This window comes from Narcine bancroftii, chromosome 10, assembly GCF_036971445.1.
Source record: "Narcine bancroftii isolate sNarBan1 chromosome 10, sNarBan1.hap1, whole genome shotgun sequence".
Lineage (NCBI taxonomy): Eukaryota > Metazoa > Chordata > Chondrichthyes > Torpediniformes > Narcinidae > Narcine > Narcine bancroftii.
In genome coordinates this window covers 47,124,818-47,413,175 of record NC_091478.1, presented here as the reverse complement: position 1 = coordinate 47,413,175, position 288,358 = coordinate 47,124,818, and the positions used below count along the sequence as shown (strand labels likewise).

General features: G+C 44.4%; 2 protein-coding genes and 1 long non-coding RNA gene across 9 annotated transcripts in view; 1 reads left to right on the top strand and 2 right to left on the bottom strand.

Annotated features, from left to right (window-relative positions):
* hk1 (hexokinase 1) overlaps positions 1 to 90,163 on the bottom strand; it is a 107,293-nt gene extending 17,130 nt beyond the window's left edge. The window contains exons 1-17 of one of the 2 annotated variants that reach the window (XM_069900857.1): positions 89,824 to 90,163; positions 87,508 to 87,670; positions 65,132 to 65,280; positions 59,494 to 59,613; positions 56,794 to 56,889; positions 52,700 to 52,799; positions 51,695 to 51,878; positions 48,625 to 48,780; positions 41,526 to 41,759; positions 27,428 to 27,732; positions 24,822 to 24,970; positions 21,072 to 21,191; positions 11,726 to 11,821; positions 9,345 to 9,444; positions 4,305 to 4,488; positions 2,074 to 2,229; positions 1,178 to 1,411 (exon numbers count right to left, since the gene is read on the bottom strand). In XM_069900857.1, coding sequence (XP_069756958.1) covers positions 1,178 to 1,411; positions 2,074 to 2,229; positions 4,305 to 4,488; positions 9,345 to 9,444; positions 11,726 to 11,821; positions 21,072 to 21,191; positions 24,822 to 24,970; positions 27,428 to 27,732; positions 41,526 to 41,759; positions 48,625 to 48,780; positions 51,695 to 51,878; positions 52,700 to 52,799; positions 56,794 to 56,889; positions 59,494 to 59,613; positions 65,132 to 65,280; positions 87,508 to 87,670; positions 89,824 to 89,886 — 2,609 coding nt within the window. In that variant the 5' untranslated portion in view covers positions 89,887 to 90,163. Of the gene's footprint in view, positions 1 to 1,177; positions 1,412 to 2,073; positions 2,230 to 4,304; positions 4,489 to 9,344; positions 9,445 to 11,725; positions 11,822 to 21,071; positions 21,192 to 24,821; positions 24,971 to 27,427; positions 27,733 to 41,525; positions 41,760 to 48,624; positions 48,781 to 51,694; positions 51,879 to 52,699; positions 52,800 to 56,793; positions 56,890 to 59,493; positions 59,614 to 65,131; positions 65,281 to 66,403; positions 66,492 to 87,507; positions 87,671 to 89,823 lie in introns of those variants that run through there. The other variant, XM_069900858.1, reaches the window with a different exon arrangement.
* LOC138744534 (uncharacterized) lies at positions 89,520 to 92,913 on the top strand. Its single transcript, XR_011345614.1, has 2 exons — positions 89,520 to 90,117; positions 92,675 to 92,913. It is a non-coding gene; the product is annotated as an uncharacterized lncRNA (long non-coding RNA).
* A 12,244-nt stretch (positions 92,914 to 105,157) lies between these two features.
* LOC138744533 (hexokinase-1-like) lies at positions 105,158 to 259,934 on the bottom strand. 6 transcript variants are annotated; one of them, XM_069900860.1, is made up of 19 exons: positions 259,857 to 259,934; positions 225,738 to 225,833; positions 218,395 to 218,551; positions 212,861 to 213,009; positions 212,643 to 212,762; positions 204,433 to 204,528; positions 196,666 to 196,765; positions 196,390 to 196,573; positions 180,177 to 180,332; positions 178,081 to 178,314; positions 160,567 to 160,871; positions 149,299 to 149,447; positions 148,108 to 148,227; positions 144,966 to 145,061; positions 140,222 to 140,321; positions 118,858 to 119,041; positions 116,095 to 116,250; positions 114,995 to 115,228; positions 105,158 to 105,604 (listed from the first exon to the last, which is right to left on the bottom strand). In XM_069900860.1, the coding sequence occupies exons 2-19, from the start codon at positions 225,798 to 225,800 to the stop codon at positions 105,484 to 105,486; spliced, it is 2,724 nt and encodes a 907-aa protein (XP_069756961.1). In that variant the 5' UTR covers positions 225,801 to 225,833; positions 259,857 to 259,934; the 3' UTR covers positions 105,158 to 105,483. The 6 variants fall into 6 exon arrangements, with proteins under 6 accessions (XP_069756961.1, XP_069756960.1, XP_069756963.1 ...); XM_069900859.1 differs by having other exon boundaries at positions 259,805 to 259,915; XM_069900862.1 differs by having other exon boundaries at positions 225,747 to 225,833; positions 259,805 to 259,915.
* Between the last annotated feature and the right edge of the window lie 28,424 nt (positions 259,935 to 288,358).

Below are 288,358 nucleotides of genomic sequence, written 5' to 3'. Positions count from 1 at the left end.
GATGTATGGGATGGGTGAGGGTGGGGATTTGTTGCATGTGTGTGGGTTGGGGTGTGTGGGTGGGCGTGTGTATGGGAGCATGCGAGTTGGTGGGTGTGTGGGGGATGATGTGTGGGAGTTGATGTGTAGGAGTTGATGTATGTGGGGGGGATGTGGTGTGTGGGAAGTGTGTTTGGTGGGGAGTGTGTGGGTGGGGAGTGTGTGTGGTTGAGGAGTGTGTGTGGTTGGGGTGTGTATGGGAATATTTGAGCTGGTGGGTTTTTGTGGCTGGGTGTGTGGGGGTTGATATGTGGTGGTTGATGTGTGGGAGTTGATATATGTGGGTGGGTGTGTGTAGGTGGGGATGTGTGTGTCGGGTGTGTATGGGGGTGTTTGTGTGGGGTTGTGTGGGTAGCGTGTGTGGGAAGTGTGTGTGAGTGGGTGGGTGGGTGTGTGTGTGGGAATGTGTATGTGGGTGGGTGTGTGGTGTATATGTGTGGAGGAATGAGTGTCTGGGTGTGTGCGTGTGAGTGTGGGTGTGATGTGTGCTGATGGTGGGTGTGTGGTCTGTGATGTTGGGGCATGTGCATGTGGTGTGTGTGTTTGGGGGTATGTGTGTGGAGATGTGTGTGTGTGTTTGGTGTTTGTGTGGGTGGGGGTGTGTGTGTGGATTTGTGTGGGTGTGTGTGGTGGAGGTGTGTGGGTTAGTGCATGTATGGGAGTATGTGAGTGGGTGATTGTGGGTGGGTGTGTGTGTGGTGTATGGGTGTGTAGGTGTTTGAGTGTGGGTGTGTGTGTGAGGTGGTGGTGGTGGGTGTGTGATCTGTAGTGTGTGAGTGTGGGTGTGTGGGTGGGTGTGTGGGTAGGTGTGTGGTTTGTGGGTGTGGGTGGGTATACACTGTGGTCCATAGAAACGCTGTTCCATCTGGTTGTTTATGTCCAGTCAGAGATCCTGAAACGTCAACTCATGGTTTGCATTGACACTGGTGCTGAGTGGACTTGAGCTGAGCTGTGCTGTATCGGGGCACAGATACACATTGACTCTCTGGGTTTGTGACTGAGGCACATTGATGAAGGAGCTGAAAGATGGTGACTACATCGACCAACAGTCTCCTCGCCTTGAACACTTCATGCCAACACATGGATGCTTAAAATGGACAATGAAGCTCCACCCACCAATTTCCAGCTGAAAACTTACTGTGGGTGCAGCTTGTAGAGAGTTCCATCAACCCCGACGGTGATCTCCAGGTGGTCCAAACCTCGGTTCTCCCTGATCTTGTCAACGACGGCAGCCATCCCTGCCCCACAGAGCTGGGCGGCTCTCTTGGACACAACACCGCACACCTCCTTAACAATGATACTGTCGTCACAAGTGCTGTCCAGGCCCAGATTCTGCAGGATGGCACGGACCTGGAGCAAGGCCAGGCGGTCACTGTATTTGCAGAGAGGAAGGGACAGAAGGGCACGTCAGCCTTGTATCTCAGCAGAGCCAAGCTCCAGCAATGAATGCCGTACACAAACGTGCCGGGAAACAGGTACTTGACAAAGTGCCCAGGCCTGAAACGTTGGCTCCCCTTTACTTCCTGTGGCTGCATGACCTGTTGGTTTCCTCCAGTACGTTTGTGCATTGCCCTCGACCTCAGCGTCTGCAGTCGTGCGAATGAATGAGAGTTCAACATCAAAAACATAAGCACCATCAACTGTGAATATTCATTATTTATTTTATTTTCTCTTCCTTTTAAATTTAGTATTTTCTTTTTGCAGAATCTTATGTTTAAATTGTGGATGGCGTGTTTTATAGAACTGGGACGCTGCAGCAATTAAGACTTACACGATACTCATATATATGACAATAAACTCTCATTCTTTCACAGTGGTGAGAGCCCTGTTACAGCCAGGTTCAAAGTTGGTGTTATCACATTCTACCCGTGACCTGCGTGGGTTTTCTCCGGGTGCTCTGGTTTCCACCCACATCCCAAAGACATGGGATTGGAGTTCACTGGTCACTTGGGAGGCAAGGGCTCGTGGGTCGGAACTATATCTCTCAATTTAGAAAATTGAAAGGATGGAATCCAGCGTGAAAAGGCCCCGTACCTTTCTATCTGAGAAAGAAATTTTGTTTCAAAGATGCTTCTTGTCTTTAGCCTCTCCGAGATTTGTCCTCTGAACAGGAATCCGCGTCGGGTGAAGTCAATTACTACATTCCGCACAATCTCACCCAGGTACATTCCACTGATCATTTTCTCATACCTGAGAAGGACAGGGACAGAATTAACTTTCAACTGATGGATAAGATGGATATTAAAAGGTGAAAACCTTGTGTTTTTTAGTCTTAGTTAATTTTGTGCCTATCTCTTTAAGAGAACAATTGTTACCCAGTAGTGTTACCCAGGCTAACTGCTTGCCAACAAGATGTGAAGGAAACGTGAGCACGAGAAATTCTTTGAATTTTTGTATCTCTTTAAGTTTTGTATCTTTATCTTCCTTTTGTATGTTTATAAATCTTTCTATTATATAGTAAATGCTTTATTATTCATCATTATGAAGACTTATTGCAGAGTTATGCAAAATGTTCATCTGTTCTATCAACAAATTAAAACTACATAAAGTAACAGCCATGGAGTTTGATTTAGATTAAAGAGAATGAAATTTAGGATATCGCAGCTCACACTTTGGAAGATGATACTTTGAAATTAGGATATATTAGAATAAGGAAAGTGTTGTCTACACCAAGCTGGGGGGTGTTGTGGACAGTGGGGGAGATGGCAGCAGAACCCAGATGAGATGGAAAATTGGGCGGAACTTTAGCAGACGGAACTTAATCCTGACAGATGCAAAGTGACGCAATTTGGGAAGTCAAACAGAAGTAGGACCCCTACACCGTAGATGGTGGCATCTTAAGGAATGTTAGATGGAGAGATCTGGGGGGGGGTCGTCTATAGTTCTTTGAATGTGGCCACACAGCTCGACAGGGCAGTGGGAAAGGCCCGTCCCCTGCTTCCCTCAATAGAACTGGGCACAAGCACAGGGGCTGGAGTGCAGTTTTGGTCGCCACACTACAGGATGGATGACGTTGGACTGGAGAGTGCGCACAGGTGATTCAGAGGTGCCTGAATTGGAGGTCGTTAGTGGTGGAGATCAAATATACAGAGTTCATTGTCCCTGGAATGAAGGAGGCTGAGTATAGACAAGTGGATCTTTACTCCAAACCTCTTGCAAACAAGACGACATAGGTTCAAGGGGAGAGGAAGGAGTTTTTAAAGGGGAAAGTTTGTTTTAACCTTAGAGAGCGTTTGGTATCTGGAATTCACTGCCAGGTGGTTGTGGAGTCAGATCTAACCACTATATTTAGGAAATATTTGGACAAGCCTTTCAAAAGGAAAGGCACAGAAAGATACTGATAGTGCAAACAAACGGGATTAGTGCAGATGGGTTAAAAGGTCAGCATAGACATGATGGGCCAAAGGACCTGCTTCTCTATCATACTATGACCCTAACTGCTGCATTAAAATGAACTAATTAATGCAATTTTGTAATTGAAATTTAAAAATTTGTTCTGTGTCCATGCAGAAATGCACGAGGCTTATCTTATCAGTACTCATGGCTGAATAAAGGCATCGAAACACAGTTTCTAGTGGATAATGCCTTACAGTTGCTAACCTCAAACACTGCAGGATTTCCAGAATATTAAATAATTGCAGCTCACCTACCAGAAACATGTACAGGCCAACAAATTCATACTGTCTAACGACTGCATCGCCCAATTCAGATTTTGACAGGAATACTTTTGGGTCACTCTGAAGCCTGAGGTACATTTGGCACATCACCTGCGAATCTCCAGGTGCACCATCGAGATCATGCTGTCGGGGTGCATCTCTGAGCATACATGGACTGTTATGCCCAGGGCTGCAAGAGGGCCAGAGAGTAGGTGAATGTGGCTCAGACCATCGCACAAGCCTCCCTCCCTTCCTCTCCACTGACTCCACCTACACTTCCCTCCGCCTTGGAAAAGCTGCCAATATATTAAAAAAAACTCACCCCACCCAGTCACACTACACTCTTGTTCGAAAGATACTTTGAAATTAGGATATATTAGAAAGATAATGCCACCAGATACAAGGACAGTTTCTTTCCTGCTGTTATCAGACTCCTAAACAAGCCTCACACAAGTATCATAATGTCATCTTTGCTCTATTCTAATTAACCTCTCCTTACAATTCTGCACTGTGTTTGTAACAGCTGTGCTATGTATGGGTTAGATGTCTGGACTGCTCATTGTGACCATACACCTGAAGTTATATAATATCTGCATGATATCAACCTACTTTTGTTTCCCTTGGTTTAATGATAGATCATCCACCGCTTCATCATACTGCGTCTTGATATCATCTAGGCATCCATTGTCACCGAAGGCTCCCCACTCCATGTTGACGCACATGAGCCCCTCGTCTCCCTCCACTGTCTCAACGTTTCTTGCCTCTTCCATGTAGCAGGTATTGCTCCCAGTCCCTGAACACAGATGTCCAATTAACAGAGCCAGAACATCAAAAATTCAGTTTCAAAATCGGATAAAATAAATGAGAGCCCAGGGTTCAGCGAACGCAGAAGCATTTTGACAACAGAGAAGCAAATGCAAACTTGGTGGCATTCAACGCAAAGCTGATGTGTTTAAGCCACAACATGGAAATATATCAGCACCTCTACTTTATGAGGGGATCTGATGTGCCATCGGATCCTCTGTTAAACTCCTACCAGTGCATTGTGACTGGTTGCATCACAGCCTGGTTTAGGAATTCGGCTGCCCAGGGATGGTGAAGGCTGCCAGGTCCATCAGACTCGACCTCCCATCCACTGAATGCATCTATGTGGGAGCTGGCTCAAGAAGGCAGCCAACGTCAGCAAGGATTCCCCCATCACCCTGGTCACAACCTCTTCTCACTGTTCCCTTCCAGCAGAAGGTACAGAAGCCTCAGGGTTGGCACCGGAACGGTTGTTAGCGAGGGGTGGAGGGGGTGGCTACCTGCCTCCAGGCGCTGCCGCAGTCGAACTCCCCTGCCCCTGTGACGTCACTTGGGCGTTGCACTCATTACAATGCAACATCGCTTCTGACGTCACAAGCCCAAGTATTTTCCCTTTCCTATTTCTGTTTGTACTTAATTTCAGTTTACTTGGAGAACAGGTAAGTTTTAATATTAACAATATATTTTAATGATAAAAGTTTTGTGCTGAAAGCTTGGCCTGTGGGTGGGTGCGTCACCATGCATGATTGGGGAGGGCGATGCCGGCGAATGACCCCACCCCTCTTGACAGCGACGAGGAGGAGCCTGAAGTCCAGCCACTCTGTTCAAGCACCGTTTGCTTCCAACAGCCATCAAACCCTTGAAGCTCCCCTTGTTACATTAATCATGTACTGGACTGCTCCGACACTCCCAAAAGGACTACCCGCACTATTGTTAAATCACTTTTGTTTGCACTAGGATGCCGTGAATATTTACTAGCTATTATTTCATATTTATTGCCTCTTTTTAATTCAAGAATACGATTGTCGCTGCTTTTTAAAGTTGTTTTTGTGGTTACCTTTCTTAAGACAAAATACAGTAAAATCCCCATTATCCAGCGCCTACAGGGATCACAGATGCCGGATAGGCAACATTTTCCGGTTGCCTGAGATTCACTCTTCCAAGGTGCAGAACGGCTGCGTTCCTCCAGCATTTCTGTGTTTCTACTACAATCACAGACTTTCACTCAGCCAGCACCTTCTCCCCAGAGGATACCAGTTTAAGGTGAGTGGAGAAAAGATTAGGGAAGATGTCAGGGGGAAGTGTTTTCACTCAGAGTGTGGTGGGGGCCCAGAATACATTGCCGGGGGTGATAGTGGAGGCAGGGACATTTAAAAGACTCTTAGGTAAGCACAGGTATGTAAGAAAAATAGAGGGTTATGGGTGTGAAGTAGGGAAAAATGAGATTGTTCTGGAGAGGTTTAGGTCGGCACAACATCGGGGCTGAAGGGTTTGTACTGGGCTGCAATGTTCCATGTTGGTCCTGCCCCTGAAGTTGCCCCAAGCGCTTAAAGCTGGCTCAAGCAATGTTCCTCTGATGCTTCTTTCTTGCCCCATGATGAAGCCACATCAAGGCTCCCATGCCCTGAATACCCCTCTAATTTCTCAGTTTTTCTACCCTTGAAGCTCTAATATCTATCCTCTCATCAGCACCCCCCTCAACTATTGGATCATTGTCCTCAATCTTAGTAGAACAACCTCAGACTGTTACCCCCCCCCCCGAATCCTAGATCACCCCCACTCCTGATTAACTTCCCAAGCCCCTCGGCCCACTGCTGATCCTTGCAGGACAGAATCGGTCATGCACCTCCCCATGGCAACACGCTCCTTTATCTCCCATAAAACGCCGGACCCAGTCTTAATCGCAGCTCTTTCAAACTGGAGAAGGTCCCCGCTCCCTTTAAAGTGGAGCTCTGTTGAAATCACAGCAGGGAGAAGCATTAGAGTGCATTAGGTTTCACTTGGGTGCATTAGAGTTTTCAGGTTCGTCTGTCTCAGTGTTGATGCATGTTGAGGAACATTGGCCAGATCATTGGGACTGGGGCTCTTCACGGCAAGGACTCAATTTAAAGACCTAAAGCAGATTTTCCTGAACATGCAGACGAAACGTTGAACTCAACTCGATGTAACGAGACCTTCAGACGTACTCCAAGGTTCAGCTCTCTGAGTGCAGCGATGTACTTAACAAGGCAGCGGTGCTTTTGGAAAATATGAACCATTGAAAACGTGTGCAGTGCAGGAGGCTCTGAGGCCTGTCCTCAACCAGCACCACTTCTTCATTCTATCATGGGCTGCGATGTCACCGGCAGGGTGTACCGGCACGGGACTTGGTGGCTTGCTCGCGAGTTCAGGCAACTCGGTGTTGCAATGCACAAGCATGCTGGACAAGCAGGATCCAAAGGGAGTAAAGGGTAGCCAATGTCGTGGGCCTGGGGCTTTCATGAGGAGCAAGAGAACAATCAGGTGAGGGAAGGGGAGGAGGAGAAAGGGAGGAGTACGGGATAACAGATGCCTGAATAAAAAGATGGGAGGAGGGGGAGAAGAAGAGGAGTGGGGGAAGGATGGAGGGGGGGTGCGGTTTGCTTGTACTTGATGAAGGGGCAGGCCCAAAATGTTAGTAGCCCTTTAATTCCTGTGGATGCTGTGTGATCTGCTGAGTTTTCTCCAGTGCCTTTGTGTGTCGCACTTGACCCTGGCCCTGCAGATTTAACTAAATGGTATTGTTCGGGCTCGAAGCCGGGTTTATACAGGTCGAGGGAGAGATGGGAGTTGGACTTGGGCAAACAGTCAATGACGAGTGATGGCAAGACATGTGTCAGGACAGTGTGACAGGGGTCGTCAACGCCAGGTACAGGATGGTGCATTACAATCTCTTTCACAGCTGTACCTCATACCACAAAAATTACACAAATCATAGCCTAAAATTTCAAAAATGTTCTTCAGGTGTGGAGATTGGAACTTTTGTCCACTCCACCTGGCTCCTTCTGGAAGGACCTGGAGGACATTCTGAAAAAAAATTACAATAGCAATCGGTCCCAGCAGGGAAACAAAAGTGACCAAAAAAAGTGGTACATGATGCAGGCAACGTTCTTTTTTTAGTTTAGTTTTTAAGTTTTTTACCATTAGCCTTTGTTATTTTTCCCGAGGGTCGATGACCCCACCGGAATTTGTATCTGTACAATTTAATTGACTGTTTTTTTTCCAGTCAGGAAAGGGTTGGGGTGGGGGGGTGGGTGTGGGGATAAATCCAGATTCTGTATATTGTATAGGAAGCTTATACTGTTTGTTTGAATTTTGCAAGTCTATGAAAATCAAAACTAAAATATATAAAAAAACTACATTGTTTTTTTTTAAATCAGAATTCAGTATTTTCATGATCACTGCAGATTCATTTAATTGCTTGAATTTAAATTCTGCATTTAGATTCAAACACATCTCACGTTCACTAGACCTGGCACTGAATTCCTGTTCCATTACACTGCCCAACTCGACGTGACTTCTGCACACAGCAGGCTTTACTGTTTTAACTTGTGTGAACTTTGAGGAGGTCAGTTTTTGATTCTGTCTTTTCAACAGGTCGTTCAGCAAAGGTTTGCGGGGCTTTGCAATGATTAACTGGGTGAAACACTGAGCGGGGTGTGCCGTTGTCAGACAAGGCACCTGTGCAAGGTGGAAAATAATTGAGCCTAGGCGTGTCTGACAGAGGATTCAGTTTACATTCCTCCTCATAAAAATGAATGACCAAAATTCTACAAATAACTGTACAAACACAATTAACCATTCTTGCCTTGCATCAAGCAAACCTCCAACCTTAAGAAATCTTAGCATTTAACCCATGGATTTAGACGTTAACTCTAAGCTATCAACAGTTAAAGTCCACAGATGCAGGGAATCTGAAATAAAAACTGGGAATGCTGGAAACACTCAATAGGTGAGGCAGCATTGCCGGAGGGAGAAACAGAATTAACGTTTTAGCTTCTCTGGATGCTGTGTGACCTGCTGAGTTTCTCCAGCACATTTGTATTGGGAAGGGCTGTCACGTGGCAGCACTGCCCCCCTACCTAGTCAGAGGACACATCAGCTGCCAATCAAGGTTTAGTTCCACCCCACCCACCTATATTGCTGTTGATCCATGTAAATTACCTGGACTGGGCTGTTGAAATCAGATTAACCCTCCTGACACTGAGTCATTGTTTCCTGCTAATGACTTAGGCTGGACCCTCCAGCACGATAAAGGTGCCATGTGTTCTTTGCTCTTTCTCTTTGCCAGCTTGTTTCACTCCAGGACTAGAAATGTGGAAGGGTGCTGGAGAAACTGTTGGCAAGATGTGTTAAAAGGGTTGGGAGTGTTTAATTAGTGTCCCTTGTAGCAAAGAGCTATGCCTGCACTGAGTCAAGGGGTGGTGGGGCATTGTAGTGATTTTTCCTTGATCATTGTATGTACCAGTTTGTTGTGTGAGAGAGAGTGTGTGTGTGTGTGTGTGTGTGTGTGTGTGTGTGTGTTGTATCAGTTACCATTTCCCACACTTCCCTCTGTAAATAAAATCCTTCTCCATCAAAACTGTGTCCAGAGTCCTTGCCTTTGAGAGGAACGAAACCTGTTTCCTCACTCACAGCAACATTTCAGGATGATATCCTGTCATTGGTACATTCCTGGAACTTTAACTCTGCTTTTCTCCCTCCATAGATGCAGCTGGATCTGCTGGGCATTTACAGTTTTTATTGTACTTCTGAGCTACTATCGTGCACTGTCTCCAAAGGAGCAAAAAGCAGTGGGTGTCGGAAGGTTTCCAACTCTTCACTCACCGACAATCATCCCAACTTCACAGTGTGGATCCTCATATGCACAGGTCATCATTGTCCCAACTGTGTCATTCACAATTGACACAATGTCGAGCTCAAACTCCTAGATGGAAAAATGATAAGAATTGCAGTCATTTAGAGACCAGGGAAGGTTGCCTGGGTGTTGCATGTTGTCCCTTACAGAGACACATGGTTCACCTGTTTCAAACATTCAAAACACATTTCCTGCTGTAACCTTTGGCAAAATTCAAACAAAAAAACTGCCCAGTCAAGAAATCTGTCAGAAATTAATTTTTTAAAGCCATGATATTAATCTATATTTGTTCTGATATTTTCCAGGTTTAGTTAAATATACATTTCATAGATGCTTTTAAGGGGAGCATAAATACAGGTATACAAACGTATGTATATGGGTACATACATGCATAGGTATGACAACAGCTTTGTATACAGAGCCGTTGTCATACCCACACTCCTGTTCGGCTCCGAATCATGGGTCCTTTACCGGCATCACCTATCACCTACGGCTCCTAGAACGCTTCCACCAGCATTGTCTCCACTTCATCCTCAACATTCATTGGAGCGACTTCATCACCAACATCGAAGTACTCGAGATGGCAGAGGCCGACAGCATCGAATTCACGCTACTGAAGATCCAACTGCGCTGGGTAGGTGACGTCTCCAGAATGGAGGACCATCGCCTTCCCAAGATCGTATTATATGGTGAGCTCTCCACTGGCCACCGAGACAGAGGTGCACCAAAGAAGAGGTACAAGGACTGCCTAAAGAAAGCTCTTGGTGCCTGCCACATTGATCACCGCCAGTGGGCTGATATCGCCTTAAACTGTGCATCTTGGCGCCTCACAGTTCGGTGGGCTGTAACCTCCTTTGAAGACCGCAGAGCCCACCTCACTGTCAAAAGACAAAGGAGAAAAAACCCAACACCCAACCCCAACCCACCAATTTTCCCTTGCAACCGCTGCAACCGTGTCTGCCTGTCCCGCATCGGACTTGTCAGCCACAAACAAGCCTGCAGCTGACGTGGACATTACCCCTCCATAAATCTTCGTCTGCGAAGCCAAGCCAAAGAAGAAGACATGCATAGGGATTTGGGGCGGTAGGTTGGCGCAGCGGTTAGCGCAACACTGTTACAGCACCAGTGATCAGGAAGGGAGTTTGAATCCCGTGCTGTCTGCAAGGAGTTTGTATGTTCTCCCTGTGTCTGCGTGGGTTTTCCCCAGGGGTTCTGGTTTCCTCGCATCGTTAAAAACATACTGGAGGGTTGTTGGTCAATTGGGTGTAATTGGGTGGCATGGGCTCGTGGCCAAAAAGGGCCTGTTACCGTGCTGAATGTCCACCTTTGAGAAAATTTAAACACACACGTATATACATACATATATACACAAGCGCGCACACCTACACACACCCAGGCCTAGGCGCATGCACGCGTGCGCACACCTACACACACACACACACAGAGGCATAGACACACAAACACACACACGGACACAGATACACACACGCACAGACACACACAAACACAGACACATACATGAGCACAGACACACAGGCAAACACACATACACACACAGAAATATACACACAAGCACAGACACACACACAAGCACAGACACACACACAAGCACAGACACACACACAAGCACAGACACACACACAAGCACAGACACACACACACAAGCACAGATATACACAAACATACACGCACACACACACAGAGAAACACATACACACAAACACAGACTGACACAAACACATAGACACACAAACACACACGCAAGCAGACACACACAGACACAAACACAGAAACACGCACATAGACACACACACATATATACTGTACAAACAGATGCATACATACATATTTATACACACACATAGATACAAATACATATTTAAACATAGTTATGAGGGAGAAAGTCGGTGGCCCTGGATGAGAAGAGATGGGATGAGAGTTGGAGGAGAAGCTGCTTTGATTTGAACCATTTATTATGAGGTATGGAGAGAGAGATTCGAATCCAACTTGCAAAAATGGTCAAAATGTTCCAGTATTATGTTGGATCCCCTCAAACAAAAAAATCCCACAATAGGTAACGAGATTAATCACACCACCTCAGCAATAATTACTTTAACATAACAGGCAAATCAAATTAAAAATGTAAATAAAAAATTACAGAATCAAAAATAACCGTGGCTTTCTGACAGGAATCTAGCATGACAGAGCTTTCTTTGATGGATATTCCACCTCATTCTACATGTGATAATGCCAGTGATTTGCTTCTGCTCTTGAACACCAACAGCATAACATTCATTCATGAATATGTGTCAATTAACGAAAGAGGATGGATTGGAATTTGTTTGCTTACATCTCTTCTTTTAATAGCATCCCTTAGCATTGTGACAACATCCTCCCCCTCACAATCCGTGGCCTTAAAGCCTTTCGTCCATTTAAGAAGAATACCCTGAAAAGGAATAAAACCACTGTAATGGAGGATTAAAACCATGTACCCAGATACTTTTTGCTTATGACGACACTGGGTCCACACGCAGGTCACCTTACTTTCAGAACTAGCAGATGTAATTAAACTCAGCCATGGGGACTTATCTGAAGATACACTTTGAAATGGAATTCCACTGTGAGGCCCAGGGAAAGCAGTTGTCAAATGCAACACTCTGAAATTGACGAATTGGTCACAACCTGTCTTGCTCGAGAAGTTTTAATAAGTCTTTGTATCTACGAGATAAACCAGGAAATTATAACATCCTGGTTCCATAATAATTAATCTTCTAAATTGTAGAATGTAATGTTCAGTTTTGATTTTGACTGACAAATATTAGAAGGAGTAGGCGCATGATTGATTGTTTTTGGGGTATATAAGCCTGTGGTCCTGCTGCTGAAGTTTAGACTCTCCGAGGGGTGGGAACACCCCTTGTCAAGAAGGAAGAACAGCCAGAGTCCAAGCAACGTCCCAGTCGGGGGAGGTGGAGAAGCTGCTACCGGCGCCCTGACAACCTACTACAAGTGTGCAGTTGTAGCCTCGCTTCGGCAGTTGGGACCAGCCCAAGCGTTGATAAGTATAGTTGGGAAGGGCTTGCATATTGTAGTGTGAAATCAGCTTTTGAATTAGTAATAAACATTTGTATAAACTGAACTGCTCTCGGTGTGTGTGTCTATTTTCTTTCGGTAGCTCAAACACTGTGACCAATCTAAAATGAACAAAATGAGAGGTATAAGTTTACCCAAGACAATTGGCGCAGCGAGCAGGGTTGGTCTCAAGATGTTCCGCCGAAAGAAAGAGGTGAGCCCTGAGCAGTTTTTGATTCCGGGATGGACTTCCAAAGATGATGGGTTTGGCATGCTGGCTAATACCCTGTCTTTGTTGGGACCACCCATCAGTTGGGATGAAAGGTTAGAACCCTTAAGTGTGCCTCTGGGAGAGCGGGTTGCCACTCTCCTTCGAGAAAGTAAATTTCCTGATAAAAAGGGAACGCTGACGAATGGTGTTTGGTTGCTGGCCACAGCATTACGCCACTCCGTTCAGCGTGAAGCAGAATTAATTCAAAGAGAAGTAGAATCTCAGTGCAAAAGAAAGCAATTAGAGGAGGAGCTAGAAGTCCTGCGACAATGCTGTTCCATGATGAGCGAGATTGTTCGCACCAGTCAGGACAGAGCCAAAGAATGGGAAGATAAGCATGTCCAAATGATTTGCCGTAATATTAAACTCCGGCAGCAGCTCTGTGCAGATAAGGAAAGGCATGGAGTAGAACCCGATCCATATCGTTTTCATGCCATGATAAGGAATGGTAACGATCCTGATGTAATTGAGGATTGGGATGGAAATATCTGGAATGACAATGGTAATAATGCAGATACTCCTCAGCATGTGTCTAACATACTACCCTCTCCATCTGCTGTTCACGCCCGCCCTATAAGGCAGCAGATTTCCCAAACAGACAGAAGGGGGGATGATGTAAGGGTAGAGATGGAAGGGATAGATACCCCGGTTTCCCATGTGGACCCAGGGGAAAATACCCAAACCCCTGCTTATGCTCTATGGCCTACTCCCTCTGTTGGATGGCCTCCACCTCCTCCCCTAGACTGGGTGGAGGACCCTGTGAGTCAAAGTGGGAACAGGGGTCGGAAGGAGTCAATGATCCGTGATTTCTCTGTAAAAGAGCTGGCTGCCATTGGAGATCGATTTAGGCAAAAAGCAGGGGAACATCATCCCCAGCTGCTGAGTCCTCCTGGCCCAGCTGTGCTTTCTGCTCCCACTGCTGCTTCTATCGAGCTGGCTTCTCCTGCTCCAGTTACTCATGATGAGGTAAAACAATGGGTTAAACAGGCTCTTAAAGATAACAATAGCATGTGGTCCTGGAAGCCCCCGAACCCTTCTGAAGCCTCAAGGTGTGGGCAGGATTCCCGTGTCTACTCCATCGAGACACGGCGCACACACGGGGATCCGCGGCCCTACATACCGTTAACAATCCACTGGGGTGGGGGTAATGATCGCCAATACTTGGCTTTGGTCGACACTGGTGCAGAACACTCGGTGATTCCTGGTAATCCCGACCTCTGGACTGGACCGGCCTTTCAAATAGAGGGGTTGGGAGGAGCGGTCACCCAGGCAAAGGAAATAAAAGTCTGTGCCATGGTGGGTGATAGCCCTTCCCCTGTCTGGTTACATGCCCTGGTGGCTGCTACTGACGAGTGTATCCTGGGTATTAATATGTTGGCCGGTATGGCCCTTAATACTAGCCAAGGGGGATTTGAATTTGGAATTCGAACTATTACAAAAAAACTAGTAGTGGGTCAGGTTAAGTGGGATCCTGTGATGGTGCCAGCCCCCATGAAACCAGTGTGCATTCCACAATATCGTCTCCCTGGGGGGCAGGAAGAGATTACTGCCACCATCGATGCTCTGCAAGAAGAAGGGGTAGTGAGGCCCGCAACGTCGCCCTTTAATAGCCCTGTTTGGCCGGTCCAGAAGCCAGATGGCTCCTGGAGAATGACAGTTGATTATCGTTTTTTGAACAAACATGCCCCACCACTTGCTTCAGCAGTTCCGGACATTGTCACCCTTACTGAAAACATTGCTACTGGGAACTCAGGAACATGGTATGCTGTCATTGATCTCGCTAACGCCTTCTTCAGTATTCTTATAGCTGAGGATTCACAGGATCAGTTCGCCTTTACCTGGAAGGGGCGCCAGTATACCTTCACCCACCTTCCAGTATCGCCTTCCCTCTCAATTCACCATTATATTGATGATGTGGCCTCCTGGAGCCTCTGGCAGAAACAAGAGGGTCGCCGAGTCCCACTGGGATTCTGGTCACGTACCATGTCCGAGGCTGCCACTCGTTATTCTGTTTTTGAACAACAGTTACTAGCCTGTTACTGGGCCCTGCTAGAGACTGAAAGAATGACAGGTGATGCAGATGTTCAATTGCGACCTGCACTTCCTATAATGAATTGGGTCCTGGCTAATGATGCTAATCTAAAGATCCGGCGGGCTCAGCAGTCTTCTATTGTTAAATGGAAGTGGTATATTCAGAGTCGTGCGACCAGAGGGCCTGAAGGGGTGGGCCGCGTACACGAACAGGTGGCTTACCATCCCAGGTCAGGAACTCACTTATCGGAGGAGGGGGATGGTGGCTCCAGTCAGTATGCTGAGTTGAAGGCAGTCACTTTACCACTAGATCCCCATGATCACCCTCTTCGCCTGTTTACTGATTCCTGGGCTTTGGCTAATGGACTTGTGGTATGGATGCCTGATTTGCAAAAGAACAACTGGATGATACATGACCGCCCAGTATGGGGCAAAGAGTTGTGGCAGCTGTTGTGGGATGCTTCCCACCATCGTGAGATAACCGTTTATCACGTTGATGCCCATACCAATATGGCGACTAACATGGCTCAACATAATGCAGTAGCAGATCAGCTTGCCACTATCAGCTGTGCTGATACCGTCCCCCTGGCTCGATGGGCACATGAACAGAGTGGTCATTTGGGGGAGAAGGGATCAGCTATGTGGTCCCGTACACATGCTTTATCCGTCCATCAGGATGATGTCCGCATGGTCGTACGTACATGCCCAGAATGTCAGCTTGTGAAGTTCCATACCATTCCACCTGGTCCACATGGCCGAATAAAACGGGGTGCTCACTCAGCTGCGGTCTGGCAAATTGATTACATAGGCCCCATGCTAGACTGTATGGGTAAATATTACATCCTAGTAATGGTTGACACCTTTTCGGGCCTGGTTTTTACTTTTCCCACCAAGACGGCTGACCAAGCTAGCACTATCCAAGGACTAAACCATTTGATTTATCGTTATGATGTTCCAGAGGAGATTCACTCTGATAATGGCTCGCACTTCTCCAGGAAAGCAATCTGTGATTGGGCAAATGACAACGGTATTTTATGGGTCCACCATATTCCTTATTACCCGCAGGCTGCCGGGTTAGTTGAACAAATGAACGGCTTACTGAAGGAACAAATTCGTTTGGAAACATCACTGGGGACCCAGAAGGGATGGTGCCATGTGCTGCAGCAGGCAGTCGACAATTTGAATCATCACCCTTTAAAAGGAGGTATACCTTTCCACCGACTTCTTCACGCTCCTGAATTACAGCCTATTCCAGAGGAATAACAGTCATTGCCCCCCATCCCCGAACTAGAGAATGTTGGACAAAAGGTATGGGTGGCACCACCAGGTAGTGGCCCTCCTGTAAAAGGGGAAATAGTGACACCTGCCCAGGGTAACACTCAGTGGGTAGCTATTGAGGGACAGGATGATTTAGTCTGTTTAAACACTGAACGCTTATGGTATCGTGAGTGACATGTGTCAGGCTTCTTTGTTCCAGGTTCTCCATTTTACACTCCTGGTGATCTGGCTTAACAGCTGCTTTGATGCCAGCAATTGGATTTGTAATGTCGAGGACGTTCCAAGGGAGTTACCCGTGGGAAACACAGTCCGATGCATTACACCAAGGAAGTCCTCGGTCACCAGCCTCAAGTGCAGCTTATATAAATATGTTATTGTTCAGCATGTTTCAAAATCTGTTCGTGAGCTCCAATACCTGGGTATTGTGGCCAACAAGGATAATTTGAGCCTTGGTTGGAATCCTTTCTCATGGCTAACTGCTACATTTGGGGGGGGTGGGCCACACTATCCTCCGTTGGTGGCTCGCGTCATTGCTTATCTTTGTAACTGTTGTTTTGATTTCTCTTTTTTCGCTCCCTCTGTACTCAAATACTGGTTAGGCCTCGCAAATGACAGATTGTGACCAAGGGGTGGGATGTAATGGAGGATTAAAACCATGTACCCAGATGCTTTTTGCTTATGTGGAACTGACGACACTGGGTCCACACGCAGGTCACCTTACTTTCAGAACTAGCAGATGTAATTAAACTCAGCCATGGGGACTTATCTGAAGATACACTTTGAAATGGAATTCCACTGTGAGGCCCAGGGAATGCAGTTGTCAAATGCAACACTCTGAAATTGACGAATTGGTCACAACCTGTCTTGCTCGAGAAGTTTTAATAAGTCTTTGTATCTACGAGATAAACCAGGAAATTATAACATCCTGGTTCCATAATAATTAATCTTCTAAATTGTAGAATGTAATGTTCAGTTTTGATTTTGACTGACAAATATTAGAAGGAGTAGGCACATGATTAATTGTTTTTGGGGTATATAAGCCTGTGGTCCTGCTGCTGAAGTTTAGACTCTCCGAGGGGTGGGAACACCCCTTGTCAAGAAGGAAGAACAGCCAGAGTCCAAGCAACGTCCCAGTCGGGGGAGGTGGAGAAGCTGCTACCGGCGCCCTGACAACCTACTACAAGTGTGCAGTTGTAGCCTCGCTTCGGCAGTTGGGACCAGCCCAAGCGTTGATAAGTATAGTTGGGAAGGGCTTGCATATTGTAGTGTGAAATCAGCTTTTGAATTAGTAATAAACATTTGTATAAACTGAACTGCTCTCGGTGTGTGTGTCTATTTTCTTTCGGTAGCTCAAACACTGTGACCAATCTAAAATGAACAAAATGAGAGGTATAAGTTTACCCAAGACAACCACGAAGTATAATTTCACAGCTAACATGGAATATCCCTTAAAATGAAAAACACTGCAGGAGAAAATGTGTTGTGTCAGGGCATTGCTGTTGGATGAACAGGGGGCCAGGGGACAAAACCTTTGGTTGGGCCAAACAAGCTTCCTGTCATGTTCCAAAAACATATCAGCTTAGTAGGTTAATTGGTCGCTTGGGTATGTTTGTGCGGCATGGGCTGAAGGGCCCTGCTGTATCTCTGAATTACAATTAAATCTCTCCTCCCCTCACTTCTCTTTTTACTCTTCTACCCTCCCATCCTGTTATTCTGTGCTCCTCCCCCTGCCCTTTCCTCTCCCCCACCCCCATCCACCGCTTTATTCATGTGTATGCCTGCTTTGCATAGACAGAGACAGATAAATGCCAGCTGCGCAGGGTGTGCAGGTCATTGCAGACTACAAAGTGAGGGTGAACACTGTAGATGTCTGTGAAGCTTCATTAACCGATGAATTGAACACCTTCTATACCTGCTTTGAGAAGAAGAACCAAACAGTGCCAACTAGAATCCCGGAAAAGGCTGAGGACCCTGTGATATCTGTCTGTGAGGGCAACATCAGAACATCATTCAAGAAGGTGAACCCTTCCAAGGTGTCAGACCCTGACAATGTACCTGGCAGGGTACTGAAAATCTTTGTCAACCAACTAGCTGGAGTGTTCATGGACATTTTCAACCTCTCATTGCTGCAGTCAGAAGTTCTCACCTGCTTCAAAAGGGTATCAATCATCCCGGCGCCCAAGAAGAGTAGTGTGGGCTGTCTCAATGATTACAGCCCAGGAGCAATCACTTCTACTGGGATGAAATGCTTTGAGAGGTTGGTCATGGTCAGAATTAACATGTACCTAAGCAAAGATCTGGATTCACTGCAGTTCACCTATCGTCACAATCGCTCCACAGCAGATGCAATATTGCTGGCTCTCCATTCAGCTCTGGATCACTTTGAAAACAGCAAGTCATACATACAGCTGCTCTTCATCGATTCCAGCTCGGCCTTCAATACCATTATTCCCTCAGTGCTGGTCAAGAAGCTACAAACTCTAGGCCTCTGTACCCCCCTCCCCCCCGCCTGCAACTGGATCCTTGGCTTTCTCATCGGAAGACCATAGTCAGTACAAATTGGAAACAATGTCTCCTCCTCACTGATCATCAACACAGGCGCACCCCAAGGATGTGCACTTAGCCCTCTACTCATTATACACCCATGACTGTGTGGCCAGGAGCAATTCCAATGCTATCTCCAAATGACACCACAGTTGTCGGCAGAATCACAAAGGGCAATGAGGAAGCTACAGGAGGGAGATGGATCAGCTCGTTGAATAGTGTAACAACAACAACCTTGCGCTCAACATCAGCAAAACCAAGGAGATGATTGTGGACTTCAGGAGGAAGTCAGGGGAACATGACCCAGTCCCTCATCGAGGGCTCAGTAGTGGAGAAGATCAAGAACTTCAAATTCCTGGGTGTTAACATCTTCAAGGATCTGTCCTGGAACCTCCATGTTGATGCAATCACAAAGAAAACTCACCAGTGGCTATACTTTGTGAGGTGTTTGAGGAGATTTGGGATGTCACCAAAGTTTCTTGTAAACGTCTACAGATGTACCGTGGAGAGCATTCTGACTGGTTACATCACTGCCTGGTATGGAGGCGCCAACTCTCAAAGACCCCACCCAGGCCAAGGCCTTTTCACTCTGCTACCATCAAGGAAAAGTGCAGAAGCCAAAAGGCAAGCACTCAGCGGCACAAGGACAGCTTCTTCCCCGCTGCCATCAGATTCCTGAATAATCAATGAACTAAAGACACTGCCTTACTTTTCGTGCACTATTTTATTTTGTTTCTTTATAGTAATCTTGAAAGATGGTAATAACATGAATATTTGCTCTATGATGTTGCTGCAAAACACCAAATTTCACGACTTGTTCATGACAATAAATCCTGATTCTGATTCTGACCTGACAAAGGACTCAGGCCCTAATCATTGGTTACCTGCTATTACACACAATGTGTGACCTGCTGAGTTTCTCCAGCACATTTGTTCATTGAGTTCAACTATAACATCTGAAGAGTTTCTTGTTCAACTTAAAATTGAATGGACCAGGGTAAAAATAAGGAAAGTTATTTATTCTCTCCCGTGGTTAAGGTTTGATGGTGAACCCCAAAAGATATGCTAGTTGGTTGTAGCTGGGGTGTCCCAATGGCTATTCTGGCCACTCCAGATTTCTGTCTTGGTCTTGGTCCACTGAACTGAGAAGTCCACATCTTGAACTGTATCCAAGACCAAGGCTTGCTCCAGGGGGTCGTGGGCCAAACACTGGCGTTGGGTAAGGTGTTGATGAAAAGGGTGAAGCTCAAAGAAGTCATGGGGCTGGGGCGGAGTTGGAGAACATCACGAGTGGTGCCTGGACTGGGTCCATAACCAGAGAAGTGGGTAGAATGTCACTGAGCTGGAAACGACGTAGAAAAGATTCACCAGGACAGAGGGCTCGAGCGACAAGGAGGATGGGACTTCTTCGCCTGGTGTGCAGGAGGCTGAGGGGTGATCTCATCAATTCATGAGGGACATAGAGGAGGTTAAGTCATAGTCGTTTCCTTGGGTGAGGGGTTAGGGGTACGTCCTATGTAGATTAAAATCCATTTAATGTGGGGGGGGGGGGAAGCTTAAAGGGGAGCTGTGGGCCAACTTATTCCTCCCTCACACACATGGTGGTGGGTATATGGAACGAGCTGCCAGTGGGCAAGCACAATTAGTGGAGTGGTTAGTGCAACGCTCTCACAGCACCAGCGACCCTAGTTCAGATCTGGCGCTGTCTGAAAGGAGCTTGTACATTCTTCCGGTGGGGTTTCATCTGGGCGCAACAGGTTCCTCCCGGCCTTCAAAAAACATTTGGTACTTGCTGGTTAATTGGTGTATTTGGAGGGCCCGGGCTTGTGGGTTGGAAGACCCTGTTACTGTCCTGTATGTCTACATTTAAATTTAGGAAGTGGTAAAGGTGTGAACAGTTACGGCACTGAGATATTTGATCAGGTGCATGGATAGGAAAGGTTTAGAGGAAGACAAGCTCAACATTAGCTCAGGTAAGTCATTCTGCATGGGGTTTATAGGCTGCAGAGCAGAGGATGTAGATCAAGAACCCCCCCACTCCCCACCCCCTGTCAAGAGCCTCGGGGGTTTACAGGATTGGTGGGCAGGGAGGGGATGGATTGGGATAAGATCCTCGAATGGGGGTGGGGGGGGGGGTGTGAGTCAGTATCACAACAGCAAGGAGGCTTGAAGAATGAAAAGCAATGGACAGGATTTATCTTGGTTTGGTCCCAACATGGAACTGTATTACAATTTCCATCTAGTCCCATTTTGGGGTTGGGGAATCTCAGGATTACTTGATCTACTTTCCCCCACAATAATCCAAAAGGGACGTGAAATGGGAATGACAGAACTTGATGCCCATCGACAAGGAAGTCCAGCAAGTGACAAATGACAATATTATGGCACCTTCCCTTATTTTTTTGCATGATCACCCATCATGATAAAATTGACAACGCTGCACAGTCCGATTCCATTAAATCCACCTCCTTTGGACACAAATAATTTATAGGAATGTACTTGCCTCATCTAAACTCTTCTGTTTGCAGGGGAAAGAGAAGGTGAAGCCGAGAGGAAGACGTGCACCCTTCATGCCCATGTAGTCAAGGAAATCTGAGATGCAATGCACGATGTGATCGAACAGCTGTAAGTCGGAAGAAAGGGACATCCAATTATTATCAGGTTGAGGTTCACTGTCACACGCACCGGGGAAGTTTTCAGCAGGCCAATCAGCACGATTCCCTCCTGACCTTCACACATTCCTTTGTGTACTTCCTGAGTATTTTTTTTTAAATGAAACAAAGACAAAATTTAATTCAATTATTACTTCAGCAAAATGTTCTCCTGTTCCTCAGGGGAGTGGGAATCAGGAACTTCCTCCCCAGAGAGCAAAATAACGGCAAAGAGAGTCCTGTCACACGGAAGAACCTACAACATTCAATGGCAGAACCCTCACTGTCAATCACCTTGGGCAAGGGGGTTGGGGGTTGGGAGAGACGGGTTTACTCATGCCCAGAATCTGAAATGGAGTGGCCACTCACACATGTGGCTGCAAGAGCAAGTCAGAGGCTAGGAATCCTGTTGGGCCACGTTCTCTAGATGGGGAGTAACTCGCCTCCTAACTCCCCATCTGCAAGGCTCAGGTCAGGAACACAATGCTCCCCATTTGCCTGGATGAAGGCAGCTTCAACCACACTCAAGAAGATCCACACCAACATAGGACATGGGAGCCCACGTGACATTCACGCATCAGTAACCAACACTTGGTAGCTGCAGTTTTCCCCCTCTCCAGGATGAACTCACCAAGGTTTGTTTGTCAGCATCTTCCAAACCCACATCCTCTGTCAGCGAGAAGATTGAGGGGAGCAAAATAGCAACCTGAAAATTTCCTTCCAAGCCATGCGTCGTCCTGACCAGGAAGTGTGCCATCATTCCTTCACTCCCTCCCTGGCTCGACTCGCACCTCAAGGGCTGCAGGGGTTCAAGGAGTCAGCTCAATCCTCAAGGGTAATTAGGGATGGGCAATTCAAGGCTGTGAAGCTGACAGCCCTCGAATGAAGAATAAAGATATGTATTGAGTAGTTAGTTAGGAGGAGAGCACCAAAGGACAGCAAAAATTTAAGGAGAGGCCTTTCTGGCAGCAAGAAAGGACCTCTCCCTCACTGAAGCCATGGAGCTTAGATCCTGGTTCAGTTAATGGGATATTAATCCAGAATCTCAATACTCACAAAGGGGGATTAAAGAGAATGGTTTTTACATTTTAACATGGTGCTAGTTACTGGCAAAAGGACGATATCGTCGTACACATTGTACACGGTAAAATTCTTATTTGCTGCAGCAGGGCAGGTACGTGTAAAGAAGAAATATAACAGTAAACTAATGGAACAAAATTAATAGAGACAATTAGACAGATATAAAAATTCAGAGTATTCCTAATTGAAAAGAAAATGGGACTTGCATCAGTGGTTTTGGAGCAGTATTAAAGGGAGGATCGCTGTTGGAAAGAAAGTTCTTCTTAAACCTAAAAGTGCTGGACTTCAGGCTTCTGCCCAAAGGTAGCAGGGAGGAGTTGTGCCCAGGTCAATGGAGGTCCCTTACGATGCTGTCGGCCTGATTGAGGCAGCACTTCACCTCGATGTGTGCAATGGATAGCAGACCAGAGCCTGTGATGGATCTGGCTGGGTTTGCTACCCTCTGCAGCCTTCTGCGTTCCTGGGCAGCCAAAATCTGGAAAAAAAAAGCTGTGACTCAACCAGCCAGTGTTCTTTCCACAGTGCACCTGTAGGTTTTATTTTAAAAAAAATAATGGCACAGTAACAGGCCATTTCGGCCCACGAGTCCGTGCCACCCAATTTACACCCAATTAACCTACATCCCCTGGTATGTTTCAAACAGTGGGAGGAAACTGGAGCCCCCGGGGAAAACCCATGCAGGCACAGAGAGAATATACAAACTCCTTATAATCAGTGCAGGATTTGAACCCTGGTCCCGATCGCTGGCGCTGTAAAGGCGTTGTGCTAACCGCTGCGCCAACCGTGCTGCCCAGGTTGATGAGTCTCTGACGACATGCCAGGTCTCCTCATACTCCTTCAGAAGTAGATTATGAACTATAATTTGCTGTGTATCAGCCTAATAGAGGCAAACAGCTCTTTGCTTAAAGCTATGCACCATCCCCAATACCTGCTGCCAAAGCCTGCTGTGCACTTGGAAGACAGTAGCAAGTGGCTGGCGAGCCCCTTCACCGATATGTCGGCCCCTGAACAGGTTTCAATCCAGCATAAAGGGAGATACAAATAATGACCAATCAAACCATCAGCTACAGACCCATTCAGATACCCACGAATTGAGCCAACATCCGACAGAATGCAGCAAGGTTTCTGTTAATTGATAGCTAGCAAATATCTGTTATGTTTGATAAATTGATAAATTAAGGTAAATGGCACAATCTTTTGTTTTCCCAGGGTAGTGGAGTCTGAAACGAGAGAACTAGAGGGCATCGCATAGAGCAGAGTGGGAGAGATTTAAAAGGGATCTGAGGGGTGGTGGGTCCTATGGTGAGAGCTGCCAAAGGAAGCAGTGGAATTGGTGATAATTGTACGTTTCAACGGAACTTAAGACAGGTACCAGGAAGAGGGAGCGTTTAGAGGGGTATGGGTGGAACGCAGGCAATTGGGGCCAGCTTGGTCAGGATGGGCCGGAAGATCTGATTATGAGCCGTGCAACTCCTTGACTCAAATTGGAGAAGTGTGAATAGAGGGAGCATTGGCGGTGCCTCACCGATGACTGACTCGGGAAAAGAAAATTGGCTGCACATTTTGAGGGAAAGCAGCACAAGAGTCAGGGATCCATGCAGTGTGGACTGCCCATGTTGGCCAAAGTGCCTCACCTCCCTGCGTTTGGTCCACATCCCTCTCAACCCATCCTATCCCTGTGTCTGCCTTAACCACTTCCTCCGGCAGGCCGTTCCATACACCCATCACCCTCTGTGTAAAAAGGTAACCCCTCAGGTCCTTGTTAAATTCCCCCTCTCCCCCCCCTCATCTTAACCCCACGTCCTCTCATTACCGATACTCCTACTCTGGGCAAAAGACGATCTTCTCTTGAATTTGTACATCTTGATTAGATCACCCCTCCTCTTGCTACACTCCAAGGAATAAAGCCCTCATCTGCTCACCCTCTCCCTGTAGCTCACCACATATTACATAATAGCTGCATTTGTGATCCCTGAAATAGGACTCGCACATTTGCCTGTGGTTGAATCCATCCAACTGAGTATATATGGGTGTGCGGGGAGGGTTGAGGGAAGGAGTCTGACCACCCCTCACTCACCTTTCAACACACTTAGAACATTGTCACATCCCCTCCCGCCCCCCACCCCCCAACCTTCCGGGAAGCCTCCTACACAGCTGCTCCGTGCCTGCCACTTGCCTCCTTTCCCAGTGACGAGCGCAGTGCAGCCTCTCAGATGGGAACCACGTGAGCAAACACCTAGGGGTGAGGGACTCAGCAGGCCAGGTGGTCTCCGTGGAGAGAAATGGATGCTGCTTCACCCGCCGAGGCCCTTCTGCATCCCGTCGTCCCATCACTGTTGCAGCACGCGCTTTCCCTGGGGGACGCACCCGCCCAACTTTTCTTCACTGTCGACCAATTCCACAACTCCCTGGTGGGGTGGGTGGACCGGTTGAACTCGGGCTGTCTGGAGTGCACTTTATGCTTCAAAGCTGGATGAGAAACAACCTTTTAAGGCAACTGGTTTATCAACAAAAGTGCTCACCTCCTCCCCTGTTCCTTGCATGATCTCCAGTGGGATAGCGTAGATTTTGTTGTGCATTTCAACCGACCTCCTTTTGCCACTCCTGATTTTTACAAGAAGAACACGGAAGTTGGTTCCTCCCAGATCAAGGGCCACAAAATCCCCATATTCTGTCAACACATTTAGAAGGAATTTAACACATTTTTTGACGCTCAGTTCACAACGCACGATTCAGGATGCAAGGGGGAGAAAAAGAGAGTGAAGAGTTGCAGAGCTGTGAGGTAATTGTTGCTGCTCCACACAACCCTGGATAGACCGCACCTGGGAGTATTGTGTTCAGTTCAGGTCACCTCATTACAGGAAGAGTGGATACTCTGGAGAGGGGCACATAGGAGATCTACCATCATGTCGTCTGGATTGTAGAGCAGGTCGTGTGAAGCAAGGTTGATAGAGCCAAGGGTCTTCTCATTGGACGGACGATGGGTAAGGTGACTTAATAGAGGTGTATAACGTTATGAGGGGCACAGGTTGGGTGGAGGGGAGGGGGGCGTTAGGGTAACCGCGGGGAGGGGCATCAGGGTAACCGTGGGGGGGGTACACAATCCGACACTTGAAGACTCACTTAGCGGGGGGTGGGGGGGTGGAGGCGGGTGTGATACCTGCCATGAACCTCCTCCGTGCGCTGCTGTCACACTTCCCCTCCTGCCGACATCACAGACAAACGCGTGAAGACTTGTGATGCTGGTGCTGCAGGTGGGGAGGGGGGGGGGTTGGGGTACAATGACTGCTTTTTACCAGGAGGGAATGCCCAAGAACGCTCCCCTCCCCCACCTGGTGTCAGCCGTGACCAGAGGACATCAGTTTAAGGCGAGTAGAGGAACATTTATGGGAGATGTCGGGGGTGAGTATTCTACTCAGTGTGGTGAGGGCATGGAATGCATTGCCGGGGTGGAGGCTGGGACAACAGGGAAATGGGCGATTCAGCCCAAGGAACAGGGACTTTTGGATGAAGTTGAAACTCAAAGGAAAGAAGGGAGTGGGTGAAATAAAACAAGGTGACTGGCTGTTGCTCTTTTCCTTCTGATTATTTTTTATGTTTAAAAGAAATGGGAACAATTCCTTAAAAACAGGACGGCTGATCACGTGAAATCATGCTGGCACACTCGTATACATACAAGTCGACACCCAGTTTTCAGAAAAGTTCCTTACAGAACGGTTAGTGTAGAAGTTAGCACAGCATAATTAGGAAACCAGCGACCCAAGTCTGAATCTGCCACTGTCCTGTATGTTTTCCTCCAAGCGCTCCTGTTTCCTCACATAATCCGAAGAATGTTTAGGGTTTGTAGGATAACTGGTCACATGTTACCACATCCCACCCTGGTCATTCTCTACCCACCCCATCCCCCACCACTTCTGTCAGACAAAGCCTCCAGATTCAAGGTCAGTTTCTATCCTGCTGGTTATGAAACAGTTTACAGGAGGCAAACTTCATTGTGTGGAACAGTAGTTGCAAAGCATCTGACTGGAAGGATTACCAAAATAGCCAAGAATATCACTGGGGTCTTCCTTTCCTTTCCTGACGACTTTCTTCGGCAACGTTGCTTAAATCGGGTTCAAAGAGTTATCGAAGACCCTTTCCATCCAGTACACAGAATCTTTCAGTATCTTTCACCCAATACCATCTAGGACAGCAGTTTCTAAAACTCACATCCCACTTTAAGTCATCCCCATGCCATCAGTGCCCTGTGATTAGTAAGGGATTGCTTAAGGGGGTATGTGAGTGGGAAGGGAAGGTTGAGAATCACTGCTCTAGACCCAACTGTTACTGAAATATTTTGCTTGAGAAAACTTGTCATTGGCCCATTTCCTTTGGAGTTATGAAACCATACACATAACGAGTCAATTAGGGACAATTAAAACAGTGGTTTTCAACCTTTTTCTTTCCACCAACCAATCACCTTAAGCAATCCCTTACTAATCACAGAGCATAGGGAATAGTTAAAGTGGTAGGTGAATGGTAGGTGAGAACCACTGATTTACTTGTTCCTATTGCACATCCTGTTGCACGAGTTGACTAGCCTGGATAGCACACAAAAAATGTGTTTTTTTACTGTATCTCAGCACACAAGACGATGAAACAATTTAATTCAATCTAGTGGCTCCTGTGATTCGCTCTCGACGCCTGGTTGGACAAATGAGCCCGGCGTGGAGATTTCAGCAAAGTGTCGAAAGTAGGTTCAAAATCAAGCTTCTTCCTGGAGGAGGGAGACTACATCTGGTATAAACTTGCAAGGACTCTTATGTTCACATCTCTAGGGTCACTGGAGCAGAAGACGTGAGGGTGGGAATATCTCCAGGATGTTACAGCAGTTTCAAAGATAAAATAGGCGTTAATGGCCAGATTGATTGATATGACTTTCCTGGTAACACATTGGAGTAGATTTTTCTCTTTACCTACTCAGCCATAAACAAATAGTGAGAACAAGACACAGAAGACTCCTTAGGCATAGAGCTCATTTCACAGGTAATTTAACATAGATATTTATCCAGGAGTTTAACAGGTGGCACGGTGCTCAGCCTGTACTGAAGCCAGCACCGAGAGTCGTGTTTACTGGATAACTCAGTACCTGTCCCATCTGGGGTGCTGCGTACAAAGGTTGGCAGCATTTTCACCGAGGCAGTGTCGTGGGTTTTCTTCTGCAAGCCCAGTTCAATCTCCTGCCTCATCCTCCTCTTCACCTCGCACAGCTGCTCTTGCGTGAGCGTGAACGACGCCAAGGTTGTGTCCATCTCCTTCCGCTGCGACACGAGCCTCTCCGCCACAGCAGTCACCATGGCGGCCCCCTTTCCGCTGCCACTCTCCGAGAGAAGAAAGCGGACCTCACAGTCGGGGACCAGACGCCTCACTGTCTTCTGCAGACGCCTGGCAAACCTGCAAGAGACAACGAAACACAGGAATTACCCAGACACGCAGGGGACAGTTTCACGGGATCAGCGCATGGAGCAGCACGAGAGTAATGCCATGCAGCGTAGGTTCTAGCCTCAGGTCCTGAAGTGCGCTGCCTGCCTCTTAGAAATGGTGGCCACTGTGCGAGGTAGCCGTGGGGCTTGATTGGTGAGTGAAAGCTTGCACAGTTTACCAGCATTTCCCAGGGTGCATCACCACATAGGATGGGGGGGCTGCTCTGCCTGGGACCATTGCAGAGGTGAAGGAATGCGGCTCACAAAATTGCACAAATTCTCCCCCCCCCCACCCCGTCGATTCAACCTGTAACTTCTGCTGGCTTGAAAAAGCAGCCAATGCATGAAAAGACTCATCCCCGGCCACACTCTCTTCACCGCCCCCTCCCTCCTTGTCCGGAAGAAGATACATGAGTATGAGGCCATGAACCTTTAGAGTCAGGGACGGTTTCTTTCTCGCTTTTATCAGGCTCTTAAATGAACCCCATGCAGGTAAAAATAATATTGGCTTTTCTCCGAACCAACTGTTCTCTGTCTGTAATTCTTCACTGTGGTGTGGTACTATGTATGAGTGAACTAGCTGGGTTGCATACAAAACAACCTCTATCACTGTATTTTGGTACAGGTACCAATAAACGTATTTTTGTTTAAATTTAAATATTATAGCCTTTGGCCCATGAGTTCTAATTTACACCCAAATGACCTGCAACCCCGGTATGTTTCGAACCGTGGGAGGAAACCATGGCACCTGGGAAAAACCCACACAGACAGACACAGGGAGAACATCCAAACTCCTAGTGTGGTATTCGAACCCCAGCCCCGGTCGCTGGCCATGTAAGATCGTTGCGCTAACTGCTACGCCAACTGTGCCGCGCCACTTGAACTTGATTTGTAGACGAATTACCAGAGAGGGTTCATTATACGGCAACACTAACTCAGTCAAGGACTTGGCATCTTGTCGAGTACAGCTCCACTGTGTAGTCCGGCAGGTAGTTCCTCGCTCAACAACCAGTCGTCATTCCTATCCTAGAGGTCCCAGTGGATATTTCCAGAACTAAAGTGATGTGCCAGGTTGGCATTTCAGGGCACCAGGAATATTTTGCTCATCTGGACTCTCACTGCAAACTATACTCATGCCCAAGGTCTTGACACAAAAGAATGTGGGGGAGGGGGGGGGGGAAATATTCCTCATCGAGATATAACAGTCCAGGATTCAGAGGCTTGTGACTTGGGCTGCGTGGCACCAAGTAACAAGGGGGGGCGGAAAATCGGGGTCCATATCTTGATGTGATGGAGGAGCAGAGGGATCACGCATAGAGGGATGAGGGGAAATCAATGGGGCAAAATCAGGACCAGTGCCTTGGTAAATAGTAATGATAGGCTGGGCAGGAGTGGGCCTTGGGGTGGGGGGGAGCGTGGGGGAACGTTGGGTGTTGGTGGGGGTGGGGTGTAGGAGCTGGGGTCTGGGCTTCAGGGTAACTGGGGTCAGGTTGGCGATCAGGGCGCATGGAAACAGGTTGTTCCATTGGATGAAAGGTACACAGAACAGAAAAACAGAACAGCACAGGAACAGGCCCTTTGGCCCTCAATATCCACAGCGAATATGATGCCCCACTTAAACTAAAACTCTGCTGTTTGCACGTGATGTCTCCCTCTATTCCTGCATATCCATGTGTCTGTCTAGAAGCTTGTAAACACCACAGAACATAGAACACTACAGTACAGTAAAGGTCTTTCGGCCCTCAATATTGTCCCGACCTATAGATTCCTACTAAAAAGAAATCTTTCCTACCTCGTACCCTCTTCCATCCATGTGCCTGACTAAGAGTCTCTTCAATGGCCCGAATGTTTTGGCATCCACCACCATCCTTGGTAAGGCATTCTTGGCACTCTCAACTCTCCGTGTAAAAAAACGTCTCCCCTAAACTTCCCTCCTTTCACTTTGTACCGATGTCCTCTAGTGTTTGCTACTCCCGCCCTGGGAAAAAGGCCGTCCACCCTATCTATGGCTCTCATAATCCTGTAGACCTCTATCAAGTCTCCTCGCATCCATCTTCATTTCAGAGAGAAAAGTCCCAGCTCTGCTAACTTGCCTCATAAGACTTATTTTCCAATCCAGACAACATCCTGGTAAATCTCCTCTCCATAGCTTCCACATCCTTCCTTTAATGAGGTGATCAGAACTGAACACAATACTCCGAGTGGTCTCACCAGAGATTTGTAGAGTTGCAACATGAACTCTCGACTCTTGAACTCAATCCCCCTATTAATGAAGCCCAACATTCCATCAGCCTTCTTAATTATCCTATCGACCTGCAAGGCAACCTTGAGAGATGTATGAATTTGGACCCCAGGTTCCCTCTGTTCTTCCACACTGGTAAGCATCTGACTATTAACCCTGTACTTAACCTTCTGGTTTGACTTTCCAAAATGCATCACCTCACACTTATCTGGGTTGAACTCCATTTGCCACTTTTTAGCCCAACTCTGCATCCTGTTTATATCCTTTTGTAAACTACTACAACCTTCAGCATCATCCACAACTCCTCCAAACTAACTGACCCATTCATCTACTTCATCAATTCTTCATTGATAAAAATCACAAAGAGCAGGGGTCCCAGAACAGATCCCAGCGGAACTCCACTCGTCATCGACCTCCAGGCAGAATGCTTTCCATCCACTACTACTCTCTGCTTTCTGAATTCACACAGTCAAAAGTTCCATGGATCCCTTGCCTTATTTGAATTGAATGATTTGATGAGATTACAGAAGTAATTGAAGGTGGTGTAGTTTTCTTTCGTAACCGCTCAAAGAATTCCATTAGCTTCGTGAGGCACGACCTTCCCCTCACAAAGCCATGCTGACCATCCCTTAGAAGACTGTACCTCTCCAAATGCTCATAAATCCTGTCCTTAAGAATCCTCTCCAATAGTTTCCCCACCACTGACATCAGACTCACCTATCTATAATTCCCAGGATTCTCCCTATTATCTTTTTTTTTTAAACAAGGGAACCACATTTGCCATTCTGCAATCCTCCGACACCTCCCCTGTGGTCAAGGAGGACTCAAAGATCATTGCCAATGCCCTAGAAATCTCTTCCCTCCCTTCCCACAGAAACCTGAGATACAGTATATGTTGTCCGGCCCCAGGGACATCAATCTTAATGCTTTTAAGAAGATGCAGCACTTCCTCTTTCCTAATCTCAACATTGTCAGCACATAAGCCTGTTCTATTCTGACCTCAGCTTGACTGAGGCCCTTTTCTCTGGTGAATACTAAAGCAAAGTATTCATTTAGGACCTCCCAACCTCCTCCACCTCCAGGCACATGTTGCCTCTGTGGTGAACCACTGTAATGTATAATTATCTGGTCAAAGATGCCTATTGGGGGGGGGGGGGGGGTCGTGGTTGGAGATGTGAAAATACGCCTCTCCCGGCAGAATTAATTAAAACCCAAATAGAAACATTGAGACTTATTTTAAACTTCTACAATCGCTACGAAGAAATCAAAGGCTCAAACTGCGAAGAAAATGACTTTTAAAGAGGTCAGTATGACTGAAGAAACGGGGTCTACCTTACTGATCAAGCCTGCTGACTTGCTTCCTCTCTCTCCAAGATCAACGGGACAAACGATGGCTAAAGTAAATGAAACTCCAGCACTACTTCCCCGGTGAGCCGACGAAGATGGCGCTGGAGTTCAGCAAAGAGTTTTTGAATTGCTGTTACAGGAACAACCAGCCACGCAGAAACCTTGTGCATGCACACTACTGAATTGACATCTCCGCATCAAATAACAGAGCCAGCGAAGCCCATGTCTACTTGTGTTGCTAGTCAGACTAGGTCTAAGCAAACGGCTCGGGGAAAAGTACAATAGATTGCAACGTTACCTGAAGAAGAGGAAGAAATAAGATCAGAAGAATTGGAGGGAGCAGAATTAATATATTATGGAAGGCATGGAAGAAGGCAAATTTCAAACTGCATCTCAAACTCAGCTTAACTCTCTATGCTTTCACAACAAATTAAAGCATTGCCTACTCAAATAAATCAGCAATATGTTTCTATAAAAACTGAATATCTTAACGATAAAATGAGTTCTATTACAGTTGATGTGGCAAAATATGCTAAAACTGTGGATAAAGTTAAAGCTAAAATTCAGAAGACTGAAGAAGGTATTCAGGATCATCATCTTGATGTGCAACAGTATAAGGATACAGTTAATAAAATGGAAGATTCTTTTACAGTTCAAAGGAAAGAACTTTCACAGAAAATTGATGTACTGGAAAATCATAGTCGTAGAAATAATGTTAAAATTGTAGGTCTGCCTGAAGATTGTGAAGGTCTTAATTCAGTACAGTTTCTTCAAAAATGGATTCCTGAAATTTTGGATCCTGAAAATTTTCTGAATGAATTGGAATTGGATAGAACTCAGAGCCATTGGAAATAAACCATTTCCAGGACAAACGCCACGCTCTATCTTAATCAGATGTCTGCATTATCAAGACAAAGAAATGATATTAAGATTGACAGTGCAAAATGCTAGAAAACAACAATGAATGGGAATAATAGAATATTTTTCTACACAGATTTGAGTATACCTATTGTTAAGACAAGGGTAGAATTTAATCCTGCCAATTCTATTTTGTGGAAAAAAGGACATAAATTTGCTTTTCGATTCCCAGATGAAATTAAAGTTTTTTTGGGAGAAAATCAATCACGATTTTTTCCTGATGAGGATGAAGCCTTGGAGTTTGCTAATTCATTGCCTGATAATAAACAAGGTGCTACTCAAAGTTGTCCTTTTCAACAACCCAGATCGAGTCAAGGTAACCTCTGGGATAGATCTCAGCCACTGGAGTGCAAGGAATCGATTGAGATTGATGATGATCGAGTAAACAAAGATCTCGAAAAAGCTTACCATACTTGATGGAATAGTGTACATGCTTTTTATAATTTGTCCTCTCCTTCCGCAGCCACATACCACTTAGTGGCGAAGGCCCCTTCCCATATAATAGAGGGGAGTTGTACTGGTTTATATATATATATATATATATATCAGTACTTTTCTTTTGGGAGGGTTTTTTTCTTCCTTTTTTTTTAGGGGTTTCTGGCTTTCTCTTTCCAGGAGATGTTATTCATTTTTAGAAACTGCCGCAGAGCTGGGTTACGCCGGGATAAGTGGCAAGCGTTATTTACTTTTAAATTTATAATATGGCAGTAAATAATTTAAACTTTGTAACTTATAATGTGAATGGACTCAATAATTCAGTCAAGAGAAAAAAGATTTGAGCTTATATTAAAAAAAGTGAAAGTTGATATTTTTTTAACAAGAGACTCGCTTAATTGAAAAAGACCACCAAAAATTAAAAAGAGTTACAAAATAAAAGTGTGACTATTGGCTAGGCTCCTGTATAAAGGTGACCGTTCTAAAGCCCCCTGCAACTCAGTGCAGGACAGTCGAACAGTAGGGATACACAATGTTCTCAAGTGAATCAAAGCCTATTAACTTCTCCACAATAGTCTCCTGAATGATTGATGGGGCATCAATTTAATTCACGAAGTTTTCTACAATAGAGCAGATCCTCAAACCAGAAAAACTGGAAATCGACCCTCAATCACCTGAGGCATCTACCAGCTTTGAACCCTGGCTGCGCTGTTTTGCATCATTCCTGCCGACCTCCTTTACCATCGTGCGATCAGAGACCAACAAACTGCAAGTGCTGCACTCCTGGGTCAGCACCCTGGTGTACTCCATGATCAGGGATACTGCATCGTATCAGGAGGCCATGGACACCCTGAAAGGTCAATACTTGTGTAAGATCAACATTGTCTATGCTAGACACCTTCTAGTGACTCGAAAACAACCCAGTAAGTCAAATGGCGAATATCTCTGGGCCCTGTGAGCACTCGGCAGGGCCTGTGAATGCAAAGCCTTCTTCGCCGCAGAATATACAGATGACTTGATCTGGGACGCCTACGTCACGGGCATCAGGTCAAATTACATATGACAGAGACTTTTGGACGAAGGGGAACTCAGTCTATGGAGAGCAGTCGAGCTGGAAGTGGCTCTCAAGGCCTGCTTGACTAACAATGCGGCCATTTCATGGTCACCCAGGTCGCAGCCATCCTGGGACACTTTACCACCCCTCCATAATAGTATTGCTTCGTGAAACCCTCCTGACGCTCTTGATCAACTCTGGTAATGACCCGACCACAGCTACGGTGTTCTGGGAACCCCCAAAGTGCTACTTCTGTGGCAAACATCAGAGGAAACGCTGTCCAGTGAATAATTCAATCAAAGGAGGGCCACTTCGCCAAAGTGTGTGTCCAAACCCCTTCCTAGCAGTGCCGCGTGCGGATCGTGGGGGCCGTCTTCTGCAACACCGCCATCACCAGGCCAGCAGTACAATGTGCGATCCATGGGAGCCGCCATCTTGGACACCACCTTCAGGACCCAGCTGCACCATGTGCGGACCATGGAGGCTGCCCCCAGATCCGGAAACACCGTGTTCGGGCTCTTGGGACCGCCATCTTGGACGCTGCCACCTTCTACTGCGGTGATGTGCAGCAATCCGACCCTAGTCTCCATCACCATCAACAAGGACAGTCCACACCAACTCGCCAGGTCGATGATGGTCTTCAAGGTAAACAGCCATGTGACGAGTTGCTTGTTTGATAGCGGGAGCACAGAGAGTTTTATATATCTGGACAGTGTGGAACCTCTCCCTCACAGTAACTGCCAGTGAACCAGAAGGTCACTTACAGCGGACGGTGCAGGGTATATGACAACTTTAGACTGATGGGAATGCCGCAGCTCTGCACTGCTGTACTGTTGGGGCTTGATTTTCAATGTCACCTTAAACACCCCTCACCATTCATAACCAACAATTCGATAGCCAACCCCCCACCGTACACATCCACCAACCTAACCTCTCACCATGCAAGACTTGCAGGCTCTCCACATTTAAGGTCCCCACTCCGTCGCTATTTACCAACCTCACCCCTGATCGCAAACCCGTCACCACTAAAAGGAGATGGTACAGCTCCGGAGACAGGGCCTTCATCCCGGCGGAGGTACAGCACCAGCGCAGGTAGTGCGAAACAGGGAAAAGAATAGAATGGTCGTCAATTACAGTCAAATCATCAATAGATACTCTCAATTGGATGCATACCCCCTTCTGCGAATCGCCAATGTGGTCAACCAATTTGCCAAGTATCGGGTCTTCTTGACCATCGACCTAAATTCAGCACCTCAACAGCTACCCATCTCCCCAGAGCACCGCCAGTATACGGCATTCAAGGCAGATGGCCACCTCTACCACTTCCTGTGGGTCCCCTTTGGTGACATGAATGGCATCTCGGTCTTCCGGTGGGAGATGGACCATATGGTGGATCAGTCACCATCTGTGGGCATGACCTGCAGGACCATGATGCCAATCTCCAGAGATTTCTCGAGACAGCCAAGCTCTTTAATCTGACATAAAACAAGGCCAAGTCCATGTTCCGCACAACTCACCTAGCCATCCTTGACTGTGTCGTGGAGAATGGTGTCATTGACTCGGACCCAGACTGCATGCGATCACTCCTGGAGCTTCCCCTCCCACACAGCCTCAAGGCCCTGAAAAGGTGCCTTGGGTTTTTCTCCTATTGTGCTCAGTGGGTCCCCAATTATGCGGACAAGGCCCGCGCCCTTATCAAAATTATGTCCTTCCCCCTGGCAGAGGAGGCTCATGTAGCCTTCGACCACATCAAGTCCGACATTGCCAAGGCCACGATGCATGCTGTGGAAGAATCCACCCCATTTCAGGTAGAAAACTGCGTGTAAGACTTCACCCTAGCAGCCACCCTTAACCAGGCTGGTAGGCCCGTCACATTCTTCTCACGCACCCTGCAGGGCCCCAAGATTAGACACTCCTCAGTCAAAAAAGAGGCCCAAGCCATTATTTTTGTCGAGGCAGTGCGGCACTGCCTCCATTACCTGGCCGGTAAGAGATTCACCTTACTGACCGATCAACACACTGTCTCGTTCATGTTCAATGGGGCAAAATCAAAAATGATAAAATACTGCGGTGGAGAATAGAATTATTTACCTATAACTATGACATCCTGTCCCAGCCGGGGAAACTTAAGGAGCCACCAGATGCCCTGTCCCGTGGGACTTGTGCCAGAGCCCAGATCGACCTACTGTAAAACCGACATAATGATCTCTGTCACCCCGGAGTCGCCAGGTTCTTTCACTTCGTCAAAACACACAACTTGCCGTACTCCATCGACGAGATCAGGACCATGACAAAGAACTGCCAGGTCTGTGCTGAGTGCAAACCGCACTTGTACCGGCCAGACAGGGCACAACTTATTCAAGCCACTCCTCCCTTCGAGCAACCCAGTATTGACTTTAAAGGATCCTGCCCTCCAGTTTCTTATCATCATCGACGAATATTCTCGTTTTCCATTTGCCATCCCCTGCTCGGACATGACCGCTGCCCCAGTTATCAAAGCCCTGCGCAGCCTCTTCACTCTATTTGGGTTCCCCAATTATATCCACATTGACCGGGGGCCTTCCTTTATCAGTGACAAGCTGCGCCTGTACCTGTTCCCCAGGGGTATTGTCATGAGCAGGACCACTAGTTTCAACCCCCAGGGTAACAGGCAAGTGGAGAGGGAGAATGCTACCGTCTGAAAGACAGTCCTAGGGCCTTACAGTCTCCCGCTGGCTGGAGGTTCTCCTGGAGGCCCTCCATTCTATCAGGTCCCTGCTGTGCACCGCCACTAATGCTAACCACATTGATACATGTTTTCCTTCCCCAGGAAATCTGAGACAGGGACCACACTACTGGCCTGGCTGACGTCCCCAGGGCCCATCCTGCTCTGGAGATGTGAGGAACCATAAGTCTGACCCATTGGTCGAAAGGGTCCACATCCTCCAGTATGCCTACATGGCATATCCAGATGGACATGAGGATACCATTTCCAACAGGGACTTTGCTCCCTCAGGGGCCCTGGAGACCGCTGCTAATCACCCCACGCCCTCCTCACCGTTGAACCTGACCTCTGAAAGCCTGACTCCACCCGAGGGAGGGTACACCAGGCACGGCTCTCACCCACCAACACAATATTGATGAATACGAACAGATTCCCGAGACCGTTCAGGACCCTGCTGCTGCACTGCAGCCGCAAACGATTCTACGACGGTCCCAGCAAACAACCAGATCACCTGATATGCTGAACTTATGGCTTTCAAATTGTAAACGTGTAACTTTGTAAGTTCCCCTTCACCCCACGGGACTCTTTTTAAAAACAAAGGGTGAATATGGTAAACCACTGTAATGTATAATTATCAACTATTGGCCGGTTGTACCTGTGGCCCCTCCCTACAGGATCCTGTATAAAGGTGGCCATTTTACAGCTCCCTGCCACTCCATATAGGACAGTCGCACAGTAGGGATATGCAATGTTCTCAAGTGAATTAAAGTCTATGGGTTTCTCCACAATAGTCTCCTGAGTGAGTGATGGGGCATCAGCCTCCTTTATCCTTTAGCGGCCCCAACTTCACTTTCGTCATCCTTCTGTTCTTCACAAACACTATAGAATGCCTTAGGGTTTTCTTTAATCCTACTTGCCAAGGCCTTCTCATGCCCCCTTCTATCACTCCAAAGTCCTTCCTTATGTTCCTTCCTGGCTACCTTATAATTCTCACGTTTTTTGCTTTCTCAATCTAACGTACGTTTCCTTCTAACTGCTTCACCCATTTTGTCAACCACATTTCCCTTTTCCCTGTCTCTCTGGCACAAACCTATCCAGAACCCAGCACAATCGGTCCCTAAAGTTATGTGCTTTCTCCAGTTCCCAATTTACTCTCCCTGGTTCCTGCCTCATCTCATCGCAATCATCCCTTCCCCAATTAAACACTTTACTATGTCCTTTTCTCTTGCATTAGTTTTACATCTGTTTCCACCACAACCACTGACAGGCCTTTCAAAGCACCTACCACCCTCAGGTTAACAAACGTGCCCCACACGTCTCCTTACAACACCCTCCCACCTTAATTAAAAACACATTCTCGAGAATATGACAGCCTTACTCCGGGAGAAAGATTCGGACTGTCTACCATATCGATGCCTCTTGTAAGGGGCATAGCCTCCACCGCTCCTGTGAAAGCCCAGATTTATCCAACCTCTCCCCATAACTCACACCGTCTAATCCAGGCAACATTCTGGAAAGTCCCTTCCGTGCCCTTTCTACAGACTTACTTGCTAGGGGTCCCAGACTGGGGCTGCTGGGAAGACGAGGGTGTCCCGGGAGTGTCCAATGATGGTCGCTTCTGGGACATGATCCAGTTGCCTTGCAATACTGAAAAGGAAGTCACATCAGAGGCGCAAGAGTGACGCAAACCTGGATGTGCCTGGTTGAATATCTGGAAGGATGTGCAACAATCTAGAAACTGTCCATTCTGGTCTCCAGAAAAGCAAACTGAATTTAAGGAGTAAAATTTCTAGACACATGCAAGATAGTCATGAGTTAAAATTCACCTTTTACTATGGTATTTTATTTGAGGATAGAGAGAGAATCCCTATCACACACTTTAGATTAAACAATAAGCAATATTTCACTCCCACACCTATTAAAGCATCAAAACATAAGTTCTCATTTCAGTTTATATCAGAATAAACTTTTTCTCTTCAATGTAGATGATCAGTTTTTGAAAATATGGAGTCAAATGGTGATTTGTTTAAACTGATGTGCTTTTATTTAATAAAAGGCAGAGAAATTAAAAATGAGAAATTCCTCGGAGAGAAGCAGCAAGCCAGGGGAGGAGGGATGGTTGGGTGAATAGAGAGGGAAGGGGGTGAAGAGGTGACGGAGGGAAGGGAAGGGAGGGTAGAGAAGGGAGGGGGAGAACAGGATAGCAGGATAACAGAAACTGAAAAAGTTGATGTTAATTCCTTCTGTTTTTCAGGTTTTTTTTTAAATATGTGCTCACTTTGTGTTAAACTACCCAGCTGTTTAAATCCTTAGATCCTTAATCCTTGATATTCAACCCTTTATAAAATGTAGGGAGTCAAGAATCAGATAATTTTTTTTAAATTTCAAGGTACAGCACAGTAACGGGCCCTTCCGGCCCACAAACCCATGCCATCTGAATACACTAATCAACCTGCAAACCTTGTACGTCTTTGGAGGATGGAGGAAACCCACATGGACACATGGAGAACATGCGGATTTTAACCTGGGTCGCTGGGTGGTGCTAACCTCTACACTAACCATGGCGTCCTCCATGAAACAATTGGGATGCACGTCTTTACTCAAAGACTGAAGAACCTTTTGAAATTCTGCACTCCAGCGAACACTTGATGCTCAGCCAACAAGCACCATCAATGCTGGTATAAATGGATTTTTCTGCCCCAAGGAGGAACAAAAGAGTGGTGGGGGGGGGAAAAGGAAAGAGGAACCAGGGATAATAGACAGTGGGGTAGTTCTGGGGAATGTGGCAGCCTCACTTCTACGGTCTGTATTCTAACACGAGCTCATTCACACTAATAAATTCGACTGAAAAATGTTGAAGCTGTTGAGTTCTATGATGAAACCTTCACCAAACAGACCAATCTGTTTTCACTCCTAGAGAACCTAATGTCGTTTGGATCACCCACTCTATAAAACTGACACTATTTCACTTGTAAACGAAGGATAAAATTACTTTTAATTTAGAGATCCAGCACAGTTACAGACCCTTCCAGCCCAAGCCACCCAAATACACCCACGCAACCAATTTCAAAGGTGATTATTCAAATCTGTGAAGGATTGTCCCTCTTACACTGCCATGATTTCTGGTTTCGACCTGTGCAGTTGCACAGGATCACATCAATGTTTAATGTGGTTGTTATAGAGTCAGGATAATGTGAACTAATTTGTAACTGCCTAAGAATACACAGTAGTAACTATAGTTCTCCACTGTGGGGCGTACATGGGAGTGTGTGAACAGTTTTTCCTGAGATGGTAGAAGTCATCGGTAAGTAAAGTCTCTTCTGCTATTTGAATCTTGCATCTCTAAGTTATTTAAGAAGTCTCCCAAGTAACACGGAGACGTAATACTCTTCCTTCGAATCAGTGCAGAGGGACTGCAGCAGCCCCTCTCACAGATGGAACCTTACTCTGTTCAGGACAGCATTTAACCCACGCACCTTTCCTATATGGCTTTGGCCACATTCCCATTTTGCAAGTGCATCAAGATAAAGGTTCCTGATTGCTTTCTGGGATTTGAGCTGTAATGTTCACCTTTAGAACAAAATGTGGAAGAAATGAAGCGGAGGTTCATGGTGAGGATACAGGAACCACCAGGCTCTGCTGCCATTGAAAAGTTTGAGGCCTACCCTGGGAGGCTTTTAGCTCTACCAGCTCACAAGGAAGGCATTAAAGAACTGGTTCAACAGATGCACAAAGTGGATTGGATCTCACATATACGAAGCATAAACTGACCTAGTTATATATCCATGGAGCCTGGTATATTTACTCAGGTAAGTGTCTACTTAAAAAGTGGAAGAATCAAAAATTTAATGACCAAAATTACAGCAACACCTCCCAATAAAAAGGGTAATTACTCCACACAAGAGCAATGGGTACAGAGTGGTTACACGTGCACTATGTGTACAAAACAATCTCAGCCAGTAGTAAAACACAAAAGTCCACAGACACCGTGGTTTAAGTTAAACAGTGTCCTTTATGTAGCTAAGGTAAAGATACAGAACCAACGTTTCAGGCTTGAGCTCTTCCTCAAGGTGTGGAAAACCTTGTATTAAATGCTGTCTGCCCACATTTTGTCTACACCTTGAAGAAGGGCTCAAGCCTGAAACGTCAGTTCTGTATATTTATCTTTGCTACATAAAGGACGCTGTTTGACCTGCTGTGTTTCTCCAGGGTGGTGTTTTTACATCCATTGCTCACCACACCCAGGTGAGCAATACCCACAATTGCACCTGGGCCCGCTCTAACCAAAAGCATGAACATCAACTTCTCCGATTTTTGCTAACCCTTTCCCCCAAATTTCCCTCTGTCTCTATCCCCCTTTCTTCCAGCACCCCACTCCCTTCCCTATCGGAGAGTTGCCCCATTCTCCCACCACCACCTCTTTGTTGCTCCTACCCTCCCATCTGTATTCACCTCTTAGCTGTTAGCCTGTGCTCCTCTTCTGCCCTTCCTCCACCCCCTTCACCGCTCTCCCTCCATCTTTATATTCCAGTACCTGCCCACTTCTGTTCATTCCATTACGAAGAGTCCAAGCTTGAAACGTTACTTGCCTTTCCCTTCCCACGGATGCTGCGTGTCCTGCTGAGTTTCTCCAGCACCTTTGTGTGTTGCACTCGACCTCAGCGCCTTCAGATTCTCTGATCTAACTCCACTGAAAGTGAAACCTTCCCCATACTGTGTGCATACAATAGCATCTGTCCATTTCCCATACTTGGTTAAAAAATACTCTTGCTAATTGGTTGTCAGCCTTTAAAGTGGGGGGCTAAGGTCCCATGAAACCAGACCTCCAACTTGAGAACACAACAGAGAATGGAACTCAGGGAAGCTGGAGGGATCGGCTGGCATCCCGACAAGGTGACGCTCAGTCAACACTGCGGGCCAGAAACAGGGCTGGTGAAGGGTCTCGACTGGAAAGGTCGACTCACCATCTCTGCCTGGACTTTGCCCACTGAAGCAGGCGGGCATTCGCTTCTGAGACGGGGGTGTCTGCCTCAGAAGTGGCAGGGCTGTGCGGTGTGAACTTACTGTGGGTGCATCTTGTAGAGCGACCCGTCCATCCCCACTGTGGTCCGAAGGCGTGGCACTCCCTTGTTGTCTCGAAGCCGGGTCAGGATAGCCCCGAGGACAGCAGCGCACAGGTTGGCCGAGCGGAAGGAGACAATCGTGCAGACATGCTGTACGGCGATGCAGTCCTCTTCCGAAGGCTCAAGGCCCAGGCGCGACAGAATCTCCTTGGCCTTCACCAAGCCCCCTTTGCTTCTGCAAAGCAAACCCATCACCAAATTACTTCAGTAAAAGGAAATGACAAAATGAGTTGAAAATAAAGCGACACGGAGTTCCACGGCACAGAGGCCCTTCGGCCCAACTGCTCCATGGTAACCAAACTGCTCTCATTTGCTTGTGTTCAGCCCATATCCCCCTAAACAGCACAATTAGTGCAACTCTATTCCAACACCAGCTACTCAGGTTCGAATCCAGCACTGCCTGGAAGGAGTTTGAACATTCCTCCCGAGACTTGCATAGGTTTTCTCCCACTTGCTAACATTTATGGGGTTGGAAGGTTAATTGGGTGTAATTGGGGGGCACTGTATCTTTAAATTAAAAAAATCATCCCACGTTAATTTCTCTATGGAGATTCTAGCCCCTTTACCATTCCATAGGAACCTCCTGACATCTTCATTAAGTACCTTAAAAAGGCTCTGGAGTAATGAAATGGGCAACGATTCATTTTGATAGTTAACCCTATCCATCAATGTTACAGGCAGAGCTCTCCTCCTAGCTAGGTCCTTCCCAATCTTCCGGAGGAAGGGGAGGTAATTAAATTTATACAAATTACATACACTTTTATGCTTAAATATTTTATGCCTTCTTCTGGGCATCTGAACAGTCTTCCTTGTTGATATTGTCTTCATCTTTTAACTCAAAACATAGTCAGTGACTTCCCCAGGTCTGTCAAATACACTAACACATCATCAGCGAAGAGGTTGATTTTATGATCCACCTGGCCCACCTTGAACCCCTTTATGTCTAGATCCCACCAAATGCTTTCTGCCTGTGGTTCTATTACCAGTATGAGCAGTGCTGGGGAGAATGGGCAGCCCTGTCTACTGGACCTACTCAGTGGAAAGATTAGAGACGTCTGTCCATTTGTGATAATTTTAGCTTGGGGTTCAGTACCTTCACCCATTTTGCCCAATCCAAATTTCTCTAGTATCTTGAAAAGAAAGTCCCATTCCAATCTGTCGAAGGCCTTCACTAAATCTAATGCCAATTTTACAAAATTAGCTGATTATTGGGAAGCCCAATTTGATGAAAAAATAGAAGAATTTATTTACAAATGGAATACTAAATTAATTTCAAATAAATCAAATATCACTACACTAAAACATATACTGCAAATTTGGAAAAATATTTCAATGTAACCATATATATATATAACCACTTAAGCACAGAACATGCCAGTTCGGCCCCACTAGTCCATGCTGTTCCAAATCCCCACCTTCCTATATTAAAGATTTTAAATACCTACTGAAATTCTCCATAACCTTCCCTATTCCAAGGAAATCCACCCCAGCTTCTCTATTCTACCTACAGAGCTAAATCCCTTCATGCTTTGTGTCTTACCCTTGGCCTGTGATATCTTCAACTCTGACATGGATTTTCAACTCGTGTATTGGATTAAAAATTGGGATATCTCCAAAAAAGCCTTTGACCCAAAATAATTTAATTATTTTTATTAAGGGTATTGAGATCTCGGACAACTGGTGCAAGAAAAGGATCAGATATATCAAGGATTGTTATATCCAAAGGCAGTTTATGACATTTGAATAATTCAGAAATAAATATGATTTGCCTATCTGCAACTAAAATCTTTCTTAAGGGGAAAATTGGGATCAGATTACCTAAATGCAACAATGTGGGGATTCTAATTCGACAGTTTATAAATTTATATCTAGAATCCAAAGTGAAAGTCAGAAACCAAACTTACATAGATCTAGGGAGAGATGGGAGTCGGACTTAGATACAAAAGTTAGGTGGCCGGAATCATTAATACCAGTTATAAATTGGTGCATTATATTTTCTTCCATCAGTTATATCTCACACCACAAAAATCACATCAATCAAAATCTGATTTTTTTAGTAATGTCCTTTAGATGTGGTGTGGAGGTTAGAATTTTTGTCCATTCCACCTGGCTATGTTCAAGGGTAAGGCCTTTTGGGGTGAATTTGGGGGACATTCTTCAGAAAATTACAAAAGATCAGGAAATGCATCTTTTGGGAGATATTGGCAACATGAGTTTTGTTTTCAAAACACCAAATTTATTTTGTGAAAGTCACCTTAGCTGTAGCCTGGAAGTGTATAACGGTTTCATGGATGTCTGACTCCAGGTTAACCATCTCACAGTCGAATATAGAAATGCAGAGTCACATTCCCCTAGACAAGATCACTTACAATATAAGGAAGAATTGTGACGTATTCATTAAAATATGGAAACCTTATTTGAATTATACTGGCACCTAGTTTGATTAATTCTCACCTACGTGCAAAGAAGATGATGCAGACATCGTGTGGGTGTGGTTTTTTTTATGAAGCTAGTTAATTGATTGCTTCATCAATAGTATAGGGGAGGGAGGTAGGGAGGGAAGTCAGAGGATGGGATTAACAGATACTCTGTGTCAAGTTGATTGGTTTATGATTTGTTGAATCTGTAAAAATCAGAAATATAAAAAAAAGCCATCTACCTGTTTCAATGTAAACTACATCTTCCCCTGTTTCGACAGCTTATTCCCTGTACCCTCCACCCTCTGGGTGAAGAAGGCCCTTTCATCTAAAATCTATGCTTGTTTTAGAATCCCCTACCTTATCTATGTCTCCTATGATTGATAAGGTCCCTCTTAAGGCTCCAACACTCCAGGGTTAAACCCAACCGATCCACCACCCCCTTAGAATTCATGCTGGAATTCAGTCCAGGAAACATCCTCATGAATCTTGTCTATACTATTTCCAGCTTGAATCATTGGGTGACCAAAACCGGGAGTCTTGCATTCAGTTCTGGTCACTTCATTATAGGAAGGATGTGGAAGCTTTGGAGAGGGTGCAGAGGAGATTCACATTGCCTGGACTGGACAACATCTTATGAAGCAAGATTGACAGAGCTGGGGCATTTTTCTTTGATGAAGGATGAGAGTGGATAAGATGATCAGGGGCTTAGATAGAGGGAGAGCCAGCACCTTTCTCCTGGGGGCGATAGCAAATACCAGAGGACATCTATTTAAGGTGATTGGAGGAATGTTTTGGGGAGCTGTCAGAGGGAGGGTTTTATTTTACACACAGAGAGTGGTGGAGGCCTGGGGTGGTGGTGGAGGCTGGTACAACAGGGACATTCAAAAGGAGTGCAAGGGAAGTATGAGATGGTTGTGGAGTAGGTTAACATGGGTCGGCACAACATGGTAGGCCAAAGGGCTATGTTCTAAAACTGCACACAATATTCCAAGTCAGACCAACATCTAGTATGGTTGTAATGTCAGTTGTAACAAGTTGTTGGAGGGAGTTCTAAGAGACAGGATATATAGGTATTTGGACAGTCATGGGCTGATTAAGGACAGTTAGCATGGCTTTGTGTGTGGTAGGTCATGTTTAACGAATTTTGTAGAATTTTTCGAGGAGGTTACCAGGAAGGTAAATGAGGAAAGGGCTGTGGATTTTGTCTACATGGACTTTAGTGAAGCCTTTGACAAGGTCCCACATGGGAGGTTAGATCAGAAGGTTCAGACACAGGGCATTCAAGGTGAGGTTGTAAACTGGATTCGAAATTGGCTGTGTGGAAGAAGACAGAGGGTGGTAGTGGATGGTTGCTTCTCAGATTGGAAGCCTCAGGGATCCGTGTTGGGACCATTGTTGTTTGTTGTATATATCAATGATCTGGATGACAATGTGGTGAATTGGATCAGCAAGTTGGCTAATGACACAAAGACACGAGGTGTTGTGGACAGCAAAGATTTTCAGAACTTGCAGAGGGATCTGGACCAGCTAGGAGAATGGGCCAAAAAATTACAGCTGGAGCCTAATGCAGACAAATGTGAGGTGATGCTTTTTGGAAGGGCAAACCAAGGTAGGAGATATACAGTTAATGACAGGCCACTGAGGAGTGCAGAGGAGCAGAGAGATCTGGGAATGTAAATACATTATTCCCTGTAGGTGGCATCACCTGTGGACAGGGTGGTAAAGAGAGCTTTTGGTATCTTAACCTTTATAAATCAAAGTATTAAGTACAGAAATTGGGATGTTATGTTGAAGTTGTTTAAAAGATTGGTGAGGTCAAATTTGGAATATTGTGTGCAATTCTATGCACCTAACTACTGGAAGGATATCAAAAAGATTGAAAGAGTGCCAAGAATGTTTAATAGGATATTGCTGGGTCTTCAGGAGTTGAGTTACAGGGAAAGATTAAACAGGTCAAGACTTTATTCCTTGGAGTGAAGAAGAATGAGGGGAGATTTGATCAAGGTTTACAAGATTTTGAGGGGTATAGACAGAGTGGATGCAAATAGGTTTTTTCCACTTAGATTGTTGGAGATAAATACGCAAGGTCATAGTTTTAAGCTGAAGGGGGAAAGATTTTGGGGGAACATTAGGGTGAAGTTCTTCACTCAGAGAGCAGTGGAGAGGTAGAATGAGCTGCCATCTGGTGCGGTGAATTCAGGCTCAATTGTTTGTTTTAAGAATAAATGGGTGTGAAAGGTTGGAGGGTTATGGGATGGGAGTAGGTCAGTGGGACTAGGGAGATGATGGATGGCACAGACTAGAGGAGTTGAATGGCTTGCTTTCTATGCTGCAGCGTTCTATATGGGCATGAAATTATAGATTAAATGCAACTACATCACCCTGGATATGCATTTAATTTACTCCCTTTATTTCAATAAGTTGTGAAAACGAGGTTAGCACCTTGACATCCGGGGAATCCTCTCCAAACATCTCACTCAATGGGAGCAGCGACAACCTGCTGGAGCAACTCAGCCGGTTGAGCACCATCAGCGGAAGAAAAAGAATGGACGATGTTTCAGGATCCTCGGTCTGGATCAAATGCTTTAGTCCAAAGTGCCCGCCGTTCTGTCCCTCCCACTGATGCTCCTTGGCCTGCTGCATTCTTCCATCAGGCTGCTTTTTGCTCTCTTATTACAGCAATAGCTGTTTCTACTGTCTCGAGTTCCAGAGCAGGCTGGAACCAGAGAGAAGGCTCACCTTAGCCATCTGACCTCAACTTAATGGGCAGACCATCAAGTGGCCTCTGAAGAGGACAGCAGGGCAATGGCCAGCTCAATCCCTTTCTGCGCTCCCCTCGCCTCATTCAGGGAGTGAATGGCAGCAACGTGGTGAGGAGGAAGTGGTGACCCAGAAGGAGAGATGATTACACCAATATTTTATCTGCACTGTTTAAAACAGAAACCAAGATAAAAGTTTACTTGATGGAGGTTCATGAGAGGCAATAATAGACAATCAGAATTGTCTTGACCCAGGAAAAATGTCAAATCTGAGAGAGCATTTAAAGTAGTGGGCGGAGGGGTAATTTAAAGATGTGTGGAATGACATGGTTGGCGAGGCGGTTAGCGCAACGCTGTTACAGCGCCAGCGATCGGGACCGGGATTCGAATCCTGCACTGACTGTAAGGAGTTTGTACCTTCTCCATGGGTTTTCCCCGGGGGCTCCAGTTTCCTCCCACCCCTTCAAACATACAGGGGATTAATGGGTGTAATTGGGCGGCATGGGCTCATAGGCCGAATGGCCTGTTATCGTGCTGTATGTCTAAATTTAAATAATTTCAAAAATAATTTCTTTTAAATTAAAATAAAAATATTGTTTTGTTTTTTTTTTTGTTTTTTTTTACACAGGGTGACAGGGGGCTGGAACGGGTTGCTGGGGTGGTAGCACCTAAGAGGCTTCTGGATAATGTTACGAGCCCAGAGGACCCCAAAACCCAGCAGCAACAGATATACCCCAAGACAAATGGTTACCTAAACGAAAGTTGCTGTTAATAATCTTTAAACATGAAAACAGAATCAAACTTTAACTTATCTCTATTGACTTACTCAACCTAACGTAAACCCCTTCTAATTCTAAGTGCACGTGTATGTAATGTGTGTGCAAGTTCAGAAAAGTTCTTTGGTTCACAGACAATTCTTATATTGTGCACAGAATTTAACATGTATAAAGTTCACTAGGCTTTGGTGCTTGAAAATGGTTACCACTCAGGAAGGTTCTTGTCAGTTTTCAGAGAGATTTGTTGTTCCAGGACATTCACAACTGATGTACTTCCATCAGCCATTCCGGTGTCTAGCTAACGAAACTTACCCCTTTAGGGTTCTCTAGATGATAATTTCTTTCTTTCAGGTCACCGAGTTCCTTTGTGTTTCACTTATTCCAAGTGAAACATTAGACAGCCAGTACTCTCCTCTTGTATGGACCACAAGGGCTTTGACCAGGCCGTCTTCCCAAACTGGGGGCTTTACATAAATTTGCCAGCTTGTCCTGTTCCAATCCCAGTTGCTGTTGCTGAATGTAACACTGTACAAGTGATCCGTGTGTGTGCGTCTCTCTCTCTCTCTCTCTCTCTCTCTCTCTCTCTCTCTCTCTCTCTCTCTCTCTCGTGAAAGCCTGTTTGACTCTCTCTGCTTGCAAAATTACATGACCCTCTTAGAACAGCAAGCTCTACTCCAGACAATCTGCGGCTCCAGCAAGATTTTTCATCTGTTGCCTTTTGTAAACAACAATCCATTAGTGAAGTCTCTTGAGCACTCTGCAAAGCTCTTTCAAAAGCTCTGAGGCCCCGACATGTCTAGTATGGGGCAGAGCTCCAGTATTTTAAATAAGTGTTTTAAAGTGTTTGTAGGTAACCTACTCTAACAAACCTTTTCCAATTTATCTCCCAAAAACATAATAACACAATAAGCACATTGATGTGCAGGGTATGTTTCGTGTGCAAGCGGCAGAGAGATGGTTTAATTTGGCCCTCGTGTTCAGCATTGGCAGCGTGGCCGAAGGGGCTGCCGTGCTGTACTGCTGCGCCCTATGCCCTGAGAATGAGCTGGGAGGGGAATCCATCGGGGAATCGAAGCGCTACTTACTTCTCTATGGCCGAAACATGCTTGGTTTCCAGTTTGCCTTTGGTGAGCAGTTCTGGCGTGATGTTTCCTTCGAAAAGCAGCCCTTCTTTTGCCATCTTTACGAGAATGAGCCTTACGAGTTCCCCCATGTACAGCCCACTGATCATCTTCTCAAACCTGTAAAGAGTGAGTGCGTGAGCTGTACACCATGACTCCGAACCATTCAACAACAGGTTCTCCTGTGGCTGGCCACCGGAATATAGTTTCCTGGGTCCTGACAAAGAAACACTGGTTCTCCTTCACTTTCTGTGGATGCTGTGTTTCTCCAGCACGTTGTTGTGTGAAATTGGACCCCAGCATCTGCAAACTTTCTTGTTTAACTCCACAAGTTGTTTTAACTTTATTCTTGTGGTAACCATGGTTCATCAGTTTAAACCAGTGGTCTGAATGGCACACAGAACAGGGCTGGCGGTAGGTACTTTAACATGAATTTCTGTTGAGGTCTGTGCCATATATTCTCGGCAGCTCAGCCCCTCGAGGACTGTGGGCTCCAGTGGAGCACAGGCCAGCGCAGGGCTGTCAAAGTGGGAAGTGGCAGCCTGGGAGAGAAGCCTACAGGGGCAGGAACCAACAGCAATGGCCTGGCGTGGCCTCACGCCAGTCTGCTGGCGAGGGTCTGAGGGTACCAGACAGAGCCGCAGGATTTGCACGATGAACAGGGTTCTCAGAGGCTTCTTAATTGCTCGGGGGGGGGGGGTTTGGAGCCAGGGACCGAGATGGCACGGACACCTCGGGTTCGGGTGGGCCATGACTCGGGCGGGGCCCACAGACATAGTGTCTGAAGGATGCATCTCTTCCTTGTCTTGATGGTGGTGCTGCATGTGCACTGTAACCAGGGAAAATATTTTTGCATCATTTGTGTCCAAAACGACGAACCGAATCATGAACACATATTTGTGCTGCAGGTGTTCTGCCTGCTCTGTCCCTGAAGCTTGCAGTACTGGCAGATTGTGAGGTGATTTACCAGGACGTTGCCTGGATTGAAGAAAATGACTCATGAAGCAAGGTTGACAGAGCTGGGCTTTTCTCTTGGGAGCGACGAAGAATGAGAGCTATTATGAGGGGGTTAAATAGAGGGACGGCCAGTACCTGTCTCCTTTCTCCCAGTGGTGGGAGGGGGGGGGGGTTGTGGCAATAGCAAATACCAGACAACATCTGTTTAATGTGATTAGAGGAAAGTTTAGAGGAGATGTTGGAGGCTCCAACACTCCAGGGGTAAAACATGGCCGAATCCAACCTCCCCTTACAATTCAAGCTGACCAGTCCTGGAAACATCCTCATGAATCTTTTCTGTGCCATTTCCAGCTTGAATCATTGGGTGACCAAAGCCTGGAGTCTTGCGTTCGGTTCTGGTTGCCTCATTACTGGAAGGATGTAGATGTTCTGGAACGGGTGCAGAGGAGTGAAGGATGAGAGATAAGATGATGAGGGGCTTAGACAGAGGGAGAGCCAGCACCTTTCTCCTGGAGGGGCAATTATAGCAAATACCAGAAGACATCTGATTGGATGACTGTTTTGGGGAGATGTAAGAGGGAAGGTTTTATTTTGCCAGGGGTGGTGGTGGAGGCTGGTACATTGGGGACATTCAAAAGGCTCTTAGATTAGATATCTGAAAAGTTGAAGGTCATGAGTGCAAGGGAAAAATTAGATGGTTGTGGAGTAGATTAACATGGTGTCGGCACAACATGGTGGGCCAAAGGGCCTGCACTGTGCTGGAATGTTCTATGTTCTAAAACTTCACACAATATTCCAAGTCTGACCAACATCTAGTCTGGTTGTAATGCCAGTTGTAACATGAAAAATTCTGAAATTACAAGTTAAATGCAACTACACCGCCCTGGATATGTACTTTATTTAATGACCTTATTTCAATAAATTACACAGAGATTGGTGGGTGGCTGGTACAACAGTAACATTTAAAAGACTCTTCGATAGGCCCAAAGATGTAAGCGGGTTCTGGGCATGAGAAGGGGGAAGGATCAGATTGTTGTGGAGCAGCTTGGCACAACATTGTGGGCTGAAGGGTCCAAACTGTGCTGTAACGCTCTATGTTCTAAGCTCCCAGACTGAACGAGGGACAAATGAAAAAGGGGGCTTCTCCATTCTGGTTAGAGGAGGTTAATTCTATCATTTCCCTTCAACATTAACTCCTGTTTTTTTCATGGAACTTGCATGGTTCTTTTACATTCTGAAGTGCCTCCCTACCTTCTGGGAGTGGCCGTTCACACAGGAATGACCGAAACTCCAAATATCCAGATCACACCAACAATTTAGACAGAATACCCGAAGTGCAGTGTTTAAGGAGGCCGGACGTCCTATTCATTAGCCCATTGTTCATGGATCGTCCAAAGTCCAATTTAGACCACAGGGAATCGGTGAAAATAACTAGAGGTCGAGGAGGTAAAATGTCAGAATGGGAATGAGTCCTTATTCCTGTTCCGACCTTTCTACACAGACTGCGTTCCGGGACATTGGGAATAATTTCCTGGGACGCACCAGCTGTGTTAAAAAAACTGATCTGTCTCTTTCTTCACAGACGCCGTCTCACTGCGAGGTTAACAGTGTTATCTTTACAAAGATCTTTTGTCTCCTTCCCAGTTCTGGAACAAAAAGGGCCTTTGATCTTGGTTTCTGTTCCCAATGGACACACCACGACCTACTGAGCATCTCCTGCTTTTAGTTCAGGTTTCCTGCAGTTTTTTCCCCCACTAACAGGACTGTCCTTTTTGTCACTGAATCCAACATCTGCAACATTCCTGGTAGGACTATCTGAAACTAGAAATGATCAGGCAGAAACAGGAGCAGTGCATTCCATAGATGACTGGCATCATCCCAGAACGTCTCAGACTCAGGGATCAGAAATGGGGTCGTGACCTGCCTCCTATCATCCTTCCATTACAGGTCCGGACGTCCATGGGAAAGGGATAATCTGGGGGAAGTGGCATCCTGGTGAATTAGAGTGGCATAAGACGAGGGAAAGTTCTGGAAGCAGCATTCATTTAATAAACAAAATTGTAAAATTGAGACTTACAGTTGTTTCCCTGGATTGAGGGAACCGCGATCCAACTCCCGATCAAATTCTGTCCTGATATCTTCCAACGAGCCATCGTCACCGAATGCTCCCCACTCGGTGTTAATACACATACGGCCTTCGTCACCTTCAACCAGGTCGATGTGTCTCAGCTCCTCCATGTAACAAGCATTGGTTCCAGTACCTGCGTGAAGATTAAGACAGGCTCACGGGTCAGGTCGGTGAAAGTTTTGTGCTCACGATTAGTTGGAGTCAAGCAAGGTAACAATGACCTGTCCAGCAGTGCCATGGTCCCACACCAGCACTGAGTACACCCAGCAGTGAGTACACATTCACGATCCAAGTGGGACACTCACACATCTCATAACCTGCACACAACTCAAGTAGTGAGTGCACACTCAGGGACCCATTGTGATAGTGCACACCCCTGGTAATGAGCACAATCTGGGAGTGAGTACACACTCAGGGATCCCAGTGGGTCAGTGCACACCCCTGGTACTGAGTACACACTCAGGGGCCCCTGTGTGATAGCACACACACCTGGTAATGAACACAATCTGGTAGTGAGTACACACTCAGGGACAGTGTTTCAGCAGAAGCTGCCCCAGAACGATGCCACAGGAGTGCCAGGTGAAGGACTCCAGTGGAAGGGAAGAGCCTGGAACAACCAGCAACTCCATTCAGATCCTCGGAGGCTGGGATAGGGTTACTTGAAGATTCCCAGTCTCCCCAAAGAGTTCAGCAAGAGATCCTTTTGTATCTGATCTCCGGCAAATTCCTCTTGGATAATATGAGAATGTGCCAGCCCCGATTGACCTGCTCTCCTCACTGGGCCATGGCCACATGTCCACCCAGGAGTTCAGAGCGTGCCAGATTCATTGCTACAGCAGTACTTCACACAACGGCATAGCACCGAACAGGCGCTCAGTATCTGCATTGTATACAATGCTAAATCTCTGCTTGGGCCAGATCGTGGAAGCAAAAAGGGTCAAACTTATCCTTTACCAATAATGAGGCCAACTTCACAGCGCTGGTCATCAAACCCACAGGTCATCATGGTACCCACAGTGTCGTTCACCACAGCCATAATATCCACGTCATACTCCTGGGGAGAAATAAATAAATAATTATTAGCCGTTAAGACCAATGAGAGCCCAGGAAAAGGCATGTCTAGATACAGTGGAAGGTGAAAGGGCTGACGAGGTAGTGTAGCAGGTGAATTGAGCGGAATTCATTATTGCCACATACGCTTTATTTTGTGTCCCATCCAAGCATGTTAACTCGTACCTAAGTTCAGCAATGATAAAACTAAAGATGCTACAACAAGTTAAAAAGTGCAGGGTACAGAAAACAGTACCATTAAACAATGCATGGGCCATCATCCTTTATCACTGAGAGCTCTGTTAAGAGTCTGAAAACATCAGGGTTTAAACTGTCCCTGAATCCAGAGGATCATGTATTCAAGGCAATATAGTTTCAGGCTGACAGAAAAGAGTGCGATGCGAGAACGGAGTGTGACTGGGATGGGATGGGTCTTTTAATATGTTGGCAGCTTCCCCAAGACACTGGTAGGTATAGACAGAGTCGGTGGACGGCTGGTGGGCTGGCTGATGGCCTGAGCTGCACTCTCAACTCTCCGCAGACTCTTGCGGTCTTTGGCGAGCTGTGGTGCATTCAGACAGGACACTTTCTATGATGCACCTTTAAAAATAGATAAGAAACCTCTCGAGCCTGCTGACCAGGCGCTGGCTTTGATGAGTAAAGATGGCAAGAGAGGCTCCCCTGCAGCCACAATCCTTCCCACAGGCTTGGAATAGAAGACCCGAGAGCCGTCTGAATCAGGGAACCACGAAGCAATGTCGGTGTGCCCTAACAACCTGGTTCTGAGATATCCTGATGGCCCTTTTAACACCTCAGCACTGTCAAGGGCATTGGAGTGACTTTTAAATTTCTCTTGGCAGGCGAGAGACATCAAAACAATTCATATGCATTAAAATATTTTCTTTAATTCAGTTATTTAAAAAAATTAAAGAATAAACTTAAAGCATCTTAAAATGTAAACAACTGGATAAATACCTTTGAACAAAGTAAAGCAACTCAACAGAGGGTCAGGACATTCTTTTCAAACAGACGAGGTATCTTTCAGCCTGTCGACACGAAGCGAGGGGCTGGATGAGAAGTGCACCCTCTGCAAGTTGTCAGTCAAACACGACAAGCAATCCTCTCCAGATCTGGTAACGGTGCTCCATGTGTGGATTGCCCCGCCAGCCCTACAAGGGACGCTGCCCTCCTTCAAAGGCCACCTTCCCAACAGCTTTTTACGATTACCCTTGGATCAAGGGTACTCAAGTATATAACAACAAACTCTCATAGAAGAGACAAGGCGGCCTTCTCTCTTGTTGCATAAGCTGTTGATAGAACCTCCTGCCTTCAGCCGATTTATGGGCCCCATCAATTGTCTCCCTTTCAGTCCCTGTAGCCAGTGTCACTTTACTGGAGAATCTCCCAGTCTCGCTCTGTTCTGGCACCTCTTTCTCCAAAGGATTTTCCAGACATAAAGTACTCCCTCTCTGCCCCGTACACAGAAAGGAAAAGAACGCATCACTGCCTGGCAGGTCATGTAGTTTAAGGAAGCCCGTGGTTAACACGAGTTAAGAGCAGGCAGTGCTGGGAACACTCAGCCAATCAGGCAGCAGCTGTGGAGAGAGAAATGGAATTCCATTTTCCTCTCTCCACAGTTGCTGCCTGACCTGCTGGCCTTTCAGATTCAGGTCAGGTGAGGTCCTGCCAGAGGAGGGTGTTCCAGAGCTGGGACGAGTTGAATCTGCAAGGTCAGTCATTCACACAATGGAGAACCTCATGCCAAACGAGACAGAGACTGGGGGAGGGGGGTCACTGTGAAAATCAGTTTATTTTTGGCTTTTCCTTACGATATAGTGGCCTGGTTGGTGCAGCGGTTAGTGCAACGCTGTTTTAGCACCAGTAACCAGGACAGGGGTTCAAATCCCAAGCTGTCTGAAAGGAGTTTGTATGTTCTGCCGTGCATGTGTGGATTTTCCCCAGGTTTCCTCCCAGCATTAAAATATCCCGAGAGTGTGATTGGGCAGCACGGCCTCGTGGGCTGAAAGGGCCTGTTATCGTGCTTGTCTAAATTTAAAATAGATATAAAGGATTTAGCATCGAGTCACGCGGCATGGAAACAGGCCTTTCTGCACAACTTGCCCCCGCGAACCAAAATCTCCAACCCACCCTCGCCCAAAGTGTCTAAGTTTGGCCCAAACCCATTCTATTCGTCTAATCTTTTCTCATTGCTCGCATCCTATTGGACGTGGCCAACTCCTCTCCTTGTACATCTGTCCCCATTGGCCACCAGTGAAGAAGGACACAGTGAAGGAAGGGTGTATAAACACCACCGTCAACTCCTGAAAGGTCAATGATGAAACAGAGCCAAAACAGTAGGGGGAGGGGAGCAGACTCTCTTGGTCATTACAAAGCTGCCAAGTTTCAAACAATTTGGATTGACAGAGAATCACAGAACATGACAAACAGCAGAAACGGGCCCTTCAGCCCATCTAATCTGCCCTGAACTGTTATTCTGCCTCATCCTATTGACTGCACCTGGTTCATAAACCAGCAAACCCCTCCCGTCTACGAACACAGACTGCAGCTGGGAAGAGTTATGTACCCAATCACATTAGTCACATTAATGTGAGCAGCATTAAACTGGGCAGGTAACTTCGGTAACTCTCCAGAGTTACTCGAGGCCTAAAACACTGGTTACCCTTTACTCCCTGGGGATGTTGTTGTTTCTCCAGCACAGATCAACTGAATGCTTGGAGAATTTTGTTTACAGCTGGGTACGGGAACTGCCCTACAGCTGGGTACGGGAACTGCCCTACAGCTGGGTACGGGAACTGCCCTACAGCTGGGAAAGGAAACTGCTCCACAGTTGGGTACAGGAACAGTCCTGCAGCTGGGTAAGGGAACTGCTCTGCCCACAACTGCAGGGAACTGTGAATGCAGCTCAGGTCATCACACAGACCAACCTCCCCTCCCATCAACTCCAATACATCTCCTCCTGCTCAGGAAAGAACCCACCCCATGCCAGTCTCCTTCACCCACTCCCCACCCCCACTTAAACAGACAGAAGATGCATCAGATTAAAAGAATCATCTTCCAGATTCCAGGACAGTTTTTTCCTGCTGTTTATCAGATTGTTTGATGGGCCTGGCACTGATAAACGATAATGCTCCTGTCCCGGTTTATCTGTGCTTTTCTCGATACTTTGATCTTTCTCTTAGTTACACTACTGTTACTGCACTCCCTGCTGTTCTTCAGTCAGTTTGCCTGGATACCACACAGAACGATTTTCACTCTATATCGTACATGCACAAATAATCAATTCAATCCCCACACCGTGGAAGCACTTCCATCAAAAGGACCAACATAATCCAAAGGTCCCTTTTTTTTTGGACATCAGGGTTAGCAGAGTGGCCAGCGCAATGCCCACTCAGTGCCAACGATTGGGACCGGGGTTCCAATTCCGCGCTGTCTATAAGGAGTGGGTTTCCACCCACCGTTCAAAACGTACTGGGGTTGTAAATTGGGTGCATGGGCTCATGGGCCGAAATGGCCTGTGACCGTGCTGTAGGTTTAAATGTAAAAGAAAATCGAGAACACAGGTCAGTGACACCTCTCCATGGAGAGCTTGGAATGGACAGCAACTGTTGGCTTTCAACACAAAGGCCATACCCTTTAGATTAATATTAATAATTCTTACCAACTCTCTTGTCTCTCTACAGCTGTGAATGTGAATAGAAACCTTAAGCAGGAGAGGAAATAGTGAGCTGACACTTCTACTGTTTCCTCACAGTCAGAAGGTCATGAGGAAAGTGAGCAAAACCGCAGAGCATGGCTGGGACCGTGGAATAACCCCCCCCCCCAGCAGTCAGCGCCGGTACATCGAGAGCATCAGCCCTCTCATCGTCTACTCTGGAGTTGTCCCTCCTCTATTCTCCTCTTCATCCCTGTTGACGCAGCAACCGCTGAAACGGATAATACCAGAAAGCGAGGCTTATTTTGGACAGTATTGAACCTACCCCTTTCTTGTCAATGGCCTTGCGCAGAAGCTTCACCACGTCATATCCCTCCACTCCACTCGCCTTGAAGCCTTTTGTCCAGGTGATCAGAACACTCTGACAGAGAAATTTTAAAAAACACGAGCTGAATATCTCAGAAGCTCTGCACCTGATGGCTGGGTAATTCATAAAGGGGACACGCACTGAAAACCAATATTATAAGATGGCATGAATAAATCTATAAATAAATGGAGCTTCTGGTAGTCCTGATGTGAGAGCTTCCAGAGCGGCCCCTGGTCTGGACTGAGTGAAGTCAGTGAATTGAGGGACTGCACGATCAAAAATACACCACGTACAGAGTTTCTGTTTGTTAATTGTCTGGTGTGTTAACTGAGCCAGTAAACATTCTGCACAATTTGGCTGGGGAGAAGATCAGTTGGAGCTTACGCTCACTACTCAATGTCTCATGCAGATGCCAACAACAGCTAGAATTGGGCTGGGATCTGCCACGGTTCAAAGTGCTTTCCAATTAACCAGTTGCTGTTCAAATCAAAAGCATCCTCCGCAATGATCATCGGATATTACCGGGGTCCCATCTTGCCCCGGACACATTCTCCTCTCCCAACAAGGAGAGAGGCCTGAGAGGCACCGTTTGGCTTTGCCTTCCTCCCTCCCACCCATCAGGCTCCTGAACGAGCCCACAGCATGCTGCCCTTGCTGGGTACGAATTGATCTTTTCTTTAATCGTGGCCATAATTTGTGCTCTTTACACAGCTGTACGGGTGTTAAACTGCTCGAAGAAACATCCTTTTCACTGAACAAGGCTTCATATGACAAATAAGCATTTTTTTAAAAAGAAATGACAACTACCAAACATAGAAATGTATTTATCAGCAGGCAGCTGGGTCATTAACCTTGTGAGCCCAGACCTTCAAAACCTAAATGTGTTTGCACTGTCTGCGTCCTTATCTTTTATGACCCAGATAACAATGGCCATATTACCTCCTGCAGCTTCCTTCTCCACCCCTCCCCTAGTATTACCTCCTACAGTTTGCTTCTCCCCCCCATATTACCTCCTGCAGCTTGCTTCTCCCCCCATATTACCTCCTGCAGCTTGCTTCTCCCCCCATATTACCTCCTGCAGCTTGCTTCTCCCCCCCATATTAACTCCTGCAGCTTGCTTCTCCCCCCATATTACCTCCTGCAGCTTGCTTCTCCCCCCCATATTACCTCCTGCAGCTTGCTTCTCCCCCCATATTACCTCCTGCAGCTTGCTTCTCCCCCCATATTACCTCCTGCAGCTTGCTTCTCCCCCCAATATTAACTCCTGCAGCTTGCTTCTCCCCCCATATTACCTCCTGTAGCTTGCTTCTCCCCCCATATTAACTCCTGCAGCTTGCTTCTCCCCCCATATTACCTCCTACAGCTTCCTTCTCCCCATATTACCTCCTACAGTTTGCTTCTCCCCCCATATGACCTCCTGCAGCTTGCTTCTCCCCCCATATTACCTCCTGCAGCTTGCTTCTCCCCCCATATTAACTCGTGCAGCTTGCTTCTCCCCCCATATTACCTCCTGTAGCTTGCTTCTCCCCCCCATATTAACTCCTGCAGCTTGCTTCTCCCCCCATATTACCTCCTGTAGCTTGCTTCTCCCCCCATATTAACTCCTGCAGCTTGCTTCTCCCCCCATATTACCTCCTGCAGCTTGCTTCTCCCCCCCATATTAACTCCTGCAGCTTGCTTCTCCCCCCATATTACCTCCTGTAGCTTCCTTCTCCCCGTATTACCTCCTGCAGCTTCCTTCTCCCCACCCCCGTATTACTTCCTGCAGCTTCCTTCTCACCCCCGAATTACCTCCTGCAGCTTCTTTCTCCACCCCCCGTATTACCTCCTACAGCTTCCTTCTACCCCACTTTGCTCCTTGCAAACCTCACACCATTTGCCTGCATCATTATACTACCAGTCTCACCTGATTTTAATTAGAAACGTGCACCATTGTAATTCAGACTCCACAAAGATGATGTTGTTGGGTTCTTGCATGACCAGTGGTTTTCAAACTTTTTCTTTCCACTCACATGACACCTTAAGTATTCCCTATGCCATGGGTGCTCTATGATTAGTAGAAGGGATTACTTAAGGTGGTCTGTGAGTGGAAGGAAAAAGGTTTGAAAACCACTGTTTTAATTGACCTAATGGACTCGTGATGTGCACGGTTTCATAACTCCAAAGGAAATGGGCCAATTACCATTTTTTTCAAGCAAAATTTCAGTAACAATCGGGTCCAGACCAGTGGTTCTCAACCTTCCCACCCACAGACCACTTTAAGCAACCCCTTACTAATCACAGAGCATTACTTGAAGGGGTGTGTGAGTGGAAAGAAAATGGTTGAAAACCACTGAAAAACTTTGAAAGAAAAAGTTTGAAAACCACTGCTGTAGACTTTATGATCAACTCATAATTCTCCCCAAAATATTTCATTATTTCCTTCAGCCTCGTCTTCGATGCATCAAAATTCACCCATATATTTGTATTAAATTTCAACAGACAGGACCAATTCACTAGACAATTCTTCCCCTTTACCAATCCAGCAGAGACAATGAATGACAAATTTATTTGTAATAGTATTCCTCACCCAGCAACAGATATGACTCACCCTGCACTTTGAACATGAACTACCCCCACCCCCCTACCGTTACACAGCCCCGCCCGAACAGCACTCACCTCATCCAGTTTACTTTGTCTGCAGGGAAAGGAGAAAGTGAATCCGAGTGGAAGCTTTTTTTCTTTTATTTCCTGCTTCTCCATGAAGTCTCCTAAACAGTCGGCAACATGTTCAAAAAGCTGAAGGCCAAAAGCATTTGACATACAGGTTAGAAAATCCTGCTCCAATCCCCATAGATGACAGCAAAAGAATATTCATTCAATGCATTCAACTACACTGGAAATATTAACATGGGTTATTCAGCCATGGGTCCAGCTGCCTTTCATTAAAGCATTTACCTGTTTTTAAAAATGAACGGTAAAAAGGAAATTAAATAACTATCATAGCCTCAGAATGTGACAGAGTTAAGTGCCATTGAAGGAGTCCAAAATGTATGGGTGGTTGGATCATTTAGAGACATTGTGAGGTTTGGTTCCTACATTGGTTTAACTGCTGTAGTTCATGGAAGTCACTCAGCCCAAGTCCACGCTGGCCATCAAGAACCCACCTCTCCTAATCTCACTTACCAGCACTTCCCTTTGGTGATGCTCATCTAAATACGTTTGAAGTGTTGGGGGGCATGCCAGCCTGCACAAATCATGCAGGCAGCGCCTTACAAAACTGGGTCAAAATAGTCAGATCCCTTCCAAACCTTTTACCTTTATAGACACCTCTGGGAAATAGGTACAGGAGCCTAAAGACGGGAGAACTCAGGGACAGCTTCTTCCCCGCTGTCATTCGATTACCGAAAGATCAATGAACCTTATTTGGACTTTTCCTGCACTTCTGATTTCCAATCTGCCTAATGTCTCCCGTTAGTTATAGAGGAATGAGCAGACCACTCCGTGACCAAAAAGAGTGAAGGTCACCTTTGTTCGACTGACCCACAAAAAGGGTTCTACTTGGAGAAGAAATACCTTGCTTGGATGGTGGCAGAGTGAGTGTCACTTGAGTTTGGCTGACCCATGAAAAAGGATCTGGCAGGTTTGTGAGCATAATTTGCTTCAGGTCCCCTACGCCAGAGAGGAGGGAAGTTTTGGTTGGGACTTGTCCAAAAAGGACATTTCATTGGAAGCACCTCAACAAGGATTTTGTGATTTAATCAACATTCTGTCACCTGCAGTCTCTGTGCCTACTTCATGAACTGCTAATTTCATCTAAATCCTGCATGTCACATCCATCTAAGGCCTGCGTGTCCCTTCCATCTAAGGCCTGCGTGTCCCTTCCATCTAAGGCCTGCGTGTCCCTTCCATCTAAGGCCTGCGTGTCCCTTCCATCTAAGGCCTGCGTGTCCCTTCCATCTAAGGCCTGCGTGTCCCTTCCATCTAAGGCCTGCGTGTCCCTTCCATCTAAGGCCTGCGTGTCCCTTCCATCTAAGGCCTGCGTGTCCCTTCCATCTAAGGCCTGCGTGTCCCTTCCATCTAAGGCCTGTGTGTCCCATTCATCTATACCCTGCGTGTCCCATCCATCTAAGGCCTGCGTGTCCCATCCATCTAAACCCTGGGTATCCCATCCATCTACACCCTGCGTGTCCCATCCATCTAAACCCTGGGTGTCCCATCCATCTACACCCTGCGTGTCCCATCCATCTATATCTTGCATGTCCCATCCATCTAAACCTGCGTGTCCCATCCATCTAAGGCCTGCGTGTCCCATCCATCTAAGGCCTGCGTGTCCCATCCATCTAAACCCTGGATGTCCCATCCATCTACACCCTGCGTGTCCCATCCATCTAAACCCTGGGTGTCCCATCCATCTACACCCTGCGTGTCCCATCCATCTATATCTTGCGTGTCCCATCCATCTAAACCCTGTGTGTCCCATTCATCCATACCCTGCATGTCCCATCCATCTAAAGCCAACGTGTCCCATCAATTTCAAGCCTAAGTGTCAACATTGGGACTCTCTGAAACTGAACATGGAACTGCCTTTCGAGAATTGGGCCTTGAGCTTTTGAGGCTTGGGTTATTCCACACACACACACACACCAGTATATTCGCACATAGTTGAGGTTAAGTTAGATAAGTATACATAAGTTAGTTATAATTAGAGAAAGTGTTATATTATGGTTTATTAATAAATAAAAATGTAATTTTAAATATAACACTGTCTGGGCTCATTTTTAATCGCTGCTGTCCGGTACGTAACACCTCCCTGGGAAGAGATTCTATCTCTGCCTCTCATAACTTTTAGAATCCTCTATCAGGTGCCTCAGCCTTTAATGTTCCAGAAAATAATCCAAGTTTGTTAACAGTCGTTGGCCTCATCAGCAGCAATGATGAGTCGCACCTACAGAGAAGAGGTGGAAAATCTCGTGGAATGGTGTGAGAATAACAACCTGAGCCTCAAGGAGATGATCGTGGACTTCAGGAGGACCAGGAACAACCCTCCACTACACATCAACATTTTTCTAGTAGAGAGAATAGAGAGCACCAAGTTCCTCGGAGTTCACTTACGTCTCCTCACTTGTCAGGAAAGTACGGTTGCTGCAGAGAAATGGATTGGAAGTCAATCTACAGGACCATAAGAGTGGCAGAGTGGATCACTGGAGTCTCTCCCTCCCCCCCACCAACCCAATTCCTCCAGATCTACCGGGATTGTTGTATGAAGAGGGCTGAAGAACAGCTTCTTCCCATGGACAGTGAGAATGCTGAACGACCAAAGGAACTGCTCACCCTGACCATCTGAGATTCATGAAGCAAAAATTATTTATTTATTTGTATAGATTAAATACTTGTCCTGCAAATGTATTGTTTGTCTGTATGTGTGTTATGTCTGCGTGTGTGTCTGTGTATTTTGCACTGAGGACTGGAGAACAATGTTTCATCGGGTTGTACTGGTACAATCAGATGACAATAAACTTGACTTACTCTCTTTATAGCTAAAATTCTCTCCAATCCAGGTTGTTATATAGTCAGGATTATGTGAACCGGGTAAGAATAGACCCTTCTGTAGTAACTGCGTGTCCCTTCCATCTAAGCCCACTGTGGGGCGTATATTTGTGTATATGTGTGGTTGTGAATAGTTCCCTGAGATGGTGGAAGACCTCAGTAATTAAAGTCTCTTCTATTATTTGAATCTTGCATCTCTAAGTTATTTAAGAAGCCTCCCAAGTAACACAGAGACATAGATGTCCTAATGAACCTCCCTGAATCCTCCACATCCTTCCTGTGAGGTGGCAATCAGAAACGCCCACACAATAATCCAAAAGTGGCCAGTGTTACTCTGCAACATGATTTGCCAACTTTTGTACTCAATGTCATGACTAATGAAGACAAGCATGTCCTCGGCCTTCTTCACTACCTTATCCTCATGTCACCACTTCGAGGGCACCTGCAGCCCAAGATACCTCTGTACATGAATATTCCCAAGGGTTCTGGGATTTACTCTATTCTTTTTTTTCTTGCATTTGGCCTCATACCTGTTCGGATTAAACTCTTTCTCTACCCAAATTTCCAACTGATTTGTATTCTCTGATAATTTTCATGCTATCCACCCCTCCGCCAACTTCGTGCCATCTCCACAAGTCCTAACCGTACGGACAACCTATATTTCTGAACAAATTATTAATACACATCACAAACAGAGGTCCCAGCACAGATCATCATGGATCACAGCTGGTCACAGATCTCCAATCAGAGAAACACCCCTCCACCCCCATTACATCCGACTTCCCAACTCACAGTGGATCTCATCTGGTTTATTCTTCTGGACCAGTCCACCATGAGGAACCAAATCCTTTACGAGTAGACCATGTAAATCTACATTACAAAATTATAGCGACTACTACCCCAGCCTCCAAATTATGAGATTCCTGCTGTCGATCCTATCCACATTCCTCACAAATTCATACAACTCCAACAAGTCCCACTCAGCCTCCTCAGCTCCACTGAAAACAAACCCAACCTATTCAGTGTCTCCTTACAACTGAAATGTTCCGTCCAAGGGCAACGTCCTGGCAAATCTCTGCAACCCTTCCAGTACAATTACAAGCAAGGCGACCAGAACCGTACGCAATAACTCATCCCTGGCCTAACCAATGAGTTATCATTCCTAAATTCTCTTGTGTTCTATACCTCATCTCAGACCGAATGCACCTTCTCTTCCTGCGATGGCCACACGAAAGATCCTGGGCATTATGAATAGGGTCTCTCTCTGTTCCCCAATATCCCTCAGTGTCCTGCCTTTACTACAGCTTCCAAAAGGGAGTGTGCTCACCAGGATTAACCCCGACCACCATGGATGTGGCCCTCCTACCAACTGAGAAATATCATCCTGCAGCCTGACAGGATGGGTGTGGTTGCACCAGAGACGATGCAGAGATTTACAAGGAAGTTGCTGGGACTGGAAAATCACAACCATCCAATAAGATCAAATAAGTACAGACTGTTCCCAACGAATCAGAGGAGGCTGATCCCATCTCTCACTCAGCCCCACTGCCCGGCCTCCTCCCCATAACCTTTCATACCCTGACTATTTAGATACCTATCAATCTCTGCCTTAAATATACACTGACCTCCGTCCACCTGTGGCAGCAAATTCCAGAGGTTCAGCACTCTGCTTTTCAAACAGGCGCCCTTCAATCCATTGGGGAGACTGGATGGAGACTCATTAAGCATCTTTGCTCTGCCTGCAGCACAGCAAGGACCTCCCAGTGACTAACCATTTTAATTCCACACACCCACTGCCAGACTGAAATGCCTTCCCTTGGCCTCATGCACCATCAAATCAAACCCACCCCTCAAATTAGCGCTGGCCTTATATTCCAGCTCAGAAATCTCCAACCAATGGCACCAATATCGACCAATTTCCATGACCCCCCCTCCTGGGTCTCTCTCTTCCCCCTCATCCTGTCTCCCTTCCTACAGCTCCCCACCCATTTCCCTTCCATCTCCCATCAGAGCCACCCTTCTTACCCCTCAGCCAGTGATCACATCTCGACTTCTTTCTCCTTCCCTCGCACCTACTGCCCCTTCCCTGTTAGCCTCTGCTCCCCATCCTCCTCCTCCCCACCTGTTTACTCAGGCGTCTTCCTGTTGTCCCAGATACCTGATGAAGGACTCGGATTTGAAACTTTGACTGTCTTTTACTTCCTACGGATGCTGGGTGACCTGCTAAACTTCTCCAGCATTTCTGCCCATTGAACAAGGAAAAGCTTTGCTTTAGGTGCTATCCAGGCAAGTCCACACGTACAGCAGGTAGTGCAAGAAGACAATTAAACTACAGCGTTGGGACTAGTGCTACAGAAAGCCATGCAGTGCAGGGTATAGAGAAAAAACACTTTTCCTGATGAGAGGCCCATTGAAGAGTCTGAGAGCAGCAGGGAAAAACTGTCCTTGAATCTGGAGGTTCGGGATTTCAACTTCAAAGAGACTGGCCTGCAATGGACTCCAAAATGTTGGCAGCTCTCCCGAGACAACAGGGGGCAGACACGCAGTCAATGGAGGGGAGGTTGCTTCATATTGTGGAACCGAAAGTCCTTGAAGAGCTATGGAAAGGGCCAAGGAAAGGTGGGGGGTAATAGAAGGGGCACAACGAAGGATGGAGAGTCTCCACTCCTGGATAATTTGTCAAGGGAAGGGTTATGTCATGTCGAGGTTCTCCAATATTTCAATCCAATGTTTAAATGAATTTAAACAAATAGAAGCAAACACACACCCGTGATCCACTGCCATGCATGATATCCTCCGGAGTAGCATAGATCTGAGATTCCATCTCCACTTTCTGCTGTCGCTCATGAGGCACTTTCACACGCAAAATTCGAAAATTGGACCCTCCTAAATCCAAAGCAAGGAAGTCTCCCTTCTCTGTAGTAAATAACAGGAGAGAGAAAGGTTGTTTAGTTAGAATGACTGCTGAATGTTGGAATTAATTCTCTCAATGGGTGTTCTAATTTGCTGTACTGTTACCAGGGAGAATGTAAACATTTATCCCACCAGTTCACGCGACCCCCTCCACCGGCTCAGTCATGAGGGTTCACTGCTCATGAGCTTCCTCCGATGACTCAAATTGAGGGGAAGTCCAACTTCAGCTAACAATGGTGATCCCCAACACTCCTGCAAACTGACACGCACCACCCCAGGCCCACCCACTCTGTCCCAGACCCACCCACTCCATCCCAGGCCCACCCACTCTGTCCAGGCCCACCCATGCCACTCCACGCCATCCCACTCTTGCCCCAGGCCTACCCACTCCGTCCCAGGCCCACCCACTCCGTCCCAGGCCCACCCACTCCGTCCCAGGCCCACCCACTCCGCCCCAGGCCCACCCACTCTGCCCCAGGCCCACCCACTCTGCCCCAGGCCCACCCACTCTGCCCCAGGCCCACCCACTCTGCCCCAGGCCCACCCACTCTGCCCCAGGACCACCCACTCTGCCCCAGAGAGCCACACTATGTCCCAGACCCACCCATGTCACTCTACACCCACACACTACATACCAGGCCCACCCATACCATCCCAGACCCACCCACTCCATCCCAGGCCTACCCACTCTGCCCCAGACTACCACACTACATCTCAGATTATCCCACTCCACCTCAGACCTACCAACTCCTCCCCACACTGGCCCACTAACTGCCCAGACTGTCCTCTCCCCTAGCCATACACACAACTCAAAGTTCTCCAGTCTCTGCCCAGACTTCTCCCATCACCCCCCCCTCCGACTCTACCCAGACTTCTCTCACCACCCCCCCACCCCCAGATTCCCCCACTCCTAGCCCAGGCCCCTCCTCATTCCTCACCAACATCTCCCCTAATCGTCACCCCAGTCCGTCCACCTTACTGCCAGACAGCACAACCTTTGGTCTACTCTCACAGACACCTCTGCCCTCAACCCCAGATCCCACCGCCCTCAGTCCCAGATCAAGACAGGCAGCAGGATATTCGGGAAGGTGACATGGGTGTGGGAGAGATAAGAAACACATCAGACCTGCTGACCACACAGGACACTGCAGGTGTTGGAATCTGAAGCTACTCTCCGAGGGCCAACTGTCAGAAACCAGCGTAAACTCAGCGGTCTGAAAGGTCGTCAATCGTGCAAGGATTAAAAAAAAGGAAGTTATGAAAATCAGCAGTCAAGTGACCATGTGGATTTTCCCATCTTATGCAGAAGGAAAAAATGTCAGGTTTCTTTTAAAATGCCAGTTAATGGGTTTAAATTCAGAATCAAAATTTATTGACATGAACAAGTCACGAAATTTGTTGTTTTGCTGTAGCAAAACATTCAAATAAACTACCTTACAAAAACAAATAAAAATAGGTCACGAAAAGTCAAAAAAAGGCTGTGTCTTTGGTTCATTTAAACTTCGACACACAGCACAGTAACAGGTCCTTCCAGCCCGCGAGCCCACACCACCCAAATATACCCATGTGACCAATTAACCAGCAAAATCCACATGATTTTGGAACATAGGGGAGGAACCGGAGTGCTCGGAGGAAACACACGCAGCAGATTTAAACGTGGGTCAACGATGCTGTAATAGCATGGCTGTACCCCATTCGTGCAATATCCCTAGTGTAACGTTCTCACATTGGGCTGGTGGCACTCGGCCAAAAGACCACATGAACTGAAGTAGTGCTGGGTAAACCCAGGGGTGAACCCGCCGGTTGGGAGCGGGGCAGGGAAGGGTGCATGGGTGCACAGGCTCAAGTTTGCTGTCACGTGTACGAAGCTATTTTACAGGCTTCCCAACAAGTCATCTCGTACACAAAGTTCAGCAACTAAATCATAGTGTGACAGTGTAAATCCACAGGGCCGCTTTTAATTACATGGGAGAGACAGATATGATGTGCACAATGGCAGTGCCATCTCACTGCCTCTACACAATGCCCTGGACAGCAAGGATGCTACATCAGGATGCTCTTTATCGACTACAGTTCAACATTTAACACCATCATCCCCTCAAAACCAATCAGCAAACTCCAGGACCTGGGACTCAAGACCCCACTATGTAATTGGATCATGGATTTCCTCACCACCAGACCACAATCAGTGAGGATTGGTCAGAACATCTCCACCATAATCAGTGAGGATTGGTAAGAACTTCTCCACAATCTCCATCAGTACCAGAGCATCATAGGCCTGTGTTCTTAGCCCCCTGCTCTACTCACTTTACACCTACAACCATAACACCATCTACAAATTTGTCAGCAATACCACGGTAGTGGGTTGTACAAAGGAAGGGGATGAGTCAGTGTTGAGGATGGAGATTGAAAACATGGCTGAATGGTGCACCAACAACAACATCACACTCAATATCACCAAAACTAAGGACTTCAAGAAGGGAAAACAAGGTGTGAACATCCAATGATCACTGGGGGATCAGAGGTGGAGCAAATTTAGGTTCTCTTGAGTGACTATCTTGGAGAATCTTTCCTGGACCCAACACACCAATGACATCGTGGAAAAAGTACATCAGCACCTCTACTTCCTCAGGAGTTTGTAGAGGTTTGGTATGACACCCGAAACCCTGGCAAATTTCTAGAGGTGTGGTGGAAAGTGTGTTGACCAATTGCATCACAGTCTGGTATGGGGACACTAATACCCCTGAGCGTAAAGCCCTGAAAAAGGTAGTGGACTCAGCCCAGGACATCAGAGGAAAAACTCTCCCCACTATTGAGAACATCTACATGGAGCGCTGCTGTTGGAGGGCAGCAACAATCATCAAAGACCCTCACCACCCAGCACACGCTCTGTTCTCACTGCTGCCATCAGGAAAGAGGTCTAGGTGCCATAAGACTCGCACCAGCAGATTCAGGAACAGCTGCTCCCCCTCCACCATCAGATTCCTCAACAACAAACTCAATCAGAGACTCATTTAAGGACACTTACTTGTGCACTTTATTGATTTTCTTTGTTCTCTCTGTATTGCAGTTTGTTTACATTTGTTATCGGTTTACATTTATTTTATTTGTTTACACTGTGTAGTTTATTTTTTGCTCTACCAATTAGTGGTAATTCTGCCATGCATGCAGGAAGGAGGAATCTCAGGGCTGTATGTGATATCACGTATGTTCTCTGACAATAAATCTGAAATCTGACAGTGATGTTGCAATTAACAAAGCCAAAGTTGTTTGAGGAAATTGCAGTCCTATTTGGGGGTGGCATGGTTAGTGTAGTGGTTCGTGGGACCAGGGTTCGAATCCCGCACTGTCTATAAGGAGTTTGTACATTCTCCCAGTGTCTGCCTGGGTTTTCCCTAGGGGCTCCGGTTTCCTCCCATCGTTCAAATTGTCCTGGGGGTTGTAGGTCAATTGGGTGTAATTGGGCGGCATGGGCTTGTGGGCTGAAAGGGCCTGTTATCGTGCTGTATGTCTAAATTTACAATTTAAATGTAAAATTTGTTGCAAGCTCCTCAACTTAACTTGGCCTGGCCTTGCATACACCAACACCTGCCTCAAATAACCTGCATGTGGAATGCTACCCTCAAGTGTTTTGAGAGAGACTGGAGTAAATGTTGGTCTGGTCTGAAGCAGGACAGTGAAAGAAAATCAAAATGGTCAAGGTATTGTCATACAGTATAAAAGCTTCGTTGGGCCTGCTATCCAGTCAGACCAGATGCAGCAGGTAATAGGCAAGTGCAGGCAATAGTGTTGCAAGTGGCGAATGGTGCAGGATGGGGAATAAAACAAAAACGGTGCAGGGAGTGGAGAAAAGTCATTAATTTGGAGAAAAGTGCAGCTTGGACTCTAAATCCTAGCCAATCTGCCGAAGTCCAAGTGAACCAAAGACCTCAGGCCCAAAACATTGGTTCCCCTTTACTTACTGAGGATGCTGCGTGACCTGCTGAACTCTTCCAGTGTGTTTGTGTGCTGTGTTCGACCCCAGCATCTACAGATTTTCTCATTCAACAAGTAAAGCAGACAGCCCGGTGACAGGTAATTTAAAAAAAAAAACTTAGGTCTGCTGGCTTCCTCCAATCACGTGGACATAGCTGGCTTCAGCCATTGGAGGGATTTACAACAACCAACCCCTTCTGATCAGCACCTGCTGCCGACATCCAGAGTGCACCACAGCACCCTCCCAGAGACACCCAATTTCGTCGTGCGAGCCCACAGTGCTGGGAATCGTTGTGCGTGGATGACTGTCAGTGATAATGAGGAAAGGCAGTCAGGCAGGTACAGCAAAGATTACAGTTGCTGGAATCTTGAGCAAACAAAGAATTGCTGGAGGGACGCAGTAGATCAGACAGTGTCCGTGGGTGAAAATGGTCAACACTTCATGCCGGGTCCATTAGGTGGTTTACGGAGTTCAAGGCAGTTCTTGAAATTCTTTGTGAGCCAGTGAAAAAGTAATGGAGAGAGGACCCAAGGCTATTAACCTAGAGAGTTATTTGCAAGCACCTCCCATGCCACTTGCTGCCACACGGGGAATGCCAGTAATCTGAAATATGCCAAAACACAAATAAAAATGTCCTGTGCACAACCTATGCTTTGAAAAAAACTGAAGCAGCAAAATCTACATTGCAGTGCCTGCAAAAAAGTTGTGGATCGTGGGTAGTATGAAATTAATCAAGTCGAACTTGTGCCTCCTTGCTGCTTCATTTCCGACAACGTGCCCTTGAGCAAGGATAAAATACTCAGCACACAGCACTCAAAAGAGTCCGGCAACAATTATCTGCAAAAGTAACCATGCAAAGGAGAAGTGTTTCAGTTATTAATTTGACAGCCCACTTCAGGAAACTATTGGCAACAGTCATTTTAAATGCATCAGTCTGTCTGAGATTGAAAGAGAACAAACATTGAGTTGCTTGACCTCTGGAAAGCTCTGTTGGGCCTGTTTTTCCTCAACCATCGCTGTGTGCAGTGAGGTGAGGGGAGTCTGAAGCCCCAAGGGGCATCCAGGGAGAATCTGTCCGAACTTGATTCGAATGTCTAGGTTAGGTGTGAAGCTGCAAATGGGCACTGCGAATCTGGCAGCAACCGCAAGGAGCATACCGAGATGGAGCATTCAGAGGGTTCCAACTTTCCATCTAATTCATCTAGTGCTGCACTGACTGTATTAACATGAGGAGAAGGGTGCCGAGCAGTGCTCCCAGGACACATGGAGCAATTTGGCAGGCGTTTGCAGAAATGCTAGCGAAGACCATGGAGAAACACCCAACCTGCAGAGGCTGAAAACCTTGAGCAAAGAGATGGTGGAGGGAGTGGGTGAGGCAGCGCCCACCAAAGGGTCAGGTAATGATTTGGATGGAGACCCACGATCCCGACCCAAAGCGTGGACCAACCCTTTATCCCCAGTGGACTCTCTCCAGTTTCTCTTTGATCACCTGCCATAGAGACCGCATTTTCTTTTAAAACACGCACTCAATTCTTTCCTGTTCCTCCTGTGCCAACAATGTTCTGATATTTCTAGATTTCCCCACCCCCCCCAACAAATCGAGTGGCCCATCATTTGGGAAGGTGATGCTCCTTTAAATTCATTCTCCCACAGGAAAGGATTACACCAATCCTGTCTGTCCACTGACAACTGGTTTCATCTTCCACCTCCTTCAGCGTCTGAGGCACAACGCCCAATCCTCTATTGAACTTCTCCCAATGCACCGTGGATGGTGTACTGTCTGGTTACATCGTGGCTTGGTTTGTAAATTTAAGTGCCTAGGAACACAGAAGGCTGCAGAGAGTGGCCTCCGATAGCTCAGTGGTTAGAGCACTGATCTTGTAAACCAGGGGGTCGCGAGTTTGTCCCTTGCTGGGGCCTCATTTCTGCTGGACAAAGTGGCGACTCCCTGTGTTCCTTAGGGTAGACAAACTTAAAGAATTTCATGTATGTTACATTCGAAATGTAGTATTACATGACACTAATGGAACCTTTAGCCAAGCCAATCAAGGGCACTGAGCTCCCGTCCACTGAAAACATTTAAGTGAGGCAGCAAAAGATCCCCCCCACAATACTCTGCTCATAACCTCTTCTCACTGCTACCTCCAGGCAGAAGGTACAGAAGCCTGAAAAACAACCCCTCTACATTCAAGATCAGAGATTTTTCCATTAGCTCTCAGGCTCTTCAACCTCCCATTATTGCCCTATCTACAAGGTCTCTCAGCACTATTGTAAACTCTTTTTTTGCACTAACAAGTGTGAATATTTATCCATCCTTATATATATATATTACTTTGTTGTCTCATGTGGGGCAGCACGGTTAGCGAATGCTGTTACAGTGAAGTGATCGAGACCGGGGTTCAAATCCCGTGCTGTCTATTTGTTCAACCTGTGTCTGCAAGGGTTTTCCCCGGGGGCTCCAGTTTCCTCTCACTGTTCAAAATGTACGAGGGCTATAGATTAATTGGGTGCAAGTTGGACGGCACGGACTGGTGGGCCAGAATGGCCTGTTACCGTGCTGGATGTCTATTTTATTTAATTTATACTTCACATTTGTTTGTCCATTTTACTGATGTGTGTAACTGCAGCAGCATTTTTACTGCATTTGTACATCATTCTATGTAATGATAATAAACACTTGTCTTACTATCATGATCTGGCTTCTAATTCAAATCTCACAGAGAAAGGACTGTTATCTCTGTCCCCACCAACTTCTACTCCAGCTATTGTGGAACTTCGACACATTACACCCCCGCACGTAAAGAATTTGCAAGCTTGTCCACCTCTGTCCAATCAGGTGCCATGATAATGGACCGACGACTGGACGGAGCAATCGCCCTCCTAACAAGTCTCCCACGTCAAAGCCGCACACCAGGTGAGGGAAACCTCAGTAACAGAAAGCATTCAGGACTACGGAAAGCGCAGATGCCAAGGAGGGCAACGATCCAAAGCTGATGAAGGAGAGAGTCGGAGGAATACAAAGGAGAGGTGCGGGGCAGGGTTTTGTTCTCGCCAACCCCACACGGAGTGGCAGGATTGTGGAGCAGCTGCCAGGAGTCATGCTAAAAATAAATACGCTAGCATTCAAGAAGCTGTCACAGAAATAGGCAGAACGGAGGGATATGGATCACTGGCAGGCAACAGAGATTTAGTTTAACTTGGCTCCATGTTCAAGGCAGACATTACGAGCCGAAGGGTCTGTTCCGTTCTGATCTACTCCCAGGCCGCATCCCAAAATGTCCTGTTCTGACACAACCCTCTCTAACAGTGCATTTGAAGGGACCAGTTCTACCTGCTGGGGTTCAACAAGAAGCCTGCAGATGCTGGAGAACTGCAGCCACGCACGAAGGCGCTGGAGGAATTCAGCAGCATCCACAGAAAGCAGGTAGGCAGTCAACGTTTCAGGTCTGAGCCCTTCCCTACCCAGGAAGGGGGAGAAGCACATGCTGTCCGGTGACAGGTGAATGCCAGTGGGGTGGGGAGGGGGGGAGGGGGGGGAGAAAGGAAGGAGCAAAGAAGAGTGAAGAAGTGAGAGGGGAGGGGGAAGAGGGCTGAGAAAGCTGCTCTGTAATTGATGAAGGAAGGGAATGGGAGCTGGAGGAAGAAAGATGTGGTGACAGGCTGGAGAGATGGAAAGGGGTCATAGGGACAAGGGAAGGTGGGGGGGGACAAACTAGAAAGGGAAGAGAGTATCCATTTCTTGTGAGCCAGTCTGTGCCACAGATTAGCCCAATATTAAAAATAAATGCGGGAATGCTCAGGTTGGTCTGGACCCAAGTAACCAATCAGGCATCACCCAGACCAACTTCTTCTCCATCATCCCCGTCTATCGCTAAAGAACCCGTCCCACCCTGGTCACACTGTCCTCCCCACTCCTGTCTGGTCAGTGGAAGATGCACGAACTTGGAAACAGAAACCTGCAGATTTGCGGACAGTGTCTTTCCTGATGTTATCAGGCCCTTGAAGCGGGAAAAGCTACCGGCCACCATCATGTCAACCTTCTACAGGAGCTCTATCCAGAGCTTCCTGGCTGGCTGCATCACAATGTGGTACGTTTGCTGCAGAGAAGTGGATCGGAGGTCAATCCACAGGACCATAAGAGTGGCAGAGAGGATCACTGGAGTCTCCCCCCCACCCCCATCGATGTGATCTACGGGGATCATTGTCTGAAAAGGGCGCTCAAAATCATTGAGAACCCCTTCCACCTTGCACACAGCATCTTTCAGCTGATCCCGTCGGGGAAGAGATCCAGAGCCAGCACCACCAGGCTGAGGAACAGCTTCTTCTCACGGGCAGTGAGAACACTGAACAACCAAAGGAACTGCTCACATTGACCATCCAAGACTCTCATATTCATGAAATGCAATTTATTTATTTATTTGTATAGTTGAATATGTCCTGAATGTGTACTGTTTGTCTGTATGTGTGTTATGTCTGGTTGTGTGTCTGCAAGTTTTGCATTGAGGACCGGAGAACAGTGTTTTGTCAGGTTGTACATGTGCAGATGAAAATAAATTTGACTGCTCCTCATTGGTAAATGGAGCCCGCACACCGTTTTAAACGGTGCCTTTCTCTATATCCTGCACTATTTGACATATTGTAACACCTATTTTATCATTTGTAATTATTGCCATATCTGCTTTATGAATTTGACTCACCAGGCTAGCACGCAAAATTAAGCTTTTTACTGCACTTGAGTACACAATAACCATTTCAATTCACATTCACCGCCCTGCATTGTTACAAGTGATCATCAACAATTCCATTCCACAAGAAAGCAACACCAGCCAGTGACCAATCTTCAGGATGGAGAACGTTCATAATCAAAGTGGCAGAGAGTGGGTGGGGTGAACAGAAGAGAGCACTGCCACAGGGTGGAGAGCAAGTGAGGCTGAAAGTGGCTTTGGTGCTCGCCAAGACAGGGGCAGCGGGTGCTTGCTAATTGCAGTGGATATGCCTAGAGGAGCTGCAAAAAGAGGATGAATGCTCTCACACTGATGAATGGGAGGTTGGTGCCTGTGAAGGACTTGACAAGGTTTGACCCTCTCTGCAACCTTCTGTGCTCTTGGGCACTCGGGTTTTCAAACCAGGCCACGAGGTAACCAGTCAGGATACTCTCCACAGTGCCCTGTACAAGGTTGGTAAGAGTATTTGATTCTGACTCGCCTGAATCTCCCCAGACTCCTCAGAAGCAGTGGAGCCTTCTTCCTGGTTAAACTTGATGTGCTGGCTCCAGGAGGGGTCCTCTGGACTCTAGCAATTTGAAGCTGCTAACCCTTTCCATCAATGCAGTCTGGTGTGTAGGGGAGTCACATGATGTTAGTGGCTGGTGGGGTGGAAACAGCCCCCTCAGAGAAAAGGAAAAAAAACTGAAAAAGCAGAGCACAATAAACATAAAATACAGGAAGAGAAAGATAAAGTTTTACAGAGAAGAGACAGAAGATGGCACCCAAAAGAGAAAAAAAGTTAGAATAACAGAGAAATGGGAAGAAGGAAAATCACTGGAGAAGAAAGAAGGCCTTACCTGCACATCGGAGCAGAGAGCCACCATGGAGAGGAGCGGCCGATCTCTGGTGTTGGTGAGTCCCCAGAGGAGCGGTGTCCTCCCGACCGGCGGACTCCAAAAATGGCTCCCAGAGCCAAGAGGTGCGCAAATGCGCATGCGCGAAGAGTTGCGCATGCGCAGTGCGCAAGTAAAAGAAAAGGTTAACGTCGACAGGAGGGGGACTCAGCTGAGAAGCAGCCAGTATCGGGGCGTTCGGCTAGGGGAAGTAAACAAGAAAGAAGAAGAGTGGTGAGAAAGAGAATGAAGGGGTGGAAGAGGGTGAGCGGCAACGGGGCAACCGACAGGGGGACGACCTGCGGCAGGGGGCCCAGCAGCGGGTCGACCTGCAGCGGGAGGCCTAACAGCAGGAGACACTGCAGCTGGAGGCCCAGCAAGGATACAGAAGTGGCTCACCAGAGAAGGATGAAGATACACATATACAGAGAAGAGAAGATGACACAGACATAAATATAGACACAGAAGAAGACCAAGAATTTCAAAGGAAAGAAGAAGGTAAAATAGAAGGACAAAGTTTAAATAAAGCCTTTTTCGAAGAACAAATGAGGTCATTAAAATAATTCAGTTCAATCAAAAGAAAAATGAAAAGAGCTGAAGACAGAATGCAAAGAGTTGGTCATGACTGAAATAGGGAAAAGAGTAGAAAATGTGGAGGAACGAGAAGCTGCTGTATAAATGGAGATAAATGATTTAATAGGGAAGTTGGAAGAGAGCAAAAAAAAATTATAGAGACACAAGATTTATTGTCCCAAAAAACTGACGTATTGGAAAACTACAGTAGGCGAAACAGCATAAAAATAGTTGGCCTGAAAGAAGGCAAAGAAGGGTCAGATATGAAGGAATTTATAAAAGGATGGATCCCGAAGGTGCTGGGAACGACAGATTCACATGAAGAAATAGAAATCGAAAGGGCGCATAGAGCGCTAGTACCAAAACCGCCACCACATCAAAAACCAAGATCCATATTGGTAAAATTTCTAAGATATACAACAAGAGAAAACATACTGGAGCAGGCAAGAAAGAAGGTTAGAGAAGACAATAAGCCGTTGGAATACAAGGGACAAAAGAAGAGGAAGGAATTAAACATGGCGAAAACAATCTTATGGAAGAAATGGTATAACTTTATATTAAGACATCCAGCAGTACTCAAAGTATTCATTCCTGGGGAACGGAAAAGACTGCTCTCGGACTCAAAGAAAGTCCAAGAATATGCTGAACATTTGCAGGACAGGAGAATAGAGGAGGAGGAGTGACAAGAATGATGACCGGCAAGAAAATATACAAAAATATGTAAAAATATAAAGTAAAGATAAAGATTTAAAGATGGATAAGAGAAAGGGAAGAAGGGAAAAAAAGAGAGCTTTGTTATAAGTATAGGTAAATAATGTTCTCGGGGGGGCGGAGAGAATAAGGGTCACTGCGAAATCGGTTGACGCTTGCGAATGTTCGGAAACCGAATGGAAAGGGGTGTTGTGGTTGCCGTCAAGGGACAGGAGGCAATCCAAGGAGGAGAGGTTCATTGGGGTTAAAGGGTTATTGCTTGTGGGGATTGTTGGGGTATTTCATGTCTTAAATGAGTTGTCATATATTGAGATTAAAAAGGAAAACAATAAAACAGTAATGGAAAAAAGGGATGGAAGTGGTGAAGAGGCAGAAAAGAAGTGAAAATAAAGATATAAGATGGCCACGTTGAACTATATGACTATAAACATTTATGGAATATATAACCAAGTTTAAGTGTATCCCATTGGAAAACAAAATCACATATAATTTCAAAGACAAAGTTACAATGTTATATGGAACATATCAGAAAGAGCAGGCCTTGGACCACCACCACCTGAAATGATAAAAAGATAAACACAATCAGATTTAATGTGAATAAGTAGATGGTACGTCTTTTTTGTTTGTATTCCTTTTGTATAAAGATATTGTTTTATTGTATTTTATATGTCCAATATTTACTGTTTTTGAAGGTGGAAGGGAAAGATGGGGGGGAAAAAAGAGAAAATGTCACTGTGAATATTTAAAAAGATGCATCTGTAAATATATTGGTTGATATGGTTCATAGTGCGATAAATAAAGAATTACAAAAAAAAAATGCAGTCTGGTGTGTCATCTCTCACCCACCTTTTCCAAAAATCTTTCTGGCATTGACTGTTGTTTTGTTGTTCAAACATCTTCAGTACCTCATGTTCAAGTGTATTATCACATGTAGTGAGGTAGGAGAAACCAGGTTTTCCATTTCTATCCTGTATTCTGAGTCATTATTTCTCATTATTCAGGCAACAATGGTGGAGCGTATTCGTCAAACAGAGACTCAATAAATTCCCCTGAATAACCATCTTCCTTCAGTGGCCTGGGGTCTCCCTCACAGGAAATCAACAATGTTATGGGAACCCACACAGCTCCAATCACTCTCTCTCGTGCCCACACAACACAAACACACACCCACAGACACGCACACACCCACAGACACGCACACACCCACAGACACGCACACACCCACAGACACGCACACACCCACAGACACGCACACACCCACAGACACGCACACACCCACAGACACGCACACACCCACAGACACGCACACACCCACAGACACGCACACACCCACAGACACGCACACACCCACAGACACGCACACACCCACAGACACGCACACACCCACAGACACGCACACACCCACAGACACGCACACACCCACAGACACGCACACACCCACAGACACGCACACACCCACAGACACGCACACACCCACAGACACGCACACACCCACAGACACGCACACACCCACAGACACGCACACACCCACAGACACGCACACACCCACAGACACGCACACACCCACAGACACGCACACACCCACAGACACGCACACACCCACAGACACGCACACACCCACAGACACGCACACACCCACAGACACGCACACACCCACAGACACGCACACACCCACAGACACGCACACACCCACAGACACGCACACACCCACAGACACGCACACACCCACAGACACGCACACACCCACAGTATTAGCATTGCTTCCTGGTTTCAAACACCCTCAGTACCTCATGTTCGAGTGTATTATCACATGTAGTGAAGTAGGAGGAGAAACCTTGCTTTGTGACCAGTTAGTTAAGCTGGTAAACCCATAAGCAAGTAAAAACCTTGTACAATGTGCAGTTACAGAATGAGATCAATTAGAACCTTGTTTATCAGCCTGAGGTTTTTCAGAAGCCTGACAACAACAGGAAAGAGACTGTCCTCAGATCTGCTGGTGAATCATCTCACACCTGTGAATCTTTTCCTGAAGTGGGGGGGAGAGGAGAAGGGAGTGTGGTGAAGGCAGGATGAGTCCTTTAATGTGCTGGCCGGTATTTTGGGGCAGTGGGAAGCGTTGACAGAGCCCACGGAGGGGGTTTTCTGCAACAGACAAGATACACCTGCAGATGATGTTGAGGGATGCAGGCAATGTGCTGAGGTTCCTCAGACTTCTCACTCCCTGCCCATCACCACCCTGCCCTCATGTTCATACAGTCCGTTCACTTCCATTCCTTATCTCCACCTCAAGGCACCACCAGCCGCCGCCAATCTCCTGATGACGACGGGTTCCTTTGCCAGACCTCAGCCCTCCCCACATCTAATCATGGCCACTTTCCATTGTCCAACTTCCCAAGCTCCTTTGGGGTCTGTGCCGACCACAACATCTTTCATGGCAGATGTCACTCTGAGACCCTGCCGTTCCCTCCACCGTGGTTCTTCTCTGCTCTCCATCATGGCAGAGCATGGAGTGGATTCTCCAACCCACCACTCTCCTCATTTTACATATGACAGTGCGGCAGAGGAATGGGCCCCTTGGGCCCACTGTGCTGTGCCGGCCTTGATGCCAATCTAAACTAAACCCGTTCCCTATCCTCCACCCCTCCTTTTCTAAGGCGTTAAACAAGAAAGTTTGCAGATACTAAGGTTGAGAGCAGTACACAAACATGGTGCAGAAACAGCAGGTCCAGGTAGAGTAAAAGGGCAGCCAGCCTGTATTTGCCTATTCCTGTTGATGGGTCCAGGCCTGAAACGACGGTTAACTTTACTTCTTACACATGCTGCACAACCTGCTGAGTTCTCCAGCACGTCTGCGTATTGTACTGTTTGTGTCTGTCGAAATGTCCCTTAAACATTGCCATCGTACCTGCTTCCACAACCTCTCTGACAGAACCTTCCAACCACCCTCTGTGTGCAAAATGTGCCTTGTCAATCTCCTTTGAAATCCCCTCTTTTCCTGAGCCATGTTGTACACACCCCAGGATAAGGGCTCTTCGTTGTCTGCTCCATCTACCCCACCCATTAATTTCCCAGTATTTATATCAGGTCGCCTTTCTGTAGTGATCAATAAATACAACACCTTGGAGAGGGGCAAAAAGTACATTTTAATGCAAAAATACAGCAGACCTTTCTGGCCCACGAGCCCAAGCTGCCCATGTGACCAATTAACCCACTATTCCCCCCCTCCCCCCCGTACATGTTGGAACTTGGGAGAAACTGCAGCACCCAGAAAAACCCCTCGTGGACGGGGAGAAGGTTGAAACCCCTCACCAAGAGTGCCGATTCGAACCCTTTGCGCTCTCCGTGCTGCCCCTGAATGAGGAGGAGGTGGGCCTCTCCTCTCCATTCAGCATCCCTCCTCCACAACCCCTCCTCCACAACCCCTCCTCCACAACCTCTCCAGCTCTACCCGCAATGACAGCACCCTCCTGGGTAGGACATGTGCCACATCTGCCCCCCGGCAGGATGCGAAGGAGGTGTGATGCAAGCTCAAGGAGCAGAAGTGCATCTTGAGACAAGGCGCAATCCACAGGATGGAACAATGGACACCAATCTCATTAATCGGCCTTCAAGCTAGTACTGACCTGGTTCACACACTGGCTCACAGGTGCAGCTGAACTGCTGAGCATTTCCAGCATTAGTCTCCCTCCTTCCCTCCTCCAACTATCGACGTGATCTACCATGTCGTTGTTTGGAGGGCACGCAAAAGCATTGAGGAGCCTGTAGAATATTGAAGCTATTTTAAGAAAATAAATTCTCCAGACTCAGTGCATGTGAATAGGCCTCTTCCAGCCTCTAGGCTGCATGTAAAAAGCTGAATATCCATGTCTTTCTTTTTTGTAGTCGGTGATTTGTAAGCTCAGAGGAGGAAATATGGCTTGTGCAACATGGCACTGGCCACTCTCCCTCTTCATCTCCCTTGCATGTAAATCATTTTACTTTCTAGCAAGTACCTTCAAAGACCTCTGTACCACCCCGCACACAGCATCTTGCCCCGTCGGGGAAGAGATCCAGGAATATCAAAGCCAGCACCACAAGGCTGAGGAACAGCTTCTTCCCACGGGCAGCGAGAATGCTGAATGACCAAAGGAACTGCTCACACTAATCCTCCAAAACTCTCATTTGTACAAAACAATAGTTATTTATTTGTATTGATTAAATACTTGTCCTGCCTTGTGTCTGGTTGAGTGTCTGTATGTTTTTGCACTGAGGACCAGAGAACGGTGTTTCATCAGGTTGTACTGGTACAGATGACAATAAACTTGACAACTAAATTTGTTGAAATGTATTAAGTGAGGATATTTATTCTCAGTGAATTCGGGAGACTTTAAAGTGAGCATGAATGGTACACAGCATGCCAGATATCGTCCGACCACAACCAACAGAATTTCAGTCAGACCTTCTTAACTCTTTTACTCGAAGCCTCTTGCAATGAAATCCCTCCCCATTCCCTTCGTCTGCCATATCCTCAGGTAGCTTCTCACCATTCGACTCACAATTTGCTCTGTTATTCAGCTTTGTAGTCAGCACACGTGGACAAGAATGTAAGGAACAGGAGCAGGAGCCGGTCATCTGGCCCGTCGAGCCGGCCACGCCGTTCAGGCCGTGATCTCAGCTCCACTTCCCTGCCTTTCTCCCATTCATTATTCGAGCAGCTGCTGAGCAGCGGGCACCACAGCCCCTACCGCAAGGCACTGCTCTGGCTACAGCTTCACAAACACAAAAATCACCCCGCACTCCAATTGCCTTCTGTGCATGGTGGAGGAACTGCTTCCCCCAGAGGGGAAAGAATAGGTGCCATTCTCATCCCAAGTCACTGTGAGAGAGATTTTTGTTACTGATGCGAAACAGGCCAGTAAGTGGTTTAAATATAAAAATTTAAATTAAATTTAAACATACAGCGCAGTAACAGCCCTTCAGCCCACAAGTCCGTGCCACCCAATTATACACCATCGATATACAACCCCTGGTAAATTTCGAAGAGTGGGAGGAAACCTGCGCCCCTGGGGAAATCCCACGTAGACACGGGGAGAAGGTACAAACTTCTTACAGACAGCGCGGGATTCGATCCCCGGTCCAGATCGCTGGCGGTGTAACAGCGCTGCGCAAACCGTGCCACCCTGTGGTTCCAAGTTCACAGTCGGATCAGGCATGACCTTACTGAATGGAGGAGCAGGTCCAGGGGGCTGACTCCTGTTTCCAGTTCTTGGGTTATGCTCTTGTGTGTTCAGATCAGTTCATAACCCACTCACCCAAGGGCCATAATTCTTTTTTTCAGTAACCTGTGGCATGGAACCTAATTAAATCTCACTCCCTAACCCACATCAAGAGAGCTAAGATGGAGATTGTACACAGTTTATGTCCCTTGGGGTAAACACCTCCAACGACCTGGGCTGGTCTACCCACAATGATGCAACAATGACATGGCGTGTCACCAGCACCCTCCAGGTGCACCACTAAGAGTATTCAGGTGCATCTCTGCACGGTCGCTGCATGGCGGGGACCGACCGGCTCCGTGCATCGCTGCACGGCGGGGACCGACCGGCTCCGTGCTGCGCTGCACGGCGGCGACCGACCGGCTCCGTGCAGCGCTGCACGGCGGCGACCGGCTCGAGCATTAGTGCACAGTGGGGACCGGCTCCATGCATCACTGCATGGTGGGGACCTGCTGCACCTAAGATTGTAAGAAACTGCAGAAGGTTGTGATTATGGCTCAGACGTCATGATGGGGACTGTGAGAGCTGGACTGTAAACAAGAAGGGGAGTAGTTTCAAGCAGTTTAAAAGCAGTGGAGAGTTAGGTCCTCATTTAAATCTCTCCACTGCCCAATTAGCTGTAGCCAATATAAAGAAGGGAAGTTCAAATGGCCAGTATGGAGCAGCACAGTGGTGTGAAAGTTTTTGGCTTGAGAGGCCTTGATGAACAGAGGGTAAAGGCTGTGGTAAAGGAAAGCCCAGGTAGGATCTTTGCATAGTAGTAGAATGGACAGTGGGTTCTCCGATTGCAGGATGTGGGAAATCTGAGAGCACATTGTCCTTGATGACTACACCTGCAAGAGATGCATTCAGCTGCAGCTACTGGAAGACTGAGTTAGAGCACTATTGCTGAATGAACCTCCAGATCATTCAGGAAGCAGAGGGGATGATAGGCAGGAGTTATAGGGAGATAGTCACACCCAAGAGACAGGTAACTGGGTGACTGTCAGGAGAGGGAAGGAGGTCAGTGCAGAGAGCCCCTGTGGCTGTTTCCTCTCAACAATAAATATACTGTTGGAGGGGGACATTTTATCCAATTTGTAGTGGTCAGGTCTCTGGCACAGAGTCTCACCCTTTGGCTGAGAGGAGAAGTGGGGAGGAAAGGAGGGCTATAGTGATAGGGGATTTAATGGTTAGGTGAATAGATTAGGAGGTTCTGTGAACAAGATAGAGGCTCCCAGGTGCCAGGGTCAGGGATGTCTTTGATAGAGTTCACAGCATTCTCAAGCAGGAGGGTGAGAAACTGGATCTCGTGTCCACGTGGGGACAAGTGACATAGATAGGAGAAGGGATGAGGTCCTAAAGAGGGAATACAAGGAGTTAGGAAGGAAGCTGAAAAGCAGGACCTTGAGGGTGGTCATCTCAGGATTGCTGCCTGTGCCACCACGTGCCAGAGAGGGGAGAAATAAGGAAGTTGTGGCAGATGAAGGTGTGGCTGAAGAATTGGTGCAGAGGTTCAGATTTGTGGATTTTGGGATCTCTTCTAGGGAAGGTCTGTCCTGTACAAAAAGGTCAGGCTGCGCCTGCACTGGAGCGGAACCAATATCCTGCAGGCAGGTTTGCTCGAGCTGTTGGGGAGGGTTTAAACTAGTTGGAATGAGAATGGGAGGCCAGAGAATCGAGCAGAAGGTGGAAAGGTTGATGCAATGTGTTGTGGGATTGTGAGGAAGGACAGGCAGAGGAGGAAGCAGAAATGTAGTCAGTTAGAGGGTTTGAAATGTGTCTATTTCAATGCAAGGAGTTTTGGGAATAAAGGAGATGACCTTGGAGCATGGATCAGTACTTGGAACTACGCACAGACTTGGCTGATGCAAGGACAGGACTGGCTGATGCAGTTACTGGGGTTTAGAAGTTTTAAAAGGGATAGGATAGGAGGCAAAAAATAGTTGGGGGGAGAGAGGGTAGTATTAATATTCAGGGATAGTATCAGTTGCAAAAAAGGAGGTCACTCTGAAATCCTGGAGGAGCTCAGCTGGTCTTTGTCCAGAGGAGACAAAGATATGTTGTCAGTGTTTCAGGCCTGAGCCCTTCTTCAAGGAATAAGCAGAAAAACAGGAAATAGCAGAATACAGACAGTGCTGGCTGGGAGAGGTATCCAGACCAATGAGAAAGGTGTTAATTGGATAGGAGAAGGGGAAAGGTGAGAATTGGTCAATTCTGTGTGAAAGGAGACAGGAAGAGAGACAGAGCTGGGGAAAAGCAATGAGGGAAGGAGTGGGGTTTAACAAAAGCCAGAGAAGTCTATATTAATGCCATTCAGTTAGAGGGTGACTGGATGGAAAATGAGGTGTTGTTCCTCCAATTTGTGGGTGGTCTCAGTCTGGCCGTGCATGAGACCATGAGGGAATGGGACAGAATTGAAATGGGTGGCCACTGGGAGATCCACACTATTTCAGTGGACAGAGCTGAGCGGCTTAACAAAGCGATCTCCAAGAAGGATTCCTGACGTGGTGTATGGACCAGCCAACTAGAGGAGAGGCCTTACTGGATCTAGTTCTGGGGAATGAACCTGGTCAGATGGTGGATCTCTCAGTGGGGGAGCATTGCGGTGAGAGTGGCCGCAACTCTGAGCTTTAGCTACGGACAAGGATAAAAAGAGAGAAAAAGGTAAACTAGGGGGAGAAAACTAGGAGCCGATGTTCTCAGGAGAAAGCACAGAGGAAATGTGGAGGATGTTTATGGACCACTTACACAGGATTCTGGATTGGTTTGTCCCACTGGGATAAGGAAAGATGGTAGGAAATTGGAACCGTGGTTGACAAAACAGGTGAGGCAGCGAGTTAAGAGGAAGAAGGAAGCATATATTAGAACAGTGGTTCTCAACCTTTTTCTTTCCACTCACATACCACTTTAAGTATTCCCTATTCCATGGGTGCTCTGTGATTAGGAAGGGATTGCTTAAAGTGGTATGTGGGTGGAAAGAAAAAGTTTTAAAACCACTGTTTTAATCGTACCTAATTGGCTCGTTATGTGCATGGTTTCATAAAACCAAAGGAAATGGGTTAATGACAATTTTTCTCAAGCAAAATATTTCAGTAACAATTGGGTCTAGAGCAGTGGTTCTCAACCTTCCCTTTCCAATCACATACCACCTTAAGCAATCCCTTACTAATCAGAGAGCACCGATGGCGTAGGGATTACTTAAAGTGGTATTTGAGAAAGGTTGAGAACCACTGAGTTAGAATAAAAACAGGAATGGCTCATGAGAAGTATGTGGTAGCCAAGAAGGAGGTTAGGGTAGGACTTGGGAGAGCTAGAAAAGGGCAAGAGGAGCCCTTGGCAAGTAGGATTAAGGAAAACACCAAGAACGTGAAGAACAAAAAGATGACTAGAGCGAAAGTAGGGCTGCTTAAGGATAAAGAAGGTTGGGAAGGTCCTAAATGAATACTTTGCTTCAGTGTTCACCAGAGGAAAGGACCTTGGTCAATGCTAGGTCAGAATAGAACAGGCTTGTATGCTGGACTGTGTTGGCATTAAGAAAGAGGAAGTGCTCAATCTTCTTAAAAACATTAGGATTGATAAATCCCCAGAACTGGATGAGATATAGAAACATAGAAAATAGGTGCAGGAGGAGGCCATTTGGCCCTTCAATCCTACACTGCCATTCAATATGATCATGGCTGATCAGTACCCAGTTCCTGTCTTCTCCCCATACCCCCTGATCCCCTTAGCCACAAGGGCCAAATCTAACCTACTTTTAAATATTGACAAGGAATTGGCCTCAACTACTTCCTGTGGCAAAGAATTCCACAGATCCACCACCCTCTGCGAGAAGAAATTTTTCCTCATCTCAGTCCTAAAAATTTTATGTTTCTATAAGATCCCCCCTCATTCTTCTAAATTCCAGAGAATACTAGTCTAGTCTATCCAACCTTTCTTCATATGCAAGTCCTTCTATCCCTGGTATTAGTCTTGTGAATCATCTCTGCACCCCCACCATGATGATGATGTCCTTCCTCAGATAAGGAGACCAAAACTGCATGTAGTACTCTAGGTGTGGTCCCTACTCCTGTACTCAAATCCTCTTGCTATGAATACCAACATAGCATTCGCCTTCCTCACCACCTGCTGCACCTGCATGCCCACTTTCAATACCACAAGTTGCTATAGAAATGGAGGGAAGAGATAGCTGGGGACATTGGCAATTATCTTTGTGTTCTCCTAGGCCACAGGGAATGTAACAGAGGATTGGAGAATGGCAAATGTGGTCCCCTTGTTTAAAAAAAGTAATAGGGAAAATCTTGGGAATTATAGACCAGTGAGTCTTGCATCACTGGTGTGTAAACTAATGGAGACAATTATTAAGGGCATAATTTTTCAGCATTTGGAGAAGTACAGTCTACTCAGGGATAGTCAGCATGGCTTTGTGAAGGGAAGGTCATGTCTCACGGGCCTAATTGTGTTTTTGAGGAGGTAACAAAAGGCATTAATGAAGGTAGGGCAGTAGATGTGGTCTGTATGGACTTTAGTTAGGCAACTGACAAGGTCCCTCAGAGTTGCTCAGCAAGTCTGAGGATGGGATCCATGGAACCCTCGCCATGTGGATACAGAATTGGCTTGCATGTAGAAAGCAGAGAGCAGTAGTTGAAGGAAAGTATTCTGCCTGGAGGTCAGTGACTAGTGGAGTTCCGCAGGGATCTGTTCTGGGACCCCTGCTCTTTTGTGATTTTTAAAAAAAATATATATATAAATGACCTGGATGAGGATTTAGAGGGATGGATCTGCAAGTTTGTGGATGATACAAAAGTTGGAGGAGTTATGGATGGAGCTGAAGGTTGTTGTAGGTTACAAAATAATTTAGACGGGATGCAGAGTTAGGAGGTGATACCTCCTATTGTGCTCAATTATGTTCACCTCATTATTAGGAAGGTTGAGGAAACTGAGATGAAACTGAAACTGAGGTGCAGAGATGCTGCCTGGATTGGAAAACAAGATGTACAAGGCTAGGTTAGCAGAGCTGAGACTTATCTCTTAAGAGTGTAGGATGAGAAGAGACTTGATAGAGGTCTACAAGATTATGAGAGGCCTACACAGGGTGGACAGCCAGCATCTGTTTCCCAGGGCAGGATCAGCAAACATCAGAGGGCGTGTACAAAGTGAAGGGAGGGAAGTTTAGGGGAGATGTCAGGGGTAAGTTTTTTAACAGTTTTGGATGCCTGGAATGCCTTGCCAGGAATGGTGGTGGAAGCTGAAACATTAGGGGGATTTAAGAGACTCTTAGATACATTGAAGGGAAAATAGAGGGTTATCTGGTGGGTTTAGTTTTTTCTGGGTGTAGATGGGGGCTGAAGGGCCTGCACTGTGCTGTAATGTTCTAAACAACCCCTCCTGTCTAATGAATCCATCTGCACTTCCTGCTGCCTGGGAAAAGCACCCAACATTAAAATACTTATATGACCCTAGTCACACACCTTTCACTCCACCCACCCACCATCGGGAAGAAGATTCACGAATCAGGTGGGAGTAGGGTGGCATGGTTAGCGAATGCTGTTACAGCGCCAGTGCTCAGGACCGGGCTTCGAATCCCGTGCTGTCTGTAAGGAGTTTGTAAGTTCTCCCTATGTCTGAGGGGGTTTTCCCCGGGGGCTCCAGTTTCCTTCCACCCTTTAAAAACATACCAGAGTGTAGGTTAATTTGGGTGGCATGGAACTCGTGGGCCTGTTACCATGCTGTACATGTAAATTTCTTTTTTTTTTTAAAAGTGAGATCACACACCACCTCATTCAAGGTCTGTTTTCTTTCCCAACATTATCAAACTCCTTAATGAAGCGCACACCAGTAAAATTCTTGCTGCCATTGCATTGAACTGAGGGATCTCCTTCTCTAGAACACTGCCCTTCTGTATTGTGCCTTGTACTATATATCAGATGTCCAATGGGTCTCCTCACAAACTGTCACTGAATCTTGGTGCATGGGAAGACCACTATTTACTTGAAATCCTGAAAAACACATCCACAATTGATCCGTTTCCATGACTGGCTTCATTTTATCTATGATTTTGCTCATCTCTTTATGCTCACAAGCTCAGACTCTGCAAACATATTGCAGGATGAATTCAGTACAAGCAGGCATCTCACCTGATCCATCGGGAGTCGACCTAACAAAGGTGGGCAACATTTTGACTGTTGCTGTTGGATTAGTGTCCCTTCCAAGACCCTTCTCCATCTCCGTCCTGAACCGTGCCATGATATCGAGTAGTGTTTCATCGGAGAGACGTGCAGCGTAGAGATATTTGTCAATCTGTTGAAAAATGCAAATGTTTCATCTCGTTATAGTCACAGCTGAGGTCCCTTCCTGAACAAGAGGAATTTAAGTGCCCACTGGCAAATGCCATTACATGGAATAGGATGAGTTGCCACAGGAACTGTCCCAGGACTTGTCGCTAAATCTCCTCCCTTTTGGAAGCCTGAGCATTGCTGGGAGTCATCTCCTGACTTCTGAAAGTGCAAGGGTGCTGCGTGTTTCCTTGCCACAATATATCCATACCATATAGACAAACACTCCTGCAATCTCACTAAAGATGGACTTGCATGAGTCTGTGGAACCAGCTGCCAGAGGATGTGATATACAGGGCAGAGACAATGTAATGTTTAAAAGATACATGGACAAGAAAGGTTTAAGAGTTGTAGCACTCGTTTCATTGGCATGGACAAATTGGGTGGTTTGGACTTAAAGCTTTGAACGTCAGAGGTGGGGAAATCCTCTTTTCATTTTGCCTATGATAATTAAAACAATTTCACTTGGTCAGTTTCAGTCCAACATGCATTGGCAAGTGAAAGAATCTGAGACAACTCCATGAGCCCCACAACAGGCTGGAAGGCAGTACCATTGCTTTACAAAAACGTCTGGTCTGACGAAAAGGGAGTGGTTTAAAGGACCCAGCGAACCATCAACTGGCATAAAGATGGTGCATAGAGGAGCAAGGAGGGGGGGAGGGGAGGTGAATCCCAGAACAGTTCAGAGACTAATTCTGCCATAAATGCAGGTAGATCCGTCTAAATCCTAACAGCAAAAGCACAACATGCTGCGGAAGGTCAGCAGTGTCCTTGATGGAGCAAAAAGCGGTGTCGACAGGATGTGGTGATTCCCTTCACCCCCCCCCCCACCCCTGTTGGACTTCAGCTGCAGACTTTCGGATGAGTTGACTCCGAGCTTTCCCAATTCCCTTACAATGACTGACCCCACTGCGATGCCTGTCCCTGGGGGAAATGACTGGCTGTTTCAACCGTGTCGTTGAGACCAGTTGAGAATAGACTGCATGCAGCTCGGCCCCGCTGGGAAGTCCCTGCTCCCGTTGTCGGGGATGCAGATCATTCGGGCCAGGCGTTCAACGCCCAAAACGAGACTTCGCGGGCAGCAGCTGAACGCGTTTGAAACAGGAATCCAAGCCAAGACACAGTGTGTGGGAAAGCGAGAGGAGAGGAGAGGGAAGGGGGATCCCCCCAACCCACACTGAAGGCTTCCCCCCCCCTCCCAACCCACCTTGAAAGGAGACCCCAAACCACCCTGAAGGCTCTCCCTCATCCACCTTGAAGGGAGACCCCAAACCATCCTGAAGGCTCCCCCCCCCCCAACCCATCCTGAAGGCTCCCCCCCAACCCATCCTGAAGGCTCCCCCCCAACCCATCCTGAAGGCTCCCCCCCAACCCATCCTGAAGGCTCCCCCCCAACCCATCCTGAAGGCTCCCCCCCAACCCATCCTGAAGGCTCCCCCCCAACCCATCCTGAAGGCTCCCCCCCAACCCATCCTGAAGGCTCCCCCCCAACCCATCCTAAAGACTCCCCCCCAACTCACCCTAAAGGCTCCCCCCCAACTCACCCTAAAGGCTCCCCCCCAACTCACCCTAAAGGCTCCCCCCCAATCCACCCTAAAGGCTCCCCCCAACCCACCCTAAAGGCTCCCCCAACCCACCCTAAAGGCTCCCTTCCCCCCCCCCACCCACCTTGAAGGAAGACCCCAAACCACCCAGAAGGCCCCCCCAACCCACCCTAAAGGCTCCCCCAACCCACCCTAAAGGCTCCCTCTCTCTCTTTCTTTCTCCCCCCCCCCCCCCCCCCCCCAAGGCTCCCGACTTGGGAATAGAGAGGAAGCATTGAGCGCCGCGGGTCCGCCGCGGTCCCGAGATGAGTCCCGGGCGAGGGCGTGAGTGACCCCGCCACGCTGCTGTGAAGGACACTGCGGGCAGATGAAGGAAGCCATTACCGATCCTTTCCCAATTCCTCACACATCACGACAGCGGGCATCGAAATGGAAGGGGGAATCCCGCTGGGTCCTGGTCAGCCAGCGGAGCAGGGCCCTTTCCCCCCCCCCCCCCGTGTAGATTTCAGGGCTTCAATGTCACCCCAAAAGGAACCACCCGGCGCGACTGGGACGAGGAAGAAGGGCCGCTCACCTTCTTCACCTGATCGGCCTTCAGCTCCGTGAAGAAATAGGCCAGAACCTGGGCGGCGATCATCCTGAACAGGGGTTGGGGCACCGGAGTGTCCCGCTGCAAGTCCTTTACACTGCTCGGTGGTGGGGAGGGGGGGGGGGCGTGTGTGTATGTGCAGCCCCCGCGATCCTCCACCCCGCTCCGCCTCTCGTCCTGCGCCGATGCTGCTGCCGCCGCTCCGTTGGGCGGGGGGACGAGCCCAGCCCAGCGCAGCGCCGCGCCAACTCGCTTCCTGCTTGGCCGAGGCGACCCTCGGTAAGAGAGAGCTGCTCTTCTCCGCGCAGGAAGCTGTTCAGGTGGGGAGGGGGTGACTGGAGTCTTAGGGCACGTTCCTCACGTCCCAGAAACTAAATGCTGGCATCGGGTTCACACGATGCTGAGCTCAATGGCCACACGTTCCCCCCGAATTATGGAGCAGCACAGCAGGTCATCAACCCCCTCCCCCTCCCCCTCCCCAGTGTTACATTTGTCATAAAACCTCTTGAGAAAATGATTTGGCACCACGAATCCCCTCACTCTCTCCCGTGCACAAGACCCCCCTGGAATTGATGGACCAGTCTGACTGTAGGCAGAAACTCTTGTGAAGTAGGTCAGTTACTTGCAATGGAAACGTGAGTGGGAGATCAACAGCTGGCTGGCAGCTGAAAATTGAGAATGCATTAATACTGGGTAATACTGACCACAGCTGGGGTAGGGGAGGGAGTGTGCCCAACATTGACCTCCCAGTGCCCACCTTCATGGGAACCAGTGGGTGGGTGTCACCGGTTGTTGAGGGCCCTCCACCCCATGTGCTGAGAAGGATGGGTCTGGCCTATTGCCGCACCACGTCACCTCCTGTCAGACCCTGGCCAGTCTCTTACGAAACTGCCTTCGACCACAAACCCATCAGGTGCCATTCAGCGTGGGGCGTCCTGCAGATGCTGTGGAGCAGTTCATGGTGGATCACGCTGATGGTTTTCCCTGAGCAGAGAACAAGGTGACCAGGTACAGGAAAGAGTTTGGTAGCCAAGACAGCATCCACTCTCTCAATGTCAATAAGCCAAGGGAGTGGATCCTAGACTTTGGGAGAGTGGGTAATCCCCACACCCCTGTACACATCAATGGTGCCAGAGTGCAAAGAGTAGGTAGCCTCAAGTTCTTGGGAGTAAGTATCTTCAGTGACCTGACCTGGGGCAAGCACATTAATGTGATGGTCAAGAAAGCATGCCAACACCTCTACCTTCTGAAAAGACAAAGGAAGTTCAGCATGCCCCCCACACCCCATCCCTCAACACCTTCCTACAGGTGCATCATCGAGAGCAGTCATGTATGCTGCACTTCCGCGGGGTATGGGAGCTGCTCTGTTCATGGTTGGCAGAAGGGAGTGAATACAGTTCAGGCATAGCACAAACCTTCCTCGCCTCCAAGGACTCCATTGACATCTTCCGCTACCCAGGCAAGGCAGCCAACATACTGAAGGGCCCATCACACCCTGGACGCACTCTCCTCCCATCACTCTTGCTGAAATCACACACCAACAGGTTAAAAGACAGCTATCAGGCTCCTGAATGAGCCCCACAACAGTGCCTTCATGCTGCCCTTGCTTTGTCCCGATTGTTTTTTTTTCTCTTTTCTCAGTTCTCTGAAACTCAGCACATGTACTTCCATATTATATGTCTGTGTGAAAATTAGAGTTCCTGCTCATGGAAGAACCCTTCGCACTCCACCAGGTATAAACTTAAACAAGGCAATTTGGCAGGTTGCCTCATCAGCGAACCACACGTACAAACACCAGAACCTCACTTGGCTGACAGTGACAAAGACCCCACCTGATCCTTCCCACGTGGTCGGACTTCTTCTCCCCCAGAGCCAACTGCAATGAGGTCGAGATGATTGCCTCGCTCTTTCAGGACCTTGCATCTATAAAGAAGGTCTGGGAAGGATTGAAGATTCCCTGTAAGGGATTTTTCCAGCCAGCTGTGCAGCTCAGGATTCACTGATCTACCAGCTGTTCCTGAGATGCAGACCAAGGCAAACGGATAATGGAAGATTATCTACTTTGTTAAAAGCTCACTTACTTGAACTTTGATTTGCTTAAAGCTAGTACAACGAGATGTCGGTAAATCAATACTGCCACATTTCAGGCTGCATGTGTGCACAATAAGAGATGCATTGAGCCTTGGTGCAGTTGATGCAAGTGCTTTGTGGGAAAGGATACACAAACCATTCCCACACCATCATGTCTGTCTATGGCCTCATGCACTGTCATATCACGTTCACCTACAAAATATAGGAAAACACCTCAAATTCCATCTTGGCAGACTCCAACCCAAGAGCATTAACATCAATTTCTCCAATTTCCATTAATCTTCTCTCTTTCCTGGCCCCTCTGCCGTCTTTCCTCCACCTCCCCATGCTCTTCCCTTCCCTTTTCTATCAGTGTTACCCTCTCTCCATCTGTTTTTCCTCTTCCACTCTCCCACCTGTAATCTCTTACCTGTTGGGCTGTGCTCCTCCCCACTGCCCCTTCCTCTCCTCCCCTCCCCCCACCTTTTTATTCAGGTGTCTACCTGATTTTTTTTGCTTATAACTGAGGAAGGGTCCAGGCCCGAAACATTGATGCTGAAAAGACTCTGCTGAATACATCTTCAATATGTGCCCGACTTTCATTAATCCAATTCAAAGTGGTGCATCGTGTCCAAAGATAAGCTAGCTTTTCTAATATTAAACCCACTTACACATCTGATATTGCTACAATGACACTCATTTTGGTCTTGTCTATCTTTAGAAATCTATTGGAAAAATGTTTAAAATCTTTTCAACTGTATTTCAGGTGGAGTTACGACCCAATCCAATAACTGCTCTCTGTGGGGTTATTGAATCAGATGTAGGGAGTTCTTCTGTACCTGCACAACAGACTGTGGCCTTCTCTACATTGTTGGCTCGAAGAGCCATCTTATTCAAATGGAAAGACTCTCGACCTCCAACAGTGTTGCAATAGTTTTCTCATATGTCCTAAGTTCAGAAAAATAAAATAGTTATCATGTATTTGACTCATCAGTGAAATTTGAAGATACATGGTGATCTTTTATGTCTTATTTTTATTTGAAGTAAATGTTTTTAATGTGAGAAGATGTACTCACCCTTCCAGATGAGTTAGAGTCTTACCTTTGTTTCTTGAATCACAGTATGAATCAAAAGCTACAAAATCTATGTAACCCTCAGGATAAGCTACTCAGATGTCTTTTTTTGTTAGTTTTCTTTTTTTAATAGAGTAGGTTAGATGAGTTTTTAAAATATATATATATATTTTCTGTCATCACGAGTGGAGTGCAGTGGAAGGGGACCGAGTTTATTCTGTTTGAAGTTTTATCTTGATATATTATACTGTATTTATTCTAAAAATCAGTTAAAAAGAAATAAATAAAAGGAAGGTGCTGAGTGACCCAGTTGAGTTTCCCCAGTACATTTGTGTATTGCAGTTTCAGGTCCTGTGGGCTCTGATTCCTGTGTAACAGCCCTGCAAACACTTGAAGGTTGTATTGTTCAAAGAAGCCACATTAGTGGCACTAGAGTCTAGTGGACAGAATGTACTACCATGAATAATGTGATTGTATTAACCTGATAGAATGTAATAAGCCGAAAAGCTTCAACTTGACACCATTGTGTGAAGATTGAACTACACTATTTATATCAAGGAAGCTTCATTTTGTATTTTTCTATTTATTTTTATGAACACAGTTTATTTTTGAAATTTAAAAAAAGACCGTGACCCTCCTCATTGTTGAATGCAGATTACACTATTCTGTCCAAGATTATTGCCAATAGGATCTCTAGGGGAGGTGATCGACCTGGACCAGACGTGCACTATAGCAAGTGCGAAAAATCTCTGACAGCCTTGCACCACTCAGGGACATCACTGCATCCACGAGGGAGAGGGGGCGGATATGGGCCTAGTCAACTTGGATCAGGTGAAGGCCTTAGACGGATTATCACATGATGGATGCGCTCTCTAAATGAATTTGGGAGGGAACCAGGAAATAGAGTCGCCTGTCACAAGAGTGAGGTCCTGACCTTTGGCCGCCAACCCTCTGTTCGTCGTCAGATCTCTGAAGGCAGAGCGTGTGGCAAGCATTGACTGGAGCCAGACGAATGAGGTAAAAACAGAAAATAGGTCCGTGTGAAAATCCATCAAAATATGTCAAATACCCAGTATATAACCTGAATTGAAGATAAAGAAATATTATTTATTTGAAGGATGTGTAATGATAGGTGAGAATAATTGGTGATCTCCCTGTCATTAACATTTCTGATAATCCTGCAGGTTGTCTGTAGGAAATAACTAGAAGTCTTATTCAGTGGCTCTTGCGACTGAAACTTGTCAACACCTTGGCTATGTTTTCTGGACTCCTGAAAACCTGTCCTTGTTGTCAGTACGAGCATTTCTGGAACTGGGCTTTTATTGCTGCTGTGTCATCACCACACTGCAGTGCTACTACTCACCTCTTGCTAACAAGGACCTGGAAATAAAGCCCTTAACCTTGCGGCCACTGCAATATTTGCCTGTCTAAGTTTGAAACATAAATGTAAAAATACAACAAGCTGAATCAACCAAAATTAAATCTTGCATTCTTTGAAGAGTTCCAAATTCCTGGCATGCTTTTTTATCACAAGTATTAACATGCACCTCATTTTTCAACATTCAGTTTTAAGAGTTTTTATTTTTTTTAAATGTCCTGAGTGAAAGTATATTCAATAAGTACATAAAAAGCAGACCATTGCTTTCTTTACATTGGTTGTATTGTTCAGTCCATGCATTTGTAGCGCAATCCGTTTGGCGCATTTGTTGTGTACAGGGCACCACTTGTGTGACCTCTGGGCTTCTGGACAGGAATGTAGCCCCTTAGTGGCTAGTGTCAGAAGGATCTCAAAGAACAGTCCTTCCCCACCATAGCATGTGTTCCACCAGCACTTCCTTATAGACATCTCGTGGTCCTGGAAGGCTCGTTCACCGAGCCAATAATTTTTTTTTAGCAGGACATGACCTTTGCCTCTATTTGAATCCCCAGGAGTAGCTGTCAGATCAGAGAAGCTCCTGTTACTCTCCTTCAGGGTGAGTTATGCAACCTTTTCCAGACCCTCTTTGCAAATCGACGGCCCACAGAGAGGTGGGTAATTGCTTCTCGTGGTCATAGCTGACCTCAGGGGAATAGTGCAGGGGGTAGTATTAAAGTGGAAAATACTAAGAAGCAGTGCTGGGCATCTTCTTGTATTAACGGGAGGTCTATTCAGGAGACTCATAACATCAGCAAGCAAACTGTCCTTGAAACTTGTGGTGTGTGTTTCTCCCTGATAGGGAGAGGAGTAAGTTTGACAGAGTGGGATGGGTCCTTTAATGTTTTTGAAGACAGCGGGAGGAATAGACGGAATTGCCGAAGGGGAGGATGCTTTTTGTGATGGCCTGGGCTGTGTTTACAATGCTTTGCAGTTTCTTAAAGTCTTGGGTAGATCAGTTGTGTTGCATCCAGATAGGATATTTTCCACAAAAATTCCATCTCTCTCTAAACCTTTCACATTCATGAATCTGTTCCAAATGTCTTTCAACTGTTGTAATTGTTCCTGTCTCAACCACTTCTGACACTTATTGCAACATCCAACACCCTCTGTGTGAAAAAGATGCCCCTAAGATCCTATTTTCATCTTTTCCCTCCTGTCTCCCCGACCTTGGGGAAAAGACTTAGGCTATCCACCCTATCTATGGCCCTCATTATTTGTAACCTCCATAAGGACAGCTCTCAGTCTCTTTTACTCCAGGCCATCCAGTCTCTCTGTTTCACTCAAGCCTTCGCCACTTTGGCTCCCTGTGCCACCACTTTCAGGAAACAATGGTCTTGAACCTCCAGATATCTCTGTCTTGCAACCCTTTCAAGGGCCCTGTTATTCGCTGTGTGCATCCTGCTGTAGTTTAACTTCCCAAAATGCATAACTTCCCTCTTGCCCAAGTTAAATTCCATCAGTCACTTTGTGGCCTAATTATTGCACAAATTGCTGTGCTTAAGGATGGTTGATTTGATTGGATAGCGAGAGCAAACCTATCACAGCATCTCAATACATGTTGACAAATCAATTCAAAGATCACATCTGTTTCACTTTATCTATGAAGTATTATAGAAGAAATGAATGACAAAAACACCAACTTCTCTCAGAGTTTGCCAAGCAAATTGTTCAAAGTCCTTTAGATTGGAAGATTTACCATCTCTTCAATTCACTATGGCAGATCCATCATTCTGTAAAGTGGAGATGAGAGTCTGGTGTGCAGCCTTTTACATAGCCACTTTCTTAAATTAGTATGGATTCTAAAAGATTTAGAATTATAAAATTATAATGAACTAATTGGTATCTCACATTAACAATTTTAGTCATACTATCTTTACATGAATTTCTCCAATTGTCTTGATTAATTACTATCCCTAAGTCTTTTTCCCATTTTAACCTAGATTTATGCAAATCTAATTAAGGCATTTTATTCTGTAATAATTTCAGATATAAATCCCTTCTTCCCACCATCTGTAAGTAAAATTTCAAATTTAGATTGTCTAGGCAATCATAAAGTATATTAAAAAATTATCCAATAATAAAGCTTTAATTTGATAATAACAAAAAAGAGTATTTGATAATATTTCATATTTTTCTTTCATTCTTTGAAAGGAAATAAAATAACCTGCTTCATAACAATCTTGCACAAATTTAATTCCCTTTTGGTCTCATAATTTCAAAAACTGATTACTGTATTAAGCATAAAATGAAAAAGCTTATTCTAATACAAAGTTATTTTACGAAATTTTACTTGTATGTCAATTACATCATTTATTTTATTCCATAATTCCAGTAAATGTGTCAAAATAAGTGAATTATAATTACATAATAGAATTCCATTTATAAATAAAATGATCCATCTTCGTCACACCAATTTGAGATAATTCAATATTTTCTCAAACAATGATTTTTCCAAATCAAACATTCCATTAATAAACTTTAATTGTGCCACTTTATAATAATTTTGAAAATTCAGAAGGTGTAAAAAAATCTCTTAATTCACATTTCCAGTTTAATTTTTGTAAAGATACCCTTACCATTTCATCTTTCCATAAAAACCTGCTCACAATAGAATTCAAATCTTTAAAATTTTTTGAGGAACCTTACAAGGAATAGATTGAAAAAGATATTGAATCCTAAGAAAAATATTCATCTTAATACAATAAACTCTACCAATCAAGGTTATTGGTAAATCCTTCCATCTTTTAAAATCTTTTTAAATTTTATAAAACAACAGTAAATAATTTAATTCATATAAATGATTAAAATTAATATCTACTTTAATACCTAAATATTTAATTTGATCCAACCATTTAAATTTAACAATACATTTACAAGTATAATCCACTTCAATTAATTACATAATCTCACTTTTTTCCCCAATTAATTTTATAACCAGATATTTCTGCATCCTGTTCCAACCTATGATGTAACCATTTTAAAGAATTCTGAGGTTCTGTAAGTATATTAAAACATTATCTGCAAATAAATTAATTTTAAATGTATCATAATTCATTTTAATACCATTAATATTATTATTATCTTGCCTTATTATCTGAGCCAAAGGTTCAATAACTAATGCAAGAAGCAGGCTTGTCTAGTAGATCTTTCCAATGTAAAAGGCAAAGATGTCTGCCCATTTGTCACAACTCTAGCAATAGGATTTTTAAATGAAACCTTCATCCAAACAAGAAATATTGGTCCAAATTTAAAAATTTCCCAAACTTTAAATGAAAGAAACTCCATTCTACTCTATCAAATGCCTTTTCTGCATCCAATGATATAACCAGTGGAAGGTTGGATTCCTCCCGAGAAATATGAATCAAATAAATCAATTTCACAATATTGTCTGCAGAATAATGATTTTTAATAAATCCAGCCTGGTCCAAATGAATCAAACCTGGTAAATATTTTACCAATCCCTTTGTTACAATTTTATCATCAACATTTAACAGTGAAATAGGTCTATAAGATCCAATGTTCAAAGGGTCCCAATCCTTTTTTAAGAATAACTGTAATAATTGCTTGAGAATAAGAATCCTGAAAAGAATGAACCTCCATTGCCTGTTTCAATACTTCCATCAATAAATAAATTAATAATTCTTGATTTTTTTTTTAAATAAAATTCAGAAGTAAAACCATCTTCACCTGGAGACTTCCTATTAGGTATAGATCGAAGTGCTTCTATAATCTCTCTATAAGTAAAGGGAGCATCCTATTCTTTAATATCCAAACTACTCAAAGAAGGAAAATGATGGTCAGATAAAAAAATTCAATTTTAACCTCATCTTTATCTAATTCATACATATATAATTTTACATAAAATTCCCTAAAATTCATTAATCACCTGAGGTTTATATGTAATCATTGAATCCTTTCTAATGGCATTTATTGTTCTTGAAACTTGTTGTCTTTATTTGTCAAGCTAAAACATTATGAGCTCTTTCCCCTAATTTATATCTTTGTTTAGTTCTCTGTAACAACTTCTTAAATTAATAAGTTTGTAATGAATTATATTTTAATTTCATATTAATCAAACATACATTTTTAATCTCTTGAATTCTGTTGTCAATCTTTTTATAAAATTTCTATCTTCTTTTCCAATTTATTACTTCAGATGAATATTGTTTCTTAATTTTAGATGTAAAACTAATAATTTGACCTCTTAAATATGCCTTCAAAGCATCCTATAAAACAAACTTACTATTAACTGAATCTGTATTTATTTTCAAAAATTGTTTATTTGATCCCTTATAAAATTCCAAAATTTTACATTTTTTAACAAGCAGAGTTGAATCTCCATTCGTATGTAGTATCAATCTTTTCTGAACCTGTACATGTTATTAATAAAAGAGAATGGTCTGACAATGTTCTACTCTTATATTCAGCAGATATGACACGACCTTGTAATTGCGCCAATATCAAAAATAAATCTATTCCAAAATACGAATCATGTCAAAACAAATAAAACAAAAATTCTTTCTCTTTAGGATTTAATCTCCTCCATATATCGACTAAATTCACTTCTTTCATTAACATTAACAACTGTTTTGCCATTTTAGTCCTAATTACTGTTTTTGGAGATTTATCCAATAATAGATCTAAATAACAATTAAAGTCACCCCCAATCATAACTTTTTGAAATTAAGAAAAGAATCTAACATAAATTTCTCACCTTCTAAATTAGGAGCATAAATACTCATCAAAGTCCATAATTCTGAATTCATTTTATAATTTACAACTAAAAATCTACCAACTGATTCCAACTTAAATAGTAATTTCTTATTAATCAAAATAGCTGCACCTCTTGCTTTAGAATTAAAAGAAGAAGCTATAACCTGACCAACCCAATCTCTTTTTAGTTTCTGATGTTCCTTCTCAGTTAAACATGTTTCTTGTAAGGAAAGCAATATCAACTTTCAACTTTTTAATATAAGCCAAATCTCTTTTTCTCTTAATTGGATTATTGATCCCGTTAACATTAAAAGTAGCAAAATTTAAATTGGTCATCATCTTAATTTATAACATAAATAAACCTCCATGGCCCATGTAGTGGGACTCCAATCCATGTTCAATCTGCAAAAAATGATGCAACTCCTCGATAGAAAGAGAAACATAGACCCTAATAAAAAAAAGGAAACGTATAACAACAAAAAAAAACCCTCCTACCAAAGAAAGTAATAATATTGTACCACAGTACTACCTCCCTTTCTTAAACAGGAAGTGACTAATGCCACAAAGTGGCCAACAACCTCGGAAGGAGAAGCAAACAAAACCACCTCCCCCGAACAGAACAATCAATAAAAACAGTAAGTAAGTCATTTCAAGTATGACAAGCTTCCTCCAAATCTCTATTGATTTGATCATCATCAATGTCAATTTCAACCAACAATTGACATTCCCTCTCCCGCTCACCATTCTTCTTCTCCTCTTTAGCTGGTTTCAATTGTTGAGAAAAACCTTCTTGACTTTTCTTCTGTTTATTATCAGGCAAAGAATAGCTTCAATATCATCGCTAAAAAACTGGGATTGAAAATCTCCAGTAAAGAGTTTCCCAAAACATCAGGAATCCATTTCTGAAAAAATTGAACCAGGTCTACCCCTTTAAAATCTTCAGGTAACCCAACAATTTTAATGTAATTTCTTCAACTCTGATTCTCCAAAACATCAATCTTCTTTAATAAATCATTTCATTGTATTTCCCATCCAGTAGAAGAATCCTCCACCTGTCCCACCCTTTCTTTACATTGCTCAACATCATCACGACAAATTGTGAACGTCCTCTTCAATCTTCTTCACTTTATCCTGCACCTTATCCACCAGCTTCACACACATTTTCACATCAGTCTTGATGGCTAGCATTTCCTCCTTCATGCCAGTAGAAAAACCTTGATTCATTTGCTTTGACATAATTTCAATTTGTTTAGACAGAGTATCTAACTGAACTGCAGGGTCTGGATAATGAGAAGTTTCAGACTTCTCCTGAACATATTTAGACAAAGGTCAACCCTTATATATCACAGATTCCTCTTCTGTGGCTGGATAAACATCTTCTTCCTCGGTTCCACCGATGACCTCACCTTCTTCCTCCTCCGTGGAAATTGATGGCATCTCCACCCGTCTACGGGGTCTGGTCCTCTCCCTCAACATTGCTGGGCCACAAGAAATCAATCCCCCCTGCAGTATGGGCCGAGCTTGATGTAGCGCGTGCATGGTTGTTCCTCATTGTCTAGAGGAAGTAATCTCTGGGCTATAGCGTCATTTTCCCTGGTGCTCCGAGGAGTCGGAGTCAACTGCACCTTCCCTGAAGATGGTCTCTGTGGATGCAGATGGTGAGAAATCGACTCCCCAGGCTCCATCTTGAAGATAGGCCCAAATACTACAGTAGTTGATGGTTGCTTCTGGATCATTTTTTTTAATTGTCTGAGTCTTTGTATTTCTCATTATTGCAATTAACACTTTATAAAAATACTTTATTTTTAAAAAATTAACAAAACTTTTAAAATCAGGTTTTTAGCAGTTCTGTCGGGAGAGGTGTCTCCTCATGTCTCCCACCTACACCATCTCACCACACCCCCTAGTGTTTTTGGATTATGAATGAGAAGGTGTTTCTTTATTATTCTCAGGTCTTCAGCCCTTTTAACTTGCCCTTTGGCCCTTCTAACTTGCCCTTCAGCCTAACTTGCCCAACTGACCAAAATGTCCAAGTTCCAACTGCCTGAATTTGACCCTTATTTCTACCCATGCATCTGTCTAATTTTTTCCAAAACATTGATATAGTCCCTGCCTCATCCACATCCTCCAGCACCACATTCCATACACCAGCTACCCTCCATGAAAAAAAAACAGAATCGGACATTTTGGCATCTGCAGTTTGGCACCAGATATTTTGGCCCTAACATTTGGCCATGAACATAGCATTTAATTTATTATAATTTGAATTAAATATAATGAATATAAAATTATTAATTACATGATTACAAATTGTTTATTTAAAAAATTAATCAATTAAGTCAAAATTATGCACAAGGCCCCATAAGTATTCTAATGGTTCTTTCTCTCCATATGAAGACACTATTCCTAGGATTCTTAGTTCCGCATTTTACATATCACTTTACATAATCACTTACATTGTAATGGTCACATGATAAATCACATGATCTTGTGATTATTTGTATAATCCCAGCCTAAAATACTTGTGAGACAATAAATCCCAAAATATTGTTCTCCTCTCCCCTTTCCACTGCTGAGCCCTTGATGAGGACTGGGTCATGTTCCCCTGACATCCTCCTGAAATCCAGTCATCTCCCTGGTTTTGTTGATGTTGGGCACAAGGTTGTTGTTGTTACACCATTCAACGAGCTGATCGACCTCCCTCCTGTACACTTCCTGCCGCTTGTGATTCTGCTGATAACTGTGGTGTCATCGGCAAATGTAGATGTGCCTGGCCATACAGTCATGGGGTAGAGCAGTGGGCTAAGCACACATCCTTGGGGTGCGCCTGTGTTGATGATCTGTGAGGAGATGCTGTTTCCAATTCATACTGATTGTGGTCTTCCAATGAGAAAGTCAAGAATCCAGTTGCAGAGGGTGGTACAGAGGCCAAGAGTTTGTAGCTTCTTGACCAGCATTGAGGGAATAATGGTATTGAAGGCCAAGCTGTAGTTGATGAAAAGCAGCAGTGTATATAATTTGCTGTTTTCGAGGTGATCCAGAGTTGAGTGGAGAGCCAGCAATATTGCATCAGCTGTGGAGCAATTGTATCAATAAGCAAATTGCATTTCATCACAGTAGAAGTTAGTGCGACTGGGCAATAATCATTGAGGCAGCCCACACTACTCTTCTTTGGCATTGTGATGAATGATGCCCTTTTGAAGCAGATGAGAATGTGATGAATTATGCCCTTTTGAAGCAGATGAGAACTTCTGACTTCAGCAATGAGAGATTGAAAATGTCCGTGAACACTTCGGCTAGTTGGTTGATGCAGATTTTCAGTACCCTGCCAGGTACACCATCAAAGCCCTGACACCCTGCGAGGGTTCACCTTTTTGAATGATGTTTTGACGATACCATCTGAGACAGATATCACATGGTCTTCAGCCTTTTCAGGGATTCTAGTAGGCCAAGTTTGGTTCTTCTTCTCGAAGGGGGCATTGAAGGTGTTCAGCTCATTGTGTAATGGCATTTATATGTCTCTGTCTCTAGTTTCCTCTGGAATTGCTACTTTGCTTCGGAGATAGCCTTCCACAGGTCTTACCTGAACTTCTTGTAAAGAGCTTGATCCTCGGCCTTAAACACCCTTGTTCTCGCCCTCAGCAGGCTAAGGATTCTCTGATTCATCCAGGGCTTCTGATTGAGGAAGCACAGTATGAACTCATGGGCACACACTCGTCCACGCAGGTCTTGATGAAGTCAGTGACATCTGTTGCATATTCATTCAAGACAATGGATGAGTTCTTGAACATGTTCCAGTCCACCAATTCGAAGCCATCCTGCAGATGTTCCTCCACCTCTCTCGATCATACTTTCGCTGTCTTCACCACTGGTGCTGTGGTCTTCAGTCTCTGCTTGTATGCTGGATGTAGAAGTACAGCCAGGTGATCAGACTTGCTGACGTGCAGTCATGGTCTGGCTCGGTGTGCATTTTTCATGGTGGTCGAGTGTATGGTTCCCCTGGTCTCACATGTGACGTGTTAGTGGTAGTTTCTTCAGGACTTCTTCAGGAAGTCTCCCACAGTGATCGGGAAGGCATCAGGATGTCCTGTCTCATGGCTGTTTATCATAGTGCTCAGTCCCTCTAGTGCCAGCCTGACACTAGCCTGGGGTAGAATGTACACTGCGACCAGGATGATGGTGGTGCCTGCCAGTTCAGTCTCCTGGCAGGCAGTGCAATGGGTTGGAGTTGGCCAGCAGACGGTAAGTGGGGCGGGTGGCAAGCTGTGTCTTGAAACAGTCTGTTCGGGGAGTCTGTCCATCTGGTAACCACTTTGTAACTGTTAGCACCAAAATGTCCACCGCCAAACTGTGGGCTAGAAAATGTCCAGTGCCAAACTGTAGAGGCGAAAAGGTCCAGCATCAAAATGTCCAAGACCTGCAAAAAAGCTACCTCTTGATTTCCTGTTAAATCTCTGCCCTTCACCTGAAGCCTACATCCTCTGATTACCAATTCCCTTATCTGGCCAAAAGATTGTGCGATCACCCGATCTATTCCTCTCTTGATATGGCTTACCTCCATGAGATCACCCCTCATCCCCCTGCGCTCCCAGGAATAAAGCCCTAGCTTCTACCTATAGAGCCTCGAGTCCTGGCAACATCCTGCACCCTCTCCAGCTTTCTGTAACATGATGATAAAAACAAAAACTACTCCAAATGGGGCCTCACGAATGTCTGATACCTCCTGACCTCTATATTAATAGTCTGAATTATGAAGTCCCATGTGCCAAAAGCCTTGTTGACCATCCTATCTACCCGTGACACTTTCAAGGTACCATGTACCCATGCTCCAAGATCGACCAGCATCATTAACTGAGATAATGTCTGGCTCCCCGCTCACCTTCCCAGGGAACATTCACTTCAACCAGCCCCCCCCCCCCCCCCCCACACCCAGCCCACAACCCAGTGCCTTCAATGTCTTCCAGCGGTTGAGGGAACAGATGGGTAAGGCGAAACATCCACCACCATTCCAACATGGCTCTCCAATCTGCCATGCCCTGTGGATCTACAGTTCACCGACTTCATTTTCATTTGCAGAGGACAGCAATGCCCCTACGAAGGCCCATTCAAGGTATTGCAGCACGATGGTGTCACTTTCACCCTGGACATTGGCGGGCATGTTTACCATTGACCACCTGAAAGCAGCGCATTTGGACTCAGGCCCGCCTTTCCCGGCTCCCCAGGTCAGAAACAGAGGCTGCCTGCCTAAAGACAGGACTTTGACTTGCTCAAAAGGGTGGCAGGAATTCTGGGGGGGGAGGGGGGGGTGTAGCGGGTTGAGCAACCGTGCAGTTAGACCAGCCTGAAACGTTAGTTGCCCTTTACTTCTTATAAATGGCATGTGATTGAGTTTCTCCAGTATGTTTGTGTGTTGTATTTGGTCCCAGCACCTGCAGGCTCTTGGGTTTAACTCCACTGCAGTTACTTGCCCAGGCTACTCCAGCAGCTCCAGTCAAACCATCCATCTCTCACACAGAGGCATTTGGCAGCACCATTGCCTCCAGGCTCCCCTCCAATTTGCATGCTGTCCTGAAATGGAAACCTCACCTCTTTGTTCAAGTACAGTAATGTAATGGTATGGATTGTGTGTGCTAATTGGCTTGGGCTGGCCCGCCCCCTGATGACACTCTCACCTGGACTCCTCCCCTGGGATCCAGGCCATAATGGTCAGGCCACCTCTCCCTTCCCTGCACTTCCCTAGCTTGGATCGGGCCAGCTCAAGTCTCCTGTACAATAAAGCCTATCATTCCCCTCAGTCTTTGTCCTTGTGATTATTGGGGCAACTGGTCGTGCCCAACAAGCATTTGATAACTTGCAGAAACTCAAGGTGTCACTCAAAGTGAATGGCACTGAGACAGATCTGCCACTGCTCCAGTAGGAGACTGATACAAGTATTTATCTAAAAGTAAACAGCAATCCCCACTTTGCCTTTGACCATTCTAATTTGACAGGTGTGGCAATACTTTAACTAGAAATAACATTGAGCCAGTGGTCAGACACTAAAGTATTCATTTGTTTGCTTTTTGAGCAAACATGGCTTTTATTGATCAGTACTTCTGATAAAATAAGTTATCAAGTAAAATTGATGATCATAGCATGGGGCAGTCTCTCATGAATTTTCCCATCAAAGCCGTATTATTAAGTCAAAAAGGCAGGGACATTGGATGAAGTCCACCTGGAGCAAAGTGATTTTCAATTCAAATTGTGTTGTATTTTTGAGGCATATGTTTATACAGGCAAAACCACGTCACCAACCATGTCACACCCAGCTCCGATGGCATTTGTTGTAAGTGGCTTTTGCAGCCCCGCATTCTGGTGACAGGTTTAATCAGATCACTTGATGGTCGCTGTGATGAGAGCCGCACCTTTCCCACTGCCGTCTTCGGACAGGATGAAAGTCACATTGCAATTTGGCGCCAAGTCCTTTATTGTCTCCTGCAAGATCGTGGAAAAACTAGAAGAAAAGTGGAATATTGTAAGTGAACACGGCAAACTTTCCCTCAGGCAAGTTTTGACAGGATTAAGAGGTGGAAGGTGTTGAAATCCTCATCCATTTTAATGTAGTCAAGATGAACAACTTTCAAAAAATAGATCATGGATGTTATAACTGAATCTTAAATAGTTTACGTGTTACCACAGACTTTCCCCGCTACGCCTCTCTGGGCTGTACAAAAATGAAAAAAAATTACTCCTCATTCCTAACTCAGCAGAGAACGACCTTATTTAAGACAAACTTGTGCGTGTTTCAATTATTTCAAATTAGTGAATACATTTTCAAACTTTTTAAATTGGTTGTAATATTTTAAATAACATGAAAATGGCTATTATTATTTTATAGAGCCAATTTTCTGAAGGTTGATTCAATAACAAGACAACTCAATAAAAGTCAAAAGAACTGTGATGCTGCAAATTTGAAATAACAAGAGAAACAGCTGGAAATACTCATACAGTCAGTCAGTATCTGTGGAAAGAGAAACTAGACCCTTTCAGGTGGCCTGAACACCCCCTTGTAAAGCCACATAATCTCCCCCCTTGCGGCTAAAGACAAACTCACCTGAATGCAGCAGAAGCGCCTCCGAGGTACCGATGTCAATCTCCTCATGAGGGATGATCGGCGGAGTGCTGGGCTCTGCTGACGCACCTGAATGTGCAGCCGCTGTAAGTGGCTGCCTGGGGGCGGGCTGATGATTCTATCAGCAGGCAATCCAACTCCCCACTGCCTGACAGCTCCCCTCCCTGCTACCTGACAGCCACCCCCGTCCTGCTGCCTGACAGTAACTCCTCATCCCACTCCCTGCCCTCACTGCCTGACAGCTGCCCCCTACCCTGCTGCTTGACATCCGCCCCTGCCCCACTAACTGATAGCCACCCCCCGCCCTGCCTGACAGCTCCCCACCATCCCGCTACCTAACAGACCCCGCCCCACTGGGGAGGGGAAGTCGGCAGGGTCATCGGGGCAGGGGCGGCTGGCGGGAGTTATCACGGGGCGCCTGGTGTGGGCTGCCACAGACCAGCTGGCCACTCCTGCACCAGGGCCGCTCTCTGCGGCTTAAAATGCGGCATAGCAATGGCCGTCTTCCCTACCCATAATCCCGCATGCAGCTTGAACTGTTGTGGGAAACACAGAGTGGTTCCACCTGTGTGGGAGATTATGGGTAGGGAAGACAGCCATTGCTATGCTGCATTTTTATGACAAGTGGCGCTGCGGCAGCAGTCACCCCGCCTCCATCAGATCCGGATGCGCTCCGAGGCGTTTCAGGTGGACCAGGCAACACTGCAATAGCCTTTAGGGCCGCCACCTGAAAGGTGAGTCTGCTGGTTAAGATCTGCACCTGTCGCTGGCCTCAAGGCGTAGGATCCACCCGAAAAGGCCTATTGTTAACATTTCATGCCTGGGATCCTTCATCAGGGGAGGGATGGGGGGGGTGGGGGGGAGAGAGAGAAAGGTTAGTTCAGGGAGGGAGTGATAGGAAGAATGATGTGTAGAACAAAGAGAATTTCTCTGATGCACTGAAATAATGTGACGTTACAATACGTCGAACCCTCTTTGTTTGAATAGTGTGTTGCTAATGTTGTACAGTCTATGTAATGTTGCATATCCTGACTATAACGGCACTGCTGACCCGTGATCAAGTCTAGTGCTGTCTGTGATCCTCATGGGTTTTTTTGGCTGCTCCAGATTCCACCAAGGCTCCAAAACGTAGGTTAATTGGGTGCATTTAGATGGTGCATGTTTCATGGGTCAGAAGGGGCTTCTACTGTCTTGTATCATTAAAAATTAAAAATAATAATAAAATACAGAAAAGAATAAATGGAAACACAAAGACCTGTTCTTTGAGCAAACAGTGAGGGACTGGAATGATTCAGTGGGTCAGGCAACATCTGGGGCTATGAATGGTCGGTAAATGTTATAGATATGTTTTAAAAGGAGATAAATTGTGGCAGGTTTCTTAGTGTGGGTCACATACAAACACTTCAAAACAGATCTCATTTAAAATGCCAGAGCTCTGCTCACGCCAGACAGTCCAGGCTCCGAGTGCCTTTGCAAAAACTTTGAAGAGTGTCTATAAGGACTTCACAAGCAGGTATTAATTGGACATGCTGTGGAGTAATGGATTATTGTTTTGGAAAGCAACAGATGAACCAACTCAGAAGATTAGGTCTGGTGCCACAGTGTGAGAGAGAGAGGGAGAGAGAGAGAGAGAATGCAGTTTTACAGTCAGTAGCAGCAGTTTGGACTGGAACAGGACAGGTTGGCAAGTTTGTGGGAAAAACCCCATTTTGAAGATGGGTTGTGAGTTCTTAGTTCAGCCTGGTCAAAGCCATTGTGGTCCATTCAAGAGGAGATGGCTGGCTGTATGATGTTTCACTTGAGATAAGGAAAACAGAAAAGGAACTCTGCAGAGACCTGAAAGAAAGCGATTATCATCTGGAAAACCCTGAGGGGACAAGTTTCTTTGGCAAGACACTGAATTGGCTGTTCAGAAGGGATCAGTTGTGGGTGTCCAACGAGCAACAAATCTCTCTCTGAAAACCGACAAGAACTTTTCTGAGCGGAAACCATTTACCTTTCAAGCTTTATAAATGTTAAATTCTGTGCACAGTATAAGAATTTGTAATACTGGGGAACGTGGAGGAGTGAGAAGTGAGATTGGATTGCGAATTAAAGAACTTTTCTGAATTTATACACACATTAAATACACGTGCACTTAGAATTAGAAGGGGGTTAATTTAATAGTAATAAGTTAAAGTTTGATCCTATTTTCATGTTTAAAGATAATTAAAAGTAACTTTTGTTTAAGTAACCATTTGTCTTGTTGAATTTCTGTTGTGTTTTGGAGTCCTCTGGGCTCATAACAATAGCTTCAAGCATTCTCCTAACTACAGACATTGCCAATTGCTCTATTGTTACCTGCCTTTTGTCTACTCCCTTTCTTTAACAGCAGAAGCTGCCGAGACTTGCCTTAGAACCAAGAGAAATTTGGTAAATTACCACAAGCGCATCTGCTATAACTTCTACCATTTCTTTCAAAATACTGGGTTGCATTCCATCAGGGTTGGTATCTATCTTGTGGCTCATTCGTTTGTCCAGAACTAACTCTTTAACATCAGCAATTGTATATACCATATATTTTGACATACAAGTCATCCAGCAGATATGTCAACCTGCCTTTTTTTTAAATCCTCATTTTAATGGTGTTTATTCATGTTCTCCAAAGACGTATGGTTGCTGGGTGAACAGCTCACTGTATGTTACTCCTGGTTGGTGGAAGAAGCCAAAGGGGGTTGGGTGGTTAATGGCCATGTGTGAGAAGCAGGTGAAGGGAAAGTAAGTGGGGAACAGATTTGATGGAATTGCTCTGAAAGCTAGGGTTAAATAGCCTTCTATGTCATTGTGCCTGAGGGTCACACCTCATTGATTGGACAGAAAATAGGTTTAAAGTCACTTCCTCTGTGTCCAAGAGTATCGGATCTGCCCACAGTCGAGATCACCTTCCAGTAGGTCATCGTCCTTCCCACCTGAAGTCACGTGACCCCCATGCCTGAGCCGGCTTCTAGCTGTCAGGTGTAGCACCCAAGTGAAAGTCGCTCTTTCTCGAGAATACCCCAGTCCTGCTCCTAATATCCGCAGACAGCATGGGAGAACTAATTGAGGGGTGGGGGATCAGTCAAGGTGAGCACCTGGTTTAGCGTGCATCCATAGGATGGCTGGAGAGATTCTTTAATCTGTGCTTCATGCCTGTATGTCGGGGGAGGGGTACTGTTTGCTTTAATCCTCAGTAGTTGAAGATACCTTCACTACTAACATTGTCACTCCTTGAATTCTTCAATGCTGTTACCTGTACCCTCACCACCACAGGTGCTGTAGGATGGGGAGACGGCTTCAGCGTTACCAATGAAGAAAGAAAGAAACAAACAATGGACTAATCAACAAAATAAGGGACCCAACATTGGCAGTTGGAAATCTTTGCGAAAAAATTATGGTATACTGGGAGAGAGACATGCAGACAGCACAGATTTGTTCAGGGAAGGTTGTATGTCATTGAAAAAGTCGTAGGAGGAGATTCAAGGAGCTTCGATGTTTCTATAATGTTCAGAAAAGTATTTGACAAAGTCTCAGAGTCCAGCATAAGAGATAAACCTTCTAAATTCCTCAATCGGTAGGGGGGGGGGTGGGGGGAGAGGGGGGATGGTCCATCCCATCCCAACTAGGAAAAGAAAAGGAAACACCCTCAGTGCTGGCCACCGTGCTGAGTCAAACCCATAAACCCTAATATATGTTTCACGCCTTTGTTGTGAGTGTCTTCAATCTCGTGGGTAATTGTGGTTAGTTAAGTGTTAAATGTTGAGGGTGTGTGGGGCGGGAGGATAGAAGGACAGAGAGCGAAGAAAGGCAGCTCTCTGATAGAGGGGAAGGGGGTAGGGAGCTGGAGAAGATGGAGGAATAGGGAAAGAGAAAGACCAGTGGGGGGGAGGGGGGGTTAACGGAAATTGGAGAAGTTGATATTGAAGCCCGCTGGTTGGAGACAGCCACAAAGGAATGTACAGTTTTGTTCCTCCAATTTGTGGGTGGCCTCGGCACTGCCTCAAATCTGTGTGGTACAAATGTTAATAGTAACTTATCAGTTTCCCTTCTCCTTCCTCCTACTCTGCCCCTTCCTGATTTCCTGTTGTGTTTAACATGTGGCACTGCTGATGACCAGTTTGCCAGAGGTAGTATTAAAAATGCAGGGTAGATATGCTCACCAAAAGTCTATTTCTGCTGTGCCATTCTCTGAACTATTGTTATGGTGTCCAGAGGACCCCAAAACCCAGCAGCAATAGATATGCACCACGACAAAGGGTTACTTAAACAGAAGTTGCTTTTAATTATCTTTGAACATGAAAACAGAACAAACTTTAACTTATCTCTATCAACTTACTTAACCTACTTAACTCCCCTCTAATTCTAAGTTCACTTGTGTGTCATGTGTATATAAGTGTAGAAAAGTTCTTTGGTTCACAGTCCAATCTCACTAGTTGCAGGCAATTCTTGTGCTGTGCACAGAAGTTAGCATTAATAAAATTCACCAGGCTTTGGTGCTTAACAGGTAAATGGTTACCACTTAGGAGGGTTCTTGTCAGTTTCCAGAGAGAGATCTTTTTTTTCCAAGAAATGTGCACCTGATTCCTTTTTAATCAATCTTGCTGGTGAAACTTGCCCCCTTCAGGGTTCTCCAGATGATCCTCTTTCTTTCAGGTCACCACAGAGTTCCTTTCAGACAGCCAGTCTTCTCCATTGACCAGGCAGTCTTCCAAAGTTTGCCAGCTTGTCCCTCTGGAACCGAAGTTTCTGTCTCTCCTCTCTCTCAGCTCTCTCCTCTCTCTCAGCTCCCTCCCTCTCTGAGAGCAAACCTGTTCTGTTTCTGCCTACAAAGATCACAGCCCTTCCAGACAAGCTGCTGCTGTATGTTGCTACTTTGTTGCCTTTAGCAAAATAGCACTCTGCAAAAGTCCTGCAAAAATTCTGTGTTTTAAAATGTTTGTGTACAACCTGCTCTAACAATCTTTCCAAACCACCTCGAAATACTCTGTCCCACTACCCAATTGACTCAGTGGTTGAAGATTTTTTGAAACTGTATACTCGTAAGTTGGCAGCACAATTAAACATAGTGGTTACTGCTATTACCACACCAGTGACTCTGTTCAATTCTGGCCCTGCCTGTAAGGAGTTTGTATGTTCTCCACCTGCTCCAGTTTCCTCCCACCCGCCAAAACGTACAGCGGTTGTAGATTAATTGGAATATCTGGGAGGCACAGGTTTCAATGGCTAGAATAGGCTTCTACCATGTTGTAAATACATTTTAAATAAGATTTAAATCCTACCGCACACAGTGGCAAAAGATATTCATGTTACGCAGGCATCTATCTACACTGATCTTGGGCAATTCTTGTTTTAAATGGTACTTGAAGAGATCATTTTTTATTTCATTTGCCATTTGAAAAGTGATTTAGGTTTGGAAGATAAAATTAAGATAGTACTGTATGAAGAAGGATTATTCTTTTTTTAAAATGTTTTATTTATGATTTTCCAGACTCACTTATCAACATTATTAGTGCCAATGTTATTAGTGTCAGCATTGATGACAGTCTACAATTTTCAATTCTATACAAAGTTTTCTGTAGAGTTCAAACTCTTTCCGTCCCCCTCCCACCCCCCCCCCCCCCGCCCCACACACCCTCAACATTTAACACTTAACTAACCACAATTACCCACAAGATTGAAGACACTCACAACAAAGGCGTGAAACATATATCAGGGTTTATGGGTTTGACTCAGCACGGTGGCCAGTGCTGAGGCTGTTTCCTTTTCTTTTCCTAGTTGAGATGGGATGGACCATCCCCCCTCTCCCCCTCCCCCCCTACCGATTGAGGAATATAGAAGGGTTATTCTTGAAAGAGCAGATGGCTTTACAGCTTTGGAGTGGAACCATGTCTTGGGTCATTAGTACGAAACTACTTTAAGCTAAGCACTGGTTGCGCAACACCATGATGGTGGGACATTTCTGCGAATCACTGGCAAGCTGCCTGAGTCGCAGTCATAGTCTTTCTTTTGTAAGTTAATTGGACACAAGGGGGTATTTGAGAGGCACAGGCTCATGGGCCAGAAGGGCCTGTTACTGAACTGTATCTCCAAATCAAAAATAAATTCAAATTAAACTACCTCCACTGACAGACATCACTGCCGTTGAAATGATTTCCCAGGCTGGTTAGTTACTAGACTGGTTTCAGATTGCACTGGGCAAAGTTCAGATTTATTGTCAGAGTACATACATGTCATCACATACAACCCTGAGATTCTTTTTCCTGCGGGCACGGCAGAATATTGGTAGTACAAAAAACTGTACTCAAGAAGGTACGTACACATGTAAACACATACAGAAATGTAAACAAACTGACTGCAATACAGAGAGAAAAAAATGTCAATAAGGTGCAAATAAGAATTCTTAAATGAGTCCCTGATTGAGTTTGATGGTGGAGGGGGAGCAGCTGTTCCTGAACCTGGTGGTGAGAGTCTTGTAGCACCGATACCTCTTTCCTGATGGCAGCAACGAGAACAGAGTGTGTGCCGGGTAGCTTAATAATTGCTGTGGTTCTCCGATAGCAACCTTCCCTTTAGATGTGGTTCATGGTTTTGCCTGTGACGTCCTGGGCTGTGTCCACGACCTTTTGGAGGGCTTTACGCTCAGGGGTATTGGTGTCCCCATACCAGACCGTGATGCAGCCGGTCAGTACACATTCTACTACATCTCTGTAGAAATTTGCCAGGGTTTCTGGTGTCATATCAAACCTCCGCAAACTCCTGAGGAAATAGAGGTGATGAAGTGCTTTTTTCACGATGCCGTTAGTGTGTTTGATTCAGGGAAGGTCCTCTGAGATAGTGATTCCCATCTACAAATCTGATCCCCCATTGATCATTGGATTATGCACTTCTAGTTTTCTTTGGTTTTGGTGACATTGAGTGCAAGGTTGTTGTTGGTGCACCATTCAGCTAAGCTTTCAGTCTCCATCCTGTGCACTGACTCATCCCCTTCCTTTCTACAACCCACTACCATGGGATCATCAGGAAATTTGTAAATGGTGTTGCTGTCGTACAGAGCCACAGTCATAGGTGTAAAGTGAGTAGAGCTTTACAGGGGCTAAGAACACAGGCCTGTGGTGCTCTGGTACTGATGGAGATTGTGGTGGAGATGTTCCTACCAATCCTCACTGATTGTGGTCTGTTGGTAAGAAAATCCAGGATCCAATTACACAGTGGATAGGCAGAGGTTGAGCAGGCTAGGGCTTCATTTCTTGGAGCACAGGAGAATGAGGGAGATCTCATAGAGATGTACAAAATCATGAGAGGAACAGGTCTGGTGAATGCAGAGCATCTTTACCAGAGTAAGGGAATGGAGAACCAGAGGACATGGGCTTAAGTCACGGGGTGGCCAAACTTGCTTAACATTAGAGTGACATCCAATAAACTTCAGACGTTTGAGAGCCGCAAGACTTGAAAAATATTACATACACGTTCTTACTCTCTCATGTACATTTTGTTACAAAAAGTTTAAATATTAAGAAGTACAAATACATGTGCTAATATTTACTCCTGTATGTAGTTTATAAACTGCTAATTTGTATTAGTTTTAAAAGTCAAAAAGTACACGTACCATATATATGTATATGTTCAGAATAAGTCGAATCTTGTGGACCAATTTTTAGGATAAAATTTAAGGGTCGACTATTACACACATTAGTGTAAGTGCAGTAAGTACCTGCATCGATCGAGGCATCAGGAGCTCAGATGGGCAGGTGGGCGGCTGGAATCAGGTGATAAGTCTGTGGTTAGGTCATCAGGAGCTTGGATGGCTGGTCGGGTGGCCGGGATGGGGTGGTAAGTCCATGGTTGGGGTGCCGGACGGCATGGACTGGGTGGTAAGTCCATGGCTGGGGCATCAGGAGCTCGGATGGCTGCGGGGCTGGCCGGGATGGGGTGGTAAGTCCATGGTTGGGGCGCCGGACAGCCTGGACAAGGTGGTAAGTCCGTGGCCTGGGTGACAGGAGCTCGGATGGGCGGGCGAGTGACCAGAATGGGGTGGTAAATCTGTGGTTCGAGTGTTGGGTGGCCTGGAGTGGGTGGTAAGTCTGCAGTTGGGGCATCAGGAGCTCATATGGGCAGGTGGGCGGCTGGGATGGGATGGTAAGTCCGAGTTTGGTGCTTTGGGAGTTCGGATGGGTGGCCAGGTGGCCGAAATCTAGGCAAGAGTCTGTGGTTGGGTTGTTAAGAGCTCGGATTGAACGGCGGTTGAGGCTCATATGGGCGGGCTGCCGGGACCTAGACAAAAATTCTCCATTTGGACCTTTGGGGATCTGGTGGGCAGGCAGCCTGGGCCTAGGCGAGAGGCCTCAATCGGGGCATTGGGAGCTCAAATTGTCAGGAGCCAGGGCCTAAGTGGGAGATGGTGGTCTGGGTATTGGGAGCTCCGGTGGGCAGGCAGCTGGGGCTAGGAGAGAGTCCACAGTCAGGGAGCTGTGTTGGGCAGGTGTGTGGGGCTTAGTCGAGAATCTGTGGTCGAGGCATTGGGACTGTAATTGGGAAAGGCTTTGAGAACTTTTCTATGGGGAATGGAGGTGTATAATAGGGATTGGACATCTAGAGTGAAAATGAGGCTGTCAAGCCCAGGGAACTGGAATTTGTTGAAGTGATGGAGGGCACATGGCGTATGGTGAAGGTCTGTTGGAATGCTGTGAATGCGTTTTCTTCATGTTACCTGATCTGGCATTGTACCATTGTGCCAATGGAACTGGCCAAGGCACTTACTGTGGGTGCAGCTTGTAGAGAGTTCCATCAACCCCGACGGTGATCTCCAGGTGGTCCAAACCTCGGTTCTCTCTGATCTTGTCAACAATGGCAGCCATCCCTGCCCCGCAGAGCTGGGCGGCTCTCTTGGACACGCTGCCGCACACCTCCTTAACAATGATACTGTCATCACAAGTGCTGTCCAGGCCCAGATTCTGCAGGATGGCACGGACCTGCAGCAAGGCCAGGCGGTCACTGTGTTCAAAATAAGTTATTAAACGAGTTAAACAAGAAAGTCTGCAGATGCTTGGGTATACATAAATGTGCTGGAGAAACTCAAAAGGTCACACACCATCCATTGCAAGTAAAGGGTCCTCCCCCACTATCACTTTTTACTCTCTACCCTCCAGCCTACAACCTCTTTCCAGTTAGCCTGTGTTCCTCTCCCTCCACTTTCTTCTTCTTCTCCCCCTCCTTCCCCCTCCCCCCACCTTTTTGTATAGGTGTCTGCCTGCTCTTGTGAAGGGCTCAGGTCCGAAATGCTGGTTAACCTTAATTTCCAATGGATGCTGCGTGACCTGCTGAGTTTCTCCAGCACATCTGTACATACCCATTAAATGAATGGTTTGGAGGTTTTAAACACATGTAGTATCTGGAGATTATTGGCGTGTGTGCTGAGTTTGAGTGAAACACTTCGATTCATTTTGCGTATCCCTGGTGTGATCTTGGTTTTTAAAAATTCACAGACATGTGCACAGTAAAAACAAAATGACAAGATTAACCACGACCATTGTCAAAATGATCAAATTCACAATTGAACGTAGTGGGTAAATTGGATCCATTCCTAGCGGCTTTCTGTCGTTCCAAGACTACCCGGGCGAGAATCGGGCACAGTTGTAGTTCAGGCAAGAACAGACTCCGTAGCCATGGTAACCATCCTGGATCTCCTGTGCTTTCCCTGGCCATAGCAGCCTCCACTGCCTGATCCATTCCTTTCCTTCTCCCAATAATCACTGCCTCTCCTGCAGTTGCCACAATCACCTTATTTTTGTATACCTTCTTGAATATAAACTATTTAAGCATGCAGTAAAATCATCCAAGAGCGAGTTAAGGTTGCGTACCTTTCTATCTGCGAAATATACTTGGTTTCAAAAATGCCCACAGTCTTTAAAACATGGGAGATGAGGCCTCTGAATAGAAGTCCATGCTTGGTGAAGTTAATCAATATGTTGCGCACAATTTCACCCAAATACATTCCACTGATCATTTTTTCATATCTGGTGAAAGAGAGGGAGGTTAATGCTGGACCTTTTTTGTTACAACCAAGCATTGGTCTGCTGAGACCAGTGTTGGGACCCACACCAGGAAGGATGCCACAGGCTGTATTAGTGAGAGGAAGGAGTTGATCAGTGTTGAGGACAGACAAGTGAGACCAAGCAGAGAATTAAACCACGATATAGACATCGAAACATAGATGGAAAGATACTCTTTGGACCAACTTGCCCTTGCTGACCAAGGTCAAAGTTCAAATTTATTGCCGGGATACATAGATGACATCACAGTTGTTCCCATTTGCCTGCGTTTGGTCCTTATCCCTCAAACCCTTTTTTTTCTATTATGACTCCATACTCTGTCTTGCTGCTCTGGCCGTTACTTTACCAGTAAAGGTGCTCAGTGACTCTGGGGAGGGGACTCTCTTTTATTTCTCTTTCTCTGACTGTAAGGGGCGCTGGGGAATGCTAATGTCTTATGGCAGACTAAAGACAATTTGCATAATATTACATTTCTATTTTAGTATTTAACAATAAATTGTATCTATATCTGAATACAGCTGTCTGCATGATAGAGTTGACTGGTTAACGGAAGAACCCTTCTCACTGTACCAGGTATAAGACGACAAATAAACTTAAACTGTCCTCAGGTCCCTTTTAAATCTTCCTCCTCTCATCTTAAATCTAAACCCTGTAGTTTTAGAATCTTCTACCCAAGAGAAAAAGACCACATCCCTCATGATTTTATATACCTCTATAAGGTCACTCCTCAGCCTCCTATGCTCCTGATAGAAACATTGCAGCTTATCCAGCCTCTCCTTGTAACTCAAGCGCCCCCTCCCCACCAAGTCCCAGTAACATTCTTGTGAATCCAGCCTAATCATCTCCTTCCTATAGCTTTGTGACCTATGCGCTGTACAAACCTGTACAGTTGTAAATGACATACCCACTAATGTACATGATGGGTTGATTGACGAAGGCAAGTATGCCAAATGCCATTCTCATACCTTTCAAGGAACTATGTACTTATCCTTCTAGGTCTCTGTTCTACAACACACTCTATCATTTACAGGGAAAAACTGTTTTCAATAACAAGTCAGTAGGAGAGCTTTATGGTAATTGCATCAAGTTAAGAAAACATGTAGCAATGTTGTAAACATTATAAAGCTGTTGAGGCAACATGAAATGGGTTGTTTCAGTACAGAAAAGGATGATAGCACTGGAGAGGGCACACTGGAGACTCACCAGGTCGTTGGCTGGGATGCAGTGCCTCAGTGTTAAGGAACGATTGGTTGAGCTGAGAATGCTGGGTCTGGTTTTTCTTGGCTCATGGGCCCATGGCCTCATGTACAGTCATACCAAGACTACCCATAAATTGGAGGAACAACACTTAATTTTCCGTCTGGCACTCTCCAACTTCTCTAGTTTCTGCTAACCCACTCCTTTGCTATCTCTTCCTTCCCATTCCTTCTTTCCTCCAGCTCTCCATCTCCCCCCCCCCTTCATTCACAGGGCAATCCCCCTCCCCATTTTCTGGTGTGCTCTCTCTCACTTGTCCATCTATTACCCTCTGCCCATGGGCCTGTGCTCCTTCCCCTGCACCTCCCCCCACCATTTTGCTTGGGTACCTGCCTACATATTGCTCATACCTTAATAAGGGCTCAAGCCCGAAAAGTTGGTTCTGCAGCTTTATTCTTGCTACATAAAGTTCACTGATTGACCTGCTGAGTTTCTCCAGCTTTGTGTTTTCACTTCATGCTGTCACCGTCTGCCAATTCCTGATGTCCATGGTCTGTGAAGAGCACCAAGGCAAGGTGCATCTTGGGTAGATTCTGTTAACTAAGCTGTTTGCTTAGTTAATAAATCTAGTTGTTTAAAAAGAACCCATTTCTTTATTGTAATAAAAGAGACATCACATAGTACCAGGAGTGGAAGAAACAGCCAGGAATGGAAGAAACACTAGGAGTGAAAGAAATACCACAGTGTGCATAGTGAGTAACAGTCGATATCAAGAGGACCAAGGCAAGGTAGCCAAGTGGATACAGTTCAGTTTGATTGTAGGGTCAGAGGGTAGTAATGGAGGGTTGTTGCTCAGATTGGAGGCCTGCAACCAATGGTGTACCACAGAAATCACGCTGGATGTCAGTGTAGATGGCATGGTTAGCAAGTTGACACCAAAATTGGTGGTATATTGGACAGGGAAGAAGATTATTTGAAAGGACCTGGATGAATTCAAGGAAGAGGAGATGGACAAGTTCAAGGTGCTGCACTTTAGTAGAACTAGCCCAGAGAATAGTAGGGTCATGGAGAGTGTTCCAGAACAAAGAGCCTTGGGGGTACAGGGGCATCGATCCCTGAAAATGGTGCCGCAGGTAGACAGGTAATGAAGGTGACCATACAACTCTGTGACTGAGCTCCATGTGCATTCACACACTGTAAAATATCATGACAGCACATTCTCCACCTGTGAAGAAAGCCTTTGAGAGAGGAAAGCAGAAAACAGGAAAGACAATGACACCTCGTCAACAGGAAATTTACAAGTGAACATACTGCATATTATAATGCCCAAAAGTTTACAAAATGTGCTTTTTCGCCCTTTAAATGTTAACGTACTTCTGCTTTCCAGGATTTATTGAATTGATATCCACCAGTTTGTCAAAGGTTGTCCGGATATCTTCCAGGCACCCATCGTCACCAAATGCTCCCCACTCAGTGTTGATGCACATCCTGCCGCCATCTCCTTCCACTATTTCTATGTTTCTCATTTCTTCCATGTAGCAGGCATTGGAGCCTGTCCCTGTTGTACAGGAAGGAATCAGAAGTAGGTAAAAACACAGATTGATATGTTCATTTGCCCTGACTACATCATATCTCCATCCTCGTTTCTCTTCAGGACCTGTGCCGGTAATATAAAGGCAGGAGCCCCGAACATTGGTACTATGCATCAACAAACCATCATCTTTGCGACTGTGCATCATCAGAAGGGAGTCTAGCATCCAGAAACAAAACCCCTGTAGTGATAGAGTGCTACCATCAGGAGGAGTCGGAGTCAGAGTGTGTAGCATCTGAGGAATGTTGCATCTTGGGAATATTGTTGCATCTTGGGTAGATTCTGTTAACTAAGCTGTTTGCTTAGTTAATAAATCTAGTTGTTTAAAAAGAACCAGTTTCTTTATTGTAATAAAAGAGACATCACATAGTACCAGGAGTGGAAGAAACAGCCAGGAATGGAAGAAACACTAGGAGTGAAAGAAATACCACAGTGTGCATAGTGAGTAACAGTTGATATCAAGAGAGAATATATGGAGAGTTTAAAAACTCCTGACGCTGTAAAATGACCTGGAAATGTCAACCACAAGTGGAGGCTGCTTAAACAATCATTTATGCTGTACCCACAAGCCATTGGAATTGATAGAGAGCCGAATACATGGAAGATTGTGATGCTATTTACTGTGGTGGGACCTAAGGCTCTTGAGGTTTTCTTTCTTTTTCAATCTTTTTTATTTGTTTTTATAATAAATATAGTACAATGAAGAAAAGGGAATGAAACTGAAAATACCATATCACATATGTGTATATATATTAAAATAAAACTTCAAACAGTATAAACTCAGTCCCCTCTCCACTGCACTGGATGAAGTCAGAAAAGACATCAAAAATATTATATGTATGGATAAACCTCTCCTAACCTACTCTATTAAAAAGAGAAAGCTAACGAAAAAAATCTGAGTAGCTTATCTGGAGGGTTACTACATTTTGTAGCTTTTATCGTGAATCAAAAAACAAAGGTAAGACTCTACCTCATTTGGAAGAGTGAATATATCTAATCACATTAAAAACATTTACATTAAATGTAAATAAGACAGAAAAGGTCACCATGTATCTTCAAATTTAACCAATGAATCAAATGCATAACATCTATTTGTTTCTAAACTTAAACAGGACATAATATGAGAGAACCATTGGAACACCGTTGGAGGGCTAGAGTCTTTTCATTTGACTGACTCTTCTGGCCAACAATGTAGAGAAGGCCACAACCGATTGTGCAGGGACAGAAAAGCTCCCTACATCTGATTCAATAACCCCACAGAGAGGAGTTATTGGATTGGGTCGAAGCTCCACCTGAAATACAGTTGAAAAGATATTAAACATTTCTTTCCAACAGATTTCTAAAAATGGACAAGACCAACATTTATGTGTCAATGTAGCAATCTGTCATAAGTTGGGTTAATATTAGAAAAGAGATAAGGCAGCGTATCTTTGGACATGTGAACACAATGCACCACTTCTTATCATGAAATACTGGAAATAATTTTAATCATCTATCATATATAATTCCAATTAATCCTTTCTGAGAAGGATTCAATTGAAAAATATTATCAACCAGATCTGGTGGAGAAACAAATGGAAAGTCCTGTAAGATGGAATTTAAGAAATTTCTAATCTGTAAATATCTAAAAAAAAGAATATTGATACAAAATGACGGCAATAGAGGCATAGCAAGGTTGGAGAGCTCTCTGTGGAAAGATTTTAAAAAGAGGTTAAATGTCAGAAATTCCCTGTCGGAACCCACAAAAGAAAGGATGTATATAGAATTGTAGAAAATGGGGAAAAAAAGCAAAGATAGCAAGAGGAGAAGGTGACAAAAGCTTACCTCGTGGCAGAGAGAGTAAAGCTGAAGAGAGGCCTACTTAGAGGCTGACAATGGCGACAGACGCAATGCTAGAACCTGAACAGGGATCTCATTGGGAGGAGAGCATACAGGAGGAGGTGAGAGAGGGCAGCCTGCAGAAGGCTAACCCAAGAAGGTGCTTGGGGAGGATGTCGGCTGTGGAGTCGGGAGCGCTGTGCGGCACAGGATGGTTGGCAGCGCAAGAAGGAGGAGGATTGAGAGGCAGCAGTGGTGACGGTGAGGACTGGGAAGTCGGAAGCTTGAGGTTGAGAGGGAGAGGGAGGAGCTGAGGACGCCAGTGGTGGCAAGAGATGTGGAGGTGTGAGGGCGGAGGAACCAAGCCGAGGTCTGGATGACAGCAACAATGGGAAACTAGGAGGCACGGGACCTAGCGACTCAGATGTCAGCAGCAGCAGAGAAAAGGAGTCCACGGGCTGGGAAGAGAGGAGCCAGGGAAAGTGACCCTTTACCTGGAAAGACCACGCCAACCGGCAGTTGAGAGGAGGTCAGGTCTGGGGCATTGGAGGGCGCCCGAGGTGTCGGGCCTGATAGACTCCAAGGGAAACATGGCCAGAGGGAGAGTGGCGGGAAAGACACATGTCGAAGTGGCCTACAGTTGGAGGGTGAGCTGGAAGGAAGATAAGGAAGAAAAAGAACAAAAGGATGAAAGAAAGACCATGCAGGGTGATGGAAGACTGATAAAAGAGATAGGGGGTTTGATTTCCTTAGCTAAGAAGATATTAAAGGCCATTTGGGAAATTAAGAAGACTTTGAAGACATTGGTGGCAGGGCAAGGGGAAATTAAGAAAAGGACAGTCTAATGGAAACAGGAAAGAATTGAAAGGGTAGAGGAAAGGTTAGATAGAGGGGAGAATTAAATGCTCCCATGGGAATGGTATAGAGCAGTGGTTCTCAACCTTTTTCTTTCCACTCACATACCATTTTAAGAATTCCCTATGCCATAGCTGCTCTATGATTAGTAAGGGATTGCTTAAGATGGGATGTGGGTGGAAAGAAAAAGTTTGAAAACCATCATTTTAATCATACCTCATTGACTCATTATGTGCACGGTTTCATAACTCCAAAGAAAATGGGCCAATGACAATTTTTCTCAAGCAAAATATTTCAGTAACAATTGGATCTAGAGCAGTGATTCTCAACCTTCCCTTCCCACTCACATACTACCTTAAGCAATCCCTTACTAATCACAGAGCACTGATAGCATAGGGATTACTTAGTGGGAGAGAATAGATATGTTAGAGAATATTAATAGGAAGACTACAGTTAAGGTTGTGGGGGTGAAGGAGGGTAAGGAGGGGAGAGATGTGGTGGAGTTCCTACAAAAATGGATCCTGGAGATACTGGGGAGGGATAAAGTAGGAAATGATGTGGAGATAGAGTGGGCCCAACAGTCCCTCGCCCCATACCCGGGGCAGCACCAATGGCCACGCTCTGTCCTGGTGAGATTCCTGCACTCTCAGGAGAGAGGATTTTGAGGGCAGCGGCAGTGGGGGCAAAGGAAAAGGGGAGGTCTAGTGGAATATGGTGGAGGGGGGGAAAGAGAAGGTCCTATTCTATCTGGAAATAAGTGGAGCATTGCTGAAGCGCAGGAAGGTGTTTGATTTGGTAAAAAAAATAATTGAATTTACCCTCTTTCACCTGGCAATGTTGAAGATAATAAGGGTGAGACGGGAAAAAAGTTTTTTAAGGACCCAAAAGAAGCAATGGATTTTGTAAAACCCCTGCTACCGCTACGAGACTGAAGATAAATGTAAATAAAGGGGAAAGAGAGATCCGGGGGAAGAATAGATTGTAAATATTGAAAGTGTGGGGACTACAGAAGGGCTATGTTTCTTGATACAGTGTTGATATTTGAAGGGGATTATATATGTTAAATAAAGAAGAGATACGGAAGCTCAGAGAATGGGGGGGGGGGGAAATGTAAGTGGAAGATGGGAGTGTTGGGCACTCTTCAAAATAGGGGAAGATTGGTGCTAATAGTTTGGTTGTTGGTGCCGATTGGGGGAGGAGAAAGAAGGTTGTTTCCAGGGAGTTGTGTTTGGTTTTGGAATATGGCTTTTAGTTCTGTTAATGTAGCTTTTTGTTTGGAGCATGATCGCTTGTGCCAAAGATTTAGGGAAGAAATCAGGACCGAGGTCAAGTACCAGGAGACAAGAAGGAGGGGGGATGGATATAATGGAGTGGTGGTCTGAGCATAATGGACAAGTCAATTAAATTCATCAGTTTTATTGTAAATGGGATAAATGGAACGATTAAGAGAAAGACAGTCTTGGCTCACCTAAAAAAGATGCAGATGGATATAAGACCAACCTTACAGAACAAGAGCATTTAAAATTAAAGAGGGGGTGATTCAATCAGGTGGTGATGTTCTCCTTCAATTTCAGGGCCAGGGGAGTAGCCATTTTGAGAAGGAAGAATGTTCCAGTGGTGGTCAAGGATATGGTCGTAGGCTTGGCAGGGAGATTTATAATGATACATTGCCAAATATACTCAGAATCTTGGACACTTATGAATATATATATGCCCCGAGTTTCAATGACAAAAAATTCATATGAGATATATTCTTGAAAGTAACTGAAGGGTGTGAGAATGTCTTGATTGGGGGGGATTTAATTTTTTGTCTGGATCCAGTCATGGACAAGTCAGCAAAGAAAGTGACAAAGGCCAGGATGGCTAAGTGTACCCTGGCCTTTATGGAAGAATTGAATCTCATGGATGTCTAGAGAGGACTGAACCCGAGAGAAAGGGATTACTCCTTTTACTCGACACAACACGTCCTACATGAGAATTGGTTTATTTTTGGCATCAGCCCAGTTGGAGGTGGAAACTGAGTATACGGCACAACTTCTGTCTGACCACTCTCCCTTGACTTTATTCATTACAGATAAACAGGCCTTGATGTCTGAACACACTGCTGTTGGGAAAACCGGAATTTTGTTTCTTTGTCAGGGCCCAGGTAGAATTGTTCTGTGAAACGAATTGCCCCTCTACTGAGTATAATTTTCTAATATGGGACACATTAAAGGCTTATTTAAGGGCCCAGATAACTGGATAGATCTAAGGCATTATAAAGGATCTCATTAAGGATGTTAATACCATAGAAGAGGAGATAGCTCAATTGGAAAAGGATCACCAAAGAGCAGGCACAGAAGAAAAATACAAACATTTGGTGAACAAAAAACTCAAATACAATACATTACAAGCATATAAAACAGAAAAGTTGATTTTAAAATCTAGACTATAGTATTAATAGTTGGAGGAGAGGGCCTACAAAGTCTTGTCCTGGCAGATGAGAGTGGAAGAGGCCTTGAGAACAATTAATGTGAATCAAATAAAAATAAATAAATGATACATTTGGAAGGTTTTACAAGGAATTGTATAAATCAGAATCAAGGGGCGATCCCAACAAAGTAAATGATTTCTTGCTTCCATTGGACCTACCAAATTTGGATCAGGAAAAGCAAGAGGGGCTGAATGCCCCTTTCTCTAAATAGGAAGTTGCAAAGACCCTGAGCTCCTTACATGGTGGCAAATCACCAGGTGAGGATGGTTTCCCCACTGAGTTTTATAAAACGTTTAAATATATGCTAATGCCCCTTTTAATGAAGGTGGTGGATCAGGCGCCAGAGACGCGTACCCTCCCAGAGTCTTTCTCAACAGCAGTCATGGTGATTTCAAAAAAAGGCAGGGACTCATTGAACTCTGCCTCGTATAGACCCATCTCGTTATTACAAATTATAAAAATCTTTGCAAAAGTATTGGCCAACAGTTTGGGAAAATATCTGCTGAAATGAGCAAATCCAGATCAAGTTGGATTTGTAGAAAGGAGGCAGTCAGCAAATAATATAGCTAGACTGCATAATATAGTACGTCTGGCACAATCGGGGTGGATCCAGGAGAGCATGTATCTCTGGATGCAGAGAAGGCCTTCGACAGACCGGAGTGGGACTTTTTGTTCAAAGTACTAGAGAAATTTGGATTGGGTTAAGCATTTGTTAATTGGGTGAAGACACTTTACTATAAACCCCAAGCAAAAATGATCTCCATGTTTCCATTGAGTAGGTCAGTAGGCAGCGCTGTTCATACTGGAAATTGAACCACTGGTGGAAGCCATTCAGCAGGATCCACACTTAAAGAGGTTCAGAGTGGGCCAGGTGGAACACAAAATCAACCTTTTTGCTCATGATGTGTTAGTGTACTTGACAAACCCTGGAATGGGGGGGGGGGGGGGGAGGTCGTTGGCTGAAGATCATGCTGGAAGATTATGGGAAGGTCTTGGAGAATAAGGTAAATCTAGATAAAAGTGAAATTATCCCTTTGACAAATGGAGATTATAGTCAATATCAACAGGGGGTCAATTCAAATGGTCACAGGAAGGCATCAAGTATTTGGGGGAAAAAATAGATAAAAATTTACATAACATACAAATTTACATTGCTCCAGAAGATGGAGCAGAACCGTTCAAGATGGAGAACTCTGCCATTACACTGGTGGCCAGAGTTAACTGTGTCAGAATGAAGGTGATGCCAAGACTCTAGAATCTTTTTCAGTCATTACCCATTTCATTGCCATGGGGTTTGTTTAAGATGTCTGGCAAATATGTCAGAAGGTTCCCGTGAAATTGCAAGGTGGCTAGAATCTCCATGGAAAAGTTGACGTGGGATCACAATTTAGGGGGGGGGGGGTTAAAATTACCAGATATAAAAAATATTATTGATCAAACCAGGCAAGGTTTATTGGCTCACTCTTTGAGGAGGGGGGGGTTGGGGGGGCTCCCCCCTCTAGGCACAACTTAGACTAGATGCAGGAGGTGGAAAAATAGCAGGAGAATTTATATGCAAATGGGACACTAAATTAATTTCAAAGAAAACAGATGACCCCCCACTAAAGAATATTCTTCAGATACTGCAAAAAAATAGATTGATGTATTGGATGGAAGGTTGGGATATCTCATAAAACACCTTTGACCTAAAAAAAGTTGATGCCCTTGACTCTGGGTAATAAGATCCTGGACACCTGGTGTAGAAGGGGATCAGGTGTATCGAGGACTGTTACCAACAAAGGCAGCTTATGTCATTCGAGCAGTTGAGAAACAAATAGGGTCTGTTTAATAGAACAATCTTCTGCTATTTACAAATAAGATCTTTTATAAGGGAAAAGTTAGGGCCATCTATGACCCTGCCTAGGTCTAGTAATGTGGAGATTCTAATTCAACAGGAGAATGTGTGTAAATTTATTTCTCACATGTATTACAAAGTGAGGGCCTAAAGTCAGGCTTACACAGGTTGAGGGGAAGATGAGAGTCGGACTTGGGCACAACAGTTAATGAAGAGTGGTGGCAAGATCTGTGTCAGGACAGTGTGACCGGGATCATTAACACCAGATACAGGTTGGCGCAATATAACTTCTTACACCAGCTGTACCTCACACCACAAAAATTACACAAATCAAAGCAGGAAATGGGCTTCAGGTGTGGAGATTGGAACCTTTGTCCATTCCACCTGGCTATGTACAAAGGTGAGACCCTTCTGGGAGGACCTGGGAAACATTTTGAAATAAATTACAACAATAGATTTTCCACAGCATCCATAGTTGTAACTTCGGGGAGATATTGGAAACATGAGTTTTAACTGTCCAAGTACCAAATTCAGTTCGTGAAGGCCGTCTTGGCGGTAGCCAGGAAGTGTATAATGGTTACATGGAAGTCCGACTCCCAATTAAATGCCACATGATGGAGTATGGAAATAAAAAATTGCATTCCCCTGGAGAAAATCACTTATAATCCAAGGGGGAAACAAGACGCATTCGTTAAAGTGTGGCAGCCACATCTGAAATACATGGGCATGTAGATTGACTCACTCCCCCTCCCCATGAAATAGGGAAAGGATTGGGGTTAAGGAAATGGAACAGACACAGGGGATGTGTGTGTTTTCTTATTAGCCCTTTTTTTTAGTTTGTTTTATCTTAATTTAGTTTTTCTTTTAGTTCTTTTTCTTACTTGGGTTATTTAGTTAACTACATTGTTCCTTTTTTCTAGGTCTTTGGTGGGGGCTCTGAACCCCAGTTGTATTTGTGTAACTTATAATCGGTCTGGCTATGTGTTTGGGGGCAAGAGGAGGGGGAGGGAAGAGGTCTATGTTGAAAAATCCTAACCCTAACCCTAACCCAAAATATTCTATTGATTGTTGGAATTACTTTATGAGTCTGTTAAAATCAAAATAAAATATAAAAAAAGAATATTTGGTAAGTCACATTTACTTGCCATCTGTTCAAAAGACATTAAATAGCCTTCCTTAAGTAAATTTGCAAAAGAAATAATACCTTTGCTTTTCCTTATAGATGGTTGAAAAAAATGAGAGATAGCACTAGATAAGACAACATTTTTTTAAATTAAAATATGTCCTAAATTGGAATCAGATTTGCAATGTATGTTTGAGTAGTGGATTAGATATATCGTTGTTGATCTTGGAAAAACTAAATGGAAGAGAAGCTCCCAATAAAGAGGCCACTGAACACTGAATACTACTGTATAGATCTCAATTCTAAATCTGTCCATAATGGGTGATCTAATTTGTCAGATAAAAATCCGAAAAGTTAAATAACAAATATTAACAGCTCAGTAATAAAATCTAGAATTAGGTAAGGTCATCCCTCCATCTTTTAAAAAAATTTTGTAAATGAAATTTACTAAGTCTGAGTTTTTGTTCTTCCAAATAAACAAAGAAACGTTTGAGTCAATATTATATAAAAAAAAGACTTTGGGATGAAAACTGGAATTGCTTGAAATAGATATAAAACATTAAGTCATATTATAATTTTAACTGCATTAATACAACCTATTAAAGATAATGATAAAGGAGACCATCTGGAAAAAGACTCAAAAAGAGGAGAAAAATTGAGTTTATATAAATCTTTAAATTGTTTTGTAATTTTAACCCCTAAATATGTGAAATTATCTCTGAGAATCTTTAACGGAACTTGAGTGTAGATAGGGACCTGCATATTAATTAGAAAAAGTTCACTTTTAAGAAGGTTATATCCAGAGAAAGAGCTGAATTGGAAAAATACAGATAACATAACTGGGATAAAAATTTCAGGATCTGAAACATAAATTAATAAGTCATTTGCAAACAAAGAAACCTCATGAGTTACTCCATTTCTGACAATCCCTTGACGAGTGTCTCTCAAGGCTATTGCCAGAGGTTCTAAAACTAGGTCAAATAGCAAAGGGCTAAGAGGACATCCCTGTCTAGTTCCCCTAAACAGCCTAAATAAGGAGGATTTGTTATTATTAATAACCACCATAACTAAGGGGGTACTATAAATCAATTTAATCCATGATATAAAGCCCAAACCAAAATTAAATCTCCTTAATGTTTCAAATAAATAGTTCCACTCTACTCTGTCAAAAGCCTTTTCAACATCTAGAGAAACTACACATTCTGGAATTATATCCAAAGGGGAATAAATAATATTCAATAATCTACAGATGTTAAAATGTGAATAATGACCTTTAATAAATCCAATCTGTTCTTTATATATTACAGAGGAAAGGATATTTTTCAACCTACCAGCCAAAATCTTAAAAAGAACCTTTAAATCTACATTCAGCAAAGAAATTGGCCTTCAGGAAGTACATTCAGTCAGATCTTTATCTTTTTTTAGGAATCAATGAAATTAACACTTCATAAATAGTTGCTGGTAAGGTCTCAGAGAAAACAGAATTTTCAAATACTTTACATATTTGAAGGGCAAGTAAATGATTTTAAAAATTCCACCATAAAGTCATCCAGACCTGGGAATTTGCCAGATTGAAGAGAAAAAAATAACTTGGGAAACTTCCAACTCTGAAATTGGATTTTCCAAAAGTTTTGATCTTTTGGTGACATTTTAGAAATATTCAATCATTGCAAGAATCTATCCATTGAAATAGAATTATAAGGAAATTCCGATTTGTATAGATCTGAATAGAATTCCTGAAACACAATTAATTTCAGCATGATCAAAAATAACATTTTCATCCTTCTTTTAGATGCCACTTCCTTCAGTTGACTTACAAACAGGTTACCTGATATCTCTCCATGTACATAAAATTGAGATTTAAGTTAAAGTAGTTGATTCTCAATAGGTTAAGTTATTAATAAATGATGCTGAGTTTGAAGTTCACTCTAGAGGATTTCAACACATTTATTTTTGACGAGACAGAAGACCTGAGCAAATTCGACAAGGTTTATCAAGATGTTTTTTTTTTTGTTTTTTTTTTTAAATTTTTATTTTTCACACCATAAATCACATTAGCCATGATATACACTTTTTCTTTTTTACACATATACAGTGACTTTTTCTCCCCCCCTCCCTCCTCCCAAGCCACCCCCCACCCCTCCCTCATCCATTTTAGGTATACAATCTAGGTTGCATTAAACCCGTCAGACAATGTTGTCATTCAACAAAAATACACCAGAAATTCTACTGAGTCCATTCTTTTCTTTCCTTCTCCTTCCATCAACTTAGGTAATGTTTGTCCCCGGTAGGTTTTCGCTATTGTATTTAATGTAAGTCTCCCATATTTGTTTGAATATTTCAATATTATTTCTTAAACTATATGTTATTTTTTCTAATGGAATACATTTATTCATTTCTATATACCATTGTTGTATTTTCAAATTATCTTCCAATTTCCAGGTTGACATAATACATTTTTTTGCTACGGCCAGGGCTATCTTAACAAATCTTTTTTGTGCATCCTCCAAATCAATTCCAAATTCTTTGTTTTTTATGTTACTTAGGAGAAAGATCTCTGGATTCTTTGGTATATTGTTTTCTGTTATTTTATTTAATATCTGATTGAGATCTTCCCAAAATTTTTCTACTCTCTCACATGTCCAGATTGCATGAATTGTTGTTCCCATTTCTTTTTTACATCGAAAACATCTATCAGATACTGTTGGGTCCCATTTATTTAACTTTTGAGGTGTAATGTATAGTCTGTGTAACCAATTATATTGTATCATACGTAGCCTCGTATTTATTGTATTTCTCATCATTCCAGAACATAAATTCTCCCATGTTTCCATTTTTATCTTTATATTTAAATCTTGTTCCCATTTTTGTTTAGTTTTACCATTTGTTTCCTCATTCTCCTTTTCTTGCAGTTTAATATACATATTTGTTATAAATCTTTTGATTAACATTGTATCTGTAATCACATATTCAAGGTTACTTCCCTCTGGCAACCTCAAATTGCTTCCTAATTTATCCTTCAAGTAGGATCTCAGTTGGTAATATGCCAGCATTGTATCTCCAGTTATATTGTTTGTTATATCTCATTTGTTCAAAGGATAAGAATCTACTTCCTGAAAAACAATTTTCTATTCTTTTAATCCCTTTTTTTCCCCATTCTCTAAAGGAAAGGTTATCTATTGTAAAAGGGAGTAGCTTATTTTGCGTCAATATTAGTTTTGGTAATTGGTAATTTGTTTTATTTCTTTCTACATGAATCTTCTTCCAAATATTGAGGAGATGATGTAATACTGGAGAAGTTCTATGTTGTACCAATTTTTCATCCCATTTATATAATATGTGTTCAGGTATCTTTTCCCCTATTTTATCTAATTCTAATCTCGTCCAGTCTGGTTTTTCCCTTGTTTGATAAAAGTCTGATAGGTATCTTAATTGTGCGGCTCTATAATAATTTTTAAAGTTTGGCAATTGTAAGCCTCCTTGTTTATACCATCCTGTTAATTTATCTAGGGCTATCCTCAGTTTCCCCCCTCTCCATAAAAATTTCCTTATTATTTTCTTTAACTCTTTGAAGAATTTTTCTGTCAGTTGTATTGGCAATGCCTGAAATAAGTACAATATCCTTGGAAAAATGTTCATTTTAATACAGTTTATCCTTCCTATTAGTGTTAGTGGTAGATCTTTCCAATGCTCTAAGTTGTCCTGTAATTTTTTCATTAGTGGATTATAATTGAGTTTATATAATTGGCCTAGATTTTTGTTTATTTGTACACCTAGGTATCTTATTGCCTGCATTTGCCATCTGAATGGTGATTCCTTCTTAAATTTTGAGAAATCCGCATTATTCATAGGCATTGCTTCACTTTTATTTACGTTTATCTTGTAACCCGACACTTCTCCATATTCCTTCAATTTCTTATATAATTCTTTTATTGATAGTTCTGGTTCTGTTAAGTACACTATAACATCATCTGCAAATAGACTGATTTTATATTCCTTGTCTTTTATTTTTATTCCTTTTATATTATTATCTATTCTTATCAATTCTGCTAGTGGTTCTATAGCTAGCGCAAACAATAAAGGTGATAGTGGGAATCCCTGCCGCGTTGACCTGCTTAAGTTAAATTGCTTTGATACATGTCCATTTACTGTCACTTTCGCTAACGGTCCCTTATATAATGCTTTAATCCAATTAATATACTTCTCCGGTAAACTGAATTTTTGCAATACTTTGAACAAATAATTCCATTCTACTCTGTCGAAGGCCTTCTCTGCGTCTAAAGCAACTGCTACTGCAGGTGCTTTATTTCCTTGTACTGCATGAATTAAGTTAATAAATTTACAAATATTGTCTGTTGTGCGTCTTTTTTTGATAAATCCAGTTTGGTCTAAATTTACCATTTTCGGTACCTGTTCTGCTAATCTGTTTGCTAATAGTTTAGCTATTATCTTATAATCTGTGTTTAGCAAAGATATTGGTCTATATGAAGCTGGTGAGAGTGGATCTTTCCCTTGTTTTAGTATTACTGTAATTATTGGTGTTTTACATGAATCTGGTAAGCTTTGTGTTTCATCAATCTGGTTGATTACATCCAGGAGGGGCGGAATTAATAAGTCTTTAAATGTTTTGTAGAATTCTATTGGAAATCCATCCACCCCTGGTGTCTTATTATTTGGTAATTTTTTTATTATCTCTTGTATTTCTACTGTTCCAAATGGTTCTGTTAATTTATTTTGTTCCTCTATTTGTAGTTTTGGTAGTTCAATTTTAGTCAAAAATTCATCTATTTTCCCTTCTTTCCCTTCATTTTCAGTTCGGTATAATTGTTCATAGAATTCTCTAAAGTTTTCCTTAATTTCTTTTGGATATATGTAATTTGTTTGTCTTTTTTCCTTGATGCCAATACCATTTTCTTAGCTTGTTCTGTCTTAAGCTGCCATGCTAGGATTTTGTGCGTTTTTTCACCTAGTTCATAATATTTCTGTTTTGTCTTCATTATATTCTTCTCTACCTTATATGTTTGTAGTGTTTCATATTTTATTTTTTTATCCGCCAATTCTCTTCTTTTAGTTGTATCTTCCTTCATTGCTAATTTTTTTTCTATATTTACTATTTCCCTTTCCAACTGCTCTGTTTCCTGATTATAGTCCTTCTTCATCTTGGTTACATAACTTATTATTTGCCCTCTAATGAATGCTTTCATTGCATCCCATAGTCCACTGATTCCGTATTTACTTCAAAATACATTTTTAATTGTTTTTCAATAAATTCTCTAAAATCCTGTCTTTTAAGTAGCATGGGGTTTAATCTCCATCTATACATTCTTGGAGGGATGTCCTCTAGCTTTACTGTCAATATTAAGGGTGAATGGTCAGATAGTCCGATAATATAAACAGCTTACTCTATCCTGCATACTAGCTGATAACAAAATTGGTCTATTCTTGAGTATGTTTTATGTCTAGCCGAGTAGTATGAGTATTCCTTTTCTTTTGGGTTTTGTTTCCTCCATATATCCAAAAGTTTCATTTCTTGCATTGATTTAATTATAAATTTGGTTACTTTGTTCTTTCTGTTAATTTTTTTCCCCGTTTTATCCATATTTGAATCCAAATTCAGGTTGAAATCCCCTCCTATTAGTATGTTCCCTTGCGTATTAGCTACCTTCAAAAAGATATCTTGCATAAACTTTTGATCTTCTTCGTTAGGTGAATATACATTAAGTAGATTCCAAACTCCGAATATATCTAACATTTTATCATAACATATCTCCCTGCTGGATCTATTATTTCCTCTTCTATTTTAAATGGCACATTTTTACTAATTAATATAGCCACTCCTCTTGCTTTTGAATTATACGATGCTGCTGTTACATGTCCTACCCAATCTCTCTTTAATTTCTTGTGCTCCAATTCAGTTAAGTGTGTTTCTTGGATAAATGCTATATCAATTTTTTCCCTTTTCAGTAAATTTAGTAGTTTCTTCCTTTTAATTTGGTTATGTATTCCATTAATATTTAAAGTCATATAGTTCAGCGTAGCCATTTTATAGTTTGTTTATCTTCTCTTTCCGTTTTTCCATCATTACCTTTCCTCCTTTTCCATTTCTGTTTTCTTATTTTAAACTCTTTATAAGACAACATTCCTACAACATCAAACATTTTCCTTATTCTCCTATTTATATCTTCTTTACCCCCTATCTCCCCTTCCCCTCCTGAGTTGTCCTTTATCCCTTGTCGGACAACCGCATCTCCCCTCTCCATTTGGGTTTGCGAATTCACTCGCAAGCGTCAACTGATTTTGCAGTGACCGCTATTCCCCCCCACCCAGCCCCCCCCAGAAAAGATTTTGCTTTTCATATGTAACAAAGGTCACTCTTTTAATTCCCTCCTTATTCTCTCTATTCCATTACCTTCCCTTATTAATTCTTGTCTATACTATCTATATTTTCCTCTAAGTACAGATACATTCACGTATGCACATTGTACCTATTCACTCTTATACCTCTTTACCCACATACATATCAATCATGATCATTTTTACTCTCATTACCCGTCTTCATCCCTCAGTCTATTTTTGTAATTGTTCTGCAAATTTTCGTGCTTCTTCTGGATCCGAGAATAGTCTGTTTTGTTGTCCTGGAATAAATATTTTCAATACCGCTGGGTGCTTTAGTATAAATTTATACCCTTTCTTCCATAAAATCGCCTTTGCTGTATTGAACTCCTTTCTCTTCTTTAGGAGTTCAAAACTTATATCTGGATAAATGAAGATTTTTTGCCCTTTATACTCCAGTGGTTTGTTGCCCTCTCTTACTTTTTCCATTGTCTTCTCCAGTACCTTTTCTCTTGTAGTATATCTTAGGAATTTTACTAAAATAGATCTTGGTTTTTGTTGTGATTGTGGTTTAGAGGCCAATGCTCTATGTGCCCTTTCTATTTCCATTTCTTGCTGTAGTTCTGGACATCCTTGGGTCTTAGGGATCCAATCTTTTATAAACTCCCTCATATTCTTGCCTTCTTCATCTTCCTTAAGGCCCAGTATCTTTATGTTATTTCTTCTGTTATAATTTTCCATTATATCTATTTTCTGAGCTAACAGTTCTTGTGTCTCTATAGCTTTTTTATTAGATTCCTCCAATTTCTTTTTTAAGTCTTCTACCTCCATTTCTGCTGCTACTGCCCGCTCTTCCATCTTGTCCATTTTCTTTCCCATTTCTGTTAAGGTCATATCTATTTTATTCATTTTCTCTTCTGTGTTGTTTATTCTTCTTCTTAAATCATTAAATTCCTGTGTTTGCCATTCTTTAAATGACTCCATGTATCCTCTAACAAGAGAAAGTATATCCTTTATCTTGCCTTTCCCTTCTTCTTCTATTTCACTGTACTCTTCCTCTTCTTCTTCCTCTGGGTTGGCCATCTGTTGTTTCTTTGTTGCCCTTTTCTTCTCTTCTTTCTTGTTTCCATTGTCTTCTGTGGTCTCTTCTTGCTGCAGGTGTTCTGCAGCTGTCATTGCCGGCTGTGGAGATCGACTCCCCAGCTGGTCCCCCCTCCCGTCGGTGTGTTTCTTTTCATGCGCGGTTGCGCACTTTTACTCGGCTCAGCGAGCCATTTTTGTAGTCCTGTTTCTACCGACCTGAGGAAGCGGGCTTCTCTCTCCACAGCGGGCCTCTTCGGAAAGGTAAGGCCTTCTCCTTCTTCCTCCGTTGTCTTCTCTTCCTCTCTTCTTACCGTTGATTTTGATTTTTCTTTTTTTGTCGCCATCTTCTTTCCACCTTTATACTCACTTTTCTTTAACTTTTATTTCTGTGCCTTTGTGTATTCCCTTGTTTTTCCCGACTTTTCTGGAGAGGGCTGGAGTTCACCGTCCGGCCACTACTCCATCACGTGACTCCTCGGTTTATCTAGATGTTTGATGAACACTGTTCACCATAGAAAAATGAAACCTTCGAGAGGTAAGTGTTTTGTTCGTGCACACAGGTGCAGGGAGAGAGCTTTGATACTTTTTTAAAAGCAAGAACATGCAATTTTGGATTGCTGCAAGATTCAATGATTCGTGATCAAATTGTGTTTGGAATTAATGATAAGGAAGTGAGAGAGAGGGTGCTGCGAGAGGCAGAGCTTACCTTAGCTCGAGCTGTGAAGATATGTCATGCCAGTGAATTAGCTCTGCAGCAAGTGGAAAAGTTTGGTGATAGAGTAAAAGCCAGTGAAAATGAAGGCATAGTCATAGCCACAGTGTCTGGACACAAACACACAAACAAAAAATGAGATACATGAACCAACAAAAGGATGGAGACATATTCAATTGTAAATGATGTAGCACTAAATATGCGCCAAAGCAATGCCCAGCTTATGGGAAAGTCTGTAACAAGTGCAGGGAAGAATCACTATGCAAAGCAATGTTTTTCCAAAGGGAAACCAGACAAAAATAAAAGTGTACATGCTATAGAAGAAACTGCTTTCAATTATAGACTTTTCGTAGGCATGGTAGTCCCCAAAGTGAACAGTATCAAACAGGATAAGTGAACTGTGTCATTGTATACACATGGGATTAATATTCCTTTCAAGCTGGACATAGGGGCAAAGGTCAATTTGATCTGTAAGGGTGACATCAAGGCAATGAAGATCAAGCCATGCATCCATGCAAATCATGTACTGCTCAAAGCCTACAATAGATAGAGCATTAAAATGAAAGGTACATGTAAACTCAAGGTGAAAGTTAAAGATAAAGAATGGTGGGCCCTCAAAACCAGTACCCACTTGCAGCCTCTCCACGCTGAACATCGACCACCCACCCTCCATTCCCAAATAGACTGTAAGCCTATTGCCATCAAGAGCAGGAGGTACAGTACAGCAGACAGGGAGTTTATAAAGACGGAGACCGAGCGCCTGCTGGAGGAGGGGATCATCGAACCAGCACCAACCCGTGGAGAGAGAGCAAATGGTGGAGTAAAGGGGGAAAAACAAGTCCAGGTTAGTGATTGACTATAGCCAAACAATTAACAGATACACACTCCTGGACAGATACCCCCTCCCTCGCATTTTGGATATGGTGAACGATATCGCGCAGTATCGGGTCCATTCGACCAGTGACCTGAAAGCTGCCTATCACCAGCTGCCAATCCACTCTGAGGACCGCGCGTACACAGCATTTGAGGCGAATGGTCGACTCTATCAGTTCTGGAGGGTCCGTTTTGGTATAACCAATGGGGTGTTTATTTTCCAGTGGCAGATGGACAAGATGGTGGATGAGCATGGGATGACGGTTACCTTCCCCTACCTCGACAATGTCACCATCTGTGGCCACACAGTGATGCCAATCTCCAGAGCTTTCTCCATGCGATGAGAGCCCTGAATCTCACCTACAATCTGACAAGTGTGTATTCAGGACTATACAACTGGCTATCCTTGGCTACGTAGTGGAGAATGGCATAATTGGCTCTGACCCCGATAGGATGCACCCCCTGTTAAAGCTTTCCCTCTCTGGAACCACAAAGGCTTTGAGGAAATTCCTGGAGTTTTTCTCATATTACACCCAGTGGTTCCCTCAATACGCCGACAAGGTTCATCCCCTCTTAAAGGCCACCACTTTCGGCTGAAGTCGAGATGGCTTTTAATTACTCCCAAAGTTACATTGCGAAAGCCACCATGCATGCAGTAGACGAGAATGTACCTTTCAAAGTGGAAAATGACGTTACTCTCAACCAGAAGGGGAGAAGCTTCAAGGCCACGAGCTCTGAAACCCATCTGTGGAGAAGGAGGCTCAGGCCATTGTAGAAGCTATAAGGCACTGAGGCACTACCTGGCTGGTAGTGATTTACACTCCAGCACTCTGTCACATTCATGTTCAGCAATGCCAAGAGGGGAAAAATCAAGAATGAAAAAATTATTAGATGGAGGATCGAACTCTCCACCTACAATTTTGACATTGCCTACCAGCCAGGGGCCCTTAACAACCCTGCTGTGCCTCCGCACAAAACGGTAAACTGCGGACCATACACAATGAGCTCTGCCATCCAGGGATCACCTGCATGGCTTATTTTGTCAAGTCTTGCAATATGCCCTACTCAATAGAAGACATCAGGGAAATGACCAGGTCATGCCAGCTCTGCACTGAGTACAAGCTGCATTTTTTCCATCCCGCGAAAGCATACCTGATTAAATCATCCAGGCCCTTCAAATGGCTCAACGTTGATCTTAAGGGACCTCTCCCCTCCACGAACAGAAACATCTACTTTCTCTCAGTCATCGATGAGTACTCCCACTTCCCATTCACCATCCCATGCCCAGACACGTCCACCTCGTCCGTTATGAAGGCCTTAGACTCTATTTTTGCCCTGTTCGAGTCTCCCGACTATATTCACAGCGACCGGGGCTCAGCCTTCATGAGCGATGAGCTATGTCAGTACCTACTGGCGAGGGACCACATCCAGTAGGACTACCAGTTACAACCCCCCCGGGGGAACAGGCAGGTTTAAAAAGAGAACGCCATGATCTGGAAGGCTGTCAAACTTGCCCTGAAGCAAAGAGGCCTTCTATACTAGTACTGGCAGGATGTCCTCCCCATCGCGCTCCACTCAATTCGGTCGCTACTCTGCACTGCGACCAATGCTACTCCTCACGAGCTCATGTTTACATTCGATGGAAGATCGGTATCAGGGACTACACTCCCAGCCTGGCTCACTAGTCCTGGTCCAGTCCTTCTCAAGAAGCACGTGAGGAGAAGCAAGACCGACCACCTGGAGGAAAGGGTGAAATTGCTCCATGCCTACTCCATGTACACCTACAGAGAGTACCCGGATGGCAGGGAGGACACCGTCTCCATCAGGGATCTGGGACCCGCCGGAACAGAGGATCCATTGCCTCAGGTGCCCCACGAGCTACCAAGCTTTTTTTTCCCACCCCCACTCAGGGCCTCAGGGGACCCGGTTCAGGAGGTCTTTCGTCGAGCCAGAAACCCAACCCACTACCCTTCCATCACAGGCGGACCAGGAGACTCAAGGAGCCCAAGGCCCCCCAGTGCTAAGGCATTCCACCAGGATCTCCAAACTCCTGGACTGCCTGAATCTGTAAATAGTATTTATTGTAAATATTTATCTTCTGTGTCTATTACCGGCTTCTGATCCTTGTTCTCTTCATCCACAGTCCCTTAATTCTAAAGGAAAGGGTGAAAGTAGTGAACTGAGATTCACTAGAAGTGTGCTGTACTGATGACTTGTCCTGCCTCCCAGCTCCTTCGCCCTGGGGCTTGTATATAACCCGGGTTTCCCGCCTAAACCCAGAGCTCCTCTGAAGCCTGTTTGTGAACTCTAAGCTAATAAAAGCGTTTGTTCTCCCTCCAGTCTAATGTGAGCTTTTATCTACGCCACAACCTGCCACCACCATTTCCCTTGAACACTTCCTAATGAATATCCAGCAACTTCTGAATATAAAAGAAATTCCCTTCTTCATTCCCAAAGGTCGGGTTTTTTTAGATTCCTTTTGTGCTGATAGTATCTCTCTCACTGTCAATTTTCCCTTGCAACCGTGTCTGCCTGTCCCGCATCGGACTTGTCAGTCACCAACGAGCCTGCAGCAGACGTGAACGTACCCCTCCATAAATCTTCATCCGCGAAGCCAAGCCAAAGCCATCTCTCTCAGCCCTGGGAGGATGGTCCTAATTTGTACATCGCTGCCTCGGTCTAACATTCAGTAATCATTTTGTTAAAGAAAATACTGCGATCCCACTGGAGCATTATATTCTTTATAAGGTGTGATGTTTCCATTTTGTCAGGTGTGATCATACCAGGTTTTTGTTTAGCTGTAGTTACACTTGTACCCATGTGTAAAGATCAACAACCCATTCGATTACTGTTGCATTTTCTTCCAGTGACCCAACATAACATTGCTGGAGGTCTCTGTGGCTGGGGCACAATTCCCTGGTGCTGAACTCCACTCTGCTTGGAACAGAACTAAAGTTCTTCACCCACTTTGAAACCTTCTTGATTTCATTAAAACATGCAAACACCTCAAGCTGGATGTGCATGAGATTGTCTTATCTTGGAAGCTAAGCCGGCTCAGGCCTGGTCAGTACTTGGAGGGGAGACTGTAGGTTTCTGTGAGGGGCGCTGGACAAAGTGGTGACTCTCTCTCTGCCTTATGGTGGACAAAAATCAAAGAATTTTATGTATGTTACATTCTAAATGTAGCATTACTTGACAATAATGGACCCTTTACCTTTATCTTTTAATTTTATCTTTGCACCACCTGTTGTACTATGTGTAGATTGACTAGCACTGTATCTTGGTACATATGACAATAAACAGCCAAGTTGGAAGTGTAAGGTGTGGGGAAGAGAGTGGTTAGACTCCTTCATGTTGGAGATCATTATTTCCTGCCACTTACCCAGTATTACTTCCCACGTCAGGCCTGAATATTATCCAGGCCTTGCTACCTGCTGATGTAGACGAGGTCATTTACCAAGGGGTTGAAAGTTGAATCATTGCTCAATCATCAGCACATAGTCAAACAGTTTCGGGACTGATGCTGGGAGCCTTTACTGAACGATGCACATGAACTACTTGAACTTGAATATAAGGTCACCCATATCTGAAACAAGTGGCCAGAGGAAGCTGAAAATAAAATATTAAAAGCCATTTGGACAGATGTATGGATCAGAGGGGCTCAGAACAATACAGACCAAATGAGTCCGATAGTACTATCCCCGAATTCCAACTTAGCCAGCATGGAAGAGTTGGGCTGAAGGGCCTGACTCTATGACACGAAGACTCCATAGGACATAAATTCAGGGAAAGCTGCAAAAGGTGAAGGGGATCTGAAGAGGAATTTTCTTGCCAGAGACTTGTTGGAATATGGAATGCTTTGGCTGACTGCACGGTTGGAACATTCCAGAAGTGTCTGGACAAACATTTGATTTGCCAAGGCCCAGGCTGGTAAATGGAATTAGTTTGGAGGGATGCCCAATGGCTGGCATGGACATGATGGCCAGAGGGTCTACTTCTACCAGGTGTGACAATATGACAGAATAACGTTAACAAAATCATACCTACGATCATTCCAATTTCACATTTAGGGTTTTCATAAGCGCAAGTCATCATGGTTCCAACAGTGTCATTCAGAAGAGCCACAATTTCCAGATCCATCTCCTGGAGGAAGTAGAGTGGAAAATAATAGAAGCCCTATTACATAAAGTTTGTTAATTTTACTGGTACTGGAGGGAGTGAAATAAAGAGAGTTTGGATAGACTGAGACTTTTCTCCCCATAGCAGAGGAAGCTGAGGGGTTGCAGAGGTTTATAAAATCATGGTCTTTTTACCAGGGTAGAGGAATCTAAAACTAGGGGCATCAATTTAAGGTGAGTGGGGCACCTTCTTCTCACAGAGGATGCTGGGTACAGATTTGCCTGTTCAAAGAAGTGGTAGAAGCAGGGGCAATGGTAACATTTAAAAGACATTTAGACAATTAGATGGATAGAAAAGTTTTGGAGTGATATGAGCTGAATGCAGGAATGGGACCAGCTTGGTGGCATGGATCACACTGTCAAATTCTATGACTTTATGGAAGAGAGAGAGAGAGAGAGAGAGAGAGAGAGAGAGAGAGAGAGAGAGAGAGAAAGAGATTAGCTCAGTCATTGGACAACTGGTGGAATCCACCAGGTGTAATGTGATGAGATGAGAGAGACAAGAGTTCATTGTCATACACATGTTCAATTGTTCAATGTACAAATGCACTGAAATTCTTCTTGACGGATGCAATGGAAAGCAAACCCAAAATTTTGATAAGAGTGCAGCTTCCTCTGAATGTACAAGTTCCTGAACTGGGAAGTGAGAATGGTAATCTCATTCAAAATTGTAAGTTTTGTTGTCAGGACCTTATCACCTGGTGTTAGTGTTATAATTAGTCAGAACCTGTTACCCAGTGATTACAACCAGCTGAGTGGGATCCTGGGATCTATGTCATACCTAGGCTCTGTGTGGACACTTGAGTCCATTTTTAATGGATTACAGCTTCCAGCAAGTGCAAATAACAGACTTGCCTCAAGAAGGCAGCTGACATCAAAAAGGACCCCATAACCCTGGTCACAAACTCTCTTCCCTGCTACCTTCAGAAAAAAGGTACGGACGCCTGAAGTCCAGCACCTCCAGGTTCCAATGTATTTCATCAGGCTCTTGGACTTCCCCTGACTATCTTAACTAGAAATGACTTGAGCACCACTGTCTGAACTACTGATACACCAATTTCTTTTCCTTGCACTAAATGGAACTATGAATATTCATCTATCTTTTATATTGATTCACTTTTTCCGAACTGGGATAATTTGATGTATTCTATTGGAGTTGTTTTTTCAAATTCCTAAGTAATAAATGAGCGCAGGAAGGAAGAATGTTGGTGCACATGTACTTAAGTGTATGACAATCAACTCATTGTCATTCTCATTATTGCAGTAAGAAAGGGAATACAGTGGGGAGAGGGGCTGCTGAGCTTTTTATAGACAGGGGTGATTGCATAAGAAATAATCATAAACCAGTTTCAGAGCTTGGAGTTAGGGAGGTGTTAACCTGCGAGAGCAGGATGGATTTAACTTCTTTTATTGAGGCAGGAGAGGGCTTCACAGAGATGACATTCTGTCCTACCTCATTTCTGACTGCATGTTCAGAGAAGGTTATCAACTGGAAAGGATCAAGATTCAGGAGCATCCGCTGTCACAACAGCGCATGTATGCGGCTGAGTGTCACATGGGCAACAACTTCTTAGGAGCGTCTGCAAACAGGGAAGGACCGGGTGCCCTCAGACAGGGAGAATCTGTCCTCGATACCCAGTGCGTTTACCTTCAAAGAGTAGAGTCGGAGATGGTTGCTTGAGGGAGCAGAGCTGAGACATGCTCAATGTGCTGTGGCTGACTCAGTGGTAAGGGAGAAAGGAAGAAAGAACAGGAGAGCTGTGAGAATCAATGTCAGGTGCAGCCATGTATTTTTCCAAGCTTGACTCCAGGATTCCAGGAGGGAACGTTGCTTTCAAGGGGCCAGAGTCAAAGATGTCAGTCAGTGGATGCACAACATTCTGGGTGGGTAGGACGAAGGCCCAGCTGGTAAAGCTGGTGCCTCACAGCTCCAGTTAGAACTGTCAGGAGCATTGTTGTTCAATGTCAACAACAGGACTGATTGTGTGGGCAGTTTACTTGTTGTGATGACAGGGTTTCCTCCTACAGCGCAAGGTCTGGTGGGTCAATTGTCCATGATAATAGTATTGCAGGTGAGTGGCAGAGTCTAAGTAGAGTTGATAGGAACATGGGGTAAAATGGGATTAGTGTAAATTAGTGTTTGATTGTCATCTGAAGGCCCTGTTTCTCTGATGAATCTCTCCGTGGCCCTTATCAGTAGCAATGTCATGTGGAAAGAAATTTGTAGAGACCTAGGGAGGAGATTACAAAGCAAAACCCCCAGAGGCATTAATTTCCAGATTACTTCCAGTGCCGTATCTATTAGTACAGTAAACAAGGGTTATTGCAGCAAGAAGAGTTCTAGCTTCTTGGGACATTGATTCTAATTCAAGATAAAGTAGAACTGGGACAAACTGGACAGACCGGAACCAATATTTGAGTAGGAAGGTTTTGGGAAACTAGCTAAGCAGAGGTAGGAAACTTCACTGCACTGTCAGGCAAAACTTCCTTGTGGAAGTTAGGGATTCAGTAAACAAGCTTGGAAGCCAAGTTCTGAGAACCACTGCTGGCCATCTCAAACTAATCCCATTGTACTTTCACCGCATTCTTTTCAACATCCCCTGCTAGCCTGAATATGCCAAAGATTGTCTGATCTCGGAAGCTAAGCAGGCTCAGACCTGGTTAGTACTTGGAGGGGATACCGCCCAGGAACACCAGGTGCTGTAGGTTTCTGTGAGGGGCGCTGGACAAAGTGGCGACTCTCTGTCTGCCTTATGGTGGACAAAAGTCAAAGAATTTCATGTATGCTACATTCTACTTTCAACTCACATTCTCCTCCCAGGTTCTTCCACTCATCAACATACTAGGGACAATGTACTTTGGCCAAATGACCTACATCTTTGAAATGTGAGGGGAAACTGACTCACCGGAGTAACCCACAAAGTCACTGGGAGAACATGCGCAGGAGGTTGGGATTGAACCTGGATCGCAGGAGCTGCGAAACAGTGACTCTATGAGTGGCGTCACTGTGCTATTCCTTGGAATAATGGAGAAACAAAGGAAAATTTGAGTTGTTTGGCAATTCTAAGCAATGAAAGTGATGAATTGGAGGCATAATACTGAAGGTTAGAGGAGTTTTAGGAAAAGACAAATGGGGTGAAATGAGAAGAGTTTATGACAATGTTGGTTAGGCAGTCAGGAGCGATGAAACATGAGCAATATTATCAAATAGGTTGAAATGTTGAAGTGAAAACAGGTCTGAGGAGATTTGAACACAATCTCGTTTCTAGAGGTGTCCAGTGGAAAGTACACTGACATCTGGTTTGGTAACTTGAGTGTCCAGGAATGTTAAAGGCTTCAGAAGGTGGCAAACATAGTCAGGTCCATCACTGGGTCCCACCTCCAAACCACTGGAGACATCCACATGAGGCACAACATCAGAAAGGGCCCCCATCATCCTGATCACAACCTCTTCTCAAAGCTCCCTTCAGGCAGAAGGTACAGAACCTGAAGTCCAGCACCCCCACTTTCAAGAACAGTATTCTTCCAATGCCTATCAGGCTCTTGAATCCCCTTTACTACCCTAACTATAAACTACTCTTGCACCACAAAAAGATCTGTCTTCACTATTGAAACACCATCTTTTTTCTTAACGCTACTGTAATTGTGAACATTGACTCTCTATCCATATTTTATATTTTTATCTCTTTCTTTATGGTAGTTTAGTGAACACCAAGGAAGTCCATTTTCTCCCAAAGTACTTGTTTGGCTACAGCAATTAATAGTTTTGACATATATATATTGTACATGTGTATGACAATAAACTCATTATCATTGATTCGAGGAACAAAAAAAGAAACAACAACATTGATGGGAGTGTAATCGAGTCTCTCTAAAAGACCAGATAGGCAAGTTTCTCAGTCCTCCAAAAATATCAATAAAAACAAGAGCCAATGCATTTGGTTGGATCAAAATTTGGTTCATAAACAAAAAATAAGCTCAATGTTTTGAAAAATGAGAGGTGATCTTATTAATTCAATGAGCGGTTGGAGGGAGGTTGATTCTTCGCTGCAGAGATGCTGGTTCTCCTTGGCAAACAGCCCATGACTATCTCCAGATGACAGATCTCCAGATCAGGGGAAATTTCTTTCACCAGAAGACATATAAATTCCTCACTTTAGAGGCAGTCATTGAGTTCAATCAAGATTAAAACTAGTAAGTGTCTTGACACTTGGGGAATTGGTGATCAGGCAGGAAAGTGGGTGAGATAAGAAATGAATGAATGAGAGTTTAATGTGATATGCAATAAAAGTTCAACGCTGCAGCTCCCCACATACATAAAACACTGAAAACTTTATATAATGAACACATAAGAGAATAAAAGGATAATTAGAATGAAAGGAAGAGAACAAAAGAAATCAGTAAGAAATATTTACAGCTGGCCAGTAGTGACAGTGGTGCAGACAGATTTTTGATGGTCTCGGAGTTGCATTGTGGTCAGTGCTACAAATAAATAGTCATGATCATTGACTGGAAAGTAGCCTTGATGGGTCATGCGGGTTACTTCTGTTTCCCTTGCCTGTGTTCTTAGGTTCTCAGCACACCTACACACATTTTCATTCATACTCACTCCGTGTCTTTTAATGGCTTCTTTTAATAGAGTAACAATGTCCTCTCCTTCCACCTCAGTGGCCTTAAAGCCTTTGGTCCAGTTAACAAGAATGCCCTAAAATCATAACATATCCAGTTAACATACATTTGTGAACACATACAACTAAATTATTCTTGATTTTGTCCCACCTATAGGGACGGAGTGATCTTGTGCAGGATTGACAATTGTGGGCAGTAAATTAAATCTTTCTTTACACAGTGGCAGGAGTCAATGCAGTAAAGTCTGGGTGATAGACATCTTAGACCACTGAGGAAAGTCAGGGTGGATGATCCGTATAATTTTATAGAACATAGATTAGCATAGCACAGGAATAAGGCCCTTCGACTCACAATGTCTGCACTGATCATGATGCCCATATTACCCTTCTGCCCACTGGATTTGTCCATCAAGAAACCCCATAAACCTAATCATGTGTGCTTCCATTAATACCCCGGCAGCCTATTCCAGGCACTTACCACTCTCCAAATAAAAACCTGCCCCGCATATCTCCTTTAACTTCCCACTCCACCCCCTTAAGCACACATCGTCTATGCATGACATTTATACCCTTGGAGGATTTTTTTCTGACCGCTACTTCAATCAGGTCTGCTCTCAGCCTCCAACTCCGACCAGTTTTGTCCAACCTTGCCCCTGCATGGTTCAAACCATCTAATCCAGGGAGCATCCTGTTAAATCGGGACCCTTTCCAAAGCCTCCACGTTCTTAAACAGTGAAAGAGATCAATTCAAGTGTCTTATCCTTTTTCATAAAGGGCACATTGAACAAACCTCGACACATTAGCTCAACATCAATAATAGGAGAACAAAAAAAAAATGACCCAGAATTTCCTGCCAGCCTGTGTTTGCAGTTAATTCACTGCTAAACATAGTGGATCTTCAAATGGGAGCTTCCTCTACCAGCTCAGAGCCTATCTCACCAGCAAGGACTTTCCTGATGTAGAGGATCTTCTGAGTTGGGGAGGCTGTGGCAGAAGAGATCAGGAATGTAAAGCCCGTTGACAGTAATAAAGTCATTGGTAGTTGGTAAAGCCATGGCCTGACCAATTGGAGAGCAAGGTGGGAGGCCCCCTGCCAGTCACCAAAGGATAATGAACAAACAGAGAGAAGCTGCAGGGACTCAGTGGGCGAGGCGGCATCCAGGGGAAGAAACGGTCAACCAGCATTTTGGATTGGATCCTTTGTTGAACGAAAGTGGAAGGATCCTGATCCGAAATGTTGATTGGCTGTTTCTCTCCATGGATGCTGCCTCACCCATTGAGCCCCTCCAGCTTCTCTTTATTTGCTGTTACTCCTAACATATGCAGCTCTGGTGTTCCCCTGAATAGAACACAACAGCACAGGCCCTTCACCCCACGGTGTCTGCACCCGAAATGACATCCAAATTAACCTACAACTCTGCTGTTTGCTCGTGATCCATATCCCTCTACTCCCTGGGTATCCATGTGTCTATCCAGAGGCCTCTTCAACTTGACTTTTAGATCTGCTTCCACCACCATTACCCCTGGTAGTAGCCTTGTCCAGATACCTACTGCTCTTGGTGTAAAAAAAATGCCCCACGCATCTCTTTTTAAGTCTTCTCTTTCCCGCCCCACTCCCTCTCTGCCCCACCACTACTATCTCCAGGTTAAAGGCATGCTTTCTGGTTTTTGATCTTTAAACCCTGGGGGAAAGATTCTGACAATTCACCCCATCAATGGCTCTCACGATTTAATAAAATCTCTATCATCTCCGACACTCCAGAGAAAACAACGTCCTTGTCCAAACTCTCCCTATAAAACATTGTCAGGCGGATGCTACATATACTGAGATTGAACTTACAAGCTACCAGTACTGAAAGTTGCATTCAAATTTAATTTCTTAATTTAGACATACAGCACAATAACATTTTGGCCCACGAGTCTGTGCCACCCAATTTACACCCACTTAACCTACACCCCCTGGTATGTTTCAAATGGTGGGAGGAAACTAGAGCCCCCAGGGAAAACCCACACAGGCACGGGGAGAACATACAAACTCCTTATAGTCAGTGCAGGATTCGAACCCAGGTCCTGATTGTTGGTGCTGAAAAGGCATTGAGCTAACCGCTACACCAACCATGTCACCAAGACGGACCTCAGACTGTTCTAGCAGGCTTGAATTATAAGGACAGACTGGATAGACTGGGGCCTTTCTTCATGGAGCATAGGGTCTGAGGAGGTGGTTGGGGAACCTTTGAGACGTTTATAAAATCATGAGGGGGTATATATAAGCAAATAGTCAAAGCCTTCTTTCCAGAGTAGGAGAGTCTAAAACGAGAGGGCATATATTAATGGTTGAAGGGGAAGATTTAAAGGAAGTGGTAGAGGAGGAAATAATTATAATGTTCAAGAGATATTTAGACAGGTACATAATAGGAAAAGTTTCAAGTGATGTGGGCTGGACATAATTATTGGACAGACATAACCAGATGATCTGTACAATTTTATAGAACATAGATTATCACAGCACAGGAATAAGGCCCTTCAACTCGCAATGTCTGCACCGAACATGATACCCACATTATCCTTCTGCCTTGTTTAGTATGGTCATTGGGTCAAAGGGCCCGTTTCTGAATTCTGTGACTCTCGTGTATCACAAGGACAGAGTCCTGCAGACTTTCACTGTGGAATTCTGTGATTGCTGTCAGGTGGGATGGTCTAAGGTGTGGAGAATGCTCTTAAGTTTCAGGAGGAAGTATATTTTAATACAGGCTGTACGTCTTTTACCCGGTGCCCTCTGGTCTGGCAACTCCCGTGGTCCGGCACGATTGTCTCTGCCGTCATTAGTACAAACTCCTTACAGACAGCGCAGGACTCAAACCCCAATTCCAATCGCTGGCGCTGTAAAGACGTTGTGCTAACTGTGGCGGCCCACAGTATTATTGCCTGTTTTAAACTTTGTTCTACCTCGGATATATTTACATAGGGAGTTCCCTTCGGGGTCAATTTCTGTTTTCTGGCATTTTCTGTGGTCTGGCAATGGCCAGGTTCCAATGTCACTGGATTAAAGAGGTACAACCAGGTACTGGATTAATATCATGTCAAGCTCTATTCAGATATTTCAACGGCATGGTGTGGACTTGCCTGATCCAACTTTTGCTGTATACAAGGGAAGGAGAAAGTAAAGCCCATGGAGAGCCGGGCATACTGTACACCCATGTATTGCAGAAATTCATCGATGCACTCCACAATGTAGTCAAACAGCTGGAATCATAGCACATCATGCGTTATGTCACAACTTTATCTTTGTGTTCAAATACAAGAAGTGGCAGCACGATTGGGACTTTCGGCCCTTCAAGCTGTTTTGCCAGTCATCAAGATCATGGCTGACCTACTACTTTGATCTGGGAACTGCTCTGGTCAAGACCTCAATAAACTGGTCAGGCCATCATGGACCTCCCATCCATCGTTTATACCTCCCGCTGTCTCAGGAAAACTGCCAACATACTAAAGGACCTATCCCACCTTGAACACACTCTCTTCTCTGGGCAGAGTATACACAAACTTGAAACTACAAATGTTTGTTCCCTCCTGTTAAATGAACCTCTTAAATGAACCTCTCATGAGAAAAAGATGATGTCAGAATGCACCATTTGAACTGTGTACCCTACACTTTGCCTATGTCCTTAATTCATTGACTTATTATTACACCTCACCCTGCACCTTTTGTTTTATTATTGTACTACCTGCAGTGTTTAAGCACAAGTTGACTTGTCTGAATAGCACTCAAAACAAACCTTTTCCCTGTATTTTGGTGCAGGTGACAATAAACAGTTCAATGAAATTTCTTGAACCATCCTAAAATCTCTTCAATATCCAGAAACCTACCAAGAGCATAATGTCAGAGCCTCGACATCCATTGGAGCAGAGAATTCCAAAAATTCACCAACCTCTGTATTAATGAATTTCCCTTCATCCCCGGCCTAAATAATCTACCTTAATTTGAGTTTCTTTTTACTCATAACTATTGGAAACAAAGGGCAAAATTTAAAAACCAGTGGCTCACCACCCATACCTTCTCAACAAGAATTTTGAAACAAAAGCATTCAATTTCCATCTGCCATGCTGCTAAAAATCCACACGATTAAATATGCCATAAATCTTCTTACTGGCCCACATAAAGACACAAGGCAAAGAATGCCCAGGTCGTGGAAACCCTTGGGAATGATAAACTCAACCATTCTCTACCACTAGCTGCACCCAATATTCCTCATGTTTTAAATTATGCAGTCAGCATATTCCATAAATATGAAGCCCTTGGTGGTACACACTCACCTCTTCACCTGTTCCCTGCATGATTTCCAAGGGAATAAGATAGCTCTTCTGGTATATCTGAGTAGATCGCTTTACTCCTCTATGGATCACAAGGAGCAGGACGCGGAGGTTGGTTCCACCCAAATCAAGAGCAAGGAATTTGCCTCTTTCTACAACAGTAATGTGCAACAATTTGTTATCAATGGACAAAATGCTTCCTGTTTCATAGCAAATTCATACTTGTGAAAAGCCACTGTTCGCCGTGATAGTTATTCACATAACTGGAGTATGCCAGAGGCATCTCTTTGTGTGCCAGTACAGCAGATAAATGTTGACAAATTTTACATATTATATTTTGTGTATTAGTACATATTGTGTATTCTTATATGACAAAAAGGACCCTTGTATTCTTACCACTATAAAAGTTTTGAAGTGTGGTCCCGTCCCTGCACTGCCCTTCAGTCCTCGTCTTTGTTAGTCATTTATTTGGAGGGAGGGCTGCTTCTAAAAGATGATGCTGAGCAAAGGCCAAAGTTAGATATGTGGATCCCCAGGTGAATCACCAGGAGTCCTGGATGTAACAGGGTCACTGGATGCACTATCTAACTGATGAGACCTGGAGAACTGGGATACAAGCTGCAGGAAGATATATCTGCAGCCAAAGGATGAGCACACAAGACATCTTTACCATGTACAACTGGACAAGGGGGAGTCAAGCAATGATTTCTGGGTCTCTACAGATGCAACCAGAAGAGTCACTAAGAGGGCAGTTAGCGCATTATTACAGCACTAGCCACTCAGGTTCGAATCCGCCTCTGTATGTACGTTCTCCTGTGACTTGCTCCGGTTTCCTCCCAACCCCCTCCCCCCACCAAAAATGGATGGGGTTGGTTGGTTAATTGGGTGGCACGAGTTTCATGGGCAACAAAGGCCTTCTACCATGCCGTATCATTAAAAAATTTCAAAATAATAAAGTATGATGGTGGCAGCACACCATTAGGCAGGCGAACCTTGTAACACACGCGGCAGGGCAGCCGGCCAAAATGGCGCCATCGGGGGCTTCCCCTTCGACCTTGGCACCGGGCTTAGAAGACCGCACTTGGGGACCCACGTGATGCCCTGGTGATGTCAGCGCCCCAGCGTGGTTCTCAGCCAGGTCCGGGCTGGGAGTATAAGGCCAGCCAGGCAGCCTGCAATAAATCAGTTCTGCTCACTGAGCTCAACCCGTCTGGTTGTGCGATCCTTCAGTTTGCAGTGTAGCTGCCACTACAATTGGTGACCCCGACAGGTTCGAACGCCTTTGAACCCAACATGAGGAACCCATCGATTAGTGCTATAGCCATCAAGCTCCCTGACTTCTGGGTTGAGGAGCCAGAGACCTGGTTCAGCCATGCAGAGGCTCAGTTTCACCTCCGCCAGATTTCATCAGACACGACCAGGTTCTACCATGTGGTCGCCGCCCTGGACTAGGCCACAGCCTGCTCCTCATTCAATGCCCACCCATGGAAGATAAATACGGAACCATCAAGCGGGTACTCACCGGCTCCCTCGGACTATCCAGCCACCAGCGTGCCGCTCGGATGCTGCACCTCGACGCCTTGGGGAACAGGTCCCTGACTGAGCTAATGGACGAGATGATTGCACTCATGGGCGATCACACCAACTGCCCACTCTTTGAGCGCATCTTTCTCGACCATCTGCCTGAGGACATCCGGCCACTACTGACCCAAGAGAGCTTTGCTGACCCGAGGAAGGTTGCTTAGAAGACCCAAGAGCTATGGCTCGAGCGATTCCTGGAGGGTTCAGCCATCCAGCAGGTCACGAGTCATGGGCATGACTCCAAGCCTTCCTCTAGCGCTGCGGTAGAACACCTGGTCCTTGCAGGGGCCACAAGGAGCATAACCAGAGGCAAGGCATCTGCTCTGGGCCTCTGCTTCTACAACCAGCGCTGGGGAGCCAAGGCTCGGAAGCGTCGTCAGCCATGCTCATTCCAGGGAAACGAGCAGGCTGGCCGCTGTTAATGGCTGCGGCAGCTGGTCAGAGACACAGCCTTCTCTACCTGCAGGACTCAGTCAGCGGCCAATGTTTCCTCATTGACACTGGGGCCCAGATCAGCCATTCGGGCTCAAGAACGTCACCCAGATCTTCCAGTGCCTTATGGACTCAGTGGTCAGGGACTTAGATTTCGTCTTCATTTATTTGGATGACATCCTTGTTGCCAGCAGGGATCAGGTGCAACACACGGCCCACCTGCGCAACCTCTTCTCCCAAATGGCTGACTTCAGTCTCACGATCAACCCAGCCAACTGCCAGTTCGGGAAAGAGTCCATGCAGTTCCTGGGCCATAACATCACGGCCGAAGGAGCCATACCTGCCATTACGAAGGGTGCCGCAATCAAGGAGTTCCCACGCCCGGACAACATCAAGGGGCTGCAGGAGTTCACGGGTACGGTCAACTTCTATAACCGTTTCATCCCAGGTGCTGCGTGCATCATGGAGCCGTTCTTCTCCCTCATCGCAGCCAAACACAAAACGCTTGCCTGGACTCCAGGGGCATGCAGGGCATTCGAGGCTACGAAGGATGCCCTCGCAAAGGCTACCATGCTTGCCCACCCACACACCGACCTGCATATGGTGCTCTCAGTCGATGCCTCTGCCACAGCCATCAGCGCCGTCCTGGAGCAGCAAGTGAATGGACAGTGGAAGCCACTGCATTCTTCAGCTGGCTTCTTCACCCACTAAAGCACAAGTATAGCGCCTTCGACTGTGAGTTACTGCGCATGTATCTGGTGGTGCGGCATTTCCACTATTTCTTGGAGGGGAGGACTTTTACCATCTTTTCTGACCACAAACCCCTCACTCAGGCACTCGCCATGGAAAAGGATCCCTGGTTGGCCCACCAACAGCGTCATCTCTCCTTCATGTCGGAGTTTACCACTGACATTCGGCATAAGGCGGGGAAGGGCAATGACCAGCCAGCTGCACGCTGACACCCGGCATCGACTTCAACCAGCTCACCCGGGACCAGAAGTCCGACAAGGAGACGCGAGCTTTCAGGACTGCCATCACGGATCTGCGGTTCCAGGACCTCCCGGCTCCTAGCGGAGAGGGCACCGTCCTGTGTGATGTCTCCATGGGCACCCCACAACCAGTGATTCCCCAGCAGTGGCACAGATGAGTCTTCCACCATATCCATGACCTTTCGCACCCTTCCATCAGGTCCACGGTCCGTATGGTGGCAGAAAGTTTCGTCTGGCACGGGCTTCGGAAGCAGATTTGTGGACTGGGCCAGATCCTGCACCCATTGCAGCTTTCCAAGGTCCACAGGCACACCAGAGCACCTGTACAGGAGTTTAAGCACGTCTGGGAACGGTTCAGCCACATTCACGTGGACATCGTTGGGCCCTTAACTGTTTACCATGGTAACCATTACCTTTTCACAGTGGTGGACCGCACCACTCGTTGGCCCGACACAATCTCGATGCCAGACACCTCCATGGACTCTTGCTCCTGAGCGCTGTTTCACGGTTGAGTTGCCCGGTTCGGCGTCCAGAGTCACCTCACCAGCGATCGTGGCGCTCAGTTCACCTCTGCGCTCTGGGCACAGCTTGCCAACAGGCTGGGGATCGAGCTTCACTGCATCACAGCCTATCACCCGCAGGCCAATGGGGTGGTCGAGCAACTACACCGCCATCTTAAGTTGGCATTTATGGCCCGCCTCATCGGTCCCGACTGGGTGGATGAACTTCCTTGGGTGTTCCTGGGCATCCGCTCGATGCCCAAAGAAGATCTACAGGAGTCATCAGCCGAGCTGGTTTACGGTGCACTACTAGCGCTACCCGGTGGGTTCATCATTGCACCTCACAGCCCCCAGTGATCACCCCCACTTCCGGGCCAAGTTGGGCTCCTTCGCACCCCCACTGCCGCCCAGACATAGCACACAGGCCGCTTACGTCCCCAGCGAGCTGCACTCCACAGAGTATGTTTTTATTTGGCGAGGCCTGTCCATGGCACCTCTGCAGTGAACTTACGAAGGGCTATACAAAGTCGTCCAGCATTCAGGGTCCACGTTCACAATGGACATTGGCGGTAGGAGGGAACTGTTTACAGTGGGCAGGCTGAAGCCAGCACACCTCGACCCCACTGAATCAGTAGTTGTGGCCCAGCCCAAGAAGTGAGACCGCCTAACTAAAAAGGACATCGGTGCCGGTTCTGGGGGGAGTTGTGTAGCAGCACACCATTAGGCAAGCGAACCGGCCCCCCTTGTAACACACATGGTGGGGCAGCCGGACAAAATGGCCCTGTCGGGGGTTTCCCCGACCTCAGCACCAGGCTCAGAAGCCCGTTCTTGGGGACCCACGTGATGCCCTGGTGACATCAGTGCCCCCACCATGGTTCTCAGCCAGATCCGGGCTGGGAGTATAAGGCCAGCCAGGCAGCCTGCAATAAATCAGTTCTCCTCACTGAGTTCAACCCGTCTGGTTGTGTGTTCTTTCAGTTAGCAGTTTAGCTGCCGCTACAGTCGTATATTGATGAGGGGATTGGATACAGTATGTATTTAAATGTGCCATTCAAAGCACGTCCTACAGGTTGTGTGTATCAATGTAACATCTAAAAGAAGTGGCCAGAGAATTATTCAAAAAAGGGGTAAGATGCCTTGGGTATATTAGTATAATTGTCAGTAAAACATTTAGGACAGTGACCGTGTCATTTGATTATTGACCATTGATCTGTGCATTGTTACAGAATGGGTTAATATGATAATGTAAAATTTATCTTAAAAAGGTAAGGATTGTGGGGGATTAGTTTAGGTCACACTTCATAGACATTTCAGTTATATTTCAAACAAACATCTCATTTGGAAATACAAAAACCTGTGCAAGTGGAGTCTTCATGTTTGCCATCGACTTAACAGAAACCATGAAGGGTGCCTGTGAAGACTTCACATGTAGGTGTTAATTGGACTGATGTTGCAGAATTGAAATGGACTATTGTCTTTAAAGGAACAGATGTCCAGGCTCAGAAACTGATCAATCTTTTATTGCTAAACTGTTCCAAATTTGCCAGCGATCCAAATTTCTGGTTGAAGTCTGCTGTTCTAAGAGGGGTCATGTGGTTTTGCAGAGAGGAAAAAACATGCCATTTTTGGGGAGGGGAGAGAGAGAGAGAGAGAGAGAGAGAGAGAGAGAGTCAATTTACTGCAGCATTTGGTGTTGAAGACTGCAGGTTTTGCAGACCTACTGCAAGACCCCATTTCAAGATGGGTTTTGAGTTCTGAGTTTAGCCTATTCTAAACCCTTGTGGTCAATTACAAGAGGTTGTGGCTGGTTATTGGGATTCTCCTGGAATAGGGGAAAAGAAGAATTCTCTGTGGTAACCTGGAAGAAGAGATTATCTTTTGTAAAAACCCATGAGGGGGCAAGTTTCTTTAGCAAGACACTGAAGTGGCTGATTGAAGGAGATCAGTTGTGTGAGTGTCCAATGAACAACGAATATTTCTCTCTGAAACCAACAAAGACCTCCCTGAGCGGTAACAATTTAAGTTAATGCACCTGAGCCTGGTGAAGATCATAAATGTTACATTCTGCGCACAGTTTGAAAATTGCCTGATATCAGTGAACTTGGAGAAGTGAAAAGTGAAACAAAAAACTTTCCTGAACACAAACACATTATATACACATGCACTTAGAATTAGAAGGGGGCTAAGTTCATAATAAGTTAAATATTGATCTTATTGTTATGTTTGAAGAAAATTAAAAACGTTTTCATTGAAGTAACCATTGTCTTGGTGAAGTTCTGTTGATGCTGGTTTTTGGAGTCCCCTGCAGTGGATATTTCTTGATGACACAAATGGAGGCTATTTCACCTCATCGAGTCTTTGCCATCTCACAAAGTGATCCATTCCCCCATTGATATTTTCCTATGATTCCCACATTCCCATCACCTCTCCCCAGATTCTGCCAATCACCTATGTACTTGGGACAAGATTAGAGGGGCAATTAACCTGCTAACCTACAGGTTGTTTGGGATGGTGGACCCCCAAAACATCCACGCAGTCACAGAGAGACTTCACACAGTCCACACTGGAGATTAGGATTGAAGCTGGATGAGTGGAGAAAGGAGACAGCAGCCCCAACAGCTGTGCCACTATCATTGCAATATTCAGGATATTAGCTTGCAATTTGTGCTAATAGAAATCGTAGGGTGACTGTGCCCAGATTTGAGGTGCATGCAAAAAGATGTTTGATGTGGATGCTGTGACATTGTGGATAAATTACTAGATTAATACCTGGAAACCTCGACCACAGCTTTGAAGAGAGTAATTCAAATCATACCATGATAGCTAGGATTCTTAAATTTGTATTTAAATGGACCTAGAATAATAAGGTAACAATCCAGAAATTCAGGATACTGGATGCAGTGGGAATCCAACAGCACATGTTTTTAGTGAAATGGGTTTTCCATTTTTGGAATCAAAAATACACTAACCAGAATTCTTATCCAAGGTCAGTTTCTGAAGGTTGAAACAGTCATGAGCTTTTGGTAGAGGCAAGATGGCATTGAAATAAAAATGTAAAGGCCATCATTGGAGCAGTGTCCCAAAACACAATGCAGGAGGATGGAGCACAGAGAACACTCAGGTATCGTTCAGGAGGAAGGCACTCAGGGCACATCATGGCAATGCCAGGGAGCATGGTGCAGAGTGCGTCATTGGACAAAGAGTGTCAGTGCAATATTCAAGAGAGTTGACAGAAAGAGTGTCAGTACACTAAGGAAGAAAATGGTGCACAGTGTTCAAGAGGTGTGTGTTTGTGTCAGAAGGTCAGTTTGTGTCATCATGGTATTCAGTAATACCGAGTACAAAGTATGACATTATAGAAGGATGCACTGAATGTGACAGTGAAATATTGGAAGTGATAATACCTCAAGGTACAATAATGCAATATCCAATCAATATAAAACACAAGAGGGAGGTGCACAGGGTACAATAACCCGGCTGATGGAACATAGTGAATATTTAGGATGTGGCACAGAAACATCAAAGTTGGTTCAAGACTGGGAATATTATTTGAGAGGATAATGCATAAAATGTAGCCCTGTAACTTTCAGGAACATGGAGCTCTCAAAGAAATAATGCATCAAGCAAAAGGGGGTGGAGCAGAAAGTTCAACCTTGAGCTTTTGTTGTAATAAGCAGATGGATAACAGGTGTTTGGTGTAACTTTTGTGATCAAATCTCCTAGAGCTTTACAGTATGGAAAAAGGCCGAACTTGTCAATGCCATTTAAATGTCGGATTTGTCCATATCCCTGCAGACATTTTCTATCCTTCTACCTGTCTAAATTTCTTTTAATTGTACCTGCTTCTACAGTTTCTTCTGGCAGCTTATTTCATATACCCACTGTATAAATAAAGTTTCCCCACAGGGGAATCTTTTAAATCTTTTCCCTCATACCTATGTTTTCTAGTTTCAGACACCCCCACCACAGACTATTTACCGGATCCCTGTCCCCCTCATGGTTTTATGATAAGATCAGTGTCACATTCAGTTGTCAGGGGGACCTCGAGTCACTAAGAGAGCCTGCACTTTGGAGAGCTGAAAGCTGTCAAATTCACACATCAACTTGAATTGTTTATAGTCACGTGTACTGGGCTTCATTTTGTGTGCTCTCCAGGCAGGTCAACTCAAACAATAGCAATAATAGCAAATAAATAAACAACAGTGCGGGGAGTTGTATTACAATAAGTTAAATAGTACAGGGTGTAGAGAAAAGTACAGACACATGGTGGAGGGTCTAGAGAGAAATACAGTAAAAAGACATACAGTGCAAGGGCTTCATCTTTTGCCAGGGAGAGATCCATTTCACGATCTAATAACAGCAGGAAAAAAGGCCTGGAATCTGGATGTTTGTGTCTTCAAACATGTTTACTTTGTCTTTGGGATAATTTCCAAAGGAAATGCAGATCAAGTGCAGATGTTTGAGCATCCCCAATAATGCAATGATCACAAACCATAAGATGGACCAACCCGCAATGATCGACTGACTGAGAAGTTGAATGTGATACTCTTCATGTCTAAAACAAGCAAAACAATGCAGACATGGTGCAGTTCAGCCACAGATCAGAAATCTCTAAATACTGCCCTTCACAAACTTTAGTCTCCAAAGGCACTCTCCTCAGAAAAGTGAAATCAGGAATTTCAGTCCCAGTTTGGAGAGAATAATGTGCTCACATTCACTGACTATATCTCTTCCTTACATACAAAGTCTCCAACACCTACCCTTCAGCTTCAACACCAACAGGAGCCAACAGGAGAACCATGTACAGTAAAAATGGTCATGTTTACATAGCAAGCTCGCTGAGTGGTCAGTTATGGTGGTAAGTTGACTGGTGACTGGAGGTCATCTTAGTAGGTGACTTAATCTCCTTGGAAGGAGATTAAGGGGAAGTTGGTGGCTATGTGAAAGAGAATGGGTTGTAGGAGGATGTGGAGTGGAGAAAAAGCTGGGTGTATACTCTCAGAGCTAGCATTAACTCAATTTGCTAAATAGCTTCTTCCTGCATTGCAAAGAAATATTCAGAATATATTTTATGTTCTATAGCTGCATTGGAATACACATAAATGGCAGGACACCAAATGTACTGAAGGACTTTAGTCTGCTCTCTACACGTCATAAACATCAATATGCCCCTTTAAAAGGATTAAGGTGCTTGATCCTTTGTTATCTGAGACATTTGCTTTTGATGAAGGGTTCTGACCCAAAACATGGACAATTATTTTCTTCCACTCATGCTACCTGACCCACTGAGATCCTCCAGCAGCTTGATTTTTTTTAATGTTGATTTGTTACCATTGCACTGCCTGCTGCATGAACTGACTTGCCTGGATAGCATGGAAAATGAAGCTTCAATGTGTAGCAACAAAAAGCAATTCAATTCAAGATTTTCTCTGCTCATATATAAAATAAATAAATTGTGATATGTTTTTGTTTTGCCAGTGAGATTTCAGTTTACTCAACAGACAGCACTCACCAATGTGATTATTTTTATGCTAAAGTATCAACCTTGAGTGGTTTAAACCTACATTACTCGAAGACAATAGCTCATTCAACAATGGTGGCAGGAGCTCAGATACTCATGGATGGTCTCCTGTCATTGGTGGTATGGAAATGTCAACAGTGCAGCCAAGTCTATTTCCTCACCATTAACCCACGGATGGGTCAAGTTTATTACACATGTATCAAAAATGCAATAAAACAGGCAGGCCTGTAAACACATCCCTCAAGGGGTACAAATACAGCACAGGACAATAGTACAACAGTCAGAGTTGCAAAGAGAGATCCGTTGGTACAGAGCAAAGGCAACATGATTTTATTATTTTGGGCTTCGTTCAGGAGTCTGATATGGGCAGAAAACAAAGTATTCTTGAAACTGCTGATGCATGATCGCACACTTGGGAATCTTCTTCCTGATGAGTCGGGGGGGGGGGGGGAGTGAAAAGAGGGTAGTTTGGGTTCCACCAGGACCAATCGACTCACACTTCATTTTAATCTTAACTCATCTGCGACAAGGTGCTGAATTCCAGTGATAAGGTGAGATCATCTACTCCTGACACTAAGTGTGACATCAAGAATCTCTTGACATCTTCTGGAGTGATTCAACTTGGCTGAATATGTTTTTTTGTGATGGAGAACTTCAAGAGAAGGTAAGATTTTCATGCATTAATGTCTTAAAGGAGGATTAAATTCCCAGGGCCAGACAAGATTTATCCTAGGTTGCTAGAATAAGCAACAGAAGAGATTGCTAGGGCTCTGGATGAGACGTTTATATCTTTGCTGGGCCCAAGCGACTGGGTAATGATGGCAAGTGAGGACTCCCTTTGCAAGGAGGGTAGCAATGAAATGACAGCACATCAACAGTAGGGATGTTATTAGAAACAATTCTGAGGGTATGAATTATTATAATAATTACTTGGAATGCCAGGGACTCATCAGAGATTGCCTGAAATGCTTTGTCAAGAACAAATCTTGTGTGATAATCTGATTGAATATTTTCATGAGTTTATAAGACGGAGCTTAGCTAGGCCTTTAATGAGATTCCACAAGATAGTTGGTGCCAATAGGTTAGGGTCCATGAGACCCACAGCAAATTGGCTTGGCAATAGAAGGCAAGGGTGATGGTAGAGGACTGTTTTGGTGATTGGATGCCTGTGACTAGTTAAAGTGTTCCTTAGGGGGTCAGTGAATAAATCCTTGTTGTTTGCAATATGTGCAAAATATTTGGATAGGGATATGGGAGAAATTATCAGCAAGTCTACAGGTGGCACAAAGATTGGTGGATACTTTGGGACTACAGAGTGATATCGATAGGTTGGTGAATTGGGCTGAGAAAGGTAGATAAGAGTTTAATCCTGATAAATGTGAGATAATGCAGAGTGTGAGTTCCACTGGGGCTAGCACATGCAATGTGAATGGTCCTTGGGAGTGTTGAGGAAGAGAAGAACCTTGGCGTATAAGCCCAAAGATCATTGAGGGGGGCAGCGCAGGTAGATAACATGGTTGTGAGGCACAAGGGATATTGGCCTTCATTAATCAATCCAAGATCAGGGAGATAATGCTCCAACTTTATAAAATATCCATCAGACCTCAGCTGGAGTACTGTGTGCATTTCTGGGGTCTAAACCATGGGAAGGTGGAGAGAAGATTCACCAGGATGTTTTTGTTATGAGGAGAGATTGGGTCTGTTTTACCTGAAGCAGAGGAGGTTAAAAAGAAATATAATTGAGGTATAAAGATCGACTGCATGAATTTTTTCCCTTACCAAAAGGTGCATAAAGGTTAACTTCATGGTAAAGATAAGAGATTTAGCGGGAGTGTCAGTATGGCAGTCGTGAGCATCAAGGGTATTCTGCCAGAGAGAGTCACAAACAGCATTTAAAGGGGTTTAGTCAAGTAGTTGAATTGGCTGGGAATAGACCCTGTTTCCACGCTGTATGACTTTGACTTCTAGGTCAAGAGGGTTGCTAATGCTTCACTCTTGGTCTGTGCACACAATATGAGGGTGGAGACCAGCAAGTGACAGTTTAACTGTTGGACTTCTATAAGCAACTGATTGCAACAGGATTGCAGAGCTTTGGCTGAACATTTGGCAGGGGTTTGCTGAGATTTGTCTAGAGCATTGAGCTTTCAATGTTTAGCCAGCACATACTGCAGTGAATGGTGTTTATACGTGATACATCTGGTGGCTCTGTGTTAACTAGTGGGATCTCAAACACAGTCCTGAGACTTACCCGTCCCATCAGGAAATCTGTTAATGAAGGTGGGCAGCATTTTAACAGAGGCATTCCTGTGGGTCTCCTCCTTCAATCCTCGTTCCATTTCACTCCTCATCATTTGCTTGACCTTTTGCAGTTGGTTCTGGGTGAGCTTCAACGGCGCCAATGTCTTGTCTTGGTACTGACGTTGGTGAACTAGCCTATAGGCTACTGCAGTCACCATGGCAGCTCCCTTCCCTGTGCCAGTCTCAACCAGAATGAAGCGCACATTACAATCAGGGGCCAAGAATCGAACCATTCTGTGCAGGTTTTTCGCATACCTAGGGCAGAACATCACAATGTTACTTCCCAAACTGTGTCAAGCAAATGAATTCTTCAATGATACTCAGTGGCTTGAGAGCAAGTACGCATGACAGAAAATCATCGATATAATCCTAGACATGGATTACAAGGGTGATTATGCAACGCAATTACAGGACCAGTGACCCAAGTTCAAATCCTGAGCTGTCTGTAAGAAGTTTGTTCGTTTTCCTGTATCTGGGTGGGTTTACTCTGGGGCTCCGATTTCCTCCCACCCTTCAAAAGGATTGTTGATTAAATGGGTAATTTGGGCAGTATGGGCTCAGGGGCTGGAAGGGGCTGTTACAAATTTAGACACTGCTGCTTGCAGTACAGTTGAACAACATACATGGCAAATAGATGAGAAGAATATTAAAACTAGTTGTTCCCAGCATTTGTTCAGCTACAAATATAGTCGACCCCAGGAATCCATACCCTAAGGTGGGGATGATACTCCAGAGAGTATTAGAACTGTGTTCTAATGTAGTAAAGATTTGTCAGGAATGGTGCAAGGTATTTAGGAAGAAAGTGGTATCCCAACGAGGGCCATTGTAATCCAAGTCAGAGGATACAGCAGCAGGTGAGGGAATGTTTCCCAGAAAGGGAGAATTTTCCCTGGGAAGAAAAAAAAAATCACATTTCAGTGAAGAGCTTGGCCCAGAACAGGAACTGGTCCGCGTTTGGAACAGTGCTCTTCATTGCAATATAATTTGTAAAGATGACAACACAATTTCTAGGAACAGTAGACACTGTACTAGCTGGAGGAAGCAATCATCAAAGTAAAACCACCTGTAAAACGAGAGGTGATTCAGAAAAGGGAAATTACTGAGAACAAATATGGAAACTAATGCATGGAATCTAAAGGGTAAGGTTCTGTAGACCATCTGATCAATGCCCTTGGACACTGTGAAGTATACTTACTGGGGTCCAGTTCTGTATACCGTCCAATCAATGCCCACAGAGGTTCAGACAATAACTAACTGGGGCCCTGTTCTGTATACCATCCCATCAATGCCCACAGTGGTTCTGACATTAACTTTGTAGGGCCCAGTTCTGTATACCATCCCAACAATGCCCATGATGGTTCAGACATTAACTTACTGGGGCCCAGTACTGTATACCATCCCATCAATGCCCACAAAGGTTCTGACATTAACTTACTTGGGCACTTTTCTGTATATTGTCACATCAATGTCCACAGTGGTTCTGACATTAACTTACTGGGGCCCAGTGCTGTATACCATCCCATCAACGCCCACAAAGGTTCTGACATTAACTTACTTGGGCATTTTTCTGTATATCGTCACATCAATGTCCACAGTGGTTCTGACATTAACTTACTGAGGCCTGTCACATTTGTGGCCCGAAATGTGAAGTTAATAAAACATTAAACACAAGTTTTATCAGGTAAACTTCTCAGGGTCTTTATTTTCCAGTTTCCTTTGTTCTCCCGCTTGTGCTCTTATATCTCTCTCATACCACGTGACTTCCGGTACATCTCGTACATATTCATTATCATGACATCCCTCCTTTAATCAGAAATAAACTTTACCTTCACTTACCAATATCCCTCGGAAACATACAAACATCGTAACTAATGGTAATACTATAACTCAACTACATAAAATTTACTTCCTACAGCACTCATACATGCACTTTATGATATAAGATTAAATACTGTCCCAAAGTTCTTATTAAAACTATGGCACAAAGTCTTCGTATCGTTTGGGCGCTTTCCGGTTTCGTTTCGGCCTGCCTGCGATATTGTCGTCGCTTCTCGGTTGTTCACTCTCAGCGTTGGCAATACTGCTTGCCACGGCTTCGGGTGTTTCTGGCGCTCTAGTCACTTCATCAGGAGTGCTGGTAACTGCCTCTGGAACATCATCAGGTCTCTCAGTTTCAGCATCTCGTATTGGCCTTTCAACCTCTTCGCTCGATGTATCTCTGGACTGGTACCTTTTTACACCTGATACATTTCTCTTATACAGGACTCCAGTCGGAGACTTGACTGTCACCATACTGCCACTTCTGGATACGACAGTATAGGGTTGATGGTAATAAGGTGTGTCTAGCTTACCACCAGTTTCATGCCTCACTAGAACATTATCTCCTGGCATGATGTCTGAGTACTTGGCTCCACGTTTCGAATCTGTGTACAGCTTTGCTGCACCTTTCTTTTCAGCATCGTGGTCCCTCATCTCCTGGTCGTCTCGGATTTCCTTTATTTCTGGCACTTTTGTGCGGATTTTTCTCCCAAAAAATGCTTCTGCAGGACTTTTTCCAGTGGTTGCATGAGGCGTTGCTCGATAGACAGCCACATAAGATAGCAATGCTTCTCGCCAATTTTGTCCTTCTGCGTGTGCAATCCTCAATCGTTTTTCAATGGACTGATTTTGTCTCTCTACTTCTCCGTTGGCTTGTGGCCATTTCGGAGTTACTTTATGATGGTGGATACCTGTGGTCCTCATGTATTCCACAAATGTCTCTGAAATGAATTGTGGACCATTGTCAGAGTAAAATGTAACAGGTAATCCATATCTTGCGAATATCTCTGCTAACGCTTGTATTGTTTTTTCAGTGGTTGTGGACTTCAACACCACGTACTCATAGTATCTGCTGTAGTAATCTATCACTACCATAATTGATTCACCCGTCGGTAAAGGTCCAAGAAAATCAACAGCTACGTCGATCCATGGTCCTGTCGGAAGTTGCGTCCTCGGATCGGTTCTGGCGGATTACTCCTACTTGTGATTTGACATCCGTGACAAGTTTTAACAAATTTCTCTGCGTCTTTATCACAACCTGGCCACAATACCTTGGTCCTGAGGTTTTGCTTGGTACCAACAATACCTAGGTGTCCTTCATGCGCTAAGGATACGATCTTTGGTCTCAATCTTTGCGGTATCACCAATCTGCAACCTCTCAATACACACTGTCCAATGCAACAAAGTTCGTCTCTAATGGGAATGTAAGCCTTGTGAGTACACTTGTCCCATTGTTCACTCTGTATGCATTCTCTTACTTCCCTGAGTTCTGGATCACGTTCGGATTCTCTCTCGACTTCCTTCGTAGTCACAGCTTTCGGTGTCGACTGAATAGCTACGAAGCATACAAAGCTCTATGTTTCTGTTCCCAATTCTGACTTGGATTTTGGACCACCATCCTTCACCAATCTGGACAGCGGATCAGCAATGTTTGCTTTCCCTGCAATGTGGATTACTTTATATTTTTAGGGTTGTAGTCTGAGTACCCATCTCTCTATTCTGGCACATGGTTTGGATCCAGGTGCATAGATCACCTCTAATGGCTTATGATCTGTGATGAGTTCAAATTCAATGCCGTATAAATATGCATGGAACCTCTCACAGGCCCATACAAGTCCGAGTGCTTCTTTCTCTGTCTGAGAGTATCTTCTTTCCACATCTGATAACGATCTGCTGGCATAGGCAATGATTCTTGGTCCTCCATCATGCATCTGGACCAACATGGCTCCTAAACCAACCGGGCTGGCATCCGCTATGACTTTGGTTGATGCCGCCGGATCGTAATATCCAAGAGTTTTTGCATCTGTCAGGCTTTGCTTCAGCGCTGTGAACGCTTTCTTCTGCTCAGATCCAAAATGAAATGGTACACCTTTCCTGGTTAGTTTCCTTAGTGGTTCTGCCACTGTTGCGAAATTAGGAATGAACTTTACACAAAAATTGACCAATCCCAGGAAACTCCTCACCTTTGTTGCGTTCTGAGGTGCACGTGCCTCTTCAATAGCTTTCACCTTGGCCTTTGCAGGGTTTAGTCCTTCCCGTGTAAGTCTGTGTCCCATGAAGTCCATTTCTGACACACCGAACTGGCACTTGTTTCCATTCACGGTAAGGCCTGCCTCCTGTAGTCTAGATAGTACACGCCTCAACCGTTTGTCATGCTCTTCCTTCGTTGGTGCATGGACTATGATGTCGTCAGAAATGTTGGCAACTCCAGGAATGTCTTGAATCACTCGATGGATTTCATACTGGTAGATCTCCGAAGCTGCATTAATTCCAAATGATAGTCTCTTGTAACGATACAATCCACAGTGAGTCACAAATGTTGTTACATCTCGGGAACCTGGATCCAGCTCTAATTGATGATAGCCCCATTTCAGATCAATTTTTGAGAATACCTTGCTGGTAGTTAGTTCTTTTTTTTTTAAATTTTTTATTTTTCACACCATAAATCACATTAGCCATGATATACACTATTTCTTTTTCACACATATACAGTGACTTTTTCTCACCCCCCCCTTTCCTCCCAAACCACCCCCCACCCCCCCACTCTCATCCATTTTAGGTATACAATCTAGGTTGCATTAAGCCAGTCAGACAATGTTGTCATTCAACATAATTACACCAGAAATTCTACTGAGTCCATTCTTTTCTTTCCTTCTCCTTCCTTCAACTTAGGTACTGTTTGTCCCCGGTAGGTTTTCGCTATTGTATTTAATGTAAGGCTCCTATACTTGCTCGAATATTTCAATATTATTTCTTAACCTATCTGTTATTTTTTCTAATGGGATACATTTATTCATTTAAATTTAGTAGTTTCTTCCTTTTAATTTGGTTATGTATTCCATTAATATTTAAAGACATATAGTTCAGCGTAGCCCTTTTATATTTTGTTTATCTTCTCTTTCCGTTTTTCCATCATTACCTTTCCTCCTTTTCCATTTCTGTTTTCTTATTTTCAACTCTTTATAAGACAACATTCCTACAACATCCAACATTTTCCTTATTCTCCTATTTCTATCTTATTTATCCCCAATCTCCCCTTCACCTCCTGAGTTGTCCTTTATCCCTTGTCGGACAACCACATCTCCCCTCTCCATTTGGATTTGCAAATCCACTCGCAAGCGTCAACTGATTTTGCAGTGACCGCTATTTCCCCCCACCCCGCCTCCCCCAGAAAAGATTTCACTTTTCATATGTCACAAAGGTCACTCTTTTAATTCCCTCCTTATTCTCTCTATTCCATTACCTTCCCTTATTAATTCTTGTCTATACTATCTATATTTTCCTCTAAGTATGCTCATTGTCTCTATTCACTCTTATACCTCTTTACCCGCATACATATCAATCGTGATCATTTTTACTCTCATTACCCGTCTTCATCCCTCAGTCTATTTTTGTCTTTACCCACATACATATCAATCGTGATCATTTTAACTCTCATTACCCATCTTCCTCCCTCAGTCTATTTTTGTAATTGTTCTGCAAATTTTCGTGCTTCTTCTGGATCCGAGAATAGTCTGTTTTGTTGTCCTGGAATAAATATTTTCAATACCGCTGGATGCTTTAGTATAAATTTATACCCTTTCTTCCATAAAATCGCCTTTGCTGTATTGAACTCTTTTCTCTTCTTTAGGAGTTCAAAACTTATATCTGGATAAATGAAGATTTTTTGCCCTTTATACTCCAGTGGTTTGTTGCCCTCTCTTACTTTTTCCATTGTCTTCTCCAGTACCTTTTCTCTTGTAGTATATCTTAGGAATTTTACTACAATAGATCTTGGTTTTTGTTGTGGTTGTGGTTTAGAGGCCAATACTCTATGTGCCCTTTCTATTTCCATTTCATGCTGTAGTTCTGGACATCCTAGGGTCTTAGGGATCCACTCTTTTATAAACTCCCTCATATTCTTGCCTTCTTCATCTTCCTTAAGGCCCACTATCTTTATGTTATTTCTTCTGTTATGGTTTTCCATTGTATCTATTTTTTGAGCTAGTAGTTCTTGTGTCTCTTTAGTTTTTTTATTAGATTTCTCCAATTTCTTTTTTAAGTCTTCTACCTCCATTTCTGCTGCTACTGCCCGCTCTTCTATCTTGTCCATTTTCTTTCCCATTTCTGTTAAGGTCATCTCCATTTTATTTATTTTCTCTTCTGTGTTGTTTATTCTTTTTCTTAAATCCTTAAATTCCTGTGTTTGCCATTCTTTAAATGACTCCATGTATCCTTTAATAAGAGCAAGTATATCCTTTACCTTGCCTTTCTTTTCTTCTTCTATTTCACCATACTCTTCCTCTTCTTCTTCCTCTGGGTTGACCATCTGTTGTTTCTTTGTTGCCCTTTCCTCCTCTTCTTTCTTGTTTCTATTGTCTTCTGTGGTCTCTTCTTGCTGCAGGTGTTCTGCAGCTGTCGTTGCCGGCTGTGGAGATTGACTCCCCAGCTGGTCCCCCTCCCGTCGGTGTGTTTCTTTTCATGCGCATCGCGCATGCGCGACTCCTCGCGCATGCGCGGTTGCGCACTTTAACTCGGCTCTGCGAGCCATTTTTGTAGTCCATTATTTACCGACCTGATGGAGCGGGTTTCTCTCTCCGCAGCGGGCCTCTTCGGACAGGTAAGGCCTTCACCTTTTTCCTCCTTTGTCTTCTCTTCCTCTCTTCTTACCGTTGCTTTCGATTTTTCTTTTTTTGTCGCCATCTTCTTTCCACCTTTATACTCACTTTTCTGTAACTTTTATTTCTGTGCCTTTGTGTTTTTCTTTGTTTTTCCCGACTTTTCTGGAGAGGGCTGGAGTTCACCGTCCGGCCACTACTCCATCACGTGACTCCTCTCGCTGGTAGTTAGTTCTTGAAGTATTTTCTCCACTGTTGGTATAGGGTGTCGTTCTCTAATTATAGCTTCATTGGCCATTCTCATGTCAACACATAGTCTTATGTCACCCTTTGGTTTGGGCACAATCACTACGGGACTGACCCATTGTGTCGAATGTTCCACCGGTTCTATAATGTCTTGTTCGATCAATTCTTTAATTTTGGCTTCGACTTTCCCACGAAGTCCAAACGGAGTTCGGCGCATTGGTTGTGCTTTGGGTTTGACCGTTTCATCTACCGCTAGCTTCAATTGTCGACCTTTCAGCTTTCCTACTCCTTGGAAGACTGCGGGGAATTCTTGCTTCATATCCTCGTATGACTGAATTGAATTGACACAAGCTCCAATATGAAGTATTGCCAGGTCTTGCTTCTTCTACTCAACAATGGTTCTCCCCTCTCTTCTATGACCATAAACTCTGCTTCGGTGTACTTATCTCCAGCTTCAACAGTTGCAGTAAAACATCCAATGGTCTGCAATGGCTTGGTTGCTGTGTATGGATACAGTTTCTTGGAACACTTCTTTGAGGTACAGATGATCTTTTTCCTTTTCAACTTCTCCCATAAATGTCGATCAATCACATTACTGTCACTGCCTGAGTCTACAATGACCTGCACTGTCACTCCACCAATGATCACTGGGACCTTCTCATGATGTACTTCATTCAACGTAAATTGGTAACAACTCTGTTCCTCCTGGGTATCATCATTGTCACCGTCTATCTGGCGAATGGTATCTTTCTTTCCAGGATACTTTCCTATCCCCCAGGCTTTGCCTTTGGAAGTTGTACTCTTCCTCTTCTGGTCTGCATTGGACTTCTTTGCAAAGTGGTCTTTACCTCCACACTTTCTGCAAACTTTGCCTTTGGCCAGGCAATATGAGTCTTTTCCAAAGTGACCTCGGTTTCCACATCGATAACACTCCATGTCCTGTGTCGACGTATATCTTGGCTGGTTATGGCGATGTGAGAGCCTCTTAATTTGCTGGCTTGAGTTGTCTTTCAGGGTCATAGTATGAAATTGCCCTTCAACAGCCTCTAATGCAGCAGCAATGGTTAAAGCATCGGTGAGTTCCAACTCACTCCCTCTTTCCAGTAGACGTCTTCTGAGTTTATCTGATCTGCAGTGCTGTATGACTTGATCCAGTAATTGGTTGTCCAAATCGGCTGGCATGTAATTGCATCCAACAGCTAGCTGGCGTAGTCTCATCACGTACTGAGCAATTGTCTGGCCATCTTCTTGTCTCGTTCTCCGAAACAAATGGTGTTGAAATGTAGCATTCGGTGTCACTACATAGTGTGCATTTAATGCATCTACCGCTTTCCGGTACTCATCCTTTCTTCCAGTATTCAAAAGTGTCTTTAAAGTTTCCCGAACTGCGGGTCCAGCCGTGAAAAGAAGTAATGCCCTTCTCTGCGCTTTTTGTTCAACTGTACCGGTATCTAGAAATAGGCCACGACTGTAAGCGTAGGATTCAAATTCTTCCAGCCATGCCTTCCACTTCACACTTACAGTACTTGCATCACCCGTTGGGTCAAAATGAGCAATTCCACTATGTGTTAGAAAGTCACCATCTGCACCAGCCATGAGGAAATATTCCAGCCCCAAAAGTACTGAAGCAAAGAGAAAATTCTTATCACCTTGAAGTTGTCTGTAATCCTCTGTAATCTTGTTTAGTCTTTAATTTTCTTCAAGCTTCTTTCATCCTCGTCGCCAATGTCACATTTGTGGCCCGAAATGTGAAGTTAATAAAACATTAAACACAAGTTTTATCAGGTAAACTTCTCATGGTCTTTATTTTCCAGTTTCCTTTGTTCTCCTGCTTGTGCTCTTATATCTCTCTCATACCACGTGACTTCAGGTACATCTCATACATACTCATTATCATGACAGGGCCCAGTGCTGTATACCATCCCATCAATGCCCACAAAGGTTCTGAAATTAACTTACTGGAGCCCAGTGCTGTATACCATCCCATCAATGCCCACAAAGGTTCTGACATTAACTTACTTGGGCATCGTTCTGTATATCGTCCCATCAATGCCCACATAAGTTCTGACATTAGCTTACTTGGGCACCGTTCTGTATTTCGTCCCATCAATGCCCACAGTGGTTCAGATGTTAACTTACTGGGGCCCAGTTCTGTATACCAACCCATCAATGCCGACTGAGTTTCTGACTTTAGCTTTCTGGGGCCCAGTTCTGTATACCATCCCATCAATGCCCACAGTGGGTCTGACATTAACTTACTTGGGCGCAGTTCTGTATACCATCCCAACAATGTAAACAAACATTCTGACATTAGCTTACTTGGGCACCGTTCTGTATTTCGTCCCATCAATGCCCACAGTGGTTCAGATGTTAACTTACTGGGGCCCAGTTCTGTATAGCAACCCATCAATGCCGACTGAGTTTCTGACTTTAGCTTTCTGGTGCCCAGTTCTGTATACCATCCCATCAATGCCCACAGTGGGTCTGACATTAACTTACTTGGGCACCGTTCTGTATTTCGCCCCATCAATACCCACAGTGGTTCTGACATTAAATTACTAGCGCCCAGTTCTGTATACCGTCCCATCAATGCCCACATAAGTTCTGACATTAGCTTACTTGGGCACCGTTCTGTATTTCGTCCCATCAATGCCCACAGTGGTTCAGATGTTAACTTACTGGGGCCCAGTTCTGTATACCATCCCATCAATGCCGACTGAGTTTCTGACTTTAGCTTTCTGGGGCCCAGTTCTGTATACCATCCCATCAATGCCCACAGTGGGTCTGACATTAACTTACTTGGGAGCAGTTCTGTATACCATCCCAACAATGTAAACAAACATTCTGACATTAGCTTACTTGGGCACCGTTCTGTATTTCGTCCCATCAATGCCCACAGTGGTTCAGATGTTAACTTACTGGGGCCCAGTTCTGTACACCATCCCATCAATGCCCACAGTGGGTCTGACATTAACTTACTTGGGCACCGTTCTGTATTTCGCCCCATCAATACCCACAGTGGTTCTGACATTAAATTATTAGCGCCCAGTTCTGTATACCGTCCCATCAATGCCCACATAAGTTCTGACATTAGCTTACTTGGGCACCGTTCTGTATTTCGTCCCATCAATGCCCACAGTGGTTCAGATGTTAACTTACTGGGGCCCAGTTCTGTATACCAACCCATCAATGCCGACTGAGTTTCTGACTTTAGCTTTCTGGGGCCCAGTTCTGTATACCATCCCATCAATGCCCACAGTGGGTCTGACATTAACTTACTTGGGCGCAGTTCTGTATACCATCCCAACAATGTAAACAAACGTTCTGACATTAGCTTACTTGGGCACCGTTCTGTATTTCGTCCCATCAATGCCCACAGTGGGTCTGACATTAACTTACTTGGGCACCGTTCTGTATTTCGTCCCATCAATACCCACAGTGGTTCTGACATTAAATTACTAGCGCCCTGTTCTGTATCTTCTTCTTTGGCTTGGCTTCGCGGACGAAGATTTATGGAGGGGGTAAAAAGTCCACGTCAGCTGCAGGCTCGTTTGTGGCTGACAAGTCCGATGCGGGACAGGCAGACACGATTGCAGCGGTTGCAGGGGAAAATTGGTTGGTTGGGGTTGGGTGTTGGGTTTTTCCTCCTTTGCCTTTTGTCAGTGAGGTAGGCTCTGCGGTCTTCTTCAAAGGAGGTTGCTGCCCGCCAAACTGTGAGGCGCCAAGATGCACGGTTTGAGGCGTTATCAGCCCACTGGCGGTGGTCATTGTGGCAGGCACCAAGAGATTTCTTTAGGCAGTCCTTGTACCTTTTCTTTGGTGCACCTCTGTCACGGTGGCCAGTGGAGAGCTCGCCATATAACACGATCTTGGGAAGGCGATGGTCCTCCATTCTGGAGACGTGACCCATCCAGCGCAGCTGGATCTTCAGCAGCGTGGACTCGATGCTGTCGACCTCTGCCATCTCGAGTACTTCGACGTTAGGGATGTAAGCGCTCCAATGGATGTTGAGGATGGAGCGGAGACAACGCTGGTGGAAGCGTTCTAGGAGCCGTAGGTGGTGCCGGTAGAGGACCCATGATTCGGAGCCGAACAGGAGTGTGGGTATGACAACGGCTCTGTATATGCTTATCTTTGTGAGGTTTTTCAGTTGGTTGTTTTTCCAGACTCTTTTGTGTAGTCTTCCAAAGGCGCTATTTGCCTTGGCGAGTCTGTTGTCTATCTCATTGTCGATCCTTGCATCTGATGAAATTGTGCAGCCGAGATAGGTAAACTGGTTGACCGTTTTGAGTTTTGTGTGCCCGATGGTGATGTGGGGGGGCTGGTAATCATGGTGGGGAGCTGGCTGATGGAGGACCTCAGTTTTCTTCAGGCTGACTTCCAGGCCAAACATTTTGGCAGTTTCCGCAAAGCAGGACGTCAAGCGCTGAAGAGCTGGCTCTGAATGGGCAACTAAAGCGGCATCGTCTGCAAAGAGTAGTTCACGGACAAGTTTCTCTTGTGTCTTGGTGTGAGCTTGCAGGCGCCTCAGATTGAAGAGGCTGCCATCCGTGCGGTACCGGATGTAAACAGCGTCTTCATTGTTGGGGTCTTTCATGGCTTGGTTCAGCATTATGCTGAAGAAGATTGAAAAGAGGGTTGGTGCCAGAACACAGCCTTGCTTCACGCCATTGTTAATGGAGAAGGGTTCAGAGAGCTCATTGCTGTATCTGACCCGACCTTGTTGGTTTTCGTGCAGTTGGATAATCATGTTGAGGAACTTTGGGGAACATCCGATGCGCTCTAGTATTTGCCAAAGCCCTTTCCTGCTCACGGTGTCGAAGGCTTTGGTGAGGTCAATAAAGGTGATGTAGAGTCCTTTGTTTTGTTCTCTGCATTTTTTTTGGAGCTGTCTGAGGGCAAAGACCATGTCAGTAGTTCCTCTGTTTGCACGAAAGCCGCACTGTGATTCTGGGAGAATATTCTCGGCGACACTAGGTATTATTCTATTTAGTAGAATCCTAGCGAAGATTTTGCCTGCAATGGAGAGCAACGTGATTCCCCTGTAGTTTGAGCAGTCTGATTTCTCGCCTTTGTTTTTGTACAGGGTGATGATGGTGGCATCACGAAGATCCTGAGGCAGTTTACCTTGGTCCCAACAAAGCTTGAAAAACTCATGCAGTTTGGCATGCAGATTTTTGCCGCCAGCCTTCCAGACTTCTGGGGGGATTCCATCCATACCTGCTGCTTTGCCACTTTTCAGTTGTTCGATTGCCTTATATGTCTCATCCAGGGTGGGAACCTCATCCAATTCTAGCCTTAGGGGCTGTTGAGGGAGCTGGAGCAGGGCGGAATCTTGGACTGAGCGGTTGGCACTGAAAAGAGATTGGAAGTGTTCTGACCATCGGTTGAGGATGGAGATCTTGTCGCTGAGGAGGACTTTGCTGTCTGAGCTGCGCAGCGGGCTTTGGACTTGGGGTGAGGGGCCGTACACAGCCTTTAGAGCCTCGTAGAAACCCCTGAAGTCGCCAATGTCCGCGCTGAGCTGGGTTCGTTTGGCGAGGCTAGTCCACCACTCATTTTGGATCTCCCGGAGTTTGCGCTGAAGATGGCTGCATGCGCGACGGAAGGCTTGTTTCTTCTCTGGACAGGACGTCTTTGTAAGGTTAGCCTGGTGGGCAGCTCGTTTCTTTGCCAGCAGCTCCTGGATTTCCTGGCTGTTTTCGTTGAACCAGTCCTTGTTTTTCCTGGAGGAGAAGCCCAGTACCTCTTCAGTGGATTGCAGTATAGTAGTCTTCAACTGATCCCAGAGGGTTTCAGGGGACGGGTCCGTGAGGCGGGTTGCATCGTCGAGCTTTGCTTTGAGGTTTGCCTGGAAGTTTCCTCTCGCTTCGTCTGACTGCAGGTTTCCAACATTGAACCTCTTTCTGGGGGCTTTATTGTTCCTGGGCTTTGGTTTGAAGTGAAGGTTGAGCTTGCAGCGAACCAGCCGGTGGTCAGTGTGGCATTCCGCGCTAGGCATGACCCTGGTGTGGAGCACATCTCGTTTGTCACTTTCTCGCACCAGGATGTAGTCCAGGAGGTGCCAGTGTTTGGATCGGGGATGCATCCAGGTGGTCTTAAGGCTGTCCCTCTGCTGAAAAAGGGTGTTTGTAATGACAAGCCGCTGTTCTGCGCAGAGCACCAACAGGAGGCGCCCATTGTCGTTGCACTTGCCGACGCCATGCTTGCCCAGGATTCCTGGCCAGGTTTCTGAGTCTTTGCCGACACGAGCGTTGAAGTCGCCCAGGATGACAACCTTGTCGGCTGTAGGGGTGCGTTGGATGAGGTTGCGCAGGTTGGTGTAGAACTTGTCCTTTTCTGCTGGTTCCGCCTGGAGGGTTGGAGCATAGACACTGATGAGGGTGATGTGACGCTTGTTTTGAAGGGGGAGTCGCATGGACATGATTCGGTCCGAGAGGCCTGTCGGAAGGTTTTCGAGTTTGGAGGCAATGAAGCTCTTGACCATGAAGCCTACACCAGATAGGCGTCGTTCATCCGAAGGCTTGCCAGACCAGTAGAGTGTGTAGCCCGTGCCGCGTTCTTGGAGGCTGCCTACATCTGCCAGGCGGACTTCACTGAGAGCGGCTATGTCGATGTCAAGTCTGAGTAGTTCATGTGCAATGAGGGCAGACCGACGTTCAGGTCGGTGGCTGTCAGCCTTGTCTAGCATGGTTCTGATGTTCCAGCATGCTAGCTTGAGTTTGTGAGCATCTTTTGAGGGGGAGGACGTGGAGGGGGAGGACGTGGAGGGGGAGGACGTGGACCTGTCCTCGGGCCTGCGCAAAGGAGCTTTTAGGTGGAGTGCAGTGCGCGCAGTACTGGCCCCACCCTTTACACCCATGGTTCGTGTGCCGTGGCCAAGCAAGCTGGGACGTGGCAGCGAGGTCCTTGGGTCGTAGGTTTTATATCGGAGTGGCCTTCTCCTATGCATGTTTCTTACCCGGGCTGGAGGGGCCTGCCTCCCCTCCTAGGTCGGTCCATACTGCCCGGACCGGGGCCGAGACGGCGGCCCCGGCCTCGGTCGAGTGAGGCAGGCGGAGGCCCCGGTCCGGACAGGGAGTGGGAGGCGGCGGCCCCAGTCCGGGCACAGGGAGAGCAGCAGCGGCCCCGGCCCTGGTCCGGGCCCCGGCCCCGGTCCATCCCATCAATGCCCACATAAGTTCTGACATTAACTTACTGGGGAACAGTTCTGTATACCTTTCCATCGATGCCCACAGAAGTTCACACATTTACTTACTGGGGCCCAGTTCTGTATACCATCCCATCAATGCCCACAGTGGGTCTGACATTAACTTACTGGGGCGCAGCTCTGTATACCATCCCAACAATGTAAACAAACGTTCTGACATTAGCTTACTTGGGCACTGTTCTGTATTTCATCCCATCAATGCCCACAGTGGTTCAGATGTTAACTTACTGGGGCCCAGTTTTGTATACCAACCCATCAATGCTGACTGAGTTTCTGACATTAGCTTTACGGGGCCCAGTTCTGTATACCGTCCCATCAATGCCCACAGAGATTCTGACATTAATTCACTGGGGCCTAGTTCTGTATACCATCCCACCAATGCCCACAGAGGTTCTGACATTAACTTACTGATGCCCAGTTCTGTATACCGTCCCATCAATGCCCATGTATGTTCAGATGTTAACTTACTGATGCCCAATTCTGTATACTGTCCTATCAATGCCCACAGGTTTTCAGACATTAACTTACTGGGGCCCAGTTCTGTATACCGTCCCATCAATGCCCACAGAGGTTCTGACATTAACTTACTAGTGCATGGTTCTGTATACCGTCCCATCAATGCCCACAGTGGTTCAGATGTTAAATTACTGGGGCGCAGTTCTGTATACTGTTCCATCAATGCTCACAATGGTTCTGAGAATAACTTACTGGGGCACCAATATGTATATAGTATAAAGCCCATAGAGGTTCTGACATTAACTTACTGGGGCCAAGTTGATACATCAATGCGCACGGTGGTTCAGACATTAACTTACTAGCGCGCAGTTCTCTATACCACACATGTCAAACTCTGGCCCGCGGGCCAAATTTGGCCCGCGATATAATTATATTTGGCCCGCAAGATCATTTCAAAAATGTATTAGAGGTGGCCCGCCCTGCTGCGAGAGCCGATGCTGTTTTTTGGTAATGTCACCCCCACCATCCTCCCCCTTTATTGCACATCCTTCCCCACCCCCTAACTATCCCTCCCCCCTAAAACCACCCCCCTTAAAAGATGGCCAGAATATTCTCAAAAAGGAATCCAGAATGGTAAAGTTCCACAAACCTTCTGCTGGGAATCCTAACAACACCCGGGCATCAGATCCACAGGACGCGGAGGGAGCAAGAGTGTTGCAGGTTGACCATGCAAACTTTGAGAATGGGGAAAACAAAATTGTAACACGAGAAGTCTGTCGATGTCATCAGCCGGCAAGCCAGTTGGAAGGCTCCCCGCACAACCAGTCACTTCTCCCACCTGTCGAGCAATGCGGCGGATTGGCGAGCGCCTGTGATTTCCTGTCGGCACGACGGACATGGCAGGCTGCGCACGGCCCCCGCTGTTCCGCAAAGGCTGATCGGCAGCGCGCTGGGCCTGAGTGGGTGGGTAAGCAGGGGTGGGCAGAGGGTGTAGGTGAGGAGTAATGGGCAGGAGAAGTTATGGTGGTGCGAGGGGCAGTTAGAGGGAGGGATGAGTAGAAAGAGGGGTGGATAGGGAAGAGGTAAAAGGGGAGGGGCAGGGCGAGTAGGGGAGGGGTGATTAGAGGGTGAGAGACGGGTAGAGGGAGGAACAGGTTGAGGGGAGAGGCAGTAGAGGGGCGGGTATAGGATGGGGTGGGTAGAGGCAGAGCGAGTGGAGTGAGGGGTGAGTAGAGGTTGGGTAAAGGACTGGTCAGGTAGAGGGATGGTGGGTCGAGGGTGAATAGAGGCCTAGAGGCTGAGGAGTGAGCAGGAAATGCTGAGTCCTGATGCAGGCCAAAATGGACACAGCCTGTGAATACTGACTACATCTCCACAGGGACCAAATATGTTTCCCTCAGGTCAAGCAAAGGGTGAACTTGAGCTACCTACTCCTGACCTGTAACATTATCCTCCTAAAGTTATATCCTAAAGTTTAACATTACATATGTTGAAAGAAGAGAAAACATGCAGATGTTGTTGAAAATTTTCAATAAATATTTAGTTCGGCCCTCGACTTAGTCCAAGTTTTTAATTTTGGCCCACCGTGAATTTGAGTTTGACACCCCTGCTCTATACAGTCCCATCAATTCCCACAGAGGTTCTGATATTAAGTTACTGGGGCCCAGTCCTTTATACCATCCCATCAATGTCCACAGAGGTTCTGACTTTAAATTACTGGGGCCTAGTTCTGTACACCATCTCATCAATGCCCACGGAGGTACTGTCATTAACTTACTGTGACCCAGTTCTGTATTCTGTCCCATCAATGACCACTGAGGTTTTGACATTAACTTACTGGGGCCCAGTTTTGTATACCAACCCATCAATGCCCACAGAGGTTCTGTAATTAATTTACTGGGGCCCAGTTCTGTATACCGTCCCATCAGTGCCCACAGATATTCTGACATTAACTTACTGTGGCCCATTTCTGTATACTGTCCCATCAATGACCACTGAGGTTCTGACATTAACTTACTGGGGCCCAGTTTTGTATACCATCCCATCAATATCCACAGAGGTTCTGACTTTAAATTACTGGGGCCTAGTTCTGTACACCATCTCATCAATGCCCACAGAGGTACTGTCATTAACTTACTGTGACCCAGTTCTGTATTCTGTCCCATCAATGACCACTGAGGTTTTGACATTAACTTACTGGGGCCCAGTTTTGTATACCAACCCATCAATGCCCACAGAGGTTCTGTAATTAATTTACTGGGGCCCAGTTCTGTATACCGTCCCATCAGTGCCCACAGATATTCTGACATTAACTTACTGTGGCCCATTTCTGTATACTGTCCCATCAATGCCCACAGAGGTACTGTCATTAATTTACTGTGACCCAGTTCTGTATTCTGTCCCATCAATGACCACTGAGGTTCTGACATTAACTTACTGGGGCCCAGTTCTGTATACCGTCTCATTCATGCCCACAGTGGTTCAGATGTTTAATTACTGGGGCGCAGTTCTGTATACCGTCCCATCAATGCCCACAGAGATTCTGACATTAATTTACTGGGGCCTAGTTCTGTATACCATCCCATCAATGCCCACAGAGGTACCATCATTAACTTACTGTGGCCCAGTTCTGTATACTGTCCCATCAATGACCACAGAGGTTCTGACACTAACTTACTGGGGCCCAGTTCTGTATACCAACCCATCAATGCCCACAGAGGTTCTGTAATTAACTTACTGGGTCCCAGTTCTGTCTACCATCCCAACAATGCCCAGAATGGTTCTGACATTAACTTACTGGGGTACCATTCTGTATATCGTCCCATCAATGCCCACAGTGGTTCTGACATTAACTTACTTTGGCACCGTTCTGTCTATCGACCCATCAATGCCCACAGTGGTTCTGACGTTAACTTACTGGGGCATAGTTCTGTATACCGTCCCATCAATGCCCACGGTTGTTCTGAGTCGCTTCATCTTCTTATTTCTTTTCAACCGTAACAAAATGGAGGCCAACGTTGCAGCACAAAGATTTGCAGAACGTTTTGATACAATCATGCAAATGTGTTGCACAACCATGCAGTCTTTTACAGAAGGGTTAAGATCCAGATCTGTCAGTATCTGCATTGTATTTTCCATCCCGGATTTGTTGCTAAATGGTGAACAAAAATAGCGAATGGTCACATCCTCGAGTGTACAATTCTAGGAACAATGTAGAGTAGAATTACAGGATTGATTCCAGTGAAGGCATCTGTGGATTTACAGACTACTCCCATGGTCATCAGGGGTGTGAAAGGATCTCCATGAGCTGAGCCAATTTCCTGGGAATGACAAAATCAATGCTCAATGGCTATTGCCTTGCTGCAGAACGTCTGTGAATCGGGGCATAATATCAGAATTAGGGTTTAATAATCATAGGCCTTTAAGGATATTTTTAAGCTGATGAGAATGTTGTAAACTGATGGAATTCTAAGTGCACTGTGGCTGTTTAATTATTGACCGTACCGATGTTTGGGCACCAGAGCAAATGGATGGGATGTGGATGAATCGTTGAATTAGCATTACCTGACTGCAAAGGTAAGTTGGCTCTAGGGTCATGTCGCTAAGTCCTGCTTCTACTTTTTTATGCCCTCATACACTGTGATGAGCGAAACTGGAACATTGGTGGTCAGGTATCAGCTATAAGTTCATTAGGACCAGCTCTCTCTTAATTATCAGACTGATAGGTTGGACAGAGACATTCTACATTCCAATCCTGTACACGTTTTATTAGAAATGTGCTGAGCTGAAGTTTATGGTCATGTTTACTGAGGTAATGAAAAGTTTGTTTTGTGTGCTGACCAGCAAGTCATAAGTACAGCAAATAAACTCAAAACAGAGTGACAGAGAGAGATCAGTTAGAATGGAGCAAGGGCAATGTTATTTTCCTAATGGGAGGTTCATTCAGGACCCTCTGATAGCAGAGGGAAAGAAATTGTCCTTGACTCAGGTGGTGCGTGATTTTCCCAACAGAAGGTTTTCTCTGTATTGTAGTCAGTTTGTTTACATTTCTTTATTTATTTACATGTACTCGTATCTTTTCGAGTACAGTTTTCTTTTCACTACCAATAAGTGCAGGAAAAAGGATCTCAGGGTTGTACATAATGTTGTATGTGCACTCTGGCAAAACATTTGAACTTTAAGAGAATGTGGCTGGGGAAGGATGATTCCTTTAATATGTTAGCTGCTCTCTAAGGCAGTGGGATGTGTATATAGAGTCGATGGAGGGCAAGGGGAGGTGATGGACTGAGCTGATTTAAATGATTCCAAAATATTTATTTCTATCTATCTTTATGTGATTTTTATGTGCTGTGTATTACGTGTGTGCATCATGGTCTGGAGAAACGCTGTTTTGTCTGGTTGTATTTGCACAGTCAGTTGCTAAGATTCACAGCTCTCTGCAGTTGGGTGGAGCAGCTCCCGTGCCACGCAGTGATGAATCCTGCCTGGATATTCTCAATGGGGCATCTGTAAAAGTTGTTAAAGGATGCTGGGAACATGCTGAACTCCCCCAGGCTCCCGTGGAAGTACTTTCTTGGCTGTCACACCCATGTCGTTGCACCAGGACAGGTTGTTGGAGCTATTCTGGAACTGAAACATACTAGTTTGACCAGCTACGTGATCTTCAAGGGCATTGAAGGGTGAACCATCCTTGTGTGCGTCAAGGGTCACAGGTAAGTGTGACTGGTTAAGGGCAGTAGAGTTCCTTCCTTAAAAGGAATGTGGCAGGTCTATTACAACAATCATGTGGGTTGATGCTCAGCATATGCCTTGACAAAAAAAATCTCCATCTTATTTAATTATTTTAATCACCTCATCAGTAATGCTAAACATTAGAATTCCTGTCCTGGGATTGTAAATTCATCCCTTGGTATTATGAGTCCAGTAAGTTTACCTTGAAAATTCACCCTCTCCCTCCACCTCCCCCTGCCCCATCTATCTCCCCTCCACCATGGTCTGGTCTCAGGCTCTTACTTCATGATTTCAGCAACATGATGAACATCCAGTGATCTTTTGGTGAGGAGTTTGAATGAAGCCTTCCCTTTGAACAGCATACCATTTTGAGCTAGCTTGACCAGGATGAGTCTTACAATTTCGCCCAGGTACATTGCAGAAATCATTTTCTCAAACCTGAAATACCACAAGGAAACAAGATTTTAAAAAAGGGTTCATGTCAAATGAATTATTCCCTTCTTTCATCACTTTATCAGACAGAAACCAACAAGTGCCAAGGGTAGGATGGTTAAAAACAAGTCACTGTCATGCATAAAATGAAACAATGAGAAACGATTCCCCTCAGAGGTTCATCAAACAAGTGCCGTTATTCCCCCACACAACCTGACATCCGATTGCAATGCTGATAAATGCACAGTGGGATCACAAGGCATAATTAACACCAACAGTGCACACAGCAAGGCAGCACTGACAGAGTGTTTTATAGCACAGCAGCAGGCCCTTCAACCCTCAAGTTGGCTGCATTAACTAGTCTCATTTGCCTGCATTTGGCCCACAGCCTTTCCTATCCATGAACCTATCCAAATGTTACAAATGGTCTCCATCTCTACCACTTCTTCAGGCAGCTCGCTCCATCTTCCCACTACCCTGTGTGTGGAAAATGTGCCCCTCAGGTTGCTTTTAAATCTTTCCCTTCTCACCTTAAATTATAGGCCCTTTCATACAGTCCAACAACCCAAGTGTAGAGGCAGAGATTCTCCGCTCTTACGTTGGGAGACTGACCTCCATGAATGCGTCCTGGTCGGTTCCAAGGTGCTGACTACATTCCCCCTTGGGGGAAGTGACAGCGGTGGAGCGCTGCGCTCCGCCACCCTGCAGGAAAGTAATGCCACTGCAAGTGGCTGGCTGATTACGTCATGGTGATGTTGTCAGCCTGTGACCCATCTCGTTCACCCTCACCCTCCATGACCCCCTCAAGGCAGGGGCCATCGGGGGGGGGGGGTCAGCTTTCGCCTTGCCTACAGTGGCTCCAGACAAAGCACCAAGGCGCCGTTCTACATGAAGCAGCACAGGGGTAGTCTTTTAGTACTGCTCCATGAACAGGTTAAGTTTAAAATTTTTAACTGCCACTGCAGCTGGCCTCGAAGCGGAGGCCTAGCACTGAAAACACCTTATGCCCTCTAGTTTTAGACTACCCTCCACTGGAATATGTGGTGTCCGTCAGTTGTGGTTGACAATGGGTACTGTGCTTCTGGTAGTCACTGGTTTGCTGAGCAGTGTTGACTGTGGCTATTGAGGCCAATCCTGGAATGGTCGGCTCTGCCACAGTTGCTATATTCGTAGGGCATCATTGAATTGTTGTCCGCTGTGCTCTTCACTTTGTTCTCTGCCCTTCAAACTGACTCAAGATCACTTTCTCTCCTTGCTTTAGGTGTTGGTGAAGAGGACCTCACCGTTTGTTGTGGTTGTCTCCCAGCATTCTGTGTTGATTTTTAAGGCTTTTAGGTCACGTTGGCAGAGGTCCTTGAAGCGAAATCAGGATCAATCAACGTTCCTCTTGCCTATTGCTAGTTCTCCATAGAGGATGTCCTTTAGCAGTCTACCATCCTTCATATAGCCATATAACCATATAACCATTTACAGAGTGGAAACAGGCCATGTCGGCCTTTCGAGTCCACACCGGTTCACTAGAACAACTCCACTAGCTCAATCCTCCCGCTCTCCGCCAATATCCTCCAACCCCCTCACTTCCATGTACACATCCAACCTTCTCTTAAATGACAGAAAGGACCCTGCCACAACTATCTCATTTGGAAGATCATTCCATTTTGCCACCACTCTCTGAGTGATCTTCCAACAGTACTGTCCAAAGGCACTAACAACACAACTGACCCCCCACCTGAGCTGCATCTTCCGAAAGTACACGAGAGCTCCGCTGATTCAGTGAACTATTAACCAGAAAAGTTCATGCTTGAATTGTAGACCGACTACACTGAACATTGCATTCAGTTTCTGTCACTAAGATGCAAAGAAAGTTTTGAGCTCTGTCAGCGGACATGGCCCAACCAGTACAGTCCGCATAGTCTTAGAGGCATGGACATTGTGAAAAGTCCAGCGCGGGAGATGACCTCAGAATTTGGGACTTGATGCCGAGGATGCGGTGAGGGCTGTACAGGTGAAAACTGTTGAGTTTCCTCTCCCGCTTGGAGTAGGTGGTCCAAGTCTTGCTACAATTCAGGAGGGTCTAATAACGCATGCATTGTACACAGCAGTCTTGGTCTTTGTAGCAAGTTTCTGATTCTCCTTGACCAGCGACGAGAGTTGAGCAAGGATCGATGCTGCTCTGCCGATACATCTATTGATTTCAGCATCAAGGGAGAGAGAGCCACTACTGGTTGACCCCAAGTATGTGAACTCATGGACCACTTCCAGATCGCAGTTGTTGATGGTAATGACCAGTGCCTCCACTATGTTGTGGGCAAGGACATTTGTTTTCTTTAGGCTGAAGTCCTTGCATCCATGAGAGTCTGTAGTTGCTGCATGGTGTGCGAGGTTCTAGCAGCATAATCGGCCCAGAGCACATCATGTAGTAAGAACTTTCACACTTTTGTACTTGCTCTCAGGTGCACAGGGTTGAACAGCCACCCATCAGACCTGGCGTGCATGTAGACGCCTTCCATTAACATCCTAAGCGTGTGCTTCAGTGGCAGAGAGAAGAAGATGCCAAATAATGTTGGGGCCAACACATCCTTGTCTGACTCCACTACGAATAGTGTTGGGGACTGATAACCTGCCATCATACTGAACAGTAGCCCTCGTGTCATCATGGAATGACTTGATGATACTCTGGAGTTTTGGGGGACAGCCGATCTTGAGGAGAATCTGAAAGAGCCCATCCCTGCTAACCAGATTAAATGCCATGGTCAAGTCGATGAAAGCGACAAAGAGAGGTTTTCTGTTGTTCACTGCACTTCTGGGGTTGATGGAGTGTCGATGAAAGCGACAAAGAGAGGTTTCTGTTGTTCGCTGCACTTCTGGAGTTGATGGAGTGAGAAAATCATGTCGACAGTTGACCTCCCTGTGCGAAAACCACATTGAGACTCAGGGTAGACCCATTCTGCCAGAGTTTGTAGATGTGCCAGGGTTACATGAGCAAAGACTTTGCCAACAATACTCAGGAGGGAGATACCCCTGTAGTTGTTGCAGACACTCCTATCACCTTGTTTTTGTACAAAGTGACGATTTTGGAGTCGATCATATCCTGTGGTACAGCTCTTTCCTTCCACTGGGATAAAGACTGTGTCTATTTACCCTCCCAATGCCCCTAGCATACTATGGTAGCATTTGCCCCTGACCCCTGCCCCTCTGCCAACATGATGCTGCTCCACTCAGGTCGCTGTTCATTCTGGTGATTGGCTGAGTGTATATTCAGGGGATCTCACTACATGAGTGACTGGCACGTGATGGGTCAAGCTGGACTGAAGTAATTCAGGACCCTCTCTCTGGGGAGTGTAGGAGATCAAGATCCCCAGGGTGTTGAAGAAACTCAGGGTTGATCAGCATCAGTGGGGGATGGGCCAGCAAAGGAATTGTCATCACTTTGGCTTGAAGACCTTCATCAAAGAGCAGGATGTTCACTGACCTAATATCTCTTGCCAATGCCAGTTATGGATGTTTAAGGCCTTGATGGAAGATGAGGTGCTGTTCCTTGAGCTCGCATTAGATATTGTTCGAACAGTGTAGGGATGCTAGAGAATGAAAGGTCAGTGGGAATGGGGTAGAAAAGTATAGGGACAGATAAATGGAAGCTCAGGGGCACCCTTGCAGACACATTGCCACACCGGCATACACTGTCAAACCGAGGCTATCTGCAAATTAGAGGAGCATCACTGTATAATCTGTTTGGGCATCCTCCGACCAGACAATATTGAAATTCTGTCAACCCCTCTCCCAACTCTCTCTTCTTTTCCGCTTCCTGTGTCTCCTGTCCCCCAGCTCCCCACCCTTTCCCTCTCTTAACAAAGAGCTACCATCAACCCTCTCCCCCATCACCTCAGCTTTCTTTCTCTTTCATCCTCCGACCTGGACCCACCTATGACCTGTTCGCAGTGGCTTCACCAGGGTTGGTGTCACCCAGTGCGGTAGCTCATGGTGTCAACCCCCCACCCCATGGACTTCCTTTCGCACCAGACCATACAGAATCCTTTTGTACTAATGCAAGTCATAATTCCTGTGTATCACTGAATATAACGGCAATAGTAGTGAGATAAATAACTAGCAAAATTAAAATTACACCTTTAAATTACAATATCATATGTACAGCCTAAATGTATTTACGTTTACATCATTTCATGAGGTTGAAGTGAAAATTCAGTAAGAAAACAGATACTAATTACAATACCAAAACACCAGAGAATTTGACAAAAGCAGCAACTATAAAAACACCAGCAGTGACGAAAACAACAGTGCGTGTTTGTAGCGCGTGCAGACGAAACCACGTGGTTCGAAGTGACATTGTCATTGGGTAATAATGACAGTTTTAACCGGAGCGCATTAGAAGGTTCAAAATTTAAATGAGCATACAGTTTTAACCTTGTAGGTCTATTGATTCATGTAAGCTGGGCTTACAGAAAATGTTTTTATTGTTATAACTAACTGCAGGGATGTTTTAATAAAAAATAATTTTCTGCTGACATTTTATAGACATAGTCATTTTGGTGTCACCCTGTCTGATGGTGTCACCCGGAGTGGTCCACACCCCCCCTAGTGTTGCCAGTGCCTGTTAGCCTGTGCTGCTCCCCCTGCCCCTTCCTCTATCCTCTCCTCTCCTCCTCACCCCATCTTTTTATTCAGAAACCTGTCTATTTTTTGCCGATACATGATGAGGAGCTCAGGCCTGAACTGTTGGTTCCCCTTTACTTCCAATTGGTGCTGCATGGCCAGCTGAGCTTCTCCAGCACGTTTGCAGGTGGTGTAATGAGACATTGTTTAAAGCAATCACCCAGTCTGCATTTCGTTTTGCATCATGATCACCTAACGCAGGAGGCTAAATTGGAAGAAATGCCCACACCTAGAAAGATAATAAGGAGAGGTTTGGACGTTTCTCCCTGGAGCAGGAGATTGGAGGAGGAACATATGGAGGTTTTTAAAATTATGAGAGTAATAGATAAAGTAAATTATCAGAGTTTTTTTTACCCATGGTAAGAGAATCAAACACGAGAGGCCATGGATTGAAGGTGAGGGCAAGATATAAAAGAAACTGGAAGGGCATCTTTTCCACACAAGACAGTGATGGGTATACGGAATCAGCTGCCAGAGGCAGGGATAATTGCAATTATTAAGAGACATTTTGGCAGATACATGGATAGGAATGGTTTTCAAATTAAAAAATAATAAATTTAGACATACAGCTCCATAACAGGCCATTTCAGCCCACGAGTCTGTGCCACCCAATTACACCCGATTGACCAACAACGCCAGTACATTTCAAACAGTGGGAGGAAACTGGTGCCTCCGGGGAAAACTCACACAAACAAACTCCTTACAGACAGCACAGGATTCGAACCCAAGTCCCCATCGCTGGCACTGTAACAGCGTTGCGCTCTCCGTTTAGTGGAATATGGAGCAAATGCAGGAAAATGGGACTAGCTTGTGTGGGCAATTTTGTCAGCACGGACAAAGTTGAGCCTAAGGGCCTGTTTCCATGGTGTAAAACCTCAATGAATGGGTACCTAGTTACTGGAAGGAACAGTGGTAAAAGGGTAGGTGCAGTCATAGCTTGTCAACTACTCCATCGCCACTCAATGGTTTTCAAAGACTTTCTTTCCACTCCCACTGGTGCTGGTCGACCCATAGACATTCTCCAGCGGACTTATCTTCAGATTCCAGCATCTGCAGTCTCCTGTTTGTCCCCAATCTATGTCCATCTCTTTATGGGAAACCAGGAACCATTCTAGTTTCAGTCCAACTCAGTGATGTTGCTGGTACATCGGTGACTAAGTTGCTGTTGTTTTGTGCATTATTCATACTCAAAATTCTGTCCTCACGTGATACTGAAAACTTTCATCAGTTTCAACCTGTGGTCTCACTTCCACGTGTTCTCTACCTGATTAGAACCAGTATAGAAACAGGCCCTTCGACCCATCTAGTCTGGTCAGGTCCCATCAACCTACACCCAGTCCACAACCATTCCATACCCCTCTTTATCTGTACACCTGTCCACTTTTTTCTTTCCTTCCTTTTCTTGACAGCTTTAACCCAGGGGATCGGTTCACAACTACAGACCTAGAAATGCCCTTAACTATACCTCCTCCTGCCCAGCTTCCTGCAAGGCTTCCATTTCATGTCCCAGTTTCCATTTTCTACCTGCTCTATATCTGTTCCATTGAAAAGACCAGCTGCACCAATGTTTCTGAGATATCTTCCTCTCTGCCATGGTTGAAATGGTTCCCCACCACATATCCTCCATTTCCCACACTTCCACCCATCTCTATTCTATTGGATTCTTCTTGTCCCCATCTTCCTTCCCTTATTCAACTGATATGTAACACAGTTAAGGAACCAGGAACATTGACCCTTCCCTTCTGCTTTCAGTACAGAGACCATTCCCTCAGTGACTCCCAACTTCACTCTTCCCTGTCCATCACCCACTGAGTCAATCAGCATAGAACAGACCCTTTGGCCCAACTAGTCCATGCTGACCCTGTTACGAGGATGTTGCTAGGACTCGGGGGGCCTGAGCTATAGGGAGAGCAATAGATCGGGTGAACGCAGGGATGGGCATCGGTAACCTGAAGACATAGGTAAGGGCGCAGAAACTGAGGAGTATCCTTTTTACACAGAGGGTGACGCATGTATGGAATGAGGTGCCATATGAGGTGGATGGGACAGGTACTATTGCAATGTTTCATGAAAACAAAATTGGACAGATACATGGATAGGATGAGTTTGAAGAAATAAGGGCCAATGCAGGCAGGTGGGACTGATGTGAATGGAGCATTTTGGTCAACATCAGCGTCAGGCTGAAGGGCCTGTTTCTGTATTGCATTCTGGGATAATCCTATTCTCCTGCATTTGGTCCATATCCCTCCAAGCTTCCCCTATCCATAAATTGATCCAAATGACTTAGATGGCACTATTCTCACATTGCTTTGCCATGCAACTGCAGCAGTTGCAATGCCAGCCCATACATAGAACACTTCAGCACAGTACAGGCCTTTTGTGCCAACCCATGTATTCTTTTTAAAAAAAAGTACTAAACCCTCCCTACCCCATAACCCTCTATTTTTCTTCCATCCATGTGGCTGTCTAAAAGTCTATTAAATGCCCCTAATATTTAAGCCTTCATCACCATCCCTGGCAAGGCATTCCAGGCACCCACAACTCTCTATGTAAAAAAAACCTACCCCTGGCATCTCCCCTAAACTTCCCTCCCTTTACTTTGTACATTTGTCCTCTGGTGTTTGCTGATCCTGCCCTGGTAAACAGACACTGGCTGCCCACCCTATCTAGGCCTCTCATAATCTATAGACCTCTATTAAGTCTCCTCTCATCCTTCTATGCTTCTTCCAAAACCAGAAGGCTGAGTACAGGGTTAATGGTCGGTTACTTAAGAGTGTGGATCTTCTTATCTTCTCTTTCTACCTGCCAGGGACCCAAATAATCCTTTCTGGTGAAGCAACAAAAACAGGCTCTTCAGTCTGTCTTGTTCATGCTGACTAAACTAGTCCCATTTGGCCCATATCCTTCTATCCTTTCCCAAGTATGTACCTGTCCAAATAACTCATGAACGTAACAATTGTTGCTGCTCCCACCACTTCCCCAGGAAGCTCATTCCATAAATCCAATGTGAAAGGTCTCCTTCAAATTATTCCCCTCTATTAGGTCCTTCAACCCCACAGAGAAAAGTCCCAGCCTGTCCAGCCTCTCTTTATAATTCAATTCCTCCCCAAAACCTGGCAACATTCTCACTGTTGTTCCCTGCACCCATTCCAGCTTAATGATATCTTTCCTAGGGCTGGGTGAGCAGAACTGCAAACACTATTCAAAGTGCAGTCTCACCAGGTACAGCGGAAACATGACCTCCCTACTCATCGACTCAGTGTCCTGACCAATAAAGGCAAATGAGCCAAATACCTTTTTCACCATCCTACATATCTGTGTCGCCACCTATGCAGAACCTGTATCTCCAAGTCTCTCTGCTCTATAGCACTCCCCAGGATCCTTTCGTCTAAGTCCTGCCTGGATTAACCTACTAAATGCTACGCCTTGCATCTGCCCATGTTAAATTCTAAATTATATCCCAGATCAAATGTATCCCACTTGATTCAATCGAGACACACTGGAGTCTTCAGAATTCAATGATGTATTCATCTGTTACAGAAAACTAGTCTTTCCTCTTGGCAACAGAACCCCCAGTTCTGATATACAGCCATCAACCTATCATATTCACCCAGTCTTCCTCCTTCCACTCTTTACACCTGATCTGCTGAGCTTTCTCCTTCATCCCAGATTTCCAGTATTTCTGTTCTAATATGTTCTTTCTTTGTCCCCTACTGGCTTCACTCATCTACCCTTTTCAACAGACCCCGGCCAACAGGTCTGTTCCCTTTCTCAGACTGCATCAAAAGTAACTGTGTCAGCTGGGATAATCTTAGTCTCCATTACCTTGTAGTCACTGCTTTTGATCTCTCCACTCCTCCACAATAACATTTCCTGTGCCTTTCAGCCACCCATTATGCCAAAATAATCTAATCCCATCTGCCTGCATGGGATCCATATTCCTCCATTCCCCACAGGTTCATGTGCTTTAAATGACCCTCAAAGACTCTATCCCACCTGCTTCCACTACCACCATCTACTTCTCCCCACCCCCCCCCCCAACGCCTGCAGCAATGGGTCCAGACACCTACCACATTGCCTTTAAACACACCTCCTCTCACCTTCAAACTATGCTGCCTGGTATTTGACAGTACCGCCTTGTGAAGAAGACTGACTAGCTCACCTTTCTATGCTGCCACAATTCTACAGGTGTCCACCAGGACTCTGCTCAGCCTCCGACACTCCAGGGAAAACAATCCGCACTCGTCTGCCCCGCCCACCCCACCCTCACTTCACCTGCCTGTCTCTCTCGGCTCTCAATACATCCTTGATTCCTTTGTGTGCAAGCTTCAGATGGCCTTGGAGAGCCAAGGGTGGTGGGGGGGGTTTGGTCTGACTCAACCCAGGCACAGTTGACTGTCACAATACAAGAGCGTCATGGCAGCACTGTGCAGTTACTGAGATTGATGAGGTGATTTTGTAGCAATTTGAGAGGCTGGGAGGAAGCCCCCTTCCCTTCCTCCTGCTTTCATCCACTTCTTGCCAACTCCCAGCCCACCATTTCCTTGCTGCACATTTCTGGCATGCTGTATCACTCTCCAGGCCATCTGCCCCTCCTCCTGCCTGCCAGTCTGACCACCAAAGTCCCACATCAGAGTGGAATGGGTGTTCACTCTGGTGAAACCATCACTGAAGCCAAAGTCCTTCTCACAACTTTTGAAATTCCAACCATTTTGCAACAATGAAGAGTGAACTACTACTGCTCCTTCCTGAATTGCTCAGAAACTTATTGAGAATGTCTTTGAATAGTACAGATGTTGGGAAGTGCTGGAGAAACTCAGCAGGTCAGTGAGCATCCGCAGGAATGTTTCGGCCCTGGGCCTTTCATCAGGTGTTAGCAAAAACAGGCAGGTGCCGGAATAAACAGGTGGGGGGGGGGGGAAAGGGGAAGGAAGTGAGGTGAGGAGGGAGGAAGGAGCAGGTTGAGGAGCACAGGCCAAAAGGTAAGAGATCATAGGTGGATACAAGTGTGAGGGCAGAAGAGAAAAAAGATGACGTGATAGGGGAAAAGGTTACTCTGATAGGAGGGGAAGGGAAGGGGGTGTTTAAGTTGTTTAAGACATTGGTGAGGGCAACTTTGGAATATTGTGTGCAGTTCTGGTCACCAAACTACAGGAAAGATATCAAAAAGATTGAGAGAGCACAGAGAAGATTTACTTGGATGTTGTCGGGTCTTCAGGAATTGAGTTATAGGGAAAGATTAAACAGGTTAGGACTTTATTCCTTGGAGCGAAGAAGAATGAGGGGAAATTTGATCAAGGTTTACAACATTTTGAGAGGTATAGACAGAATGGATTCAATAGGCTTTTTCCTCTTAGATTGTTGGAGATAAATACAAGAGGTCATTGTTTAAGCTGAAGGGGGAAGAGTTTAGAGGGAACATTAGGGGGGAAGTTCTTCACTCAGAGAGTGGTAGGAGTGTGGAATGAGCTGCCATCTGATGTGGTGAATGCAGGCGCAATCGTGTGTTTTACAAATAATTGGATAGATAAAAGGATGGGAGAGGCCTGGAGGGTTATGGAATGGGAGCAGGTCAACGGGACTAGCGAAATAGTGGTCAGCACAGACTAGAAGGGCTGAACAGCCTGCTTAATGTGCAGTAGCATTCTATGGTTCAACAGGTGTGGAGCAGGAGGAAAGGAGACAGAGAATAGGTAAAGAGAGAGACTCGTGAGAAGGGGGTTAATGAAAATTGGAAAAGTCAATGTCAATTCCATCTGGTTGGAGAGAGCTTGAACAGTGAAGAAATTGTTGTTTGTCCATTTAGCAGGTAGCCTCGGTTTGGCAGTGCATGAGACCATGGTCAAACATGTCGGTGTATCTCCAGATCCCATTTGTAATCAACACTGTGGTGATATGTAATTACACCACTAGGTCACCAGGGGCCATCCCGGTGATCTTGTATATAAAGCAGTCCAGAGCTACAGTCTAGCCTTCCAAGTTCATCTTGCAGAGAGACAAGACCTCTTAGTGTACATATTAGTTTATTAAAGCTGTCTTATACTTGCACTGCTGGTGTGGCTATTGTCAGTACAATTTAATAAACTAATACAATAGCTACTAGGATGGAAGCTGCTTCTGCTCCAATGCGCATTCCCGACCACCTGGATACTCTTCCTGATTAATGGAATCTGCAAATGACTAGCACGCACATGCATCCGAGGACAGAGATGGCAAGGGACCGCTGTACTGGAATCGTGGTGGAATGCGGGGAAGACCACAGAAGTATGATAGGGCAGGTAAGAAACAGCCAAGAGCCCTGCCTGCCCGTGGGTTTGCCAGTACAGGCACCGCTGACTCCAAACCCCGGTCCGATCAGAAAGGGGCCACTACAAGCGCGGGTGGAAGGATCTCCACAAGTTGTGCTCCCGATCGCCACGTATGTGCAGAATTCCCGATCACTCCAGAGCCAGGGAAAGCAGACACTGCTACCGTCACTCACCCAGCAGCAGTTTCCCCAGTACCACAGAGACCTGGCGCTACGGCTGGGATCCTCTCTAAGCCCATTGCAAATGTCCCAAAGCCAGAGACTCAGCCAAAAGCCCCAAGCACCCAGGTTACTCCTCCAGCAGACACAAGCCCCACAGAGGCTCTACCAGCAGCTCCCAGTACCCCAGGGTCTGCCCTTGCTACACCTAAGGGACCAGAGACGGCGGCTTAGCCACGTGCTGCAACTAGACAGGCTGGAGCTCGATCCCAGAAATCACTTCGGCCGCTGGCAGAGATGCTTTCTGAATTACGTGGAGGGTGCTGAGGCATCAGATAAAGAGCTATTAATGCTGATGTTAGTGCAGCTGGGAGACCATCCTTATACAGGATACCAGGTCCTACCAAGAGGCAATGAGCATTTTACAGAGGCTTTACAGTAAGGGGCATCATGAACTCCACTCCCGGTACAAGCTCATGGCCAGGTCATAACAAGTAGGGGAGTCTGCCAGATACTTTATACTGTCTCTGAAAGACCTGGCGAGAGGCTGCAACTTTAAAGCAGTATCAGCTCAGGAGTATGCGGAGGACCTTATTAGGGACAGAATTGTTGTGGGCATACGGTCCACTGAGATGAGTCATCGATTGCTGGAGAAAGGAATGGTGGGGTTAGATGAGGCAGAGACTATTGCAGAAGCTTTAGAAAGCACCAGGAAAGAATTAGAGGGGTACTCACAGGACCTTGGGGCTGGGACAAACGTCACACTGCTGGACTCTCTAGCCCCACGAAAAGAAAAGTATACTGCCTCACAGGAATTCACAGCAGCAGCAGCACCTTGAGGGTCCCAAGTGCTTTTTCTTTGGACAAAGAAAGCACCCCAGAGCCCTCTGCCCTGCCAGAGAAAATATCTTCCAACTGTGGAAAACGTGTGCATTATGCAAAAGTCTGCAGAAGCCCCAAGGCCCATTCTCATGCTAATGAGAGGTGGGAAAACTCTTCTTCACAGACAAACAGAAGAAGAAGAATGCCATGTGCAGCCGGCCATCTTGGACAAATTGTGTGGACTCGTCTGATTCATGTGTAGGGAGTACTATCGAATGGAAGAAAACGAAGGACACGCCAGACTACGCATGAATCAGGCAGGTCCACACAATTTGCGGAATGCAAGCAGCAATTTTACCAGTCAGACAAAGCCACCCTGATAAAAGCTACCAAACCTTTTGAGCGCTTCAGCCTCGATTTTAAAGACCCGCTCCCGTCCAATAATAGAAATGTCTATTTCCTAAACGTAATAGATGAATATTCCCGTTTCCCCTTCGCAATCCCATTTTCTCATGTATCAGCAGCCACTGTTATAAAATGCCTCCAACCCATCTTCAGCATATTTGGGTACCCGAACTACATACAAACAGATAGGGGTGCTGCAATCATGAGCGCAGATGTACAGCAGTACCTGCACGAGAGAGGGATTGCTACCAGCCGCACTACAAGTTACAATCCCGGGGGAATGGACAAGTCAAAAGGGAAAATCCCACTATCTGGAAAATGGTCCTCTTGACTTTAAAAGCAAAAGACCTCCCTGTTACTAGATGGCAAGAAGTGTTGCCAGAAGCCCTACACTCTATACGTTCTTTGTTGTGTACTGCCACTAACATGACCCCACACGACCGTATATTTTCTTTCACAAGGAAAGCCACGACGGGCACAGTGCTGCCTAAATGGATGATGACACTGGGACCTGTTCTCCTCCAGAAGCACTGCAGACCCCACAAAGCGGACCCGCTGGTGGAGTTGAGGCCCGTGAGCCCTCAGTACATCTTCGTCACATTCCCAGATGGAAGAGAAGACTCAGTGGCCACCAGGGATCTCGGATCAACAAGGAGTGCAGCAGCAGTCACTAGAACAGTCGTCCATCGAGTCACCCCAGAGGATTATACCACCCACCCCGGAAATCAGGACCCTGGGTATGCCCACCCCACAATATATCACCACCCTAGACAATGGCAGGACCTAATCCCATACAAGAGGGTCCCCAGCCCACACGGCCAATTGGCTATCTAGTACTTCCCACTCCCACACCTCCACCAAGAAAGGCCGAAAGGCAGACCGCACTCCCCACCCCTATACCACTACTGAGGAGGTCCAGAAGGCAATGGAAGTGATGAAAAATTTTGGACTTATGAACTTACAAACAAGGGAAGGAGGATGGGGGGGGGGGGCGTGGAGGGATAACAATTTTCTTAAGGGGGATGAAATTAAGAGGTCTTGTCTCTCTGCAAGACAAACCTGGAAGGCTAGACTGTAGCTCTGGACTGCTTTATGTACAAGGTCACCGGGATGACCCCTGGTGACCTAGTGGTGTCATTACAGATCACCACAAACACATTATCTATCCACTGTATTACTGCAGCCCAGTTTAGTAGCTCCGGCCTCAAAACAACGTCATTCAAGGACTGATTATTTTTCTAAACATTTTTGGTTTTGAGGGCTTAAGATGTTCATACTAACACAAATCAGTGAAAATTTGCACGTGATTCATACTCCATTGGATACAAATCATCATATTATGCCAAGAACAAGTGCTAATTTTGCCCTCAAGGGATTAACCTTAAAAAAAATGTATAGGGAAAGGGGTGTTATGTGTGGAGGAAATGTGACTTCCCTGCCTGTCAGGAATGTGTCCTCCCCGTCTGAAACTTATTCGGAAGTCCCATCACCTGTCAATCAAGGTTGGACTCTGGCCACCCGTTAGTGCACATCTCGCTGTTGGCTAATTTAAATCACCTAGGGCCATTAATGGCTGGACGCCCAGATCAGAACTGTATATAACACCAATGCACAGCACATTCTGCCTCATGGTCCAAGCCCTGGTCACTGTTCCACACCAAGTCACTGCTATGGACATCAATGGAAGTGTTGTGGGTAAGGTGTGCACTACACTGAAGCTAAGCCATTGTATTGTGAGAGATCAATACTTTCAGAGAGCCGCACCCCAGTTGATACAGGGAACCAACATGTGTGTAAGGATCCCTGTTTGTAGTGTGGGTGTCCTCAAGTGTCTGAGCGTGCCAAGTATAAGTTCACTATTGTCAGAGTCCAACCCAGGTCCAAGGTGAATGTCTATATTGTTGTTGGTGAAAAAGTAATCGAGTACCATTTAACATTCTCCGGTTTGTCTCCCGTGTGTTAATTAAAGTTGCATGTGATTGTAACACTTTGTCCAGACTCGTCTCTCTGTGAACCCACCGAACCTGATACTCTACCCATCATGACAATTGCGTTGTGAGCAGGGCTCAAAAAGTTTCAGCTGCTCACACGTGGAGTCTTAACCATGTAGGAGTGGAAAATCGTACTAACATTGTATTAATGTGTAATTGTGAACCTGCTCGTCAACGCAGTCAGTAGGAGGCGACCACAGATAGGGAAGAAACCCTGAGGTCGGATTATAACCGTCAGGGGTTCAGCCACTTGGTGGTATGGCTGGGAAGCCACGCCATGCCAGGTAATTGGATTGACAGGTTGGACCCCCACAGAAAGAAGATAGGGCACCATGTGGCCTCTTACCTGGAGTTACTGGGGTTTCCCCGAGACCGGGGGAGGGAGTTGTGGGGGAGCCCTATGGTTTCTGATATCCCTACTTAGGTGCCAGTGGGTTATCTCATCTGGTTTAAGTGGTTAGGGTGTCCTTAAAGATATGGAGATAGAGTCCCTGCAACATGACTGTTGTGAACTGCAAGAGGCAGTGCAGATTTCCCAAGGGCAAACGATCAACTTAGAAATTAAAATCATAGAGGCGGCTTCCAGTCTGATTGAAACACAATAGCTGCAAGCAATTGACTCAAGAAATGTCTGAGCCATTGTTCAGCGGGGGATGGGATCACCACGTGTCTGGGGGATGGGTATGTGTGGATGGATGGTGATAACCCTGAGGAAACTGTGTCCCACCACACACTTCCTCCTCCCTGCATGCCCAACCATACGGCCCCAGGTCTGCAACGAGGGCAATCCACCTGACCTTCCAAAACGAGGATGAGGGGAACCTCGGGTGGGCACGTAGGTGGTCATTGTAAGATAATGAAGTCCTGAAACTGCTCTGCTAAAGGGCTAACCGGGCAAGGGGACTGATACCACCAGCACCCAGGCTAACAAAGTTGGGAGATGGGGGAGCTCCCGATTCCTTTCTCTCTCATTGGGAAGTGAGCACTCTGTGTGGTCTGTCTGATCATCAGATGATTTCCAATGCCTTGCAGGCACCTCCAGAAGGGATCGATGATGAGCTTATATTTAAAATCACAAATTGGCCAACTTTCAGTCCCGACTCCTCCTGGCTCTCATTACAGGGATCCAACACACACCCACTTAAAGAGAACACGAGCAGGAACAGCATCCTAGTGTCAGATGACAGCCCAGGAAAACAGACTGTCCCAGGTACACCCTAGATATACATTTTCTGGCCTGCCCCCGCTTCACCACGGTATAGCACGGTGACGGACATCTGGGCGCAAGCCATGAGAGCACTCTAGAACATGACGGATGACCTTGCACTGCCTGCTCGCAGACGTTGGTGGTAAGGGTGCTCACATTTGCCAGTCAAACCGGAGAAACCAGGCATGTGAGTCAGTGTCCAGATCCTCCCCTCTGCCACTGGGGAGTAGCTCCCACAGCACCCTGCTCCAGCAGAAACGCATTGATCCAGTTTGGTCGAGGAGAGCAAATTGCCATTGTAGTTGATCGTGTGCCTTGTCCAGCATATGGAAGGGCCTGTTACTGTGTGTCTGAATTTAAATTTAACTTGCTTACTCCAGGTCTGGGTCACCTGCACTGTACAGGAAATTACTGCAAAGTGCTTCTCACTCAGGCTTGGAGTGATGAAAAACAATATTTCTGACGAGATAGTTGGCAGAGCCCAGCACAAAGAAGACTTACAACTGTTTCCCTGGATTGAGGGAGCTAGAGTCCAAGTCCCGATCAAATTCTGTCCTGATATCTTCCAACGAGCCATCGTCACCGAATGCTCCCCACTCAGTGTTAATGCACATACGGCCTTCATCACCTTCAACCAGGTCGATGTGCCTCAGCTCCTCCATGTAACAAGCATTGGTTCCAGTACCTGGACACGACAGATTGGCAATTCAACAGACCTGTTCCAGAGATAAATGGAAATGTTTCGAAACCTCATTGTGATTGCAGCCCACTCATTACCGACAATAACACCAACTTCACAGTATGGGTCGTCAAATCCACACGACATCATGGTTCCCACTGTGTCATTCACCAAAGCCAGAACATCCACGGCATAGTCCTAACAAGTAAAACCAATAAACATAAAATAAATCAAAAGTGCTGCAATTAAAAAGTGGTGTGGTTAGCATAGCAGTTAGCACAAAGCTATTACATTGCCAGGGAACTGGGTTCAAATCCCACACTGTCTGTAAGGAGTTTGTACATTCTCCCTGTACCTGTGTGGGTTTCCTCCCACTGTTCAAAACGAGCAGGGATTGAAGGTTAATTGGGGTATTTGGGCAGCATAGGCTTGTAGGCCAAAAAGGCCTTTTACTGTGCAGTATGTCTAAATTCAAAATTTTGAATTTAAAATTAAAATGTAATTCCCCTTTTTATAAAATTGTCTATTTGCAATTTCATGCTTGGCCAATATTTTGGTGCTGGAAATGCTACAACTTGCTCCTTGCCTGCTTCATTGTCAAGCTGGTCAGAATAGCTGCAGAGCAAATTTAACATCAAGTCCGCTCTACACTATTCAAAAGCTGAGGTGCTGCCTGCACTTTGACCAGAAGTCCTGCGTTGCCTCAGATTGGCTCCTCAAACTTGTTCCATCATTCAATAGTTCAATTGTTTATCTGGTTTAATCTCAACTCCACATTCATCTCTACCTCCGGTTAAATTTCACTCCCTTGCTCCCACGAATCTGTCTCCCTCTGCCTTAAATATATTCAGACTCTGCTTTCACTATCCTTTGAGAAAGAGAGTTCCAAAATCTCATCCTCTCAGAGGTAAAAAAAAAATCACCATATCTCTCTCATAAATGCCAATGTCTCATTTTTAAGATGTGACCGTTGCAGGATTTAAAAAAAAATGCACCAATGGGCCCTTGAACTGACCGTTTAAAGCATGTACAGAGCTGTCGGCATGAGGACCAGGCAGTAGGTCCCTGCGGAGCAACGCTGTGCCTTCCTTGCCTGCTCTTCCTGGTCCACACCAGCAGCAGGGTGTTGCCACAATGAATACAAGTCTGACCTGTCTAACTTTGTAAGATAATCAACCCATTCCAGTTATTAATATAGTAAACCTTCTCTGAACTGCTTTGAATGCATTAGTACCCTCTCGCTCCAGTTAACTGCAGATATCCAGAATACCTCTTTACCATTCCTTGCCAAGCCTAGCCTCTCATAAGACAGTCCTCCTATGCCAAATATCAATTTAATTAACCTTCTCTCAGCTGCTTCAAACATATTTACAGCATTCCTTAAATAAAGAGGCCAATACCGTGCACAATACTTTACACATGATCTCATCAATCAACGAGGCAAATGTACCTCGCTGATTTTGTATTCAATCTCCACCCCCAATAAACAATAGCACTAATTTCTGGATGCACTTGCTTTCAAGACAATGCACCCACTACTCTCTGCCAATCACATACTATTACGTTGAGATCTCCCTGCACCTCAGAACTGTGCAATCTCTCATCATTTAGAAGATAATTTTTATGTTAGTTTCCCTTCCAAAAATGGACAAAGTCACATTGACTCACATCCATTTGCTGGATATTTGCCAGGAATAGGGGAATTAAGGGTTCTGGGGAACAGATGGGTAAGTGGAGGTGAGTCCATGGCCAGATCAGCCATGATTGGCAGAGCTGGCTCAATGGGCCAGATAAGTACTCCTGCTCCTACTTCGCATGCACAATTATCTTATTTAGATCAGCTATCTCATCTGAAAACTGGGGGATGAGGCCCATCAAGGCTTGGAGGCTTGCTTGCTCATGGTTCCATCAATTTGCTTAACATCACTACCTTGCAGACTGTGGCTTCAAGTTCCAGTTTCCAGCTTATTTCTGGAATGTTAACTTATATTGTGCAGACCAATGTAAAAGAAACTGTCTAAAGCAGCTGTGGCCTATTTGTTTTCCATTATTAAGTGCCCAAACTCACTTTCTACTGGACTCCAGTAATTTTTGTTAATTTTTTTTTAAATATCAAGAGAAATTCTTACCACCTATCTTTACATTTCTAGCTATTTTTTTCTAATGTTTTGCTTCCATATTCATTTTTAGTCATCTTTGCTGTTTTTATGTTCAATCTGAACATCTGGTCTGACTGATCTGTAGATGTAATGCCAGTCATTTTTTTTGTTAACCAGTGCTGATGGGTCCATAACTTTTCATTCTCCTTGGTTTATTCTGCGATTTCTGAACAATTTCTTTCAACGTCTGCTGTTGCATTATCATGCACCCATCTCAGTAGGGAAATTTGACAGCTGACTTCAGTTTGTTCAGCCTCTGTGTCTTCACAATAACCTGATTCAGCGTCAGACTGAATGCAAAATGAGATCATGTCACAGTTGTTGCTGCTTTTGGCGTTCTCCGCCATGAGGTCATTCATTAATCCTGTTTCAATACAAAATACCTGATCTATCATCTATATGCTAGTTAGCTCCATGTTCTTTTCTTTGGCTTGGCTTCGCGGACGAAGATTTATGGAGGGGTTAAATGTCCACGTCAGCTGCAGGCTCGTTTGTGGCTGACAAGTCCGATGCGGGACAGGCAGACACGGTTGCAGCGGTTGCAGGGGAAAATTGGTTGGTTGGGGTTGGGTGTTGGGTTTTTCCTCCTTTGCCTTTTGTCAGTGAGGTGGGCTCTGCGGTCTTCTTCAAAGGAGGTTGCTGCCCGCCAAACTGTGAGGCGCCAAGATGCATGGTTTGAGGCGATATCAGCCCACTGGCAGTGGTCAATGTGGCAGGCACCAAGAGATTTCTTTAGGCAGTCCTTGTACCTCTTCTTTGGTGCACCTCTGTCACGGTGGCCAGTGGAGAGCTCGCCATATAACACGATCTTGGGAAGGCGATGGTCCTCCATTCTGGAGATGTGACCCACCCAGCGCAGCTGGATCTTCAGCAGCGTGGACTTGATGCTGTCGACCTCTGCCATCTCGAGTACTTCGACGTTAGGGATGAAAGCGCTCCAATGAATGTTGAGGATGGAGCAGAGACAACGCTGGTGGAAGCGTTCTAGGAGCCGTAGGTGATGCCGGTAGAGGACCCATGATTCGGAGCCGAACAGGAGTGTGGGTATTACAACGGCTCTGTATACGCTTATCTTTGTGAGGTTTTTCAGTTGGTTGTTTTTCCAGACTCTTTTGTGTAGTCTTCCAAAGGCGCTATTTGCCTTGGCAAGTCTGTTGTCTATCTCGTTGTCGATCCTTGCATCTGATGAAATGGTGCAGCCGAGATAGGTAAACTGGTTGACCGTTTTGAGTTTTGTGTGCCCGATGGAGATGTGGGGGGGCTGGTAGTCATGGTGGGGAGCTGGCTGATGGAGGACCTCAGTTTTCTTCAGGCTACCCTCCATGTAGTGCACGTCGAAAGGACCAAAGACTTGTTGATCCAAACCAAGGCTTTTATTAACTAAAAGACTGGAGCAAATCACAAGTAGGTTGACCAGTCCAGAATGTCCTGGTCTGGCTAGGACCTGCCAGTAGGTGTGGCTACACTCTCAGCCAATCACAGTCATCCTACACTACCATCTGTACATATGTACATGTACACACTGGTGATAGAATCTGTACCATCACACTCCAAAGCATTGTTTTCTGGGGATGTGTTTGCCAAACTCCACCTTTGTCCAATGGTTTTTTTCAGTAATTTAAAATGCTCTCCGTTATCCCCATGTAGTTCTGACATGTTCCCATTATTTCTTCCTGCCATTTGTTCACACAAATTATGTCTTGTTTTATCTTCACTCAGTCCCCTTCTGGATCTTACATTTTCTGGATGCAGTAAAGACTGTTGCTGCTCATCCTCTGATTCCATGTGTACTTCCCCTGCCAATGTATTAAAACCCTCATCTAACCTTGGCCACACTCCCTGATCCCACTGGGTAGAATATTCACGAGTGTGAGATCACACACCATTAGCTTCAAAGGGCACTCCTCTGTGAACTTAACAACAGTGAAATAATGTTGATTTTGACTAACTGATCCCTCTCTCTTGAACTCTGCTTTACTTGTACTATGAATGGGATAACTAACACATTTTCTCACTGTACATTGATACATGACAATAAATTTGAACTTGATTCATTGAACCCCTCCTCCATTTAATTCTGTGAACCCCTCCCCACTTGATTCATTGAACCCCTCCTCCATTTAATTCTGTGAACCCCTCCCCACTTGATTCATTGAACCCCTCCTCCATTTAATTCTGTGAACCCCTCCCCACTTGATTCATTGAACCCCTCCTCCATTTAATTCTGTGAACCCCTCCCCACTTGATTCATTGAATCCCTCCTCCATTTAATTCTGTGAACCCCTCCCCATTTGATCCATTGAACCCCTCCTCCACTTGATCCATTGAACCCCTCCTCCACTTGATCCATTGAACCCCTCCTCCATTTGATTCTGTGAACCCCTCCTCCACTTGATTCATTGAAACCCCTCCTCCATTTAATTCTGTGAACCCCTCCCCATTTGATCCATTGAACCCCTCCTCCACTTGATCCATTGAACCCCTCCTCCACTTGATTCATTGAACCCCTCCTCCACTTGATCCATTGAACCCCTCCTCCACTTGATTCATTGAACCCCTCCTCCACTTGATCCATTGAACCCCTCCTCCACTTGATTCATTGAACCCCTCCTCCACTTGATCCATTGAACCCCTCCTCCACTTGATTCATTGAACCCCTCCTCCATTTAATTCTGTGAACCCCTCCTCCACTTTCCTTGCTTCCTGCTCTTTCAAAATGCCATTGATTTTAATTTCAAGTGTTTAATTCCAAGCATTCTTAAACTGTGGATTCTAGGTCCAGCAGTCTCTTGAAAGAGACTGTTCAGTTAGGGATTTATTATAACTATCGTTCAGGTGAGACTTGCAGCAACCAGAAAGATCAATCCTGTTTCTATCTCTCCTCCTCTCCTGCTGAGTATTTCTGTTTTAATTTTGAGCTGATTCTGGAGTACCCCATGATCCAAGGAATGAAATGTAAGCAAGAACACAAAATGCTGGAGAAACTCGGCAGGTCAAACAGTGTCCTTTATGCAGAAAAGGTGAATATACATCACCAACGTTTCAGGCTTCAGCCCTTCATCAAGGTGTGGAAAAATGTCGGCAGGCATCCAAACAAAAGAGGGGGAGGTGTGGTCACAGAAGCAGGAAGTGACAGGTGGAGAAGGGAGGGAGGGGACAGCAGCAATCAAGGGGAGGAGGGATGGCTGAGTGAAGAGAGGGAGGAGAACTGGGAAGGGAAGGAGGGAGGGGAAAGAGTTAGCAGAAACCGGAAAAGTTGATGTTAATGCCATCTGGTTGGAGATGGGCTGCTTAATTAAAAAAATAAATGCAGAATATAAAACAGAGTTTAATCTTCTGCCACAGTTCCCTTTTAGAGTGAGTGATTAGAAGAGAGGATTCTCACTGGGAACTGGTACAATGTTGAAATTAGTGAGGAACTGGAGAAAATGAATCATTTGTTTAATTTCTCTATTAAACAGCTCAATGTTCAGTTAAGTGTAAGTTTGAAACAAGTCAAGTCCACTAGAGACTGGGGATAGTGGAGGAGAAGTGAGATTTTCAGATGTGGTCACATTATTATAGCCAGTTTGAAAATAATGTTGGCTAAATGTGAGTACTTTACAGCTGGAATTTATGAATCTGAAATGTTACAGAAAGTATGAGCATATTAGCATTAAAACAATCATGTTCTGAGATTCAGTCCACTGATGTTGTCCATCATCAAGGACTTTGCACAGTGCTCATTCCACAAGGACACATCAGGGATCTTATTGGAACAATGAGGTATACAGCAATGCATCATTGCTAATAGTGGGACACCAAGTAATCCTTCAGAACAAATTCTGCTTCAAGCCTTGTGGCTTTTCATTCCAACTATCTGTGCTCAGTGTAATGTTTGGATTCAATGGACTAATCCCGCGACTGGCCTTCATTAGTCGGGGGATTAAGTTCAAGAGTTGTAATATTGCAGCTCTATAAAACTCTGGTGAGACCACACTTGGAATATTGTGTTTCGTTCTGGTCGCCTCGTTACAAGGAGGAGGGGGCAGAAGAGATTTACCAGGATGTTGCCTGGATTGGAGAACGTGTCTTATGAGGCAAGTTTAACAGAGCTGGGGCTTTTCTCTCTGCAGCAAAGAAAGATGAGAGATTATTTAATCAAAGACTGTAAAATTATGAGAGGCATAGATCAGGTGGACAGCAAGCACCTTTCTCCCAGGCTGAAAATACCAAATATCAGAGAACATCCATGTAAGGTGAGAGGAGGAAAGTTTATGGGAGATGCCGGAGTAAGTTTTTGGCTCAGAGAGTAGTGGGTGTATAGCCATGGGTGGTGGTGGAGGCGGGGACAATAGGGACTTTAAAAGACTCTTAGACGGAAACATGGATAAAAGAAAAATGGAGATAAGATAGGGAAGGTTTATTTTGTTTGTTGAGTAGGTTCCTATCGGTCAGGACAACATCATGGGCCAAAGGGACTGTACAGTGCCGTAACATTCTATGTTCTAGAACATTCATGAAGTTGGTGAGTCTGCCCTTGGAGTACTGATCATGAAAATGAGTAATGAATATGATTTATACAATGTACATATGCACCAAAATTCATACTTGCTGGAACCAAACAAGTACTTTGGAAAAAAAAAGAATTTACTTAATTGAATTAAAAGGAGACAATAAATATAGAAGATAGAAAGATGATAAATATTCCATTATTCTAGTCCTAAAAAGTGTATGCAGTTTTGGTCACCAAGCTGTGGGAAAGTAGTTTTTAAGCGAGAATGGGTGCAAAAAGAAGATTCATGAGAATGTTACCAGGTCTAGAGGGATTAAATTATAATGAGAGGCTGAATTGGCTGGGACATTTCTCCCTGGAGTGTCGGATGCTAAAGGTTTATAAAATCTTGATGGCTTGGGGGGCAGCACAACACCTTTACAGTGCCAGCAATCAGGACCAGGATTCGAATCCCATGCTGTCTGTAAAATGTTTGTACGTTCTCCCTGTGTCTGTGTGAGTTTCCTCCCACCATTCAAAATGTACCGGAGGTTGTTGGTTAATTGGGTGTAAATTGGATGGCAGAGGCTCATGGCAGAAATAGCCTTGTTACCTGGTGTATGTGTAAATTTAAAAATAAGGTAAGGTCTTTTTCTCATGGGAGATGGCATAGATTTAAGGTGAGAGAAAGATTTGACAAACCCCAGGGGGTTACCTTCTTCACTCAGAGGGTAGTTACTTTCTGGAATAAGCTGTTTGAAGAAGTGGTAGTAGCAGGGACAACTGTAATTTTCAAAAGGCCTTTGATAAGTACATGTACAGGAAAGGTAGGACTAAGCGCAGGCAACTGGGACTGGCTTGTTTGGCGTGGACAAGTTGGGCCGAAGAACCTGTTTCCGCATAGTAGAATTCTGTAGCTCCATGGCTCTGCAGTGGGTATTTTCCAATGGACTGTAAAGACCATCTGACGGCCACTGGCTGAGTGTTTTACACCCTTTTCGCTTCTCAATGAAAGCGTTTTACACTTCTGCTGTCACATGGACTGATTTTACTCATGCCAATTTAATGCCAAATACAACAGATCCCTCAAGAAAGTCAGAACACAACCTCAAGAACTTTGTCTGAACACCATCAAAAGTCCCAAATAATCTGGCGTTTTCCCATTTTCCAAATCCCCACGGAATCAATGATCATATAGTTCAAAATAAGAGACAATATTAAATTAAATTCACCCCTTGCTCTTCAATTGCCTTGCGTAACAGAGAGATCACATTTGCTCCCTCAGCTCCTTTGATCTTGAATCCCTTACCCCACGAAATGAGAAAAGCCTGCAGCAAATAATAACAAATTGTGAATTATTTTACACGGAATATCAAATCTCTTCTCATTTTCATATTTTGTCTGTATTTAAAGGGGAAATGACCTTGCTTCTTCATTCCTTTCTGAGACTTGCTGTCAGAGCACCAGTTGAATGTACTGCAAATCGATAATCCTGTTCTCGACTCTTAAAGGGGGAAGCAGTTCATGCAGGAAACATGCCTTGGGATATCCTTGGTAAGGTGATCACAATCTTCCCAATATATTCAAGAGAAATCAGTGTACTTTCTTAAGCTTCACCTATTGCTGACAGCTCCATACTGGCTTGGAGCCTGTTAAAGGAGCCAAAGGTGTTTTTTTATTTAAAATCCTGCAACTGCGGGATCTGTGCCCAAAATGGTGTCTGCTGAGCTCGGCAGCAACTCGAAGGGGTTGCAGACTCTGAAGGAGCAGCAGATCGGTGCAGTGCACCAGAAACGGGGAGAACATCTCCTGCTGAGAAGGAGAGGAGATGACCATGCAGAACTGTGGCCACGGCGGCAGACCGAGACAGGCCGTGGGTGGCTTGCGGTCGGGGGAACAACACAGGCTGTGGGCTACTGGAGACTGATTCATGGGAACTAGATATCAGATTAGAGAGGGAGCAGGGGGAAAGAAGGGCTCCTGAAGGGATTCGGGTGACGATCGTGTCGGTGGTTTGGATCTGGAGCTTGGGTTGCCGATGGATAACAAGAGTCTGTATGGCTGCAGAGCTTATAGGATCCTATGCGGGGGGGGGGGGGGTATAGATAAAGTGAATGGTCACACTCTTTCTCCAAATGTAGGGGGGAGTCTAAAACTAACATTGCAGGATTTTAAATAAAAACAGGCCATTTAAAGCCTGTATGGAGCCGTTGGCAGGAGGACCAGGTGGCTGAAGAAGCGCCGGTCTGCTGCTCCTTCAGTCTACAACCCCCTTGGGTCGCTGCCGAGCTCAGCAGACACAATCTTGTCACAGACCCCGTGATTGCAGGATTTTAAATAAAAAAACACCTTTGGCTCCTTTAACAGGCTCCAAGCCAGTGTGAACCCGTCAGCAGTAGGTGAAGCTTAAGAAAGTACACTGATTTCTCTTGAATGTATTGGGAAGATTGTGATCACCTTACCAAGGATATCCCAAGGCATGTTTCCTGCATGAACTGCTTCCCCCTTTTAGAATCGAGGAGAACAGGATTATCGATTTGCAGTACATTCAACTGGTGCCCTGACAGATTTAAGCTTTGATGGGCATCTTTTTCACACAGAGAGTGGTGGGAGTATGGAATGAGCTTCCAGTGAAAGCTGTGGAGGTGGGTAGAATTGTGCTGTGTGGCAAAAGCAGGCAATTGGAACGTACCATGATGGACAATCTTGTCAGCATGGACAAGTTGGGAAGAGGGCACTATTTTCATGCTTTCATCGCTCTATAAAGATTAATGAAGACAAAGAAAGTTTAAGGCCCTGTCAGCTGATGTGCAAAGATCAAAACCAAGAGCCAGTCACAAGCCCTTCCCCCCAAAATTGCCCACCTGTTTTGTGGAAATATCGATCAGAATGCAGTGGATACACTGAACTGTTGACCAGGGAACCGATTCATTAAATTCTGAGCAGCACTTTAAGCAAAGGGAGAGTTGTTGCAATTTGTACATTATTTGTGCTCTGTGCGTGAAAAAGAAAGGAATAAATTGTGGATTAGTGCAAGGGACAAGAGAAAGCATGGAAACATTGTGAGACAGAGGGGTTAGTCGACCAGCTGACAAAATATTGGAGAAAGCACAGGTGTCACACAGGAGAAAAAGAAATATAGGATAGTGTGCACCTTCTGGGATATGATTCCTACGCACATATTTAGTGTGTATGGACACAGGAATTGTGAACTAACATGCAAGGATGAGAGTGAATGTTGCAGGGTAGTGTACAACAGAGGAGAGTGGAATTGTGGGATAGTCCACAGGAACAAGAGTGGGAATTGTTGAGTAGGGATTATTGGGTATTATGAAGGACCGCAGAGCCCACCTCACTGACAAAAGACAAAGGAGGAAAAACCCAACACCCAACCCCAACCCACCAATTTTCCCTTGCAACCGTTGCAACCGTCCCTGCCTGTCCCGCATCGGACTTGTCAGTCATCAACGAGCTTGCAGTAGACATGGACATACCCCTCCATAAATCTTCGTCTGCGAAGCCAAGAAGAAGAAGAAGAAGAAGGTTCTGTTGGGATTGTGGGATAGTGTCCAGGGCACAAGACTGGGGACTGAGGACAGCATTGAAGAGTGGGAAGTGAGAGAACATTCAAAGCAGACATACATGGAGCCTGTAAGGTAAAAACATCATGAGATGGGACCGGAGAAGGAGTCACCCAGAATGCAGATGTGACCTTGTACACTCAAGATAAGCTTTGCACTAACAAGAATGATGTGCAGCAGACTAAGAGAAGGATAGCAACAGTTTATTCATTGGACAATGTAATGGTATGATAATTTACTAAGTACGTATCCTGAGGTATAAAAAAACACCACTTGCTGATAACGGCAGAATGCGCCTTCTCCAACTAACACTGTTAGTTGCAAGTGTTACAATCCGGTAATAAAGAACAAAGAACCTTGATTTCGACTCAGTCTGGTGTTTGACTCACTCATTCATGAACAAAGCAGACCTAACAATTTGGTGACCCCGACGTGATGGGTGAGTGGACACTGGACGACGGTTTCTGTTTTTCTTGACAATCATCTCAGCCGGCTGATAAAAAGGTCCAGAGAAGCCTGTTTTAACAAAATTCTCTCTTTTAAAATCTTTATGATTGTCAGTAAGAACTGGAGATCGGACAAATTAGACGACCATAATTGAAGGTCGTCACCTGCCGGGATTGTAACACGAAAGTGGTTACAGAGAGAAGAAAAAGTCCTTAAGGTGGTTGAGTGACATTTGATAAGTGCTTCGCCGACAAACTACTAGAGTTTAAAAAGTCTTTATTGTGTCGTTGCAAAGTCCAATAGAGTGAGAAGGTGGTCTATGAACAATTGGGGACCTGAGTTTTCTGCCCTAAACTGGTTATTAAGAGGAGAAATCTCCCACGTGAAGGTTGGGCTTTGAAAGAAAACGAAGGTTCAGGCTTATTGGTCTCAATTGTATAAAAAGACTGACTTATAAATGTCCGGTAGGTATGATAATGTTTGTACACTTGAAAACTTAAGAATTTATTTCCCCAATTCGCCGTGGTGGAATACCACAGCGGACATTAGAGACCTTGAGACGAAAAAAGAGTACTCAGGGACGCCTGCCTGATGAACAAGGACGACGATGAAAGGCTGCAAAAGCTGTGTCCGGATCAGGTAGGAGATATCAATGAAAAAGTTGACAGAATCTTAAGAGACACCCGGTTTATTCGAAGTATTTTTGATAAGTTAAATGAGGGTATTCCCAGCATCACCAAGGAGATAAAGTTACATAAATTCATAGATTGGTACAGGGAAACTGGACAAAAATATAGCCCAAAAAATTTGGTTTCCTAGTTGTAATTTAACTTTCAGACCTCTTTGGGAAAACAGAGAGTGGAAGACGAGCAATCAGAGTATACAGGACAGTCTGAGGTCCACCGGAGGACCAGACTTAGAGACTGTTTCACTAAAAAATTTTTTTCATCCGGCCTGCAAAGAGACATTTTTAAAAGCGATTTTCGTTAACATAGATCCCCTAAATGGACAAGAACCTAAATTAAAAGAGGCATTAGGAAGCGACCCTGCAGCAATGGCTGCACAATTGTCTGCTAAGTTATTAGGGAAATTAATCAGGAGTTAGGGAAGCAAAATACCAGTAATGTGGCATTGGAGAAACAAAAAATTCTCCGAAAATGTGTAGATCGCTGGAGGAAGATGGGGTGGTTACCCGGGAGTGCTGAGATGTTCCTGACAGGTGAGGGAAACAAAATTCTAAAGTGTTTTCTAAAGAAACAAAACACAGAAGGGAAAGGAAAAGTGCCTGTTTCCAGTTTCCAGCCACGAAGTGTCCGGGTTTGCTCTCTCCCTCCCTCCTTTCACCCTCCCCCCTCTCTCTTCTCTCCCCCTTTCTCTCTTCTCCCCCCCTCCTCTCTCACCCACTCCCCCTCCTAATCCCAATCTGTGGCGGTGCTGCCCTGAAATCCCCAGGTGGGGCAGGGCAGAGAAATACAATTTGGTTTTAATTTTGTGCCCACAATTCCAGCTCCGCATCAAATGGGATCCTGTTCTATCCTCTCTCCCTCCCTCTTTCCCGCACCCCCACCATTGTGGGATCAGGGCAGACATTGTGGGCTGACGTGTAGCTCACTCGAGGTGGGAGGGAAGGAAGGAGTGATGGTTCCCAGTGGTGGGAGACCCAATCTGATCCAGACCAGTGATCACAGGATGAGAACCTTTTAAAGGTGTAACCATGAAACGAAAGTGTTAATCTGAAGACTTTTCTCCCAGTGGGGCCAGTGCAAGGCATTTTCTCTCTCTATCTCTCGTGCTCTGTGTATCTGCCTCTCTATCTCTTTCTCTCTCTCTCTCTCTCTCTCTCTCTCTCTCTCTCTCTCTCTCTCCTTCTCTCTCTCTCTCTCTCTCTCTCTCTCTCTCTCTCTCTCTCATAGTCTCTGGATGTATGTGATGTCATGTATGTACTCTGACAATAAATCATTTATAAGTGAGTCTTATACAATTATATAAACGGGACATAGAAAGGAAAATCTTTAATCGAGAGTCTGCACAAAAAAAAGATGAGAGACAAGGAGATGCAGTACCGCGATGTCCTAGCTATATTTGAAGAATTTGGTCTCCCTGATAACTCACCTATTATGGCCCCTGTAGAAATAGCTTGTAGACCCCCGCCCTATGCATATGTGGAGTCACAAGGTACCCCTGACACCCCAGACGGGATCCAGGAGTCACGTCCCTTATATCCAGATATTGAAACACTAGGACATGACAGGAACATCGGGAATAGGGACACGTCAGACAAGGTACAGGCCCCTTTACTAAAAATAGAAGGGGGAGTAATAGGTCGAGACCCCTGCGGGATCCAAGAAAATAGAAAAAGACTTAGAGACGCAGAAAAGGAACATGAAAAAGGTTCAGGATAACGTTAAAAACTTAAACAAAGATGTGAATGTGCTGGGGCAGATCAGTAAGGAACAAAAAGAATTAATGGTAGGTGTATTGAAAGAAATGGAAAAGATAACTACAACATTGTCAGCAGAACTCAAAGCTGGAGGAACAGTAATAGGAATAAAGGACGAAAAGTGTAGTACAGATGAGGAAACGAGATATGACCCACCATGGGAGAAAAGTAGCATAAAAGAACTCGGGAGGGAGAAGAGTAGACATGCCCGCCTGGACATAGTTAGGACGAAAGAGAAAGACGTGAAACCACTAGACTCTAACCGAAAAAATTATATTAGAGTCGAGCGTGAACGATATACCTTTGACTCTGAGACATCAGAACCTGACGGGGACAGTGACAGTAGTGACGAAGAGGTGTCTGAACAGGGTGGAATAAATAGATGTATTCCAAGAGTAAAAAAGGAACAGAAATGCCCAAAATTGAGATATCAATGCCCATTGCTGATCACGGGGCGGGGAAATCAAAAATATGTACCCTGGTCAAGAATGGACTTAGAGAGTCTAATGAAAAAACTTCCTCCATTGAGTAATGGGGCTGGTCCATGGATCTCTTGTTTTGAGCGAGAAACCTGTCAAGAACAATTAGCACTCGCAGATGTCAGAACTATCATGATAAAAATGAATGCAGAAGGGGCCCTGAAGCAAATAGAGAGAATCCTTAGAAGCAGTAAATTGGGGGATGAAATAGAATTTGACCCACTTCGAAATAGATTTTGGGAAGCACTTAGAGAAACATTCCCTACACCCTATAGTTTGGACGCCTTGGTAACCCTCCAACTAAAAGAAGGGAAGACAGAAATGATACATTTTCCATTTATCTTTGTGGGTAAGGAGGGAATAGCTGCTATGGTTGTCATGACAGAAGAACAAATGGAGTGGTTCTGCTTAGGAGTAGAAAGTGTGCCACATGTAACCTTGGGAATTGCCAAAGATCACCACGCCCGACAGTTGGATCCGATGGTGAAGGAAGCGATGGGGTGTGAATACAGGCAGACAGAAATCCTGGGATATTCCACCTCGGAGGGAGGGAAATTTATCAGACTGAATATTGAAGCATGGGATCGGGTAGTGAATGAGAAAGTAGAAAGAGACCGACCCATAAAAGGAGAAAATATTGATCACGGGGACTCAGACAAATATCTTTCTGATCTGAGTCCACAAATGTAAACAATGCCGAGGGCCCTATGGGCATTCCTGTTGATGGGTTGCCAAACAAGCCAACAGAGTAGTTCGGATCCATGCGGGGCCAAAGTTATTCTGAAGATAGATAAAGACAAGGATAGCACCTTCCAGTTCGATCTATGCTGCACTTCTATCTCTAATAACTCAGGGCAGATCGGTCACTCACTAAGGGGCTGACAAAACTTAAGGCATTGGCGAAGGAATTAAAAGCCCAATCTGGAGTCTCTAACCCTGTTTTGTCCTGGTTACATGGAGTGTTTGGGAAATGGGGCACAATGTTGGGACAACTTTTCCTAGGATTGTTCATTTCTGTATCCATTTTTATCACTTGTGGCTGTTGTTGTATTCCATGCATTCGAACGCTGGTCACGAGGACCATTGAGAGAGCCTTTGCCAACCACGATGAGCTGCCTCCGAAATATCAAGCTATGCAGACTGCGGAGCGGGACTATCTCACATCACAGGAGGCGTCAAAAGTTGCAGAGATCGATCTGGAGTCTGATGGAGAATGTGACCAGACTGAGTCGAAATCAAGGTTCTTTGTTCTTTATTACCGGATTGTAACACTTGCAACTAACAGTGTTAGTTGGAGAAGGCGCATTCTGCCGTTATCAGCAAGTGGTGTTTTTTTTATACCTCAGGATACGTACTTAGTAAATTATCATACCATTACATTGTCCAATGAATAAACTGTTGCTATCCTTCTCTTAGTCTGCTGCACATCATTCTTGTTAGTGCAAAGCTTATCTTGAGTGTACAAGGTCACATCTGCATTCTGTTACTCCTTAGTACTGGGTGACTCCTTCTCTGGTCCCATCTCATGATGTTTTTACCTTACAAGCCAGAGAACACTACAGCTCAGAAACAGGCCCTTCAGTCATCTAGTCAGTGCTGAACTATTATTCTGCCTAGTCCCATTGACCTGCATCCAGACTATAACCCTCCTTACCCCTCCAATCCATATGGCTATCCAAATTTTTCTGGAATGACAATACTGAGCCAACATCCACTACTTCAGTTCCACATTGTCACCACTCTCTGTGCGAATAATCTACCCCTCATGTTCCATTTAAACGTTTCATATTTCACCCTTCATCTATGTCCTTGAGTTCTCCCTCTCCAAAACTCAATGGAAAAGCCTGCTTGCATTTAACTCCATCTAATTATGAGACTTGATTGATTTGCTATTGATCAAGATCAGAAACTCAAGTTATCTTTCAGTGTTTTCAGTGCAGGGGCCTGGTGATGAACTGGACAACCAGCAGAAATAAAATTGCACAGTCGGCTTGGTTCACACCACTAACAGTTACCCACGGAGTTCTCAAGAAGCAAAACTTTTCTTTTTTTTAATACTTTATATATAAATGTTTAAATCGCAATAATAATTACATGACATTCAATTCTAAATTATTTCAAAAGAAATATTACATGTGGTAGATATCATCACATTTCCCCCCCCCCCCAACCCACCCTTAAAGGAAAAGGAAAGAAAAAAAGAAAAACCAGAGGATGCCAAGAAAATAAAACATTTACACAATAAAGTCTATTGGATGTCACCAAGAAGTGAGGTCTTCAGAGAGTCAATCAAACGTGCAAACCCAAATTTTATAAATACAGGTTATAAGTAAGATTTTTCTAACAGCTTACAACTGTGAAGTTCTGCGAGCCATTTCCCATGCCTGAATCTATTTCTGACTTCCATGATCTTGCTATACATTTCCTAGCAACAGCTAAAGCAATTAACACAAATTCAATTTGAAGCAGAACTTCTCATTGCAGCTCACACTTACCTCATCCAGTCTGATCTGTCTGCAGGGAAAAGAAAAAGTGAAGCCAAGAGGAAACTTTTTGTCTTTTATTTTCTGTTTCTCCATGAAGTCTCCCAAGCATTCAGCAATATAGTTGAAAAACTGCAGGGCAGAAAGAGGATGCAGGCAGTGAAGGTCAGCAGTGCCCAGTTGTTGGGCTGTTCAAGGTTCAGGGCCAAGCTGTAAATGTATAGGGTTACCTCTGATGCATTGCCTTGCTTCATCTCATCAGTCATGGGATACATCTGTCGCTCTGTGTGTATTACTTGACGCCCATTTTCTGACACCTTTACCCTTAGTACCTCAAATCTGGAGCCTCCTACATCCAACGCCAAAAAATCTCCCTTTTCTGAAACAGAATGAAAACTTTACAGACATTCAGTAGGGAGTACAACATATACCAGGATAAGCCATTCCAAACCATTTCCTAGAATAGAGTGCAGTGGTACAGGAAAACAGGTCACCTGCATTTCAAGCTGCAAGAATACCCAACAGCTAAGTGTACCTGCAACCAGATCTTGGCCTTTTTAATCTCCTGCCTTGAACAGGCAGGGGTGGAGCATGGTGAATGAGCTGCTCACAGAACTGACCTCATTGACAATGCTGATAGAAAGACCTTCCACCACAGGATATTGTACCATGTAATCCACTAACAGTTTTGGCCAAGCAAAGGAAGATAACATCATACACTTACAGATTTGGTCGAGCTTACAAGTTTTGGTGAGAAATAATGGAAGGTGAATTGTGGATGTAGAAAATCAAAGATGCTGGAAATCTGAAATAAAAGCAGGAAATGCCACAATACTTACCAGGTCAGTTTCAAGTTTAACCAATATGATAGATTTTTTCGAGGAGGTTATCAGGAAAGTTGATGAAGGAAAAGGTGTGACGGTTGTCTACGTGGACTTTAATAAGATCTCTGACAAGGTCCCAGATGGGAAGGTTGGTCAAGATGATTCAAAAGTTCGGTATTCATGGTGAAGTAGTGAACTGAATTCGGCAATGACTGGATGGGAGCACCAGAGAGAGTAGTGGAGGATGTTTCTCAGGGATCGGTGCTGGTCTTCTGTTGTTTGTCATCTCTATCAATGATCTGGATGATAATGTGGGAAAGTAGATCAGCAAGTTTGCTGATGACACAAAGGTTGAGGAATTGAGGACAGCAAGGAAGGTTTTCAAAGCTTGCAGAGGGATCTGGACCAGCTGGAAAAATGGGCTGAAAAGTAGCAGATGGAATTTAATGCTGACAATGTGAGGTGTTGCATTTTAGAAGGACAAATTAAGAAAGGACATACATGGTAAGGCACTGAGGTGTACAGTAGAACAGAGGGATCTGGGAATATAGATACATAATTCCCTGAAATTGTGTCACAGGTGGATAGGGTTGGAAAGAGAGCTTTTGGAATATTGGTCTTCATAAATCAAAGTATCAGGTATAAGAGTTGGGATGTTATAGTAAAGTTGTATAAGACATTGGTGAAGCCAAATTTGGAGTTTTGTGTGCAGTTTTGGTCACCTAACTACAAGAAAGATATCAATAAGATAGAAAGAGTGTAGAGAAGATGTACTAGGATGTTGCCCAGATTTCAGGAACTGAATTTCAGGGAATGGTTAAACAGGTGAGGACTCTATACTGGAATGTAGAAGAATGAGGAAGATTTGATAGAGGTATTTAAAATTATGAGGGGTGTAGACAGAGTAAATGTAAGTAGGCTCTTTCCACTGAGGGTAGATGAGATACAAACCAGAGGACATGGGTTAAAGGTGAAAGGGGAATACTTAGAGAAACTTCTTCACACAGAGAGTGGTGTGGAACAAGCTGCCAGCTGAAGTGGTGAATGCAGGCGCAATTTGGACAGGTACATGGAATGGAGGGGTATGGACTGGGTCTGCCTAAAGAAATCTCTTGGTGCCTGCCACATTGACTACTGCCAGTAGGCTGATATTGCCTCAAACCTTGCATCTTGGCACCTCACAGTTCGGCGGGCAGCAACCTCCTTTGAAGAAGACCGCAGAGCCCACCTCACTGACAAAAGACAAAGGAGGAAAAACCCAACACCCAACCCCAACCAACCAATTTTCCCTTGCAACCGCTGCAACCATGTCTGCCTGTCCCACATCGGAGTTGTCAGCCACAAACAAGCCTGCAGCTGACGTGGACATTACCCCTCCATAAATCTTCGTCTGTGAAGCCAAGCCAAAGAAAAAAAAGGTCAGTGGGGCTAGGCAGAAAAATAGTTCGGCACAGCTTAGAAGGGTTTGCTTCTGTCCTATAATCTTTTATGGCTCAAGTTTATTGTCAGGAGGAGCACAAAATCAATTTGAAGATGAAGTGCTAGTATATTTGATTGACCCGGGGGATCGTTGGCCAGGCTGAAGACCACACTGTGAGATTATGGCAAGTTCTCTGGGTACAAGATAAATTTGGATAAAAGTGAAATTGTGCCCTTGACAATGGGGGATTACAGACAGTACCAACAAGGAAGCAAGTTTAAATGGCCGCAAGAGGGCATTAAATATTTGGGGATAAAAGTAGATAAGGATATGAGTAATTTATATAAACTCAATGATCTCCCTTTGCTCAGGAAATCTGAGGAGGATTGGATAGATAGAAAACCCTGCCCATAACTTTTTAAAATGAAGGTGATGCTAAGGTTACAATATCTATTTTAGACCTTGCCCATTCCATTGCCCAGGGTAAGATGCTCATCAGATGTGTCAGAAAGTTCCTGTGGAATGGTAAAGTGGCTAGAATATCCATGAAAAAATTGACTTGGGATGACAATCTGGAGGGGTTTAAAATTCCAGATTTAAAACAAATTATTCAGCAGCCCAGGCATAATTGATCACCTCACTCTTTGAGGGAGCCCCCCTCCCCGCCCCAGTCATGGGCACAAATCGGACTACATGCAGTAGATGAAAAGATAGCAGGAGAGATTATATATAAATGGGACCCTACCTTAATTTCAAAGAAAACAGATGACCCCACAAATCAATGTATTGGATTGAAGGTGGGGATATCTCCCAAAATACCCTTGACCCAGAATAACAATACCCATGACTCTGGACAATAAGATTCTGGCCACCTGGTGCCAGAAAGGGGTCAGGTGTATTGAGGATTGTTACAAGTGAGGGCAGCTCATGCCATTCAAGCAGTTGAGAATATTATTTGTCTAATAGAACATTCTTCTGCTATCTGCAACTCAAATCCTTTTTAAGGGGCAATTTGGGACCATTTATGACCTTGCCACTGTATAATGACATGGAGATTCGAATTTGAAGGGGGAATGTGTGTACATTTATCTCTCTAATGTATCTCCTATTCCAAAGTGAGGGCCCAAAGCTGGGCTTATACATGTCGCGGGAAAGGTGGGAGTTGGATTTGGGCACATGAACAGTGCTGGTCAGACCTTTGCCTGGACAGCATGACAGCTGTTATTAATGCCAGGAACAGGTTGGTGCAATACAATTTCCTGCATCAACTGTATCTCATACCACAAAAATTACATAAATCTAAACCAGAAATCTTAGAAACATGCTTTAGGTATGGTGTGGAGATTGGAACCTTTAACCATTCAACCTGGCTGTGTTCAAAGGTAAGATCCTGGGAGGACCTGGGGGACACTCTGAAAAAAATTACAAAGGTGGATTTTCCACAGGATCCAGAATTGTACCTTCTGGGGAGCATTATGACGTGTATTTAAATTGTTCAAGTACCAAATTCTGTTTGTGAAGTTCGCCTTGTTGGTAGCCAGGAAGTGTAAAAGGTCACGTGGAAGTCCGACTCCCAACTAAACATCACACGATGGAAAACAGAGATTCAGACTTGTATCCCCTGGAGAAAATTACGTTCATTCTAAGGAGGAAATGTGGCACATTTGTTAAGGTGTGGTGGCAACCCTGTCTGAAACACATGGGAACACAGATATAATTTCACCCTTTCAGTATAAAGGAAATTAAATGACCTGTCCCAGCAGGAAAACGATTGCAATCAAATAAGTGGGATGTGGCGCAGACGACGGGCTCTTGTTTTTTTTTGTCCCTTAACCATTTTTACTTAAGTACCTGGGTTTTTTTTCAGTTTTTCACAATGGTCACTGACCTTACCGGTGTTTGTGCTTTGTGTATTTGTTTAATTTTCTATTGTGTTGGGGCACGGGGGGGGGGGGGGGGGGGGGGGGAGGGGAGGTGATGGGGAGGGAAACAGACTCTGTATGTTTTGAAAGAAAGTGTATCGTCTGAATCTATGAGTCTTTAAAACTCAAAAATAAAATATTTAAAAAAAAATTAATAGTCACATACAAGGTAATGGAGGTGGTTTTGCGAGCAGTCCAGGGGATATCTCGTACATGGCACAACAAGTAAGACCCAGTCCAAAAGTACAGAGTTACAGAGGGAGGTCAGTTGGTGCTCTGGAGTAAAGCCAACATAATGTTACCATTTTGAGGATCATTCAGGAGTCTGATAACAGCAGGAAAGACACTGCCCTTGAATCCCATGGTGCATGATCTAATCCTCGTGCATCTTCTTCCTGACAGGAGGGGGAAGGTGGCCAGGCTGGAATGAGTCTTTTAATATGTAGGCTGTTTCTCCAAAGCAACGGAAGTTATGGATGGAGTCAATTGAGGAGGGAAGGGCGGTTTATGTGATGCTCTGAGATGAATGAGAAAATATGAGGGTCTTTGACCCTACAGACAGGCTTTCAATTAATTCATTATCCCCTTCCATAGGGCAGAAGATACTCAAGCTTGAAAATACACAAAACTCCACATTCATTGAATATCCTTCGTGCAGCTGTCAGTCTTCAACTGATCTTTCTCTAGCAAAGACGATGTCTCCTTGCCCCATTGTTAACTGTGTTTAACTCTATACCCTGCACTATTCGACTTACTGCAACATTACTCCCTACACTGTTGTTTTATACTTTTGTTTATATATTTTTTTGTTTGTTCTTATTGCCCTGTCTGCTGTTTGAGTTGATTTGCCTGGATAACACGAAGAACTTTACTGTAACTCGGTACACATGACACTTTCATTCTAATGGCAAGTCAGACTCCTGAAATATTAATGCTGCTTCACTCTCCTCAGCAGCTGAAGGAATATCTGAGAATTTCCAGCATTTTCTGCTTTTAGTTCTAAGTTCTTGGATATTGGTTTTGCATTTTTAAAATGTACTGCGTGGAAAGGAGAGTAATGCAGGCCAGATGGATAGGAAGTTGCAGTCCAAGGTTAAAAGGGTGCAGGATGCATCAGAAGCAGCAATGGCCATTAGAATTTAAACTGGCTGGGATTCATATCTGGATTCTAGAGAAGAATGCAAACACTTATAACTGTGCAAGGTATTCCTATCCTTGAAACTATCTGTAATCTACCGACACTGAGGTACATGATACAACAATGGCAATCATTGGTTGTAAGGATTGTGTGACATTAATTCCAAATCGGTTCACTGATTAGAAACTATTGAGAAGTTTATGTGTAAACTATTTTCACTATTTCACTAATACTGAAAGCAGAGAGCTAATTGGAGCCGTGCATGAATCTCTGCCACATGCATCTCTCACTAATTGGCAGTGATCTCCTTCAGGCCTACCCTAACTCTGCATAGACCAGAGGTGATGCTGAAAAGGCCAACTTTTCTGGTCCATATCAGACCTTGAAGGATTCTGCCACATCCAGATGCAATTTGCTTTTCCAAACCTATGTGATTTGGGCAGGTTTCATTCAGCAATACCTGTCCCATCAGGAGTTGATCGTACATAGGTAGGCAGCATTTTAACAGTCGAAGTGCTCTGAATGGATAGTCCCTTTCTCATCTCATTATCAAATCGATCCATGATGTCTTGAAGCTGCTCTGTATTGAGCAACATGTTGTAGAGGAAGCGATCTACCTGCAAGAGCAGAGGAGTTTAAATCTAACCAACCATCGACTCTATTTATTCGTCACTCTTCTCCCCGCTGCACAATCAACAGCAGTGCCCATTCCCCCCACCCTAACTCCCCACACTCTGACCTTGTGACCAGCTAAGTTCAGCAGCAGCATTATCTGCACTTTGGCAAAGTAAGTTCACGTTTCGAGAGTGCAGAGACATGCATTGAAAGATTTGCACACCACAAACAGGGAGAGCGTAGCAAGCAAAGCACACCTTTCAGTGGGAAACCTTCCCACTGAGTTAGCAAGTGATCACACCTGGTCATGCATGTGGAAGGGCATCCAAGACATCACCAACCAAAGGACTACACCATCTGCCTCCCTCCCAAATGCACTGAACAACTTCCTCACATGCTTTGAGGCGAAAAAGTTTGCCTCTCTTCCAAATGACCAGGGGCTGTGTCTTGCAACGGCTGATGTGAAGAGAGAGTTAAGCAAGATCAACCCATGAATCGCTGCTGGAGTGGATAACATTCCTGGCAGAGTGCTCAGGGGATGTGCAGCTCAGTTGGCAGATGTTCTCACCAACCTCGTTTTCACATCTCACTGTTAAATACTGTGGTCTCAATGTGCTCCAAAGCAGCCACCACTGTCACTGTGCCAAAGAAGTTGGCTGTGTCCTGCCTCAATAATTACCGCCCTCCCACACTCACATCCATAGACATGAAGTGCTTCGAGAGGATCATCATGGGGCACATCAAGCTCCTGTTTCCCCAATCACTAAATCCCCTGCAGTTCACATACAGACCCAACCACTCTACGGATGATGCCACTGCCCTCCATCTAGTCCTCACCCACCTGGAAAACAGGGACATGTATGTTTGAACGCTGTTTATTGAGTTCAGCATTCAACATAAACATACCTCAGTACCTGCTAGGGAAGTTGAACCTGCTGGGTCTAAACGCCTCCCTCTGCATTTGGATTCTCGGCTTCCTGTTGGGGAGACCTCAGGCAAACCAGATTGGTAACAGCATCTCCAAGACCATCACACTGAGCACGGGGGCCCCAAGGGTTGTTCACTCTGCTGACCTACGGCTGTGCAGCTCGAACCACATCATCAAGTTTGCTGATGACACGACCATGGTGGGCCTGATCAGTAAGAATGAGGAGTCAGCATACAGAGATGAGGTGCAGTCGCTAACGGACTCGGGAAGAGACAACAACCTGTATCTGAACATTTAAAAAAATAAAAGAGATGGTTGTTGACTTCAGGAGGGCCCAAGGGACCATGCTCCACTGACCATTGACGGCTCCACTGTTGAAGTTGTCAAGAGTATCAAATTCCTTGGAGTGCACTTGGTGGAGAATTCCACCTGGCCCGTTAACACCAGCTCCATAGCCAAGAAAGCCCAGTAGTGCCTCTACTTCCTGCAAAAGCTGAGGAAAGTTAATCTCCCACCCTCCATTCTCACTACACTCTCATTGAGAGCATCCTGTGCAACAACATCAACACCTGGTTTGGAAGCTGTATCTCCTCAGACCGCAAGACCCTGCAGAGGATGGTGAAGTCAGCGAAAAAGATCATTGGGGGTTCTTTTCCTACCATGAAGGGCATTTATAACACTCAATGCAGGTGAAAGGCAATAAACAATGTGATGGACTCCACACACCCCTCATGTAATCTGTTCGCCCTTCTGCCATCTGGTAGGAGGTACTAGGGCCCATAAATCCAGATTGGGCAACATTTTCCCCCCAAGTCATCAGGCTCCTGAGTTCCCAGAACAGATGCATATATGTCTTAATATTTTAATATTTCAATGTGTTTTAACTTCTATTTTAACATATTTATATAAATATACCCTATGGACCTGGAGAAATACTATGTCTTCTTTACCATATGAGCATGGTATGAACAATAAATAAAGGTGATTTGACTTGAGATCAGTGAAGCATTTCATCACAAGTAACAAGCAGGAAGTTGCAAATATGCCAGCGTGAAAAATCCTTATATCCTGCAACAAATTAACAGACTGTGGTAGCACGATGAGGTTGAATGAACCGTTCTCTGCTTGCTGCATGTCTGAACAATTTCATGCATTTAAATTTATTGAATGCATCAAATATTTTTAATATTTTATTTAAAATATAAGCAACCATGATTACACCAATAATATCATAAAATATATCCTTAAATTTTACATGGTTTACATATAAAAAACCCTTCTATCCATCCCTAACCCCTACAATAATACGCCCCCTCCTCCCATCTTAATTAACCCCTAAAAAAAGGAGAAAAATAGGAGAAAACCAAAACAAGAATTAATACACGTGAAATAAGGAGATTCCACTACATCCAGATCCAAATCTTCAAACTTTCCAATTAAAATAATCCAAATATGGGCTCAAAACCTTCCAAAAAATATAATGTTTATCCCTCAAATTATTCGTTATCTTTTCCAATGAAATACAAGATCTTAATTCTGAATGCCATCTCTTTAAACTAAGTTTTATCTGATCTATGCATTTCTTCGCCACTGCTAATGCCAGTATCAGAAAAGCTCATTGAAATTTATCCAATTTATATACCAAACAAATTCCACTTATATTACCAATTTAAAAAGTTTTTGAATCTAAATAAATTCTGGACTTATATTCAGTCAATTCAACATTATCCAATAACTGAGCTGATAATAATAAAAAAATAAATTCTAGAATAAGTATCATACTGAGCTGAATAAAAAGAGTAATCCCTTTCTTTCAGATTTAATTTCCTCCATATATCAATCAAATTAAGTTCCTTCATCAACAATAACAATTTTTTTTAGCTATCTTTGATCTAGGCATCACCTTACCAGATTTATCCACTAAAGGATCCAAACAACAATTAAAATCACCTCCTATCATAATTTGATCATGAGAATATGATAAATTAAGTAAAACATCCTGAAAAAACATCTCATCATCCGCATTTGGTGCATAAATATTTGCCAAAGTCCAAGATTTAGAATAACTTTTACAATTTACTAACAAAACTCTCCCTATTGATGCATATAATGATTCCAAAATAAATGGCAAATTTTTATGAACTAAAATTTCCTTCCCTCTAGTTTTAGAATTAAAAGAATAAAAGACTTGACTCACCCAGTCTCTTTTTAACTTTTGATGTTCAATTTCAGTTAGAAGAGATTCTTGCAAAAATGCAATATCAACTTATAATTTCTTAATACAAGTTAACACTCTCTTACATTTAATAGTGTTATTGAGCCCATTAACATTAAGTGTAGCAAATTTTAAATTAGCCATCTAATTTCATAAATATCCAAATCTGTGCAGCAAGGTCTCCATCCACATAGAAATTATAAAATTAATCCAAATTTCCTCAAAAGAATAAAGGAAAAAGAAAAAAAGCAAAAACATACCCAAAATAATATGTAAAAAATAACCCTCTCCCCCTTCCCCCCTTAAATTCTAAAAGAATTACTCCCCTCTACAACACGGGGAGCAGTCTAAACCTCTAAGTGAGCAATGGTGTCGGTTGACCTACAATGAGATTTTGCATCTCTCCCAAACAGAAATAATAAGAATATATAAACAATAACTTCAGGTTTGATAAGCTTCTTCCAGGTCTCTATTCATTTGTTCATCATCAATCAAGATCTCTTCAGAATCACTAGATTCCTTTTTTTGCATCTCTTCCAATCGATCTTTCTGTATTTTCTTCTTTTTCTCCTTCTGAACACCATTACTGTTCTTCTTAACAACTTCATTCGGTTTTTGCAATTGAGAAGACAAAGACCAACTTTTTTTAATATCGGGCAAAGAATGAGCAAAAATCAATGTGTCACCATCATCTTCAAAAAACTGAGATTCATATTCCCCATTTAAAAAAAACTTTTAAAACAGCAGGAAATCTAAAAGCAAATTTGTAACCCTTCTGCCAGAGGACTTTTCACCAAGTTGAATTCTTTACACTTTTTAATAATATTTTGACTGAAATCCGCATAAAAAAGTGACTCCTCTGTTCTGAACCATCAATGGGCCTCCATGTTGCCATACATATTGAACTGCCAATCTTAAAATCAGTTCTCTATCCTGATATCCTAAGCACCTGACCAAAACAGATCGAGGTGGTTGACCAAGCAGTGGTTTCCTTCTGAGTGCTCTATGGGCCCTATCCAATTCCAATCCATTCGGAAACAAATCCGAACCTAAGACATCAGGTATTCATTTATGAAAGAATTTTACTGGTTCAGAGCCTTCAAAGTCTTCTGGCAAACCCAATATCTTCACATTATTCCTCCAGCTCTGATTCATAAATTTTCTTCAATAAATCACTTTTCTCTATTCTCTATCATCAAAAGTATTCAACTTCTGTTGACACTGATCAATATCACAGACACAATCCTCCATCTTATCTTCCATTTTCTTAATCTTTTCTTGTACTTTAACTACATCTTTTGAAACATCAGCTTTAACAGTTGCAATGTCCTCCATAACATTTGAAAGCTTATTATTAACAGATGTAAAACCAAAAGAAATCTGTTGAGACATTGTCTGAAATTGTTGCTCAAAATAATCTTTAAGTTTAGGTAAATGCTGACCGTGAGCTGCAACAGGTTTTTCTTGCATTTCTTCCTGTTCACTAAACTGAAGTTCTTCTTCTGAACTTTGCTCTTCAAACTCTTCCATTGCTCCTGCTCCCAGTTCTTCTGCTTCCACCACCATTATTCTTTTACTTTCCCCCCCCTCCCACACCACCCCCCCCGATCCAGACTCGATGGAATGGCCAGCACCAGCCTCCCCTTCAGGGAAAAAAATACTAGGAATAGCGCACATGTCCGAAGACTCTTCAACTTCTATGGAAGAACTTCGCTTCATGTTGGTGCCATCTTGCCCGGGATTCCATGGCGCAGGTGCTACCTCGGAGTAGCTGGCTGTTCTTGCTGGGAGTGAGGAGGAATATTACCTGAGTTGCCTGGATCGAGCTCTAAGGTAGGCCTCACCTCTTTGATTGCTTTAAAATCGGTTTTTTTCATTGTTTGAGCCCTGGTTTTTTCCATAGTTATTCCAGGTTGTTCCAAAAGTTCTCTGTTAAAATTTATATATTATTAAAAGGGCATTTCAAAACGGGTTTTTTCACAAATCCATTGGGAGAGACGACTCCCCACGTCTCTCTCCTATGACATCAGGCCACGCCCTGAATACATCAAATTTTAGCGCAAAACTAACTTTTTGATTGATTGAAGAGAAAAAACAATATTTTCCTTAATGGAATTCGTGTTTGAACCAAACTTCAATACGTTCTTCACGTAGGTTCTGTGTGTTACAAGCTTCAACATGTTAATCAATTCAATGCAGTTCAGATCACCCAACTACAGGAAGAAACCATTAAGCTGGAAAAGGTGTTACCAGAGCAAAACAAAGGTGCTGGAGGAACTTAGCAGGTCATGTAGTTTCCATGGAAAGCAAGAGCGTCAACGTTTCGGTGCGGAACCTGGCACATTTGGGAATGTTACTAAAACAGGTAGGCTTGAATTCTACAGAAAGTTTGCCACATTTCTCCATGAAGTGTAGGGAAAACCTTATAATAGTTAGTAAAATAATAAAGGATAAAAATAGGCAAATAATCACAGTCTTTTTCCCAAGATCAGGAAATCTATAACTAGAGGGCATAGATTTATGGATTTAAGGTGAGATGGGAAAAATTTAAAAGGGACCCAAGGAGCACCTTTGCCCACACAGAGGGTGGTGGGTATATGGAACATGCCATTAGAGGAAGTGGTAGAAGCAGAGACAATTGTGATGTTCAAAAAACTTTCAGACAGGTACATGGAGAGGAAAGGTTTAGTGGGATGTGGGCCAAATGTAAGCTAATGGAGCTAGATTGGTCATTATGGACAAGTGGGTGAAGGCCCTCTTTCTGTGTGGTAGAATTCCATGGAATTTTATTTTTTATAAAGAGGGGAGAACCAGCAATTCAGCAATAGTAATATCAGTGATACAACTGATGGATAAAACCACAGAGAGGGAGTTCATAACAGGCAAAGCTAAAGCACAAGCTGAGAAGGGGAGGAGAGACACAAAGTTTCCGATTAGCCCATTATCTTTCCTTGGTTCTCCCTCCATGCTCATCACCTTCCATGCTCACCCCTCACCACTTTCTTCCTTCTGATCCCCCTTCCACTATGGATAAAGGTGTACGACATGAAAACTCAATCTGGTCACTCTCTCCCACGTAATCTCTCAGGACCTCTCTCACAATAACATCTCCCTTGCTTCCCCCCACCCCCCCCCCCATAACTTCCTTCTTCCCTGCTCTCTAGCTCGCATCTTCTCTTTGCAATTTTTTTCCAAAATTTTAATCAGGCAGAAAAAACTGAATTGAATAATTCCATCAGGTCCTGTCATCAAATTTGACAGGAAAAATGCAATCCTAATTTTTCCAAGTTTCTTACAATATATATGGCTCATAAATATGGCTCCAGTCCAGGATATGACACTCCTGTCAGGACAAATGAACAGGAATTAAACCAATTATAGCAAAGGAAGCCATTTGGCCCATCAATTCTGTGCCACTCTTTTGAGAAACAATCTAGTAAGACACTCACAATCCCCATGTCCCTATTAGAACAGGATTTCCCATGAGAATGGTGTGGTGGAGCACTTTGGAGAGGGTTGAAGTGTAGAACTATAGAATAGGTACAGTTTTATTTTTATGTAAAACCAGTTTGGCCCTAACAAGGATCCCAGGTGCAATTTTTAAAAGTGCAATTTGTATATGGTCCATATTCCTATATCTTTTTCTCCCTCATGTATTCATTTAATTTCCTTTTGAAGGTTTCTGCAAAGATTTCTCAAGGGGAAGCATCTCAGTGACTGAAGCCTACCTGTAATGAGCTGCCACAGGAGTTGGTAGAGATAGGCACAAGTACAATGTTTAAAAGATAATATGGACAAGTAATTAGAACAAAGGGCATGAACGGATGCAGTCCACTGGGATTTAGCACAAATAGACATCATGGCTGACAAACAATGGGCAGAAAGGACCCGTTTCTGTGATTCCACCAGGTGTCCTCCAGTTCTTTATTGTAACACTCTCCAAAGTGCCCCCATTTTCCCCCACCCATTTCTAATGGGGGATCCTGTGGGAAACACATAATCTTACTTCATCTGGTCCACTTCCTCAGAATAAATATTCACTTACCTTACTTACTTCATCTTCCTGAAGTTTTGAAAGATAAAAGGCCAAAAGGTGCACTGCAAACATTTTTGTTTTGTTGCTGCTTCAGAGATGTAGGTTCTGACAAAGTATAAGAAAAAGGTTTTTGAGAATGTCAATTTTTTTTTTACTCTGTCAGTTTTACACAGGGCAACACTGAGATTGACAAACTCGCTGGAATCAAATGTAATCATTGTCATGGACTCATGGACTGGCCTAACGTCCATTCCAATCAAGCTAGTCCCATTTACCTGCTGATGTTCCTCTGAACCTTTCTTATCCATGTACCTTCTGAATGTTACACCAATCTCTGCTTCTACCACCTTCTCAGGTGGCTCATTTCATTTACCCACCTTCTTCCGTGTGAAGAAGATGCCCCTCAAATCCTCTTTTAAATCTTTCCCCTTTCACCTTGGCTATGTCCGCTAGTTTTAAATTCACATTCTTTGGGGAAAAAAAGGTATGACTATTTATCTATCCATGCCTCTCTGATTTTATAAATCTCCCCAAGGTCCCCACTCACCCTCAAATACTCCAGGGAGAAAGGTTCCAGCCTACCCTTGTACAGTGATTTAAGCCAAGTCCCAGTAATATTCCCACAAATCTTTTGTTCGCCCTTTCCAGCTGATCCTACTTTCTTTTCTTCTCTTCATTTATTCAGTTGAAGAGATGTTGAGAAGATCTTTCATAAGCCTAAAGTTAGGTTGACAGAATTGGTTGGGGTAGGGTGGGGGGGGGGGGCGGAAGACAGAGTCAGAAACAGGGGAGTACAAAGCAGGACAGGGGAGGCAGAGGGATGGCAGAGTGGAGAAGAAATGTGGTGGAGAGAGTAGGGGAGCAATAGAGGCAGACAGCACAAATGGGGAAGTGAGAGGAAAGGAAGGGACAGAGCAATGAAATCACATGGAGGGCAGGGAAGAGATGGGAGGATAGGTTATAGGAGAGAAGCCAATCAGGGAAGAGATGGGGGAGAGTAATATCAATGGAGTTGGGGATGGCAGCAGTTGGTGGGGAGATGGGAGTGGGGAAAAGAGTCAAAGGATCATTGAGTTTTTCTGGCACCTAAATCACCTACCAGGAGCAGGCAGTGAAGGCAGAAGTGGGAGAGCAGGTAAGTAGGGAAGGGTCACTGGAAGGAGGTGCAGCGGAGAATGGTGGAACCGTCAGGATGGATGCTTGGTCTGTTATTTGACTGGACTAACAGCTGGTTTTTTGAGGAGGAAAATACTTGATCTTAAGCAGTGCTGTTAATCAATTTATCTCAGCTGCTAGATCCAGCCTATTACCTTGTTATAACACCCACATCCTGGGAAAGTAAGCCTCCTAAAGTGTACAGCCTGTTTATTACTTTCTGAGACTGACCCGCCTCCTGAGGGTGGATGCCACCTTCTAAAGCTGACACACTGCCTGACAATTGGTTGCTTTCCAACCCAAAAAGCATTTCTCGAGAAAGGTTAGGATTTAAATCTGAGCAATAATGCATGTGGAAGAGTGGGAGAGCAATTACACTTGGGAAAGATCATCAGAAATGGATGTTGTCAGAAGGTTATGGTTGTAGATAACAGAGAAAGGGAGCAATGAGAGGATGGAGCATTGTTGAACTATTAGCCAAATGGGGGACAGATGATTGGGATTTTGCCCAGAGAGAGACAAGGAGCAGTGTTTGGGTGGCTGAGATGAGGAAGGCCAGTCAAGAATCTATTAGTCATGTTAAAAGGTTACAAAAGCAGAGGCGGGTATTTCAGCTGTTGATTGGGGGAGGAGTGGACTCAGGCTATATTATATGGTCTGAAACCCCTCCTTAGGCTCAATTGTGACAAAGGTTGCAAGATCATGCCATCTGTCCCAGTCCAATATATCCTTCATTCCCCATTATCCACTGTTCATATAAATCCAACCTTTCTCTATTCTTGCTCATTTACCACTCACAATCTCCACTTTTAAGATAATGATAATGTAATGATGTAATGGGGGGTGTATTATACTGACTGCTTGCTATTGGCTATGGCTGTAGAGAGACTCCATCCTACTAGTATAACAGATGGAGATGCTTTCCCACTGGCTGGTTATAGTCTGTTAATAAAAGCCCTGTAGTAGAATAACACTTGTCTGGTCCATGTCTATGCCATATCAATTTTATTAACAGTTTATAACCACCACTAAACTGGCCAGTGGGAAAGCACCTCCATCTGTTATACCAGTAGGGTGGAGTCTCTCTACAGCTTTAGCCAATAGCAAGCAGTCAGTATAACACGTCTTTCCACCCCACCTACCCTCCACCCCACCTACCCCCCACCCCCATTACATCATCACAGGTAACAATAATGATAATGCACACATCAGGAAGCTCCTTATCGACTACAGTTTGGCATTCAACACCATCGGCTTCTCAGAACGAATCAGCATACTCCAAGGCCTGGGCCTCCCTACCCTGTGGTGTAATTGGATTCCGGATTTCCTCACCTTCAGTGCAGTATGGCAAGAACAATGAATGAGAGAATGGGAGAACATCTCCTCTGCAAACTCCATCAGCACCAGACCACACAGGGCTACCTGCTTGGCCCCTACTCTACTTGCTATACACCTATGACTGTGAGGCTCAATATAACAACACCATTTGCAAATCTGCTGATGGTACCACAGTAAAAGGCTATATAAAAAGGGTTGATGAATCAGCATACTGGAGGGAGATTTATCTTGGACGACCTTTCCTGGCTCAACATTACTGAAAGCACATTACTGCCTCAGGAGTTTGCAAAGGTTCAGTTTGACATCAGAAACCTTGGTATAGGGGTACCAATACCCCTGAATGTAAAGCCATGCAAAAGGTAGTGGACAAAGCCCAGAACATCACAGGCAAAACTCTCCCCACCATCAAGAACATCTCCAGGGAAAGATGCCGTCGGAGAGCAGCAGCAATCATAAGGACCACGCTACCCAGCACATGCTCTGTTTTCACTGCTGCCATCAGGAAAGAGGTCTCGCCGCCACAAGACTCGCACCAGCAGGTTCAGGAACAGTTGCTCCCCCTCCACCATCAGACTCCTCAACGACAAACTCAATCTGAAACAAATTTAAGGACTCTGTCTTTACACATGATATACAGGGTCTTCTATAATGTTTGGGACAAAGACAACTTTTCCCTTTAATTGCCCGTGTACTCCACAGTTTTAAATTTGTAATCAAACAATTCACATGTGATTGAAGTGCACATTCCAAATGTTATTGAAGAGTATTTGTGTACATTACTGCACTTTTTAAACCAAATTCCCCCATTTCAGGGCACCATAATGTTTGGGACATTTAGCTTCACCAGTGTTTGTGAGTTCTCAGGTATTGGTGCAGGTAGAAGAGAGCCAGACTTGCTTCGAAGCTTTTGATCACCTTTGGAGTCTGTAGTTGCCATTTTCAACATGAGGACCAGAGTTGTGCCAATGAAAGTCAAAAAAGCCATTATGAGGCTGAAAAACAAGAATAAAACAGTAAGAGATTCGCCCAAACATTACGATTACCAATATCAACTATTTGGAACATTATTAAGAAGAAAGAGTGTGACTGATGAGCCTAGTAATCGCAAAGGGACTGGAAGACTCCACTGATGATCATAGAATTCTCATCATAATGTAGAAAAATCCTCAAACACCAATCCGACAGATAAGAAACACTCTTCAGGAGGCTGGTGTGGACGTGACAATAACTACTGTCCACAGGAGACTTCATGAACAGAAATACAGAGGCTGCTCTGCAAGATGCAAACCACTAGTTCCTCGCAGAAACAGGACAGCCAGATTACAGTTTGCCAAGAAGTATTTAAAAGAGCCTGCAGAATTCTGGATAAAGGTCTTGTGGGAAGATTAACCTGTATCACAGTGAAGGCAAGGCAGGCATAAAGTAACTCCCCAAGATCCAAAGCATACCATCTCATCTGTGAGACATGGTGGTGGGGGAGTTATGGCCTGGGCATGTATGGCTGCCACAGGTACTGGCGCACTGATCTTCATTGATGTAACTGAGGTGCACAGAAACATCTGTTCAAGTTCAAGCAAATGCCTCCAAACACGTTGGATGGGCACTTCATCCTAAAGCAAGACAATGATCCCAAACACACTGCTGAAACAACAGGAGCTTTTCAAAGCTAAAAACTGCAAAATCCTTGAATGGCCAAGTCAGTCACCTGATCTAAATCCAATTGAACATGCCTTCCACATGTTGAAGAGAAAACGTAAGGGCACAAGCCCCCAAAACAAGCAGGAGCTGAAGCTGGCTGTAGTAGAGGTCTGGCAGAGCATCACCAGAGAACATACTCAAATCGTGGTGATGTCCATGGATCACAGGCTTCAAGCAGTCATTGCATGCAAGGGAGATGTAACAAAATACTAAACATGACTACTTTAATATACTAACCATTGCTACGTCCCAAATATTATGGTGCCCTGAGAAGAGGGGACTATATATAAAAAGTGCTGTAATTTCTATATGTTCAAACCAAAATGTACACAAATACCCTTCAATAAAATCAGAAATGTGCACTTTAATCACATGTGAATTGTTTAATTAGAAATTTAAAACTGGAGCATAGGGGCAAATAATGCAAAAAGTGTCTTTATCCCAAATATTATAGAGGCCACTGCATTACTGAGTATTATTTTTTCTGTATTCCAGTTTGTTTATATTTCTCTTTTGTATGCACATCTTCCTTCCTGAGTACAGTTTTCAGTTACCAATAAGTAGAAATTATTTCTGGCCCACAGGAAATGGAATCTCAAGGCTGTGTGTGATGTTGATAATATACTCAGAGAATAAATCTGAATTTTGAATTTATCAATATATATACTGAAATTCTGACCTGCTGCAGGAGAACAGGTTCTTCATTTTAAAAAATCTACAATAGTATACAAAATTGAATTAAAAAGACACAACAAATACAAAAGATAACAGATAATAAATATTCACAGTTGTCCGAGTGCAGTAAAAAGTGACTTTACAATAGCACAGACTATCTCTTTGTGGTCTTGGCGCCATTCCTGATGAGTGTAACAAAGGGAGCTTCAAGAGCCTGATGGCTGTTGTAAAGAAATAGTTCTTAAACATAGAGGTGCTTGGTCTTCAAGTTTCTGTTCCTGTCAATTATGGCCGGACCTATACTTAGATCTTCTTGAAGCCCCTCCTCAATCAAAACATTATTCCAGAGCAGAGGCTCACAAACCAGAGGCTTGTGTGGATCTGTGTGGAGTTGTACGTTCTCGGTGTGACCGGGAGGGCTTCCTCTGGGTGCTCCAGTTTCTTCCTGCAGTTTGGAAGGTTAATTGGATGACGTAAATTGCCCCTTGTGTGAAAGAGAGTGGTGGAGTAAGGGCGGCAATGTTCATGCAGCAATTAGCACAATGCTATTACTACACCACTCTTTGTAAGGAGTTTGCACGCTCTCCCCACATCTTAATGTGCACCGGTTTCCATCCACGTTAAAAAGACGTACGGGATCAGCTTGTTAATTGGTGACATGGGTGTATTTGGGCAACGCAGGCTTGTGACTGGGCTGGATCACTGGAGTCTCCCTCCCCCCATTGATATGATCTACCAGGATCATTGTCTGAAGAGTGCACGCAAAATCACGGAGGACAGAGCATCTTTCAGCTGCTCCCACCAGGCTGAGGAACAGCTTCTTCCCACAGGCAGTGAGAATGCTGAACGACCAAAGGAACTGCTAACACTAACCCTCTGAGACTTTCATTTGTACAAAACAATATTGATTTATATAGATAAAATACTTGTCTTGCATATATTATTTTTTGTCTTTATGCGTGTGTTATGTCTGCATGTTTTGCACCAAGAATCATAGAATGCTGTTTCGTCAGGTTGTACTTGGTCAATCAGATGACAATAAACTTGACTTTAAAACAATTTTTACATTTAAAAAGAAATTTAGACATACATCACGGTAACAGGCCAATTTGAACCCATGAGTCCGTGCCACCCAGTTTACACCCCATTAACCTACACTGCAATATGTTTTTAAAGGGTGGGAGGAAACCAGAGTCCCTGGAGAAAACCCATGCAGACATGGGGAGAACATACAAACTCCTTACAGACAGCATGGGATTAGAACCCAGGTCCTGTCCCGATCGCTGGCGTTGGAAGGAAAGGTTGAGAATCACTGCTCTAGACCCAATTTTTACTGAAACATTTTGCTTGAGAAAAATTGTCACTGGCCCATTCCTTTGGAGTTATGAAACCATGCACATATCGAGTCAACTAGGGACGATTAAAGCAGTGGTTTTCAAACTTTTTCTTTTCTCCCTTACTAATCACAGAGTAGCTATGGCAGAGGGTTTGCTTAAGGTAGAATGTGAGTTTAGGGGGGCAGTTTGAAAGCCACTATAGTCACCGACAGACATTTTTGCCATTTAATTCTGAAACTTTGGTTTTCTGGAACTCAATAATAAGTTGAAGATGCAGTGCTAACAGGAACATCTGAAGCAGTTTTCCATCTCCTTTGTCAAACTGGAATGATACTTGCACCAGAGGTATATTCTTGGAGCTTTTACTTAGCAGATTAGCATAGGGTGATTTAGAATGGAGTTAAGATGTCTGTCCGACTGTCTGTATCATTGTGTGGTATGGTAACTGCAAAGCATCAGGCCAGAATCTATACAGAGGATCATTAAAACAGTCAAGAGGGTCACTGGGGTCTCTCTTTCCACTGCTAATTGAGAGCATTGTCTAAACAAGGCACAAGGAATTATAAAAGACCCTTCCCATCCAGCGCACAGTATCTTTAACCCACCACCATCGAGGAGGAGGTACAGGAGTATCAAAATCAGGAACGCTGGTCTAGAGAATAGCTTCTTCCCACAGGCTGTGCGATTGATGAACAGTATTCTGTAACTGTGTGAGCCATCGCAAATATTAGGGAACGAGCTAGGTCAGGTAGTGGACATTAATGTTGGAGTACCAATTGGGTCTAGTGATCATAATTCTGTTAGTTTTAGGGTAGTTTTAGGGAAGAACAAGGAGAGGCCTAAAGTTGAGGTTCTGGATTGGAAAAGAGCAAATTTCAAAGGAATAAGAAAGGATTTGGGGAGTATTGAGTGGGATAGGATATTTTCAGGTAAGGATGTTAATGAAAAATGGAGGATATTCAAAAAAGAAATTTTGAGGGTACATAGTAATTATGTCCCAGTGTGGATCAAAGGAAAGGCTGGAAGTCATAGGGAGGCTTGGTTTTCGAGGAATATTGGAAATTTGGTTAGGAGAAAAAGGGAGGTGTACAAGAGGTATAAAGAGCAGGGAGCTGAGAAGTTGAAGGAGGACTACAAGGAGTGTAGATGGAATCTTAAGAAAGAAATTAGAAAGGCCAAAAAAAGGCATGAAGAGGCTTTGGCTGACAGAGTAAAAATAAATCCAAAGGGTTTCTATAAGTACATTAAAAGTAAAAGATTAGTGAGAGATAAAATTGGACCCCTTGTAGATAGCGAGGGTAAGCTGAGTGAGAAGTCTGAGGAAATGGGGGAAATTTTGAATGATTTCTTTGCCTCGGTATTCACTAGGGAAAAAAATGTTGAACCAGTTGAAGTAAAGAAAAATAGTGGGAAGGTCATGAAGCATATAAGGATAACCGAGGAGGTAGTGATGGCTGTGTTAAAAAAGATAAAGGTGGATAAATCTCTCGGACCGGACAAAATATTCCCTAGGACACTCAGGGAGGCTAGTGGACAGTTAGTGGGGCCATTAACAGAGATATTTAGGATGTCACTGGCCACGGGGGTGGTGCCAAAGGATTGGAGGGTGGCGCATGTGGTTCCTCTGTTTAAGAAAGGGTCCAAATGCAAACCTGGGAATTATAGGCCTGTAAGTCTGACGTCTGTGGTGGGCAAGTTGATGGAAAGTGTTCTGAGGGATGCTATTTACAAATTTTTGGAGGTACAGGGATTGCTAGGGAGTAATCAGCATGGTTTTGTCAGGGGTAGATCATGCTCGACAAACCTGATTGAGTTCTTCGAGGGGGTTACAAAAAAGGTTGATGAAGGGAAAGCTGTGGATGTTGTCTATTTGGACTTTAGTAAAGCTTTTGACAAAGTTCCTCCCAGGAGGTTAGGAAAAAAGGTGGAGGCATTAGGTATAAATAAAGAGGTAGTGAAATGGATTCAGCAGTGGTTGGATGGGAGGTGTCAGAGAGTAGTGGTAGAAAATTGTTTGTCCAATTGAGGCCGGTGACTAGTGGAGTTCCTCAGGGTTCAGTCCTGGGTCCACTATTATTTGTTATATATATTAACGATCTGGAAGTAGGGGTGGAGAATTGGATAAGCAAGTTTGCGGATGACACAAAGATTGATGGTGTTGTGGACATTGAGGTAGATTACCGTAGATTAAAAGGTGATTTAGGCTGGAGGTGTGGGCTGAGAAATGACTGATGGAATTTAATACAGATAAATGTGAGGTGCTACATTTTGGAAAGGCAAATTTAAATAGGTCATATACATTGAATGGTAGACAATTGAGGAGTGCAGAGCAACAAAGGGATTTAGGAGTTACTCAGGTAGATGGTGTGGTGAAGAAGGCATTTATAAGTTGGCCTTCATAAATCGGAGTATTGAATTCAAGAGTAGGGAGGTTATGATGAAATTGTACAAGGCATTGGTGAGGCCAAATTTGGAGTACTGTATACAGTTTTGGTCACCAAATTATAGGAAAGATATAAACAAAATAGAGAGAGTGCAGAGAAGGTTCATGAGAATGTTGACAGGATTTCAGGGTCTGAGTTACAAGGAAAGGTTGTGCAGACTGGGGCTTTTTTCTCTGGAGCGTAGAAGATTGAGAGGGGACTTGATAGAGGTGTTTAAGATTTTGAAAGGGACAGACAGAGTAAATGTGGATAGGCTTTTTCAATTAAGAAAGGGGGAGATTCAAACTAGAGGACATGGTTTAAGATTGAAGGGGGAAAATTATAAGGGGAACATGAGGGGAAATTTCTTTACGCAGAGGGTGGTGGGGATGTGGAATGAGCTTCCGGCAGACGTGGTCGAGGCGGGATCATTGGTTACATTTAAGGAAAGACTGGATCGTTACATGGATAGGAGGGGACTAGAGGGGTATGGTCTGGGTGCTGGTCAGTGGGACTAGGAGGGTGGGGATTTGCTACGGCATGGACTAGTAGGGGCGAACTGGCCTGTTCTGTGCTGTAAGTGGTTATATGGTTACATGGTTATATTTATTTTGATTATTTATGTAATCATTATGCACTGGTATTGTTTGTATGTGTGTGGACTATGGTACAGAAAAATGCTGTTTCATCAGGTTGAACCTGAGATGGGGGAACAACACATTAGGCAGAAACAGAATTTATTGTCATGAATAAGTCATGAAATTCAGTGTTTTGCGCCACCACCTTAGTGCAAACATTCATATTATTATCATCTTACAACATAACTATTAAAAAATTAAAATAAGGTGCCCGTTATGTCGGAGGCCGAGTTAACAACCTGGTCCTGAGAAGCCAGCAGCATCGCCATCACCACACCAGTGGTGCCCCCACCTCCAGATCCACCAGTATCTGAACTACCACTGAAAACAACCACACATGTGGCAGCATCACCGGGACCTTTACCAACACGACCATCAGTGGAATCACAGCCATCACCAGAGGTGATGCCAATGGCAGAAGAGCCAGCAGCGGTGGCAGTCCTCTTCTCACTGACCTGAACAACAGACAAACAGACAGATTGGCAGCTCATAGGAAGCCAGAACCAGGACACTGGAAATTCAGGCAGCAAATAAGCTGCCAGCAGCTCACTGTGTCACATCCTGTGTTGATAAGTACTTGCAGCCTTCAGGAAGAAGTCCTGCTGATCTGCAGGCCATATTTTTTCTAGCGGCTGAGAAAGTCTAACAGCTTGCAGCATCTTGCCTCTGAACAGCACAACTGCTCTGTGGTAGTGAGCTGCAGGATGTTGTATCTGGTGCAAAACAAACTAATTTGATTGGTGACTGATGGAATCTTTACCAAGTGAAACATGAAAGCCTGTAGACACTGTGATTGTAATCAATACACAGAGATGCTGGAGGAACTCACCGGTCTCGCAGAGTCCATAGGAGGTAAAGATATATTACCGACATTTTGGGTCTGAGCCCTTCCTTAAGGTATGAGCAAAAAAAAGAGACAGGCATCTGAGTCCCTTATTAATGCTGAAACCCCACATTATAGCCAGCTCAAGTTGAAAAAAAAGGCGTATTTACCTTTTATAGTGATGGCCTATAATGCTTTTGTGCAGAGCTGATTCGGGGGCCGGCTTCCAGAGCTGAAGGAGGTGGGGTGAGTGGTGCAGTAGTGCCGGCTGCCATCATGACCTCAAATATACACGCCGAGAAGGGAAAGTGGCCTATACTCAACAATGGCGAGCGAAGAGCAGGTAAAAGCACTAGTGGAGATCTGTGCAGGCAGTCTTGGGCCTCAGGCAGTGAACTGGAATTCACTGTCTATGGGTAGATTAGATGACTGGCCCCTCCTCTTGGCACCATCCCCATCAGTCCTGATATAAACCCTGTTTTCCCGCCTTACCTCCAATTTACCTGAAGACCATTGTAGATACCAGCTGTTGATTTTAAGCTAATAAAATCGTGTTTATGCTCCACACAAGTCTCCGAGTTCCACCAATCAAGTTACACCCACGTAACATAATAGCCTCCATTAACAATATGGTTTTTTTTTTAATTCACATTTCTGGGTCACGGGCTGATGGGGTCATCGCAGCTTCATCAGCCTTCTCCTTTGGAGCCGCATTCCTTTTATGGAGGACGTGGAGTGACTTCACTCCACCTCTGAAGGCCATTTCAGATAGCCTGAAATGAGATGTAAAGGAGGATAAACTCCGCCAAAACTTGTAATCACCTACCTTTGTGAATGTGCGGAGGCATTCTCTGAGCCACATATTCCAACTCTCTGAGAGCGATAACCTCTGCAGTGCCGCCCTCCACCGATCAATCTGAATGTACAGCCACCCGCGACCCATCTCCTTACTCACCCCTCTCCCTCCAAGTAAGGGGCGGCGGGGAGCCCTCTGGGCAGTCAGGACAGTGGGAGCTGTCAATAGGGACCGTCAGGGCAGCGGGGGCTGTCACAGGGGGCAGTCAGGGGACCTTCGGGGCAGCAGGAGCCGGCGCAGGCTGGGACAGCCACACCAGGCCACTTCGGCCTTCAGGGCTACTCTCTGTGGCTCAAAATGCGGCAGAGAAATGGCTATCTTTCCTACCCATAATTCCCCACGCAGCTGGAACTGTTCTGGGAACCATAGCGCGGTTTCAGCCTTGTGTGGGATTATGGATAGGGAAGAAAGCCATTGCTCTGTCGCATATTGATGACGGGTGACACTGTGGCATTAGTCACCCCACCTCCGTCAGATCTGGAGGGCGCCTCGAGACATCTCTGGCTATGAATGTGATGCTGGAGCAGCCTTTTAGGGCTGCTGTCTGAAAGGTAAGTTCCCATTTTTCCATCCTCTTCGTAGCCAATCTTAAGGTGGAGACTGCCCCACAGGTGGGTGGAAGCTGGAGCGAGTTCAACCAGTCAATCCCCTTTTGGACAATTTTTTGAGGTAAGTGAAGCAATTTAAAGACAGAGAAATCTATCTTTACAATCACTTTTTCCCCCCACTATTTTTTAAAACTTTATTTAAAAACAACAAAATCAATAACAACAGAAAAAAAGATTATTATACAATAAAATAAACCCCCTTCCTTTCCCCACCCCCCCCCCCCTCAGCCATCCCCCTCAAGGGGAGCCAAAAAATAAAATAAAACATATACTGTGGTGGCTCACCACAAGGCAGGCGAACCGGCCCTGCTTGTAAGCCACGCGTCGGGGCAGTCGGCCAAAATGGCGCTGTCGGGGGTTTTCCTTTCCTTCCAGCACAGGGCTCAGAAACCTGCCCAGGTGACGTCAGTGCCCTCCAGCGTGGTTCTCAGCCAGGTCCAGGCTGGGAGTATAAGTACAGCCCAGCAGCCTGCAATAAACTGTTCTGCTCACTGAGTTCAACCCGTCTGGTTGGATGTGTGTTATTGCAGGAGCAGTGTGGCCGCTGCAAAAAAATTGTGAACCCGACTGGTTCAAATGTCTTTGAACCCATCATGAGCGAGCCTGGGATCAGCACAATAGCCATGAAACTGCCTGAATTCTGGGTTCAGGAGCCGGAGACCTGGTTCGGCCACATGGAGGCCCAGTTTCACCTCCACCAGATTTCATCCGTCTCATCCAAATTCTACCATGTGGTCACTGCCCTGGACCTGGCCACTGCTAGACGCGTGCTGCACTTTGTTCAGCACCCACCCGCCGAGGACAAGTACAAGACCATCAAGCGAGTGCTTACCGGGTCCCTCAGATTATCCAGGCACCAGTTGATGGACGAGATGCTCGCGCTCATGGGTGAGCACACTAACTGCCCACTTTTTGAGAGCATCTTTCTTGAACATATGCCCGGGGAGATCCACCCAGTGCTGGTTCAGGAGAGCTTCACTGACCTGAGAAAGGTCGCCCAGAAGCCCCAAGAGATATGGCTCGCATGATTCTCAGAAGGCTCAGTGGTCCAGCAGGTCACAAGGAATGGGCATGACCATGCCAAGCCCGCCCCTAGTGCTGCGGTAGAGCACTCGGCTCCTGCAGGGGCCCCCAAGAGCATAAATAAGGCCACAGCATCCGTTTCAGGCCTCTGCTTCTACCACCAGCGCTGGGGAGCCAAGGCTCGGAAGTGGCATCAGCCCTGCTCTTTCCAGGGAAACAACCAGGCTGGTCGCTGTTAATGGCTGTGGCAGCTGGCCAAGGACACAGCCTTCTCTACCTGCGGGACTCAGTCAGCAGCTGGCGGTTCCTCATTGACACTGGAGCCCAGATCAGCGTCATCCCGGTCACGGCCATCAAGTTCAGGAACCAGCCTCGAGGACCTCTCCTCTGTGCGACCAACACAACGGCAATCCAGACATATGGAGACAAGACAGTCCACTTCCAGATCGGCCAATGGAATTTCATGTGGAGGTTCACCGTCTCGTCCCTCCCAACTGCCATCCTGGGTGCAGACTTCCTCCTTGCACACTGGCTTCTGGTGGACATGCGAGGTAGGCGCCTGGTAGAAGCCCGTACCTTCCAGATTGTTCGCCTCGATGACTCCCGCTCGGAGCAACCGCAGATGGCCACGATCAGCAGGCCCAGAGATGAGTTCCAGCAGATCCTGGATGAGTTCCCGACACTCCCCGAGCCACGGGGTGTTCCACCACATCCCCACCCAAGGCCTGCCAGTTCACGCCAAGGCACGCTGGCTCCTGTCTGATAAGCTCCAGGTAATGAAGGAGGAATTTTTGCACCTGTTGAAGCTGGGGATCATTCGGCAGTCCAACAGCCTGTGGGCCTCGCCGCTCCACCTGATCCCAAAAGCCTCCAGCGGCTGGCATCCCTGCGGAGACTATAGATGGCTCAATGAGGCAAACGTTCCTGACCATTACCCCGTCCCTCACATCCAGGACTTTATGGTCAACCTGCACGGCGCGAGGGTCTTCTCCAAGGTTGACTTGGTGTGTGGATATCACCAGATCCCGGTGCACCCTGAGGACATACACAAGACGGCCATTATCACCCCCTTAGGGTTGTTCGAATTCCTGTGCATGCCGTTCAGGCTCAAGAATGCCGCTCAGACCTTCCAGCGCCTCATGGACTCTATGGGCAGGGACTTGGATTTTGTCTTTATTTATTTGGATGACATCCTCATCACCAGCAAGGACCGGGTACAACACAAGGCCCACTTATGTGCCCTTTTCTCCCAGCTGGCTGACTTCGGCCTTACCATCAACCCGTCCAAGTGCCAGTTTGGGAAAGAGTTCCTGGGCCATCCCATCACAGCCGAAGGAGCCACGCCCGCTGCTGCGAAGGTCACTGCTATCAGGAAGTTCCCATGCCTGGACAGCCACAAGGGGCTGCAGGAGTTCACGGGTATGGTCAACTTTTGCAACCACTTCATACCAGGAGCTGCGCGCAATATGCAGCCGCTGTTCGTCATCATGGCAGTCAAGCACTAGACGCTTGCTTGGAACCCAGAAGCCTGCACCGCATTCGAAGCCACCAAGATGCCCTGGTGAAGGCCGCCATGCTCACCCACCCGCACACCAACCTACATATGTCACTCTCTGTCGATGCCTCTGCCACAGCCTTCGGGGCCATCCTGGAGCAGCAGGTGAACGGACATTGGAAGCCGCTGGCATTCTTCAGCTGTCTGCTTCACCCGCTGGAATGCAAGTATAGTGCCTTTGACCGCGAGATACTGGGCATGTACCTGGCAGTGCAGCATTTCCGCTATGTTTTGGAGGGGAGGACTTTTACCATTTTCACAGACCACAAACCCCTTACCCAGGTGCTAGCAATGGCAAAGGATCCCTCGTCACCCCACCAGCAGCGTCACCTCTCCTTCATGTCGGAGTTTACCACTGACATTCGGCACAAGACGGGGAAGGACAATGTGGTTGCCGATGCACTTTCGTGACTGGCCATCTGCGCGCTGATGCCTGGCCTTGACTTCAACCAGCTCACCCAGGACCAGGAAGCTGATGAGGAGATGAGGGCCTTCAAGACCGCCATCACCGGCCTGCGGTTCCAAGACCTCCCAACTCCGAGCAACAAAGGCACCATCCTGTGCGTTATCTCCTTGGGCACCCCGCGGCCAGTGGTTCCTCAGCAGTGGCGCAGGCAGGTCTTCCATCACATCCACGACCTTTAACATCCATCCATCAGGTCCATAGTCCAGGTGGTGGCAGAACGGTTCGTATGGCATGGGCTGCCAGAACATGCACCCATTGCCACATGTCCAAGGTGCACAGGCACACCAGAGTGCCCATACAGGAGTTCGAGCACGTCCAGGAATGGTTCAGCCATATTCACATGGACATCGCCAGCCCTTACCCATTTCCCGGGGCAACCATTACCTGTTTACGGTGGTGGATCGCACCACTCGTTGGCCTGAGGCGATCCTGATGCCAGACGCCGCCACCGACTCCTGCTCCCGAGCAGTGTTGCATGGTTGGGTCGCCCGGTTCAGCAACCCGGCTCACCTCACCAGCGATCAGGGTGCCCAGTTCACATCTGCACTCTGGGCACAACTCGCCAACAGGTTGGGGATCCAGCTACACCGCACCATGGCCTACCACCCGCAGGCCAATAGACTGGTCAAATATCTGGACCGCCACCTTAAGTAGGCGCTCATAGCCCGCCTCACCAGTCCCAACTGGACGGACAAACTGCCTTTGGTGCTCCTGGGCATCAGCTCCATTTCCAAGGAAGATCTGCAGGCGTCATCAGCTGAGCTGGTCTACAGTGCACTGCTGGCACTACCTGGTGAGTTCGTCAATGCACATCACAATCCCCAGCAGTCGCCGCAGGAACTACTTCCTCACCTCAGGGCACGATTGGACTCCTTCGAACCCCCACCACCACCCAGGCATGACACCCGCCTGTCTCATATTCCAGGCGAACTGCTTTCTGCGGAGTAAGTTTTCGTTCAGCGGGGCCCGACTGCGGCACCTCTGCAGTGACAGTACTAGGGGCCATACGGGGTTGTACAGCATTCCGGCTCAACGTTCACGCTGGACATGGGCGGCAGGTGGGAGCTGTTTACCATGGATAGGCAGAAGCCAGCGCACCTCGATCCCACCGAGCCCGTGGTCATTGCCCAACCCAAGAAGCGAGGTCGCCCGGGAAAAAAGGACATTGCCGCCATTTCTGAGGGGGGCTGTGCAGCGGCTCATCACAAGGCAGGCGAACTGGCCCCGCTTGTAAGCCACGCGGTGGGGCAGCTGGCCAAAATGGTGCCATCTGGGGTTTCCCTTCATTCCAGCACGGAGCTCAGAAACCCACATTGGGGGACGACATGACGCCCAGGTGACATCAGTGTCCTCCAGCGCAGTTCTCAGCCAGGTCCAGGCTGGGAGTATAAGTGCAGCCCAGCAGCCTGGAATAAACTGGTCTGCTCACTGAGCTCAACCCACTTGGTTGCGTGTGTGATATTGCAGGAGCAGTGTAGCCGCCGCTACAATACAATATTTTAAAATATTTCCAAACCCATATATTCTAAATAGGATGACCACATTTTAACAAAAAAAAGAGTAATTATCATGTAAATTATATGTTATTTTCTCCATATATATATATATATATATATATACATGATCTCAATTCATTATGCCAATGTACTATATTAATCTCTACATTGTCTTTCCAAGTAATTGCTACACATTTTCGTGCCACAGATAATGCCAAATGAACAAATGCAATTTGAAACTTATCCAACCCCAAGCCAGTCAAAGAAACCATATAACCCAACAAAAAAATCTCTGGATCTAATGGTAATTTAATTTTAAATAATTTCCCCAAAACCAACCTAACTTTTTCCCAAAATGATTTTACCCTATTACAAGACCAAACTACATGCAAAGTTCCAGTACTTAACCCACATCTAAAACAAGAATCCTAATTACTAAATCCATATTTTTTCAATTTCTCTGGAGTCAAATATAACTGATGGAAAAAATTATAATTAACCAAACCATATCTTACATTAGTCAACTTAGTTACCCCTTCATGACACAACCTCCCAGTCCTCTTGAGGTATAACATAAGTTAAATCACTTTCCCATTTATTTCTAGATTTCTCCAAATTCAGTTTTTCCATAGTTTCATGTAACAATCGATACATATCTGAAATAAAACCTCTCTTTGGTATAAAGGAAATCAAAGATTCAAATTTCATTAATTTAGGTAAACTCATCTCTTTACCATAATTATCCCTTATGCTCTGAGTTGATAATACACAAATAAAGAATTTACCAGTATATCAAATTTCTCCCTCAATTGATTAAAAGAAAGAAACTGTCCTTCTTTAAAACAATCCTGAATCACTTTTATACCCTGAAAATACCATATCTTTAGATACCTATTAAACACTGAAAAAGGAATAAGCTGATTTTGATATAATGGAATTTGAATCGAAAATTTACCCTTTGTTCCTATAACATCATTTCTTTTAATCCACATTTTAAACAAATGTTTTAATACTGGCATATCATATCCCTGCAATAAATTCAAATTCCACTTATGAATAAACTGATGAACATCAAATTCAGAAATACAGGCTAACTCCACCTTAGCCAAACTAGGAGGCTGATTATATCCATCATTCTACTAATAAATTTCAACTGTGCAGCTTCGTAGTAATTGAAAGTGACGTAACTGAAGTCCACCTAATGCGGATTTCCACGTCAATTTCCTTAAAGCTACTCTAGCTAATTTTCCCCTCCATAAAAATTTCCACACCACCTTATTTAAATCTGGAAAAAAAACCCTTTGAAAGTAAACACGGTATTGACTGGAATAAATATTGAATACAAGGAAAAATATTTATTTTAATACAATTTACTTGACCTATAAATGTTAATGGAAGATCCTTTCATTTAATCAAATCCATTTTAATCTTTTTCAATAAAGGTACATAATTTAACTTATATAAAGATTGATAATTTGCATTCACAGTTACCCCTAAATATTTAATTTTATCAGACCATCTTAATTTTATAATATTTTTACACTCTTCATAATCCCCTTCCAAAATTGGCAATATCTCACTCTTATTCCAATTCACCTTATGCCCAGGTAATTCCCCAAATTGAACCAAACATTCTTGTAAATATTTCAGACTGTTCTGGATGTGTCAAATAAATTAATACATCATCAGCAAATAAATTAATTTTATATTCATCATCTGCAATTCTTATCCATTTAACCTTATCATTCTGTTGAATTATCTGAGCTAATGGTTCAATGACCAATGCAAACAAGGTTGGTGATAATGGACAACCTTGACAAGTTGATCGCGATAGTTTAAATAGCAGAGAAATGTGACCATTTGTCACCACCATAGCAACCGGATTTTTATACAATGCCTTAACCCAACCAATAAAAAAAAGGGCTAAAATTAAACTTCTCCAACACCTTAAATAGAAAATTCCATTCAACCCTATCAAAAGCTATTTTTGCATCAAGCGGTTGGGATGCTGTCTCGATGCATTGATCAACGTTATCAATCTAACAATATTATCAGACACACTTCTATTCTTAATAAGACCTGTTTGATCTGTATGTACCAACTGAGGTAAATATTTAGCAAGTCCATTCGCCAATAATTTAGCCACTATTTTATAATCCACATTTAATAAAGAAATTGGTCGATATGAAGCTACATTCAACGGATCTCTATCTTTCTTTGGAATTACTGTAATTATCGCACTAGAACAAGATTCCAGTAATGACTGATCTTCAGTTATTTGTTGAAACACATCCCTAAATATAGAAATCTCAAGGCGGAGACTGCCCCATAGATGGATGGAAGCTGGAGCGAGTTCGACCAGTCAATCCTCTTTCGGACCATTTTTTTGAGGTAAGTAAAGCGATTTAAAGATGGAGAAATCTATCTTTACAATCGGTTTTTTCCCCCCACTATTAAAGGACCTTGTGTTACAGGTTGGGGGGAAAAGGGGGAGAATAGGAATGGGAGAAGTACAGACCAACAGAAAAAAGGTGTTCTTTGGATATGATAAGAAGGCAGGAGACAAAGTGAGAACTGATTTGCTCTGTGAAAGGAGACAGGGAAAAGGGAGAAGGGAGAGAGACACTCAGAAGGCCTTTTATAGAGTGAAAAATGCGACCGTAAAGGCAGAGATTCTCTGCCCTTGCGTAACAGAACTTATCATCATAAGTGGTCCATGAATGGTTTCAAGGTGCTGACTCCAATCTGTCTTCAACCTCCACCATTCACCATAAATGTACAGCCACTGCAAACGACTGGCTGGGGGCGGGGTGATGACATCGTGATGACGGGGTCAGCCCGCGATCCAGGACCTAGCAAAGCTGTTTAGTGAATGTGCGCTAAACAGTTCATGTCAGGCAAAGCCCTGGGTAATTCCTGCATACATTTGTCCAATGAGCCTTCTCCTCATTTTGCCCGTGTCTAGTTTTCTCCCCTCGCTCTCCCCCCTCCCCCAAACTGTGTGCAAGGGGGAGTTCACCTCCTCTCAGGGATGCACAGCTGGACACCAGTTTTGGACCATCTTCACGCCATAGTCCAGGTTTCTAATGAACCCCTTCCCCTATTCTCTCCCTCTCCCACCAGTCACCCCATGAGAGAACTCTGCAGTTGGTGGGGGGGGGGGGGGGAGGGGGTCTGAGGAGGAAATGGAAGGTAAGCCCAAGAAAGAACACATTGTCAGCTTCACATGCTTGAGAGGTGGTGTAGAGAGGGTGCGCTGGACACAGGGTGGAGCTAGCACACATCCCCAGGGACCGCAGGCATGCTGCTCTCCTACTCTGGCTGGTGGTAGTTGAACTACGAACTGGCTACCCCCCCCCCAACCCCACCAACCAACCAACCAACCTAAATAGTGTGGTCAGGATTCATCACCCCCATCAGCAGCATTTCACCTGTTGGCTGGAGTGGAATAGGAGGGGGATGAAGTGAAGTAAATGGCCTTCTCTCTCACTCATGGATAAATCTGCTTTCCATCCCCCTCCAACCAACCAGCCTAAATCTTTCTGGGGGTGCCTCCCTCCCTCCCCCCCCCCCCCCCCCCGCCCACCAGCAACTCTGCCCCCAAGAGAGAGCTCAACAGTGGGGAGTCGGTGAGAGGGTATGCTAGTTCACCTCTTCCACGTTCCTGCTCTTTAAGAATGATCAATGACCGTTAACCATAATCCCACACCCAGCCAGAAATGCTCTGTGTTTCCCAGAGCAGTTCCAGCTGCGAGGGGGATTATAGGTAATGAAGATGGCCATTGCTCACCACGTATTTAGGCCGACATGTTGATGGTCGGCACCATGGTAACAGTCACCCCGCTTACAGTGGCACTGGAAGACGCACTGAGGCACCACTTCACATAAAAGTGCATTCTGATTTTTCTCTGTGGACGGAAGCAGAAGCCCTCCATAAAAACACCTAGAGCTAGAGGTAAGGAGACAGGGGAAGACTTTCTGTCCGTACACCTCCCCCTCCCCACCTCTGCTGTCTTTCCCTATCTCCCTTTCTCTCTCTCTCTCACACACACACACACACACACACACACACACACACACACACACACACACACACACACACACACACACACACACACACACACACACACACACACACCAATCATCTGTTTTCCCCCTCTCCATCTACCCATTATCCGTCACCCTTCCCCTTGTTCACCAATCCTCTACTAGCCCTGTTCAACCCATTCCACCTTGTCCTTATTATACCAGCCATCTCCCCTCTGCACTCTCAGTCTTTTTTTTTAAATTTTTTATTTTTCACACCATAAATCACAATAGCCATGATATACACTTTTTCTTTTTCACACATTTACAGTGACTTTTTCTCCCCCCCCCTCCCTCCTCCCAAGCCACCCCCCACCCCCCCCCCTCATCCATTTTAGGTATACAATCTAGGTTGCATTAATTCAGTCAGACAATGTTGTCATTCAACAAAAATACACCAGAAATTCTACAGAGTCCATTCTTTTCTTTCCTTCTCCTTCCATCAACTTAGGTAATGTTTGTCCCCGGTAGGTTTTCGCTATTGTATTTAATGTAAGGCTCCCATACTTGTTCGAATATTTCAATATTATTTCTTAAACTATATGTTATTTTTTCTAATGGAATACATTTATTCATTTCTATATACCATTGTTGTATTTTCAAATTATCTTCCAATTTCCAGGTTGACATAATACATTTTTTTGCTACGGCTAGGGCTATCTTAACAAATCTTTTTTGTGCATCTTCCAAGTCAATTCCAAATTCTTTATTTTTTATGTTACTTAGGAGAAAGATCTCTGGATTCTTTGGTATATTGTTTTCTGTTATTTTATTTAATATCTGATTGAGATCATCCCAAAATTTTTCTACTCTCTCACATGTCCAGATTGCATGAATTGTTGTTCCCCTTTCTTTTTTACATCGAAAACATCTATCAGATACTGTTGGGTCCCATTTATTTAACTTTTGCGGTGTAATGTATAGTCTGTGTAACCAATTATATTGTATCATACGCAGCCTCGTATTTATTGTATTTCTCATCGTTCCAGAACATAATTTCTCCCATGTTTCCTTTTTTATCTTTATATTTAAATCTTGTTCCCATTTTTGTTTAATTTTACCATTTGTTTCCTCATTCTCCTTTTCTTGCAGTTTAATATACATATTTGTTATAAATCTTTTGATTAACATTGTATCTGTAATCACATATTCAAGGTTACTTCCCTCTGGTAAACTCAAATTGCTTCCTAATTTATCTTTCAAGTAGGATCTCAGTTGGTAATATGCCAGCGCTGTATCTCCAGTTATATTGTACTTATCTCTCATTTGTTCAAAGGATAAGAATCTACTTCCTGAAAAACAATTTTCTATTCTTTTAATCCCTTTTTTTTCCCATTTTCTAAAGGAAAGGTTGTCTATTGTAAAAGGGAGTAGCTTATTTTGCGTCAATATTAGTTTTGGTAATTGATAATTTGTTTTATTTCTTTCTACATGAATCTTCTTCCATATATTGAGGAGATGGTGTAATACTGGAGAAGTTCTATGTTGTACCAATTTTTCGTCCCATTTATATAATATGTGTTCAGGTATCTTTTCCCCTATTTTATCTAATTCTAATCTCGTCCAGTCTGGTTTTTCCCTTGTTTGATAAAAATCTGATAGGTACCTTAATTGTGCGGCTCTATAATAATTTTTGAAGTTTGGCAATTGTAAGCCTCCTTGTTTATACCATTCTGTTAATTTATCTAGTGCTATCCTCGGTTTCCCCTCTCTCCATAAAAATTTCCTTATTATTTTCTTTAACTCTTTGAAGAATTTATCTGTCAGTTGTATTGGCAATGCCTGAAATAAGTATAGTATCCTTGGAAAAATGTTCATTTTGATACAGTTTATCCTTCCTATCAGTGTTAGTGGTAGCTCTTTCCAATGCTCTAAATCGTCCTGTAATTTTTTCATTAGTGGATTGTAATTGAGTTTATATAATTGGCCTAGATTTTTGTTTATTTGTACACCTAGGTATCTTATTGCCTGCATTTGCCATCTGAATGGGGATTCCTTCTTAAATTTTGAGAAATCCGCGTTATTCATAGGCATTGCTTCACTTTTATTTACGTTTATCTTGTATCCCGACACTTCTCCATATTCCTTCAATTTCTTATATAGTTCTTTTATTGATAGTTATGGTTCTGTTAAGTACACTATCACATCATCCGCAAATAGACTGATTTTATATTCCCTGTCTTTTATTTTTATTCCTTTTATATTATTATCTATTCTTATCGATTCTGCTAGTGGTTCTATAGCTAGCGCAAACAATAATGGTGATAGTGGTCATCCCTGCCGCGTTGACCTGCTTAAGTTAAATTGCTTTGATACATGTCCATTTACTGTCACTTTCACTAACGGTCCCTTATATAATGCTTTAATCCAATTAATATACTTCTCCGGTAAACTGAATTTTTGCAATACTTTGAACAAGTAATTCCATTCTACTCTGTCGAAGGCCTTCTCTGCGTCTAAAGCAACTGCTACTGCAGGTGCTTTATTTCCTTCTACTGCATGAATTAAGTTAATAAATTTACAAATATTGTCTGTTGTGCGTCTTTTTTTGATAAATCCAGTTTGGTCTAAATTTACCATTTTCGGTACCTGTTCTGCTAATCTGTTTGCTAATAGTTTAGCTATTATCTTATAATCTGTGTTTAGCAGAGATATTGGTCTATATGACGCTGGTGAGAGTGGATCTTTCCCTTGTTTTAGTATCACTGTAATTATTGCTGTTTTACATGAATCTGGTAAGTTTTGTGTCTCATCAATCTGGTTGATTACATCCAGGAGGGGAGGTATTAATAGATCTTTAAATGTTTTGTAGAATTCTATTGGGAGTCCATCCTCTCCTGGTGTCTTATTATTTGGTAATTTTTTTATTATCTCTTGTATTTCTACTGTTCCAAATGGTTCTGTTAATTTATTTTGTTCCTCTATTTGTAGTTTTGGTAGTTCAATTTTAGTCAAAAATTCATCTATTTTCCCTTCTTTCCCTTCGTTTTCAGTTCGGTATAATTGTTCATAGAATTCTCTGAAGTTTTCCTTAATTTCTTTTGGATTATATGTAATTTGTTTGTCTTTTTTCCTTGTTGCCAATACCATTTTCTTAGTTTGCTCTGTCTTAAGCTGCCATGCTAAGATTTTGTGTGTTTTTTCACCTAGTTCATAATATTTCTGTTTTGTCTTCATTATATTCTTCTCCACCTTATATGTTTGTAATGTTTCATATTTTATTTTTTTATCCGCCAATTCTCTTCTTTTGGTTGTATCTTCCTTTATTGCTAATTTTTTTTCTATGTTTACTATTTCCCTTTCCAACTGCTCTGTTTCCTGATTATAGTCCTTCTTCATCTTGGTTGCATAACTTATTATTTGTCCTCTAATGAATGCTTTCATTGCGTCCCATAGTATAAACTTATCTTCCACTGATTCCGTATTTACTTCAAAGTACATTTTTAATTGTTTTTCAATAAATTCTCTAAAATCCAGTCTTTTAAGTAGCATGGGGTTTAATCTCCATCTATACATTCTTGGAGGGATGTCCTCTAGCTTTACTGTCAGTATTAAGGGTGAATGGTCCGATAGCATTCTCGCTTTATATTCTGTTTTTCTTACTCTATCCTGCATACTAGCTGATAACAAAAATAGGTCTATTCTTGAGTATGTTTTATGTCTAGTCGAGTAGTATGAGTATTCCTTTTCTTTTGGGTTTTGTTTCCTCCATATGTCCACAAGTTTCATTTCTTGCATTGATTTAATTATAAATTTGGTTACTTTGTTCTTCCTGTTAATTTTTTTCCCCGTTTTATCCATATTTGGATCCAAATTTAGATTGAAATCCCCTCCTATTAGTATGTTCCCTTGCGTATTAGCTACCTTCAAAAAGATATCTTGCATAAACTTTTGATCTTCTTCGTTAGGTGAATATATATTAAGTAGATTCCAAAGCTCCGAATATATCTGACATTTTATCATAATATATCTCCCTGCTGGATCTATTATTTCCTCTTCTATTTTAAATGGCACATTTTTGCTAATTAATATAGCCACTCCTCTTGCTTTTGAATTATACGATGCTGCTGTTACATGTCCTACCCAATCTCTCTTTAATTTCTTGTGCTCCAATTCAGTTAAGTGTGTTTCTTGGACAAATGCTATATCTATTTTTTCCTTTTTCAGTAAATTTAGTAGTTTCTTCCTTTTAATTTGGTTATGTATTCCATTAATATTTAAAGTCATATAGTTCAGCGTAGCCATTTTATATTTTGTTTATCTTCTCTTTCTGTTTTTCCATCATTACCTTTCCTCCTTTTCCATTTCTGTTTTCTTATTTTCAACTCTTTACCAGACAACATTCCTACAACATCCAACATTTTCCTTATTCTCCTATTTCTATCTTCTTTATCCCCAATCTCCCCTTCCCTTCCTGAGTTGTCCTTTATCCCTTGTCAGACAACCACATCTCCCCTCTCCATTTGGATTTGCGAATCCACTCGCAAGCGTTAACTGATTTTGCAGTGACCGCTCTTTTCCCCCACCCAGCCCCCCCAGAAAAGATTTCACTTTTCATATGTCACAAAGGTCACTCTTTTAATTCCCTCCTTATTCTCTCTATTCCATTACCTTCCCTTATTAATTCTTGTCTATACTATCTATGTTTTCCTCTAATTACAGATACTTTCATGTATGCCCATTGTATCTATTCACTCTTATACCTCTTTACCCGCATACATATCAATCGTGGTCATTTTTACCCTCATTACCCGTCTTCATCCCTCAGTCTATTTTTGTCTTTACCCACATACATATCAATCGTGATCATTTTTACTCTCATTACCCGTCTTCATCCCTCAGTCTATTTTTGTAATTGTTCTGCAAATTTTCGTGCTTCTTCTGGATCCGAGAACAGTCTGTTTTGTTGTCCTGGAATAAATATTTTCAATACCGCAGGATGCTTCAGTGTAAATTTATACCCTTTCTTCCATAAAATCGCCTTTGCTGTATTGAACTCTTTTCTCTTCTTTAGGAGTTCAAAACTTATATCTGGATAAATGAAGATTTTTTGCCCTTTATACTCCAGTGGTTTGTTGCCCTCTCTTACTTTTTCCATTGTCTTCTCCAGTACCTTTTCTCTTGTAGTATATCTTAGGAATTTTACTACAATAGATCTTGGTTTTTGTTGTGGTTGTGGTTTAGAGGCCAATGCTCTATGTGCCCTTTCTATTTCCATTTCTTGCTGTAGTTCTGGACTTCCTAGGGTCTTAGGGATCCACTCTTTTATAAACTCCCTCATATTCTTGCCTTCTTCATCTTCCTTAAGGCCCACTATCTTTATGTTATTTCTTCTGTTATAATTTTCCATTATATCTATTTTTTGAGCTAGTAGTTCTTGTGTCTCTTTAGTTTTTTTATTAGATTCCTCCAATTTCTTTTTTAAGTCTTCTACCTCCATTTCTGCTGCTACTGCCCGTTCTTCCATCTTGTCCATTTTTTTCCCCATTTCTGTTAAGGTCATATCTATTTTATTCACTTTCTCTTCTGTGTTGTTTATTCTTCTTCTTAAATCATTGAATTCCTGTGTTTGCCATTCTTTAAGTGACTCCATGTATCCTCTAACAAGAGCAAGTATATCCTTTACCTTGCCTTTCCCTTTATCTATTTCACTGTATTCTTCCTCTTCTTCTTCCTCTGGGTTGGCCATCTGTTGTTTCTTTGGTGCCCTTTCCTCCTCTTCTTTCTTGTTTCTATTGTCTTCTGTGGTCTTTTCTTGCTGCAGGTGTTCTGGAGCTGTCGTTGCCGGCTGTGGAGATCGACTCCCCAGCTGGTCCCCCCTCCCGTCGGTGTGTTTTTTTTCATGCGCGGTTGCGCACTTTTACTCGGCTCTGTGAGCCATTGTTGTAGTTCTTTTTCTACCGACCTGAGGTAGTGGGCTCCTCTCTCCACAGCGGGCCTCTTCGGACAGGTAAGGCCTTCACCTTTTTCCTCCGTTGTCTTCTCTTCCTCTCTTCTTACCGTTGATTTTGATTTTTCTTCTTTTGTCTCCATCTTCTTTCCACCTTTATACTCACTTTTCTTTAACTTGTATTTCTGTGCCTTTGTATTTTCTCTTGTTTTTCCCGACTTTTCTGGAGAGGGCTGGAGTTCACCGTCCGGCCACTACTCCATCACGTGACTCCCCCTGCACTCTCAGACTTGATGAGGAAACATTGACTATTTCTTTTCCTCTCACTGAAGGTATTTGACCTGCTGAGTTCCTCCAGTGTATTGTTATTTGCTCCAAATTTTAGCATCTGCAGTCCCTCTTGTGTCTATAGGACAAATATATCATGGTGGAGGCCAGAGAAAGTTGTGCAGAGCAGCCAAATGATCTCACGGTTGCAAATGACTGCATGTGTATGAACACAGGGTGCGCTGGACACAGGGTTAAGCTGGCACACATCCCCAGGGACCACAGGCACTCCGCTCTCCTGAACTGGCTGGTGGTGGTTGATCAAAAAACCTGCTTCCCTCCTCCCTCCTTCCAACCAACCAACCTAAATCGTGGGGTTAGGATTCATCACCCCCATCAGCAAGATTTCACCTGTCGGCTTGGATGTGGGGGTGGGTGCGGCGGGTTGAGATGCCTCCTGGAGCCCTTGCAGTTGATTTGTACTCCTATGTGATGCAGGAACAACTCAGATACTACTTATCTATCATTGCTACCCGTGCTAGTTTGAAGTTGACCACCATTCCCAATTTGGGTTCCCACTTAGCCGGCTGGCACCATTGTGGGAAATGTTTGTGCATTTGGCAGCTTTGGTAAAGATTCCTTCCTGAAGGTATGACCAAAAAAGAGGCTGGGATTAAAGGGGGAAGAATGGGAAGGGTGGGCAAGGGAAAGAAGTGGAGAAAGATATGTCATACAGGGCAGGATAGGTGATAGCTGGGGGTGGGGGTTGTGATATTTGTAAATTTGTCCTGTAATAGTCCAAATTCCCCATTGCCTTTGCATCTGAGGTACACTCCAGTGCTTAATCACTTCAAACAGCAGTTGGCACTCATGGAATGAAGCCTCAAAGACAGCAGTGAATACAATATGACCACCATCTGAATATCCAGCCGTGTGCTGAAGATGTGTACTTTGTGCTTGTACACATTTGGAGATGCTCCTCAGTAAACAACACTCAGTGTGGGTCCAAAATGTTCAGTTTGTTTGACTCAACATTTAAAGCAGCAACATTTGAACCTGCAAAGAAGTTTAAAGTCTCGAGACAGAAGGAAGAATAGGCAAAAGGTATAAACAGTTTTTGAGTAGGGGCAAGAAGGCAGCAGATGTGTTATATTGCAGGAAAATCTGAGTGTATTCATATTGATAGCTAAAATACAGCCATGCATTGACTTGCATCTGCGTTACGTCCAGGAAGTGGGGACACAAATCAATTTGGGTGTAAGTCGATCATTATAGGTGAAATGTAAAGATAAGATACCATGACACACACACATATTTTCCTAAACCTCTATATGTACATATACATACACATATTATCTATTTAAATTACATATATGTACAGTACTAGAAGTTAGATGTATACTGTACACTGTGTCAGATTGCTATATTTTATATTGTTTATAGATATGTTTTAAAGGAGATAAATTGTGGAAAGGTTTTTTTAGTGTAGGTCACAAACAAATACAAATACTTCAAAACAGATCTCATTTAAAATGCCAGAGCTTTGCTCAAGCCAGACAGTCCAGGCTCCAGGTGCCTTTGCAAAAACTTTGAAGAATGCCTATAAGAACTTCACAAGTAGGTGTTAATTGGACACACTGTGGAGTAATGAATTATTGTTTTGGAAAGCAACAGATGCATGGATTCGAAGATTAGGTCTGGTGCCGCAGTCTTTCTGAATGCAGTTTGCTGTTCCAGGAGGGTCATGTGGTTTTGCAAGCGAAGAGAGTTAAGCAGGCTTTTCTCTGAGTGAGAGAGAGGGGGAGAATCAGTTCTCCAGTTCAACAGCAGCGGGGCCCGGAACAGGACAAGCTTGAAATCATGTAGAAAAAACCCATTTTGTAGATGGGTTATGAGTCTTGGTCAAAGCCATTGTAGACCATACAAGAGGAGAGGGCTGGCTATATAATGTTTCACTTGAAATAAGGGAAACAAAAGGGACTCTGTGGGGACCTGAAAGAAAGAGTTATCATCTGGAAAACCCTGATGGGGCAAGTTTCTTTGGCAAGACACTGAAGTGGCTGATTGGAGTTATGAAACCGTGCACATAATGAGTTAATTAGGTACGATTAAAAGAGTGGTTTTTAACCTTTTTCTTTCCACTACATACCATCTTAAGCAATCCACAGAGCACCGATGGCATAAGAATTGCTTAAAGGGGTATGTGAGTGGAAAGAAAAAGGTTGAGAACCACTGGTCTACCTGTCTCTCCATCTCTCCTACCCTCTGTGCAATTCCCTATCATCTTTTATCCCCAGTATTCTTCCACTATTCAATTCCCTGGTTCAAGATTCAGAACCACGGAGGTAGAGGGAAAAAAGGCCAAGGAGGGGAAATTTAGAGAGAATAGGAGTAGGTAAAGAAGAGGTGGAAACAATGAAACCAGAAAAATGTGTTCACGGATATAGATGGAAATGGATGAGGTAGGACATTAGTTGGATTAAGTACAGATGGTAAAGATCAATTCAACTGAGTGTGAAGGTTGAACAGAACAAATAGCATGGCTCAAGGATTAGGTGGACACAGACGTCACAAGCCATTTATGGTGAAACCCTGGATTTTAGCCAGGCTCAAATTGAAAAAAGGCAATTTCACCTTTTATGATGATGGCCTGTAAGTTGGATCCTGCGGTCCCTTTATGCACGGCTGAGTTGGGATACAGCTTCCAGAGCTGAAGGAGGCAGGGTGAGTGGTGCAGTAGTACTGCCTGACCTCAAACATACGTACTGAGAAATTAAAGCGGCCTATGGCAGGCACTGAAATTGCACCCCCCCCCCCTCCACCCTTGTTAAAACTTACTTACTTACAGGGATGCAGTGCTGCCAGACCTCACCGGAGTGCTGTTTTGGCACCACACTGGGCCACCCTGGCACCTCATCAGGCCGCTTCAGCACCTCGCGGCATCTCAATGCGGGAGCAATGGCTGTCTTTATTACTTCTAATCCCCACGAAGCTGGAACTGCTCTGTCACTGCCAGCGGCAGGGAAACACAGAGCAGTTCCAGCTGCATGGGGGATTATGGGTAACAAAGACAACCAATGATCTTGCATCAAAACAAAAAGAGGTTCTTGTTATAAAACCTGAGGGTCCTTCTTCTAGGTCTTCTGCCCGGCTCTTCGCTCCCCTCTTTCATCCATCGAACTCCCCTGGGCTCTGCTTCTCTGTACCCAAGGCTCACCATGCAGGGTCTACTGTGCCCTTGTCTACCTCCTTCCAGCCCAGCTGCAGTTGGGCTGCTTCCCATCATCTGGTCCCTTTGTACCAGCTCTGCTGCCAGGAGACTTCTCATCACCCAGTCTGACAGTCCTGGGGGCCTTCCCATCACCTGCTCCTCCCTCGGGTCCAGCTCTTGCTGCTGCACGGGTTTGGCCCCCCCCCAATCTGGCATCCCCTTGGCTTCACTCCCTCCAGCACCACCTTCTCGCTTCTCTCCTTCCAGGGCTGTGGAGCTCAGCACCCGGGTCCTTTCACCCTCTAGCCCCAGCGGCTTGATGGGCTCCGACTCTCCTTGCCCCCTGCTGGGCCTCCGTGCTCTTTGGGTTGGACTCCCTCCACTCCCCCTCACTTTGCATGTCCATTCCCACTCTCTATGGCTCCTCACTGCCCTCCTACCCCTCAGTCTTGGCAGTCCTGGTGAAGGAGCAGGGGCGGAGGGTGAATGGGAAGAGGATATTTATGGGTGGCAGGAAGTATAAAAGTTAAAACCTTGGTTTTTTTTGTTAATTTTATGACTATCCCTTTAAGAAAGATTGTTGTTTGCAGTGTTACCATAGTTACTATCCCTAACATCGAAGTACTCGAGATGGCAGAGGCCGACAGCATCGAATCCACGCTGCTGAAGATCCAACTGCGCTGGGTAGGTCACGTCTCCAGATGGAGGACCATCGCCTTCCCAAGATCATGTTATATGGCGAGCTTTCCACTGGCCACCGTGACAGAGGTGCACCAAGGACTGCCTAAAGAAATCTCTTGGTGCCTGCCACATTGACCACCGCCAGTGGGCTGATCTCGCCTCAAACCGTGCATCTTGGCGCCTCACAGTTCGGTAGGCAGCAACCTCCTTTGAAGAAGACCGCAGAGCCCACCTCACTGACAAAAGACAAAGGAGGAAAAACCCAACACCCAACCCCAACCAACCAATTTTCCCTTGCAACCGCTGCAAACGTGTCTGCCTGTCCTGCATCGGACTTGTCAGCCACAAACGAGCCTGCAGCTGACGTGGACATGACCCCTCCATAAATCTTCGTCCGTGAAGCCAAGCCAAAGAAGAAGATAATTACTATGACATGATATCTTGTAATATCTGGGCGAACGGGGAGATTGCGTTCAATCTTCGAAGAACCAAAAATACTTTTCCTTGAATTTGTTTTAATCATCTTATTTCATTTTAATCATCTATTAATCATCTTTTATTGTCATTTTATATTGTTATGTCTTTAAATATAGCTGAATGCTTTGTTTATACATCATTATGAAAATCTTGATGTGAAGTTACATAAAATGGTTATATGAACTAATTTCACTTTTCTAATCATTCTGATTTTCTGCTGTTTGTGGTATTTAATGTGCTTTTAGGTATTTTAATAAAACGTGACCAACACTAAGGCTGAGCTCCACAGTGGGACACACACGATGGCCCTCGGCCCCTCCATAATCAGCAGCTCGCTGGGCTGTGGTGCCCCAAGCCATCCCCAGAACCAATCACTGGGTGGTAGCTCCTGGGTCACGGCTGACGACATCATCGCGACGTCATCAGCCCTCCACTTTGTAACCACTTTCAGCTGAGTGTACCCTCTAGTCCAATCACAGACCACTTTAAGAAATCCCTATGCCATTGGTGCTCTGTGATTAGTAAGGTATTGCTTAAGGTGGTCTGTCAGTGGGAAGGGAAGGTTGAGAATCACTACTCTAGACCCAATTGTTACTGAAACATTTCGCTTGAGAAAAATTGTCATTGGCCCATTTCCTTTGGAGTTATGAAACCATGTACATAACGAGTCAATAAGATATGATTAAAACTGTGGTTTTCAACCTTTTTCTTCCCACCCACATATCACCTTGAGCAATCCCTTACTAATCACAGAGCACCTATGGCATAGGGAATACTTAAAGTGGGATGTGAGTGGGAAGGAAAAGTTTGAGAACCATTGCTCGAGATGAATCGGAGGTTGCCTGCTAAGTCCGCCCTCAGAGCTTTTATGAAGGTAAGTGAAGCGAAGTAAAGATGGAGAATATCTGCCTTTACATTAGTCTTTTTTCACTATAAAAAGGCATACAGATATAAGATGATGAGAAAAATATGGAGCTGATCTCGTTTGGTTCGGGAGGGGGACTGATGTTTTTTTAAGTCAAAACTTTGATGATGTATTGAGGTTTTTCATTGGGAGCAGAATTTAAAATATGTAATTGAGAAACCTGGTGGATATTACAATACAATTTCTGGGAAGGAATATGTTTAAGAAAGGACTTGGGAGCTAACATGTAAACTACTGAAACGAAAGGACAGGGGAAATGAAAGAGTAGTTTGGAGATGGAACCATATTCACCTCCAGCCTGTGGTCTGACCTCGCCAGCCTGTGGGGTGCCCAGCAGGAGAGCAGGTTATCAATTTCAAATGATATCTATCGGGCCTTCACACTGAATGCAAGGCTGAAGTGATTAGGAGCATTGGAAAGGTCCCGGAGAGTGGAACAAAATATACTAATGGACCACAGAGTGCCAGAAACACCTCAGCTTGAGGAAAAGAAGTTGGAAGTTTGGGCTGTCAGTGGGATTGAAGAGAAAGACCACCAGGACTAAGTTTGAGAATCATGTTTTTAGAGGGTTGGGATATTTCAGAGTGTTTTCAGATCAAGATGAAATCAGCACTGGATCTGTCATGATAATTCCAAGCCCACCAACTTCCTCAACTACCTCGATTACACTTCTTCCCACTCAGTCCCCTGCAAGGATTCTTTTCCTTTCTCTGTCTCTGCCGCAACTGTTCCCAAGATAAGGTCTTCCAGTCCAGATCATCTGAAATGTCTGCCTTCTTCCACAAGTGTGGCTTCCCCTCAACCATCATCAACTCAGCCCTCACCTGCATCTCCTCCATTTCCCACTCATCTGCCCTGGCCGCCTCTGCCCCCAGATGTAACAAACACAGGATTCCCCTCATCCTTGCCTTCCACCCACTTGCCTCTGCATCAACACATCATCCTCCACATTTTCAGCCACCTACAACAGGACCCCACCACTAGACGCATTTTCCCCTCTCCACCTTCTGTAGGGACCACTCCTTCCCTCCGTGACTCCCTCATCCACTCACTCCTTCCCACTAATCGGCCCCTTGGCACCTTCACTTGTGACCACAGGAGGTGCCACACTTGTGCCCATACCTACTCCTTCATCACCTTTCATGGCCCCAAATGGTCCTTTCAAGTGAAGCAACACGCGTATTCATAGGGATCATCTACTGCATCCGGTGCTCCCTTTCTGGCCTTCTCACATCAGAGAGACTGGATCCAGGCTGGGAGATCGCTTCACTGAGCACCTTCGCTCTGTCCACATCAGTGACAGGGTTCTCCCAGTGGCCGACCATTTCAATTCCACGTCCCACTCCAATGTCTGTCCATGGCCTTGTACCGTCCCATCAAGAGCACCCTTAAATTGGAGGAACAACACTTGATTTTCTGTCTGGGTACTTCAACAGGATGGCATTAACATCAACGTCTCTGGTTTCTGCTAACCTGCTCTCCGTTCTCCCTCCCTTCCCCTTGTCTTCCTTCTCCATTCACAGGGCCATCCCTCCTCCCCCTGCTTGCTGGTCTGTCCTCCCTTCCTTCTCCACTGATTACCTCCTGTCTTTGGGACTGTGCTCCTCCCCTGCCCCCTACCATTTTGTTCAGACACCTGTCCACATTTTGTCCACACCTTGATGAAGGGCTCAAGCCCAAAACGTTGGTTCTGTGATTTTAACTTTGCTACATAAAGGACACTGATTGACCTGCTGAGTTTCTCCAGCATTGTGTTTTTACAAGACAAAAGGAGGAAAAACCCAACACCCAACCCCAACCAACCAATTTTCCCCTGCAACCGCTGCAACCGTGTCTGCCTGTCCCGCATCGGACTTGTCAGCCACAAACGAGCCTGCAGCTGACGTGGACATTTACCCCCTCCATAAATCTTCGTCCGTGAAGCCAAGCCAAAGACATGACCTCCAGAGGACCAGTGGAGCAGGAAATGTTGCCCAGGTGAGGGAACAGGGTTGAGAGCTGATTTTAAAGTGCACTTTATCAGCAACCTTATAAAAAAAAGGTAGCTGTTAAACACTACAACTGCTTTTTCTGTCAGTTCTATTAATACAAGTGTAAATAATGTTCTCAGAATGCAATCAATTAGGGGCAATATGGTTAGCAAGGGCCAGCACTGTTATTGCACCAGTGATCAGGACTGGGGCTCAAATCCCAAGCTGTCTGTAAGGAGTTTGTACATTCTCCCCATGTCTGTCTGGGTTTTGACTGGGGGCTCCAGTTTCCTCCCACCATTTGAAGCGCACCTGGGGTTGTAGGTTAATTGGGTGGCATGGGCCAAAATGGCCTGTTACTGTGCTGTATGTCTTCAATTTAATTTTAAAAATCTCATTTTCATTATGGCAGATGCTGGAAATCCCTTCAAGGTACAAAAAATGCCACCAGTAATTGAGGAAATAACACAGTTCTTACCACAACGCAAATGGATGGGAGCTACATTGAGACAACAAAGGGAAAGGTTCACCTTGAGAAGCTCTGGCCAAATCTGCTCCTTTTGAGACTGTGTTTCGACCCCAGTAACTTCCCTGAGCTGAGATCAAGGGCAAACACACTGGCTGCCATTGTGATGTGACAATCATGGTCACATGGGTTACCCTGAATTCAATGGCTATAATGAGTCTCTGTGAGCAAGCAAAGAATTGTTGGAGGAACTCAGCAGGCCAGACAGCATCCATGGGTAGAAATGGCCAGTCAATAGTAAGAGTCAAAACTCTTTATCAAGACTATGTTTTTGTATGTAATAATTCATTTTTTTTCGTCCAAATAACACTTTTATCTCTAGCCACTGTTGGCAATGATGTTTGAAGTCGGAGGGATGGAAGCAGTTACTCAAGCTGTACGATAGCCACAGGTTATTGTGGCTATTGTACATTGACAGTCCAGCACGTGATGAAAGCAAGTAGGGAACATCATGAGAATAAGAGGCAGGAAATCACATTGCAGGTATATAAAACTGTAAACAAGCTGCACTTGATGACAGGAAGGATGTCAAGGCTTTAGAAAGGCTACCACAGAGGTTTACCAGGATGCTGTCTGGATTAAAGGGTATGAGAAATAAGGAGAGGTTGGGCAAACTTGATTTTATTTTCCTCGAGAAATGAGGGGATACTTAACAGAAACTTATAAAATTTACCTGGAGCAGAGGGGTAGACCTAACTGTAGAGAAGTTCCTGTCTTTTTACCAAAGTCAAAAGGTCAAATGTGCACAAGACATCCATTTAAGGCAAGAAGGAGATGTGTGGGGCAAGTTCCCCCCCCCCCCACAGAGAATGGCAGGTGTCTGGAACAGGCTGCCAGGGATAGTGGTGGAAGCAGATACCATTAAGAGCCATTTTGACAGACACATAAATCCTTCTTCTGCACTGGTGAGACCAACCACAGATTGGGCAACCACTTCGCCAAGCACCTGTACTCTATCTGTAGGTCCAAGCTGGAACTCCTGCTTGTCAACCATTTTAATTCACCTCTATTTTCCCACACAACCCTCTCTGTCCTCGGACTCATCCATTGCCAGAGTGAGATTAAATGTAAACTTGAGCCACATATCAAATTCGTTCTGGCTAGCCTTACAAAAACAGCATGAACACGGAATTTTCCACTTGCTGGTAACCCTGCCCTTATCCAGTTCCACCTTCGCTGTGCCCACTAAAAGAGCAAGGACCATTCACTTCAATTCCACATCTCAATGCCACGCTGATATGTCAATCCATGGCTTCACACTGTCTGACTGAGCCCACACGTAAATTGGAGGAACAGCAACTTGTATTGAGTCTTGACCAACAGTTGGGACCAATATCAACTTCTCCAATTTCTAGTAACCTCCCTCCCCTTTTTCTCTCGCTATCCCTCATCACTCTGAAACCCTTTCCTTCCTCTATCCCCTGCTCATAATTCGTACCATCCTCCAGCTCCCCACCCCCTACTCTTCCTTTCCTCTATCAAAGAGCATGCTTCTCTATCCTCTGCCCTGTTCTACCTCCTCTCAGCTTCTTTCTCATCTTCCCCCTCCTACCTGTATCTACCCATCACCTGTAAACCTGTGCTCCCGCCCCTCTCCTTCTCCAGGCCTGAAGGTCGACTCCCTTCTCCTTTCTGTGGATGCTGTATGACCTGTTGAGTTTCCCCAGCACTTCTGCGTATTTCCCCTCTTATCCATCTTTCTACCTGCTCCTATTCTCACTTTTCCCTTTCCTTTTCGTCGATGCCTCCTCCTCTACCTCTGTCCCACCTTTTCAGCATCCTATTTTGGCCTTTTCCAAACCCCTTCCCAAATCTATCCCACCCTAATTTTATGCTTGATGTCTCCCCTTCCCATTTTAGTCTCAGTAAAAGGTCCAGGCCTGAAATATTAATTGGCCATGGACTTCTGGATTGCAGCATGGTCAGTGGTGGTAATTACTAAGAACCCTGCATCATGCTAATGTTTTATACTTGACATTCATGAAGGAATTTGGAAGGAAATTGACACTGTAGCACCAAGAAAAGGCATTATGAATACCCCAATTCTTCATTCAATGTACATTCTGGTCTTGGATAATCTTAACCTGTAAATATTTCTTCTATTAATGAATAAATCTTTAGAGATCTTTTAATCGTTCTATGACACATTGCACAATTGAAGACATAAGCAAGTTATCTTTACAAGCTCCTCACCCTGTGACACAAAACCACCTAGCCTGGCATCCCTCGTCTCTAAAATTACAATTCAGCGATCATATATTTTGGCCACATACTGTGCTCACAAAATTTTTTAAAGTATCCAGGTTTCAAGGAGATAATCATATTTTTGTTATAAGAATACAATGTAGCTGGTCCTGCTCAATGCCCCAGCATCAAAGATGAAAGATTTGAGAAAATAAAATGGAGCACTAACAGGTGCTATCAATACGCCAGTGTTGAGTTCTAGATTTAGATAATTTTTTTTACAATAAAAATAACACAAGAACTCATTGTTTGTAAAAAAAATCTCAAAAGAAATTGATTAGTGGCTAAGATAGCAACAAGAATGTTATACCACCAATGTGAATGTTGCTCAAATCATGGAAGCATAGGAGAGAATTTATGGGGCATAAACTGATGATTTCCCCCTTGAAATGGTCATGTCCTTGCCAACGTTGAATATGAATAATGAATACTGTGGTTAATAGTTTGTCACTAGCCCAGGGAATTTCAGAAATAAAGATTTTAATACATCAATCCACAATAATCTACAAAATCATCTTGAATTGAATGTCACATTTGACCTGACACTGGGAATGTATGTACAAAGGTAAGATAACTACTAACCAAGTAACTAATGGAAATACATTGAATAAATTTTAAACATGATCAGTTACTGGACCCTACAACATGAAATGGCTAAACGTGACCTAGGAGAGTGAGTTTTTTCCCCCCAAATGATCAGTCAGGATGCACACTTCTGAGAGAAGTTATTAATAAAAGAATTGGCCTTTGCTGCATCCTGACCTCCAATGTTATGTGTATGAAGCTTGCACATTCTTCCTGTGAGCTTGTGGATTTCCACTGGCTACTCTGATTTCTTCTCATTTCTGGTTCCATGAAGTTTTCCCTCAATTAACTGTTTTTTTGTGAAAATGTTTTTATGTGAGATCTTTGAGTGTTTTCCACCGAGAACAGGAGAATGCTGTTTCCACGGGTCATAATTCAGAATCAGAATTTATTGTAATGAAAAAGTCAGAAAATTCGCTGTTTTGCGGCAGCGTCACAGTGCAAACATTCATTTAAACCACCTTACAAAAATAAATAAAAGGAGTGCACGAAAAGTCAAAGTAAGGCTGTGTCTTTGGATCATTGATCATTCAGGAACATGACAGCAGCGGGGAAGAAACTGTCCTTGTGCCGCTGAGTGTTCGTCTTCAGGCTCCCCAATGCTAGCAAATTGAAGAGGGCATGGCCTGGGTGGTGGTGGGTCCTTTTTTAAGACACCACCTCTTGTAGATGTCCTCAATGGAGTGAAGGCTGGTGCCCGTGATGTTCCAGGCCAAGTTAACAAGCCTCTGGACCTTATTCTTGTCCTGAGTGTTGGCACCTCTGTACCAGATAGTGATGCAACCAGCCAGAATGCTCTCCTTGGTATACCGAATCTCCTCAAACACCACCCAAAGGAGGAGTCACGTGATGGAGTAGTGGCCGGTAGGGGAACTCCAGCCCTCTCCAGAAAAGTTAAAAAAAGATAGAGAAAAAGCAAAGTCACAAACATAAAAACCAAAACAAAGTGAAAGTAAAAGTGTGGAGAAAATGGCAGCGAAGAAAGAAAAACTAAAAACAACGGGAAGAAAAGAAGAAGGAAAGAAGTCGGAAGAAGAAGGTGAAGGCCTTACCTGAACGAGGAGGCCCGCCGTGGAGAGAGAAGCCCGCTCCCTGAGGTAGGTCAAAGCCCCGAACTCGGGACTACAAAAATGGCTCACGGAGCCAAACAAAAGTGCGCAACCACGCATGCGCGATGCGCAAATCCTCGCGCATGCACGATGCGCAAGACAAAAATAACACTGACGGGAGGGGGGAACCAGCTGAGGAGTCGATCTCCACAGCTGAAACAGACAGCTACAACACAACAGCAAGAGGAAAACATAGAAAATAACGAGAGCAAGAAAGAAGAGAGTAAAAATAAGAAATCAAAGAAACAACAGATGACCAACCCAGAGGAAGAAGACCAACATCAAGACACTTCTACTAAAAATAAGAAGACCAAAAATACCCAACAAAATAAAACAAACAACCCAACAAGAAAACCAGAAGAGACAAAGGTAAAGGACACAGATCCTGGAGTGGACTCAGAAGAAGAAGAGGAAGAACACAGAGAAATGAAGGGAAGGGCAAGTACATGGATATATTTTTTTTTAAAGAATATATGGAATCAGTAAAAGAATGGCAGTCACAAGAATTCAGTGAAATAAAAAGAAGAATAAAAAGTACAGAAGAAAAAGTGAATAGATTAGAGATGATCATGTCAGATATAGGAAAAAGAGTAGACAAGGTGGAAGAACGAGAAACAGCCATAGAAATGGAAGTAGATGACTTAAAAGAGAAATTAGAAGAATCTGATAAAAAAAAGTTAAAGAGACACAAGAGCTGTTAGCTCAGAAGGTAGATATAATGGAAAATTATAATAGAAGAAACAATATAAAGATAGTGGTCCTTAAGGAAGATGAAGAAGGCAAAAATATGAAAGAATTTATAAAAGAATGAATCCCCAGGGTCCTAGGAAGGCCAGAATTACAGGAAGAAATGGAAATAGAAAGGGCACACAGAACATTAGCCCCTAAACCACAACCACAAGAAAAACCAAGATCCATTCTAGTAAAATTCCTAAGATATACAAGAGAAAATATATTGGAGAAGGCAATGAAGAAAATAAGAGAAGACAAAAAACCACTGGAATACAAGGGTCAAAAAATTTTTTTCTATCCAGATATAAGTTTTGAACTCCTGAAGAAGAGGAAGGAGTTTAATGCAGCAGAAACGATCCTATGGAAAAAAGGTTATAAATTTATGTTAAAATACCCAGCAGTACTTAAAATAGTTATTCCGGGGCAGCAAAATAGACTATTCTCGGATCCGGAAGAAGCACAAAAATTTGCAGAACAACTACAAAACAGACAGAGAGATGAAGAGCTGTAACAAGAACAAAAATGACAACAAACTATATGTATGTGTGTATGTAGGTAAACGAGCCTGGAGCTGACGTGGACTTTTTACCCCCTCCATAAATCTTCGTCCGCGAAGCCAAGCCAAAGAAAGAAGAATATAAAAAATAGAGTATAGGTAAGAACTAAGAAGGGAAAGAAAGGGAAGAAAGGAAGTAAGGAGGGAATTAAGAGAGTGACCTTTGTTATATATGAAGATTAAAATCTTTTCTGGGGGGGGTTGGGTGGGGAAGAATTACAGTCACTGCGAAATCAGTTGACGCTTGCGAGTGAATTCATAAATCCAAATGGAGAGGGGAGATGTGGTTGCCCGACAAGGGACAAAGGGCAACTCAGAAAGGGGAGGGACTATTGGGGTTAAAGGAATTTTAGATATGTGAATAGTGGAAATATTTTATGTTTTAGAAATGTTGTCTTATAATGTGTTCAAAAAAAGAAAGCAGAAATGGATAAGAAGGGAAGGTGGTGATGAGGAAATGGAAAGGAAAGATAAACAAAGTATGAAATGGCTATGTTGAACTATATGACTTTAAATATTAATGGAATACATAACCAAATCAAAAGGAAGAAACTGTTAAATTTACTGAAAAAATTAAAAAATTGATATAGCATTCGTACAAGAAACACATCTAACTGAAGTGGAACACAAGAAATTAAAGAGAGATTGGATAGGACATGTAACAGCAGCATCATATAATTCAAAAGCCAGAGGAGTAGCTATATAAATCAATAAAAATGTACCAATCAAAATAGAAGAGGAAATAATAGATCCAGCAGGGAGATATGTAATGATAAAATGTCAGATATATTCAGAATTTTGGAATTTACTCAATGTATATTCACCTAATGAAGAATATCAAAAATTTATACAAGATATCTTTTTGAAGATAGCAGACACGCAAGGGAACATACTAATAGGAGGGGATTTTAACCTTAATTTGGACTCAAACATGGATAAAACTGGAAAAAAAACTAACAGAAATAACAAAGTAACCAAATTTATAATTAAATCAATGCAAGAAATGCAACTTTTGGATAAATGGAGGAAACAACACCCAAAGGAAAAGGAATATTCATATTATTTGGGCAGACATAAAACATACTCAAGGATAGACCTATTCCTGTTATCAGCCCACATTCAAGGGAGAGTTAGGAAAACGGAATATAAAGCTAGACTATTATCGGACCACTCACCCCTGTTATTGGCAATAGAGCTAGAGGACAACCCACCAAGAATGTATAGATGGAGATTAAACTCCATGCTACTTAAAAGACAGGATTTTAGAGAATTAATTGAACGACAAATTAAAATGTACTTTGAAATAAATACGGAATCAGTGAAAGATAAGTTTATACTATGGGATGCAATGAAAACGTTCATCAGAGGGCAAATAATAAGTTATGTAACTAAGATGAAGAAGGACTACAATCGGGAAACAGAACAGTTGGAAAGGAAAATAACAAATATAGAAAAAGAATTAGCAATAAAAGAAGATACAACTAAAAGAAGAGAATTGGCAGGTAAAAAAATAAAATATGAAACACGACAAACATATACGGTGGAGAAGAACATAATGAAGACAAAACAGAAATATTATGAGCTAGGAGAAAAAACACACAAAATTCTAGCGTAGCAGCTTAAGACAGAACAAATTAAAAGAATGGTATTGGCATTAAGGAAAAAGGACAAGCAAATTACATATAATCCAACTGAGATCAATGAAAACTTCAGGAAATTCTACGAGCAACTATATCAAACTGAAAACGAAGGGAAAGAAGACAAAATAGATGAATTTCTAACTAAAATTGAACTACCGAAATTACAAACAGAGGAGCAAAATAAATTAATAAAACCATTTGAAATAGAAGAATTACAGGAGATAAAAAAAAAACTACTGAATGATAAAACACCAGGAGAAGATGGATTCCCAATAGAATTCTATAAAACATTTAAAGACTTATTAATTCCTCCCCTTCTGGAAGTAATCAACCAGATTGATAAAACACAAAGCATACCAGATTCATGCAAAACAGCAATAATTACAGTAATACCAAAGACAGGGAAAGATCCACTAGCACCAGCATCATATAGACCAATATCATTACTTAACACAGATTATAAGATAATAGCTAAACTATTAGCAAACAGATTAGCCGACTATGTACCAAAAATAGTAAATCTAGACCAAACTGGATTTATTAAAAAAAGACGAACAACAGACAATATTGTCATGATAATGAATATGTACCAGAAGTCACGTGGTAAGAGAGAGAGATAAGAACACAAGCAGGAGAACAAAGGAAACAGGAGAATAAAGACACTCAGAAGTTTACCTGATAAAACTTGTGTTTAATGTTTCATTAACTTCACATTTCGGGCCACAAATGTGACATTGGCGACGAGGATGAAAGAAGCTTGAAGAAAATTAAAGACTAAACAAGATTACAGAGGTTTACAGACAACTTCAAGGTGATAAGAATTTTCTTTTTTTTTTGAAATTTATTTATAGTATCTCTATACATTCATTTCAAATTGAATTAGTATAATATTATATAATAGATACTAAATAATTTTCAAATTTTCACCCCCCCCCCCACCTCCCCTTTTTTCTTTCTTTGGCTTGGCTTCGCGGACGAAGATTTATGGAGGGGGTAAAAAGTCCACGTCAGCTGCAGGCTCGTTTGTGGCTGACAAGTCCGATGCGGGACAGGCAGACACGATTGCAGCGGTTGCAAGGGAAAATTGGTTGGTTGGGGTTGGGTGTTGGGTTTTTCCTCCTTTGCCTTTTGTCAGTGAGGTGGGCTCTGCGGTCTTCTTCAAAGGAGGTTGCTGCCCGCCAAACTGTGAGGCGCCAAGATGCACGGTTTGAGGCGTTATCAGCCCACTGGCGGTGGTCAATGTGGCAGGCACCAAGAGATTTCTTTAGGCAGTCCTTGTACCTTTTCTTTGGTGCACCTCTGTCACGGTGGCCAGTGGAGAGCTCGCCATATAATACGATCTTGGGCAGGCGATGGTCCTCCATTCTGGAGACGTGACCCATCCAGCGCAGCTGGATCTTCAGCAGCGTGGACTCGATGCTGTCGACCTCTGCCATCTCGAGTACTTCGACGTTAGGGGTGTAAGCGCTCCAATGGATGTTGAGGATGGAGCGGAGACAACGCTGGTGGAAGCGTTCTAGGAGCCGTAGGTGGTGCCGGTAGAGGACCCATGATTCGGAGCCGAACAGGAGTGTGGGTATGACAACGGCTCTGTATACGCTTATCTTTGTGAGGTTTTTCAGTTGGTTGTTTTTCCAGACTCTTTTGTGTAGTCTTCCAAAGGCGCCATTTGCCTTGGCGAGTCTGTTGTCTATCTCATTGTCGATCCTTGCATCTGATGAAATGGTGCAGCCGAGATAGGTAAACTGGTTGACCGTTTTGAGTTTTGTGTGCCCGATGGAGATGTGGGGGGGCTGGTAGTCATGGTGGGGAGCTGGCTGATGGAGGACCTCAGTTTTCTTCAGGCTGACTTCCAGGCCAAACATTTTGGCAGTTTCCGCAAAGCAGGACGTCAAGCGCTGAAGAGCTGGCTCTGAATGGGCAACTAAAGCGGCATCATCTGCAAAGAGTAGTTCACGGACAAGTTTCTCTTGTGTCTTGGTGTGAGCTTGCAGGCGCCTCAGATTGAAGAGACTGCCATCCGTGCGGTACCGGATGTAAACAGCGTCTTCATTGTTGGGGTCTTTCATGGCTTGGTTCAGCATCATGCTGAAGAAGATTGAAAAGAGGGTTGGTGCGAGAACACAGCCTTGCTTCACGCCATTGTTAATGGAGAAGGGTTCAGAGAGCTCATTGCTGTATCTGACCCGACCTTGTTGGTTTTCGTGCAGTTGGATAATCATGTTGAGGAACTTTGGGGGACATCCGATGCGCTCTAGTATTTGCCAAAGCCCTTTCCTGCTCACGGTGTCGAAGGCTTTGGTGAGGTCAACAAAGGTGATGTAGAGTCCTTTGTTTTGTTCTCTGCACTTTTCTTGGAGCTGTCTGAGGGCAAAGACCATGTCAGTGGTTCCTCTGTTTGCGCGAAAGCCGCACTGTGATTCTGGGAGAATATTCTCGGCGACACTAGGTATTATTCTATTTAGTAGAATCCTAGCGAAGATTTTGCCTGCAATGGAGAGCAACGTGATTCCCCTGTAGTTTGAGCAGTCTGATTTCTCGCCTTTGTTTTTGTACAGGGTGATGATGGTGGCATCATGAAGATCCTGAGGCAGTTTACCTTGGTCCCAACAAAGCTTGAAAAACTCATGCAGTTTGGCATGCAGAGTTTTGCCGCCAGCCTTCCAGACTTCTGGGGGGATTCCATCCATACCTGCTGCTTTGCCACTTTTCAGTTGTTCGATTGCCTTATATGTCTCATCCAGGGTGGGAACCTCATCCAGCTCTAGCCTTAGGGGCTGTTGAGGGAGCTGGAGCAGGGCGGAATCTTGGACTGAGCGGTTGGCACTGAAAAGAGATTGGAAGTGTTCTGACCATCGGTTGAGGATGGAGATCTTGTCGCTGAGGAGGACTTTGCCGTCTGAGCTGCGCAGCGGGCTTTGGACTTGGGGTGAGGGGCCGTACACAGCCCACCTCCCCTAACCCCTTAGGAAACCACCTTGTGGTGGTTAATTCCCAAAAACCCAAATGGGTGTGGTATAAACCACAAGTGGCATATGACTTTCGGGAGCAGAAGTACCACTCCCTCCTCCCCCCTCAGGCAGACAAAATACACGTATAAACCGAAAAATCATCATTTCTTATATCCATAAAACCCCGGTCGATCAATTTAACCAATCTTATTCATAAACTCTTTTTTTTTGAAAATCCAAACTTAATATTAAATTTTGCGCCCTTTCCACCCTCCCAACACTGAGTTAAACATTGTTTACAATCAATAAAAGTTTAAAAAAAATTTTTTTTTCAAGTCTTCCTGAATTTCATCCACTGAATTAAAACACCTCTGAACATCCCAGTTCAACACCGAATCTTCCATTCTTCTCAGTCTCAAGTTGAATTTATAACTTACTTTCAAAAAAAGTTTTTTTGGTCTTGATCTTCTAAAGCATCAATGTTATTCATAAGTTCTTTCTTCTGTGTTTCCCAATTTAATACCAAATTTTCCACTTTGTCAATCTTCTCAATGTTAAGTTGAAATTATTGTTTATTTTCAAGAAAAACTTATTCAAAATTTTTTACTCTTCTTGGACATTACTCCTTCGACTTTAATTTTATAAATCATCAATCTTGTTCATAGTTTCTTTCTACTGAATTTCCAAATTTAATAATAAAGTTTCCGTTTTTTCCAATTTTCTCAATATTAAACTGATCTTGTTGTTTAGTTTAAAAAAAATCTTTTCAAAACTATTAAAATCTGTTTGCAATGTATGCATACTCACAGATAATAAATTCACTCTTCCAATATTCCATCCAAAAAAAAATCACTGATAAACCTTATTGCAGGTCAAGGAGTTCCATATATATGTTTATCTTCAGAAAATATTTCAAATATTTCAAATCAACATCCGTCGCCATCTTTCAAAAAGGAGTCCGAAATCAACTTTAATAAGTTCTGTTCTTGAGAAAATTCCAGCACCAACTCCGGCTCTGTCTGGGCAAATAGGTCAAATTTCTTCCAAAGTCAAAGAATGTAATTTTGTTCTGTATTTATAGATAATAAATTCATCCTTCCGATATTCCATCCAAAAAAAATCACTAATAAACTTTAATGTTATCTGGATTTTTAAAACTCACGGGCAACCAATGCCAATTACTGCAATTTATCTTCATAAAACATTTCAAATCAATATTCATCACCATCTATCAGAAGGGTGTCCAAGGCCAGCTTATCCGACAGTCCAATTAATGAGCTCCGTTCTTAAGAAAATTCCAGCCTTGACTCCGTGGTTCTGTCTGGGCAAGTAGGCCGAGTTTCTTCCAAAGTCGGAGAGTGTAGTTTTGTTCTGTATTTGAACTCTATTTTCCTTAATCTTTGTTGCCATTTTAAACATCTTTCAGAGGGGTGTCCAAGGCCAGCATATTCGTCAGTCCAATTAATGAGCTCCGTTCTTAAGAAAATTCCAGCCTTGACTCCGTGGTTCTGTCTGGGCAAGTAGGCCGAGTTTCTTCCAAAGTCAGAGAGTGTAGTTTTGTTCTGTATTTGAACTCTATTTTCCTTAATCTTTGTTGCCATTTTAAACTAAAAACAATTGATAAACAAAACAAAGACTTTTAACAGAAAAGAAATATTCTTAAAACGGGTATTTATATAACTGCCTGGGGGAGACCGGGAATGCACGTCCGCTCCCTACGCCATCTTGCCACGCCCCCATGATAAGAATTTTCTCTGTGACTCAGTACTTTTGGGGCTGGAATATTTCCTCATGGCTGGGGCAGACAGTGACTTTCTAACACATAGTGGAATTGCTCATTTTGACCCAACGGGTGATGCAAGCACTGTAAGTGTGAAGTGGAAGGCATGGCTGGAAGAATTTGAATCCTACGCCGACAGTCGTGGCCTATTTCTAGATACCGGTACAATTGAACAAAAAGCACAGAGAAGGGCGTTATTTCTTTTCACTGCTGGTCCCACAGTTAGGGAAACATTTAAGACACTTTTAAATACTGGAAGAAAGGATGAGTACCAGAAAATGGTAGATGCATTAAATGCACAGTATGTAGTGACACCGAATGCTACATTTCAACGCCATTTGTTTCGGAGAACGAGACAAGAAGATGGCCAGACAATTGCTCAGTACGTGACGAGACTACGCCAGCTAGCTGTTGGATGCAATTACATGCCAGCTGATTTGGACAACCAATTACTGGATCAAGTCGTACAGCACTGCAGATCAGATAAACTCAGAAGACGTCTACTAGAAAGAGGGAGTGAGTTGGAACTCACCGATGCTTTAACTATTGCTGCTGCATTAGAAGCTGTTGAAGGGCAATTTCATACCATGACCCTGAAAGACAACTCAAGCCAGCAAATTAAGAGGCTCTCACATCGCCTTAATCAGCCAAGATATACGCCGACACAGGACGTGGAGTGTTATCGATGTGGAAACCGAGGTCACTTTGGAAAAGACCCATATTGCCCGGCCAAAGGCAAAGTTTGCAGAAAGTGTGGAGGTAAGGACCACTTTGCAAAGAAGTGCAAAAGCAAGTCCAATGCAGACCAGAAGAGGAAGAGTACAACTTCCAAAGGCAAAGCCTGGGGGAAAGGAAAGTATCCTGGAAAGAAAGATACCATTCGCCAGATAGACGGTGACGATGATGATACCCAGGAGGAACAGAGTTGTTACCAATTTACGATGAATGAAGTACATCATGAGAAGGTCCCAGTGATCATTGGTGGAGTGATAGTTCAGGTCATTGTAGACTCAGGCAGTGACAGTAATGTGATTGATCAACATTTATGGGAGAAGTTGAAAAGGAAAAAGATCATCTGTACCTCAAAGAAGTGTTCCAAGAAACTGTATCCATACACAGCAACCAAGCCATTGCAGACCATTGGATGTTTTACTGCAACTGTTGAAGCTGGAGATAAGTACACTGAAGCAGAGTTTATGGTCATAGAAGAGAGGGGAGAACCATTGTTGAGTAGAAGCACAGTGCAAGACCTGGCAATACTTCATATTGGAGCTTGTGTCAATTCAATTCAGTCATACGAGGATATGAAGCAAGAATTCCCCGCAGTCTTCCAAGGAGTAGGAAAGCTGAAAGGTCGACAATTGAAGCTAGCGGTAGATGAAACGGTCAAACCCAAGGCACAACCAATGCGCCGTACTCCGTTTGGACTTCGTGGGAAAGTCGAAGCCAAAATTAAAGAATTGATCGAACAAGACATTATTGAACCGGTGGAACATTCGACACAATGGGTCAGTCCCGTAGTGATTGTGCCCAAACCAAAGGGTGACATAAGACTATGTGTTGACATGAGAATAGCCAATGAAGCTATAATTAGAGAACGACACCCTATACCAACAGTGGAGGAAATACTTCAAGAACTAACTACCAGCAAGGTATTCTCAAAAATTGATCTGAAATGGGGCTATCATCAATTAGAGCTGGATCCAGGTCCCCGAGATGTAACAACATTTGTGACTCACTGTGGATTGTATCGTTACAAGAGACTATCATTTGGAATTAATGCAGCTTCGGAGATCTACCAGTATGAAATCCATCGAGTGATTCAAGACATTCCTGGAGTTGCCAACATTTCTGACGACATCATAGTCCATGCACCAACAAAGGAAGAGCATGACAAACGGTTGAGGCGTGTACTATCTAGACTACAGGAGGCAGGCCTTACCGTGAATGGAAACAAGTGCCAGTTCGGTGTGTCAGAAATGGACTTCATGGGACACAGACTTACACGGGAAGGACTAAACCCTGCAGAGGCCAAGGTGAAAGCTATTGAAGAGGCACGTGCACCTCAGAACGCAACAGAGGTGAGGAGTTTCCCGGGATTAGTCAATTTTTGTGCAAAGTTCATTCCTAATTTCGCTACAGTGGTAGAACCACTAAGGAAACTAACCAGGAAAGGTGTACCATTTCATTTTGGATCTGAGAAGAAGAAAGCGTTCACAGCGCTGAAGCAAAGCCTGACAGATGCAAAAACTCTTGGATATTACGATCCGGCGGCATCAACCAAAGTCATAGCGGATGCCAGACCAGTTGGTTTAAGAGCCGTGTTGGTCCAGATGCATGAAGGAGGACCAAGAATCATTGCCTATGCCAGCATATCGTTATCAGATGTGGAAAGAAGATACTCTCAGACAGAGAAAGAAGCACTCGGACTTGTATGGGCCTGTGAGAGGTTCCATGCATATTTATACGGCATTGAATTTGAACTCATCACAGATCATAAGCCATTAGAGGTGATCTATGCACCTAGATCCAAACCATGTGCCAGAATAGAGAGATGGGTACTCAGATTACAGCCCTAAAAATATAAAGTAATCCACATTGCAGGGAAAGCAAACATTGCAGATCCGCTGTCCAGATTGGTGAAGGATGGATGTCCACAATCCAAGTCAGAATTGGGAACAGAAACAGAGAGCTTTGTACGCTTCGTAGCTATTCAGGCGACACCGAAAGCTGTGACTACGAAGGAGGTCGAGAGAGAATCCGAACGTGATCCAGAACTCATGGAAGTAAGAGAATGCATACAGAGTGGACAATGGGACAAGTGTACTCACAAGGCTTACATTCCCATTAGAGACGAACTTTGTTGCATCGGACAGTGTGTATTAAGAGGTTGCAGATTGATGATACCGCAAAGATTGTGACCGAAGATCGTATCCTTAGCGCATAAAGGACACCTAGGTATTGTTGGTACCAAGCAAAACCTCAGGACCAAGGTATTGTGGCCAAGTTGTGATAAAGACGCCGAGAAATTTGTTAAAGCTTGTCACGGATGTCAAATCACAAGTAAGAGTAATCCGCCAGAACCGATCCGGAGTACGCAACTTCCGACAGGACCATGGATCGACGTAGCTGTTGATTTTCTTGGACCTTTACCGACGGGTGAATCAATTATGGTAGTGATAGATTACTACAGCAGATACTATGAGTACGTGGTGTTGAAGTCCACAACCACTGAAAAAACAATACAAGCATTAGCAGAGATATTCGCAAGATATGGATTACCTGTTACATTATACTCTGACAATGGTCCACAATTCATTTCAGAGACATTTACGGAATACATGAGGACCACAGGTATCCACCATCATAAAGTAACTCCGAAATGGCCGCAACCCAACGGAGAAGTAGAGAGACAAAATCAGTCCATTGAAAAATGATTGAGGATTGCACACGCAGAAGGACAAAATTGGCTATCTTATGTGGCTGTCTATCGAGCAACGCCTCATGCAACCACTGGAAAAAGTCCTGCAGAAGCATTTTTTGGGAGAAAAATCCACACAAAAATGCCAGAAATCCAAAACGACCAGGAGATGAGGGACCACGATGCTGAAAAGAAAGGTGCAGCAAAGTTGTACACAGATTCGAAACGTGGAGCCAAGAACTCAGACATCATGCCAGGAGATAATGTTCTAGTGAGGCATGAAACTGGTGGTAAGCTAGACACACCTTATTACCATCAACCCTATACTGTCATATCCAGAAGTGGCAGTATGGTGACAGTCAAGTCTCCGACTGGAGTCCTGTATAAGAGAAATGTCTCAGGTGTAAAAAGGTACCAGTCCAGACATACATCGAGTGAAGAGGTTGAAAGGCCAATACGAGATGCTGAAACTGAGAGACCTGATGATGTTCCAGAGGCAGTTACCAGCACTACTGATGAAGTGACTAGAGCGCCAGAAACACTCGAAGCCGTGGCGAGCAGTATTTCTGATGCCGAGAGTGAACAACCAAGAAGCGACGACAATATCGCAGGCAGGCCGAAACGAAACCGGAAAGTGCCCAAACGATACGAAGACTTTGTGCCATAGTTTTAATAAGAACTTTGGGACAGTATTTTAATCTTATATCATAAAGTGCATGTATGAGTGCTGTAGGAAGTAAATTTTATGTAGTTGAGTTATAGTATTACCATTAGTTACGATGTTTGTATGTTTCCGAGGGATATTGGTAATTGAAGGTAAAGTTTATTTCTGATTAAAGGAGGGATGTCATGATAATGAATATGTATGAGATGTACCGGAAGTCACGTGGTAAGAGAGAGAGATAAGAACATAAGCAGGAGAACAAAGGAAACGGGAGAATAAAGACACTCAGAAGTTTACCTGATAAAACTTGTGTTTAATGTTTCATTAACTTCACATTTCGGGCCACAAATGTGACAAATATCTGTAAATTTATTAACTTAATTCATCCAGTAGAAGGAAATAAAACTCCAACAGTAGCGGTTGCTTTAGACGCAGAGAAGGCCTTTGACAGAGTAGAATGGAATTATTTATTCAAAGTACTACAAAAATTCAGCTTACCAGAGAAATATATTAATTGGATTAAAGCATTATATAAGGGGCCATTGGCGAAAGTGAGAGTAAATGGATATATATCAAAACAATTTAACTTAAGCAAATCAACAAGGCAGGGATGTCCACTATCTCCCTCACTGTTCACGTTAGCTCTAGAACCACTAGCAGAACTGATAAGAACAGAAAATAAAATAAAAGGGATAAAAATAAAAGACAAGGAATATAAAATCAGTCTATTTGCAGATGACATTATAATATCAATAAAAGAATTATATAGGAAATTGAAGGAATATGGAGAAGTGTCAGGATACAAGATCAACACAAATAAAAGTGAAGCAATGCCATTGAATAATGCGGATTTCTTAAAGTTTAAGAAAGAATCGCCATTTAGATGGCAAACGCAAGCAATGCAATACCTAGGTATACAACTAAATAAAAACCTCGGCCATCTATATAAACTCAATTACCATCCATTAATGAAAAAATTACAAGACGACTTAGAGCAGGGGTATCAAACTCAAATTCACGGAGGGCCAAAATTAAAAACTTGGACTAAGTCGAGGGCCGAACTAAATATTTATTGAAAATTTTCTCTTCTTTCAACATATGTAATGTTAAACTTTTTCTTATTAAAATAAATGTTTAATAATAGTTTTGGATAAACTCTTTCATTGTCATTGGCCCATTTCCTTTAGCATCTGAAACCGTGCACATGACGAGTCAATGAGGGATGATTAAAGCAGTGGTCTTCAAACTTTTTCTTTCCACCTACAGACCACCTTAAGCAATCCCTTACTAATCACAGAGCACCAACGGCACAGGGACGCGAGTGGAAAGAAAAAGGTTGAGAACTGTTGTATTGTGGTAACTCCACATCTGATTAGGTTAATTGTTAGGCAAGTGGTCAGAAAAGGACCCCCCCCCACCCCAAGAAAGGCTTAAATCACAGGAACAAAATAAGCTTCCGTCTCACTGCTCCCAATCTTACACACAGTCCTGATGTGGAATGTGGGGTCGCAGCTCCACGTTCACCCAAGTTCAGGTGCTGTCTGTGTGGAGTTTGTATGCTCTCCCCTTGTCTTGGACCAACAGGTCGGTCGCCTGACGAAGGCACCCGAACCCCCCGTTGAAACGCCGGCGTCCGGGGCAGTGGAGGAATTGGCTGAGAAGAGCGCATTGCTCCCACCCCCCTCCCATGGTTGGAGAGGGATTAAACTGCGATCTCACAGTGCCGGGCTCGTCTCCAACAAAAGGAGTGGGAGGCAGGGTCCGCCGCGCATGGAGCGAGGGGGAAGGCATCGCCAATGAGACGTTCGGTCCGGCGTCGCTGCTGAAGCGCAGACCCAGCGAGGATGGTCCCCAACTCCAGCCGTGTCTGTGTGTCCGGGAGCCGGGCGGGCTGAGTGCGGCGCTCCGATCCCCAGGATTCTGGACTCTGAGATCCCTCCACACCTCCGGCGTCTTCATTTTCACCTTCAGTGTGCATGCTCTATACTGGCGCGGCGGCCAGCGGGCCAACTCTAATATATATTTCATATGATCTTGCGGGCCAAATATAATTATATCGCAGGCCAAATTTGGCCCGCGGGCCAGAGTTTGACATGTGTGACTTAGAGCATTGGAAAGACTTACCACTAACACTGATAGGAAGGATAAACTGTATTAAAATGAACATTTTCCCAAGGATACAATACCTATTTCAGTCATTACCAATACGCCTAACAGAGAAATTCTTCAAGAAGTTAAAGAAAATAATAAGGAAATTTTTATGGAAAGGGGGGAAACTTAGGATAGCACTAGATAAATTAACAGAATGGTACAAACAAGGAGGCTTACAACTTCCAAACGTTAAAAATTATTATAGAGCCGCACAATTAAGATACCTATCAGATTTTTATCAAACAAGGGAAAAACCAGATTGGACCAGATTAGAACTAGATAAAATAGGGGAGAAGATACCTGAACATATACTATATAAATGGGATGAAAAATTGGTACAACGTAGGAATTCACCGGTATTGCATCATCTGCTCAACATTTGGAAGAAGATTCAAGTAGAAAGGAATAAAACAAATTACCAACTACCAAAACTAATATTGACGCAAAATCAGCTAATCCCTTTTACAATAGATAACCTTTCCTTTAGAGAATGGGAGAGAAAAGGGATCAAAATAATAGAAAATTGTTTTTCAGGAAATAAATTATTATCCTTTGAACAAATGAAGGATAAATATAATATAACTCACGATACAATGTTTGCATACTACCAACTGAAAACCTACTTGAAGGACAAATTGGGAAACAGACTGAGGTTACCAGAAGGAAACAATTTTGAATATGTGATTACAGACACAATGATAATCAAAAAATTTGTAACAAACATGTACATCAAACTGCAAGAAAAGGAGAACGAGGAAACAAATGGTAAACCTAAACAAAAATGGGAACAAGATCTAAACATAAAGATAAAGAATGAAACATGGGAGAAGCTATGCTCCGGAACTATGAGAAATACAATAAACACGAGGTTACGTATGATACAATATAATTGGATACACAGGCTATACATCACACCTCAAAAGTTAAATAAATGGGACCCAACAGTATCAGACAGATGTTTTCGCTGTAAAAAGGAAACGGGAACAACAATTCATGCAATTTAGACATGTGAGAAAGTGGAAAAATTTTGGGAAGATCTAAACCAGATATTAAATAAAATCACAAAAAGCAATATCCCAAAAAACCCAGAGATCTTCCTCCTAAGTAATATAAGAAACAAAGAATTTGGACTCGATTTGGGTGGAGCACAAAAAAGATTTGTTATGATAGCCCTAGCTGTAGCAAAAAAATGTATTATGTCAACCTGGAAATTAGAAGATAACTTGAGAATACAACAATGGTACATAGAAATGAATAAATGTATTCCATTAGAAAAAATAACATATAATTTAAGAAATAACATTACAATATTCAAACAAATATGGGAGCCATACATGAAACACAATAGAGAAATCCTACCGTGGACTTCCACCACCTAAAATGACAGAAAATGACAGAAGGAGAAGATAATGAAAAGAACTGACTCAGTAAAATTAATTGTTTATTTTTATTTAGTGACAATATTGTTTAACGGGTTTAATGTATCTTATAGATTGAACTTTAAATAAATGGGCAAGGGAGGGAAGGGAGGGGGGAAAAAGGGGGAGAAAACGACACTGTATATATTTAAGAAAAAAATGTCTGTATGTATCTTGGTCAATATGGTTTATAGTGTGAAAAAAAAACACCACCCAAAGTATAGCCACTGGCGATCCTTCTTTGTGATTGCATCAATATGGAAGCTCCAGGACAGATCCTTGGAGATGTTGACACCCAAGAATTTTAAGTTCTTGACCCTCTCCACTATTGAGCCCTCGATGAGGACTGGTTCACTTCTCTCGACTTCTTCCTGAAGTCCACAATCATCTCCTTGGTTTTGCTAATGTTGACTGCAAGGTTGTTGATGAGAGACCACTCAACGAGCTGATCTATCTCCCTCCTGCATGCTTCTTTATTGCTGTTTGTGATTCTGCTGACAACCATTGATGAGAAAGTCAAGTTTTCAAATGTCGAGGTGGTGCAGAGGCCCAGGGTTTGGAGCTTCTTGACCAGCACTGAGGGAACAATGGTATTGAAAGTGGAGCTGTAGTCGATGAAGAGCAGCAGTATGTAGGAGTTGCTGTTTTCAAGGTGATCCAGAGCCAGTGATATTGCATCTGCTGTGGAGCGATTGTGACGATAGGTGAATTGCAGTGGGTCCAGTCCTTTGCTTAGGCATGTGTTAATTCAGGCCATGATCAACCTTCAAAGCATTTCACCACAGTAGAGGTTAGTGCTACTGGGTGGTAGTTATTGAGGCAGTCCATGCCTCTCTTCTTGGGCACCAGGATGATTGATGCCCGTTTGAAACAGGAGGGAACCTTTGACTGCAGCACTAAGAGATTTTAAATGTCCATGAACACTCCAGCTAGTTGGTTGGTGAAGATTTTCAGTACCCTACCAGCTACGCCATCAGGGCCTGACACCTCGTGAGGGTTCACCCACTTGAATAGTGTTCTGATGTCAGCATCGGAGACAAATATCACAGGGTCCTCAGCATTTCCAGGGTTTCTCATAGGCACTGTTGGGTTCTCCTTTTCAAAGTGGGCATACAAGATGTTCAGCTCATCAGTTAATGAAGCATCACAGCCATCTATGGTGTTCACCCTCGCTTTGTAGGTTGTAATGGCCTGCACTGCCTACCATGTATCTGTCTCTAACATGTATCTGTCTCTAGCTTCCTCCAGAATTGCCACTTTGTTGCAGAGATAGCCTTCCACAGGTTGTTTCTGGACTTGATCCCCAGCCTTAAACATCCTTGATCTTGTCCTCAGCAGGTTCCGAATCCTCTTTGATTCATTCAATGCTTCTGGTTGGGGAACTCCTGGTACATGCGTGTGGACACACACTCGGCCATGCAAGTCTTGATGAAGTCAGTGACACATGTTGCATATTCATTCAAGTCGAAGGATGAGTTCTTGAATAAGGTGCAGCCTTGCAGACGCTTATCCGCCTCCCTCGACCATACTTTTATTACTGGTGCGTGGTCCTTAGTTGCTGCTTTATGCTGGGAATAGAAGTACAGTGAGGTGAACAGAATTTCTGTAGGCATTCTTCATGGTGGTGTAGCTGTGGAAGAGTGTGTTGGCTCACGTGATGTGATAGTCCATCGTACAAATGGATGATAAATAAACTTGAACTTGAAACTGACTTCCTGTTTGGAGAAGTTGGGGAGCCTTTCACCATGTTCATCACTGACTGCACCAAGATCAGCAGGGAAGAAGTCCAAGTGCAAATGCAGAAAATGAATTTTCAATGACATGCTGCACTTCAAGGTTTTTATGCTTGAAGAATGTTAAAAAAATGACAGGAAATCACAAAACTCGAGTACATCTAAAAACAGAGTAAGGTGATTTTTGTGATCGGCAGCCCAAAATCCATGTGTTCAGGAAGCAAAATCTTCATTGTCCAGTGTATTGGCAAAATGCTAAGCACTAATTTTTTAAGAAAGGATCACATCAAACCATCAACATATTTTCATGAAAGACAAATCATGTTTGACAAATTTGTGTGAAAATGTAAGAAACAGATTGTGTGAGACTAGATTGTGTGGTGAATTTGGATTTCCAAAACATATGATTGAATAAGTTGCTGTATAAAAGGTTGACGTACAGGAGTTCATGGCATTTCTGAAAACGTGTTAACATGGATGAAACTGGTCAACACATAGCAAACAGTTGGGAATTTTTTTTTTCAAATTGGAACAAAGAACTCCAGATATTGGTTCTTGACCCACAGTTATTTACTATTTAATGATCCCATTAGAAGAGGCAGAATGTAAATTATTCAAGTTTGCCCAATGATACAAAAGGTTGGAAGGGCAAATTGTGATGAGAATATTGTGTCTCTGCAAAATGGGATAGAGGGGGATTGAATGTGTGGGCAAAAGCTTGAGTCATGAAAAAGCAAGAAACAAGCTCTTGGTTCCATCATGTTCATTTATACTCACCCAACTTGCCTGCAATTCCACATCCCTCTATTGCCTGCTTATTCACATACCAGTCCAGATGCTTCTTATTGTCACTGTTCCTGCCTCCAATACTTCCTCTGGCAGTTTGTCCAGATACTAACGTCTTGTGTGATAAATTTCCCCCTAAGATCCTCTTTCTCATCTGAAACTTATGATCTCAAGATGCTCCTTCCTATTCTGTAAATACCCACTACCTTCACCTCTCATGAGACTATATGCTTATAAGATGTCACCTCCCAGCCTCTGATGCTCCATTCCAATCTCTCCTTGCCACTCCAGCCCTCCAATCCTGGCAACATCCTCGTGAATCTTTTCTGCACCTTTGCTAGCTTAATCACAACTTTCCTACGGTAAAGCAATCCAAACTGTACACAGAGCCAAAGTTTTGTCCAACTGGACCATGACCAACCCAATTCTTACATTCAATACCTTGGGCAATGAAGAGAAGTGCCTTCCTCGAAACCCTGTCCATCATCTGAGACCACTTTCAGAGAACTATGCACATGTATCCCAAGATCTCTCTCCAGGACCCTGCCATTCACCATGTAGTTCCTACCCTGGTTTAATTTGCCCAAATTCTATTCCTTCTGCCATTCATTTCCCTACTATCCTAGTAGATCAATGTCCCATTGTAACCTTAAAAAATTTCTTCAATGTCCACTACACCATTAATTCCAGTGTCATTTTCAATTTCTCCAATTATGCTACCTGCATACTCATTCAAATCATTAACAAGGATGACAAAAACAGAGGACTCAGCATCAATCCATGGTGCAAAACTAGTCACAAACTTCCAGTCTGAAAACCCTTCACTACCACCATCTGACTCCTACTCCAAGCCAATTTTATATCCATACTTCAAGTTGATTCTGGATCCCAGGTGTTCTAACCTTCCCATCCATCCTACTAACATGATTAACCACACACAAAGCCACCCTATCCCAATCAACCAGTCCTCGAGTTCAAGCAGCACATAAACAGCCCCATCACCTCGACCATACTGACCTAGTTGCCCAACTGAGCTAGTCTCATGCCCCACATCCCTCTAAACCTTCTCTGTCCATGCACATGTCCAAATATCTTTTAAATGTCATAACTGTACCCACCTTTACAGCTTTCTCTGACAGCCCATTCATTATCTTGTCACACCCTTCTACTTGAAAAAGTTGCCCCTCAGTTTCTTTTTTCAACAATTCCTTTCTCACTTTAAATAAATTTCCTCTAGTTTTAGACTCCTTGCCCTGGAGAAATGATTACAACACAGCTCATCTCGCCCTCATGATTTTATACACTTCTACAAGGTCACTCAGCCTCCTATGCTCCAGGGTAGAAAGTCCTAGCCTATCCAGTCTCTCCTTATAACTGAAGCTTCCCCAGTCATACTATACCATTGCAACCAGAACTAGACACAACAAACGTGGCCTTACCAACATCTTGCAATATGAAGTCCCAATTCCTGTATTTAATGCCTTATGCCGCTTTAGTTGCCCATTCAGAGCCAGCTCTTCAGCGCTTGACGTCCTGTTTTGCGGAAACTTCCAAAATGTTTGGCCTGGAAGTCAGCCTGAAGAAAACTGAGGTCCTCCATCAGCCAGCTCCCCACCATGACTACCACATCTCTATCGGGCACACAAAACTCAAAACGGTCAACCAGTTTACCTATCTCGGCTGCACCATTTCATCAGATGCAAGGATCAACAACGAGATAGACAACAGACTCGCCAAGGCAAATAGCGCCTTTGGAAGACTACACAAAAGAGTCTGGAAAAACAACCAACTGAAAAACCTCACAAAGATAAGCATATACAGAGCCGTTGTCATACCCACACTCCTGTTCGGCTCCGAATCATGGGTCCTCTACCGGCATCACCTACGGCTCCTAGAACACTTCCACCAGCGTTGTCTCCGCTCCATCCTCAACATTCATTGGAGCGGCTTCATCCCTATCATCGAAGTACTCAAGATGGCAGAGGCCGACAGCATCGAGTTCACGCTGCTGAAGATCCATCTGCACTGGGTGGGTCACGTCTCCAGAATGGAGGACCATCGCCTTCCCAAGATCGTGTTATATGGCGAGCTCTCCACTGGCCACCGTGACAGAGGTGCACCAAAGAAGAGGTACAAGGACTGCCTAAAGAAATCTCTTGGTGCCTGCCACATTGAGCACCACCAGTGGGCTGATATCGCCTCAAACCGTACTTGGCGCCTCACAGTTCGGCGGGCAGCAACCTCCTTTGAAGAAGACCGCAGAGCCCACCTCACTGACAAAAGACAAAGGAGGAAAAACCCAACACCCAACCCCAACCCACCAATTTTCCCCTGCAACCACTGCAACCGTGTCTGCCTGTCCCGCATCGGACTTGTCAGCCACAAACGAGCCTGCAGCTGACGTGAACATTTACCCCCTCCATAAATCTTCGTCCGCGAAGCCAAGCCAAAGAAGAAGAAGATGTATGAAGCCATGTGCTCAATGCTTTCTTCACAACCTGCCTACCTGTCGCCATTTTTAGGGAACTCTTTACCTGTTGTGCAGCATTCTTCAGGGCAATCCCAGAAACTCTGTCTGTCCTGCTTTGGTTTAATTTACAAAATCCAAGATCTCACTCTTTCCCAAATTAAATTCCATCTATCATTCAGCCAAACTTGCCCAGTTGATCAAAACCCCTTTGTAATCTTCAATTACCTTTTTCACACCACCACCAATTTTGGAGTCATCTATAAACTTACTAGCCATGTCACCTGCATTCTCATCCAAATCCTTAATATAAATGACAAACAGTAGATGCTGCATCAATCCCTGCTGCACCCCACTTGTCACAGGTCTCTGAGAAACAATCCTCCACCATTTCCCTCTGACTTCTACTGCCAAGCCAAATTAATATACCATTGGCTTGCTCACCCTAGTTCTTATGTGATCTGACCCTCCAATGTACCATGCAGGATCATGTCTAAGCTCTCATTCACATACACATCATCCACCACTCTGTCCTCATCTATCTTTTCAGTCATCTCTTCAAAATCTTAACCAAATACATGAGTCATGATTTCTCATGAACAAACCCATGCTGACCAGCCCTAAAAATCAGCTCCGACTTCCCAAATACCTCTCATATTTCCTTTCAGCAACTTACCTACCACTGATGTTAAAGCTCAGCAGTCTGTAGTTCTTAACTAAAGACAGACAAGAAGTATTCAGTCAGATCCTCACCCATCTCCTATGGCTCCACATATGGATGACCACATTAATTACTTTTTTGCCCTTCACATACTGGTCAAAGCCCTCAGGATTCACCTTTATCTTATCTACCAGTGATCCCATGTCATCTTTTTTCCCTCTGATTTCCCATCCATTATCCTCCTCTTAGGATTTATTTGATCCTATTCCTGAGATATGCCTTCTCTTTCTTGACCAGAACCTCAACATCTCTTCTTGGCAATATCACATCATTCACGTTTACCTCATCCTATTAACCTTGCTCTTCACTCTAATAGGAATGTAGAGGTTAAAATCACTTGTATAGCCAGGGCTGCCAGTAACGGAGTAGTCTGCAGTTTGTTGTGCATTCCTTTGAATGTAGCCTGTGTGAGATTGTTGTGTATGGGGGAGGCTCCCAGTTGCATGGCCTCCCCACCTGAAACTCATTCGGAAGTCACATCATCTGTCAGTATATGATGTACTCTTCGTTCCACTCAAAAGTTATAGACAATGTTACAAACTGCAAGTAGAACGCCAGTTAAGATTGGCCTCAGACCAATCAGTGGTCAGTGCACATCTTGCCATTGACTGGTTCAAATCACTCAGCGATCCTTATTGGCTTAAGCCCTGTATTTAGCACGAGCACAGAGGACACTCGCGCTTTCAGCTTTGTGGCAATGGCCCTGGACACTATTCATGCCAGGAAGGGTTGTAAATAAGGTGCACACTGCACTGGTATTGCTATAGCTCAAATTGTTATAGATCATTACTGGCGTCGAACCACCACTTTCAACTGATCAGGGGTCTGAGGGTGTGTGAATGCCCCTGTGGGTACAGTGGTGCCAGATACCCCTTATTCAGGTGTATAACCCTTGCTTTATGGGCACAAATGATTGCATCACCTGTGTAATACTTGTGTACTATCCAACATTCTTCCCTGTTTGATTTCCATTATGATTGGTTCCCACACTCCGTTATAAATTGTGTGCATATGTTCCCACGCTCCCTTATAAATTGTGCATGTCTGTTCCCACGCTCCATTATAAATGGTCTCTTATTAATTGTTGTGTTAATAAAGTTATGTTTGATTGCAACCCCTTGTGTCCAGACTAGCCTCTCTCTGAACCCATCAACCTGACACTTTCTCAACAAAACAGAGACCAAGGTCTTTATGTAATTTTGAGATAAGACAACCAGTTTCTAATTGTTCTTTATTCTGAGGAGATGTAGAGTCTGGAGCAGTGATTCCCAAAGTGGACACTACCACCCCACTATGGACGGAAAGATCCATGGGGATGGTGAGGAAAAAGGGGGTGTTCCAAACCCTTGAGACACAAGGTGGCAATATTGAGAAAAATAAACAGTGACAAGGTGTTCTCACAAGAGCTGGTCTGGGTGGCCGTCATGTTGTACTGGTGTAACTACACCACCACCATCTATTCAGAGCCAAAACTAACCCCCCCCCCCCCACCCTGCTCAGCATTGCCACTATCCCCCCCCTCCTTCTGCTCAGCACCACCATTACACCCCCTCTACCGCTCAGTGCCAGAGTCACTAACCCTCCCCAGTGCAGTTGTATGGGATGTGGCCTGGAGACTGGGGAGCAGCCCCAATAAGTTTGGGAACCACTGGTCTAGAGCTTAGACCTCAAACCTCATTGACTGAATCAATCACATGTTTTAAGTAATGTATTAAGCATCATGTTAATCGTGTTTCAAAGTTGATAAGTTATAAGCCTCAAAGTGTAATAAACTGCTGAAAAAAACTCTAGTCAACTTTGTCATCGATCATTTAAGAAAAGCAAGTCATAGATAAAAGAATTCAAGACTCAACAGGTGACTATAAAGGAAGACAGTCATTCCAACTTGGTCAATAGAGAGGCCGTTATTGACTTGTTAGTTGATAGAAGACAAATCTCCAAGCAAGACTCATAATTCAAAGAAAATCTGACTCGTTAGACAATAGAAGGACAAATTGGAAGATAACAGAAATTTGGAACCAGGCTGTTTAAAGCAAGAAGAAGAAACACATTGTGTGAAGCGGTAAGCCTTCTGTGTTTATTACAGATAAGAACACAGTTTGGGGCATTGGCGCCACTTGTCCGATGGACTGTTTTGGTTTTTGGAAAAATCGCTGTTCATGTTGATAGATGTTGTGCGATGAACAACATCATTTAAAGAAATAAGCAGCTGCTGCTTAGAGAAGCCTGAGGCAGTTGTTAACAAATTACGAGTCGAGAAACAGAACTACAACAGAACTGTTGTAACAGAATTACAAAATTGGTAATTAGATTCCAAAGGAAATAAAAAGGCTCTTCAAGCAAGACTGATGGAGGACATAAGGAAAAGACAGCAGTTGTGTGAGATACACCACTACCAGAATTACTGCAAAAACCATTAATAGATCTGGATACTGAATTCTCAAGAGTGGCTGCAGCCATGCCACAGGATGGTGGTGGGAAAGATGAAAATTCTAAGATGGAGACTTGTCAGAGAATGAAGTATGATCAGACATAGAGGACTGAATAAAATCACAGGATAGTGCATCAAGTATTTCCAGCAGGAGGAGCTCTAGAGCAAGCTCCAGAGTTTCAAGCGTTGAATCTATGCATTTAAAGATTCAAACTGAGGAAGCAGCTCTTCATGGGGGGGGGGGAGGGGGGGGGTGAAGGAGGGAGGGAAGGGAGGGGGGGGGGAAAGGGGAGAAAATGACACTGTGTATATTCAAGAGGGAAATGTTTGTGTGTATTTTGGTCAGTATGGTTCATAGTGTGAAAAATAAAAAAAATTTTTAAAAAGTGAAAAGGAAAATGTTTCAGCTTGAATTTAGAAGATAAGGAGAAGCCAATAAGATGGACCCAGGAGCGGCGACGACAAGAGGAGATACTGCAAAAGGAGCAGATAAGATGGACAAGGGAGACGCGATAACAAGAGGAGAGGAAAGACTAAAAACCAAAAAAAGCAACTGGAACTGGACAAAGAAATTGCTACTATTGAGGCAATTCACGAGCACTGGAAAGTTCAATGATATCTAGTGCTTAAAGTAAATTATCAAAAACATCAAGTTTTGATGAAGAACTCCAAGAAAGGAAACCATTAGATACCAAAGCTACAGCATTAGGACCATGGCCAGGGCCTGAAATAGAAAGGTCTAGATACAAAACTAAACTAGTGCTACAGCCGCAATACGGGCTTGGTCTGAAATAGACAGGTCTGGGCATGAGGCTGAGCCTCGTGAGTCAAGGACTATGCTGATTCAGACTTGATGCAGATCCAGTGCTACTGACACAATTCAGACTTGAGGCTCTTTCAGGTGGACCCTCCACCTTGAGGGTGGCAGCATGAGCGGATCCTAACCTGCAGACTCACCTTTCAGGTGGCAGCCCTAAAAGGCTGATGCAGTGTTGCCTGGTCCACTGGGAAGGGCCTGTTCAACCAGAGGCACCTTGGAGCGCCTCCTGATCTGATGGAGGCAGGGCAATTGGTGTTGAGCACTACCTGTCCTAAATGTGGCATAGCAATGGTGGTC

What these genes read in the sequence shown, in the direction of transcription:
- LOC138744533 (XM_069900860.1), bottom strand. Translation starts at nt 225,800, where the DNA reads ATGTTTGCAGTGCACCTTTTGGCCTTTTATCTTTCAAAACTTCAGGAA. An exon ending in AGGCAATTGAAGAGCAAGGG is followed by an intron (nt 196,766 to 204,432) that starts GTGAATTTAATT and finishes TTTACTTGTTAG; the next exon opens with GACTATGCCGTGGATGTTCT. An exon ending in CTCAATCCAGGGAAACAGTT is followed by an intron (nt 180,333 to 196,389) that starts GTAAGTCTTCTT and finishes GTGGTATTTCAG; the next exon opens with GTTTGAGAAAATGATTTCTG.